We start from the raw sequence: 288,358 nt of genomic DNA on the forward strand, positions 1-288,358 counted from the left end.
TTGTCATCAGAGTCAATCACAAAAGTTTCCTGCATTTGGCTTTATTTTCAAATTTATCTGTACCACAGACCACCAATCCGCACTCAATTTATTTAGAGCACTCAGCGGTTTTCAAGGTCAAAAATTGACTCTGCTAAAAGCCCAGTTCACAAACCGGAAAAAATTCTCTGACAAACAAAGAGCAGCTTCAATGATCGGAGTATTGCCGAAATTGTTGAAGAAAAACGGCGATAATCTTGCCGAAGCTTACACTTGTTTCTATTACATTGCATTGACATCATTGTCATCCTTCATGCAGACTATTTTGCTTTCTGCATCAATGACCTTAACCCATTTTTGATGGTCAAATGATTAAAAAGAAAAAAATACCAAATACAGGTCTTTGCCTCTTCATATAGATCTCATATAAACTTGTGATCTTCAGTGGCTTAAACTTTTTCTCGGTTTGACAGACACCCAATTTGCAATTTGTTGTTCCGACCCCACTTATGGGGGGAGGAACTATATACTCAAATGGGTTTTTTTGTTCAGACAATTTTGGCCGATCGATATATTCATCGTAGAAAAATGTGAGTGTATCATTTAAAAGCTCGTCCAGCGTAGAGTTCGAAATAAAAAAGACTTTTTTTGCATTTCGAATTTTTCGAGGAGTTATCGAGGTTTAAAGTTTTGTGTGAACATGTGATATTTTGTTCACTTTTAGCATGATTTTGTTCAAATTAAGGCTTTTCTATAAAAATATTATTTCAAAATTACATTTCATCCTACAAAAGGAAACAATTTTGTGTTACTAGTAGATCGATAAAAATGCTAGTTATGGTGAGCTCGTGAGGAAATTTACTATAAAAAAAAATCGAATTCACTTTGAGAGCTGGTTTTTATTAGAAAACGTTTTTCTATTTATTATTGTTTTTTAGTCAATTAGAGACCAGTTATTTTCATATCAAGGTTCCGTTAATGATACTCAATGAACAAAATAATAGTTTTCAAGTCATCGCTCATGTTTATTTTGTCATCGACTCTGAGTTTTCGAATTTTTTAATGAAATTTTGATTTCCTTCTTGAGATTTTTATTAAATTTTGGGAGTTCCATTGCCACCTAAAAGCGCAATCAGCTTTCTGATTTTCATTGGGTAACTCTATATTGCGCTTTGAGTGGACAGCTAAGGGCTGTGAAGCCTTTAAAAAATAATTTTTCAAAATTTTTTTTGAAAATTAACCGATATTAAACTAATTTTCATGAAAAGTAAGTCAGTCTCAGAAATGACAGCAACCCCTCCGTTTCCTTTTTACAGCAACCAAATTTAATCTGGTAAGTGGTTTTATCTGCTAACTGTTGGTTTTATGAATAAAAAAAAATTCGGATCGTATTGGCATTTCCCATTCGCTTAAAAAACGTTCCATGGATCATAGCTAAAGTTTCCAGGGAAAAAAATTATGCTCTAATGGTCTGCTTATTATCGATCTGATTATCTGGCCATCTGATTATTGATGGCTTCGACAATCTTCTCAAATTTCTGCTGCGTTTTTTTTTGGTTATTTCCTGAGTTTGTCGTTATTTTCAGAACCATAGGACTTATTGTGATGTCTTAATCATAACATTTTGATGACAACCATCCATGTCTTCCCATTGAGGCATAAGGTAGTGTATTTCTTTACTTCCGCTAAAAGCTCTTGAATTTAAGGGCTGTTAGGACTTTAAAAATAATTTTTACAAGTTTTTTTCGGACATTAACCAATCTTAAATATATTTTCCTGAGCTGTAAGTCAGTCTTATTAATGACAGGACCTCAATCTTTTCTATTGCAACTGAAATCAATCTGGCTGGTAGTTTTATCTTCTAACTATTGGTTTTATGACTTCGATGCCACGAGTTTTCATAATTTTTTGTTAATTTTTGGATATTTTTTAAATAATTTTTGTTCCTATACAAATCTTATCACATTTTCCTGATGTTGATAGTTCCCATTGACTTACACAAAAGCCAATTGATCCTATATAAAGTTTCAGTGGAAATCTTATGGTTTAGATGGATTCGACACTTTCTTATCGCACTTTTCTTCTGAAATTTTGGTTTTTGCTTTTTTTTGTTGTTGTTTTAATAATCATAAGATTTAGTGTGATATTCTTTTGATAACTTAAGATTGCAAACATCCGTGCCTTGTCACTGAGGGATAACTTAGCGTTTTTGTTGTCTTCTGTCGAAAGCTATTAAATGTAACGTTGTTGATATATCGCGTTTTCTCAAAAATTTCGTGGTTTTATTATATAATTTCATAATTGTTGATTTTTTGGAGTCATACTGTTAAAAATAGCAGAACCCCATTGCTACTAAAAATTTATATGTTAGTAGAAAAAATTTTATCATAAATTCTTTCATTGGCTTCGACACTTTTCTTGCTCAAATTTTTTTTGAATTTTCTGTTTTTGCCTTTTTTTTACTTCTTCATGTAGTCGTACAATGGTGACTGGTCTCATAAGCTTCTAATTCGGGATTGAATGAATGATGTTGCTCAATGGGCTCAGGTTATAGCGAATAGTATTAAAGTTTACGATATTGTTTGTTCTCAAAGATTTTTTACACTTTTCAGTTTTTGCTCTTTTCGTCAGCTTGTAATTTATTCTCATCTTTTAGGTTCCATCCAATTTCTTGTAATTCAAAAACAATTTTTCCATTGATTTCATGTCGTAACTCATGTTTTGTTTGTTGGACAATATGCGTTTTCTTAAAATATTGTGAGTGGTCAACATTTGTGTTTCTTTTTCTCTTCTTTTAGCACATTCGCTGAAAAATTTCTGTTTTTGCTTATTTTGGTGCTTGTTTTTTCTCGTAGTCTTTCTATTGGCCGATCATCTGAGCGCTGTAATGAGGCATGGTATTATGCAATTCAATTAGTACTTCGGTTTTGTAACGACTCTTTAACAGTCAAAAATCCATTTTTAATTATCTCATTATTAGGTTGACAATTAAATCAAAAATGTAGATGAGCTCGGATCGCACACTAATGAGCATCCTTATTTATTTTATCATCCAATAGAGAAACCAATTTGGACAGCAAAACATTCGTAGCATGACCCAGTTCCGAAACAAAACACCCAATATTTAATAGGAAAAAACTTATGGAAAGAAACCCCCAAGTAAAAATTACAACTGAAAGGCTCCCCAACTTGACTGTCAAAAAAATTCAGCATCACTTCTATAACAATCACATAGATAAGAAATGAGTTCAATGGAGATCAAATTTTATCACAACACTTGAAATTTCGCCGTGTACTTTTGCAAAGTGATATCGGTACGTTTTCGGGGGAAAAAAGCACGCAAAAAACAATAGCATATATAATTAATTTCAGATAGGAAACCCCCCCCCCTGATAATTACCCCAACCTGACTATTAAAGAGCTGCGCATTTAGCTCGTTCGACTATACCTCGAGGTTAAAAAAGTGACAGATCACAAAATTTTGCATTCCACATCGCCAATTCCATATTTCGAGAAAAATTCCATTTTCAAGCTGTAAGCTGTAAATATCAAGTATTATATCTATCTAGCTGATTGGTTATATTTTTGTGTAATTTATTTTAATTATTCAACGAAGTCACTGCTGTGAAACGGATACAGAGGCTAATAGCCAACAATCAACTGATGCCCTACGAATTGCTCTCGAGGACTGGCGGTGGCTCGATTCAATTATTGTTGTTTCGTGATGCAGTGAGCGGGGCTTGTGAGCAATAAACTCGTTACCTAGGTTCAAATGACTTGGAGGTTATTATTAACAATTTAAACTGACACCAAGTTCGATTTTAGTTGATTTTTATTAAAATGCCGCCAATTGAAATCATGTACTCAAAAGTTTGCGCGAAAAATTTTAGATTAAGCAAAACTCAAGTCAAAGACGTCAAAAATGCGGCGCCAAAAATAGTCAATACAGATTATTTTCTTAAAAGAAAGGCATAAACAAGACGCCTAGTACATACTACAAAATAGTTTTTCGTGTTTTCCTTTTTCGAGCATTTCCGTTCCGTTTATGCAATTAATGAATACCTAAACTTCAATTACCAATGTTACCGGTTTATGTTTGCCTTAAAAGGCAACCAATAAAATACTAATCATCTGTGTTTTATTTCTTCAAGATCCTCACCAACGTGTTTCGAGACACTCAGGTCAACTGTTCTCTTCAACCGTCTATAGCTGTTGGAGAAATTTTCGAATTCTTGAATAAATAATTGACAAAGCCGAGAATCCAATCTTTCAAAGTGTATTCGACAAATATTTCTCACTTTATTGTTTGTTCATATATGCCTATGTCTGTATCTATTTGTATATTTAGCCAAATCAAGCGTCCAAAAAATGAAACCAGTAAAATTGTCGCCATTTCCTGATATCATTCTAAACTGAGTTAGCTTTTATTAAAGAGTGAAAAAATGTGTTGGGGGTCTATGCTGGTGCAACTGCGAAAATGGACCAATACTCGATTCGAACAAGCATCTCTGAATTGCAAGCCTAGTGTGCTACCCATTCGCACGAACTGGTCTCGAACTTGCGCATCTCTTACAGAAAGTTCTGACGTTCTTTCTTGTTCCTCGAGGCTTCATTTCTCTAGCCAAGTATACTTTGAACAAGTAGAGCTTCTTGTCAAGCTAGGTCAAGCTTGTCTTATGCACAATTTACATTAGGTTGTCCTCTCAACCTTCTAACAGTATATGCGTGCCGGTTTGAATATATTTCAGGTACGCCTAAGGTACTTAGATCTCAAGTCTGAGCTGGAATTGCCCACGTATTCCAAAGACCAATTTCTACAAAATTTTTAACCCAAGCTTAGCAACTCTCAGATGAAGTGTACGGTACATTTCGACGCAACATCACGCTTAAAAAATCACCCACCTGCTTCTGATTTGTTCTTTTTCTTTCAAATTCATATTTGTGCTTCTGAAAAGCCCATTAATTTGCTCAATTTACAACACCCATATGAGTTTTTCTAAACAAAACCAATAACACGCCTTTGTTATTGGTTTTGCAACATTTCGATGTCATTGGTTTTGCAACATTTCGAAACCAACATTTCGATGTCAATAGTTATTACAAGAAAATCGATGCTTAATTTTTGTCAGATTCATAATGAGGTGAATGCTGATTTTTGTACTGGTCACTTACCTCTCTCGAAGGCAAAAATTGAAACAAGCAAGAAATAAGATAGACAGATTGACCACCAGTCCTTTAATAGACCAATAAACTTTTTGGTTAGATTCGGACTCATTTTTATGAGACACATACACTCTATAAGGAAAAAGCCCTAATGAAGCTTTTTCAAAATTAATATTTGAAAGGAAATACTCAGGACTCTAATACCCAAGAATTAGGGCAAATACGTTTGCCACTACTTAGATGCATACCATTGACCCTTTAACTAGTAAATTTTCATAAAATTTAAAGTACATTAAGCGAGTTCAGACGTCATTTTTTGAGTGAGGCAAGTCACGCAACTGACCTTAAAGCAGTAAAAATGGCGTAGAGCACACAAATTTTAACTGCAAAACAGTAGAAATCACTGAAATTGAAAGTCAATTCCAAGAAGTCAGGTCGCAAGAATCGTCCATGAAGACGAAATAAACAAACCTAGCAGGACAACTCCTGGCGTACGATAAAGAATTTTCATTGATTAAACAAAAACTAGATCTAGAACGGATTATCAGTGAATTGGGAAAACAATTTCCACAAAACTGAAAAACATAAGCGACTAACGTCCTAAAAGCTTCCAGATTTCAGTGAAAATTTTGAAAAATTTTTTTCGTCTCTGGAGTTATGTCAAGTAACCCGTCTGCAAGACTTGAAAAGCTTCGTTCGCCAGTAATGATAGTTAAGGACAAAAATAATCACATATTTTGAAAGCAATCACAAATTTTAACAAAATCTTGCTAAAATTCAAGATATTAAAATCTTCAAAACCACTTCATTGTCTTAAGAGATTATTCAGTATCCCTATTTCAAGCTTTCAATAGTTTCACTGGCTCATAAAGATCCATGAACTTGGAACATGATAATAATTTTCCGAAAATTTTAAAAAACAATAAATTTTATCAAAAAATTGCTTAAGCTGGAGTTAATAAAATACTGATAACCACCCCACTAACTCTCGAAACTATGCGACAGCTTAACATCAAAATTTGGTGGAGGTACCTAAGACCCTGGTGCCGGAAAAAAATGATAAAATTTTTTTAAAAAAAAGATAAAAAATTGAATAGCAAATATTTTCAAAACTGCTGATATTGAAATCTTGAAAACATTCCATTACATCTAGAAGCCATGCAGTAACCTATAATTCAACCCTAGAGAAGGTTATGTGCATCTTGAGGATAGAGAAGTCTAAAAAATGCAAAAAATTCAAATAAACTTGAAAAAAGTGCAAGTTGCATAAAAAACTGCCAAAATTTGTGATAATAAAAGTTGAAAACTAATCCTTTGCCAAAAAACAATTTCCAGTAACTTAATATCAAGACCTAACGGAGATTTTCTGTTAGGCTGAAAAACCTGAATAATGACAATAAATATCAGAAAAAAGAAATTGCAAGTTTTGTAAAAAAAAAATGATGAAATTCTTGGTGTTGAAATCTTGAAAAATAACCATTACATTTTGAAAATATACAGTAACTTATTGTCAAACCCTAGAGGAGCTTCCTTGGCCCTTTAGGCAGACGAAATCTAAAAACCGACAAAAATTTTCAAGAAAATTGAAAATAATGCAAGTTGTATGAAAAAAAAGCTAAAATTTGTCATATTAAAAAATTCAAAGCTATTCCATGGCAAATCAATTTTTTTCAGTAAGTTATCATCAAACTCTTAAGGACGTCCTCTGGCCCCTACGTCTGAGAAGACGTGATTGATGAAAAATGTCACAAAAAATTGAAGAAATTTGCACGTTTTGTCAAAAAATGCTAAAATTCGTAGTGTTAAAATGTTGAAACAATTTCACTATCACTAGAAACTATGCAGTAACCTATTATAAGACCATGGAGGAAATTCCTTGATATCTAGTGCTGACGAACCTCAAAAAAGGGCTGAAAAAACTCTTTTGCACTGGTCACTTACCCCTCTCGAAGGCAAAAATTGAAACAAGCAGGAAATAAGATAGACAGATTGACCACCAGTCCTTTAATAGACCAATAAACTTTTTGGTTAGATTCGGACTGTCATTTTTATGAGACACATACACTCTATAAGGAAAAAGCCCTAATGAAGCTTTTTCAAAATTAATATTTGAATTGAAATACTCAGGACTCTAATACCCAAGAATTAGGGCATATACGTTTGCCACTACTTATATGCACACCATTGACCCTTTAACTAGTAAATTTTCATAAAATTTAAAGTACATTAAGCGAGTTCAGACGTCATTTTTTGAGTGAGGCAAGTCACGCAACTGACCTTAAAGCAGTAAAAATGGCGTAGAGCACACAAATTTTAACTGCAAAACAGTAGAAATCACTGAAATTGAAAGTCAATTCCAAGAAGTCAGGTCGCAAGAATCATCGATGAAGACGAATTAAACAAACCTAGCAGGACAACTCCTGGCGTACGATAAAGAATTTTCATTGACTAAACAAAGACTAGATCTAGAACGGATTATCAGTGAATTGGGAAAACAATTTCCACAAAACTGAAAAACATAAGCGACTAACGTCCTAAAAGCTTCCGGATTTCAATGAAAAATTTGAAAATTATTTTTTGTCTCTGGAGTTAAGTCAAGTAACCCGTCTGCAAGACTTGAAAAGCTTCGTTCGCCAGTAATGATAGTTCAACTCAGAAAAGGACAAAAATAATCACATATTTTGAAAGCAATCACAAATTTTAACAAATCTTGCTCAAATTCAAGATATTAAAATCTTCAAACCCCAAATTGTCTTAAGAGATTATTCAGTATCCCTATTTCAAGCTTTCAATAGTTTCACTGGCTCATAAAGATCCATGAACTTGGAACATGATAATAATTTTCCGAAAATTTTAAACAATAAATTTTATCAAAAAATTGCTTAAGCTGGAGTCAATAAAACACTGATAACCAACCCACTAACTCTCGAAACTATGCGACAGCTTAACATCAAAATTTGGTGGAGGTACCTAAGACCCTGGTGCCGGAAAAAATGATAAAATTTTTTAAAAAAGATAAAAAATTGAATAGCAAATATTTTCAAAATTGCTGATAATGAAATCTTGAAAACATTCCATTACATCTAGAAGCCATGCAGTAACCTATAATTCAACCCTAGAGGAAGTTATGTGCATCTTGAGGATAGAGAAGTCTAAAAAATGCAAAAAATTCAAAAAACTTGAAAAAAAGTGCAAGTTGCATAAAAAACTGCCATAATTTGTGATAATAAAAGTTGAAAACTAATCCTTTGCCAAATAACAATTTCCAGTAACTTAATATCAAGACCTAACTGAGATTTTGTGTTAGGCTGAAAAACCTGAATAATGACAATAAATATCAGAAAAAAGAAATTGCAAGTTTTGTAAAAAAAAATGATGAAATTCTTGGTGTTGAAATCTTGAAAAATAACCATTACATTTTGAAAATATACAGTAACTTATTGTCAAACCCTAGAGGAGCTTCCTTGGCCCTTTAGGCAGACGAAATCTAAAAACCGACAAAAATTTTCAAGAAAATTGAAAATAATGCAAGTTGTATGAAAAAAAAGCTAAAATTTGTCATATTAAAAAATTCAAAGCTATTCCATGGCAAATCAATTTTTTTCAGTAAGTTATCATCAAACTCTTAAGGACGTCCTCTGGCCCCTACGTCTGAGAAGACGTGATTGATGAAAAATGTCACAAAAAATTGAAGAAATTTGCACGTTTTGTCAAAAAATGCTAAAATTCGTAGTGTTAAAATGTTGAAACAATTTCACTATCACTAGAAACTATGCAGTAACCTATTATAAAACCATGGAGGAAATTCCTTGATATCTAGTGCTGACGAAACTCAAAAAATGGGCTGAAAAAACTCAATCGTGTGTGGGGGTTCAACAGTTGGGGTGTCTTCGACCTCTAAGAACCGCCCTTCACATCATAATTATAAGTCTCCAAAACAATTTGAGCTGAAACAGCTGAAAGGTTCTAAGAGCGCTTGATGCCGGCTGAGCGCTACCTGTTTATCCCTTTTTTGCGGACGAAAAGTCAAAAACGTCAGACGAACAATCTTTCAAGCAAAAAATCGCATTAAAAAAGACCGACAGGACTAATATAATTGCTACAAACTTCGTTTGAGAGCAATTAATGAGTCAAAATGCCGCATCTGAACAAAAAACCACTAGCAAGAAAGAGAAATTTGGTTCAAACAAAAAACGGCCTAGAATGATCTATGAAGGAATTGCAAAAACCATTTAGAAAAAATCCGATCCAAAAAATTTAAAAAAAAAACAGTAAAACTTAAAGTGAAATTGCCGCATGTGAACAAAAAACCACTAGCGAGAAAGCAAATTTTTGTTCAAACAGCGTTTTCTCACTCTACTTTAAAATTAGAGCGAAAAAAACAACGCCGCAAAACCATTGCCTTTTTCGCTCCATTTCCTGTTTCGGCGTGACCAAAATCACCACTCCAATTTGACTTCATAAATCATGAAAATTAGTGAACAGATCTTTAAAAAAAGACAGCGCCCCAATACAATTCGAATTCTTTGAATTGTAAAAAAAACCACGAGGTCCCCAATAATAGCCGCTTTCGCTTCGTGGCTATTAATAACAAACCTCTTACTGATTTATCTCCAATTGAGTACTTTAGCTGCCATATGGCCAATCGGGTCATGTAAAAGGTTACTTTTAAAGGAATGATTGAAGAAATTCCAAGTCGACTTCTACGTTTGCCTACTCTCAAGATTTCACCAAAGAGCGTTTCACATTCAGCACCACATGGAGATAACATTCTTTTATTAATAGGAACATAAACATTCCCTTCAGACGCGATAATGAGTTTTCTGGTATAGATAACGGTGTCTGCTAAGAGAGTAAAATTATAATCTTCGGACCAATTGAGGATTTTCCGTTTACCACATTAGATTCAGCTTACTTTTTTTTGAATCAAAATTCGGCTCAAAAACCCAACGCAGTCTGTTTTAATTGCGATAAGGTTCAAGTAACTAACTTTCAGCTTGTGGACATTATAGAATTAAGTTTACTCAAAAATTGCGCTAAACCGTCGGCAAATCATATGTCAACAAGTGAATTTTTAATGTCCTCTTCTGATATGCTCTCCGCGCAATTGAGGCAAAGTCATTTTTGTTATGTTTCCTCTGTCAATTAATTGTTGACGCCACGGAAAACTTGATCACTTAATTAGAAAACAAGATAACCGTATTCTCTTAGTTAGCGGTATTTCATAAATTTACTAAATTTTCCTGATAAAAATAAAGTCACTAAGTTCTGTTTGAACATTCAACTCAAAATTCCCTGCAGTTTATTTGTTATCTCCGACATCGATTGTGTGAAATCCGAGCACAAACTCTTCTCGTAAGATGTAACCGCAAATCCTAAACTATTATCTGCAATCTCGTAGCCCACTCCAAGGCCATTTGGCACGACTGGGCAAAATGCGCCCGCTAAACAGTACTCAGAAGGCACTGTACTCGTACTAAGGATAAACTGATGAACCCGATCATACAACTCGTGTCTGAATAGTTCTGGAAGTTTGTCTGGGTTTTCAGCCATTGCTAACTGTTTCATTGCGAATAAATGCCTATCACAGCCTTGACCGGTCGCCGCTTTCTTAGTTAGGTCATTGTGTTTATCACTGCAAGCCTTCATCAAACTTTGCAGCTCGCTTTTGGAGGTGTTGCCTCCGAAAAATGCTTCAGTGAAACGCTTTGTTTCCATTGTACAAGCTCTCACTGTTTCTGTTCTGCCGTGTTTAAACCCAGCAGTGCTGCAAGATTCGTATGTTGGCACTGTTTTTCCGTCACTGATTTGGAAATAGCCCAGTTGGATGCACAACTGCATTAATGAGTCCGGGCTCACTTTGGCCTGTTTGGCGAACTTCTTCCCAAAGCCCTCTTCCCCTTTATACACTGAGAAGTTGAGAGATTCTGCCTTGCGGTCAAATTGCAGCATTGCGTCTTTGCACACTTCTTTACAGTCGGCATCTGTTGATATCTTCAGTCGTTTTACTTCTTTCTGTACTTGTCTGAAACATACGCTTTGCATTAAAGCAGTTTGAACAAAACATGATGTTAAACATATCTTTTCTTTATTCAGAATATTACGCAGATTCCTTTTGAAATTTCTGTTTGTAAATTTTCTAATGCATACACCACCGGGGCTATAAATAAATTTTGATATCAAAAGTAAATCTACATAATAATGTTTAATAAACAACCAATGTCCCAATCATCTGATAATCATACCTGACTTCAATATGAGCAGTTTGCACCCCTCAATTTAAACACAAGAGGTCGCTATATGTATGCATATATAAAGACATTACAAAAATACTCACGTTGGAGTCCTTGTGATTGGCAAAAAGTCTTCCTGCGTCATACTGTAAGGCAACGCGGGGTTCTCAAACGAATCCTTGCAGACATCGTTTAAGAACCTTACAACTGACACGCCATCACCCCATGAATGCTCGAACTGAACTGCGAATGTTCCATCTTTCAGGAATATCATGTTAAGGCTTTTATCGTACCACCTGTTTCTCCCATCGCCTATTAGAAGCTTTTTCACTGATTGCTCTATTTCACTCACAGCCGAACCAGCGGTGTAGTCTTCAAGAGATACAACAAAGATGGCTCCGTCTACAAGCCTGAACAAAAAATGAAACTAGTCAGAATTAGACAGAAAATAAAATTTAATATAAAACAACCTTAAAACATTGACGACCCCAGGGCTTTCAAAAACATCTGAAAACAGATGGAATTAATATTCTATAATCTGCCTCAAAACTTATTCAAGCTCTACAACGATTAAATCACATGTGACTTTTAGTCTTCAATTAGAATGGAAAATTAACAAGAAATGATGGAATGAATCGAGTTGGCACCATAACAAGGAGGCTCACTTGTCTGTGCTATGGCACAGCTAAGTCAGACCTACCACCATAAATAATACTCAGAAGGTTTCCCTTACATGAGACACTTTATGTGTACAAGAGCAAATAATGAAAGCTTTAAACTCTGACAAGAAAATTTTTCGGAAAAGCTGACGAGTAACTCGTGATAGAAATTTATAAATTATAAACTTCCGTATGATAAAGCTAAAATTATTTAATGCATTGTTGCCTGTAAAAAATTGAGAAGCAGATTCAAAAAAAAATATTCTTGGTTCTAAATGAACAACAATACGTGCTTCAAAAAAACTTCCCTTTTTCTCTAGGAGTATTTGGTCGAGTACCATGAAAAATTCTTCGCATCAATTAGTTGACACAAACTCAGAGCCAAAACCACTTTCTTCGTGGTCGGCAGCTTTTTCGTGAGTCCTCAATTCGGTTCTTTAATGTTCTGCTTTTCTTTTTCGTAAACTACAAGACAAGGTGCTGCAGAAGTTGTGGAGCAAATTTTCCGGTCAAATTTTGCTGATAAGCTTCGGTTCGATTTCTTTTCCGTTCGATTCAAAAACGCTCCTCGTTTTCTTCACGTTTTCTAGGAGAATATTAGACTAGTTTTTGTCTCAGCAGTCCTGCTGCCGCGCAAAACCACATATGAGCGGAAAATTAGGGTTAAAAATCGCAGGGAAACAAGTCTGTAAACAAAGCCGTAAAATAGCCGCTGCTGACGCGCTTGACGCACATTGGGATTTATGCAAAACAAAAAAAGTGATCAAAAGGTAAAGCGAATTAAAAGCGCCTAAATAATAGCCGTTGAGAGGCTGAAGGCAGCTATTAATAATTTGACATTGTACTGAACTTGATTAATCTTTGTCGATTGTGTCACTTTTATAGTCTTTGATCGGGTGGTATGATCTTTGGCCTCAACTAAACCGGAACTAAACCGTAGTAAATTGTTGATACATATCGATTGGATTTCTTTTCTTCCGATCGATAAAAAAAGCTCACCGTTTTCTTCACGTTTTCTATGAATATTAGACTAGTTTTGTCTCAGCAGTCCTGCTGCCGCGCAAAACCACATATGAGCGGGCAATTAGCGTTTAAAATTGCAGGGAAACAAGTTTGTAAACAAAGACGTCAAACTGGCGGAAAATAGCCGCCGTTGACGCACATCCGGACTGAAACAGAAAAAGCAAGAGCTTAGAAATTGAAAGAAATTTTGCCTAAGTTTCAAAAACTGCTCAAAATTGGTATGCAATTTGAGTTAGATTCTAAATCAATACCTAATTCAGCTGCTTAATTGGAAGACATTAAGCTTAATGTTAACGTCCGCTTGCAAACACTCTTATGAACTTTTGATAACCTAATTCACTATAACTTAATGACCGGGCTTCATCGATTTTTCCCGTTTCTTTTGATTTTGCCTTTTGACTTTGATCGTATTCACTATATTGCGTAATTCAATGCGTAAAGGAATTTGAAATCCATTCAGTTGAAACAGCGAGTGAGATAAATCAGAAGTCGAGCACGAAAATAGTGACTTATGAAAAACGAAAAAAGTGATCAAAAGGTAAAGCGAGAGCGCCTAAATAATAGCGGTTGAAAGGCTGAAGGCAGATATTAATAATTTGACATTGTACTGAACTTGATTAATCTTTGTCAATTATGTTACTTTTAAAGTCTGTGCTCGGGTTCGGCCTCAACCACCTCGCCGTAATAAATTGTATCATTTACAAAAACGGCACTAACCTCAGCTTCCTTGTACCAACGGGCAACAACACTTGATGTAAAAAGTACTAGATTTAATTTGAAAAAAAAACGCCCTCCATGAAGGGTAGTCGCGAACCCCGTGGGCGCAAGTCGACAACATGCATATAAAAATTCTTGAAAGTAGCCAAACGTCAAAACATCATTTATAAACGAAGACAGGTTCAGAAGGAAAATAAGTGTACAAGATTAGTTGAAATCGAGATTTGTATAATTTATAAGGCGGTTTAGGACAACCACCTCTCCTCAAATATGGCTCAAATTGATGCTTCGAAAACAGGATAATCACGCGCCATGGAGGCAGAGTATGGAGTTGAGCAAAAGCGCGAAGCTAAATTTTGTCCTAATGCACGTAATCACTTCAGAATAAGAATCCTTTTTTAGCTGATTCCTGCTGCCAACCGCTGTATGATTTTCGGCGCTGACGGAATTACTCCCCCAATTCAAGAAAAAATCAACGAACAGAGGGTAGCCTTCGCGACTTGATTTACTCTTGGTTCAAAATTTAATTTTTTGAGGGTCTCATTTATATGAATCCAGTAAGCTCTAGAGCAACTCTTAGCAAACGTATAAAACACATTTTTTATTGAAGCGCGAACGAAACAGCTCATTTGCTCTTATGTCTAGTTCAGCATAGTCATCAGTTGTGTTACTTCTATTTGCGAAGGTTTTTCCTTGCAAAGTCTGAAGACAAGCCTCCACTTCGACATCGCATACTTCGAGCGAATTGGCGATAAGATCTCATATGTCGTTGTCTTTGATGTGTCAATAGTCACTTTTTGATCACTGCAACGCATGAGCTAAATTCCATTTTTTCCACATATACAGGTTGATGGTATTTTTACGGGTTCCCAGCCGTATCTGAAAGCAATTCCGTCTCTAAATTCTCCCCTGGTTAGATCGAAAAGGCATCCTTTCAAGTGAAACGTATTGAGCCAGCAGATCTAAAGAATAAGCCTGAGTTTTATCAGCTCTTTATTTGTTTCTCTCAAGCTGGTAGCTGCTTGCATAACTGGATTCGCAGCGCGGGAGTCAAACAAGGGCTCACAGACATGAGATCTTTGATACTCATTTGACCTGTATTTGGCTGCCAACAAGCTTGGGCCACCATCTCTAACTGGAAGAGAAAAGAGATTTCTATACTTATTGTTGGAGGAAGGAAGATTCAGCATTGAAGAGATCAAATCGTTTTTAACTATATTTTCTGCCTCTTCAAACAGCTTGACGAAATGTGGCGTCGTTCTTGCAATGAATGCGAGTTTACGGTAGACTACATTTGCGTACGACTTATAGACATTTTGAGGAGACATCTTAAGGAGTTGAGCGAGTTTTCGGAGTAGCATCGAATAGTTTTCCGACTTTTCTTTCAGGAACTGTTCGCAAAATCTTTTGAGAGTAAAAATCGTTTTCTATCGATCCTAATCTGCTGTTATTCGAGTAGTTGCTTTATCATGAACTAGATTAGTATCATCCCTGCATATACAAGAAAAATTAAACTCAAAATGAAAATCTGGTTGGTTGAGATCAGCAAGGCTCTGAATTTTACAATTAAATAACAGGTCAATTAAAAGAAAGCCCATCCCCGAAAAGGGTAGTCGGTCAACTCGGGGCAGCAAGTCAACTCCTATGTATATTTATAAATCCAGACAGTAGTTGGAAATTAAAGCATCAGATGCGAAAGATAGAAAAATTAAAGCATCAGAATTATAATCAAAATAGATATGATAAATAGCATTTCCAATTAAATTGATATTTTTTTTAAAATTCATGGCGAAGATTAGGCTAAACATATATTTTAATAAGCCTAAACAGTATTGCTGAAACGCTCACCTGAAAGCCTCTTCGTTTCCATCGAGTTCTAACAAAACATTCCTGACTTTGGACCAAGAGTCACGATCAGTGGTTGTGTACACTCCTGGGGGGAATGCCGGATTACTACTATCTTCCAATATGTACTCTATATTTTGCATCAATTCTAGAGGGTCAATTATTTTGCCCTGCTCAGAGAGCACGTTAATAGAATAGAGATGTCCGTTGCGCAAAAAAACAACATTCCGAGAACCAGGATTAACCACAAGCTCGTCCTTTTCTTCACGAGGCAATCTTGTTGATGCAAACAGATTTTTGTACTGACTCATATCTAAAGGGTAAGACTTTCGGAAATATGAAGAAAAATAGGAAAATTTTTGAGGCGTAAATCGACAAAGATTGTCATATAGAGCACTGTTGATATTTGCATTATTCATGTGGAAAACATCTGGATAAAGGGTTTGATTGTCTAAAGCGGCTTTGAATTTAAGCGCAGAAACAATTGTATTTGCACAACGCGTTGATTGTAAGTACGGGTTAGAAATGTCAACATTTGGAGGTGGAATGGCGACTATAACAGGAGTATGCGTAAAAACAATTTGTCTGCGGTCCTTCAAATACATGTCGAACCAAAAACTGGTAATATAACTTGAATGAGAGTTTGTTTCCGCAAAATCGACCAATTTCTTGTGCAAGCTAATCCCCTCATTTTTCTCATATGACGCAAGTACTTTTTTGAATTCATTAAATTCTGCTTCTGATAGCAACGGTTGAACTGAATCAGAAAATCGTGCAACAGTATCTTCAAGCTTTGGAATGGGCAGCCGGGGCATTGATTTCTGGAAATGCATTGTGGGAATTGTTCCTCTCATTAACGAATTCTGATCCAACACAGAAGCCTGCCTCTGTTGTATCATTCGCGCGCATAGGTTGCGTGACACCAAGCTTTTATGCAACCGACTTGCCATGATCTCTGAATCAATTTCAAAAGTCAAAAACTTTGAAACCCAATCAAATTTAAATTTGCAAGACCGGTTTCACCGAGCCACAAATAAGGTCATTCAGCAAGACCATTTTTAAGCATACCTCTGACACAGAAACCAAACTCTCGCAAAAACATTTTGCAAAACAGGTTTTAAAAAAGTACTTGAAAATTATTCGTCGGGAACAAAAACGGTCGGCCCCATTATGCAGCCCGAGACGATAAAAGGTAAGAAAACGAATGCTCTACTGCGAGGTAAATTTTAATTCTATTCTGATTCGATCCCCCAGGCGGGGATTAGGAATAATTGATGAAATGGAATAAAGAATAATTAATTATTTTGGCTAAGAAAAATTGGATCTTTTCCGTTTGTGCCCCCCAGTTAATTAAATATAATTAATCCAGTGTATCAATTTCAATTTCGGCTATTTCGGGAAAAAGATTTAGCCTCTTTTTGCTTTTACAATTACAAGGTTCGTTTCACCGTCACACAGTTCAACTGTGGTCCTTTTTCTAGTCAAATTTTGTTCCTAGAACGTTGTTTGAGATGTTGAAAATACCCTAATTCCCTCATTGGATTAATGAGCTAGGATTCCTCATTGGATTAAGTGCAAAAATAGGATTGGTACCACTGCATGGCATATCGATCGACAGGAACACACGCATGACACAAATAATGATTTTTAGGCCGATAAAAATAGTCAACAAACTTATGGTGACATCCATGGCTAAATTCCAGATTTGATTCACTCTATTACCAAGGTAAATAATAATTAAGAAATCGTGCCACTGGTGCCTGTATCTGAAGTCCATGTTGAAATACTCTGAGGTCTCATGTTCTTATGAGCCCGCTTGTCCCAGGAAAACTTCTTCCTGTTATTGTTTTTCTCGAGTGTCTTAGCCTTTGGACTGTCTTGCCAAGTTCAAGGTCATCATCATTGAACAGTCCTTCCATTGGTGCAGTACTTGACCAATTGACGTTAATTCTGTGATTGGGCATGTCATCTGTCTTGTCAACCAGTCCTAGTTGTTGGCCATATGTAATCTATGACGCGTTCTGCAGCTCAAGTGCGTTCTGGTACAAGGGGTTGCAATTCGTTATTGTAAAATTTCTATAGAACACTTTAGAAATTGGGTCAATGTATCTAATCCCTTCTGAACTGTTGTCAGAAGACAGCCTAACTTTACTTCCTTGGTAAAAAAATATTTTTCTATGACTTGGACGACAATTTTAGCTCACTTATGGACATAAATTCCTCCTCCCGCTCTTTCGGCGTGTAATCCCAGAGCGTTTTGTTGATTAAAGAAAACGTGGTGTGCGTTTCCATTTAGTGATGTAGTTAGAATCGTTGCTCTTTGAAATTTTTCCATGTGACAATTCAATAGCTATTTCTTTCACTCCCTTTCACCACCCTTCATGAATGTTCTTGATTTTTTCTGAAAAAAAAGCATCCGCCACCAACCAACCCATTAAGTATTTCCTTCGGAGCAATAAATTTAAAGTCCACTTTGTGTCCATGCCATAGTTTTTGGCGGACTCATTCTTTTAAAGTGTAAAACGTTGGAATTATTTGGGTTTTCTCGTTGAGGTATGTTGCATCGTCACACCAACCAATTATAGTAAATGCGGCTCTATACATGCAGTATTTTTATTTTTTCATGCTATTCTCAGAGTAGATAAGTCCTCCTTGGTTCACCTGCTCCTCCTCGATATGTGACGTTTCGCATATGGTCCGTTCAGAAATGGCAAATTTCGTCAACTGCAGAATTTTCTCAAAATCATACCCCACAATCTAAGGATTGTGATGAACCTAATTTGCTATACAATTAGAGAAGTTTCCAGTTCAGCTGCACGTTCCAATGTGAGTTCCACGCCCTCTGCATTTTGTCGCATCACCTTTTCGAATAAATACACCGGTATCAAATTTTTCCTTTGCATCGTTATCCTTGAATAAAAAATAGGCTTTCAGTTTCCGTGGTCTTGTTGTTCCCGACGCACTTCTTGTTTGATATCGTCGTTCGGTAACATTAGTTGAAACCGTGCTTCTATTTGGAAATTTTCCTCCTTCACTTCTTTCGGTTGTTTCCACCAGGCTATTCTGCTGTGTGGCTTCTTTGGACGCAGGTATCTTTGTGCTCCTGCTCTTGTTGTTTGTTAGTTATTATTGATTCTCTTGTACTCCCTCTATTTGATGTTTTAAACAATTCTTCCTTGACCGTATCATTGTGAGTTTCAGTACTAGGGTTAAATTGAATTTTATTCCCTTCAGAATTAAATTATCTTGTGTCATTCAATTTTGGAGTGACAATTTACACAAAATCGTTGTCCTTTGTAAGGTCGTTTTGTGGTATTCTCGGTTCACTCTTTGCATTTTTAAGATCTTTTTGTCAGTCGTAGCACTTCTACTGTTGAAACGTTTGAGTCGATCGCAATGGATATTTTGTTGTTTTTTCTTTTTCACATCTTCATTATCAAAGTTTAGATCGTTAATTATTTCACGTATAACTTGCGGTTCACTTTAAAAATTTTATTTTCTTTCTTTCGCCAGTTTTTATGTAGGGTTGAACACCATTAAAAATTACCTACTTCATATTGCTGTCCAAATGTGCAAGGGTAATAGTAGGTTTTTTGTCTTTATTTCTCCACATCCATGGTTTCCCGTACAAATTCATGGCACTTTTGTAGTTCGTATTTCAAGCAACCAACAATCATTCAAGGTCGGGTAGATTTGTATTGTTTGATACATGCAATCAATCGGCAGGCAGAGCACATGATTGTCCTAAAAGGAGGCAAAAGGGGGCTGTACTTGGGTTCAGAGTGAATTGACGATCTGTACGCCGTCATTACTAGCTGAAGGTAGTCACTCCAGGTGTTGTGATGTTCATTCACATATATTGCAAGACTCTCTTCGATTGTGCGATTGGTGCGCTCTATCGTTGCGTTTCTGTGGATAAAAAGCTGTTGTTGATGTTCTGTTAATTCCCAGCACTTTACACATATTCATGAAAAGCTTCGACATAAAGTTACTGCCCTTGTCACTATGGAGATTTGGCGGACAACCAAATCTTGAAACCCATACGTTTACAAAGGTCTTAGCTACCGTTGAAGCTTCTTGGTTTCTCATGGGTATTGCTTCATACCATTTTGTAAACTGATCTCCAATTTAAGAATGTATTTGTTTCCACTTGACTCGGTTAAAGTTCCCATAATGTCCAAGGCAACTTGCCGAAACGGTTGACTTGGTTTCCAAGTTGTCACGCTGTGAATGTGTGTCTGGTTTGGTGACTTCTTTTGACAGCATGCTTTGCAGGAAGTTACCCACTCGTGAACGTCTTTTCTCATCCCCGGCCAGTAGAATCGTTCTCGAACCCGATCAAATGTCTTAGCCATACCAAAATGTCCGCAATGGTAATGAACGAAAGAAATGTTGTTTAATTCGTCATTACGTTTGTTTCTCTTAATTAAATCATTTTCTATCATTAAGTTTTTGAAATCAGTCCAAAGTTTCCACAATGCCCTGTAGGCTCCTGCGAGGTTTTTCCTTTGAGAACGTTTCCGCTCTTAACCCAGTTTCTCAGTGTAATAGGTTCGACTGCACTTTTCTGGGTCAATCTTTTTTCAGGGTCGATCAGTTACCTCAATTTGGCACTTTTTGATGCATGTTGGTTGAATAGGAGTGTACTACTGAGAGAAGTTGTCCACCAGTACCGAAATGCTTGAGTTTCATTTTCAGTGTGTCATGCGGAACAGTATCAAAGACAATAGGAAATTTTCAATACATAACTGCCACTTGATACGTTTTTGATTTGTCGTATAGTTCATAGAGTCTTTTGACAAAAAACAAGCTTTGTCTTGTCGCCAATCTCCCTTTTCGGAATCCGTATTGACTATCGTCTAGTCCGTACTTGGCTTTCATATAAATGGTAACAAATATCTATTTCCCCAAATACTTCGAACTGCAGCCCGGTAGACTTAACCGTTTGTAGCAGCTCACATCAGCCTTATTTACTCTCCCTAAAAATTGGCGTCGAATGGCTGGTTCTTGAGGCATCTGAAAAGAGCCCTTTGTTTAAGCACGTTTAAAAAATGAGGTTTATTGATTTCCTCTGACATTTCTTGAACTCTTAGAGCGCCAGATTTCCCATTTTGTCACGTCCCGTAGATTTCTCAAAAATAATTACCTCATTTTGTTGCTGATTTAATCTGGATCTTTTGTGATTTGATTCAAGTCTCCGGGACCAAAGTAAATTTAAAAGCTTTCAAGGCTATTACCAAAGACACCTACATAGCAATCGTTGAAGAGTTTGCGTTGCGCATTTAGTCACCATTTTTGAGATTCTTGGGTTATTTCAGACCAACGGTGCGATTGCTGGGGCCTTGAGAACGCATTTTAGGAACTTTTCAATTCGATAATGGATCTCCCCACAAAAATTGTTCTCTCGAACTGCGCACTGTTTGCAACAGATGCTTGAATATTTTTATTTTTTAGCTTTTTGTTTTTAACAATCTCGCCAGGTCTTGTCTTAGTCTGCGCTTCATTGATTGCATTTTTTGATGAAGTGTGTTGCGCTACTGGATAACCAGGAATAGAGTTTTGATCAATATTGAGTAACTCTTGGTGCAGACTTATCTGTCTTGTCCCATAAACAGTCAGTTCATTCGAATCGATGAAGCAGTAGGGGGTAAAGTGTTTTTTTATAGTCAGTTGTTTAGAACCCTCCTATCTTCTACTGAAAATGTACTTTAATGCCAGTAACGCAAAGTGTACTGGTGATGTGTTTGGCACCCGTTAGTAGCAGCCCGTAACAGGTTTACATAAGTTTTGTGGTCTGAGAATTGATCCGATAGTTTCTTAATGAGCTGATTACCGACTTGGAAGGTGACTATTAGTTCTGTATTGTCGAGTTGTACGACATCCATCTAGATTTTGACGTTTTGGGTGAAATTCAGTTTGACAAATTTCTCCAGTATTTGGATATCATAGGCTTTTGACAAGGAGATTGTTCCCCAATTTGTCTGAGATAAATATTGATGTCTGCAGTGATGATATTTTAATTTTGGGGCTGATCGCCTTTTTTCTTATAACTTTCAATCTCATGTATGAGATCAAGGATTTATATGCTAATCCATTAATAGGTGTTGGCTGCGGGTGCATTATAGATGCAGCATAAGTTCAGAGTTTTGCCGTATAGAACGATCTGCTATACTAGATATTCAGATTTTCTTGCCTTTTGTTGGTTGATGTTCATATATGATGTGATTCTTCTCGGCGATGAGCTCTCTACCAAAATTCGCTTTTCTTGATTCTGAAGTGGCTCTGTCATTTTTGTACAGGTTTTAGTTCTCTACGAAGAGGGAGGCCGCAGCCACATCTTCTGTCAGCCGAGTTTTACCGAAACAAATGATGTCATTTTCTGGAGTTAATTATACTGTTTGATATTTTTGTACTTCTGTCCACGATACTCCGGTCGACCAATGTCAGCAAAAACCATTCTTGTAGTCACCACCTAACGTGTTTGGCTAGCTCCGGCTAGGCTCTTCTTTTACGTTATGTTGGTTGTTTTGATTGACTATCCTTTTTGCCACTCCAGATCATCCATTGTCAGGCTTTTTACGCAAATTATTTTTGCTTCAAATCCCTCATCCAAGAGGTATCGTCTTTAATTTTTTTCTCAAAGTCTTCTTTTGGGTCTTATGTACAATTTGAGTCTTTCAATTTCACTGCAATTTAGAATACAGCTTTGGTTGTGGGGATTTTCCCCTGACAATCAGTGGCATTCGGGGTCCTTTTTTGGTGTTGAACTTGCCAAATGGAGTAGCCTTCACAAGTTTTCTGTCTCCTGTGTCCAGAAAAGCAAGAACATTGTCAGTTCCGGCCAGGTATTCTTGCGTCTGTTTGATGTTAGTGACAGCTTTACTCTCCGGAATGCCTTAAAATCGGAACATTAGAGTTGATTTTGGAACTGTGAAAGGGTTCAGCTCTATAATTTGGGGGCTTTTCCTTGAACAGTTTTAGAACTTTCCAACCATAAATGATGAGACTACTGGACCTCCTCAAATTTTCAGTGTGTTTATTTGTTTGTGTGTTTATTTGTTGGTGTGTTTATTTGTTCCGGAAGGTTACTCATTTAGCATTCTAGTTTATATTTTGCTCCCAATTGTTTTTAGAAGCTCGACTTTATCGTTTTGTTTGCCTTCGTTGCGTATGTGGAGAACGGTTTCCTTGTGTTTGATATATGTCTTCGTTGGTGAGCTGAGAAGTGTGCACTCGAGAACGAGGTGGAGGACCTTATCGAATACAAAGCAAGAAAATGTTGGTCTTTCGATTTTCGTATTGCATCTAGAGCAATTGTCTATCGTACTAGATTTGTTTGCCATATTGAATTAGTAATTGTTTCAAGAGTTTGTAGGAATAAGTTTTTGGTGGAGATAGACGAAAAAGGTAAATTAAGAAGTGCCCCTCCCCATCACTGGGTGAATGTTGGCTGGTCCTGGGCCCTAACAGCACTACATGTTCATAAAGCATTTTGTATTTTTTTAAAATCTACCAATAAAGTGATTATACACAAAATCATCAGCTGAGAGAGTAAAACAAAAGACAGACAGCATTAGAAAACAATCAACTAAAGACACCACAGACAAGTCAAACTAACAGTCTCATTTCTTCAACCATATCTCCTAATGAACCATCAACAATTTCGCGCCCCCTATGCGTCTTTGATCTTTGATTTTTGGACCTATCCGATATGATATGATATCACCATAGCTGTCCTCTGTTCGCGCTAAGAGAGCTTCGATATCAGTTGTTTCAGGGCTTTTGAAGCTGATTGGCGAGCTCCACCAGTTTAGGCGAAAACATGCGAACAAAAATATGCTATCTCAACCCCTGTTTTTGGTTTTTCATATCTGTTCTTTTTAATAGATTCATGGTACTTGTAGGCTTCGCTATTGCTTTCAGGGCAATTTTTCCCAGCAGGTTAGAAAAATTTGCATCAAATTAGATCTATGTCAAACCTGGTTTCCCAAAGTCCGTTGGCTTCCCTCATCTAGGCGTTCGCCGTTCATTCGGCATGCCCTTTATTCGCGCTCGAGAATTTCCTCACATGACGGGCAAACTTCAATGCTGACTTCTTTTCGTTACAGTACTTGAACCATATCGGCTGCTTGATAGCTGTTTTGGTTGTTTTGGGTTTCAATGGGTTAAATTGTTTGATGTGACTCTGATAGTTGCTTCACATCTTGAGTCTTGTGTTGCATTTTTAGCACAACAAAAACATGTTCGTGTGTTCATGTATTTTCTTTACGTGGCGTTTTAGCCCTGCTCCGATCTTTTATACTAATCCATATTCGTCGCATTCTACGCTTGATTTTGGTAATTTTTCGTTTCTTTTTCTCTTGATCACGAATTTGAATTTGTTTGCTGGTTTACGTTCCCAGCCCTAGAAGTTTTTCATTCGTTTCCTGACCAAAGGCTTCAATTTTTTCCTGTCTTGTGCCAACTTATGTGCCTGTCTCCAGTCAATGCCAGCTTCTGTTAAGTTTCCTCCAGTAAAAAAGCGTCTTCTTTTTCTTTCCTGGGTTCTTAGGAAGTCATTCGAGGTTCCACAGCAGTCATTCGAGGTTCCACAGCATTTTTAACAAGACGTTCGTCTGACATTCGGAATATATGATCAGTTTTCTCAAGAGTCCTTTTCTTGACATTGCATCTTAAAGTCTTGATCCCGAGAATGTTCTTCACATCATGCGTGTTTTTTTCTTCTGCTACCGTTTTTATGAGCGGTGCTGCGTTATTGTTGCTCCACACTGAGCGGTAACACTTATCAATCCAACCTCATATCATTATGATCTGTCTTATTCATCAAAAATACTCCGGGCTTTCTCATCCTCCGTTATATTTTTCGCCTGCAAATAATCTTGAAGAGGTCCTCCCGACCACACTTGTCCGGTTGACACAGCAAAGACAACATTTTGTAGTGCTTCAAAATTGTGGTGGTTGTTGCCCCATGCGGCAGGAACAGCAGCTCGTACAGATTATGTGGTCGACTGAAAGGGCTTTGTGCATTTACAGCCTCCAGCCTCCTCTGGATGACCTTTCTTGTCGTCTGCTTGGTCTTTACCCTACTTCGAAACTTTCTGATGTCCTCCTCCGCATTCTCCAGCTCCCGAACTAAACACTCCAGTTCATCCACTAGAGCGACACATTCACTTGTTTTAGTTTCAGCTTGGCCTTTACCATCCTCCAACTCTCTGATCAACATTTCAACCTGCCTACTGCAGGACTCCTGCTAATTCCCAGCGTTTAAATGTAATCTTTTTGTCTCTAGAAATTGCTCGTGTGACATTTGACCTTCTAATCTTAACTGCCGAAGCTCCTCCTCGAGCCGAGCCCCAGCAGTTTCCAGCATTTCACTGTTGTTTATCTTTTTTGTTGCTCTTCAATTTTGTCTCGCAGCCCATTCAGTTCCATCACACTGATTGAAGCTCTGTCCACGGTATTGGGTGATTGAAGCTGCGTCAAGGTTAATAATAATCTTTTATTGGACGTCACTCCAACAATCCTATAAACCTGATGCTTGACGATTGACTTCACTTCTTAGAGCTAGGGTAGGTAATAACAGTAATTACCCACTTTTGGTTCTGCCATTATTACGTATTACAAAAAACAATTAATCCAGTTTATCAATTTCAATTTCAGCTATTTTGGGAAAGGAATTATCTATTTTTGCTTTTACAACTACAAAGTTTGTATAACCGTTACACAGTTCAACTATGGTCCTTTTTTTGGCAATTTTTGATCCCTTGAACGTTGTCTGAGATGATGCAAATACCCTAATTCCCCCATTGGATTGATGGGCCGCAGTGAAACTACAGGATTGGTGCCGCTTGGCATATCGATTGGCAGGAACAGACGCATGACACAAATAATGATTCTTCAGCCGATAAAAATAGTCATCAATTTTATGGTGCCTTCTCTGGCCACATTCCAGATTTGTTTAACTTTAATACCAAGGTAATTAAAAATTAAGGATTCGTGCCACTGGTACCCGTATCTGAAGTCCATGTTGAAATTTTCTAAGGTCTCATGTTAATATGAGCCCCATTGTCACAGGAAAACCTCTCTTACTGTTATTGTTTTTCTCGAGTGTTTTTTTTTGGGCTGCCTTGCTGAATTCAAGGTCATCATCATTGAACAGTCCTTCCATTGGTGCAATACTTGACCAATTGACATTAACTGTGTGATTGGGCATCTCATTGGAATTGTCATTCCGTCCTAGTCGTTGGCCATATGTAATTCATGACCCGTTCTGCAACTCAAGTGGGTTCGGGTAGAAGGGGTTGCAATTCCATGTATCTTATCCTTTCTGAACTTATCAGAAGACACAGTAACTGGTACTTCCTCGGTACAAAATGATTTTTATATGACACAGACGACATTTTTAGCGCACTTATGGACATAAATTTCTCCTCCCGCTCTTTCGGCGTTAATGCCAGAGCGTTTTGTTGATTAAAGAAAAAGTGGTGTGCGTTTCCATTTAAAGGTGTAGTTAGAATTATTGCTCGCTGAAATTTTTCAATGTGACAATTCAGCTCTTTCTTTCACTCTCTTTGCCTCCCCACCTTTCTTGAATGTTTTTGATTTTTCCGAACAAACTTTGAGCCGCTTCCCTCACCAACCATACCATTAATTATTTCTTTAGAGGCATAAAACTTGAGGTCAGCGAGTCCCGGTAACACCACTTTGTGTCCGTGCCACAGTTTTTGGCAGACTGATTCTCTTAAAGTGTGAAACGTTCGAATTTTTTTGGTTTTCCGTTGAGGTACGTTGCATCGTCATACCAACTACTGTTTTTCAGTGCAGTTACAGTATATGCAGCTCTGTACAAGCAGTATTTTTAGTTACTCATGCTGTATTCAGAGTAGATGAGTCCTCCTTGGTTTACCAGCTCTTCCTTGATATGTGACGTTTTGCATTAGGTCCGTTCAGAAATGGCAAATTTCTGCAACTGCTGAATGATCTCAAAATCACACCCCACAACCTAAGGATCGTGAAAAAAACCTAATATGTTAAACAATTGGAGAAGTTTCCAGTTCAGCTGCACGTTCCAATGTGAGTTCCACGCCCTCTGCATTTAGTTGTATCATTTTTAAAAATAAATACGTCGTTATCAATATTTTCCTCTGTCTCGACGCACTTCTTAATCGATATCGTCGTTCGGTAACACTTTGCGAAGTTGAAGCCGTGCTTCTATTTGAAAATTCTTCGCCTTCACTTCTTTCGGTTGTTTCCATTAAGCTATTCCGCTTCTGCTGTGTGGCTATTTTGGACGCAAGTATTTTTGTGCTTCGGCTCTTGCTGTTTGTGTTAGTAATTATTGATTCTCTTGTACTCCCACTCATTGGTGTTTCAAACGATTCCTCCTCAACTGTCTCATTGTGCGTCTCAGTATTAGGGTTATTTTGACTATTATTCCCTTCAGGATTAACTACCCTTGTTTCATTCAATTTTGGAGTGACCATTTACGCAAAATCCTTGTCCTTTGTAAGGTCATACTGGGGTATTCTCGGTTCACTCATTGCAATTTGAACTTCATTTTTATCAGTGGTAGCACTTCTACTGTTGAAACGTTTGAGTCGATCATAGTGGACCTTTTTTTTGTTTTTTATTTTCACATCCTCAATAACAAAGTTTAGATCGTTGATTATTGCACGTATTACTTGCGGCCCACTGTAAAAGGATTTTAGTTTTTTCGTTTGGCCAGGTTTATGGTGGGGTTGAGCAGCATTACAAAATCACCTACTTCATATTGTGGTCCAAATGTGCTACGGTCATAGTAGGTGTTTTGTCTTCCTTGCTCCACATCCATGCTTTCCCGTACCAGTTCATGGCACGTTTGTATTTCATCTTTCAACCAACCAACATAATCACTCAGGGTCGGGTAGATTTTAGTTTGTATTCTCTGATACTTGCAATTCATCGGCAGAGCACATGATTGTCCAAACAGGAGGTAAAAAGGGCTGCACTTGGTCACAGAGTCAATTGATTATCTGTACGCCATCATTACTAGAGGAAAGTAGTCGCTCCAGGCGTTGTGATGTTCACCCACATATTTTGAAAGACTCACTCCGATTGTGCGATTGGTGCGCTCTATCATTGCGTTTTATTGAGGATGATAAGCTGTTGTTGATGTTCTGTTAATTCCCATCATTTTACAAATGTTCTTGGAAACATTCGACATAAAGTTACTGCTCTTGTCACTATGGAGATCTGCCGGACAACCAAAACTTGAAAGTTTACCATCTCTACGTTTACCAAGGCCGTAGCTACATTTGAAGCTTCTTGGTTGCTCATCGGTATTGCTTCATATGATTTTGTAAAGTAATCTCCAAATAATAGAATCCATTTGTTTCTACTTGACTCGGGTAAAGGTCCCATAATGTCCAAGGCAACTAGCCAGAACGGGTGACATAGTTTTCAGGTTGTCAGTTTCTGAATGAGTTTCTGGTGTGGTGACTTCCTTTGACAGCATGCTTCGCAAGAACTTACCCACTCTTGAACATCTTTTCTCATCCCGGGCCAGTAGAATCGTTCTCGAATCCGATCAGATGTCGTAGCCATACAAAAATGTCCATAAAAGAAAGGTCGAATTTCATTCAAAAGTGATCTTTGAATAACTATTTGAGTTATGATAATATTATTATCATTAAAATTATTGGTTTAAGCACCATTTAAAATCTCAACAGTGCAGGAAAATATAAACAGATAAGTTTAGAGTTTTCGCCTGAATAAAATTTCAGATGATATAAGTTTCAGCTCAAAAGAGAGTTTATTCCACTCGACAGCGACGGCATGCGAGATCGAACGTCTTCCAAAATTAGAGCGAAAATTGGGAACAAGTAAATTGTAAAAATATTGAGACCTTGTAACCACTGTGTTTTGTTTCATATACTCACTCTTATCCGCATTCAATTTCAATTTTGCATTGCTGAACCAACGTTGAATCGAGGTCAATATAGTATCAAAAATGCATTGACTGTAGGTCGAACCGAATACAAATTAAAGAACGGTATTATATGCGTAGAAATGGTAGTTTATTTTTAATTCTTTCAGCTTATCTTCTAAAGGCAATATGTAACAAGAAAAAAAGTAAAGGATCAAGAACCGACCCTTGTGGCATACCCGTCTTAACTTTAACATCAACAGAAAGACATCCATTTATGATAACTTGTTGTGAGCGATTCGAAAGAGAATTTTTAATAAACAATTCCACAACAGATTGCAACCCAATCCTTTTTGCTAATATCTCAAATAAAAACTGATGATCAATTATATCAAACGCTTCGGACAAGTCTAATCCATATGCATCACGGAGCGAGACTCGTCCAGATAACACAGAAGATCATTAAAGACTTTCAGTAAAGCCCTTTCCGTTGAATGCGAGCAACGAAAAGCACTCTGATACTTGCTCCTGAGATTATTAGATTCCAGATACAAAATAATTTGCTCAAAAACAACTCAACAACTTTTGACACGAATCTTAGATTTGTAGCAGGGCGATAACTCGACAACAATTCAGGATCAAGGTTAGACTTCTTTATGGGAGCCCTCACGACGCCTTGTTTGAACTGATTTGGAATGTACCCTGTCTGGAGAGTTAAATTAATTAATGCAATGAAGTAGTCCGGAGAATTTGTCAAAATAAATTTTGCATAACCTAGTTGGTATAACAACCTTAGGTGCCGTACTGTTCAAAATTTTTGGTAGAAGTAATTTCAAATCGCTCAGTGTAAAAACTTGAAAAGTGTCCAGGATAATTGTATGTGAATTGTTCAATTTTAAACCATTCGTTAGAGGTATTGAAACTAACACGGTTTCTATTTTTTTACAAAGAAAGCATTAAAGTTCTTTGCTAGGCATTCAGGCTCCCCTACATTATTTTTTCCTAAGAGTTCCTGAAACAGAATACCTAACCCGCTTTTTTTTCACTAGCGACATATTTGTTGAGGTATTCACTTTTCTTTTTGGTAAACAGCTCAAAATACTCCACAACTGAATTAATAAACCGGCTTCTCTCTTGAGAATTTCCATTCTTTCGATAAGTTTTCTCAAATTTTCTTGTCGATCTTTTTATGGTTCTTAGCTCATCGTCAAAGAAAGGGCAGGTATGAAACAGAATACCTAACCCGCTTTTTTTCACTAGCGACATATTTGTTGAGGTATTCACTTTTCTTTTTGGTAAACAGCTCAAAATACTCCACAACTGAATTAATAAACCGGCTTTTCTCTTGAGAATTTCCATTCTTTCGATAAGTTTTCTCAAATTTTCTTGTCGATCTTTTTATGGTTCTTAGCTCATCGTCAAAGAAAGGGCATGTATGATTTGGAACATATTTAGTTTTCAGAGGATGGTTCTTATCGACATAATTAACTTCGTTCATTAAAACATTGTTCCAAACATTTTCAAGATTATCTCTGTCGATCAGAGCAACAATACTTTCTGTAAACGCTTCCAAGTCAAAATATTGCCAATTTCTGCTCGAGCCCTTCTTTATAGCTAAACTCTCGTGCTTTTTGCAGAAGGTCAAAGTGTACAATTCCATGATCTGAGCTTGTAATGAAATTTACAAGAGGTTCTGACGCTTCAACCTCCTCGGATGTTATAACCTGGTCAAAAATTCCTCCAATTTCGTGAGTTGGTACAGTAACTTGATGTTGCAAACCAAATTCATCCAAAAAAGAAATCCAATTTCTTGATGCATCATTTGATGGCAGCATAGAAATATTGATATAACCTACAATAAGTAATTTTTTGAACAACAGCTCTTTCTACTCTAAAATGTCAAGATGTCTTCGATGTTAACTCACTAATAAAGACACGAACATTGGTATTTGGTTGTCTGTATATACAAACCAAAAGATACACCGAATTGCAAAGCGTAAACTCAAGAGAAGCCAGCTCAGCGTTCGTTAAACACTTTGAAATATTACACGTACAGTTCCATCATAGAACACCGCCAATCCTCCACCGTTTCTTTGTTTCTGCTTGCCCTCAAGTAATAATAACAATTTGGGCAACACTGCAGGAGAAAAAACTTATCATTTGAATTATTTTTGATCCAAGTTTCTGTTTAAACTATATGGTTAAATTCATTAGCTTCAATAAGATTTCTTATTTGCGAGGTCTTGTTGCGAACAGATATTGCATTATTTAAACAAATTTTTACACGGATTTAACATTGGATAGTCATGTATCAAAGGAGGCCAGCCACTCCCTCGTTTTCTGATTCAAATAAAATTGTGAAAATGAAACATTTTTGGCCAGAAATTGGGAGATTCAACTCGATCATTATCAAATTTGAAAAAACAGTGGAAAGATTTCAGACGAGATTCGTCTGTCGATAATTCACGAATACACAGTATATTAACTCCCTTCTTCTTGCAATATTCTGTTATATCCACCGTAGAGACAGATTTGCTTAAACGGCCAATGTAGAGATGCCGTCTTTTCGGTGGCCTTTTAATAGCGCTGACTGTCCTCTGATGATTAATATTTGTGCCCGTCTTGAAAAATATTGGTTTTCTGTCTTGGGGCTCTTTGTCACCAAACAAATTTTCATAGCCTTCATTTTCCTTTTCATTGAATTACGATCGCTAGCAGTGCTGTCAGTCCGATTTCTGATAGCAGCTCTAAGACATTTTTAATCTGGTTTCTTCAGAGAATTTATCTCCAGCTTTAGTGATTGAATTTCAGAAATCAGCGAATCTACTTCTTCTAATTTATCTTCAAGAGCAGATATTTGATCAATGGCTGATAACTCTATTGTAAAAATTGGCAAACAACTTGGACAAGACCAATATATCATTCCAAATTATTTTTTCTGGACAATTCCAAGGCAAGATCCATGAACACATTTAGATTTACATCGAACACAGATAACAAGTTCTTGTTCTTTACATAAACCCATGCACACAGTGCATGGCGGATCGGATGGGGGAGGCGGCGGGGATAAAGCCCTCATTGTTTGGGACAAATAAAGGCAGTCCGAAGGATGCAGTAAGCGCTGATTAGGTCCTTATTAAACTAGTAGATCCTAATTAAATGAATAATCTAAATTCTATCTAAATAAATAACTACAAGAAAGAACAGTCCAACAAATGCGGAGAACCCTCGCGCCAAATGAGAAAAAAGTCAGATACCACTGAAACCTATCTGAGGCTTCGTATAGTTTGACAAGTAATAAATATGGTTTGACTTCGTATGGTTTGACTTCGTATGGTTTGACAAGTGATAAATTGCAGCGATTATCGCAAAAGAATACCTTCCGCCGGAATCTGAAATCCCCTATAGCTGGGGCTACCCAAAGAATGTCCGGCCTCTTTTGATCTAGTAAATGATTGCAATCAGAAGCTGAAACGAAATTAAATAGCCTCCCGGGTGCACATGGAGACTATTTAATAAGTTTATCACAACAATTGGGCTAGTTGTCAAAACAACAGTAGTTAATTTCGTCAATACGTTTGTTTCTCTAAACTAAATTATTTTGAATTTGTAAGTTTTTGAAATCAGTCCAAAGTTTCCAAAATGCCTTTGGAGGCTACTGCCATGTTTTTCTTTTCAGAAGGTTTCCCGCTCTCAATCCAGTTTCTCAGTGTATTAAGTTCGGCTGCATTGTTCTGGGTCAAACTATTTTCAGGGTCGAACAATTACCTCAATTTGGCAGTTTTTGATGCATGTTGGTTGTATAGGACTGTACTACTGAAAGAAGTTGTCCACCAGTACCGAATTGCTTGAGATGCTTTATCAGTATTCCATGCGGAACAGTATCAAAGACAATAGCAACTTTTCAATACATAACTGCCTCTTGATACGGTTTTGGTTTGTCGTATAATTCATAGCGTCTGACAAAAAAAGAAGAGTTGTGCTGTCGCCAATCTCCATTTTTGGAATCCGCATTGACTATCGTCTAGTCCGTTCTTGGCTTTCATATAAATGGTAACAAATATCTATTTCCCCAAATACTTCGAACTGCAGCCCGGTAGACTTAACCGTTTGTAGCAGCTCACATCAGACTTATTTACTCTCCCTAAAAATTGGCGTCGAAAGGCGGGTTCTTGAGGCATCTGAAAAGAGCCCTTTGTTCAAGCACGTTTAAAAACTGAGGTTTATTGATTTCCTCTGACATTTCTTGCACTCTTTGAGCGCCATATTTCCAATTTCGTCACGTCCGATAGATTTCTCAATAATAATTACCTAATTTTGTTGATGATTTAAGCTCAATCTTTTGTAATTTGATTCAAATCTCCGGGTCCAAAGGAGAATTAATAACTTTTCACGCAATAACCTAAGACACCTAGATAGCAATCTTTAATGTTTTTCTTTTTTAGCTTCTTTATTTTTAACAATCTCGCCACGTCTTGTCTTGGTTTGCGCTTCATTGATTGCATTTTGCGATGAAGTGTGTTGCGCTACTGGATAACCAGGAATGGAGTTTTGATCAATATTGAGTAACTCTTGGTGCAGACTTATCTGTCTTGTCCCATAAACAGTCAGTTCATTCGAATCGACGAAGCAGTAGGGGGTAAAGTGTTTTTTATAGTCAGTTGTTTAGTTTAATGCCAGTAACGCAAAGTGTACTGGTGATGTGTTTGGCAGCCGTTAGTAGCAGCCAGTAACAGGTTTACATAAAGTTTGTGGTCTGAAAATTGATCCGATAGTTTCTTAATGAGCTGGTTACCGACTTAGAAGCTGACTATTAGTTCTGTATTGTCGAATTGTACGACATCTATCTAGATTTTGACGTTTTGGGTGAAATTCAGTTTGACAAATTTCTCCAGAATTTGAATATCATAGGCTTCTGACAAGGAGATGGTTCCCCAATTTGTCTGAGATATATATTGATGTCTGCAGTGATAATATTTTAATTTTGGGGCCGATCGCCTTTTTTCTTAAAATTTCAATCTCATGTATGAGATCAAGGATTTAAATACCAAACCATTAGGTGGCCGCCGTAATGGCCGACAGGGCGTTTAGCCGACAACCAAAAAATGGGAAATTTAGCCGACAATTTAAGTACAATGAGCAATAAAGCTTATTCTAAAGCTGTGATTGGCCAATTTAAAGCACCATTTCGTAAGCGGACAAATATACAGCAATTTTTCATCAACTAGTGTAACAAAGGTCTATCCGTGTTCGGACGGTATTTTACCTCATCTGGCCATGCCTCGCGGGCCATGGCCATGCCTCAGAGGCCCGTGGGACTTGATATGAATTTATCATAACCGAACTACTGATTTATGGACCAATTATGGACTTTTATTACCAATTATGATAAAACTGTCGGCTAAATTTCTCATTTTTTCCTCGTCGGCTAAACGCCCTGTCGGCCAATTTTCCTAGCACCGATAGTTTCTTAATGAGCTGGTTACCGACTTAGAAGCTGACTATTAGTTCTGTATTGTCGAATTGTACGACATCCATCTAGATTTTGAAGTTTTGGGTGAAATTCAATTTGACAAATTTCTCCAGAATTTGGATATCATAGGCTTCTGACAAGGAGATGGTTTCCCAATTTGTCTGAGATATATTTTGATGTCTGCAGTGATAATATTTTAATTTTGGGGCCGATCGCCGTTTTTCTTAAAATTTCAATCTTATGTATGAGATCAAGGATTTACATACCAAACCATTAATAGGTGTTGGCTGCGGGTGCATTATAGATGCAGCATAAGATCAGAGTTTTGCCATGTAGAACGATCAGCTATACTAGATATTACGATTTTCTGGACTTTTGTTGGTAGATGTTCATATATGATGTGATTCTTCTCGGCGATGAGCTCTCTACCAAAATTCGCTTTTCTTGATTCTGAAGTGGCTCTGTCATTTTCGTACAAGTTTTAGTTCTCGACGAAGAGGAGGCCGCAGCCACATCTTCTGTCAGCCGAGTTTTACAGAAACAAATGATGTCATATTTTGGAGTTAATTACACTGTTTGATATTTTTGTATTTCTGTCGAGGTCCAGGATACTGCGGGCAACCAACGTCAGCAAAAGCCGTTCTTGTAGTCACCACCTAACGTGTTTGGCCAGCTCCGTCTAGGCTCTTCTTTTACGTTATGTTGGTTGTTTTCATTGACTATCCTTTTCGCCACTCCAGATCATCCTTTGTCAGGCTTTTTACGCAAATTATCTTTGCTTCAAATCCCTCATCCAAGAGGTATCGTCTTTTTTATTATTTTTTCTCAAAGTCTTCTTTTGGGTCTAATGTACATTTTGAGTCTTTCAATTTCACTGCAATTTAGAATACAGCTTTGACTGAGGGGATTTTCCCCTGATAATCAGTGGCATTCGAGGTCATTTTTTGGTGTTGAACTTGCCGAATCGAGTAGCCTTCACAAGTTTACTGTCTCCTCTGTCCAGAAAAGCAAGAACATTGTCAGTTTCGGCCAGATGCGTCTGTTCGATGTCAGTGAAAGCTTTACTCTCCAGAACTCCTCAAAGCAGGCTGGGTCTGCTTTTCTGTACGTAAAAGAACTACAGCTTGTGTGCAATACTAGCGAAGTTTTTCAGTTTCCTAATGGCACAAGTCTGTTGAACATAAAGCGCTATCCCGAACTAACTGCAAATATGAAACCGGTTTCCAATCGGATCGATTGCAACAAGCTTAAACTAAACAACCAAAAGAAGCACAGGTAAACATATAACATTGAATGGCATGACAGATGAGACCTTGTTCTAAACGGTGTAGTAATGAAAATGGAAAGATCGCGTTGTTATCTAGGACTAATGAGTGATAATAAAACTATAACTCATGCAACATGCAAATTGCTTCACGAAACTCAGTACACAATATGCAATAGTGTTCAAGTTAAGACATAACGTCCCTCAAAAATTTTTACTACGGTATTATCAATTGAATTCAAAGCCCTTTTCTATATGTTTTTGGTTATTTGGATTTACATCTTTTTCATTCCTTGTTCCTTTTGTAGATATTCAGGGAAACAAGCGTATTATTCACTATAAGTAGTTCAAAGATAGCGATCGGTTATAAGTAACTTTAGGCAATTAGTAGCTGTCAAGTGATATTTTTGGTCTGAAGCCAACTAAATTTGATTAGACAAATACAATAAGAACATTCGTTTTTGAAATTTTTGTAATTTAAACATCTAACGATGTAGAGAAGAAGTAATTGTCAATTAAAACCTAATTGATTAAAAAACGAACGTTTTTGATTATTGCGTTCATCCTCAGGCTTAAAAATGAAATGAAATCAAATACAAAGTATACAAACTTGTCTTTGACTCTATTTCTCTATTTCTCTTAACAATTCTCTATGGTTTTTTTGTTATGTGGAAATACATCTTTTTCATCCCTTGTTCCTATTGTAGATATGCTAGGAAACATGCGTACTATTCACTATAAGTAATTCAAAGATAGCGATCGTTTAGAAATATCTCACTTTAGGCAATCAGTAGCTGTTATGTGATTTTTTGGGTCTAAAACCAAATAAATATGAATAGAAAAATATGATAACATTCGCTTTTGAAATTTTTGTAAATATACATCGAACCTTTGCAAATCTTTCGAAAAAATTTGACACTGTTGTTCATTGTGCTTCCCAGCAAAGTAACTGAAATCTATGCAAATTTTGCTGAGGTGCCTTTTTTCATCAAAATTTGATTTTTTTAAAAGACTCTCGAATTAGTTCTTAACGGTTTTTCCAATTATGCATTATCATCAAGAATTGTTTTTCTCTTTTTATTACTTGATGAAGTCTTGATGTTCGTTTGATTGAGCTTTAATATGACCTCTAAGTGATCTTTAATGTAATTCAATATATTTTTATTGTCTTTTAAAATTTAGGAAGACTAAAAGAAAAATATGGAACAGAGTTAATAAGTTTATTATCTATATTATATTTCTGAACACGCTGTGAAAAGGTTCGAAAGACCTCGTTGCGTGTCCTTTCCTAGCTTGAAAATAAGAATACTTTGCTCATTGAGGATAAAATAAATCTTCTTTCCTTAATGAATGCCATTGGCAGCTTGTCCGAATTTCGTTTAACTTCATGGAAAATTGATTGTCTTTAACGAATTTTTGCTCATGTTACAATTCAAGTTGTTCTTTTTTTCACTAAAAGGACAAGATGTTCGACAGTTAATTCGAGCTTCATTCAACTATCTCCTTGTTAAGCTTAATAGATAACAATTTACTCTAGAATTTCTTGAAGTGGCCGTTAGTCATGTCATAAAAATTGTCAAAAACTTTCATATAATAATAATAATAATAATAATAATAATAATAATAATAATAATAATAATAATAATAATAATAATAATAATAATAGTAATAATAATAATAATAATAATAATAATAATAATAATAATAATAATAATAATAATAATAATAATAATAATAATAATAATAATAATAATAATAATAATAATAATAATAATAATAATATAGACTTTAGAGTAGACTCAGGGTTTCTTTAGACCCATATCCATTCAATCAGTCACAGTTTGAGTAGTTTTAAGTCGTTTCTGTACAGAACAAGTACCAATAGGACATCCACATCTGATGTGCCAAGTGCAAGAAGTCAGTTCGTTGTAGTATTCCAGAAAATATTCCCAGTAGATGTCTGATAGTCGGTTTTCAGAGTTTCTGTGTCGTGAAATAAGTCAATACTGGTACTAAGCAGGTTTGCAAGGGTTGATGTCCTATACCAAAAGTCCGCCTTTTGCCAGTTCTGTTACTTTGTCAAAATTTAATTTCATGTCACTTTCAATACACCAGTTTTCAATACAGCAGATATCCTGCTGTGTGTCCCTCAAGTTTGTACACACAAGCTTGATGTCGTCAGCATATGCAAGCGTTGGAGACGTAGTCTGTTCTAGTAGTCCATCCACATAGGCTAAGAAAAACAGGGGCCCCAAACGAGATCCATGTGGAATTCCGCTTGTAACTTTCAATTTTTGGGAAACTACGTTATTGATTTTAACACGTTGATATCTGTCAGTTAGGTAGCTTTGTATGAGCTCAAGTAGTCCACCGCCAATTCCAAAGCTGCTCAACCTGAGAAGTAACATCGAATGATTTACTCGATCAAAGGCTTTTGAAAAGTCCAGGTACAGAACCCTATGAATTTCATTTTCTTCCACGGAGAAGTTGCGAGATGGCAGATCGTTTGGGGGTGAAACCGAATTGTTCGGGTTGCAATTTCTTCCTTATTCGCAAGTTAATGGCGTCGTAGATGAGCTTTTCAAAAACTTTCGAAATAACGCACAGCAGGCTGATAGGGCGGTAAGTTTCAGCGTTATTCTTACTGCCACTTTTATGAATTGCGGTTACATCTGCACATTTCCAAACAGAAGGAAACAGTCGCTTGTTGCAACAAGTTTTGATCGAAAGGAACATGGACGAGGTTAGAGATGGGCTGAGATTTTTTAGAACCTGCGGGGAAATACTAACGCACAAACTCTCCAAAATTAGTTTTACTAACGCACAAACTCTCCAAACCTGATTTACTAAAACCTGATTTACTAACGCACAAACTCCCCAAAATTAGTTTTATCTGATACGGGATAAATGTTATATCATTAGGAAAAGGGATAAATGCACAAATGAGAAATGTTTTCAGGCAAGTGTCTGCAACTATTCAAGACATAGAAGCAGTAGTGTCTTATTTCGACATGCATTTTCATTCACAAACGAAAGTACTTAGATTTTTGTCGGCAAACTTATAATATGGCTCCTGGGTATAGTAAGAAGCACGCTCACAATAGTATGAGAGACTGTAAGTAGAAAAGACCGTTTGAGTTTAGAATTAAATTAATTATTGCTCTCATTTTGGTTCTAGTTCCAATATTGTCCTCATTCTGATTTAACTTTGTCGTCATTGTGGGGCAGCATGAAATTCAAATGCTTGAGTAAAAAAGTGGCTACAAAAACACAAATATTAAATCAAAAATGCAAATGTTGTGTTGAAAAAATATAGCAACTATTTCTTTAAGTGGCCATTTATCATATAATGTAGCCTTCAACTAAATTGGAAACAGCATTAATGCCCACAAAGGAAGTGAATTCAAATTTTAAAAGAAAAAATTATCAAATACATGTATTAAGAGTAAAGAAAGAACTCAATAGACGAGGAAGAACACATTCCAGGAATTCTTTGTGTTGGTGATACAAAATAAATCTATAAACTATTGAATTACTTGAGTGGTAAGAAGTTTGCAATTTGTTGACTGGATCAACTACGCTTTAACAGTGGCAGTTTAATCAAGGATGACTACCACATTGCCAAAAATGTATGTAAATTGTTTTCCACTCTGACCGATTCATTGCATGCGACTATCAGCGAACCAAATTTCAGTTCAAAACAAGTTAGTTATGTGTGTCATAGGGGTTTTTATTTCCTGTGAAAACTTTTTTCCATCAGGTACAGCCGACAGAAAGTCGTTGATCGAGTTAGTTTGGGTAACGGTTCTCTCGCGACGAGATTACTGCCACTCACTGTACTTTGGACTACCTGTGTATACTATACAGAAATTACCACGTACTATAAACTCAGCATGTCGTCTCATTTTCAGTCTATCACCCGGTTCACCAAGAGCAAATTATATCAAAGAGCTTCATTGGCTACCCACGAAAAAACGTCTCCTCTAAAAATTTTTACGTTTTTGTCACCATTTGGTTCACAATTCGCGGAAAAATCCCGTGTATTTTGGCGCTTTAGTTTTTAAAAGGACAATTTGACCTTTTGCCAATATGCGTACGATATGCGTACGAATTTGACCATATGCCAATATGCGTACGACCATATGCCAATATGCGTACGTTCCTAATGTCAGGACTGCATTTGGGCGAAGATAATTCAATTTCGTTGTTCCTTTTGAATGGAATAAGCTGCTTTTTGAAATGAACCTAATACTCCAGGAGTTTGATTATTGGAAAAAACTAAAAACTTTTATTTAATCATTGACTTTGAAAGCACTTTTGATTTTGTAAGTGGTGCATAAACCTAAAATAATTATATTAATATATCGGTAAAGAAACATTGTTGTTGATCTCGACAACAAAAACTTATCTGGTCAAGATCACACACAACGTTATTTTCTAAAGAGGCTTCCATCAAATAGCGACTGTTTTTTCGTTTTATCAACAGTTCAGAAACAAATTTCTCTCATCAGATCACAAGCAATCAGCTATAAATACATTTCAAAAAAATGATTGTAAAGATGATTTGAATAATGGTCCAATTTCTTTCCTCATGGTGTTAAGCAAAATGTTTAAAACAGCATTGTACAATAATGTATATTTTTTTATTAAAAGTTTTCCATCTTAAGAAGTTTGGCTGCATCAAAAGCTGTTTGGGTTTTGTCACTATTGCAGAACTCATGGAAAGATTAAGAGTAAACATTCATTAGCATCACGACCATTTTTTTTGGTTCACCGAAAGTTTTTGCCTCGATTGCAAGATTGCTCCACTCATTTCAATTTTTACATGTCCCAAATTTTCCTGGTATAAGAGAACCATGCAAAGAATTGTTGAGCAGCCGTTTAAGAAGTAGGAAGCAATGTGTCCTGCAATAGCGGCTTTTTTAGACAGAAAACATTTTATTGTAGGGTACCGCAATGCTCAAGGTGTGCTTTTTTGTACGTAAAAGAACTACCGCTTGTGTGCAATACTAGTGAAGTTTTTAAGTTAGCTAATGGCACAGGTCTGTCGAACATAAAGCGCTCTCCTGAGAAACAAAATCCGATGTCAATGAAAGCTTTACTCTACGGAACTCCTCAAAGCAGGCTGGGTCTGCTTTTCTGTACGTAAAAGAACTACAGCTTGTGTGCAATACAAGCGAAGTTTTTCAGTTTCCCAATGGCACAAGTCTGTTGAACATAAAGCGCTATCCTGAACTAACTGCAAATATGAAATCGGTTTCCAATAGGCTCGATTACAACAAGCTTAAACTAAACATCTAAAAAAAGCACATGAGAAGATATAGCTATGAATGGCCTGCATGTTGAGACCTTTTCTAAACGGTGTTCTAGTGAAAATGGTAAAATCATGTTGTTAACTAGGAGTGATGAGTGATAATAAAAGTATCATTCATGAAACATGCAAATTGCTTTTTCAAGAAACTCAGTACACAATATGGAATAGTGTTCAAGTTAAGACATAACATCCCTCGAAAAATTTTAGTACTGTACTTTCAATTGAATTCAAAGGCAATTTTCTCTATGGTTTTTTGTTATATGGATTTACCTCTTTTTCATCCCTGGTTCGTATTGTAGATATTCAAGGAAACATGCGTATTATTCAATATAAGTAGTTCAAAGATAGCGATCGTTCAGAAAAAACTCACTTTAGGCAATCAGTAGCTGTCAAGTAATATTTTTGGACTAAAGTCAAATGAATATCATTAGACAAATATGTTGAGAACAATCCTTTTTGAAATTTTTGTAAATTAAACATCTAACTTTCACGAATCTTTCGGAAAAAGTTTGCCACTGTTGTTCATTGTGCTTACTTTGAAAAGTAACTGAAATCTATGCAAAAGTTGCTGCTGTGCCTTTGTGGATGGTAGTGGTGTTCGCTTTTTTTGTCAAAACTTTTTTTAAAAAATTCCACTGAAAGCCAAATCTTTGACTTTGAAAGCACTTCTGAGTTTGTAAATGGCGCATAACTTTAAGACAGAAATAACAATAATAACAATATATTGGTAAAAAAACTTTTGCTGTTGATCTCCATGACAAGACCTCATCTGGTCATGATTACACACGTTATTTTCTAAAGAAGCTTCCATCAAATAGCAACTGTCTTCTTGTTTTATCAACAGTTCAGAAACAATTTTCCCTCATCAGAGCTCAAACAATCAGCTATAAATCTTTTTCAAAAAATTAATTGTAAAGGTGATTTGAATAATGGTCCAATTTTTTTCCTCATGGTCTTCAGCAAAATGTTTAAGAGAGCAATATACAATATTGTAAACTTTTTTATAAAAAATTTCCATCCTCAGATGTGAAGGTCCATCAAAAGCAGTTTGGTTTTGTTTTGTCACTATTGCAGAACTCTCGGAAAAGTTAAGAGTAAACATTCATTAGCGTCACGACCATTTTCGATTTATCGAAAAGTTTTGCCTTGATTGCGAGATTGCTCCACTCATTTCATTTTTTATGTGGCCCAAATTCTCTTGGTATAAGAGAAACATGGAAAGAATTGTTGAGCAGCAGCATAAAATGTAGGATGTAACGTGTCCTGCAATAGCGTTTTCTCTAACCAAAAAACTTTTCATTGTAGGGTACCGCAAGGCTCAGTGCTGGGTGTGCTTTTTTGTTCGTAAACGAACTATCGCTTGTGTGCAAAACTAGCGAAGTTTTTTAGTGTGCTGATGGCAAAAGTCTGACGAACATAAAGCGCTCTCCTGAAATAATTGCAGAAACGAAATCGGTTTCCATGTGGCTCGATTGCAACAAGCTTAAACTAAACGTCTAAAAAAGCGCAGGTAAACATATAATTATGAACGACCAGCCTGTTGAGATCTTGTTCTAAAGGGGGTTGTAGTGAAAATGGAATGATCATGTTGGTATCTAGGACCAATGAGTGATAATAAAACTATCTTTCAAGCAACTTGCAAATTGCTTTTTCAAGAATAGGGAATAGTGTTCATCGTCCCTCGCAAATTTTTAGTACAGTACTATCAATAGAATTCAAAGGTTTTTTTCTCTATGGTTTTTTGTTATTTGGATTTAAATCTTTTTAATCCCTTGTTTCTATTTTAGAGATTCAAGGAAGCATGCGTATTATTCACTATACGTAGTTCAAAAATAGCGATTGTTCAGAAATTACTCATTTTAGGCAATCAATATTTGTCAAGTAATAATTTTTGTCGAAATCGGTTTTCATGCTGCTCGATTGCAACAAACTTAAACTAAACATCTAAAAAAAGCACTAGTAAACATATAACTAAGAATGGCCTGCCAGTTGAGACTTTGTTTTAAACGGTGTTGTAGTGAAAATGGAAAGATCATGTTGTTATCTATGACTAATGAGTGATACTAAAATTATCATTCAAGCAACATGCAAAATTGCGTTTTCAAGAAACTCATCACACAATATGGAATAGTGTTCAAGTTAATACATAACGTCCCTCGAAAATTTTTAGTACAGTACTATCAATTGAATTCAAAGCTCTTTTCTATATGGTTTTTGGTTATTTGGATTTACAACTTTGTCATCCTTTGTTCCTTTTGTAGATATTCAAGGAAATATGCGCATTATTCACTATAAGTAGTTCAAAGATAGCGATCGTTCAAAAATAACTCGTTTTAGGCAATCATTAGCTGTCAAGTGATAATTTTGGTCTAAAGCCAAATGAATATGATTAGACAATTATGATAAGAACATTCGTTTATGAATTTTTTGTAAATTATACATTGAACCTTCGCGAATCTTTCAAAAAAATTTGACGCTGTTGTTCATTGTGCTTCCCAGCAAAGTAACTGAAATCTATCCAAATTTTGCTGAGGTGCCTTTTCCCATCAAAATTTGATTTTTTAAAAGTTTCTAGAAATAGTTCTTAACGCTTTTTCCAATTATGCATTTTCATCAAGAATCGTTTTTCTCTTTCTATTATTTAATGAAGTCTTGGTGTTCGTTTAAGTGAGTTTTATTATAGCTTTTAAGTGAGCTTTAAAGTCTTCTAAAATATCTTCTAATGTCTTTTAAAATTTAGAAGAAAGATAAGGAACAGATTTAGTAAGTTTGTTATCCATGTTTTATTTCGGGACACACTGTGAAGGTTTTCGAACGACCTCATTGCGCGTCGTTTCCTAGCTTGAAGTTAAGAATACTTCGTTATTGAGGATTAACTAATTCTCTTTTCCTGAATCAATAACATTGGCAGTTTGCTTGAATTTCATGGAAAACTGATTGTCTTTATTAACTTTTTTTTAATCTTTGCCCTTGAAAGCATTTTTGAGTTTGTAAATGGTGCATAATCTTAAATTAAAAATAATAATAACAATAATATATCGGTTAAGAAAACATTGCTGTTGATCTCGATAACAAGACCTCATCTGGTCACGATCACACACGATATTTTCTGAAGAAGCTTTCATCAAATAGCAACTGTTTTCTTGTTTTATCCACAGTTCAGAAACAATTTTCTCTTATCAGAGCTCAAACAATCAGCTATAAATCTTTTTCAAAAAATCGATTGTAAAAGTGATTTGATTAATGGTCCAATCCTTTCCTCATTGTGTTCAGCAAAATGTTTGAAAGAGCAATGTACAATAATGTATACTTTTTATAATACGTTTTCCATCTTAAAAAGTTTGGGTCCATCGAAAGCTGTTTGGGTTTTGTCACAATTGCAGAACTCACGGAAATATTAAGAGTAAACATTCATTGGCATCACGACCAATTTCGATTTATCGAAAAGTTTTGCCTTGATTGCAAGATTGCTCCACTCATTTCATTTTTTATGTGGCCCAAATTTTTTGGTATAAGAAAAACAGGGAAAGAATTGTTGAGCAGCAGCATAAAAAGTAGGATTCAACGTGTCCTGCAAAAGCGTCTACTCTAGCCAGAAACCATTTCATTGTAGGGTACCGCAACGCTCAATGCTAGGTTTGCTTTTTTGCTTGTTCGAAAATGAACTATCGCTTGTTTGTAATACTAGTGAAGTTTTTTAATTTGCTGATGGCACAAGTCTGTTGAACATAAAGCGCTCTCCTGAAATAATTGCAGAAACGAAATTGGTTTCCAATCGGCTCGATTGCAACCAAGTTAAACTAAACATCTAAAAAAGCACTGGTAAACATATAACTATGAATGGCCTGCCAGTTGAGACTTTGTTTTAAACGGTGCTATAGTGAAAATGGATAGATCATGTTGTTATCTAGGACTAATGAGTGATACTAAAATTATCATTCAAGCAACATGCAAAATTGCGTTTTCAAGAAACTCAGTACACAATATGGAATAGTGTTCAAATTAATACATAACGTCCCTCGAAAATTTTTAGTACCGTACTATCAATTGAATTCAAAGCCCTTTTCTATATGGTTTTTGGTTATTTGGATTTACATCTTTGTCATCCCTTGTACTTTTTGTAGATATTCAAGGAAATATGCGCATTATTCACTATAAGTAGTTCAAAGATAGCGATCGTTCAGAAAAAACTCACTTTAGGCAATCAGTAGCTGTCAAGTAATATTTTTGGACTATAGTCAAATGAATATCATTAGACAAATATGTTGAGAACAATCCTTTTTGAAATTTTTGTAAATTAAACATCTAACTTTCACGAATCTTTCGGAAAAAGTTTGCCACTGTTGTTCATTGTGCTTCCTTTGAAAAGTAACTGAAATCTACGCAAAAGTTGCTGCTGTGCCTTTGTGGATGGTAGTGGGGTTCGCTTTTTTTGTCAAAATTTTTTTTAAAAAATTCCACTGAAAGCCAAATCTTTGACTTTGAAAGCACTTCTGAGTTTGTAAATGGCGCATAACTTTAAGACAGAAATAACAATAATAACAATATATTGGTAAAAAAACTTTTGCTGTTGATCTCCATGACAAGACCTCATCTGGTCATGATTACACACGTTATTTTCTAAAGAAGCTTCCATCAAATAGCAACTGTCTTCTTGTTTTATCAACAGTTCAGAAACAATTTTCCCTCATCAGAGCTCAAGCAATCAGCTATAAATCTTTTTCAAAAAATTAATTGTAAAGGTGATTTGAATAATGGTCCAATTTTTTTCCTCATGGTCTTCAGCAAAATGTTTAAAAGAGCAATATACAATATTGTAAACTTTTTTATAAAAAATTTCCATCTTAAGATGTGAAGGTCCATCAAAAGCAGTTTGGTTTTGTTTTGTCACTATTGCAAAACTCTCGGAAAAGTTAAGAGTAAACATTCATTAGCGTCACGACCATTTTCGATTTATCGAAAAGTTTTGCCTTGATTGCGAGATTGCTCCACTCATTTCATTTTTTATGTGGCCCAAATTCTCTTGGTATAAGAGAAACATGGAAAGAATTGTTGAGCAGCAGCATAAAATGTAGGATGTAACGTGTCCTGCAATAGCGTTTTCTCTAACCAAAAAACTTTTCATTGTAGGGTACCGCAAGGCTCAGTGCTGGGTGTGCTTTTTTGTTCGTAAACGAACTATCGCTTGTGTGCAAAACTAGCGAAGTTTTTTAGTGTGCTGATGGCAAAAGTCTGACGAACATAAAGCGCTCTCCTGAAATAATTGCAGAAACGAAATCGGTTTTCATGTGGCTCGATTGCAACAAGCTTAAACTAAACGTCTAAAAAAGCGCAGGTAAACATATAATTATGAACGACCAGCCTGTTGAGATCTTGTTCTAAAGGGGGTTGTAGTGAAAATGGAATGATCATGTTGGTATCTAGGACCAATGAGTGATAATAAAACTATCTTTCAAGCAACTTGCAAATTGCTTTTTCAAGAATATGGAATAGTGTTCATCGTTTAGTACAGTACTATCAATAGAATTCAAAGGTCTTTTTCTCTATGGTTTTTTGTTATTTGGATTTAAATCTTTTTAATCCCTTGTTTCTATTTTAGATATTCAAGGAAGCATGCGTATTATTCACTATACGTAGTTCAAAAATAGCGATTGTTCAGAAATAACTCATTTTAGGCAATCAGTATTTGTCAAGTAATAATTTTGGTCGAAATCGGTTTTCATGCGGCTCGATTGCAACAAACTTAAACTAAACATCTAAAAAAAGCAATAGTAAACATATAACTAAGAATGGCCTGCCAGTTGAGACTTTGTTTTAAACGGTGTTGTAGTGAAAATGGAAGGATCATGTTGTTATCTATGACTAATGAGTGATACTAAAATTATCATTCAAGCAACATGCAAAATTGCGTTTTCAAGAAACTCATCACACAATATGGAATAGTGTTCAAGTTAATACATAACGTCCCTCGAAAATTTTTAGTACAGTACTATCAATTGAATTCAAAGCTCTTTTCTATATGGTTTTTGGTTATTTGGATTTACAACTTTGTCATCCTTTGTTCCTTTTGTAGATATTCAAGGAAATATGCGCATTATTCACTATAAGTAGTTCAAAGATAGCGATCGTTCAAAAATAACTCCTTTTAGGCAATCATTAGCTGTCAAGTGATAATTTTGGTCTAAAGCCAAATGAATATGATTAGACAATTATGATAAGAACATTCGTTTATGAATTTTTTGTAAATTATACATTGAACCTTCGCGAATCTTTCGAAAAAATTTGACACTGTTGTTCATTGTGCTTCCCAGCAAAGTAACTGAAATCTATGCAAATTTTGCTGAGGTGCCTTTTCCCATCAAAATTTGATTTTTTAAAAGTTTCTAGAAATAGTTCTTAACGCTTTTTCCAATTATGCATTTTCATCAAGAATCGTTTTACTCCTTCTATTATTTAATGAAGTCTTGGTGTTCGTTTAAGGGAGCTTTAATATAACTTTAAAGTGAGCTTTAAAGTCTTCTAAAATATCTTTTAATGTCTTTTAAAAATTTTAAGAAAGATAAGGAACAGATTTAGTAAGTTTGTTATCCATGTTTTATTTTGGGACACACTGTGAAGTTGTTCGAACGACCTCATTGCGCGTCGTTTCCTAGCTTGAAGTTAAGAATACTTCGCTCATTGAGGATTAACTAATTCTCTTTTCCTGAATCAATACCATTGGCGGTTTGCTTGAATTTCATGGAAAACTGATTGTCTTTAACGACTTTTTTGACTTTGAAAGCACTTTTGAGTTTTTAAATGGTGCGTAATCTTAAAATGAAAATAATAATAACAATAATATATCGGTAAAAAAAAACATTGCTGTTGATCTCGATGACGAGACCTCATCTGGTCACGATTGCGAGATGGCTCCACTCATTTCATTTTTTATGTGGCCCAAAATTTCTTGGTATAAGAGAAACATGGAAAGAATTGTTGAGCAGCAGCATAAAAAGAAGGATGCAACGTGTCCTGCAATAGCTTCTACTCTAGCCAGAAACCATTTCATTGTAGGGTACCGCAACGCTTAATGCTAGGTTTGTTTTTTTGCTTGTTCGTAAATGAACTATCGCTTGTTTGCGATACTAGTGAAGTTTTTTAATTTGCTGATGGCACAAGTCTGTTGAACATAAAGCGCTCTCCTTAAATAATTGCAGAAACGAAATCGGTTTCCAATCGGCTCGATTGCAACAAACTTAAACTAAACATCTAAAAAAAGCACTAGTAAACATATAACTAAGAATGGCCTGCCAGTTGAGACTTTGTTTTAAACGGTGTTGTAGTGAAAATGGAAGGATCATGTTGTTATCTATGACTAATGAGTGATACTAGAATTATCATTCAAGCAACATGCAAAATTGCGTTTTCAAGAAACTCAGTACACAATATGGAATAGTGTTCAAGTTAATACATAACGTCCCTCAAAAATTTTTAGTATAGTACTATCAATTGAATTCAAAGCTCTTTTCTATATGGTTTTTTGTTATTTGGATTTACAACTTTGCATCCTTTGTTCCTTTTGTAGATATTCAAGGAAATATGCGCATTATTCACTATAAGTAGTTCAAAGATAGCGATCGTTCAAAATTAACTCCTTTTAGGCAATCATTAGCTGTCAAGTGATAATTTTGGTCTAAAGCCAAATGAATATGATTAGACAATTATGATAAGAACATTCGTTTATGAATTTTTTGTAAATTATACATTGAACCTTCGCGAATCTTTCGAAAAAATTTGACACTGTTGTTCATTGTGCTTCCCAGCAAAGTAACTGAAATCTATGCAAATTTTGCTGAGGTGCCTTTTCCCATCAAAATTTGATTTTTTAAAAGTTTCTAGAAATAGTTCTTAACGCTTTTTCCAATTATGCATTTTCATCAAGAATCGTTTTACTCCTTCTATTATTTAATGAAGTCTTGGTGTTGGTTTAAGGGAGCTTTAATATAACTTTAAAGTGAGCTTTAAAGTCTTCTAAAATATCTTTTAATGTCTTTTAAAAATTTTAAGAAAGATAAGGAACAGATTTAGTAAGTTTGTTATCCATGTTTTATTTTGGGACACACTGTGAAGGTGTTCGAACGACCTCATTGCGCGTCGTTTCCTAGCTTGAAGTTAAGAATACTTCGCTCATTGAGGATTAACTAATTCTCTTTTCCTGAATCAATACCATTGGCGGTTTGCTTGAATTTCATGGAAAACTGATTGTCTTTAACGACTTTTTTGACTTTGAATGCACTTTTGAGTTTGTAAATGGTGCGTAATCTTAAAATAAAAATAATAATAACAATAATATATCGGTAAAAAAACATTGCTGTTGATCTCGATGACAAGACCTCATCTGGTTACGATCACACACGTTATTTTCTAAAGAAGCTTTCATCAAATAGCGACTGTTTTCTTGTTTTATCAACAGTTCAGAAACATTTTTCTCTGATCAGAGCTCAAGCAATCAGCTATAACTCTTTTTCAAAAAATTGATTTTGAAGGTGATTTGATTAATGGTCCAATTCTTTCCTCATGGTGTTCAGCAATATGTTTGAAAGAGCAATATACAAAAATGTATACTTTTTATAAAACGTTTTCTATCTTAAAAAGTTTGGGTCTATCAAAAGCTGTTTGGGTTTTGTCACAATTGCAGAACTCACGAAAGATTAGGAGTAAACATTCATTAGCATCACGACCAATTTCGATTTATCGGAAAGTTTTGCCTTGATTGCGAGATTGCTCCACTCATTTCATTTTTTATGTGGCCCAAATTTCTTGGTATATGAGAAACATGGAAAGAGTTGTTGAGCAGCAGCATAAAAAGTAGGATGCAACATGTCCTGCAATAGCGTCTACTCTAGCAAGAAACCATTTCATTGTAGGGTACCGCAACGCTCAATGCTAGGTTTGCTTTTTTGCTTGATCGAAAATGAACTATCGCTTGTTTGTAATACTAGTGAAGTTTTTTAATTTGCTGATGGCACAAGTCTGTTGACCATAAAGCGCTCTCCTGAAATAATTGCAGAAACGAAATCGGTTTCCAATCGGCTCGATTGCAACAAACTTAAACTCAACATCTAAAAAAAGCATTGGTAAACATATAACTATGAATGGCCTGCCAGTTGAGACTTTGTTTTAAACGGTGTTGTAGTGAAAATGGAAGGATCATGTTGTTATCTAAGACTAATGAGTGATACTAAAATTATCATTTAAGCAACATGCAAAATTGCGTTTTCAAGAAACTCAGTACACTATATGGAATAGTGTTCAAGTTAATACATAACGTCCCTCGAAAATTTTTAGTACAGTACTATCAATTGAATTCAAAGCCCTTTTCTATATGGTTTTTGGTTTTTTGGATTTATATCTTTCTCATCCCTTGTTCCTTTTGTAGATATTCAAGGAAATATGCGCATTATTCACTATAAGTAGTTCAAAGATAGCGATCGTTCAGAAATAACTCCTTTTAGGCAATCAATAGCTGTCAAGTGATAATTTTGGTCTAAAGCCAAATTAATATGATTAGACAATTATGATAAGCACATTCGTTTTTGAAAATGTTCTAAATTATACATCGAACCTTCACGAATCTTTCGAAAAATTTTTACACTGTTGTTCATTTTGCTTCCCAGCAAAGTAACTGAAATCTATGCAAATTTTGCTGAGGTGCCTTTTTCCATCAAAATTTGATTTTTTTAAAAGTTTCTAGATATAGTTTTTAACGGTTTTTCCAATTATGCATTTTCATCATGAATTGTTTTTCTCCTTCTATTATATAATGAAGTCTTGGTGTTCGCTTAATTGAGTTTTAATATAACTTTTAAGTGAGCTTTAAAGTCTTCTAAAATATCTTTTAATGTTTCCTAAAAATTTTAAGAAAGATAAGGAACAGATTTAGTAAGTTTGTTATCCATGTTTTATTTCGGGGCACACTGTGAAGGTTTTCGAACGACCTCATTGCGCGTCGTTTCCTAGCTTGAAGTTAAGAATACTTCGCTCATTGAGGATTAACTAATTCTCTTTTCCTGAATCAATACCATTGGCAGTTTGCTTGAATTTCATAGAAAACTGATTTTCTTTAACAACTTTTTTGACTTTGAAAGCACTTTTGAGTTTGTAAATGGTGCATAATCTTAAAATAAAAATAATAATAACGATAATATATCGGTTAAAAAACATTGCTGTTGATCTCGATGACAAGACCGCATCTGGTCACGATCACACACGTTATTTTTTAAAGAAGCTTCCATCAAATAGCGACTGTTTCCTTGTTTTATCAACAGTCCAGAAACAATTTTTTCTCATCAGAGCTCAAGCAATCAGCTATAAATCTTTTTCAAAAAATTAATTGTGAAGGTGATTTGATTAATGGTCCAATTCTTTCCGCATGGTGTTCAGCAAAATGTTTGAAAGAGCAATGTACAATAATGTATACTTTCTATAAAACGTTTTCTATCTTAAAAAGTTTGGGTCCATCAAAAGCTGTTTGGGTTTTGTCCTAATTGCAGAACTCACGAAAGATTAGGAGTAAACATTCATTAGCATCACGACCAATTTCGAGTTATCGAAAAGTTTTGCCTTGATTGCAAGATTGCTCCAATCAATTCATTTTTTACGTGGCCCAAGGTTTCTTGGTATAAGAGAAACATGGAAAGAGTTGTTGAGCAGCAGCATAAAAAGTAGGATGCAACGTGTCCTGCAATAGCGTCTACTCTAGCAAGAAACCATTTCATTGTAGGGTACCGCAACGCTCAATGCTAGGTTTGCTTTTTTGCTTGATCGAAAATGAATTATCGCTTGTTTGCAATACTAGTGAAGTTTTTTAATTTGCTGATGACACGAGTCTGTTGAAATTAAAGCGCTCTCCTGAAATAATTGCAGAAACGAAACCGGTTTCAAATCGGCTCGATTGCAACAAGCTTAAAATAAACATCTAAAAAAAAGCACTGTTAAACATAAAACTATGAATGGCCTGCCAGTTGAGACCTTGTTTTAAACGGTGTTGTAGTGAAAATGGAAAGATTATGTTGCCATCTAGGACTACTGAGTGATACTAAAATTATCATTCAAGCAACATGCAAAATTGCGTTTTCAAGAAACTCAGTACACATTATGGAATAGAGTTCAAGTTAATACATAACGTCCCCCGAAAATTTTTAGTACAGCACTATCAATTGAATTCAAAGCCCTTTTCTATATGGTTTTTGGTTATTTTGATTTACATCTTTTTCAGCCCTTGTTCCTTTTTCAGATATTCAAGGAAAAATGCATATTATTCACTATAAGTAGTTCAAAGATATCGATCGTCCAGAAATAACTCACTTCAGGCAATCAGTAGCTGTCAAGTGATATTTTTGGTCTAAAGTCAAATAAAATTGATTAGACAAATACAACAAAACATTCGTTTTTGAAATTTTTGTAAATTAAACATCTAACGATGTAGAGAAGAGGTAACTGTCAAATAAAACTTAAATTGATTAAAAAACGAACGTTTTTGAACATTGCGTTCATCCTCAGGTTTAAAAATTAAATGAAATAATTTAAAACGTATATAAATTTGTCCTTAACTCTATTTCTAAGAAATGAGTTAAAACAATATCGAATTTTTGAAACTATTTACAGTTAAAATTACATTTACAACATTTTATTTACACTTATTACACTAGAATCAATTGAATTTTTATTCCGGAGTTTTTGAAAATCCCGGGTATATTGCCTTCTTTTCCTGAACAGGGGTTTTTACTTTCATTCCTATCTATCTGTTTTTATTTTTTAATTGTTGGGGTTGACAAAATTTCGAATTAACATGTACCAGAATAATTTTTGAATTTCAAAAGTCAGATTTTTTGCATTTGAACCAATAATTCAATGTCAATTGCCGCCCCCGGTACTCATCGCCCGTATTTAATTGCGGTTTTAGCTTTTTGATGTAGATCGCCTCTATTATCATTAGTTTTTAAACCCCGCCACATGTATCAAGAATCTTCCATTCAATATTATGCGCTGTACCACAACAATCAACGAGGGGAATCCTTTTGATGCTTCGAAATTCTAGTGGTAACATGTCGGTTGGTTTGGCCAACATAGATGGAACTGCATCCATTACATGTAACTTTATATACCACATGGGATTTCAGGTATTATCAAAAGATGATTTCAGGGTTGGCAAGCAAGTTCTTAGCTTTCTTTTTGTTAAGCTGAATCTAACTTTCACGTATCTTTTTGAAAGGGTTTGATACTGTTGTTCATTGTGCTTCCTTTGCAAAGTAACTGAAATCTATGCAGAAGTTGCTGCGGTGCCTTTGTGGATGGCAGCGGGGTTCGATTTTTCTGTCAAAATTTGATTTTTTTAAAAAAAAGTTCTAGAATTAGTTCTTAACGGTTTTTCCAATTGTCCATTTTTATCAAGAATTGTTTTTCTCTTTCCATTACTTGATGAAGTCTTGATGTTCGTTTAAGTGAGCTTTAATATGACTTTTAAGTGATCTTTAATGTCTTCTAATATGTCTTTTAAATTTGTTAAGAAAAGTAAGGAACAGATTTGATAAGTTTATTTGCTATATTATATTTCTGGACACGCTGTGAAGATGTTCGAACAACCTCGTTGCGCGTCGTTTCCTAGCTTAAAGTTAAGAATACTTTGCTCACTGAGGATAAATTAATTCTTTTTTCCTCAATCAATACCATTGGCAGCTTGCTCGAATTTCATTTAACTTCATGGAGAACTTATTGTCTTAAACGACTTTTTGCTCAACGTAACAGCTCAAACTGTCGTATTTTTTCACTAAAAGGACAAGATAATCGACAGTTAATTCGATATTCATTCAGCTATCTCCTTGTTTAGCGTAATGGATGCCAATTTACTGTTTAGCTTAATGTATGCCAATTTACTGAAGCCAATTTACTTAATGTATGCCAATTTACTTTGTAAACTCACAAATGAAAAATGTTTTCAGGCAAGTGACTGAAAATATTCTAGACAAAGATGCAATAGTGTCTTATTTCGACATGTATTTTCAATCAGAAACAAAAGTACTTGAATTATCGTCGGCAAACTTATAATATTGCTCTTGGGTATAGTAAGAACCACGCTCAAATTAAATGAAACAACAATTAATTATTGCTCTCATTTTGGTTCTAGATCCCATATTGTCCTCATTCTGATTTACCATTTCTGCTTTATTATTGTCTGCCAAACCTTTTATTAAATAGATATGATATGATATGTCGTGATAGATCATGGTTTGGCCTGTAAGAACTGGATTGCCTTCAATTAGAGGGATTTTAGATACAGGCGAAGATTATCAATGCAGTCTCTGAATGTACTATTTCGTTGGAGCCAGTTCACTACACAAAACCCTATATTCCTGGGACTACAGAGCAAAGGCACCATATATTCAAAAGTCTTTCACCCTACCCGGATTGTCGTTCAACCCCAAAGCCAGAAATCAACTGAAGGTACTGCAAAATTTGCTTGTGCGTGGTTGTCTTGAGAAGAGACGGAAACTTATTATCTGGCACGACGTTATAAGCAATTCGTTGTCTGCCCACAAGAGCATTAATTACGAGCCCTGTTCAATCGAGTTCTTGTGTCAGATTCTAAAAATCTTTAAAGACAATATCGCAGCTGTCCTGTACTGTAAAAGATTTGGTCTTCGAAACGTATACAAGCAGTTGTCTGAGACGGGAATTACCATTATTGACGTTCGAGAAAAACTCATATCCAAACGAAAACAGAAAAATCCAAAATACGTACAAAAGCTAGGTTTAGTGCATCCTCCAACAAGCCTAGAATCTCGTCTGGTAAAAACCATTGTATCACGACTCAGAAAACTGCAAACACCAGAAAAAATTTCCACAAAACAACGAGCGCTCAGAACTAAATTCTCGAAGAAACAGCGAGACAAAATCAAGAAAGCAAACTCTCAATCAACCTCAGTGATTGAGAAAACAGACTAAAGACCCATCTAAGAGACATTTTTGCTTCTTTCCTAGCCTTGACGGTGGGGTTTAATTATCACGCTGGCGAGGTTGGGCAGAGAAAAAGGTATGTCTTTTGCCGAGTCAAGTAAATGCAACTCCTGTCAAAAAGGAATTGCGGCTGATGAACATGTGTTTCATTGCGTGTCTTGCAATAAAACTATGCATCTTAATGAAAAATGCGCAGGTTTGTCTAAAACTGCAATAGCTGCAATATAAGAAATAGGAGCAAATCTGTTACTGTTCTGCAATCAATGTGTAGCCACAAGTAGGAAAGAACTCGTCCTGAGGTCAATTGTAAAAGAAACAGCTTAACTAGATCTCCGCAATGAGTATGCCGACTTGAAAAACGCAATCCAGGATATCAGAGAATCTGTTGAGAAGGTTGCAGAAAAAGCGACGACGGATAGTGGAGGAAGGCAAGAAGAATTAACAGGTCTCACGAGTTGTGTAAAAGATTTGAAAAAACCTTCGCTCAAGTGGCCGCGATGCCGACGTCAACAGTAGCTTCACACACTACAAATACAGCTGGAATTAGACTTCGTGGTGTCCGTGAGTCGTCTTCAGCTGACGCATTGCAGAGAGAGTTAGACGATATGGAAGAGGTCCGCGAGGTCTTTCTTCACTTGAATGTTAATTGCACAGTTACTGGGCTAAAGCGCTTTGGAAGGAGAGATACATCAAAACATGGGAACTGTCGAACGCTGATTGTAAACATTTCAAATCAAGAAGATAAACGTATAATTCTTCTCTCTGCGAGAAAAATGAAAGACTACGAAAAACGAATCTTACTGGGCCGTGAGCTTACAAAGGAGGAACTTGCTGTTGAGAATGCTGCCCTGAAAAAGCGTCGAGAATTGATCGAAGAAGGAGCAGGACCAAGAAATCTGCGAATACAAAATTTAAAGCTCCAACAAAAAATTGGCGAAGATTGGGCAACTATACCAAACAAAACCCACTGACTAGACGGCTATGTCCCGACAACAGATCTCAAACTTCTAAACTTCAATGTCAGAAGTGTTTTCAAGATTGATAGAAGAATGAGTCTGTCTAATGTTTTATGTTCAATTGACTATAATAATATTTGTTTGACTGAAACTTGGCTGACACATATTGTACCGACTAAAGTTCTCTTTATACCTGATTTCACTGTTTTTCGATGTGACAGAGACCCAGGACCTGGAAACACTCGACACGGTGGGGTATTTATAGGTGTGAGAGAATCTGAAAACCTTAAAGCTGGACATCTACATGTTGAAAATTTTTCTGTTGATTGCCCTGTCATTGAGCAACAGATTGTAAGCGATGCTGGATACAAGCATGTTATCATTCTTTGCTACTTGTACAACCCACCAAAAGACAGTCCATATCGTTGGCACGAATCGTGCTTCTGTAACCTCCTGCAACATCTAATTGGCCTTCAGTCTACAAAAGGTGCAGTTGGTGTTACACTTGTTGGCGACATAAACTTGAAGTTTGTAAACTGGCTTTCGTATCATTCTCATGATTTGTACGAAAATACTATTCTGGACAGATTGATTGAACTTAACTTCCAGCAGTTTGTCATCACCAGTAATGGCAAAAGTCTTGATGTTTTTCTATGTAACAATCCTGCACTAATTAATGATGTCGGTTTTGACTTTGCAACAACTGGGAAATACAAAATTGATGGAAAATTGCTTCCCGATCATATTGCTGTTTACTCAAACTTAAATTTGCAAGTTGCTATTTACAAAAGACCAGTTCCGCCCAGACGAAATCTTGACTTTTCAATTTTTTCTCTCTCCAAAGTCGACTGGAATTGTCTGAATAGCGCCATAATGCTCGAACCATTTCAACCATTCTGCTTCAGCAATGTTGAAGTCCTGATTGAAACCTGGTACAAATGGCTCTACGATATCTTTGAACGAAAAGTACCACGTAAAACCAAACATCGTCGAAGTCTTCCACCATGGGCTTCCCCGTCTTCATCCCATCTGATCAAGTGCTGCGAAACCATTAGACGAAATCTGCGGAAACGAAGGTCATTAGCCAAGACAATAAAACTCAAAAAATTCGAGAAAACCTTAAAGCAGCAGCTCTCTGAAGAACAACGGGCGTTTGAAACGAAAGTCTTTTCTGGTAGGAAGTTTTCTGAAAGCCAAAAGTACCCGAAAGCAATTAGGAGGAATGACGGTTGGCCATCAAACATTAAGTGGGGGAACAACCTTGCAGAATGCCCTGAGGAAATGGCTGAGCTGTTAGATAAATATTTTCAGAGCGTTTTCTCTCCTGGAACTCCACAAAATAATGTCAACTACCTGCAACCGCTTCAAATTGATTGTATCAGCACCGTAAAAGTTACAGAAGAGAAGTTAAAATTAATTTTGGAGAGTTTGTGCGCTAGTAAATCAGCAGGCCCTGATGGTATTTCCCCGCAGGTTCTTAAAAATCTCAGCCCATCTCTAACCTCGTCCAGGTTCCTTTCGATCAAAACTTGTTGCAACAAGCGACTGTTTCCTTCTGTTTGGAAATGTGCAGATGTAACCGCAATTCATAAAAGTGGCAGTAAGAATAACGTTGAAACTTACCGCCCTATCAGCCTGCTGTGCGTTATTTCGAAAGTTTTTGAAAAGCTCATCTACGACGCCATTAACTTGCGAATAAGGAAGAAATTGCAACCCGAACAATTCGGTTTCAACCCCAAACGATCTGCCATCTCGCAAATGATTTCCTTTCTGTCGCAAGTTTACGACAACTTCTCCGTGGAAGAAAATGAAATTCATAGTGTTCTGTATCTGGACTTTTCAAAAGCCTTTGATTGAGTAAATCATTCGATGTTACTTCTCAGGTTGAGCAGCTTTGGAATTGGCGGTGGACTACCTGAGCTCATACAAAGCTACCTAACTGACAGATATCAACGTGTTAAAATCAATAACGTATTTTCCCAAAAATTGAAAGTTAAAAGCGGAGTTCCACAGGGATCTCGTTTAGGGCCCCTGTTTTTCTTAGCCTATGTGGATGGACTACTAGAACAGACTACGTCTCCAACGTTTGCATATGCCGACGACATCAAGCTTGTGTGTACAAACTTGATGGACACACAGAAGGATATCTGCTGTATTGAAAACTGGTGTATTGAAAGTGCCATGAAATTAAATTCTGACAAGGTAACAGAACTGGAGATTTTTAAAGGCGAACACCAACTAGTAGTAAACGATCAGATTGTTCAGAAAGACGGTCTCAGAAGGACCTTGGAATCATTGTAACGGAAAATCTCTCCTGGAACGACATTGCAGAGGAGAGGTGTAAGAAAGCTACTGGTGCATTCTTCCAAATTATGAAAAACCTAAGCTTGAAAACCAGTCACTTCTTAAAACTAAGTGCCTACTGCGGGTATGTCATGTCCATTCTCTCATATGGAAGTGGAGTCCTTCTTCTAAACAATTCTGCTACGAAAATGATTGAATCTGTACAAAGAAGAGCAACAGCCTGGATACTTTCCGACTCTAAAAGTAGCTACAAAAAACGATTAGAGACTCTAAAGATTCTACCGGTATCCTTATATTTCGAGATGCATGATCTACTACTCCTCTCTTCCATTTTTACGGGAAAAGTAGATATCAACTGGCAGAAGTACATATCGTTCTCAGATTCGCGAACCAGGTCGTCTACTAAAACTCTCAAAATTAATGCAAATGAAAATCTCAAGACTCGGCAAAAGGCGGACTTTTGGTATAGGGCATCAACCCTTCCTTGCAAACCTGCATAGTACCAGTATTGACTTATTTCACGACACAGAAACTCTGAAAACCCGACTATCAGACATCTACTGGGAATATTTTCTGGAATACTACAACGAACTGACTTCTTGCACTTGGCATATCAGATGTGGATGTCCTATTGGTACTTGTTCTGTGCAGAAACGACTTAAAACTACTCAAACTGTGACTGATTGGATTGATATGGGTCTAAAGAACCCCTGAGTTTACTCTAAAGTCTGTATTATTATTATTATTGTTATTATTAGCAAAACTTCAGCGAATAATGAACTCTGCCGCGCGTTTGATTTTTCGATTGCCACCTTCAACAGCAACCTCGTCATACCTAAAGCAGCTACACTGGTTGCCAATTAGACCGATTATCTGGTTGCCGATTATCTTCAAAATCCTATTGTATGCGCATCGCTTTCTACATCAGCCTGGCAAACTGCCACTATAATTATCGGATTTAATGAAACGAAACACGATGGTTACAAGGTCTCAATATTTTTTCGATTTACATGTTCACAAATTTTGCTCTAATTTTGGAAGACGTTCGTTCGGTCGCTGTTGAGTGGAATAAACGCTCTTTCGAGCTGAAACTTGTACCATCTGAAATTTTATTCAGGCGAAAACTCAAAACTTATCTGTTTTAATTTTGCTGCACTGTTGAGATTTTAAATGGTGCTTAAATCAATACTAATAATAATAATAAACATTGTCATCATTGTGAGACAGCATCAAGTTTAATTGCTTGAATAAAAAGGTCGCTACAAAAATACAAATTTCAAATCAAAATTGCAAATTTTTTGTTGAAAAAGTAGAGCAACTATTTCCTTAAGTGTCCATTTAGCATATATTGTAGGCTTCAACTAAATTGGAAACAGCATTAATGGCGCGTGTTCTACAAATGGGCGCCCACAAAGGGGGTGGATTCAATTTTATAAGAAAACATCATCAAATACATGTTTTTATGTGCGTTCCTATGTAGCATTTCAACTTTTGTAGCCCACGAATTGAAGATACCGCAACGCGGAGCGTTTTCAAACAAATCATATTTCGCGACATTATTGCCGGCAGTTTGAATAAATTAGTTTGAGAAAATAAGCTTCTGATCATTCGACAATCACGATATGGGTTCTGTTTTCAGGTTCAGATGATCGCCGAACTGGCGTATAGTTTTAGAGATGTGAGCTCATTTGATAAACTATTTCGCCACTTAAATCTCTTCAAAATATTTGTTAATGGCTGGAGCGATGGGAATAATTTAGTTGACTTCTTTAACTTATTGCCCACTATTCAGAAACGAAGCTGTTTCCTCAAGTTGTCTCTTAGTGCTCCTATTGAATTTTCGAATGATTCTAAATCATCCTCTCCAACAACAGATTGTTTATTTGGAAAATTTGAGTCACCTCTGAATTCTTTTTTGAATCTTCGTAAAGAGTGTCAAACTTGTCATTTTTGGGCGTGTATTCCAAAAAATAGATGCCGATCGGTAGTGCTACACTTTGCTGGAACGGGTGATCATTACTACTTGAGAAGGAAATTGTCTTTTGCGAATCCTTTATTGGAACATAATATTGGCTCAATAGTTATTGAAAATCCTTTCTATGGAAAAAGGAAGCCTAGAACACAGTTCAGGTCCCAATTGAATTATGTCTCTGATTTGTTAATAATGGGAACAGCACTCGTAATGGAAGCGAACGTTCTTATGAATTTTGTTGAAAAAGAGAATTTTGGTTTTCCAGCTCTTACTGGAATATCCTTAGGCGGCTATACATCCTCTTTAGCTGCAACTGCCTGGTCAAAACCAGTACCTCTGATTCCATGTTTGTCTTGGACTACCTCCGCAAATGTGTATACTCAGGGAATCCTTAGTTCGTTTGTCAACTGGCCGAAGTTACGACAAAATATGCCTGATTTATCTGCCTTGTCGCAAAATCCAGATTTGAAAATCTTACTGGATAGCGTAAATGGCAGCATAAGCGCTGAAACCTTGTTATATCAAATATTAGAAGTGTCAACGCACCTTAGCAATTACAGTCCATTAGTTGATCCCAAATTGGCAACTGTAGTTGTTGCCGAAAAAGATGCGTATATACCTCGCAATACTGATGACTTGACTAATGACGTGTGGCCTGGTGCGACCCGAGTCAATATCAATGTTGGACACATGCAAGGAATCTTCATGCACACTCAAACTTTCCTTAAGGCAATTTTGGAAACTGTTGAAAGATACGAATCGCTTTACCCAACTGTATCAAAGGTGTAAATAATTGTTAAAATATTAAAAACAACTAACAATTTTTTTTCAGTCAAGTGTGAAGACTGTAATGTTCTCGTTTTGATAATTGTTTTTTTTCAGATATTTAATGGCAATATTTGACGCATTGGAAATTTTTCTAGGTGTCCAAAAACACAAATGTTTAGTGGAAAAGTTCCCAAGGCCTCTGTCTATATAGGGTTTTAGAAAGAATAATCAATTAAAAATTCAGTTTTTATCAAATGTAGCGGAAAAAGTCTTCAAGTATCCATTGACATGATGAATCAGTCATCTTCAAATGCGGTGAGACGACCTATGCCAGCTACTGGCGCTAAACAGATGTCTGCTGCTGCACATCAACAACAACCGCAGCCTCAGCAAAGCATACAAATTCCCATTGTCACGTTTGCCAGTATCGTTCCCATACCCGATGGTAGGTTGACAGCAAGTGAAAGATTTCGTCTTTTTATCAAAGTGCTCTCACAGAAATTTCATTATTGAGTAATTGATCTGCAAATGCACAAATTGCAACATCTGGTAAAAGTCGATTGGTATTGCTCATTTTTGTTCAATCAATATTGATTGGTCGATGTATTTCTCATAGAAAGATGTCGGTGACAGGAACCCATATAGTAGTTTTTGAAACTCGTCTTTCGAAAGGCAATCGATGCCCAAAATTTTATGACTAATTTTGATCTAATAGTTCTTCAAATTTCTAATTTGAACATTAATTTTAATTACCATTTTGAATATAGTTAGTTAACTATAGATAATTAATCTTAAGCTCGTGAAACCAAAGAGTTCTAGTTTATACATCTGATAAAATTTGAACGTAATCAGACCAATTTGTCATTTATGCTTAAAGTTAACAAGAAAAAATTGATTTTAAGTGAAGCGAAGTGTTGCTTCTGCTCTCGAAAAAATAACTCGAAGGAATTTTTGTACTCTTGTGTCTTTATCCAAAATTTTGCTTGACAGTTTTTGCTTTTCGACGGACTTCTATCACGCTTGAATTCTTGATTTATGCGTGATCTAATTTGTTCTCTGATTCGTAATTTTACACGGCTGAACTCAATTGGCGGTGGCTCGCTACTGAAAGTCAAAGGGAAAGAGCGCCAAAATTAGTTTTCATGTTTTCCCTTTGAATCTTACTGGTGGCCTATATGAGCTCTAATAGCATAATCTGAAGGCTCTAATGCCCCATTATTACACCCCAACCCCGCCCATGTAACCGAAGCTGGCGGCAATTAAATGAAGCTATCGTCCGTCTTTCTAGAGCAATTCTTCAGACATTAAATGAAGTATGAGAGAGAGATGCCCCCTTTTTACTGTGTTTTGGGTTTTTTCAAGGTTTTGACTATCTTTAGTCTAATTTGCAGTAGTGTCAGCTAATACTCAATCATTTTGGACAACCTGGACTTAATAATCTATACATATAATTTTTTTGTGAACTTTCTATGTTTCATTTTGATTTCTTCACAGAAATTATATCAAAAAGTTAAAGGTAATATAGAAATAGTTTTTTGTTCGAACATGACGTGATAAGGAGGAAAAGATGTTATGCCAGATTTGCTTCTGTACTGTTACTTTTCCTCACCCCTCCCCCCCCCCCCCCCCCACCCTAGTGTGAACCCCTCCCCCAATGTCTGATTGAATTACCTGGAAGTGTAGGAAGCTCTCGCTGCCGATGTGTTTCTTTCTGAAATAACTGGAGCCTTTTGAACGAAATCAGTCAAAAGTCCACCGAAAGCTGCATCTGATCTCAACCAAAAAAGTTAATTTTTTTGATATAGATAATAAAAACGACAAGAATTAAATGGTGCAAACATTGCAGGCTGGCGTCGAGTCATGTGTTTTTTCTGCCTATCTGACAATTTTTCGACTTGCAATTTGTTATATCGTGCTTGTTTTGAAAATTATGCCTCATTATTTGTTTTTGTGAAGGTAATATTAGCAAGCATGGCATATTTTATGATGCGGCCTGTTTTTGAGTAACTGAAAATTTCAAGGTTTAAGTATTGATCTTAATGAATGACACCATAATAAGTTTGTCTCGCATTTCTTCGTTTTTAGTTTGGCTCGCGTTTCTTTAATTTTATATATCACAGAGTGTTTTTGAACTTATTGGTTTTCTTCTCCAGAAATTGAGTTCGATTTGTTTGAAGGAAGTTTTGGCTTTTGTTTTATTTGCCTTTAATCAGCTATTAGTTTTGGAAAACTCAACTACTCTTCAAAACTAATTGTGAGTTCTTAAATTTTACCGTCTTCGATGTCCTTGTTTTCATAATTTCAATTTTGAGCGAAGATTTGCTATTTACTAATGCAATATTTAAGTTGATTGAAGATATCAATGCGCAACTGGTCTTTTTGTTTTTGACGACGGCTCTTATTTTTAAAATGTTTTGATGGAATTTCTATTTTTGCCCGAAATTATTGCTGTTTTGCACTTTTGTTCGTACTGTTATCATAGTGTTTTATTTTTTCTGCGATGCTATATTTTTCAGATGATCAAATGTTTCAATTTATAAATTTTGAAACTAGTGGTTGTGAAAGCACTTTTTTCCTGAACTCTAAATAGTGTCTGATTTCTGCTCGCAGTTATTTGACGTTTTTGCAAACTTTATCAATTCACGCTATTATTTAAGTTTCGTATTTGTTAGTAAATGATCGTTAGTTTGAATTCAAATTTTGTAAGTTTCCTTTTTTTACGTTTTGGTTATGTCTTTAGTTTGACATATTAATGTGTTTGAAAATGTGTTTATATTTGGAAAATTTTTTGTTGAATATATTCATGGTCTCGTTGCCTGTCCACGTCCGTGCAGCTATGAATTAAATTCTTATTTAGTTGTCGGTGAGTTATCATGCGCAACCGAGATCGGAGGTTCTTCTGTTGCGGAGAGTCAGCAACCTACTCAGTCCAGGGCACTCAATCAGAGTACGAATGACCTCCAAGAAAGAGAAATAGAAAGTGCACGCAGAGGTCGCGACCCGTCCATGGACATTCTCGAAGCTATTTCTTCACACTTAGCCAGCTCTCTCCAAGCAGTGCAGGACGAAATGAAACAGGATCTGAATTCGGGAATTTTGGTCACATCATCAGAGGAACAGCTAAGATGTGGTGTTGATGATATCATTGAGGACAAACTGCGACAAATACAGATTCAGAAAACAGGTGATGTTTTACCATTAGTTCAGCAATTGTTGGAGAAATGGTTTGATTTCATGAACCTTTTATTGTATCTTTTTTTGCCAGCTAATGCTATTATAGTTACCGAATCCCCAGTCCTAATCTGTTCAAGCGGATATCGAATGGTTTCATTCAACTGGCTAAAGGGATCTAAAAAGATCTTTTTTCATTTGCTGATTTATGGGCAACCTCTCCATCATGTATTGCCTTTCGGTATTATTCGAACTTTTAAGAAGATTTTGATTACTCAAAGCGTGTATCCGAGCAGAGTATTTCGCTCTTTTTTCAGAAATGGAGAACGCGTTGAACATGCAGAGACTGCAAGCGCAGAACCACGAATTGTCCAAGAACGAAGCTTCATCAGGGTTACGCAGCATGGAAAATGACCCATTGATTCCCGGAAACGATGACGTAGACGATACCAATGATATTTCACAAGCCATCAACCCTGAATTAGCACTGCCTACTAAAACTACAAGTTCACCAGGAGCTGATATGAATGATGACGTACATTCTGCTATGCTCCATGAAAATTCTTTTGCGGTAAGCTTGGAATGTTCGCATTTTTATTGCCAGCAGAAGATGCTGTATTTTGTGACAGAGGCCGAAATTTCATTTTGCACATCCAAAAAATTTTAGGAAGTATTGAAGAAAACGTTTTGTAAAAGGAGCGATTGATGTTTAACGAGGACTGAACGAGGTCGGATTAGAGTTTCCGGCTCCAAAATTTGCATGAAGTAATGAAGACAACTTTTTGTAAGAAGACAGGAAACTTTGGTCTTTAACGAGGAGACTTCCGTGTCTGTGCTTTCGAACAGATACTTCCGGCTTTCGAAAAAGAATAAAATTTTGATCTCTCCTTCAGAGTATGAGACCTGCTGTCAGCTGATAGCTATAAGCTAAAAGAGATAGATATCGACTTGTGGTACTCATATATAGTTGCCATCAGCTTCTTAGTCGGCGATCATTGCGCTCCTATTTCTTATAACAACGTTAAACAAATTTGTTTCGCTTTATTTAACTTGACGCTTTTTTCACATGCGTGAAATCTTTTTGAGTCCGCACATTCTGCTTTAAGTGCTTTTAAACAAATTGCTCAGCAAAATAATCAAAAATGAAGAGAGTCAATACCGAAGAAAAAATCAATTGTAGAAATCAAAAGTAGAAACGTGATAAAACCCTTAAAGCTCAGTTTCAGATGCCTGCTATTTGAACTTTGTTCTAATAAGTCTTAGTTACCAGGTCTCATGTATGTTAATAGCTGCGATGAGGATAGCTGAGCGGAGCTGTTTTGGCCGCTCCCTCTTAGTCTTTCAATTTCTACTCGATTTTTTATTCGACCATATGCTGCCACGCTCACTTCACGTCAGCTATTGTTCATTCATTCATGCAATATTTGACGTAATTGCGTGCGTGACGTCAGGTCCACATATTTTCGCTATCGTATCATTTGTACTTGGAGACTACGGGTCTATGAAGCTATTGCAGTTATTTTCTGACAATCTATCGGATATGTTTGATATTGATACTAATCCTTTTATCCTCTCATTAAGAAACTGGAGTGGGCCTAATTACGAAATTCAGTCAAAGGATGTTGGCTGCCTCTTTTTGTTTTAATAATTTAAGCGTTTTTTTTTTCGTTTAGCGTAAGTCACGATTTTCACATTGGACTTCTGACCTATCTCACTCACTGTTTCAACGGAACAAAATTTATTTTTGAAAAAAATTTTCGGAATTAGGTGCATGGTCAAAAGCAAAAAAAAAAATAAATTGGATGAAGCTACAAAGCCCAGGCACTGAGAGACCTGACATAAAGACTTAGTTCATTAACGAAGTTCCTTAAAGTTTAATACTAACTGTGGTTAACATTAAGCTTTTTCAGATTTTTGCCTTTTTTGGAAATTTGTTTTGGAACTTTATTCTCTTCCGAGTGTCATCAAAGCATATGTAGGGTTCGTAACAGGAGATTGATCAGATCAGATCCTTTGATCAATCCTTTGACACCGTGAGACGGGCCAAGTAGAGGAGAGTCTTCGGGTTGAGAGTCTCTCTCCTTCCGACTTCTCTGCCTTTACTGTAGGACCAGCCATGTGTCTGGTAGCAGTGATGCACTAAGCTCTTCTTGCAATTAAATTGTCGAGCACATATCGGGAATTGAAACATCTGACTGCTATTTTCCACAGCTTTTTCTGATCTTGTTTGTTCGTTTGATCTTACAGTACTTGCTACTTCCATATCAAGCGAACTTTGCAGATTTTCTACCATGCATTGCGGGTGATTTCTTTTCATGTAAACTTTCCTGCAGCCTACTGTCTGGTATGACTTATTGCAGCCGTTCAAGGGGCAGCAAAGTGGAGATATTGCAGGTATTTCGACCATTTCTGGATCTAGTTCTGATCCCATTTCTGTTTCAATATGTTCGTTTGTCACATGCCGGTTAATTTCTTTTGTGGTAGCAAAGATGCGACCACAATTTCGCACGGAACAGTCAACTATCTGTGGTCTTTCACCTACAGATTTCATGGTAGTATCAACCTTGTCAGTATTTCATTGACTTTGGTTTCGCGATCCACTCTTCTATGTTCTCGACTTTTAGCCTCATCAAGTCGTTTTTGAGTGTTCTGAGCTAGTCTGTGGAGTATGTATTTGGCTCTTGCAAACCGAAAGTAGCTCAGGGACTTCACGTTTTTCGAAGCTTACCCAAAGATTGGCTCTTCAGACCGCCAACTCGGTCTCTATGTTCATTAGAGGGACAGCTTCGCTCAATTCTTGTATAGGCATCACTCTTTTGACAGGTTCTTGACCATTCTTGGTGCTTTATTTAGCACTGCAGTCAGTTTCTCTATCAGTTTTTCTGGTGATGCTTGTTTCAAGGCCAAACAACAGGAGAGGCTCCAGAAAGTTTTTGATTAGTCTTTGTTCTCAGTCTAAGGGTTCCGCTGACTAATGCTTTCCTGAGCTTTAAATTGCCAAGCTAGCCTTTTTGCAGTTACCTGCTGTTGCTTTGCTGATATTAGAGTCAGTGTTTATTATACTGCCGAGGTAAATAAACTCCGACACCACTTTCAATTCCTTTCGGTCAATTCTAATATCTTGGTGCGAGATGTTAATGGCTTCAGAACTCACTATCATGACCTCTGTTTTTGGAATGGAAATTTCCATTACGGCTTCTCTGACTTTTTCATTGAAAAGTGCAAGCGTTTCTTTCAATTCGGACTGAGTGCTGGCGAGGAGTACTAGATTATCAGCATATGCAAGGTGTCGGAGGGCCTCTTTGTCATTCAATAGCGAGCTTCGACAGATCTTGTCAGAAATCAAAGTAAATAAGTTGGGGCCAAGGACACAGCCTTGTCTTACCCCTCCTTCGAGAAGAAACTTGTATTTTCGCTCTATCTACAGAGCTCCTCTATCTAAGGAGCTCAGAGCTCCTCTATCTACAGAGTCGACGGTTTTTACGAGATCAATGAGCCCCATATACAAGTCTTTCTTTTCTTCTCTTGCAGTCCGTACTAGGTTCTGTAATAGCCAAATAGCTTGAAGGGTGCTTTGACCTTTTCTGTTTCAGGTCCAGCTTCATTATCAGTCATATCATTAATCCTTTCTTTCAGGATTTTATGGAGCTATATACCCTCTGTCTCAAGCAGAAATAGAGATCTGTAGTTTCCGGGATCCATTTGGCCCCCCTTTTTGTACAGACTGATCACTTTGGCATTTTTGTACTTCTGTGGTACTAGCTCTGTTCTTTCCCACATGTTACGGAAGATCTGAGTCAAAAGTTACTAAATTTAACACTTAAATTTCCCCTTTTTCAATGGATGCTTTCTTTTTCGTCTGTTTGGTTCATATCGTCATAGTTTTCGGTTAGATTGTAGAATTACGTTTTGTTTTCGATAAAAAGTTGCAGGTTTTCAAAACATTGAAAAAAAATTGTACTTTTTAAATGAAGTTCAAATTATTTTTTCAAGTCAGCTTTTCTCCCAATCATCCATGGTTTTTTTTCGAGTAGTGAGCGTGAATTCATTATTCACACTTGTCGATGTTGTTTTCGATTAAATTATTTGGTCACAAATGACTCGCCTTGTTCTCATTATCTGGAGTTATCTGAGTCAGATGAGGATTTGCCACTCTCAATGGAAGGTTATTTGAGGGCAGTTTTTAGAAACAAAAATAAGTTAGATAATTTTTTTGAAATTAGTAAAATAATCGAAAAGGAAACGGATCTGAAAATTGAGTGTGCTTACAGATGAAGGAGGAAGATCAACCACTTAATTCATTCCAAATGAAATCATCCCCCAGAAATGGAACCTCAAAATTACCCGGAAACACTGTCTTGCAGCAGCCAACATCCTCACGGCCTTTCGGAGACCTCACAGCAGATATGTTTACAAAAAATCTGGCAGTCGTCAGGTTAACTCAAATTAAGACCCCTCTAGGGTTTCCAGCAGGTTCAGGAGCTTTGGGGCCTGTCGATGGTACTTCAATATCACCAGGTGCCGCTTCCTCAAAGGTGACGTCAGCACTGCATCAGTTTGCCTCTGATGATTTCAAACCAGTGTCCATCCAGTTGACCCCTATTGATGATGAGGTGGGTACAACTTTTTAGTTAATCGGTTGGCATTAGACATCTCAATTGACAATTTAATTTAACAGATTTGATGGGTTGAAACGGTTTTCGAGTAACCTCATCATGAAGATGAACATTTTAATTATTATCTAAAGTTCTCGTTGTTTATAAATGAAAACAATTGCTGCTTGAAAGCAGTTTTTCCAAATTTGGATCTGAACAAATTACATGTTAGAATGTAGGTGAAAGTAAAGTTTACATGTGAAGACTAAATCTGCAGAAATATGCAATTAATGTTTCCATGGTGCGTAAGGGAGGCGAGGTTTGAGTGAGATGAAAAAGAAAATATTTGGAGGTAATGTAAGCTGATCGATAGGAAATCGAATTCCAGCAAGCGTTGAAAAATTAAGCACGTCTTTTATGTTGAATAATTGGTGTAATATTTGCAAATTTTTCATGCATTTTCGTCTAACTTAGTTCTGAATTTTTCGAGCATTGAATTTAACATTAATATTACATGTCTCTGCAAAATTTTTGGCAAAAACTGTGCTAGAGTGTGAACGCCTAGTCATGAATCTGGCGAAGTTATATTGAAGGCCCACGAGGGCCCACTTTCTGCGACACAGTAGCAACAATGCTTTTATTCATTGCTCTCGGACGAAGTTTGAAGCAAGTAATGTAAACGTGTTGGTATTTTTACGACTCAGAGGAGTATTGGTATTCTACTGGTTTTTACAACTCGAAGAGGAGTATCGGTATTCTGTAGTTTTTTTTTAACTAGAGCAAGTTTGTTCATGACTTGAATTTTGACTTCTTTCGTTTCCAACTTTGGCTGTTTTTGATTGTTGACTTCTGTTTTCGAACATTTAACTTTAACAGTAGCTTAGTTTGTAATGTAGTAATTAGGAACTGCGGATAATATTCAAGGTCAAGAGAGCATTTTGGGATTTTTCGATCCTATATAATTCACCTACCTGCCACTGGTTTTGATGTTCTGATTTCGGTAAGGTTAGTATAGGTTCGAGATTTTAATGCGTGACGCTTCGAGTCGCTTCCGGTATTTTACCGGCTTTTTTTAGTTGACGCACGTTTGTTCTTGACTTGAACTTTTGACTTGGGCCTTTGAGCATTGACTTCTGTTTTAGGACGCTAACTTCTGTTTTCGAACATTGGACTTATAGTAGCCTAAGTTTGTAATATATAGGAATTTGTAACTGCTGGTAATATTCAAGGTTAAAAGGTTACATCAAGAATCTTTGATCCCATATAAGTCTCTCCTACCTATCTGATCTAAACTCCCACCCCTACCCCCGCAGATCAATTGGCGGCAGCTCGCTTCTAAAAGTCCAGTTAAAAGCGCCGAAATTGCTGTCTTTTTTCACTTTAATTTTGTTGAGCGTTTATTGTGGTATCTAATAACCTCCAGTGACGTTATTTGAAGCTATTAGTGCATGTAGTCAACCCCTGCCCCGACTGAGGCAGGCTTACAACATTGGACTCGAGCTCTCACTAGTCGTTCATGAGCAATTTTTCCGACGTTAGTCGGTTACGCTTGTGCATAGCTCTCTTACCTTTGCATAGCTACTAAGTAAGCATATAAGATGAGCATATGAGTTTATTAAGAACCGAAAGCAATTGTTGAGGCTATTATGGGCCTTATCTTGATTTTTTGCAATCCAAAGTATTTGGATTGTTTTGTCTTTTTTCAAGATCTGTTCACACTTTTCGGCTTTTTCAGATCAGAAGTCAAAGTAGAGTGACGATTTTTATCATGCTGCAGTAGTAAAGGGAGACAAAAAGCGAGAGGGTTTGAGGGCTGATATTTTATTCAAAGTACCTTAACAGTTGAGTGAGAAATCGGTATTTGAACAAATTTCCGGTTTTTGAAAGCAATATTTTTTTTCACGTGCGGCAATTTTACTTATATTTTCTGTTTTCTTCTCAAGGGGCGCATATGTGTTCAAATATTGCCTATTTGCAAACGCTTGAATTCATCAATGGGCAGATAATGCTTTTTATGACTTGGGCACTATTTATTGTCATCAAATATTGGTCAATATTTGATTTTTTCCCAATTTCTGTTAATATTTGTTGTATTTTCACTTAATATCTTTATTGACACGTATAATTGAATCCTAATGATGTTTAAAGGAATCTAATTAACGGTTGGAGTTCATTATTTGTGGTTTTCATGACTTTGACCTTATTTCGTCTCATAATTTTTTATTGAATTTACGACTTTTGGGAGAATTTGTCGTACTTTTGGTTGTCCTTCCATTTAATATCATTAAGAACAGGTCTCATAAATTGCTAATAAAGCGTTTTCTATTGATTTCATTGTTTTACTTCAAAGACAATGCTTTCTTTGACTTTGAAACTAATTGTTTTCAGGAAACATTGTCTAATTTTTGAGTTTTGTAATATTTTTATGTGCACATTTGTTTTATCTTAGTTAATAATGACAAGCTTTGTCTTTTGCTACCATTAACTGAATTAATTATATTAATAGTTTCATTTAATAGTTTTTGCTTTTTACGTCTTATATGATGTTTTTCAGAAAGTTTCAGGAAATTTTTGAGTTTTGCTGGTGGTTTTTTGTACTTATTGCTGTCTTAGCACCTTATGTAATCAATATCACCCTATGTAAGCTAATCATCTTATGCAATCACCTCATGTAATATAATCTTTTTAATATATTAATTTGTTTCACTACGTAGCTGTTGCTTTCGGTGGCTTTTTTAAAATTATCTGTTTTAAACTGTTAGCGAACTTATGATTGTCGAAATTTTGAATTTATCTGGTCATTTAGTCTCAAGAGTGGTGGAGTTCTTCGCTAGCTAATGAGCAATAATTAGAGCTAATCAGTTTCCTGAGTTTTTAACAGTCGTTTTTCATTATGGCACTTCAATTTTTTTTAGTTTAGCTTGTTTGTTGTTTCTATTGTGTTTTATCGGTTAGTCTCAAAAGTAACAATTTTTTATTTAGAACCATAGAAAATTTTTTTTATGACTTCTGAAGTTTCATAATATGCTGTGGTTAAGGATATTGGCTTGTAGGGTTGAGGTTCTCATCTTAACGCCAGCGAAATATTCTGAATGCTGCCAATTTCTTCAACTTCAGTCTCTCATGATTTCTGACAATTATTTCTGCAATGTCGTTGTTTTGTGTAGCCCTTCTATGGATGTGCTGAGTTGAATTTTAGCTATTGTTAGATTTTATTAAATCACTACGTCCTCAAATAAAATTTCTATTTTTATTTCTGCATTTTTCGTCAAGGGCGTTGCTCTCTGTTTTTCAATCTTGCTGCAAGAATCTTAGTTGTCAGGTCCTTAATTAATTTACATTCTCTGGATTGTAAATCAGGTCTTGTCCTGCATTGTTTTTTTAATTTCGTCGTCAAAATTTTTTGTTTACGGCCATATGATGCCACAATCACTTAAAATCTGCCTTTTGTTCATTCGTTCCTGTAATTTCAACTGAATTGAGTGCGCGACGTCATTTTTCACTATTGGAGCGAGTTTTTTGTTCATTCGAGGGTATAAGTTTTTGGTCACACATGACTTACCTAACTCTTAAAAATGACTTCCTTACTAATTTGAGTTTTCGTCAGTTTAATTCAAAGGGATAGAGTTTTTCACTGTAATTGAAGTCTTTTGAGGGCTGCTAATTGAAGCAGCGAGATTTTATACAGAGTTTTAATGGAAATATAACGTCTGGGTATATAGTAAAATGAAGTTTTTCGCTCTTTTTCTTATCATTTTGAGACTGCAGATCTACGAAGCTATTGCGGCTGTTTTCTGGCAATCTGTCAGCTATTTTTGTTTTTAATAGCTACAAAAATGAAAGCTGCGGCTATTTTTTGGCTTAATCTTTTTCAAGATTTTTGCTACGACCATATGACGTCACAATCACTTCAAATTTGCTTTTTGTTCATTTGTTCATGTAATTTCAACTGAATTGCGTTCGTGACGTCATTTCTCACTATTGGAGCGAGTTTTTTGTTCATTTGAGGGTATAAGATTTTTTTCCACACATGACTTACCTCACTCTCAAAGATTGACTTCCTCACTCTGAATTTGAGTTTTCTTCACTTCAATTCAACGGGATAAGGTCAAGTGAGTGTTTCCTAATTGAGGCAGCCACAATTTATACAGTGTCGTAATGAAAATATAAATATGAGCATTTAATGAAATGAGTTTTTTTGCTTTTTTTTACTATCTTTTTGAGACTGCAGATCTACGAAGCTATTGCGGCTGTTTTCTGGCAATCTGCCATGTATTTAATTAAAAATTTGCAAGAAAATTATTGGAGAGCAAAGATTACTCTTCTTTGGTGCGCGAAGTTCAAATTATGCAGATTTCAAATTACGCAATCCGTACAAAATGCTTGAATGTGAAAGTTACCTGACAATCGACCGAATACGTTCGAATTGCGACACTAGATAGTAAATTAATCGCAATTCTCATTCACTGAAATTAAGGCTTATTTTCGACCTTGAATGAGATTAGCGTATTTGCTCATGCGTTGTGGAAAGTATTATTAACAAATCGAACATGACACATCACATTCAATAAGAATAATTAACAGCATATCACATATAGACATAAAATCACCCCGGACTAAAGAGCTGGTAGCTCATATTTTATATCCTTTTAGTTATTTTGGTTAAAAAAGCATTGATAGTAGCTCCCCATTGTCACGCAAGTATCTCCGACAAATCAAGTCACTGAGATGAACTATTTCTCGTTTTTCGAACGACTCCACCTCAATAGGCAAAACATTTAGCCGAACCGCAATATATTACATCAATTTCTTGGAGTTTTCAAGCGACCTTCGTTGTTTGGTAGTTTGAGTTATTCGAGCTCGAATTTTGCCTCTCACTGCGGCTTTTTTGTCCTACGAGATGCGACATAACCATCGCTGAACAAATCCCGTGGCCGATGACAGATCGTTTCTTTGATCAATGCCTTGAAAAATAAGTCAAAATTTGTATCAATGTCTAAATCACTAAATATTATGGGCTGCCAAATTTTTCTTGAAGCAAATGGCTCGCAAGATGCGTTTTTGAAGGAAAAATATGCGATTTAATTGCGACTACTAGTTCGACCATATTAAAGTATTCCATAATAAATAATAGGTTTAGCTTATATATTGTTCCATTTTCTTAAGGATGTTTTTGGAATGAAGTTTTTTGCTCGATACAGTTATCCCTTGAATTTGGCTGACTTTTTGCAGACGTAATCAATATGATCCTTAAACGATAGTTTTGTGTCAATGAGGACTTCGAGATAATTAAATGTGTTTGTTTCATCAATGGGTTGATCAATCAATTTGAAGCAGTTTTTGACCTGTCTTTTGCCATAGTAGAAAAGTTTGCACTTCTTAACATTGAGTGTTAATTAAAGCCACGCTGACGAACTATCAAGATCATTTTGAAACATTTTATGCGACTGAATTGAGTAAATTTTGTGTGAAATTGCCGTATCATCGACAAAGAACGTTAATTGAGAGTTCTTTGAAGTTTTCGTCAAATCGTTTACGTACAAGTGGAACAAAAGCGGTCCTAGTACAGATCCTCGTGGAACATCAAAAGCGAGAGTTGATATATGCGATTTTCTTTTATTGTTTTGACCTATTGCTCACAATTATGTAGATAATATTGCTTACGATTATGTAGATAATTACTGAAGAAACTCAATAATTTCAATCAAGGCACTAACAGAAGAAAAATTCTCCGAAAACTGAATTGATTTTTACTGATTAACTTTTTTTCCAATTAGCTCGGTCATATGTTGAAACAACAATTTTTCATATATTTTTCCAATGACGAAGCAAACTTTTTGGACGATAATTAGACGGGTCGTTTCTTGGTATTTCTCCAGCATGATCTTGCTTGGAGATAATTTTTAACTTTTCCCTACTGAGTTAAGAAATTGATTAATTTTTTCAACATCAAAATTTGGTGCTGCTTTCTTCTATTTGTTAGTTAATTGTATGTATTCAAAATGCTTTTGACCCTGCTTCTATTCAGAGTTTCTTCGAAAAAATGTTTTTTCAAATATTGCCTATTTGCAAATGCTTGAATCCATCGGAGGGCAGATAATGCTTTTTTATGACCTTGACACTATTTATTGTCATAAAATTTTGGTCAGTATTTGATTTCTGCCCATTTTCTTTTAATATTTTTGTTGTCTAATCACTTAGTATCATTATTGACAGGTGGCCCTGAATCTTAATGATGCATAAAGGAAATTAATTAACGGTTCAAGTTCATTTTTAGTGTTTTTCTTTACTTTGAACGTTTTTCGTCTCAAATTTTTCATTGAATTTACTTTTGAGAGAATTTCTTGTATTTTCGGTTGTCCTTTTAATATTACTAAGAACAGGTCTCATAGGTTGCTAAAAAGGTTTGATTCGAATAATATTATTGTTTTATTTCAAAGCCAATGCTTTCTATGACTCAAACTAATTGTTTTCAGGAAACATTGTCTTATTTTTGAGTTCTGCAAATTTTTTATGTGCACATTTGTTTTATCTCTTAGTCTCAGTAATGATAAGCTTCGTCTGTTCCTACAAATAACTAAATTAATCATGTTAGTTGTTTCAGTTAATAGGTTTTGCTTTTTACGTCTAATACGGTGTTTTGCAGAAAATTTCAGTAATTTTCTGATTTTTGCTAATGGTTTTTTTTGTACTTATTGCTGTCTTATCACCTTATGTAATCAATATCACCTTATGTAATCACCTTATGTAATCTTATCACCTTATGCAATCACCTCACGTAATATAATCTTTTATAATACATTTGTTTCAGTATATAACTGTTGCTTTCGGTGGCTTTTTAAATTATCTGTTTTAAACTGTTAGCGAACTTTGATTTTGTCGAAATTTTGTATTTCTCTGGTCATTTAGTCTCAAGAGTGATGAAATACTTCGCTTGCTAATGAGCAATAATTGGACCTCATCAGTTCATTTGTTCATGTAATTTCAACTGAATTGAGTGCGTGACATCATTTTTCACTATTGGAGCGAGTTTTTTGTTCATTCGAGGGTATAAGTTTTTGGTCACACATGACTTACCTAACTCTTAAAAATGACTTCCTTACTAATTTGAGTTTTCGTCATTTTAATTCAAAGGGATAAAAAGTGAGTTTTTCACTATAATTGAAGTCTTTTGAGGGCTGCTAATTTAACCAGCAAGATTTTATACAGAGTTTTAATGGAAAAATAACGTCTGGGTATATAGTAAAATGAAGTTTTTTGCTCTTTTTCTTTTATCATTTTGAGACTGCAGATCTACGAAGCTATTGCAGCTGTTTTCTGGCAATCTGCCATGTATGTTAAAGCTTTATTGGAGAGCAAAGATTCGCCTCTTAAGGTGGGCAAAGTTCAAATTATTCAGATTTCAAATTGCGCACAATGCTTGAATATGAAAGTTACCTGACAATCGACCGAATACGTTCGAATTGCGACACTAGATAGTAAATTAATCGCAATTCTCATTCACTGAAATTAAGGCTTATTTTCGACCTTGAATGAGATTAGCGTATTTGCTCATGCGTTGTGGAAAGTATTATTAACAAATCGAACATGACACATCACATTCAATAAGAATAATTAACAGCATATCACATATAGACATAAAATCACCCCGGACTAAAGAGCTGGTAGCTCATATTTTATATCCTTTTAGTTATTTTGGTTTAAAAAGCATTGATAGTAGCTCCCCATTGTCACGCAAGTATCTCCGACAAATCAAGTCACTGAGATGAACTATTTCTCGTTTTTCGAACGACTCCACCTCAATAGGCAAAACATTTAGCCGAACCGCAATATATTACATCAATTTCTTGGAGTTTTCAAGCGACCTTCGTTGTTTGGTAGTTTGAGTTATTCGAGCTCGAATTTTGCCTCTCACTGCGGCTTTTTTGTCCTACGAGATGCGACATAACCATCGCTGAACAAATCCCGTGGCCGATGACAGATCGTTTCTTTGATCAATGCCTTGAAAAATAAGTCAAAATTTGTATCAATGTCTAAATCACTAAATATTATGGGCTGCCAAATTTTTCTTGAAGCAAATGGCTCGCAAGATGCGTTTTTGAAGGAAAAATATGCGATTTAATTGCGACTACTAGTTCGACCATATTAAAGTATTCCATAATAAATAATAGGTTTAGCTTATATATTGTTCCATTTTCTTAAGGATGTTTTTGGAATGAAGTTTTTTGCTCGATACAGTTATCCCTTGAATTTGGCTGACTTTTTGCAGACGTAATCAATATGATCCTTAAACGATAGTTTTGTGTCAATGAGGACTTCGAGATAATTAAATGTGTTTGTTTCATCAATGGGTTGATCAATCAATTTGAAGCAGTTTTTGACCTGTCTTTTGCCATAGTAGAAAAGTTTGCACTTCTTAACATTGAGTGTTAATTAAAGCCACGCTGACGAACTATCAAGATCATTTTGAAACATTTTATGCGACTGAATTGAGTAAATTTTGTGTGAAATTGCCGTATCATCGACAAAGAACGTTAATTGAGAGTTCTTTGAAGTTTTCGTCAAATCGTTTACGTACAAGTGGAACAAAAGCGGTCCTAGTACAGATCCTCGTGGAACATCAAAAGCGAGAGTTGATATATGCGATTTTCTTTTATTGTTTTGACCTATTGCTCACAATTATGTAGATAATATTGCTTACGATTATGTAGATAATTACTGAAGAAACTCAATAATTTCAATCAAGGCACTAACAGAAGAAAAATTCTCCGAAAACTGAATTGATTTTTACTGATTAACTTTTTTTCCAATTAGCTCGGTCATATGTTGAAACAACAATTTTTCATATATTTTTCCAATGACGAAGCAAACTTTTTGGACGATAATTAGACGGGTCGTTTCTTGGTATTTCTCCAGCATGATCTTGCTTGGAGATAATTTTTAACTTTTCCCTACTGAGTTAAGAAATTGATTAATTTTTTCAACATCAAAATTTGGTGCTGCTTTCTTCTATTTGTTTGTTAATTGTATGTATTCAAAATGCTTTTGACCCTGCTTCTATTCAGAGTTTCTTCGAAAAAATGTTTTTTCAAATATTGCCTATTTGCAAATGCTTGAATCCATCGGAGGGCAGATAATGCTTTTTTATGACCTTGACACTATTTATTGTCATAAAATTTTGGTCAGTATTTGATTTCTGCCCATTTTCTTTTAATATTTTTGTTGTCTAATCACTTAGTATCATTATTGACAGGTGCCCCTGAATCTTAATGATGCATAAAGGAAATTAATTAACGGTTCAAGTTCATTTTTAGTGTTTTTCTTTACTTTGAACGTTTTTCGTCTCAAATTTTTCATTGAATTTACTTTTGAGAGAATTTCTTGTATTTTCGGTTGTCCTTTTAATATTACTAAGAACAGGTCTCATAGGTTGCTAAAAAGGTTTGATTCGAATAATATTATTGTTTTATTTCAAAGCCAATGCTTTCTATGACTCAAACTAATTGTTTTCAGGAAACATTGTCTTATTTTTGAGTTCTGCAAATTTTTTATGTGCACATTTGTTTTATCTCTTAGTCTCAGTAATGATAAGCTTCGTCTGTTCCTACAAATAACTAAATTAATCATGTTAGTTGTTTCAGTTAATAGGTTTTGCTTTTTACGTCTAATACGGTGTTTTGCAGAAAATTTCAGTAATTTTCTGATTTTTGCTAATGGTTTTTTTTGTACTTATTGCTGTCTTATCACCTTATGTAATCAATATCACCTTATGTAATCACCTTATGTAATCTTATCACCTTATGCAATCACCTCACGTAATATAATCTTTTATAATACATTTGTTTCAGTATATAACTGTTGCTTTCGGTGGCTTTTTAAATTATCTGTTTTAAACTGTTAGCGAACTTTGATTTTGTCGAAATTTTGTATTTCTCTGGTCATTTAGTCTCAAGAGTGATGAAATACTTCGCTTGCTAATGAGCAATAATTGGACCTCATCAGTTCATTTGTTCATGTAATTTCAACTGAATTGAGTGCGTGACATCATTTTTCACTATTGGAGCGAGTTTTTTGTTCATTCGAGGGTATAAGTTTTTGGTCACACATGACTTACCTAACTCTTAAAAATGACTTCCTTACTAATTTGAGTTTTCGTCATTTTAATTCAAAGGGATAAAAAGTGAGTTTTTCACTATAATTGAAGTCTTTTGAGGGCTGCTAATTTAACCAGCAAGATTTTATACAGAGTTTTAATGGAAAAATAACGTCTGGGTATATAGTAAAATGAAGTTTTTTGCTCTTTTTCTTTTATCATTTTGAGACTGCAGATCTACGAAGCTATTGCAGCTGTTTTCTGGCAATCTGCCATGTATGTTAAAGCTTTATTGGAGAGCAAAGATTCGCCTCTTAAGGTGGTCAAAGTTCAAATTATTCAGATTTCAAATTGCGCACAATGCTTGAATATGAAGGTTACCGGACAATAGAACGAATACGTTCGAATTGCGACACTAGATTGAAAATTGATCTTAATTCTCATTCACTAAAATTAAGGCCCATTTTCGACCTTGAAGGAGATTAGCGTATTTGGTCATGCGTCGCGGAAAGTATTTTTTAAAAAATTGAACATCATACATCACATTCAATAAGAATAATCAACATCACATATGGACGTAATGTCGACCCGTACAAAACAACTGGTAGCTCATATTTGATATCCTATTATTTATTTTTGATTAAAAAACATTGATAGTAGCTCTCTATTGTCACGCAAGTATCTCTGATAAATCAAGTCACTAAGATGAACTTTTTCATTTTTCCAACAACTCCACTTCCATACGCAAAACATTTAGCCGAATCAAAATATTATACATCAAGTTCTTGGAGTTTTCAAACGACCTTTTTTGTGTGGTTGTTTGTTTTTGAGCTTGATTTTCGCCTCTTACTGGGGCTCTTGTTATACGAGACGCAACATAACCATCATTGAAAGAATCCCGTGGCCGATGACAGATTGTTTCTTGATCAATGTCTTGAAAAACAAGTCAAAAACTAGTTCAATGTCTAAATCACTGAATATTGAAGTAAAATTATGCGATTTAATTGTGATCTACTTGTCCGGTTCAGCCATATGAAAGTGTTCCATAAATAAAAGGTTTAGCATAAGTATTATACCATTTTCTAAGGTTGTTTTTGGAATGAACGTTTTTTGCACGATACAGTAATCCATTGATTTTGGCGAACTTTTTACTGACGTAATCAACATGATATTTAAACGATAGTTTCGTTTCAATGTGAACACCGAGATAATTAATTAAGTTTGTTTCATCAATGGGATGATCAATCAATTTAAAGCAGTTTTTGACCTGTTTTAAGTTTGCACTTCTTAACGTTGAGAGTTATTTTGTTCAAATAAAGCCACGCTGACGAACTATCAAGATCACTTTGAAACATTTTATGCGACTGGTTTGAGGAACTTTTGTGTGAAATTGCCTTATCATCGACAAAAAGTTAATTCAGAGTTCTGTTCAGTCCAAGAATCGTTCAAGAATAAGGATGCTGTGATCAACTGTACCGAAGGCTTTTTTTAGATCAATAAAACATGTCATACCATTCAATGATTTGTTTTGTATCACGAACAAATTCAGTAATTTCATTCATGGCTTCAACACAAGAAAGATTTCTTCGAAAACCGAATTGATTTTGACTGATTAACTTATGTTTTCCAATAAGCGTGGTCATAAGTTGAAACAACACATTTTCTTATATTTTTCCAATGTTGGGAAGCAAACTTATAGGACGATAATTAGACGGGTCGTCCAATGGGCCTTCTTTATGTAAAGCAATAACTCGGGCTATTTTGAGCTACTCTGGAAACTCGTTGCATATGCAAAATTTATGTAGCTTGCAATCGGTAGACAAATTACGGGAGCGACTATCTTAATCATCTTACTTCAGATGCCATCAAAAAGCACTGAATTCGAAAGCTTCAGTTTCTTTATAATTTCAAAAACAGGTTTTTCACTTATCGCAAACAGTGCAAACGTGTTCTCGTGCCTGTTTATTTCTAGCAGGATATTGTTTGGAGATATATTCAGAATTCAACTTTTCACCTACTTAGGTAAAAAGTTGATTAAACTCTTAAACATCAAAATTTGGTGCTGTTTCATCTCTGTTAATTTATTTTATGTGTTGGAAATGCCTTTGACCCGACTTCTATTCAGAGTTTCTTCGAAAAAATGTGTTTTTTTTCTGTTTTCTATTTTCGTCAGCGTAATTATATCGCAATTTTGTGTACAATGCGTTTATTTAGAGTCATATGGATTTTTCGTAATTTATACATCTTGTCTTTTTTCCTTCACTATTGCTTAATTTTTTTTATAGACCCAAAATTGGTCTTTATATTTTGTTTTTTAGTGGGCAAAAACAAGAAAGGGACTGATTCTGCAAATTTTGGCATGTACCTGGGATCCTTAAGGTTTAAACTATTTAAACAATTAAACAAGAGGAAAAATAGCTTAAGAATATTATCGTTCCTGTACAATTTTGAGAATTTAATACTGAAATTTCCCTCTTTTCGTTGTTTTTCCGACGTATAATCAAAAATCTTTTAGAAAAGGGCATAGTGATCACTGATGGATGTTTTAACAGTTTCAACTATTTTTTTCTCTTTGTTATCAGATGATCAATACACCTTTTGCTAATTCTAGATTCCCCAGTAGGTTCAACAATTTTAATTTTTAGTCCGAAACTGGTCCGAATTTTAAATATGAATTACAGGCAAACTTTATTTGTTTTTGATAGTGTCAATATTGACGTCACCAACAATTGCAAAATCGTCATCAATCTTGTTAAATCTGAATAAATTTTTTTCTAAATCTAGTAAGGTTGATTCAACTCATATGCTAGGCGGTCTATATAGCAAATATAATTTTTGTTTATTTTTACCAGCTCCAATTTCAATGCCTAGCGTTTTAAAATTTGCCTGACAATCAATCAGACTGTAGGAAATTTCATCACTCACAACAAACGCTAAACTCCCTTCCTTTTTTGTTTTTTGCTTTTTGGCTATCATTTTTTTAGTACTCTTCATCCGTCAACCAGGTCTAAAAAAGAGCAATAATTGCTGGTTTATTTGTGATAGTACTTAAAAAAAACTTAACTCATCGTGATGGCATCTCGCAGGACGAATATTAAGGTAATATAAAGTTATTGTTGTTTAATACCATCATTATTAAAGATGTCACCAGTCGTCGCCAAAAAACTTGTCATTTGTTGTACCGAACGCATCTTTAACAGTGTCTGTTTTGTTTTTTCGTTGGACAACAATATTGAGTTGTTGGCGTTTCTGTAGATCAGCGTGGATTCTTATTGTCGCCCATAGTCTCACTGTTACTGCTTAATTTACGCCTCCTTCTAACCGCTTGCGCAATAAAGTTGTCAATGTTAGTATCGCTTGCCACAATCTGGCTGTATCGTGAACCGTCTACCTTCGATAAACAATTTGACGTTACAGTTATATGTAGTTGTAAGCAAGCCGTTATCTTGCGCCTATTTTTGTAACTCACGCTGTTCCTTTGGTAGCTGTTCGCGTATAAAGATTGGCTGCTTATTTCATCAGCAGATAACTTAATTCCAAGGAATTTGTGTAAGAACTAACACACTGAGTAGATTAGATCCGTGTTTTTAAGTAGAGGCAAGTATTGCTAATTATGAGACAATCTTTCGAACTATATTTCTCCTGCTCACTTATTCTCTTTTTCACGTCTGTAATGTCATTTTTAAGCCAATTATAACTTTTATGATCATGTTGCTTGTTTTGAGCCGCAAGGTAATCGATCCAGTAGATCCTTTTTAAGGACAGCCAATAAGGTTTTTAATTTGTTGTCTTCAATATTGTCGCTGACGAACTATCAAGATCACTTTGAAACATTTTATGCGACTGAATTGAGGAACTTTTGTGTGAAATTGCTTTATCATCGACAAAAAGTTAATTGAGAGTTCTGTGTAATTTTGGTCAAATCGTTCAAGAATAAGGATGCTGTGATCAACTGTACCGAAGGCTTTTTTTATCAATAAAACATGTCATACCATTCAATGATTTGTTTTGTATCACGAACAAATTCAGTAATTTCATGCGACTCATACTGATATAATCATTAATTCTTTGATCAGAACGCTAGCTCATTAAGGTCTCAAAAATTTTGTTTTCCAGAAGTGTGTGAACAGAAATTGCCCTTCTCACACTCAGAATGTATCAGCAAGTATTGGTAAAAACGAAAAAACGGTAAGTTTTCGGCTATCATATCGCGTCAATTTTGGCGATAGAAGATCAAATATCGGTGATGTCAGTTAAGTTATCGTTGCAATTGTGAAGTTAAGTTAGATATTGCTTAATTTGAACGTTAACGTTAATTGAGAGCCTACTAAAATCTAATACCTCTGTGGTATCATATTTTTTTTGTTTCAAGATGGCCGAGAAGGCACTGCGTGGCAAGAAAATGTCTGAAGTGACTTATTCAAAGAGTCACAGAGAAGAGCGAGGTCTATTTGATTATCTGAGTCACCAGTTCATCCCTACGTCCACCAAAAGATACTCAGCTCTCAAATCAGAGCATGACAAAAAAGGTGAGCACCCTTACACTCTACTTTAATTGCTCTCACGCAAAGTTTCATGCTACCTTTTTGATCCTTCTGGTATCCTTATGACATCAAGAAATTTTATTCCCCCTCCCCCATGGATCTTTTTTTTTAAAAAAAAACGTTTTCAAGGGTCATTCCTTGTCAATTCGAGGTCTAGTTTTCGGTGTCAGTCTATGAATATTCTTGTCCATTATAGCCATTATAATTACCATTGGTGGGGGTTCTACGTTATATGACCACTAATCTGGGGGCTATAATGGGAGAGAACCGAATATCCTTTGAGTTGTAGTCCAGGACTTGTACTGCTGTGGCTTAATCTAATAGGTGACTTCTCCCCAGGGTATGAGTCAATGACGAATAAAAATTGTTAGGGTAAATCTGCTGAACAAAAGAGATCTGATGATTAATTGATATGAAAGCGAGCAAAATTATGTTAAAATTTTTTTGCTACGAACGAAATTTTTGCTGAAGTGCGGATTCTTTTTGCTTGTGCTCCAGGCGTCTCAAGGAATTGTTTTCTTCAGTCGGCTTTATAGTTTTTCAAGGTACATGCAAGGTGTCTGAAGGGGCTTTAAGGTTTTCTGTACTATATTTAAGGCTTTAAGGTTTATGGCTTTAAGGTTTTCTGTAGTATATTTAAGCGTGTTAATTTAAGCTTGTCAGCCTCTCAACGGCTATTACTTAGGCGCTCTCCTTTTTACAATTCAAAGAATTTGAATTGTATTGGGGCGCTGTTTTTTTTACGAAGAGGAGCATTGGAGAAGTCATTTTTCATAACCATTTTTATTGGAGTGAATTTTGAAGCAGCAAATGAAACGCGTGAAAAAATTTGGAGTGATTTTGTTGCTGGACAAAATTGAAGAGGAGACCGAGAAGAGTGTTTTTTTGTTCATACTACTGTTTTCGATAGAGCGAGGAAATGAGCTGCAAAAATTTCTCTAAGAGCAAATTTCACATGCGGCTTTTTAAAACAGTTTTTCGGTTCAAAATTTTCAGTTAAGAGGTTTAGTTAGTTAAGATATTTTATTGATTTGTGTTTCGTTTTGATTGAGGTTTGAAGGTTTTTGGTTGTTTATGTGTTTCATGCCAATTTGGAGGTTGTTTTTATTTTGCCTATTGTTAGGCGAATTTTAGCGATTGTTTGCCTATTGTTTTGTTTTCAACTTCGAATGAGATTTGATAACATTTTACTGACGGAGTGTTTAGATACCACGCGATTACAATTTTGTTGGTATAAAATATTTTTTAAATATGAGAAAAAAATAGACATTTTAAACTATTTTGAGTTTTAATTTCAGTTTTCGTAGTTTTCAAATATTAGTTTTTTAAGCTTATTACAACTTGCCTGGTGTTTTAAAAGCATTTCACTACTCTCTTTGCTCCATTAAACTCTCTGCCTCTATGTTCTCTCGTACTTTTGGAAACTTCATTAATTTCTGCATGTTTTGTTCGTTGTTTTTTAATGCTTTTTGTATGACCTTTTTTAAAAAGTTTTTTTTGGCAAGGTGCTTTGTTCAAATCAATTGTTCTAGTTGTGTGTTCTAGCTGCTTTTAATTGAATTTATTTTAATTTCGAGTTATTTTTCAAAAGATAAATGAGAAATTTTAAACAAATTTTGGTCGATTTTAGACTTTTTTTTAAAGTTGTACGCATTTTTCTTCTATCTTTTTTTTTTAGCTTCTCGCAGTATTTTTCTTGTTCATTGTCAGTTTATAAGTATTTGGTACGATTTGCATCATAAAGATGCCATTGAGGGGTAGACAGGACAGTTTTCACCGAAGTAAAAATAGCAATTTTGTGAGTTTTTTTGTTTTTGTTCGATCTTTGCATTCTTTGCTGTTTGATATGTTTTTGCAATATCAAGATTATTCTCTATAACGGTATTCACTTATAGTTGTTTTTAGTGAAGGTAATTGAGTAATTTTAAGCAGTTTTTCGCTAATTTTTGTTAGTTTTTTGCTTTTTGCCAATTCGGTTTCTCATTTCTTTTTCCTGTTAAATCTATAGGGGTGTTGTTCTAGGGGTGTTGATGGAAGTCGTTGAAAGTTTTTCGGGGCACTTTTCAATGAAACAAATATTACGACTTTCCATTTCCTTTTTTTGCTTTTCTGTTGTTTAAATCTTCAAGGCTTTGGGTGGGTGAATGCTTGACCATAAAGTAATAACATTTTGTTAACATAATGATTGGGCAGTAGAGCAGGGACAATTTCTGCACAATTAGTAGTGTAATTGTTTTGAATTTTAGCAGCAATTTTTTTATGACCTTGTCCTTCATTTCTTTTCCATTACCTCCATTTTCTTTACTTGAATTATTTTTGTAGGTTTTTCTGTCAATTTGTGGTCGTTTAATGAATGAAAACGAAGTGTCGCATGGTTGTCACTGCCAATAGTTGATTTGGAGCATTATTGCATAAAACTTTGTTTTAGATGCTTTGTCAGCTTTTCGGTTCAAATAGTTTTTCGCTTTCATGTTATGGTTTCAGTGATTAGTGTTATTAAGTTGGATGTTCATTGTGTCAGTTAGGGTTGCCAGTTATCAGTTTCGAGTTGTTTCCGGAATTCTTCCGGCTATGTTTTTTTAAGATCTGTTCACGCATTTTATGATTTTTGAAGTAAAATCAGACACAGTGATTAGTGTTATTAAGTTGGATGTTTACTTGCTCTCAAACGAAGTTTGTAGCAGTTATATTAGTCCTGTCGGTCTTTTTTATGCGATTTTTTGCTTGACCAATTTTTCGTCTGACGCTTTTGACTTTTCGTCCTCAAAAACGGGATAAACAGGTAGCGCCCAGCGGGCATTATGTGCTCTTAGAGCCTTTCAGGTCTGTTTCAGCTCAAACTGTCTTGGAGACTTATACTTATACTTATGGTGTGAGGGGCGGTTCTTAGAGGTTGACAACCCCCCCCCCTTTGTTGACCCCCCACCCCCACTATTGGCTCCACCCCCCCCCCCCCACCGCGCTTTTGCCCCCCCCCCCACCCAGTGCTGCCCCCTTCAGCCCCCAGTGCACCCCCCCCCCCCCCCGTGGCTAGCTACTGACCAAGCCAACCGCTCGCTGGTCGTTTGAGAGCAATTCGCCCGACGTTAGTCGGTTATGTTCATTGTGTCAGTTAGGGTTGCCAGTTTTCAGTTTCGATTTGTTTCCGGAATTCTTCCGGCTATGTTTTTTTAAGATCTGTTCGCGCATTTTATGTTTTTTGAAGTAAAATCGGACTAGCTGTTTTGGTCACGCCGGAACAGGTGGTTTTCCGGCGTGAAATTTTCCGACTTTTTAATTAGAGTAGGAAAACGGTGTTTGAGCGAAAATCAACTCTGCTTAATGGATTTCTTTCAAGAAGCCTATCTAAGTATAGTTATAGATTTTGTCTGAAACTGCGATATTATTAGTACTACCTTTTTTGTAAAATATGTTCACATATTTTTTCAATGACTTAGCTTTCAAAACGGGATGAACAGGAAAAGCCCAGCGGGCATCAAATTTCATTAGATTCACGAAGCTATCTTTTTTAGTTGTTCAAGTTTTTAGTTTGTTGAAGTTGGCGAGAAGGCCTAAATTCAAGGTGAAAAGGTTTGAAGTTTTTGGGCCCAATAATTGTGCAGTTCATTTTTTTCGACTTTTTTGCGTCTTTATTCAAATTGTTTTTAAATTGAGGTAGGTCAGTCCGTAAAGGTTTTCTGTGGGCAATATTTTTAACGGTCTTCTGTGGCTGATGTTTAGAGTCCATAAAGGACATTTGTGGGCTTTTATTTTCTGTTTTATAAGTTATGTAACTGTAGTGCCGACTAATACACAAAAATGCATGGAATTTTGCAGTTATTAATTTTGTTAATTTTTTTAAGCTTGCGTGTTGAAGCTTGCTGGGGGCCGCCCTCCCATTGATGTTGATCTCTCCAAATAGTTGTCTTTTAATTGTTTTTAATTTTACACAAATCTCGACTTTCCCGGTGTCACTCCAGAGTTGTCGCAATGAATGTTTTAACTGAATGGAAATTAAAATTCATTCAATGCAATATTGTGAATACAATCAGGGTCAAGAGAGCAAAATTAGAAGATGCTGAATAAACTGATAAATGTAGCATTAAGAGTTTTGCGTTAATTATCATTTTTTAAGTGCTGACTGGTTCTAGTATTAGCCTTATTTGTCCTCCAACTTAAAGGTTAAGTTCACTGTATTAGAAATTTTTTTGAGTTAAGTAGTATAATTTCTGAAACTTCTTCTTCTCTTCATGTTTCGATAACAATTTTAGTCTCAAAACAAATTGTTCTCTTCGAAAAACGCTATTTGAAAAATGCTGAGCTAATAGTTCCCTTCTATATTTTATTACTGCTTAAGATAATGGAGAAAACGGAGACGTAGGTTAAGCATAGAGCGATCAAGTGTATCGCCTCTCGGCGAGTTGTCAAACTGGTACAGGTGTCTGCCGCTCACTGTTGCGCGCATATGCTAAATTAGGGGTCAGTGACTGGTCTAAAACAAAAATGCCTGATATGCTTTTCATTAAAATAAGATTAAAAAGAATTTAAAAGGAGCTGTACTATCATTTCCTTTTGTTGAACGTGGGATGGTCTTACGGGGGACAAGCCCCCACGCCTTCCCCTTTTTTGCTCTCTATTGACAAAGTAAGAAAACAATTAAAAATTCCAAAGTGTTTGTGTTCAAAATTTTGGAAAAACCTCAACCAGTAGTCTATTTCGACCAATTTTCACATTTCTGCCATAAAAATCAACTTTTTCAAAAGTTCGATTTTTTTCCCGGACTTAAGCGTTTACTGGTCTTATTTTTGAAAATTTTGGTCTAAAATTTAGCATTTTTCATAACGCTCGTGCATTATTATTTACTTGGCTGGTCAACTGAACTTAAAGCACTAACTGGCAGGTTAATTTTGTTAATAGTAAATGCTTTTTGAAAAGGGCCCTTGTGCCCCCAACCGCCAAAAACGACTTTTACGGTGCTCCTTTGTCAAATTTTCACTACTGGGCTTTCATTCTTTTTTGGCCGCAGACAACTTCTATCATGGAGCACATGAGTCAAAAGTCAACCATTTTTGAGACAAGGTTAAAAATCACCAACAAATAGTTGACTTCTGTTACCTCTGGTTTTGCGGTTTATAGCTCCCCTACCTGTGCTTGCTTGATCGAATGGCTTAATAAAAAATGCAAAGTTTCAAAAAAAAGAACTTGCGGGGATGAGTTTTCTCAAGAAGTCGCTTTTTGACCCACCCAACCTGCAAAATCTCTTCTCCCGAGCATATTTAGAAGATCTCATGTTTTCACCATTTGAGGACGGCATGCAAAGTCTTGTCGAAAGTTTCAGGCTCAGTTCCGAAATCGTAAAATTCTTTGCACCCTGGATCCTTAAAGGATTACTATCAGGCAGAGCCCCTACCCCGCTATCTGAGAAAATTTTTTGTATTTGTTATGGTAAACGTGACCACTAAAAAGGAAACGGAAACGTTCAGTTTTTAGTTTTAAAAAGTAGAAGAATTTCATTAGTTAAATAGATAGTAATTGAAAGCAATTCGGGAACTTATTTTTTGTGCCGCTAGTTTGAACATTTGATTGGCAGCACAGCAGTGAGAGATGAAAATGGGCATTTTCCGCAGGCAGCAATGTTGGAGCTTTATGTGCTACGCACAGTCATGCAAGCCTTCCCATTACTCTAGTCGAATGTATTGACTTTGTTATTAAGGTCAGAAAAGGAAGCGCGAGGATGGGTCAGATGACGAGGGTGACCTCTTTGCGCCTGATGATGGGAAACCTGGCAGTGGGATAGGAGCAGCTATAAAAGTAGTGGAACCGGCTTGGAAGAAACGGAAATACAACAGAGTCCACACGTTGCACGATCGACAGATGAACAAAAAAGGTTTGTGATCAATCTTTTTTACCTTCATGGCTCAACCTTAGCCCTTTCAACATTATGCTCTAATTAGTCTTCTAACACAGTGCTTATAGTATGGTAGAGTTGAATTGACTGCACGTTAAAAAAATCGATTGTCATATATTTAATAAACCAGCTTGGTTCGAACTATTGTCAGCTTTTTGATGTCAGCTTTGTGCGAAATAAAGCATTTCACGAAATTTGGCAATTAACAATATTTTTTTAGAAATTAAAGATTCCTCCGAGTTCAAACGATGTGCGCAACTCCTGGACAGTCTTCTGGAGTCCGTTGATGAAGCATACCTGTCCAAATCATCAAATGTGCCCTCGAAAACCTCAAAGAAGAAAAAGAAACATCGACAGAACTCAGATTCCAACGATGAAGACAATGAAGCATCCGAGGAGTCATCGACTGCTGATTCCAATGTCCCAGACACAGACAGCTTCTCGTGTCCACCTGAACTGCAAGTCAAACGTGCAATTCTAACTGAGCTCACAACGGAGTGTTCAAAGTTGAAAGAAGCGGAAATAATGAACGTTATTCCTGTAGAAAAACTCACCAAACTACTATCGGTATTAGAGCATAATATCAGAGATGGAACCAAACTGGCATTGTCCAGTAAGTCACGCCAGGCACTCGGCGCTGCCGCTGAAAAGAACAAAGATGCGTGGCGTGAAATGGTTCTCGAGAGGGTCTGGAGAGCTGCTGAGGCATCGTTACTAGCTTTGACGGTTCTTACTGCCCCGAACATGCCAAAACGTGTGTACATGGAAGAGCTTTTCGAAACTATGATTAAGTTTCTTCATTACCAATTTATCAATACAATATTTCCAGAATTTGACCCAATATACCGCATATCGAAAGAAGATAAAGAGAAGGGTGATGCAAGCATAAAGGCGAAACGGGCCAAAGTTGCGGCAGTTAAAGAGAAAGGAATCTTGGGACTGTACAACAGGTTCTGCGAGGTTATAGTTCTCCTATCGGACTTGTTTTCTGTCCAAGTTATGACAGACACAATTGTTCTCCAAGTATCTTCTTTGGCAATCTGTGTTTTCTTTGTGGAGAACATCAGTGAGCTTCAACTGGCAACTCTCAGGCTTATTACGACGGTAAGTCTTGCTCTGTATAGTTGAATCAGTTTCAATGAAATCTTGCATTATCCAAAAAATAATAATTCAAAACCGTTTCCTCTTCCGCCCCCACTACTGTGAACAAATATTCGTGACGATATTGGAACAAATAAGTGCTGTTTTGCACTGATAATGATTTGTATAGCCTAAATGAATGGCGGAATTCTCCATTGCAATTTGTTTGTAAAAAAAATAAAGGCGTACAAGGAGGCTCGGTTATGTGCGTACGCACAATGTTCCGACCCCGCTCATCCACATTCTCGACTTAATTGGCTACCAAATGCTGAAGAGATAGAAAACTTTGAACTCTCCATTGCAATTTGTTTGTAAAAAAATAAAGGCGTACAAGGTGGCTCGGTTATGTGCGTACGCACAATGTTCCGACCCCGCTCATCCACATTCTTGACTTAATTGGCTCCCAAATGCTGAAGAGATTGAAAACTTTGAAAAACATACATATCGTTCAACAAACCACTAATGAAATAAAATAATTTTAGAGCTCCAATGAAAAATTTTCAAATAGGACTACTAGAAAAGACGATAATAAACATCAAAAAACAAACATTATTTACGACCAAAACTCGATGTCTATATTTAAAAAAATTAAAACGAAATCAAACTAGCATCAGATAAAACCTTAAAAGAACAAATTTACCTATTATTCATTAGAAAAGCGATGGGAACTGTCCTCAATGCGACCAGGTAACAGGTCCGCAATATAAGAGCAAAGGGTGGAAGTTCAAAAATACGTTTCTATTTTTGGAAACAATTAATTTCAAAGTGAATAATATCAATAGATATTAACCGAAATCACTAAAATGTTCATTTTTTTTATCTCCATAGGAAGCAGTTGAGACCTGTCATTAGCCAGTGTACGTCATACGACCACAAAAAGAAGAAAAAATACCGGTAAAGTTAAAAATTCAATTCAACTTTTCGCGAAAATGGAAGTGAAGCCTTTAAAAACCATAAACTTGTCACTAAGGGCATTAAAAATATTCAATTACGCAATATTTCAACGCCAATGCTACCTAACAATAGTTCTATAATATAAAAAGAAAGCAAAAAAATTCTTTAAATTGTACACACATATATATATATATATATATATATATATATATATATATGTATAATGTACAATTTAAGGAATTTTTTGTTTTCTTTTTATATTATAGAACTATTGTTAGGTACCATTGGCTTTTACACATTGCGTAATTGAATATTTTTACGCTCTTAGTTACAAGTTTATTGTTTTAAAGGCTTTGCTTCCATTTTCGCGAAGTGTTGAATTGAATTTTTGACTTTGAGGTAATTGAATTGAGTTGAATTGAATCTCGTAGTAACAGGAGTAACAAAGCCGAGAAACGAATGGTTCAAACTAAAACTGTTATAAAAATTAATATATAGCTCACTGGAAACGGGTTATGACCAGGTTTTTACAGGGACTAAGCTACAAATCGACCGAAAAACGAGACTACAAAATAACAACATTTACAGGCAGAAGCCAAAACTTTGCAAACAGTTTTACGACACCACGGTGTTCAAGGCGCTATAAAATGTTATCTGCCTAAAGATTCAAAGCGCTGAAGGTCAAGATGTTATCTCCAAGAACTCTTTATTATCACTTGTTTCTCATCTGACCATCAACGAGTCTTCCTGATGAAAGGACTAGGTAGAAATGACAACAAAAGGAAACCCAACAATTAATCAATGTAGAAATCTCGAAACTTTTTAAACTAAATGCTCGAAGCCATCATTCAAGACATATAACCAACCAAAAAAATAATATTTAAATAAAAAGTAGTTGAGACTTCTTTTTAGTGAGATTGGGTTAAATATTGACAAAAATGAAAGCAAAGGGGTGACTGTTGAAAAAATCTTTTTTTTCAAAAGTTAATTTGAGTCATTAAAACAAATTGCTATAAACTGAAATATTGAAATAGTTTCTTTGTACTTCCTGGAGAAGCAATTGAGACCTATCGTTATCGGGTATTTGTCGTGAAACAACAAAAAAAGAGACAAACAAAGGCAAAAATAAAAAAAAATCCATTTAATATTGCGAGAGAACTGTGTCTCAGCCCGAAGGCATAAACTATTCAACAAAATGAAAACAGATTCAAATATGCCTTTTTCAACGCTGTGCTTTTTCCCATCTATGCGTTCCTTCAAATGGACCTGTCAATAACGTGATAATTTGATAAGGAAATGAAATGAACTTATAAAATAAGCAATTATGCTAAAAAAAAACTAAAAACTGTATCAAAACCAAGAAAACCTTAGTTAATATAAAATCGTTACATACGGTAATTTTGTCAGTCACAGGAAATGGGTTTACGCCAGTTTTTTTTTGAGACTACGCCAGAAGTTGAGAGAAATAATATATAATACTTGCAAAAATCAAAAATTCACCTATAGTTTCTTAAACCAAACAAATTTAAAGCCATAAGAGATATTAGACAACAACTGAAGGCATTGTCTACGTTCTTTTATACCTTTTAAAAAGTGCATTTGGATATTTGATTGGGGAGACTAAGTTATTGGACTACAATAATTATAAAAGTTAAAGCAAAACAAGAGTTCCTTGAAATTTTACGAAAACGATTGTCCAGAGCCTTAAAAACCATGATTATAACTCTGAAACCATAATATATGTTCATTGGGTAAATAGTATGTATTTTTATAAATAGTATGTGTCAATAATTGAGCCCTGATTTGAAATTCCTGACAGTGATTTAAATAATAAAATTTAAATGCGAAGTTTTAAAAAAGTACGCGTCCCATTTTTTTGTACGCGTTATAAGTTTTTTTAACCGTAAGGATCCATGGTGTGATCGAGATCAGCCCTGATTTCGTTGCGGAGCTATGAAAGCACTTAATTATTCGAATGATTGCGAAATGTTTTAATTTTAAAGTTTTTCATTATCAAAAATATAATGCTTTTTGTATAATTATTGAGTTTAAATTTGCCAAAAATGGCATAATTGTTCCAGAAGACTCTTAATGCGAGCGGGAGTACACGTAGCTCTTTTTTGATCTTCTCAAGAATGTGACTGCACTTTTGAGTTGTCTACCAGCAATTTTAAAGAAAGTGGACTAAAATTGCTTATTTGGTTCCATTTTTGACGAAAAGTCGCATTTGGAAAAATTACCGTAAATTCTAGCCAAAAAACTCGGATAGAACAGTTCAGCAACCCTCCTCTATCTTTCAAGGTAAAATGAATAACACTACCGTTAACAATTACAACGAGTTTTAGCAAAAATTACGAAAATTTGGTCAAAAATACGGAAAATGTGAATAAAAACAACGGATTATCGTCTACTATTCACAAAACTTTAAACCTCAATAACTCCCTGCAAAAAGCGAAAATTAATTTAAAAAATCTTTTTAATTCTATATTCTACGCAGGACGGGCTGTCTTATGATACAACTGACCGCTCTCTACGATGATTATATCGATCGATCAAAATGGACTGAACAAAAAAACGCATTTGAGTATATAGTTCCTCCCCCCACTAAAGTGGGTCGGAACAAAAATTATCCATTTTTGAGGTTACAATCTACGGAAGGTTACAGTGTTTCTTAGGGTATTGGTGTTGAATGCTAATACGATGCAAGGATTAATCTTAAGAAATTAGAAGTGCACTGTCTTCATGTACTGTGGATCTCTCGAAAAGCCATCAGACATTCGAAAACATACCTGACAGTTTTGCTTATCATTCATCATATTCGTCATTTAAGGTGTTCGCGAGGTACAGCAAGCATCGTCAACTTATCTTCCAAGAGATGTTTTCATCCCTCTCTCGTCTTCCTTCCTCGAAGCGAAGTCTGCGCCCTTTCCGTCTGACTGAAGACGAGCACATACAAATGGTAACGGCACTCGTCCTCCAACTTATACAAAGTGTAATTGCCCTTCCAAGCCAGGCGGAACTCGAGAACTTCGTCAACCAATCAGCCACTGCCGCTATTGCTGGAGAACGCTCTACAGCTACCAAACCAGAGTCAAGTTCTCAAAACCTGGACATTGATGTCATTTTGAATAATTGTTCAGCTGAGTCGTTTCGGACAGCGCAAACGTTCCTTAGCGTATTTCTGACAAAATGTACTACCAAGAGCGAAGAAGATTTCAGACCGCTTTTTGAGAACTTTGTCCAGGATCTGCTCACGACAGTTAATAAACCTGAATGGCCTGCTAGTGAAGTAGCATTGTCGTTACTGGGAAGATTGTTAAATTACCATTTCACAGCCAAAGGATCAGACACGGCGCTGAGAGTAGCATGTTTGGATTACCTAGGCGTGATTGCAGCAAGATTGAGGAAGGATGCGGTAACGAGCAAGTGCAGCCGACAAGACATCGAGAATGTAATCAAAGAGGTTGGAAATTCTTCTGAGTTACTTTTCGACTTTTCTCCTTAGTGCATTACTTTAACCGCTGTTCTAATTTAAAAAAATGCAGACCGCTCTATTCAGCCTGTTTTTGTGGAGTTGATGCTTCAAGATTATTTAGGAGAGATTATTTCGAGATTGTTACACAGAATACGATAAACAGAACTCAAAAGGTAAGTGAAAATGTAGTTTTATTGCTCGGTTTATTAGTGGTCGCCTCAGCTTATCAGCCGGCTATATTATAGTGCTTTTTTTTACAATCCAAGTATTGGATTGTATTGGTGCTGTCTTTTTTTGTAAGATGTTGTTTTTACGCCTTTTTTCATGACTGAGCATTCAAAATGGGTTAAACAGGTAAAGGTCAGCGGACATAAAATTTCATTAGAAGCCTGTAGTCATAAAGTTTCATTAGAGGTCCTTCAAGTGCTCAGATTGGTGAAGCTACTAGGAAGGCCCTAATTCAAGGTTAAAAGGTCATTCTTAGGAGTTTTTGAGCCCAAAATGTTGCAATTTTTTTTGCGTTTCTTCGTTATTTATTCGATTTTTTTGTTGGACCAGACTAAATTGAGGCTTGTAAATTTTGAAAAAGGTCTTTTGCAAGACATAATTAATTTCTATGACAATTTTCAGAGCTATATGTTTTGATACTCCAAACATAAGCACGCAAATTTATACTAATTTTTGCAATTTTAATTTTTTTAATAGCCGCCCTCATCGTCTCAGCCGGCTATTATAGCGCTCCTATTTTTTTTGCTTCGTCGAATTTTTTTTTTTGCTTTACCATTTTGCCTCTTTTTCGACATTTTGCGTGAAATCTTTTTGACTGCTCTAGGCTAGTTTCTCTCTTTTCTCATCCTGCTAGAAGTGAATTTGAACATCAGTTGCTCAGCAAAGCAATTCAAAATGAACAGAGTCAGTATAAAAAAATCGAAGTATAAAAAAATCAAAGATAAACCCATTCCTATAAGTCTTAGTTACCATCTCTAATGCTTATTGGCATTGATAGTAGCCCCTGTAGCCTCTCTCTAAGAAATAGAAGTATGTTCAACTACGAAATGCCATCAAAATAATTCGGACTTAAAAAATGTTTTTGTACAAAAATCTTTTTTTTTCAATATCTTCTATTCTTTCAATCCCAATCATGCTTATTGGAATCAACGGCGGCTATTTTCCGGCATTCTGCCGGGTATGTTTTGAAAATTTTTGCAATTTTTTAGGTTTCTCTATCTCAAGGGCCAAGGAATCGCCTCTAGGCTTTGATAATTGATTACTGAATAGTTTCTTGTTGCAATTAAATAGATGTAATATTTATTTAATATCACGAATTTTAGCAGTTATTCTATGTTTTTATTTTGTTTTTGAAAATTTTTGATTTTCTTAGTTTTCTGACACCATGGGCCCAGGAGCCTCCTCTAGGGTTTGATAATAAGTTACTGCGTAGTTGATAGAGGTAATGAATTGATTATCATTATTTTATTAACACGAGTTCAGCAATTTTTTGATAAGAATTTAAATTGTGAACTTTTCTCGAAATTATTATCATGTTCCAGATTTATTGATCTTTATGAGCAAATGAAATTGTTTAAGCCTTGACATAGGGATACTGGATAGTCTCTGGAGACAATGAATTTGTTCGAAAGGTATTATTATCACGAATTTTAGCAAGATTTTGTTAGAATTTGCGATTGTTTTTAAATTTTTTGAAATTTTTTGTCATTTTCTGAGTTTAAGGATCTGTATTGACCAACAAGTCTTGCAGATGGTTTACATGACAGAACACCAGAGACAAAAAATTTTTGATTGCTATATTTTTGCTTTAACTTAGTTCACAGTTTGTTCAACATTTTGCGTGAGATCATTTTGACTTCTAGGCTAGTTTCACTCTTCTGTCATTCTGCTAAAAGTATTTTTGGACAGCAGTTGCTCAGCAAAGCAATTCAAATTGAACAAAGTCAGTGTCAGAAATAGAAATCAGAAATAGAAACGGGATAGAAACCCATAAGCCCAATTTTAGATTCCTGTTACTCTCTAATGCTTATTGGTATTGATACTAACCCCTGTGTCGTCTCATTACGTAACAGGAGTTTTTCAGCTCCAAAATGACATCAAAATAGCTCGCACTTTAAAACTGTTTGCACAAAAAAATCATTTTTTCATTACTCTTCTTTCACTCCCAATCTTGGATGTGGGAATCAACGGTGGCTATTTTCCGACAATCTACTGGGTATTTTTTTATTCGGTGACCGACCTATCATAAGCTGTAATTCTTGGGTGTATTAATATCTCTAAAACAAAATTTGTAGAACTTAGAACCCGATTTTTGCTTATAGTAAGAAATAGTAAAAACAGCTTCAGGACAAAAATTTTAAACTATTTTTCTTCGTAGAAGTAACCGTGCTGCACGTTTTCTATATTTCACACTTGGTCAAACTTTTTGAAGAAATCTAAGCTACTGCAGTGGAAGACGAGCAAATTATTGCATTTCTTTCTGAGAAATTCTTTGAAGCTTTAAGGCATGTCTCTTTGAAGGCTTTAAATACGTTCAGAAAATTTGAGTGATCTGAAGCAATATAAACTTTTAGAAATAAAAAATTTGTTTTTTTTTCAGAATCCAAAAGATTCTTTTATAGCTTTGTAAGCTGAATATTGAGTGTAGTTATATTTTGTTCTCGCACATCGGCTGCAAAAGTCAAAATTTCTCAACCTCCAGAGTATTTAAAACATTTGCGTGCTAAGATTTACAAGACTTAAAGTAATTTAAAAAATGTGTTGTGCTCATTTGGTTTTCCATAACTTTTGTTCCATTGAGAGTTTTTAGGTCAAAGCATTCCATATGCAGTGAACGCTGCTTGTAATAGATTTTTTTCTGTAGACAAGTTTTAACAGAAATTTTTTTGCCTCTTTTTAATTTAACTTAGTTGAAGGTCAGAGAAAGTGTCATGAGCAATAAAGGTCCCTAATTCAAAGAATTCTCTAGTATTAAATTGAACACGCTATTTTAGTTAACTGTTCAAAGTTTCTTCTTAGTTTTTAATTGGCATTGATAACTTCATGAACGTTTTCTTATTCATTTTACCCGAATTCTAAAATTTTTATTATGATTAATAGCCGCCCTCATCTTTTCAGCCGGCTATTATAGCGCTCCTATTTTTTTTACTTCAAACTTTTTTCGCGTTACCATTTTGCCGCCTTTTCAGCATTTTGCGTGAAATATTTTTGACTTCTCTAGGATAGTTTTTCTCTTCTCTCATTCTGCTAAAAGTGAATTTGAACATCAGTTGCTCAGCAAAGCAATTCAAAATGAACAGAGTCAGAATAAAAAATTGAAGTCTGAAATAGAAATGGGATAAACCCATAAAGCCCAATTTTAGATGCCCGCTATCTGAACGTCGTTCCTATGTCTTAGTTACCATCTCTTATGCCTATTGGTATTGATAGTAGCCCCTGTAGCCTCTCTCTAAGAAACAGAAGTATGTTCAACTACGAAATGCCATCAAAATAAATCGGACTTAAAAAATGTTTTTGTACAAAAATCTTTTTTTAGATATCTTCTATTCTTTCAATCCCAATCATGCTTATTGGAATCAACGGCGGCTATTTTCCGGCAATCTGCCGGGTATGTTTTGATATGTCAGTTTCACCACATGTTCTTAGGCAAAAAATGTTGAAAAGAAAAACTTGTGACCTGCTGTTTTCAGATTTTCTGGCGTATTTTTATTCTGTTTTTGAGTTAACTCATTGGTCCAACATTTTTTTCCATCTGCGTCTTAAAAAATAGCTCTTAATAAGTTAAAGAAGATTTTCGGGGGGCAACTCTAGAGGGTCCGGGTCATGTTTTTAAGCATTTTATCCCTTTATTTTACTCTTTTCAAGTTGATCTTAATATATTAGTTTGCTTATTTCCCAACTGCGGAGTTCAGCAGTTGAAATAAAAATGCAGTAAATTTGGTAGTTCCCGAATATCTCCCAACTTTTCGAATTGTGCCAGTTTGCGGCAATAAAAACAAGAATAGTTCATCTTCAGCTCCTCCATCCGTTTAAACCAACGGATTGTAATGGAAATTATAAGATAGACACTGGGCACAACTGGCAACCTTTAAAGAGGAACAAGCTCTGACTTATTTCTGTTTTTCTTATTAAAAAAGTTGATAGCTGATAATCAGATATTTTTTCAAATTTTTCAGAATGCGAAATGAAAAGCAGCTTTTAAAAAAATTTTAGCGTTTGAACTGTTGAGAGCAGTGCAATATTCAAAGCTTCTGGTGTTCCTCATTTTTAAACCGTTGATTTTGTTAAAGATTTAGTGGCAAATTTTTATTATGCCCATCCAAATTTTGAGTGATTTTATTGCAATAAATAGAACTTGATTTTAGCATATCTAAGAGCGGGTCTTTCCCATTATAGCCCCCCCATGAAATTGTAGCCCCCCCATTATGGTATATTTACCATGGTTGGGGGGGGGGGCTATAGGTTATCTGACCACTAAGCTGGGGGGGGGGGCTATAATGGGAAAGACCCCTAAGAGCTGCGAATAGTACTGTTGAAATTAGCACAACGGAAAGACTGGGCTCATTAAAACTTTGGCAATGTTTCCGCGGGTATTAAGTCCATAAAATCCCTGCCACTTATATTTTTAATTGCTCTCAAACGAAGTTTCTTGCAATTATATTAGTCCTGAGCTCTTTCTTGTGCGATTTTTTGCTTGACCTTTTTTTAGTCTGACGTTATCTGGTTTTTCTCGCGAGGGTCATTAAGTTTTCATATATTCTTACGGCTTACTAGTGTCTAAGTATGCGATTTACCGAAGCAGTTTAACAGGCATAACACCCAATCATTTCACTTCACACGCGTAACCCTGCACACCACACGCACTCACCCCCACCCTCAATTATGCTTAATTTAGCCTCCCTAAGCCGCAGCTAGCTACTGACAAAGCCAACCGCACGCCAGTCGCTTGAGAGCAATTTGCCTGACCTTAATGGGTTTCGTTTCTATGATTAATTGCTCTCAAACGAAGTTTGTAGCAATTATATTAGTCCTGTCGGTCTTTTTTATGCGATTTTTCGCCTGACCGATTTTTCGTCTGACGCTTTTGACTGTTCGCCCTCAAAAACGGGATAAACAGGCAGCGCTCAGCGGGCATTAAGTGCTCTTAGAGCATTTCAGCTCTGTTTCAGCTCAGACTGTTTTGGAGACTTATTCCTATACTTATGGTGTGAAGGGATGTTCTTCTTAGAGCCTGAGGACAAAGACATCCCCACAATTGACCCCCCACTATTGCCCCCACCCCCAACCGCGCTGTTTCTCCACTCTCCCCATCAGCCCCCAGTGACCCCCCCCCCCCCCCACCTTTTGTCTATCTACTGACGAACAACCGCTTGCTAAAAACGCAAATTTATACTATTTTGCAATTTTTTTCAAGCTTTTTGAACATTTTCAACATTCTTTTATTTTTATTAGCCCTAGCTGTCAAAGAATCTCCTCTAGGGTTTAATAATATGTTACTGCATAGTTTCTAGTGGTAATGGAATGGTTTCAACATTTTAACATCACGAATTTAGCTTTTTTTTGACAAAACGTCAATTTTTTTTCAAATTTTTTGACATTTGTTTTCCTCATTCAGGTCTTTCCAGACTCAGGGGCCAGAAAATATCCTAAGGGTTTTGATAATAAGTTACTGACAATTTTTTTTCTGGCCATGGAATAGTTTTTCATCTTTTTAATGTCACAAAATTTAGCAATTCTTTGATAAAACTTGTTTTTTTTAAGATTCTTTTTGAAATTTTTTGTAGTCCTAAATTATTTCAGGCTCAAGAACCAAGGACCCTCGTCAAGGATTTGAGGTTAGTGTATAATTTGTAGATCAAATGAAATGTCTTGCAAGATTTTAACATCACGAATTTTAGCATATTTTGACAATTTTTGCCATTTGTTCAATTTTTGGACATTTAGTCATTATTCAGGTTTTTTGAGCCTTAAGGGTCAGAAAACCTCCGTTAGAGTTTGATAATAAGTTACTGGAAACTCTTTTTTGGTCATGGATTATTTCAACTTTTTAATATCACAGGTTTTCGCAATTTTTTAAAAAGTTTGCAACTTTTTCAATTTTTGTCCTTTTTTGAAGTTTCTCTAGCCTCAAGGGCCACGGAACCTCATCTAGGGTTTGATAATATGTTACTGCATTTTTTATAGATGTAGTGGAATGTTCTTCAAAATTTTAATATCACAAATTTATGCAATTTTTAAAAATGTTTGTAATTATTTCATGCTTTTTTAAATTTTTTCCGGAACCAGAAGCCCTGGGACCTCCTCAAAGATTTGATAATAAGCTGCTGCATAGTTTCTAGAGTTAATGAGATGGTGATCAACTTTTTTCATGACTCCAGTTTAAGTATATTTTTGGATAAAATTTAAACTTTTCGAGTTTTTGGAAAATTTTTATGTTCTAAGTGTATGGATCTTTATGAGCCAGTGAAACTATTTAAGGCTTGAAACAGGGATAACGAATAGTCTTTTGAAACAATGAAATGGTTCTTAAGATGTTAATGTCTTGAATTTTAGCAAGACTGTAGAAATTTGCAATTTTTTCCAAAATTTTTCAATAATTTTTGTCCTTTTCTGAGTTTAACGACCATTACTGGCCAACGAAACTTTTCAAGTCTCGGAGATGGGTTACTTGACAGAACTTGCGAGAAAAAAAGGGTTTTGAACTTTTTTATTGCGAAGTTGAAAGTATTTTAAATAATTTTGCCCTTTTCATTTTTTTTTAGGTTTCTCTCTCTCTGTCGGTTAGGGTTCCGTTCCTCCTCTTTTTCTCGTTCACGTATTATCTCTCTCTTTGTCGATGCCGAACTTCAGCTGCTGTTATGTGGCGTAAATGATCTAACAGGCACTTTTTAGGAAATCATTGTTAATTGCTCTCAAAAGCAATTTTTAGCAAATATATTAATCCTGTTTGTCGCGTTTATGCAATTTTTTGCTTGGCCTGTTTTTCGTCTGACCCATTTGACTTTCGTCAGAAACGGGATAAAGAGGTAGCGCCCTCAGGTCACTGAATCGTGGCTAGCTGCTGACGAAGCCAACCGCTCGCCGGTCGTTTAAGAGCAATTCGCCCGACGTTAGTCGGTTATGTTTCCTTTTGAGCAGATGTTTTATCACAATTTCAAAAGTCATAATTTTAAAAATAGAAATTAAATAGTTAGGCCACGCCAACTTTTAGTGGAATGAGAAAGATCGAAGCTGTGTTTATAGCGTGTATTTAATTGGATCATTTTTATGGCACGCTGTTTTTGCTAAATAGATAGTAGTTTCGATCACAAAGGTTCTCAAAATCATTTTATTCAGTTATGTTGAAGACTGAGTAAGCATTTGTTTTAAGCAGCTTTTCTTTCAGCTGAAGTCAGAATCCCGAGGACTGGTGAATTTCGAAGACGAGGAAGAAGCGACAGATGGGAAGGCATCTAAAGAAAGCTTCACTCAACAGCTGCAGAGAGTGATATTGGACTACCTACAAGATCTCTCAGATACAGAACCTTCACTCTTAGTGAGTTGTATTTTTCTTTTTTTTTCCTCCTAATTTTAATCTGGCAGCTCACTCCGTGGCATGACTTCGACAATCAGACAAGTAGATGAGCCTATATCTTTAAAAATTTTAATGTGCCCGGTTATGTCTGACGAATTTTATACAGAAGAAACTGATAGAGTCGAGGATTATATTGTATATTGTATATAGTTTCCTCGGTAGAGTTCAAGAACGTATATTGAATCTTAAAACATGACCGGTTATGACTGAAACATCGATAGTAATAATGGCAAGTAGTGATTAATAACTAAGGCGAGGACTAACCAAGCTCATAGCAGCTCCTCCGGGACCGGGGTTCAAATAGAAATTTAATTATTGTTTGTAGGATGTTTTTTAAGACATATCAGGAAATGTCATACAGCATGTTGTTAGCCATAATTTATGTATATTTTTGCCTTTTAGTACGCAAAAGGGTACTACATAGCACAGTGGTTCCGAGACATGCGTATGGAAATTGAAAGGTGCTCAAAGCTCCTGAACAGCTCAGACGAAAGTGACCCTCAAAGCCAATCATACACACCAGCACAACTGATGCAGAAAGTGAGGGAATCAGAGAAACAGAAACACTTTCTCCTGTCGCTCATTCACGCCAAGCCGGGCTCTGGAGTGGCCAGTATGAGGAATGCTCATTTGAATTTATCTTATGAGAATGCTTGTCTCATTGCCAGCTATTTAGCCTCAGAGAGACCCTTTATGAAGAGCTTTGACGTGTATCTCAGACAGGTATGCTAGTTTTTGCCTTTAATAACAATCCCGCCGTTTTGACTGAAGATAACTGAAACATTGTTTAAAGTCTATGGTTCTGCAGAAGTGTCAGAGAATCCGGATCATTTGTGCGTGTATGTCCCGTCCCAGCTTTAAGGTTGAATATATGAGAAACCACTTTGTTAACATATCAATATACTGCTATACTGCGACATATATTATTGCTGGAGGTACTTAACTCACGGGGGAGGGGGTGTCCAGTAGCGGAAACTATCCAAGAACAAAAAACAAGGAAACAAGTACGACACAGATAAGGAGCTTTGCCGTTTTTCAGAATTTCAAAGTGTTGAGAGATGTTTGTTTATTTAGATCATAGCTGTTTTGGCGGAACAGAGTGTGGCTATAAGAACGAAAGCGGTTAAATGTCTCACTGCTGTGGTTGAAGCAGATCCCACCCTATTGTCAAGGGTGAGTGATAAATTGATCTCACACGAAATTGAGCGATTTTCAAAATTGTACGCAGATTTTTGCTATGGTTTAAACTGATTAAAAATGAGCAGGAAATAAAGTCAGCAGAAATTAATTATCGACTTATTTGAAAAATGTCAAATGTATGCGTACATAAATCTATTTATGATTTTTTCAACTGATTTTTTCGTCTTCTTTGTCTGTATTATCTTCGGCTTGTATAAACGTGTCTTTTTTATGTAAAATTTGACCCTTTTGACTTTTCGAGTGAATTTTACGCCCTTGACTTTTTGCGTGATCTAACTCAATCACAACTTCAAGCAGCTGAACTCAATTGGCGGCAATTTAATACTCAAAGTCAAATGAAAAATGCGCCGAAAATAGTGCCATTGTTCGCTTTAACTCTTAATAGTGGTATATGTTAACCTCTAATGTGGTTATTTGAAGCCCCCTTTTGAACTTCTCAGTCCCATTTAGCCCCCCCCCCCCCCCCCCGACTGAAGCAGGCTGCAGTTGATTAAAGCTCCCACTAGACGTTCGAGAGCAATTCTTCCGACGTTTAGTTAGTTATGTTTTCAATTCAGCTACTATTGTAAAATTATGAAATGATCAAACATAGTTAGCATTTTATTCGGCTCGTGTTTAATTAATAGTGTTATCCCAGGTGGCTATTGCGTTCCTGTTTTTCTGCAACTTGAAGAGGAATGTCTGTATTCTGCAACTTGATCGTCTGTTTTCAATTATTCGAATGACGGTAAAGCCGTAAACGCCGCACGTGCTCCTAATTTTTTACAATTCAAAGAATTGTATTCGGGCGCTGTCTTTTTTTTTATCTGTTAACATATTTTCATGATTTTTGAAATCAAATTGGGGTCGTGATTTTGGTCATGCCGAAACAGGAAGTGGAGCGAAAAAGCGAGTGGTTTTGCGGCGTGAATTTTTTTTGCTAATTTTAAAGTAGAGAGAGAAAACGGCGGACTTGTCCTGCTATGTTTTATTTTTACTTCGTCGTACTAAATTTTTTTCGCTTTACCTTAGTTCACAGCTAGTTCAAAATCTTGCGTGGAATCTTTTTGACTTCTTTAGGCTAGTTTTACTCTTCTCTCATTCTGCTTAAAGTGCTTATAGGCAGCATTTGCTCAGAATAGCAATTCAAAATGAGCAGAGTATCAAAAAACGAAATGAGAAATAGAAACGGGATAAACCCATAAAGCCCATTTTTAGATGTCCGTTTCTCGAACTTCTTAGTTGCTCGTTCTTAGCTACCATCTCTAATGCTTATTGGTGTTGATACTAACCCACTGTGTTGTCTCACTACGAAACAGGAGTTTGTTCAGCTCCAAAATGACATTAAAATAGTCCGCACTTTAAGATTGTTTATTCACAGAAAGTTAGTTTTTTCTCTTCTTTCAATCCCAATCTTGGTTATGGTAATCAACAGCGGCTCTTTCTCGGCAATCTGCCGAGTATGTTTGTTAATTGATCTCGAAGTAATTGTGCCAAATTTCTGCTCGGCCTTTGTTGCATTTTTGCTTTCAGGTGACTTTTTCTCTGATTTCTTAAGTTTTGTGTGATCTGAATAGCTCTCGTACCACAATAAAGTTTGTTGCTAAAAGAAAGGCGATTGTAAGCAGGTGAGTAGCAGAGCTTTAATGGCTTAGTGGATAAGATTTCAGACTTTTATCCTGGAGGGCGCAGGATAAGGACCCTTAATTGACCGGGTCTTCTGTACCCATAAAAAGCTGAACCCTCAAAATTAAATTGACCCCCACCCGCAGCCTGTCGTTTGATAAATATTCATCCAACGATTTATGTTTGTAATTGATATCAATCGGAATCTGAATCGATTATTGTGGTTGTTCTTTTCGTATATCAGCTCTACGCTTGACTGTTTTGTTCTATAACATTCTGCCGATCGCTCGGTTGTTTGATTTTTTTCCTCGGGCATTCTATAGGTCTTAGCTTGTTGCTTCTCACTTTGAAGAAATGGATCATAGTGTTTTTAAAAATAGGATGAGGTTTCTGTTTGAAACTAGTAGGTTGTTAGGTTAGATTTAGCTTTGAATGTTTGTTTTTAATTGCCACAAAGTGATAGTTGAGGCTATTATTGGCTTTCTCCTGATATCTTTTTACAACTCAAAGAATTTGGAATGTGTTAGGGCGCTGTTTTTTTATGAGTGGAAGAAGAGTATTGGTAATGTCTTTTTTTATCGATTTTTTTAATTGCTCTCGAACGAATTTCGCAGCAATTATTGTAAACGTGTTGGTCTTTTTAATGCAAATTTTTTTGCTTGACCGTTTTTGCTCTGTTTCTTGTAGAACATTCTTTGACTTCTCAATTAACTTTTTCACGCTTTGTTCATTTTTTAGCAATCTCTATTGCTCTCACTCCGAAATGAAGCTTGTTGCTAAAATAAAATTGATTGCAGCAAAGCATCAAGAAAGGCCCGATAGCCGAGTGGGCAGTGCTTCTGGTGGGGAAGAGGGAGGTCCATGGTTCGAATGCCGGCGTGCTCTAATAATTTTGCACCCATAGAGAAATTTTTATCTAGGCTACAGCCCTTGATTTAAATTGAATCGCCTTCGTTCGAGAGCAATTCTTCCGACAATAATTGGTTTACGTTTTGGTGCACCCTACAGTGATGCCAAAACCAGGTTGAAGCTAAAGATTGAGTACAAAAAATGATCTGCGAAATAAACTTTCTTTCATGACATTTTTTCTGTTGATGACAGAACTGAACAAATTTCAACGTTTGGCGATTTTTTCATGAACACGCTTATTGCAGACAGACACGTCGCTCAAGCCATAATTCCCGGAACTGTCTTTGATCCTACTGTAAGTTTGAGCATACGTGGTACCATTACCAACCTGCATCATAGCAACAATAAGGGACAAATAGCACAGTCGGCCGTGCATATGGTTGTCAAGCGGGAGGTCAGTTGTTCGAAACACGGTGGGGTGAAATGTTTTAGTTATTTTTGTTGGACAAAATTGAGTAAGTTTGAAATAATTGCTGTCGATTTTTTTTCTGTTTTAAGTTTTCTGTTTATTTCTTTTGATTATATGCTTCTTGCTATTGTGTGTTCTGGTCAGTTTTTAAATAACGGTTGTTCTGTGGGTATCTCTTTAATGAAGTGACACTTGAAAAATAGGCGCGGCTCTTTTCATGTAAATATTTTATAAAATTTTCAGGTTTTTTTTGTATATTTTAACCTGTGTAATATTTCTGGTACAAGTGCTAACTGGGTGGGTGAAAGGTCCTCAAGATATTTTTTTCAATTTTGTCCTGCGTCATTTCCTTTCCTTTTTCTCCGCTTTCTCTTTGTGATAACATTTTGTTAAGTTGTATGTCGAATGGTAATATATTGTTCCAAACTACTTGTAATACAAGGTCTTAGAAGTTTCTGTCAATAGTTTTAAAAGTGCTCAACTAAAAGTAACTTATATCAGGTGCTATTTCAGTTTTTGTCAGTTAGTTTGCTTGTTATTTTTTTCTATCATTTTTCAAAACATTTTTGTTGGTTTAATAGGATGTTCATTATGTCAGTGAGGATGGTCAATTGCCTACTTCAATTCGTTTCCGGAATTCTTTTGGGCTATGTTTTTTAAAGATCTGTTCACACTCTTTTATGCTTTTTGAAGTCAAATTAAAGTGATGATTTTGGTCACGCCGAGGCTTTGCGAAGCGAAATTTTTTTGATAACGTGCTGCTCTTTCGAGGTTCTTAACTTTCTTCACTAAAATTTTTCTATATTTACCATTTTTGCCATGTTTTGAACTTGTTTTAGAAGTTTTTGTAGTATTTTAATTTCTTTATGGTATTTGGCGAGTTATTTTGTTGTTGTAGTTAAATTTTTTTCTTTCACGTTGATTAAGTTTTGCTTAGTTATCTTTGTTGAATAAAATCAAGTAAGTTTGAAATAATATCTGCCGATATTTTTCTGTGTTTTAGGTTTTCTGTATTTTTCTTCTGATTTTATGCTTCTTGCTTCTGTGTGTCCTGGTCAGTTTTTAAATAACGGTTATTCTGTGGGTATCTCTTTTATGAAGTGACACTTGACGTTGGCGTGGCTCTTTTCATGTAAATAATTTATACAATTTTCAAGTTTTTTGCTCTTTATATATTTTAACCTGTGTAATATTTCTGGTAAAAGTGTTAACTGGGTGGGTGAGTGATCACAAGATATTTTTTTTTCAATTTTGTCCTGCGTCATTTCCTTTCCTTTTTCTCCGCTTTTTCTTTGTGATAACATTTTTTTAAGTTGTATGTCGAATGGTAATATTTTGTTCCAAACTGCTTGTATTACAAGGTCTGAGAAATTTTTGTCTATAGTTACGGAGTCGCAACTAAAAGTAACTTATATAAGGTGCTATTTCAATTTTTGTCAGTTAGTTTTTCTGTTATGTTTTCTGTTATTGTTTCAAAACATTTTTGTGGCTTTAATAGGATGTTCATTATGTCGGTGAGGATGGTCAATTGCCTACTTCAAATCGTTTCCGGAATTTTTTTGGGCTATGTTTTTTTAAAGATCTGTTCAAACATTTTAATGTTTTTTGAAGTCAAATTAAAGTGATGATTTTGGTCACGCCGAAACTTTATGGAGGGAAATTTTTTGAAAATGTGCTCCTTTTCGAGGTTCTGAACTTTTTTCAATAAAATTTTTCTATATTTACCATTTTTGCCATGTTTTGAACTCGTTTTAGAAGTTTTTGTATTAATTTGATTTCTTTATGGTATTTGGGGAGTTATATAGTTTTTTTAGTAGTTTTGTCGTTTTTCACGTTGATTGAATTTTGCGTAGTTATTTTTGTTGAACAAAATTGAGCAAGTCTGAAATAATTGCTGCCGATAATTTTCTGTGTTTAAAGTTTTGTTTTATTTCTTCTGATTTTTTGCTTTTTGCTATTGTGTGTCCTGGTCGGTTTTTAAATAACGGTTGTTCTGTGGGTATCTCTTTTATGAAGTGACACTTGAAAAAATAGGCGTGGCTCTTTTCATGTTAATAATTTATACGAATTTCAGGTTTTTCGTTTGTATATTTTAACCTGTGTAATATTTCTGGTACAAGTGTTAACTGGGTGGGTGAAAGATGCACAAGATATTTTTTTCAATTTTTTCCTGCGTCATTTCCTTTCCTTTTTCTCCGCTTTCTCTTTGTGATAACATTTTGTTAAATTGTATGTCGAATGGTAATATATTGTTCCAAACTACTTGTATTACAAGGTCTTAGAAGTTTTTGTCAATAGTTTTAAAAAGGCTCAACTAAAAGTAACTTATATCAGGTGCTATTTCAGTTTTTGTCAGTTAGTTTGCCTGTTATTTTTTTCTATTATTTTTCAAAACATTTTTGTTGGTTTAATAGGATGTTCATTATATCAGCGAGGATGGTCAATTGCCTACTTCAATTCGTTTCCGGACTTCTTTTGGGCTATGTTTTTTAAAGATCTGTTCGCACATTTTTAAAAGTCAAATTAAAGTGATGATTTTGGTCTTTCGCGAGTTTTAATTTTTGGTCACACGTGACTTACCTCACTTTCATAAATGACTTCCACACTCTGAAACTGACCGTTCTTTACTTGAATTTGAAGAGATAAGGTCAAGTGATTGCTTAACACTAATCTAAAAAAAGTTTGTTTATTGGTCTGTTTCTTTTACTATCTTTTCGAGACTGTAGAACTACGAAGCTCTTGGGGTTTTCTGACAATCTGCCAGCTGTGTTTTAATGAATACTTTTTGTTTTATTCTGCTCAGTGTTTGTGAAACAGGAGAGTAAGATGGAAAAAATAGTGGCTACTGAACATCGAAAACGTAGTATTGTAAAACAGAAAAATGCAGTTTATCAATTTTTTTAACAATTTTTGCGAGAGTGAGAAAGCTGTTCGTCGAATGTAGAGTTAAGGGAACTGGTGTTATACAACATGGAGCAGTTCTTCTAGCTGAAGATGAGAGGCTTCGGGAAAAGGATGAATTAAGTTAGTTGACAATTTTGTATCTGCGTTTGGAATTTAATCTATTATAAGCAATGAGCTGAGCTGCTGCATTAGTTTGAAGAATGAAACCGTAGAAAGCCGCACTTATAATCACTTTAGGGGAAAACTGTACGGTGAAAGCATTGAAAGAGGTGAATCTGTGTGTCCGTTATAAAATATGTTTGCTCAAACAATTTCGATTGATCCTGTCATAACTTTCCGCAAAATTTTTTGATAGCCCACTACAGTGTATATTGACGAAAATAATTGGAAGGTTTGAGTTGTAGGTTTTTCTGGCTTGACTCAAAATACAAAAAATTCTAAAATTTTTAATTTTGCCAAAATGTTTTGTTAATTACTCTCAAACGAAGCTCTGAGCAATGATATTAGTCCTGCAGGCTTTTTTTAATATTTTTTTGTTGTATTAGTAAGTTTGTCTATCGTCTATAGCGAACTTGGGTGTAACTGATCTAGAATTTGATGTCGTTGTAACAGCTCAAATTACTGTTCTGGGATTTCAATTTAGTTACCAATAACCATTTAGTTACAATCTAACAGACCAAAAATCTTCAATATCGGTGTCAGTTACGGAGTCGCAACTAAAAGTAACTTATATCAGGTGCTATTTCAATTTTTGTCAGTTAGTTTTCCTGTTATTTTTTCTGTTATTGTTTCAAAACATTTTTGTTGCTTTAATAGGATTTTCATTATGTCGGTGAAGATGGTCAATTGCCTACTTCAAATCGTTTCCGGAATTCTTTTGGGCTATGTTTTTTTTAAAGATCTGTTCAAACATTTCAATGTTTTTTGAAGTGAATTTAAAGTGATGATTTTGGTCACGCCGAAACTTTGTGGAGGGAAATTTTTTTGATAACGTGCTCCTTTTCGAGGTTCTGAACTTTTTTCAATAAATTTTTTCTATACTTACCATTTTTGCCATGTTTTGAACTCGTTTTAGAAGTTTTTGTATTAATTTGATTTCTTTATGGTATTTGGGGAGTTATATAGTTTTTCTAGTAGTGATGTCGTTTTTTCACGTTGATTGAATTTTGCGTAGTTATTTTTGTTGAACAAAATTGAGTAAGTCTGAAATAATTGCTGCCGATAATTTTCTGTGTTTTAAGTTTTCTGTTTATTTCTTCTGATTCTTTGCTTTTTGCTATTGTGTGTCCTGGTCAGTTCTTAAATAACGGTTGTTCTGTGGGTATCTCTTTTATGAAGTGACACTTGAAAAAATAGGCGTGGCTCTTCTCATGTTAATAATTTATACAATTTTCAGGTTTTTTGTTTGTATATTTTAACCTGTGTAATATTTCTGGTACAAGTGTTTACTGGGTGGGTGAAAGATCCACACGATATATTTTTTTCAATTTTGTCCGGCGTCATTTCCTTTCCTTTTTCTCCGCTTTCTCTTTGTGATAACATTTTGTTAAATTGTATGTCGAATGGTAATATATTGTTCCAAACTACTTGTATTACAAAGTCTTAGAAGTTTTTGTCAATAGTTTTAAAAAGGCTCAACTAAAAGTAACTTATATCAGGTGCTATTTCAGTTTTTGTCAGTTAGTTTGCCTGTTATTTTTTTTCTATTATTTTTCAAAACATTTTTGTTGGTTTAATAGGATGGTCATTATGTCAGTGTCAATAGTTTTAAAAAGGCTCAACTAAAAGTAACTTATATCAGGTGCTATTTCAGTTTTTGTCAGTTAGTTTGCCTGTTATTTTTTTCTATTATTTTTCAAAACATTTGTTGGTTTAATAGGATGGTCATTATGTCAGTAAGGATGGTCAATTGCCTACTTCAATTCGTTTCGGGAATTCTTTTGGGCTATGCTTTTTAAAGATCTGTTCACACATTTTTTAAAAGTCAAATTAAAGTGATGATTTTGGTCTTTCGCGTGTTTTAATTTTTGGTCACACGTGGCTTACCTCGTGTGACCAAAAATTAAGTAGTTGACAATTTTGTATCTGCGTTTGGAAAGTAACCTATTATAAGCAATGAGCTGAGCTGCTGCATTAGTTTGAAGAATGAAACCGTAGAAAACCGCACTTATAATCACTTTAGGGGAAAACTGTATGGTGAAAGCATTGCAAGAGGTGAATCTGTGTGTCCGTTATAAAATATGTTTGCTCAAGCAATTTCGATTGATCCTGTCATAACTTTCCGCAAAATTTATTGATAGCCCACTACAGTGTATATTGACGAAAATAATTGGAAGGTTTGAGTTGTAGGTTTTTCTGGCTTGACTCAAAATACAAAGTATTCTAAAATTTTTAATTTTGCCAAAATGTTTTGTTAATTGCTCTCAAACGAAGCTCTGAGCAATGATATTAGTCCTGCAGGCTTTTTTAATATTTTTTTTGTTGTATTAGTAAGTTTGTCTATCGTCTATAGCGAACTTTGTGTAACTGATCAAGAATTTGATTTCGTTGTAACAGCTCAAATTACTGTTCTGTGATTTCAATTTAGTTACCAATAACCATTTAGTTACAATCTAACAGACCAAAAATCTTCAATATCGGTGTCAGTTACGGAGTCGCAACTAAAAGTAACTTATATCAGGTGCTATTTCAATTTTTGTCAGTTAGTTTTCCTGTGTTAATTTTCAAACATTAATGAAATTATAACTATTCAAAAATTGCTGTGATCTTGTCATAGTTGGCGGATATCATACTTGACTGTTTCAGGTTGAGTTGCAGCATGCTGTAAACAGTATGTTTGTGGATAGTTCCAGTAATGTCAGAGAAGCGGCTGTTGATCTTTTATCCCGATTCGTCCTCTTGCAAGACGATCTCCCAGAAAAATATTATGGAATGATAGCCAACAGAATTCTGGACACTGGAATCTCTGTGAGGAAAAGGGTCGTGCGAATTCTGAGGGACATTTGTATTGAGAAGCCTGATTTTCCGAAGAATACAGAGATTTGCTGCAAACTCATTAGACGTATCAATGACGAAGAGTCAATTCGAAAGCTGGTATGGACACTTTAATGGGTATTAGACTACATTTAGTAACAGAATAGTATCGAACGGTTTTTATAGTATTTAATGTAAAAAAATAGGAATCTCGGTTAAGTCATTTCAGAAGGGTGCCCTCTATTTTAGTCATTTACATTTTAGGTGTTGGAAGTGTTTGAAAAGCTTTGGTTCACGCCGGTCACTTCCCACCAGCCGCATCATCAAAACAACAGCACTGCTGGCAACAAAGCAGTGCAGCTCAAAATAAACCAGATAGTGGAGACCCTTAGACAAGCCACAGATACAGGTTTTGAAGGGTTCCAAACACTTCTCTCTATTCTGGTTAAAGATGACAGTTCAACCTCCGCGGCCATGAGGGCGTTAGCAGAGATAGTTGATGGAATCATGGAATACATGATCAACCTTGAGGAATCGCAAGACGCGACCACCTCAGGATCCGGCGATGCTCGGGAGGCGTATAGAGGACGCATTCATAGTGCCAAATTGATGTCATGCCTTTCTGTCATGTTCCACATAGCGAAGATTAAGCCTATGTTGCTGGTACCTCATGCGAACGAATTGCAGCCTTACCTCGCGACCAAAGTTTCAAATGAGTTTGACTCGATGATACTCTTTTACACTGCAGCAATATTCGAAATATCTGTTCCTTTGATTTCGAACCCCAGTGAAACTCTTCTCACTAGTTTGCAAGAGGAATTGATGAAAGTTATCATGAATGGAGGGCAAAATGCACTAAGTAAATGCGTTAGCTGCTTGACCACAGTAGTTATGAAAGTCACCAAAAATTATGAGACTTTAAACGACTGCATTGACAAGTTCTTCACTACTCTAGCATCGGTCAGAGCCTGTCAAGAGTTAACGTCCAAGCATGGGACAGGTGCAAGTGTAGCAACTTCAGGCGAGAATGATTACATTGGGAAAGCAAAAGGATCCCTAAGTAGGGCACTCTATGCGTTAGGATTGTTAGCGCAGAAATATGACCCGTTCGAATACTCGAAAGTGGGTTTATCCACGCCTTTATATCAACAACTCAGGTCTCCCTCTGGAATGTCCAACTGTACGGTGAGTTAGTTTCTCCAGTACTTCAAAATGACAATATTCAGTCGCACTTAGTGTTCATTGAGATTCTCAAAGCAGTGTCTGGTTATCTTGAACAAATTGTGATGTGATCAGCTCCTCCCATCCAAGTACTGATCTTATTTCACGATGAAGTTCTGTTAGATGGTACTCGGAATTGTACTCAGAAACTTAAACTCCAACTAAATAATTTTGAGTAACACTGAAGTTGAGACGCTGAAAATGGTTAAAAGTGAACTCCGGTCGTTTATCTGGTGAATTCAGTAAATAAGAGGCTCACTGTTATAATTCATTGAATTACAACAGTGTGTTGACGATAGGCGGGTTTTGCGATTTGGGTTATCGTTTTGAACAATTTCAGAATTCTAGTACAGAGGAACGACTGAACCCAACAGCTCAACATAGTCTCACCATGACGCCTACGAATCCAGTGCAACAGCAGCAAAACTCTGGAACAACTCAGAAGATGAAATTCTCGGAGTTGGTTGCCGATCACATGCTGTATTACGCAAAATGTCGCAACACGGATGTAGTCGGCAAGGCATTAACGGGATTGGGATTCATATGCAGCGCGCATCCCGAGCTGCTCTTATGGGAGAAAGTGAAAAGTCTTTACTTTGAGATGTTACAGACAGGTGGTGCTCCTGTCGGAAGCAGCAGCTCGGCAAATGTAGAGTTGAGGGAACAGGTGTTGCATAACATGGAGCAGTACTTAGTAGCTGAAGATGAACGTCTCCAGGAGGCGGATGAAGAGTGTTAGTTAACAACGTTTTTAAAAGAAAGCCCTTCCTAAACGGTAGCAGGTTTATCGGGTGGGGGCGGGAGGGGGGTGGGGGTGATAGTCAGGCAACTTCTTTGAACTTATATAAATTTTATACTAGTCAACATGAAATTTAAATCCATAAGCATGACAATTAAACGGAATATTTAAAAAGATCGAATTTAGTAAATCAAGACTACAATAATAGCTCCGTTTATTTAAACTGGAAATGAAGTGAAGGCCGATGGGCCGGATGAAATTTGAAGGCCACTTTAAGTGACAGGAAAAATAAAGAAATTTTGAAAGAGGGAAAAGCAACATTTTTATGTTTTCTATTTATAATTTATTCGTTGTGTCCTTCCAAAGCAAAATTTTTGCTTGACCGGTTTTTTACTTTTGTTCTAAAACATGCCTTCAATTTCACTTCTCGTGACTTTTTCACTCTGGAGATTTTATTTTTGCGTGACATGAATTGCTCTTTTTCAACAATTCAGACTGTTGATAAAGCAAAAGCAGATATAAGATTTTTTTTATAAAAGCGGTTTGTTTTTATATATCGTAAGTAAAGTATTAGCTTCTATTTGAATAATTTTGGTACCCATATTCAGTGATTGTTTTTTCTCTTTGGTGAGAGAGAGAGAGAGAAAGAGAGAGAGAGAGAGAGAGAGAGAGAGAGAGAGAGAGTGAGAGTGTTAATTTATCCCGGCCTATCAATCAAATGTACAAAGAAGGATAATCAAATCACGACATAAATCACAATCAAACATCGAAAAATAAATGCATTTAATATATCCAACAATCAAATTAACATTTAAACTAGATTATTTTAGGCTGGGAAAGGACGCGCAACGAGGTTCTTAGACCTACTTTCCAGCGTGCCCTGTAATATAAACGTCAGAGTGGATAAACTCAATTTTTTTTCTTATTTAATATTCTTGCCATTTTGTAAATGATTTCTTTTTTTAGCAACCTTTTAACTGCTCGAACTTATTGCTCCACCAGAGCCCGGAGATAAGTACTTAAACTACATCGAATTGAAACTTGTTTACAGCAGAGAGCAACGTTGTAAAGTAAAAAAATTGTTGTTTTTTGTCAAATGATCCTATGAAGGAGGAAAAAGTGACAAAAACTGTCTTTAGAAATTGAAAAAAGTGATTTTTGACAGCAGAAATCGAATCGCGGTGCCTTCTACGAAGGCACCGCACAAATTTTTGCGTATACTTTTCAATTATTTTCAAAGAATTACCAGGAGTTGCAGGGATGTAACAAATTATCCAAAAAACACATTTCGAACGAGATCATAATTGCCTTGTATATATGAGTCCTTCAAGTTATGATAGATATCAGAGACTTGCTTAATGGTTGCATTTCCTACATAGTCAGGTATGAGAAATTGTATTTTCAACATATTAAACAATTTGGAAGCTCGGTGACAAATCGAGTTTCGCTTTGTTTTAGTTTTGCATAATGGAACTTTCAGCAGCATAAAATCAGCGCGTCTAGTTGAATGAGTGCAACTTTCGAACTGAAAAATAGTATTAAGATAATCCTCGGAATGCATATGATTTAATGACTTCAAAACGAATTTTAGTAATTCATAGATATGCAATTCGAACACAGTATCTTGTTAGCCGTGAACAAGTCTTCACTATCATCATGGCGTTTTCTGAAGTATATTACTTTGATTATTCTCTTTTGCAATTGATGAATCGGAGAAAGGGATGAGAAGCTACAACACCCGTAAACAAGAACACCATATTGGATAATTGGGCATACCACATTTCTATAGTATTCAATCAATTGGTAACGCGGAACAAAGTGTCTTAATTTGGATATTACACCGCATTGACGTCCAAGACGTTCAGTTACGGAACTTATATGAGCGTGGTAGGAGAGCTTTGAATCAATTATCAATCCTAGATACTTACATTCATGGTCGATATTTATAAGACCAGATGCAATATTAAACCTGAGACTGGAAGCACTTGCTTTTGTACTTATTTGAAACGTTTTACTTAAATTCAGCTTAAGTTTATTTGCATTTAACCAACTTGCTACATTGTCAAGGTCTGTTTGAATATCTGATCTGGAGCAGTCTAAACCACATAAATTTGTATCGTCAGCAAACAGATACACACTAACATGATTACAGGCTTTAGGTAAATCATTGATATAAATGAGGAACAACAAAGGTCCAAGAATGGAACCCTGAGGAACACCACAAGTAATACTTAACCAATTGGATGATGCTCCAGATAAGGTTACTCTTTGTGATCTACCACATAGGTAGCTCTGAAACCATTTCCAGCTATTATGACGTATACCGTACTGTTCCAACTTGTTGAGTAAAATTTCATGATCTAGTGTATCGAAAGCCTTTTTCAGATCAAGAAAAAAACTAACTGTCTCAGATTTACTTGATCTTATCCTTTCTGTGAGTTCCGCTAGGGCATCAATAGTTGAATGTTTTTTACGGAATCCAAACTGTTTAAAATAAAAAAGATTAAAACCTTCCATATATTCGTATACTCTCGTCAACATCGAGCGCTCATATATTTTGCTCAAGACATTCAAAAGAGAAATTGGCCTATAATTATTCTCTTCTACACGTGATCCGTTTTTAAAAAGCGGAAAAACTTTAGCTTTTTTGAGCTCAGAGGGGAAAAATCCTTCGTAAAAAGATACATTTATCAATGATGTAAGGTATTTGGTAATCACTGATCCTGCAGTCTTAACCAATATATTACTTATTTCGTCTTCACCTGATGACGATTTATTGGGAAGAGAGTTAATAATACCAATCACTTCTGTTTCAGACAATGGGTTCATTCTTATTGACATGCTTACATCGCTAGGAAGTTCGATTGTCTCTGAAGGAATACTCTGCTTAATGTTTTCTCCAATGCTAACAAAAAACTCATTGAATTTCTCAGCTACTTCAAGGGTTGACGGATTAGGCTTGGTGTCTGATATGCACGAAGCCAATTTAATAACGCTATTTTTCTGTCGGGTTTTTCCTGATAATTCGTTTAAAAGAGCGAACGTCTGTCTTGAGTCTCCTAAACAATTATCAAACATTTTTTTATAGTAAATCCGCTTCGCTGATTTGACATTTTTTTCAAAACGAACTCGAATTTCTTTGAACCTATACAGCAAAGGTAAATTAGATGGGTCTTTTTTCCATTTACTATGAGCCCGGTTGCGTTCGGAACGTAAGTTTTTCAGCTTATTGTCAAATCATTTAGGCGTAAGGTTCTTTTTGTTCGGATTTTGTTTAAATGGAGCATAGTGCTCGGTAACCGACAAGAAAACTTCATAGAAAGCAGTGAACGGAGAAATACCACTGTTCGATAATTTGGAAAAAGTTTTCTCAAGTTCGTGACTCAAAACGAATAAATATTTTTCCACAATACTTGGATAACGTAGAAAAGATGTATTTCTTACTATTTTGCTTTCATCTCCCGTATTTTATATAGCCCATCTGAGCAAAACGGGATAATGATCAGAGAAACTCTGATTATCTAATATCTCACAGTCTGCAATTAAATTTTGATAGATGAAATGATCGATGCAAGTTGCTGAACTATTTGTGACCCGGGTTGGTTCACTAGGTGTTATGCTGAAGCCATTTGAATGTATGGATATTATGTATTTTTGGGTTAACAGATTGTTCTTCAAGATATTTATATTAAAATCTCCACAGATTACTGTTGGAATTTTTTGTGAGCTAATGTTTCCCATAACTTTGTCTAAGATTTCAGTGAATTCAATTTTGTTTGCCCTTGGTTTATTGTATATTATCATTAATCGGAATAAGTAGCCTTTTTTATCTACGTTAACGAACAATGACTCTTCAATGTCGCAATCAAGCACTTTTTGGAAAGAACAATTGTTTCTAATTTGAATCATAATGCCACCACTTTTTGAGTCACGAACTTTCGATAAAAGATTCTGATAACCAGTAACTAAAAACGATTTTGGATCGTCTTTTTCGGAAAGCCAGGTTTCTGTTAAACAGAGTATGTCAGGAGGAGACTCAAGACTATACGCAAGTGCTTCCAGGTCCTCAAGGTGTTTTTTTAATGAGCGAACATTTAGATTTAATACATTAAGTGAACTGCAAGATATTGAAGTTTTGTTTTTAGGTATAGTCAATGGGCCAAGAGGTGGGAAAAATATTGCTGCGAGATGGTCGGAAACATTTCATAAATTCCGAAAAGTCATAATTCAGATTTTTGGCAGCGTCCAGTAAATCCAGCACCCTGTATATTTATTTTCCTTCCACAGATAAAGAATTGTTCCCTCTCGTGTCCACGCTGACTCCACACGAGGATCTCTCTTCATCATGGAAAGAAATTTGGCACGAGCAGGTGAAATATCTTCGAATATTTTTACGTTGTTAGTATTCGCTGATAACTTCTACTTGTTTCGTAAAATATCAGTCTTCACGACTCTACGGGCAAATCGAGCGATTATTGTACGCTCACCCACTTTGCCTCCTGGCAGTCTCTGAGCAGTTGAAATATCCTTCTCTTCAATTGCCACTCCCAACGATGACGCGACTTCAATAACCTTTTTAATGTAACAGTGTCTGTTTCAGGTATAATACCCCCATTGTCAACCTGTTGGACGTCTTCCTTCAAACCAATGATTCTTATATTTTCTCTCCTATTGTAATTTTCTATACTTTCAGCTTGAGACATCGCTGCAGCATTGCAACGTTCTTCTTGGAAGTATAATTCGCCCTCAACTTGTCGAAGAATTTCGGTCTTTGATTCTTCCTTAATTTGCTCAACAACATGTTTAACAGCGCTTGGAATAGCCGCCTGAATTTCACTTCTTACTTGAGAGATTAATTCATTTCGCATTTGGCTGATACAGGTAGGAATGAGGATGTTGATCCGACTTTCAAACATCTTGTCAATTTTCGAGAGGAAATTTTCTTCATCAAAGCTTTCTTCTATTGGACTGGAATCTGGTTTAGAACGTTTAGCGTCTTGCTTGCTTGAAATGGGCGTTTGACCCAAAAACCTCAAGTTAGGCAGTTCGCTGGCATTAGTATCATCTGCCATCTCTGAAACTATTTAATAAGTTTATCACAACAATTAGGCTAATTTATGAACTGTATTAAAATACACAACCTCAAGTTTGCTGTTTTGTTATTTGTCTATTTGTTTTATTTGTGTTTTTTGTTGGTCAATTCTCGTATTTCTAATATCCACCGTTTGCCTCTGAACGGTTATTAAGCAGCAGCTTTTCTTTTAAAATTCTTTTTACCTTTCGATCACGTTTTCCGTTTTACATAAGTCACAATTTTACGTTTGATTTTTGAGTTCTATTTCACTGTTTCAACTGAATTCCTTTCAAATACTTTCACTCAATGAATTGCGCAATGTGTTTAATACGGTCAAGGTTAAGGGAGCCAAATCAAAAGAAACGGAATAAACCGATAAAGTTTGAAGTAATTATGCATCAGATTAGCAAAAATCATTAGAGCGATTGCTAGCTGACATTAGCGTTGAGCTTAATAGCCTTCAGTTTAGAAGCTGAGGCTGACTTAATTAAAATTTTTAGAACTTCAACAACAGCACAACAATTAATTTGATACTGCACAAAACACTTTTTGATACTTTGAGAAAACTTTAAAAAGCTTTGCTATCAATTTGGGTTTTTAAATCAAATTTTAAATCAGATTCATTCTGATTGAACAGCTTTCTGGTGACACTTCCCCCCCCCCCCTCTCTCTCTTTCTCTCTCTCTCTCTCTCCCACTCCGATACTTTCTAACGGTAAAAAATAAATGGCTAGTCCATCGACTAACCAGTCTATTCAAATCATTCTTTCTTGCAGAAAAAAAATACGCAATAACGCAGAAAACAAAATATTTGTACATTGGGAGGGCAGTTCCGAACATGCCAACTTATGTATTGCTCTGGATACTGTTAACAAAGCGTAAGCCTAACAATGTGTCAATTTCAGTCAAGAAAGCGAAGCAAAATGAAACAGACGGGAGCACAGAGGGTGGCTCAGGAGGAGGTGGTCTGACAACATCTGCAACAGACACTCTGAAAGAGATGGGTGACTTGAACAGCGGGATGGCATCATCTATCATTCAGATGTATTCTGCTCCCATTTTCAACAACTTCTTCGCTACCCAGTCAAATATCAGGGCACAAGCACTCAAGGTTTGCTGTAGAATATGGCACAAAAGTCATTGTGATAATTCTTTCGCTGTTTTTGAGTAGTTGTAGTAGAGCCGGCTTTTGGGGACAACCGCGGGTGTTTGCACTTATCTTCTGAGCTGGCTATTATACCGCTCCTATTTTTTTTTACAATTCAAAGAATTTGAATTGTATTGGGGCGCTGTCTTTTTTACGACTCGAGTCGTAAAAGAGTGATTTTGGCGCAGAACAAAAGTGAAGAGCGGAGCAAAAAGAGTGGTTTTTGTTCATATCGCTGTTTTCTAGAGAGCGAGAAATTGATGTGTGAAAAAAAATTCTGTAAGCGAACAAAATTTTTTGTTCAATTGCTGCATTTTAAAGCAGTTTTTTTTGAATTTTTTTATTTTTTTTGGTTAAGAGGTTTGGCTGTGATTTTGTTTCAATTTTAGGCTGGTTTTGGTAGTGGTTTGAAGGTTTCTGGAAATTCGTACGAAATTAATGCTAATTCGGAGGTTTTTCATTAATTTCGCTGATTTTTGGGCTAGTTTTAGCCATATTTTAACGATTGATCTGTTTTACTGGCTCAAATGGGTATTGAAAAGACCCCCTTCTACTTGAGCAAGTTTAATGTAACAATTGGGTACACTTTTGTGGATTTGAATTATTTTTTTTTGAGAAATATGACAAAAAATGGCGGACATGGAGACTATTTTTCTCAATTTTTCGCAGTTTTTCGGGTTTTTTTCGGTTTTTAAGACAAGTTTCTTAGCCTATTATGACTTGCCGATCATTTTGCGACCATCTGGATACCCTATTGGCTGAAAGCAATTTTTCTTCTGATTTTTTTTTGCTTTTGTAATATTAAAAAATTTAGTAACTTTTTTCCAGTTTTTAGTGCAAGTTGTTTTTTCATAATTTGGCCTCAAGTATTTTCAAAAATATCATAAGTGGCTTTAGTACGTAATAGTTGCCTTGATGAAGTAATTTTGGCAGAGATAGTTATTTTGGGGATCTCAATTTACAACAAAATTTGATCAGATTTTTCATATTTCAACAGATTTGATTTTGGGTTTTCTTTTTTGGTTTTTTTTGGTTTGATTCAAGATAATCATAATTTAGTGGAGGCACGTTTTGTCTGATGAGTAGTTGGATGGCGTTTAAATGGATTTCCACTTCGAGTCGTTTCCGGAATTCTTCCGGCTTTGTTTTTTTCAAGATCTGTTCATACATTTTCAGGATTTTCGAAGTCAAATTGGAGCAGTTATTTTGGTCACGCCGAAACAGGAAGTGGAGCGAAAAAGCGATTGGTTTTGCGGCGTGAAATTTTTTCGCTCTAAATTTAAACTGGAGTGAGAAAACGGTGTTTGAACAAAAACTTGCTTTCTCGCTAGTGGTTCTTTGTTCACATGCTGCAATTTCACTTTCATTTTTACTGTTTTTCAATTTTTTGGATAGGATTTTCTCTAAATGGTTTTCCCAATCAATTCATTGTCCCTTCTAGGTCTATTTTTCTGTTAAGTCAATTAAAATTTTTTGAATTGTACGTCAGGACTTGTTCGTTTTACATTTGTTCACACCTCAAAGCTGAAAAGTCAAATTTTCTGAATGACTTCTGTTAACTGCTTTTGAGCACATGACGTCATTTCTCACTCTTTCTAGCAAAAGTTTTTTGCGTGATTAGATTTTGAATTACCTCACTCAATAAAATGGCTTTTGCACTTTAAAATTTAAGTTTATTTTGAATTAGTTTAAGGTCAAAGGAACTCAGATGTGTAATAAGGGGCCCTTTTCTGCGCAATGGTTTTTAACAGCTTTATTAATTTATCGTTTAATTTTTTACATAATTTTTTGAGCGGCGTCGATAACTTTTTCAACTTATATCTGTATCTGTTTCTATCTCTATCATACGGCACGCAAGTCTATTCTTTCGCAGCTATTCCGGCAATCTGCCGGCTATGTTTGTATTAGTAAGTCTGTCTGTCGTCTATATCGAACTTTGGTGTAACTCATCAAGAATTTGATTTCGTTGTAACGTTTTTTTTTTGAATTTTTTTATTTTTTTTGGTTAAGAGGTTTGGCTGTGATTTTGTTTCAATTTTAGGCTGGTTTTGGTAGTGGTTTGAAGGTTTCTGGAAATTCGTACGAAATTAATGCTAATTCGGAGGTTTTTCATTAATTTCGCTGATTTTTGGGCTAGTTTTAGCCATTTTTTAACGATTGATCTGTTTTACTGGCTCAAATGGGTATTGAAAAGACCCCCTTCTACTTGAGCAAGTTTTATGTAACAATTGGGTACACTTTTGTGGATTTGAATTATTTTTTTTTGAGAAATATGACAAAAAATGGCGGACATGGAGACTATTTTTCTCAATTTTTCGCAGTTTTTCGGTTTTTTTTCGGTTTTTAAGACAAGTTTCTTAGCCTATTATGACTTGCCGATCATTTTGCGACCATCTGGATACCCTATTGGCTGAAAGCAATTTTTCTTCTGATTTTTTTTGCTTTTGTAATATTAAAAAATTTAGTAACTTTTTTCCAGTTTTTAGTGCAAGTTGTTTTTTCATAATTTGGCCTCAAGTATTTTCAAAAATATCATAAGTGGCTTTAGTACGTAATAGTTGCCTTGATGAAGTAATTTTGGCAGAGATAGTTATTTTGGGGATCTCAATTTACAACAAAATTTCATCAGATTTTTCATATTTCAACAGATTTGATTTTGGGTTTTCTTTTTTGGTTTTTTTTGGTTTGATTCAAGATAATCATAATTTAGTGGAGGCACGTTTTGTCTGATGAGTAGTTGGATGGCGTTTAAATGGATTTCCACTTCGAGTCGTTTCCGGAATTCTTCCGGCTTTGTTTTTTTCAAGATCTGTTCATACATTTTCAGGATTTTCGAAGTCAAATTGGAGTAGTTGTTTTGGTCACGCCGAAACAGGAAGTGGAGCGAAAAAGCGATTGGTTTTGCGGCGTGAAATTTTTTCGCTCTAAATTTAAACTGGAGTGAGAAAACGGTGTTTGAACAAAAACTTGCTTTCTCGCTAGTGGTTTTTTGTTCACATGCTGCAATTTCACTTTCATTTTTACTGTTTTTCAATTTTTTGGATAGGATTTTCTCTAAATGGTTTTCCCAATCAATTCATTGTCCATTCTAGGTCTATTTTTCTGTTAAGTCAATTAAAATTTTTTGAATTGTACGTCAGGACTTGTTCGTTTTACATTTGTTCACACCTCAAAGCTGAAAAGTCAAATTTTCTGAATGACTTCTTCTGTTAACTGCTTTTGAGCACATGACGTCATTTCTCACTCTCTCTAGCAAAAGTTTTTTGCGTGATTAGATTTTGAATTACCTCACTCAATAAAATGGCTTTTGCACTTTAAAATTTAAGTTTATTTTGAATTAGTTTAAGGTCAAAGGAACTCAGATGTGTAATAAGGGGCCCTTTTCTGCGCAATGGTTTTTAACAGCTTTATTAATTTATCGTTTAATTTTTTACATAATTTTTTGAGCGGCGTCGATAACTTTTTCAACTTATATCTGTATCTGTTTCTATCTCTATCATACGGCACGCAAGTCTATTCTTTCGCAGCTATTCCGGCAATCTGCCGGCTATGTTTGTATTAGTAAGTCTGTCTGTCGTCTATATCGAACTTTGGTGTAACTGATCAAGAATTTGATTTCGTTGTAACAGCTCAAATTACTGTTCTGTGATTTCAATTTGGTTGACAATTAACATTTAGTTACAATCTAACAGCCCAAAAATCTTCAATATCGGTGTCAGTTAGTCTAATTACTAGTTAGTCTAATTACTGGCTACATTGTGTTTGGAAATTGGATTAATTTCTTTTTGTGTTAACCGTTTTCAAGCGTTAATGAAATTATAACTATTCAAAATTTGCTTTGCCCTTGTCTTATTTGGTCGGATATACCATATTTGCTTGTTTCAGGTTGAGTTGCAGCATGCTGTGAACAGTATGCTTGTGGATAGTTCCAGTAATGTCAGAGAAGCGGCTGTTGATCTTTTATCCCGTTTTTAGCCGTTTTTTCGTCTAAGTGGCAGTTTTTGCTTGTAATTTTGTTTTTTTGTAGAAATAATTTTTATTCCATGCTAGATTGAAATGTAAACGTCGAAAATTGATACCTCAGTGTTTTGCAGAGCCGGAAGATGCGTTTCTAGTTCAAAATTGGTGCCTATTTCATGATTTTTTAAGTTAATTTTTGGCTTTTTTGTATTAATTTTTGGATCTTTCGGCCGTCTTTTTGTCAAATATCAATTAATATGGCAACTTCTTTTTCATAATTCGTATACTCAACGCCTCTTTCTACCTCGATGTAATATTTTTTTAAAAAATTGTACATATGCTAATCCGATTTTGGTAGTTTTTTACAAGTCATTTTTGTTGTATTTTGGTTTTAGTTATTTTTTAATTATCATTTTTTGGCGTTCAGTTTTTGAAAAACAGTTAAACTTTTTCTCATAAAAGCAGTCCTAAAAATTGTTTGACCATGTTCTGCAAAATGTTTCAATGTTTGGGATGTTTGGGTTCTGCTTTTTCTCTTTTTCTTTTCAGGAGGATGGATATTTGTCTGGGATGACTAATGGTCTTTTCTGTTTCTCGAATGCTGAACAATGAAATTTATTCGTTTTGATTTTTTAAGTTTGATTTTCAACTTTCAAAAATAAAGGATTAGTCTTTTTTACGATGTTCCTTACCTTGTGTCCATATTCTTCAGATTCTAGTTTGTATCATTCTAGCGTTGTCCTGGCACCTACATTCATTCGTTATACTGATTTTTTTTCAGTTGTTAAGAATTGAATGATTTGCTTTTTCTTAGATTTTCGTCATTTCTTTGGTTTGCAATTGATTTCATTCAACATAAGGCAGTACTGAGAGTTTGCTAGAAAGCTTTTTCCAAAACTTCCATTTATTATTTTTTATTGCCAATTTTTTGCGGCCTTGGTATTGTTTGTATTTGATTTTTTGCCCTTGAATATTATTCTCTTTCTTATGTCTTTTCTATGATCAATTTAATTTTTGAATTAGTATGATATCATATTGTCTAGCATATATATAATTAGGAAGAAATGTGTTGTTTTTGTCCTAATTGCAGTGATTACAAATCTAATTATAGTGGTTTTCTGATTCTCAAATTTGATCATTCTTTTTTGAAAAATTCAACTTAGTTTCTCAAAATAATTTTCTACCGTTTGCTTTCGCGATCTTTTTGAGATTAGAACCATGAATTATTTTAGGGCAATTGATAGCCTCTCAAGCTTTCAGCCTATCAGTATTTTGATCATCCTAATTATTTCGGATGGTCAAAATACTGATGGTCAAAAAACTTTTATTTCGGATGGTCAAAATACTTTTAAGCTTTCAGCCTATCAGTATTTTGACCATCCTAATTATTTCGGACTTTTTTAACGTAGCCAAACCTTTTCAATAATATAAAATTTTCCTGCATTTTGTTTCTCTTGGTGACTGTTGTTTATTTTTCATCAATTTTCAGATCAGACCTGGGGAGGTAATGAGTTAATGGTTTAATAACAAAGGTAATGGCTTCAGCTACAAATACGTTTATTTCGTGAAGTTAGGACGCTTTGAGTCGCTTCCGGAATACTCTCGGCTATGTTTTTTAATTCGTCGTCTGACGCTCTTTTTCGTTTTACATTTGTTCACACAGCAAAGATGAGAAGTCAGGTTTTCTGAATGACTTCATCGTGTCACTAAGGGCATTTGCGCGCGTGACATCATTTCTCAATCTCTCTCTAGCAAAGGTTTTAAGTTCATTTGCGTGATTTTGATCATACGTGACTTACCTAACTCAATAAAATGACTTTTGCACTTTAAAACTTAAGTTTAGTTTGAATTAGTTTAAGGTCAAAAGAACTCATTTGTGCCTAGTTTTTTGAGCTGCGTCGATTTTTCAATTTAGATCTGTATCTGTTTCTATCTCTATTATACGGCACCCAAGTCTATTCTTTCCCAACTATCCCGGCAACCTGGCAGCTATGTTCCTGTTCTAGCTTTTACAGTGGTTAAAGTTTCGGCATTTGCAAATTTATCCTCTAGACACATTTGTTATTATCAAAGCTTTCAAAAAATTTGAATAGATGAGCGTCACTAATTGCTCTCCAACCAAGTTTGTTGCAATTATATTATTCTTGTGGTCTTTTTGCTGTTTTTCGCTTGATTCATTTGTCGTCTGACGCTTTCAAGTTTTCATCTTCAAAAAGGGATAAAGTGGTGAAGCTCATCAAGACTCAAGAGTACAATTCACCAATGCTGCTGAAAAAAAATCATGTGAAGGATGAGATTAGGCGTCCAGTCCCCTCATTCCATCCCTAACCCCTGCGAACTCCAAGCTGGAAACTAACTAAGGCAACGCAAAGGCTCGTCGGTCGTTTGAGAGCAATTCTTCTGAAGTTAGTTCGTTGTTTTTCTTATCATCATAGGTTTCCGTATATGTCCGAGCTTTTTACAAAAATGTTTAGAACGAATGTTCCTGTTCTATAAAGAAACAAATTCGTCAACTTTTCGAATTCATGTTTTGGCTCATCAGTTCATGCATCTCAATGTAGATGCAAATTTGGAAGTAATTTGTTAACATTAAAAGTTTTAACAGGAGCTAACCGGTCTCTTTGAGTTCTTGCAAGTGTTTTTTTGTTTCGAGCTTATGCTCATAAAACAAAGCTGTTTTTCAATAAATAGGTCTTTTCATTAAGTGAGTTTTAGATCTGTTTTCGTGACTAGGTAAAATTAGGGACTTGAAAGTATCTGTTTTATGGGGAAATGAAGATAGTGGATGAAATTTGAATAAAAACAAGCTACTTAAATTGTTTTTGAATTGCGCTTGATCTGTTTTAAATTGAACATAGAATTTTCGTGTGACTTTCACGCTGATCTTGATTTTTGTTATCCAAATTGCTCTTTTTAAGAATTTAAACCTCTTATTGATTGCCTGTAGTTAACTGCTACAGAACGCAAATCAAAAGTGCGACATAGTTTTTAATTGCTCTCAAACGAAGTTTGTAGCAATTATATTAGTTCTGTCGGTCTTTTTTTAATGCAATTTTTCGCTTGACCGATTGTTAGTCTGACACTTTTGACTTTTCGTCCTCAAAAACGGGATAAACAAGTAGCACCCAGCGGGCATTAAGTACTCCTAGAGCCTTTCAGCTCTGTTTAAGCTCAAACTGTTCTGGAGATTTATACTTTTGGTGTGAACGGCTGTTTTTATGGGTTGAAGACCCCTCCAATGTTGACCCCCCTCTATTGCCCCCCTCTCGCTGTTACCCCCCCTCCGCACCCCACTGTTGCCCCCACCCTCATCAGCCCTCGGTGCACCCCCCGTTTCTAGCTACTGACGAACAACCGCTCGCTTTATACTATTTTGCACAATTTTTTTTCAATCTTTTTGAAAATTTTTGACGTTTTTTTTATTTTTTTAAGCCCTGAGTTTCTTTCCAGACCCAGGGGAAAGAATACCTCCAAAGGGATTTGATAATAACTACTGACAAATTTTAAGTGGCAATGGAATGATTTTTCTACTTTTTAATGTCACAAATATAAGCAATTTTCTGATAAAACTTGGTTTTTTATGTCACAAATATAAGCAATTTTCTGATAAAATTTTTTAAATGGATTTCCACTTCGAGTCGTTTCCGGAATTCTTCCGGCTATGTTTTTTTAAGATCTGTTCATACATTTTCATGATTTTCGAAGTCAAATTGGAGTGGTTTTTTTGGTCACGCCGAAACAGGAAGTGGAGCAAAAAAGCGATTGGTTTTGCGGCGTGAAATTTTTTCGCTCTAAATTTAAACTGGAGTGAGAAAACGGTGTTTGAACAAAAACTTGCTTTCTCGCTAGTGGTTTTTTGTTCACATGCTGCAATTTCACTTTCATGTTTACTGTTTTTAATTTTTTGGATAGGATTTTCTCTAAATGGTTTTCCCAATCCATTCATTGTTTGTTCTAGGTCTAGTTTTCTGTTAAGTCAATGAATATTCTTTGAATTGTACGTCAGGACTTGTCCTGCTGTTTTTTTTGTTTCGTCGTCTGACGCTTTTTTTCGTTTTACATTTGTTCACACTTCAAAGCTGAAAAGTCAAATTTTCTGAATGACTTCTTCTGTTAACTGCTTTTGAGCGCATGACGTCATTTCTCACTCTCTCTAGCAAAAGTTTTTTGCGTGATTAGATTTTGAATTACCTCACTCAATAAAATGGCTTTTGCACTTTAAAATTTAAGTTTATTTTGAATTAGTTTAAGGTCAAAGTAACTCAGATGTGTAATAAGGGGCCCTTATGAAAAGAATTCTGCGCAATGGTTTTTAACAACTTTATTAATTTATCGTTTAATTTTTTACATAGTTTTTTGAGCGGCGTCGATAACTTTTTCAACTTATATCTGTATCTGTTTCTATCTCTATCATACGGCACGCTCTGTTTCTATCTCTATCATACGGCACGCTCTGTTTCTATCTCTATCATACGGCACGCAAGTCTATTCTTTCGCAGCTATTCCGGCAATCTGCCTGCTATGTTTGTATTAGTAAGTCTGTCCTTCGTCTATATCGAACTTTGGTGTAACTGATCAAGAATTTGATTTCGTTGTAACAGCTCAAATTACTGTTCTGTGATTTCAATTTAGTTGACAATTAACATTCAGTTACAATCTAGCAGCCCAAAAATCTTCAATATCGGTGTCAGTTAGCCTAATTACTGGCTACATTATGTTTGGAAATTGGATTAATTTCTTTTTGTGTTAACCGTTTTCAAGCGTTAATGAAATTATAACTATTCAAAAATTGCTGTGCCCTTGTCTTATTTGGTCGGATATACCATACTTGACTGTTTCAGGTTGAGTTGCAGCATGCTGTGAACAGTATGTTTGTGGATAGTTCCAGTAATGTCAGAAAAGCGGCTGTTGATCTTTTATCCCGTTTTTAGCCGTTTTTTCGTCTAAGTGGCAGTTTTTGCTTGTAATTTGGTTTTTTGTAGAAATAATTTTTATTCCATGCCAGATTGAAATGTAAACCTCGAAAATTGATACCTCAGTGTTTTGCAGAGCCGGAAAAAGCGTTTCTAGTTCAAAATTGGTGCCTATTTCATGATTTTTTTAAGTTGATTTTTGGCTTTTTTGTATTAATTTTTGTATCTTTCGGCCGTCTTTTTTGTCAAATATCAATTATTATGACAACTTCCCTTTCACAATTCGTATACTCAACGCCTCTTTCTACCTCGATGTAATTTTGTTTTTATAAAATTGTACATATGCTAATCCGATTTTGGTAGTTTTTTACAAGTTTTGTCAGTTTTTTTTTTGTATTTTGGTTTTAATTTTTTTTTAATTTTTATCATTTTTTGGCGTTCAGTTTTTGAAAAACAGTTAAACTCTTTCTCATAAAAGCAGTCCTAAAAATTGTTTGACCATTTTCTGCAAAATGTTTCAATGTTTTGTATGTTTGGGTTCTGCTTTTTCTCTTTTTTTCAGGAGGATGGATATTTGTCTGGGATGACTAATGGTCTTTTCTGTTTCTCGAATGCTGAACAATGAAATTTATTCGTTTTGATTTTTTTAAGTTTGATTTTCAACTTTCAAAAATAAAGGATTAGTCTTTTTTACGATGTTCCTTACCTTGTGTCCATATTCTTCATATTCTAGTTTGTATCATTCTAGCTTTGTCCTGGCACCTACATTCATATTCGTTATACTGATTTTTTTTTCAGTTGTTGAATTGAATGATTTGCTTTTTCTTAGATTTTCGTCTTTTCTTTGGTTTGCAATTGATTTCATTCAACATAAGGCAGTACTGAGAGTTTGCTAGAAAGCTTTTTCCAAAACTTCCATTTATTATTTTTTATTGCCAATTTTTTCCGGCCTTGGTATTGTTTGTATTTGATTTTTTGCCCTTGAATATTATTCTCTTGCTTATGTCTTTTCTATGATCAATTTAATTTTTGAATTAGTATGACATCATATTGTCTAGCATATATATAATTAGGAAGAAATGTGTTGTTTTTGTCCTAATTGCAGTGATTACAAATCTAATTATAGTGGTTTTCTGATTCTCAAATTTGATCATTCTTTTTTGAAAAATTCAACTTAGTTTCTCAAAATAATTTTCTGCCGTTTGCTTTCCCGATCTTTTTGAGATTAGAACCATGAATTATTTTAGGGCAATTGATAGCCTCTTAAGCTTTCAGCCTATCAGTATTTTGATCATCCTAATTATTTCGGATGGTCAAAATACTGATGGTCAAAAAACTTTTATTTCGGATGGTCAAAATACTTTTAAGCTTTCAGCCTATCAGTTTTTTTACCATCCTAATTATTTCGGACTTTTTTAACGTTACCAAACCTTTTACCAATAACCTGTTACCAAACCTGTTACCTTTTACCAAACCTTTTACCAAACCTGTTACCAATAATATAAAATTTTCCTGCATTTTTCTCTTGGTGAGTGTTGTTTATTTTTCATCAATTTTCAGATCAGACCTGGGTAGGTAATGAGTTAGTGGTTTAATAATAAAGTTAATGGCTTCAGCTAAAATTACGCTTGTTTCGTGAAGTTAGGACGCTTTGAGTCGCTTCGGGAATACTTCCGGCTATGTTTTTTGTTTCGTCGTCTGACGCTCTTTTTCGTTTTACATTTGTTCACACAGCAAAGATGAGAAGTCAGATTTTCTGAATGACTTCTTCGTCTCACTAACGGCATTTGCGCGCGTGACGTCATTTGTCAATCTCTCTCTAGCAAAGGTTTTAAGTTCATTTGCGTGATTTTGATCATACGTGACTTACCTAACTCAATAAAATGACTTGCACTTTAAAACTTAAGTTTAGTTTGAATTAGTTTAAGGTCAAAAGAACTCATTTGTGCCTAGCTTTTTGAGCTGCGTCGATTTTTCAATTTAGATCTGTATCTGTTTCAATCTATTATACGGCACCCAAGTCTATTCTTTCGCAACTATCCTGGCAACCTGGCGGATATGTTCGTGTTCTAGCTTTTACAGTGGTTAAAGTTTCGGCATTTGCAAATTTATCCTCTAGACACATTTGTTATTATCAAAGCTTTCAAAAAATTTGAATAGATGAGCGTCACTAATTGCTCTCCAACCAAGTTTGTTGCAATTATATTATTCTTGTGGTCTTTTTGCTGTTTTTCGCTTGATTCATTTGTCGTCTGACGCTTTCAAGTTTTCATCTTCAAAAAGGGATAAAGTGGTGAAGCTCATCAAGACTCAAGAGTACAATTCACCAATGCTGCTGAAAAAAAATCATGTGAAGGATGAGATTAGGCGTCCAGTCCCCTCATTCCATCCCTAACCCCTGCGAACTCCAAGCTGGAAACTAACTAAGGCAACGCAAAGGCTCGTCGGTCGTTTGAGAGCAATTCTTCTGAAGTTAGTTCGTTGTTTTTCTTATCATCATAGGTTTCCGTATATGTCCGAGCTTTTTACAAAAATGTTTAGAACGAATGTTCCTGTTCTATAAAGAAACAAATTCGTCAAATTTTCGAATTCATGTTTTGGCTCATCAGTTCATGCATCTCAATGTAGATGCAAATTTGGAAGTAATTTGTTAACATTAAAAGTTTTAACAGGAGCTAACCGGTCTCTTTGAGTTCTTGCAAGTGTTTTTTTGTTTCGAGCTTATGCTCATAAAACAAAGCTGTTTTTCAATAAATAGGTCTTTTCATTAAGTGAGTTTTAGATCTGTTTTCGTGACTAGGTAAAATTAGGGACTTGAAAGTATCTGTTTTATGGGGAAATGAAGATAGTGGATGAAATTTGAATAAAAACAAGCTACTTAAATTGTTTTTGAATTGCGCTTGATCTGTTTTAAATTGAACATAGAATTTTCGTGTGACTTTCACGCTGATCTTGATTTTTGTTATCCAAATTGCTCTTTTTAAGAATTTAAACCTCTTATTGATTGCCTGTAGTTAACTGCTACAGAACGCAAATCAAAAGTGCGACATAGTTTTTAATTGCTCTCAAACGAAGTTTGTAGCAATTATATTAGTTCTGTCGGTCTTTTTTTAATGCAATTTTTCGCTTGACCGATTGTTAGTCTGACACTTTTGACTTTTCGTCCTCAAAAACGGGATAAACAAGTAGCACCCAGCGGGCATTAAGTACTCCTAGAGCCTTTCAGCTCTGTTTAAGCTCAAACTGTTCTGGAGATTTATACTTTTGGTGTGAACGGCTGTTTTTATGGGTTGAAGACCCCTCCAATGTTGACCCCCCTCTATTGCCCCCCTCTCGCTGTTACCCCCCCCCCTCCGCACCCCACTGTTGCCCCCACCCTCATCAGCCCTCGGTGCACCCCCCGTTTCTAGCTACTGACGAATAACCGCTCGCTTTATACTATTTTGCACAATTTTTTTTCAATCTTTTTGAAAATTTTTGACGTTTTTTTTTTATTTTTTTAAGCCCTGAGTTTCTTTCCAGACCCAGGGGAAAGAATACCTCCAAAGGGATTTGATAATAACTACTGACAAATTTTAAGTGGCAATGGAATGATTTTTCTACTTTTTAATGTCACAAATATAAGCAATTTTCTGATAAAACTTGCTTTTTTATGTCACAAATATAAGCAATTTTCTGATAAAACTTGCTTTTTTCAAGTTTTCTTGAAAATTTCTTTCGTTTTTTTGGATTTTTTCAGCCTCAAGAGCCAGGGAACCTCCTCTTGGGTTTGAAAATAGGTTACTTTATAATTTTTAGGTGTAATGGATTGTCTTGCAAGATTTCAACATCACGAATATTCGCATTTTTTTTACAGTTTTGCCTTTTCATTTTTTTTGCCATTTGTTGTCATTATTCAGCTTTTTTCAAGCTCAAGGGTCAGAGTTTTTTGTCATTTTTTAGGTTTCTCTAGTCTCAAGAGCCACGGAACTTCCTCTTGGTTTGATAATATGTTGTTATTAGCTAATAATACTGCATATTTTATATATGTATTGGAATGTTTTTCAAGATTTTATCACGAATTCATGCGTTTTTTAAGTTTTTGAATTCCCGGCACCAGGGGCCCTGGGACCTCCTCCAAGGTTTGATAATAAGCTTCTGCATAGTTTCTAGAGTTAATGGAGTGATGATCAATATTTTTATGTCTCCACGTCTTGTGTTTTTTGGATAAAATTTAAAAAATTATTTACAAATTTTCGGAAAATTTTAAATGTTCCAAGTGTATGGATCTTCATGAGCCAGTGAAACTGTTTCAGGCTTGAAACGGGGATACTGGATAGTCTCTGGAGTCAATGAAAGGGTTCTTAAGATATCACTTTTTTTGAATTGTAGCAAGATTTTGCTAAAAATTTTTAATAATTTTTGTCCTTTTCAGAGTTTAATGACCATCACTGGACAACGAAACTTTTTAAGTCGTGCAGATGGGTTAGTTGACAGAATTTTCGAGACAAAAAATGTTTTAGAACTTTTTTGTAATTTTTGCCTGTTTCATTTTTTGTATATGATTTTACTAACAAGGCTAGAAAATGCAAGTTGCAGAGTCGAATCCCATTATGGAAAATATTCCTATCTCTTTTTCTCTTCTGTCTGTTAGGGTTTCTTGTCTTCTCTTTCTAGTTCACATTTTATCTCTCTCTCTCTCTCTCTCTCTCTCTCTCTTTGTTCGCACTTCAGGTGCTGTTATGTGGCGTAATGTCATCATCTGATCCTCATTAACAATGAGTTATAGTAAAACTGTTGTATAAATGTATTTATCATCAATGACTTAACAGGCACTTTTTAGGAAATCATTGTTAATTGCTCTCAGAAGCCATTTGTAGCAATTATATTAATCCTGTTTGTCTCTTTTGTGCAACTTTTCGCTGGGCCGATTTTTCGTCTGATCCATTTGACTTTCGTCTTCAGAAGAAAAAGAGGTAGCGCCCAGTTTGCATAAAAATCTCTTAGAGCCGTTTAGCCCACTATTCTTCAAGTATGCGGTTAACAGAAACTGTTTTAGAGACTTATACTTATGGTGTGAAGGGCGGTTCTAAGAAATTGATCCCACAACCCCACCCACCCACCGCCCCCGCATCAGTCCCCCCAATCCACTTTTGCACCCCCGCTGCGCCCACCTTACGCCCCTTCAGTTAATCTAAAGCTAGCCTCACTAAACACCGTCGCTAGCTACTGACGAAGCCAACCGCTCGCCGGTTGTTTGAGAGTAATTCGCCCGACGTTGGTCGGTTATGTTTCATTTTAAATTCTTATTGTGATCTATAATAAGCTCTTACATTGTAAGCCGCTTAATTGATTTATACCCCATAACTGGCTGCAGGAAAGTACAACTGGCCCCGCCTGTTGTTGGAGAACAATTTTTTCTGACCTTAGTTTGTTACGTCTGAATGTGAATCGTTGAGCTTACAAGTATGTCAGGTAACCAAATTGAAATATTTGATTGAAATGCTGGCGTATTGAAATTTGTGTGATTTCAACTGATGCTCTAGGCTGTAGGTCGAGAAGCTACTAAACTAAATTTAAATGTGTTTGGTAAAGTTATGTTCTGGAAACAGAAGGTACTGTGCTGATAACCTGTTAATAGCAACGGCTATTATTTGAACAATCGGAATTGTATTGGGGCGCTCTCTTTTTTATCTGTGATCTGTTCTTACATTTTCATGAATTTTTGGAGTCAGATTGAGGTGATGATTTTGGTCAATCCGAAACAGGAAGTGAAGCGAAAAATCTAGTGCTTTTGGGGCATGAAATTTATTGTCTATTTTTGAAGTAGAGTGTGAAAACGGTGAAAATTCGCTTTCTCGCCAGTTTTCTGTTCACATGTAGCTGTTTGACTTTGATTTGAACCGTCTTTTTTCAATTTTTCTTATCGATTTATTTATGGTTTCCCCAATCTTTTGATAGTCCATTCTAGTTCTGTTGTTTTCATTCGTTGAAAAATTCGAATTGTTTGTCCGGACTGAGATGTTTTACCGATTTTTTAAACTAGTTTAGTGATTTTTACTAAATTACTGATTTATACTGTTTTTTGTTATCTATGTTTTTTTACTGATTCGTTTTTACCTCTCGATCACGATTTTGTTTTACAAAAGTCATGACTTTCGCGTTTAACTCCTGACTTACCTCACTCACTTTTTCAATTGAAGGTTTTTAAATTCAATTTGTCTTAAGGAGGAAAAGCAGAACAAACGGGTTAACGCCCGTGATTAAGTGATAGTGTATTAAGTTATCAAAGTTTTTTGGGGCGATTGCTAGCTGGTATTAGTTTTAAGTGTAATATCTTCCAGTTTTTAATCTACATTGCGTATAATTTCGGAATCTAACCGTAACCTCACGCCAAATTAGAACACTTTTGACACTTGGAAACAAATTCTGTCAATTTTCATCTTTTTTGTTTTCAACTCGATGCGCTTCAAAGAGGTCTTGTGCTGCTACTAAGGAATTCCTAAATCATATAACGTGTTAATAATAAAGCATCGTGAGCCACATAAAATAAAAAGTGAGTTTATTAATTGCTCTCAAACTAAGTTTGTTGCAATTATTTTAGTCCTGTGGTTTTTTCTCTTGACCGATTTTTTGTCTGACGTATTTGAATTTTGTCTTCCGAAACGCGATAAACAGGTAACGCTCTGAGGGCATTAAACAGGTAACGCGCTAAGTTCTCTTAGAGCTTGGCCAAAACTGTTCTGAGGAGACAATTTTATGGTGGAAAGGGCGGCTCTTAAACTTAATCCCCCATTCAATCACACCCCACCCCCCCCCAAGACCAAGCTAGTACAATACCTCCCAACCCTAACCCCCACTGCTTGACCCCCTACTTGAGAGCATTTCGCCCGCCGTTAGTTGGTTAAGTTAGAAAAATTAAAACGGTTAAAAAATTAAGTGTTTGAGTTTTTTTTATCTATTTGAGATTGCGTCGCCAACTCCGTTTACTCAATTCTGAATCTGTTACCTTATTCATCTGCAGTAATGTCTATTTCTCAGCTGTTTCACCTATATGCCGGCAGATTTTCTAGCTGTGGTTAATAGTCCCAAAGCGATAGCTGATCCTATTAATAGTCTTCTCTTGGTTTTTTTGTATTGGTTTTTTTGAGTTTTTTCTCGAGGAAGTGCAATTTGTTCAAACGGCGTTTTGAAAGTAAACTGGTCGTATGAACTAATCTTTTCTGAGTGAGAGAAGTTTTATGATCGTGCGCTGCGTTCAGTGGAACTTTCCGTCTTTGAAAATTGTTAATTGAGAGAATGGCGCATTATAGATAAGTTTTTGCTCAGTTTTTTTCCTTTTAATTTTTGTTTTTTTATAAATAGTTTCCACTGCTGTATCCTTATGTAGCTCTCTGAAATTGATACTAAAAAGTTTTTGAGAGCCTACTGCGTCCAATTTTTCTCATTTGTTTTTTTCGGCTTGAATTTCTAGAAAGTCTATGTGGACTGGCACGCATTTCAATTTTGTTATATATATACTATTTCAACTATTTCATTTAGACAAGAGTTTGGGCTTGTAATTTTGTGAGCCATTAATGCTAAGTAAAATTTTCTATTATTCTTCTTCCTTTTCCTATTTGATTTTCATTTTAACTTTTAAAATTTACGTAGACTTTTTTTTGTTCCTTCGTTCTTTTTTCCAATGTTTGTCTTTTCCATACTCTAGCATGTATCATTCTAGCTTTCCTCCTCAGACCTTGCATTTTTGTCACTAATTTTGTCGTTAAAAGATTTAATTTCATCATTTGTTAGTTTTTTTTGTTGTTTTGTAATTGATTTCATATATAATGTAGCCGTTAGACATTGCTGGAATTGGCTTCAGAGACTTTGACGGGTATTTATATTTGTGAATTTCTAGGGCTAGGTTCTGAATAAACAATTTTTTTGCTTCTTAGTGTTACTGTGTTCTTTTTGTCAAGTCTTGTTAAATTTTGCAGTAGTTTGAATTAATTTTGTCTACTATCTCTAACAAGAGAGAAATATATCTTACTTTTTTTCTTAGTTATTGATTTGATTTCTGTGATGCCTTTAGAAAATGTAAAGCGTTTTCTAGAGTCCTCTCAATTTTAAGTTTCTTTTTTGGGGGAGTGCAATTATTTTTCTAAGAACGATACCTGTCTTACGCTTTTCGACTGTGCCTTGTACCGAGTTAATTGCGATGCTCCTGAGTTTTTAAAATATTTATTAGATATTTTTCGACTCTTTTAGCCTGGTGAGGTTTTTGAGCTCATCGTGTGCGTTACGTCATTTTAAACTGCAGTGGAGAGCGTTTTCTGTGCCTTCGCGTTATTAACTTTTTGGTCACACGTGACGTACCTCTCAAAAATGACTTCCTCACTCTGAAACGGACTTTTCCTTTACTTTAATTCGAACTGATGAGGTCAAGTGAGTCCGTTTCACTCTAATTGAAGGTTATTTTTGGTCAGCCATAAGACGCAGCAATGAGTTGAACAGACTCCTAATTGAACATCTCGCCATTTAATAAAAATAAGCTTCTCTTTTGTTTTATTTACTAACTCTTTGAGACTTCAGATCTACAAAGCTATTGCCGCTATTCTCTGGCAATCCGCCAGCTATTTTTGTTTTTAATAGCGACAGAATGAAAGCTGAGGCTATTATTGGGCTTAATTTTTTTCAAGATTTTTGTTGCGACCATATGACGTCACAATCACTCCAAATTTGCTTTTTGTTCATTCGTGAATGCAATTTCAACGGAATTGCGTGCGTGACGTCGTTTTTCGCTCCTAGTGGAGATAGTTTTTGTTCATTCTATTGATTAAATTTTTGGTCACATGTGACTTACCTCACTATATTTGACGTCCTCACTCTAAAATTGTCTTTTCTTTACTTCAGTTCAAAGAGATAAGGTCAAGTGAGTGCTTGTTACTCGGATTGAAGGTTATCTGAGGGCAATTAATAGAAGCAGCAATGTTAAACAGATTCTTAATCAAGATATAAAATCACAGCATTTAATAAAAAATAAGTTTTTTTGGTCTGTTTCATGTACTATCTTCTTGAGACTGCAGATCTACGAAGCTATTGCGGCTATTTTTGGGCAATTTGCCCGCTATGTTTTGGAAATTCGACGTCGTTTTAGAAATTAGCTGGGACTAAGATTCCAATAATTTCAAAATAGAAAATTCCGGTGCTTAAGAGATCAGATCTTCTGTCAAATTTGTCGTGTATTTTGTGCTTATTCTAATTTTTAATTGTTCGCAAACAGAACTTGTAGCAATGATTGTAGCCATCTCTGTCTTTTTATGACTCTAAGAGGAATTGATCTTTTCTACACATATCTATTCCCACATTTTGTATATAGCAACCCCCAAGTTATTGTTAGCCCTCATTCTACACTTACCCGCAACCATCTTTAAAGTTCAAAAGTCAAGAAATTATGTCTGTTTTTAATGCTGCTGGTACCCAGCAATCTACTGACTTTTCCTGGTTACGTTAGATATACTTCTAAGTTCTATAGAAATGTACCGTTAACTCACTCCGATCTCAAGGTAATGGTCTTTTGCGAGATTTTCTAGTGCCTCTCAAATATAGTCTGCAGAAAGTACTTCGGACCTGTTTTTTAATGAGACTTTTTGTTTTGAACCTCCTTTTTTTACTTTCGTCCCGAAAGCCTGGATAAACTGTTCAGTCCCCAGGGAATTAAATACTTCATCAGTTCTCTGGTAGCTTTACTGTTCTCTATGTTCTCTAAGTGCACGTTTGACTGAAGCGTCTGGTTAGACACTATTTTACGGTGTAAATGGGAAAATTTGTGGTGTATCATTTGTTTATTCTTATTCATAGCCGCACAGCGATAGCTGGGCTCTTATTGGCCTTCTCTGGGTTTTTACGACTCGAAGAGGAGTATTGGTTTTCTTAAGGTTTTTTTTGTTACCGGAAGTACTATTTGTGCAGGCGGCGTTTTGACCTAATAGTGAAAGTGAGAAAAATTGTCTTGTGAACTAACTTTTCCTGAGCGAGAGAAGTTTTTTGTGCATGCACTGCGTTCACTTTTCGACTCTGAAAAGTGTTTTTGAGAGGGCGCATATAGATGAGTTTTCAGCCGTGTTTTTGTCCATTTGGCACCATTTTTTTAAATTGTAACTTTTGTAGAAGTAAATGTTGATCGATGCAGCATGATTAGATATACTTATCTAATCATGCTGCATTTTTGATTATGCAACCATCTGAAAGCAATTCCATAATGTCTTTGAGTGCTTGATAATTCGATTCAAGTGCAAAATTGGCCTGTATTCTCGGCTTTTTTCATTAGTTTCTTAATTTTTGGCTCTTCTAACGAAATATGTCGACGTCTTTTGATAAATCTTGAATTGGATGCCTCTTTTTGAAGTGAGGTGTTTTTTTCTTTATAAAATTGTACACATAGAAATCCGATTTTGGTGGTTTTTGTCCAAGGTTTCTACGTTTTTTGTTTGTACTTTGAGTTTATTTACAATAAAAAGTTTTTTGGTGCGCCATCAATGTTCTTGGTTTCGTTTTGTTGCTGATTGAATTGTTTTTGCGATACCTTTTTAAAAATTTTTACCGTATTTTGAACATTTTTTTAAATCGTTTTACTGTTTCGCAATTGAGATGTTTTTACTCCTGACTGAGACAGGAAGATGGCTATGTATTGTTCTTATGCCTCAATTGCTTAATAAATGAAAGCTGTGTGTTTTTTAACTTTTTCATATTGATTTTTAATTTGAGCTTCGTATTTAGTTTTGATTCTTCGGAAATTGCGGATTAGTTTTTTCAAATTTTTTCACTGTATAAGTATTCTCCACATTCTAGAATGTTTCTTTTTAACAGTCTCCTAAGACCAATAGTTTTGTTTGCCTTGCCTTTATTCAATTGAAAACCATCGATTTGAGCTAATAATTTTTGTCTTTTTCCTTAGAATTTTTTTCCTGTTTGCTTTTGCTTTTAATTATTATATGGCACTGAGGTTTTGCTAGCTTCACTGTTACATTTTTTTATTAGAACTCTTTTTCTGCGAATATTTCTAGGAAATGATTTTGTTAAGACACGAATTTTTGCGTATATTCTGTATCTTAGTCTTTTTCATTAATTTCGATTTGATTAATTTTTGTGTTTCTTGTTTAGTTTTATCTAGTTCATTAAGATTAAAAGCGACGAATAATGTTCATAGCTAAAGCGACAAAGTTTATTTAGTTACCAATTGATTACTGTTTTTATATCGCAAAAAATAGTTTGCGTTGCATTGAGTGAACTTACGGAAATTGATAAATTTTGTACCAATTTTTGGCCATTTCTTGCAGTATTTAAATTTTTCTTCCAAAATATATTTTTTGAGAGCCTAACATGGCTTGACTTTTACTGCTCGCGTACTTTGATGTTTTAACAAGCAAAAAATTTAGCTTGTTGTATATAGTAGTAATGTAATTTTTTGGTCAGTTGGTTTTATGGGCTATCTTCAGTTTTGACTGAGTTTTTGTTTTTAATAGTCACTTAAGTAGGAACCAGTTCATTTAACGAGTAATTTTTTCATGAAGACAACTCTTCGAGTCGTTTCCGGAATTCTTCCGGCTATGTTTTTGTTTCGCCGCCAAGAATTTTGTTACGACTATATGACGTCACAACCACTTCAATTCTGCTTTTTTTATTCGTTCATGCAATTTCAACTGAAGTGTGATTAAATTTTTGGTTACACTTGACTTACCTCTCTCAAAAATGACTTCCTCACTTCACAATTTTTTGTAAATCAACAGAGAATAATTTCTCAATACATCTCAAATGTTTTTATTACTGGTTTTTCTGGATCGATGAAATAGTCACCGTCTGCAATATAGGGCCCGGCTATTTTTCGGAAGTTGCCGTAAGTGTCGTCTGAAATCTGCGGTGTCTCTTCCTCCTCTTTCCTTTCATACTGCTCACAGTGCCGTACACTCATGAAGTTAAAAGTTACGTAACTGAGAGCGTCCGAGTTAGTGGTTGATGGTCGACATGTGTAAAGCCCGACCATGCTGTGTATTTTCTGCTTGATCTCGTCTCTAGCATATTCGGGTTGACTGGCTTTGGGTAAAATGCGATTTGTGTCAATATGAGCTAGTCGCAATACTTTCCATGAATGGCTATTCTCAGAATGCGGACTTCGATGCTCTATTATGACGTCACCGTTGATGACGTACATTCTGAACTCTATTTTTCTCCCACCTTTATGCTCTTGTATAGACCAGTCGCTAAATCCGTTGATGGTGCAAACACATGTTAGTTGATAGGATCCATCGATAAACTCAATTCCAGCCCGTACCCAGTTACGTCTGTCGTATCGTACCATGACACCTGCCTGGTCATTTTGTTCACGTGGGGTGAGAGTTAGACTCGTTTCTACGAGAATCTTTGAATGCGTACAGGGAAGGTACAGAAAATGACCACTGTCTTTATTCTCATCTTTGCCGAAATAAGTTTGTTGCCAGAAATCGCTTCCAGATTTGGAGAAGACTCGAAGGCCTCCATGGTGTAAGCTTTCCCACTTTTTGGGAATATTGTACCATCTAATTCCCCGCGGTAGATTGTGAGGAAATGTGGGGTCTTTAAACTTTGTGTAGAATATGAAGAACTCTTTCTCGTACGCCTCCAAGTCGTCATAGGGAATCACAATTGGATTGTCTTGAACCCGTCTCCAACGAGGTCCTGTTGTCAAAATGTCCTCTACTGATGTTGAGATTTCGTTTGACCTCTCCGACTGAAAACTGCGACTTGTACTCAGTTGAGTCAGACTTTCGCCAAGTCTTCTATCCCTAGATCGCTTTGATGAACGAATTGGATTGACATGGCTTGATTTGGGCTCCAGTGAAGGTGCATCAATTGTTGATCGGAAATATGTTATAGGTGTTGGTTCCGTATCGGCTTTACCCCTTCCGTACTGAGGCGATTGAGTCCTAGGAGAACCATAATTGATGTAATTTGCAGTTTCTTGCAGATTCCCTTCATGTTGCAACTCCTCAAAGTTGCTGAAGTTTGGCTGACTTGAGCTATCGTCGTCTTCTTCGATGACGTGTGAGGTATATTTCTGAATTGGAATTTCGTCGTGGGAAGTTAAGACTACAGGTTGGTCATGTTCAAATACAGAAGTTCGTGGGTTCTCATTGGCTTGTGGTTGCGTTTGTAAATATGGTTGTCCTCGGTCGTACATGAGGGGGTAATTTTCAAGATAATTATCTGAGAGATTAAGTTGCCATCCGCTGATCAGTTCATGTTGCTGGTATTGAGGCATTTTGTTGTGCATGGAATCATATTCGGATGAGACTTGTTCTCCTTTGTGTGATGAAATCCAGGTTGGCTGGTACCCTGAGCTTCGATATCGCCCAGATGGTGGCGTTCCTAGCACAGCTGGAGTTTTCACGTCAAACTGTACTCTCTTCATGTTTTATGTGTTCTATGTAATTTTCAATTAGTTAAGTTTTATGCGCGTGTACTCAATGCAGAAAATGAAGTTGTGCGTTGGCGTAAAGAAAAAAAGTTGTGTAACGTTGATAATTGTTAGTCCGATTTAGTTGTGCAAAATGTATTCGGGGACAGCCGGGGATTGAACCCGGGGCCTCTCGCACCCAAAGCGAGAATCATACCACTAGACCACTGTCCCTCGGTATTGCTCATATCTGCTCTATGCTTTAAACTATGGAAAGGAGGTGTATATTTGTTCTGACAGATAGTGCAATATGTAAAGCATTATTCTATGTGTAAAGCAGTGACACAGCCGAATAAATGAGACTTAGCTGTAGATAATGCTGTAGACTTAGCTTAGCTGTAGACTTAGCTTAGCTGTAGATAATGCGTGTAAAAGAAATCTTATCAATGGTTGTTGGATAACACCGAATGGTGGATAACACCAAATGTTGGATAACACCAAATGGTGGATAACACCAAATGTTGGATAACACCAAATGGTGGATAACACCAAATATAATCTATGGTGGTGTTGTGCCAAGGCCTGTACCACAATATGTTTAGTTTGTTAGACAATTGATCAACGGGGATGTAGCTCAGTGGTAGAGCGTCCGCTTCGCATGCGGAAGGTCTGGTGTTCGATCCCCCACATCTCCATAGTTTTGAATTTTTCTACACATTGTAGCTTTTTTCTACACACTAAATTAATACATTACACAAGTAGACGGCGGCTGAACTGTAAGGGAAAGATCCAAGATCCCTTCGTGCTCATGTAACTTGTACAGTGTAACAGTACTATGATGAGGGGTATAATGGGATAAACCCCAAAAGTGCAGCCGATTTGCACATCCGCACAGAAGACATGTCATAGGATAAACAGAAAAGATCCTATTTTATTTGGGAAGAGATTAATTGTGACCGTCTGCTCTTTGTAGGTGATCAGTCTGGTTCTGAAGCAGGGTCTTGTACAACCAGTGAATTGTGTTCCCTATCTGATCGCACTCAGCTCCGACACCGACTCCAACAATCGAAACAAGTCACACGAACAGTTGGTGGAGATTGACACTAAATATCCAGGTTTCGTTCACCAGAAAGCATCCCAAGGCTTAAGTCTGGCCTTCGCCCTGCATAAAGCTTTGAGCCCAACCTACGAGCTCATTCGAGGCTACAGAATTGAGTATGATGGTCAGCCCCCACACCAAACTTGCCATATTGAAGCGTGCTGTGCGGCACTCTACTCGCTGATAAGAACCCAGAGAAACAACCGGAGAGCTCTAGTGAAGCCACTTCTTGCAATGTTTGATAGCGCAGATCAGTTTTCACTTCGTGAATTGCTCTTCTTTGCCGACAATTTGGCATCTTTCAAGTATTTAATGCAGGACGAGGTCTTTTTCATCATTCACATTATTGACATCCAATTGTCCATTAGCGGAGCGAATATTTTGTCAGAGTTCAAAAACATGTTCTATCCTGAAAGAAGGATTTACCAACAGCAACAGCAACAACTACTGCAACAACAGCAGCAAAGTGCAATGAATGATCAGCAACCAGCTGATAACAACATACAGCAACCGCAAGGTCATCAGTTCCAGGAGCAACAGACGTCGTCAATGATCTCACACCCAAACCAGTTACAGCAATCTCAGTTAGCAAATGGAGTAAGTGGTAGTTTTTACAATTCTAATATGTCCAATATTAATATATACGGCCAGCCCCAAACCAACAACCAAATGATAAACAACCCTCAAATGATGCAGCATGAAACTAACAATATGTACCATCACCACCACCAAGGAGCAATTATGGGCTCCACTACGAACCCACACCAGTCGATGTACGGTGGGAACCCCCAAAATTGTGACAACAATATGTACATGCACAATCAGAACCAACAGCAGCAATACATGACCATGGGTGACCAGGGTTATTATATCAACTCCCATGATATAATGTACGCCCAGCAAACACCAGGTCTGGCCACCCCTGGACCTGCCAGCCAGCAAGACCTCAATGCTCTCCAGTCCCTGGCAGCAAACCCCCAGTTGGGGTCTTACGGCAACAACAGCATTGCTGGTCCTCAAATGAACAGTGGCGACTTGTATCAAATGCAATACAATCAACAGATGCAACAGCAGCAGCAAATGACAACTATGCAACAGAATCAGAGCTCTAGCGCTATGATGAATGTAAATACAATACATCACAGACCTCAAGGCTCAAATTACAACGGAGGAGAACTTTTAGCCTTGCTATCAACGTCACCCACCCACACAAATAGCCAAACACCTCAACTTAATAACATACAGCAAGGACAACAGGTTTCGCTGGATCCAAATCCGCACCAAACGCCAGGTGCTGCAAATCATGTTGCACCAACATCTCAGAGCAGTCCAGCGTCTGCCAGTGGTAAACAGAAGCAACATAAACAGAGTAAACAACATAAACAGCAGCAGCAACAACTTGCACCCCAGACAGAGTACAACCCTAATGAAGATGACGACTTGGAAAATGAAAGTTCCCTTTTTGGTAAGTCGGTCAATTTGAAAATTTGTTCACGCTAGACGCGGTTGGATTTTTAAACGTCCAACATGTGATAAACACACTTTTTGTGATCTAAACCTGAGAGCGCAAGATAGAGAACTTCGGTCATTGTCTGTATTCTATTTAAGATCTACCATAGCGCTCAATCTTTTCGGGGTGCCGTGAAAATTCGCCGAAAAGGAGATGTTAACCAATCAGATTTGAGAACGCGCAAATTTTATTGTGAGAGTAGCAAGTTCGGCCGTGATATTTTGTTTGGTTGTGATAGATTCATATCAAGTACCATAGGCCGCTGAGGCATGGCCGTGGCCCGCGAGGCATGGCCAAATGCTTTAACTATAGCTGCGAAGCTGTAAGCTGAGTGAAGCTATATTGCTGTGCTCTTGGTTTTTTACAATTCAAAGAATTTGAATTGTATTGGGGCGCTGTCTGTTTTACGACTCGAAGAGGAGTATTGGAGAAGTCCTTTTTTTACAACTCGAAGAGGAGAATTGGAGAAGTCCTTTTTTTAATCAATTTTATTGGAGTGATTTTTGAAGCGGGAAATGAAACGCGTGAAAAAATTTGGAGTGATTTTGGTGCTGAACAAAAGTGAGGAGCGGAGCGAAAAGAGAGTGGTTTTGTTCATACCGCTGTTTTTGAGAGAGCGAAAAATTGATGTGTGAAAAAATTTTCTCTGAGCGAGCGAATTTTTTTGTTCACGTGCGGCATTTTGAAGCGGTTTTTTTCCAATTTTTTTGGTTAAGAGGTTTGGTTATGATTTTCTTTTATTTTTAGGCTGGTGTTGGTAGCGGATTGAAGGTTTCTGGAAATTTATATGAATTTTATTCTAATTCGTATGTTTTTCATGTATTTTGCTGATTTTTGGGCTAATTTTTGCGATTTTTTGACTTTTGTGTTGTTTTACTGCCTCAAATGGGTATTGAAAAGACCCCTTTTACTTGAGAAATTTTCGTTAACAAATAGTTGCACCTTTGTGGATATGAAGCAATTTTTTGTTGAGAAATATGACCAAAAAAAGCGAAAATTGGAACAATTTTTAAATTTTTGCAATTTTTTCTTTATCGGTTCTTTAGATACATTTCTTAGCCTATTATGACTAGCCTATTTTATTGCGATACCCTATTTGCTGAAAAGAATTTGTCTTTGGGTTTTTGTGCTTGTGTATTCTTAAAAAATTCATTAACTTTTTCCAGTTTTTTTAGTCAAAGTTGTTTGGAAGAGCTTATTTTTTCATGAACTGGCATCAAGTATTTTTAAAACTTCTCATGAGTGGTTTTAGTAGGTACTAGTTATGTTCATGAAGTAATTTTGACAGAGATGGATATTTCGGGGTCTTGATTGACGACAAATTTTGAAAAGATTTTTCATCATATTCTAATAGGCTTGATTTTCTTGTTCTTGTTTTATGGTTTTGTTTCAATATAATCCTAAATTAGTGGAGGCACGTTTTGTCTGATGAGTAGTTGAATGGCATTTAAATGGATTTCCACTTCGATTCGTTTCCGGAATTCTTCCGGCTATGTATTTTAAGATCTGTTCACACATTTTCATGATTTTTGAAGTCAAATTGGAGTAGTGATTTTGGTCACGCCGAAACAGGAAGTGGAGCCAAAAAGCGAGTGGTTTTGCGGCGTGAAATTTTTTCGCTCCAAATTTAAAGTAGAGTGAGAAAACGGTGTTTGAACAAAGAATCGCTTTCTCGCGAGTGGTTTTTTGTTCACATGCGGCAATTTCACTTTGATTTTTACTGTTTTTTTTATTTTTTTGGATTGGTTTTTTTTTCTGAATGGTTTTCCCAATCCATTCATAGTCCGTTCTGGTCTAGTTATCTGTTTAGTCAATGAAAATTTTTTGAATTGTACGTCAGGACTTGTCCTGCTATGTTTTTTTTTTTGTTTCGTCGTCTGACGCCTTTTTTTCGTTTTACATTTGTTCACACAGCAAAGCTGAAAAAGTCAAATTTTCCGAATGACTTCTTCCTCTCACGAACGGCATTTGCGCGCTTGACGTCACTTCTCACTCGCTTTGGCAAAAGTTTTTAGGTTATTTGCGTGATTAGATTTTGATCATACGTGACTTACCTCACTCAATAAAATGACTTTTGCAGTTTAAAACTTAAGTTTAATTTGAATTTGTTTAAGGTCAAAGAAAATCATTTGTGCAGTAAAGGTCCCTAATAAGAGGCTTTTGCGGAATGAATTTTAACAAGCTTTATTAATTTATCGCTGCATAATGTTTTTTACCTAGTTTTTTGAGCGGCGTCGATTTTTTTTTCAATTTAGATCTGAATCTGTTTCTATCTCTATTATACGGCACGCAGGTCTATTCTTTCGCAGCTATTCCAGCAATCTGCCGGCTATGTCTTCATGTTTAAGCGACTTAGATAATTGCGCGTCCCACTTATGTTTGCTTACTGCAATTATCTCATGCAATTAGTTCTTCTAATTTTCCTTTTAACTTTTTCGGCTAATTTTCACGTCGGCTAATATTCCGGACACCCTTTTCGGGATTAAATAAGATTGGACTGAAGATTTCAAAGCAATAGTCAGCCATTGTGAAATTCAAGATAGACATTGTTAATGGAACTTGTTACAGCGCGATACCCTGAAGAAGATGAACCTCTGATAGAATTGATGAAGCAGTCCCATGCCTGCATTCTCCTCTGTCTAATCAAACAACACCTGAAGACGGTCTACGCTGTCACAGACTCCAAGTTTCAAAACTATTCACCCAACGAGGCAGCCAAGGTACAGTTATTACCTAATAGCTTTCATCCACAAGTATTTGTGCTCTACCCGAATTGAATTTTCAAAGCTCCGATTTACTGTTTGCTATCGAACAAAACATTAGTAGTCGTGTGTGTACTTTATGCAAAATTTGTGCCTGACTGATTTGACTTTTCGAGCGACTTCTCCAAGCTTGACATCTTGATTTTTGCGTAATCTAAACTACTATACTGAATGATAAAAGTAAGCTAGCGCACCCTAGTTTTCTGAAGTAAAAGTTTGACACTATATTACTCTTAAAGTCATATTTTGAAAACATTTTTTACAATATTGATCGCCTACACGAGTCTTCTCGTCTACCTATGAAATGCAGATAAAACTCAACGTTTACTAAAACAGAAATCGATTAATGTAAAGTCGATGAACTCCATCCATCTCTTACAGTGAAAGCAAAGTTGTTAGTTGTTACATCGATACAATCAAAATTTATTCACATCGTTTCTCTCTATAAATTATTAATAGCGGCGTCCTCAATTCCAGGCGGCTATTATAGCGCTCCTAAATTTTTTACAATTCAAAGAATTTGAATTGTATTGGGGCGCTGTCTGTTTTACGACTCGAAGAGGAGTATTGGAGAAGTCCTTTTTTTACAACTCGAAGAGGAGAATTGGAGAAGTCCTTTTTTAAATCAATTTTATTGGAGTGATTTCTGAAGCGGGAAAAGAACCGCGTGAAAAAATTTTGAGTGATTTTGGTGCTGAACAAAAGTGAAAAGTGGAGCGAAAAGAGAGTGGTTTTTGTTCACACCGCTGTTTTTGAGAGAGCGAGAAATTGATGTGTGAAAAATTTTTTTCTAAGCGAGCGAAAATTTTTTGTTCACGTGCGGCTTTTCAAAGCAGTTTTTTTTGCAACTTTTGATGGCTATGAGGTTTGATTATGATGTTGTATTAGTTTTAGGCTTGTTTTGATAGGAATTGAAGGTTTCAAGTAGTTAATTTAAGTTTAATGCTAATTTGCAGGTTTTTGATCAGTTTTGCTTTTTTTAGACAAAATTTAATGATTTTTTAATGTTTTTTTTGTTTAATAGCCTCCCTCATCTTCTCAGCCGGCTATTATAGCGCTCCTATTTTTTTACTTCGTCGAATAAAAAAATGTTTCGCTTTACCTCATTTTGCCGCCTTTTCAACATTTTGCGTGAAATCTTTTTGACTTCTCTAGGCTAGTTTCTCTCTTCTCTCATTCTGCTAAAAGTGATTTTGAACATCAGTTGCTCAGCAAAGCAATTCAAAATGAACAGTCAGTATAAAAAATTGAAGTCAGAAATAGAAACGGGATAAACCCATAAAGCCCAATTTTAGATGCCCGCTATTTGAACGTCGGTCCTATAAGTATTAGTTACCTCTCTCTAATGCTTATTGTTATTGATAGTAGCCCCTGTAGCCTCTCTCTAAGAAACAGAAGTATTTCAATCCCAGTCATGCTTATTGGAATCAACGGCGGCTATTTTCCGGCAATCTGCCGGGTATGTTTTTTGTTTTAATGCTTTAAGAGGGATTTGAATAGAAGCTTATTACTTAAGGAATATTCAGATACCAATTCACTAAAATTTTAGTGGTATAAATCATTTTTTTCTTAGGAAAATTGACAGAAAAATTGAGAAATTTTAAACCATTTTTCTTTTTTTGCAGTTTTTCTTCTTTTTTAAATCTTAGACAAGTTTCTTAGCCTATTGTGACTTGCCACTTGTTTTGCGAGCTTTTCTTTGATTTAATTGCAAAGGAACTTTACTCGGATTTGTGTTTCCTTTTGCTATTGAAAAAACTCATTAAGTTTTTCTAGTTTGTTATAGCTGCGAAGCTGTAAGCTGAGCGTAGCTATATTGAGGTGCTCTTGGTTTTTTTTTGTTTCGTCGTCTGACGCTCTTTTTGCGTTTTACATTTGTTCACACCTCAAAGCTGAAAAGTCAAATTTTCTGAATGACTTCTTCCTCTCACTAACTGCTTTTGCGCGCGTGACGTCATTTCTCTCTCTCTAGCAAAAGTTTTTTTTTGCGTGATTAGATTTTGATCTCGACTTACCTCACTCAATAAAAATGACTTTTGCACTTTAAAATTTAAGTTTATTTTGAATTAATTCAAGGTCAAAGGAACTTATGTGTAATAAGGGTCCGAAATGAAAAGGCTTCTGCGCAATAAGGAATTTTAACAAGCATTATTAATTTATCGTTCAATTTTTTTTACATAGCTTTTTGAGCGGCGTCGATAACTTTTTCAACTTATATCTGTATCTGTTTCTATCTCTATAATACGGCACGCAATTCTATTCTTTCGCAGCTATTCCGGCAATCTGCCGGCTATGTTTCAATTTGTTTTTGAATGCCGTTTCTATTCTTCCTTAAATTTTGTATGGCATTTGTGGAGGTTCAGGGTTCACAATAGTTGTTCTAGTTGTTTAGTCATAAGTTTGGCCAATTTTCTCTTTCGAGTCGTTTCCGGAATTCTTCCGGCTATTTTTTTAAAGATCTGTTCGCACATTTCCGTGATTTTTGAAGTCAAATTGGAGTAGTGATTTTGGTCACGCCGAAACAGGAAATGGAGCGAAAAAGCGAGCGGTTTTGCGGCATGAATTTTTTTTGCTCCAAATTTAAAGTAGAGTGAGAAAACGGTGTTTGAGCAAAAATTCGGTTTCTCGGTAGTGATTTTTTGTTCACATGCGGCAATTTGACTCTGATTTTTACTGTTTTTTCGCTTTTTTGGATCGGATTTTTTTCTAAATGGTTTTTCCAATGCATTCACAGCTCATTCTAGGCCTAGCTTTTTGTTTGAATTAAATTTTCATTTCTGGCTAGTGCTTTTTTGGTTGATTTTCTGTTATTTTATTTTTTTTATCTGACTTTTTTTAAAAATTGGTTTTCTCAATTCACTCAGTCCATTCTAGGTCTTATTTTTCTGTTTAGTCAATGAAAATATTTTGATTTGTACATCAGGACTTGCCCTGCTATGTTTTTTTACTTTGTCTAACAAAGTTTTGTTTCGTCTTACCCTGACTTCTTGGAATTGACTTTTTCAATGGCTTACCTCACTCAAAAAAATGACTTCTGAACTCACTTATGGAAATTTAAATTGTTAAAGGTCAATAGTTTGCTTCTAAGTAGTGCCAAACATGTATGCCCTAATTCTTGATTATTAGAGTCTTGAGTTTTTGATTGTGAATATTAATTTTGGGATCTTCTCTGTTTGTGCCCCCAGTACGTTATGTGCCCTCCAGTTACAGAGCACGTGCCATTACATAGTAAGTCATCATGTAAAAAATACTGCACGTGCATCTGAGGGGTGGAAATAATATCCGCCCACTAAGCTGAGGGGGCACAAACGGAAGAGATCCTAATTTTGAAAAAGCCTATTAGGGATTTCTCCCTATTGAGCTTATGTGTCTCATAAAAATGACAGTCCAAAGCTAACCCAAAAAGTCTAGTGGTCTATTAAAGGACTGGTGGTCGATCTGTCTATCTAATCTCTTAAGTTGTTTCAATTCATGGAAGGCCCCAAGCGTCTATCGCGGCTATTTTTCGGCAATCAGCCGGCCTTGTTATTACAAGTAAAAACTTAGCCATAGTTGACCAAACCTGAAAACAGCACATCTTGGGTCAACTTTTTTAACTGTGAAATATGGATGGAATTCAACTTTACAATGGAATTTCCGGTAACTGAACGTTGCGTTTTATCTGAAATTTGTAGACGAGAGGACTAGTGTAGAGGGATCAATGTTGTAAAAATTGTTTTAAAATTTGGTTTTATCTTGGAGTAAGAGTGTTAAAAATTGAATTTTTACTTCTTTACTAAGTTAATTACTGTACTCAATTGTCGACAGTTTTCTGAAATAATTATAAGCGCGCGCGGTAATTGGTATTTCTAATTGAAACAAGGGCAGTATTATAAGCTCCAAAACACCATTTTAAGCCCCTCATTTTATCATAGATTTAGGCAGTCAAGCTAAAACTGAACCCCTGGCCCTGTCATTTGATTGCATTGGTCCATCGACAGTAATTGCTTTTAAACGAAGCCTTTAGCAATTAATAATTCTCAGTGAAATTTGAAGCAATTATTAAAGTCTTGTTAATTTTTTTAATTGCCGCCGTCAGCTTCTCAACGGCTATTATTTAGCCGCCCTCCTTTTTTTTTAGTTCGCTTTACCTTTTGATCACGTTTTTCGTTTTAAATAAGTCATAATTTTTACCTTTGACTTCTGACTTACTTCACTCACTGTTTCAACTGAATGGATTTTAAATTCTTTCATGCATTGAATTACGCAATATAGTGAAAAAGTGACTTTGAACGCAATACGTTCATAGTCAAACGAGCAAAATCAAAAGAGACGGGTTAAACCGATAAAGCCCGGTCATTAAGTCATTGTGAATTAGGTCATCAAAGTTCATTAGAGTGTTTGCTAGCTGATATTGGTATAAAGCTTATTAGCTTTCAGTTTATAGGCTGCATTAATTATAGTTTTAGAATCTAACTGATACTGCACGCTGAATTAGAACACTTTTTGACACTGAAAAAAAAAACAGAAAAAAATTCAGTAAATTTGTCTCTTCTTTTTTCTTAGTAGAAGCAGCAATAAGTTGCAATTAGAAGCAGCAACATCTGAGCAATTTATAGGAAAATTTTTTTTGGTCTGTTTCTTATAATATCTTTTTGAGACTGCAGATCTACGAATCAGTTTCGGCTGTTTTCTGGTAATATGCCAGCTATGTTCTTCTTGGAATTTTGATAACTTTTGTACACTATTGATTTTTTTTTTCATTGTTATCCGTCATTAAACTAAAATGAGCGAGACACTTGAGAACGGGCCATCAAGTAATTGTACAAGTTATTTTTAAGATACTGAATGAATGCTTGACACAATTTATTATGATTAATAGCCGCCCTCATCTTCTCAGCCGGCTATTATAGCGCTCCTATTTTTTATTTTTTACTTCGTCGAATAAAAAAATGTTTCGCTTTACCTCATTTTGCCGCCTTTTCAACATTTTGCGTGAAATCTTTTTGACTTCTCTAGGCTAGTTTCTCTCTTCTCTCATTCTGCTAAAAGTGATTTTGAACATCAGTTGCTCAGCAAAGCAATTCAAAATGAACAGAGTTAGTACAAAAATGGATGTCAGAAATAGAAACGGGATAAACCCATAAAGCCCAATTTTAGATGCCCGCTATTTGAACGTCGTTCCTATAAGTCTTATTTACCATCTCTAATGCTTATTGTTATGTTATTGATAGTAGCCCCTGTAGCCGTAGTCTCTCTCTAAGAAATAGAAGTATGTTCAACTACGAAATGCCATCAAAATAAATCGGACTTAGAAAAATGTTTTTGTGCAAAAATCTTTTTTTTTCAATATCTTCTGTTATTTCAATCCCAATCATGCTTATTGGAATCAACGGCGGCTATTTTCCGGCAATCTGCCGGGTATGTTTTCAATTTGGCAAGTTTTTTTTTACTCAACGGCTTTTAGTCCCCCTCCCCTCCTCGCATTCATCCAATAGGAGCAGTCTCCTTATTATGCTAACCAAAGCCAGCTCCTTCCCTCGTCTCTAGACTGATAGCTTATAATCTGACAAGTTCTTTCGATCATTCAGTTTTTTGTTTCATCGTTTTTTGGCTGACCGGCCAATTTTTGTACGTGTCGTCTTAAGAAATGCGACAAACTGGTAAAGCTCGTGAGTATTAAGTTGTTCAGCAGTTCTTGCACAAAATGGCACGAATTCTAACACTAATTTTACGTTCAAGGTTTGTAAGGTGCTCGTTTGCAATGAAGGCTGTTGAAAAAGCAGTTGAAATTTTCAAATGTTTGGAGATGAATATTATAGGTTCCCTGTGGAACAGGAACCAATATTTGGTGGAGGAGAAACTTGCTCTTTGCTCTCTCTTTTTTGATAGCCCCGAAGCTATAGTGAGACCATTATTAGTCTCGCAGTGGTTTTATATACAATCCAAAGATTTGGCCTCCATTTCCATGATAAAATTTCACCTTTTATTTGATTCACTGCAATAAAAAATGTTCGATCTTTTTGCGCACTGAGACAAAATGTGACTTTGCTTTCCAAGGTCGCATGTGCCTCCTAGTCAATACGGACGGTCTCATGCACTTTACAGAAGCTCTTTGTTACAGAAGCTATGTATAAATTTATCAAGTCTCGAGGTACTCAATGAAAATGAAGTGATAGAGGAATACAATTACATAACTTTTGAGCGCCGATCCTTTAATGTGGCTCTCTGTGTTTTAGGTGTACGAGAAAGCTTTAGGCAGGAAAAGTGGCATTAAGTTTGAGCCCAGCATTGTCATCAATTATATCCAATTTGGAGGGCATCAGAGTCCAGTTGTGGATCCACAGCAGAGGATAGCAGTAGTCAGACACTACTTGGAGGTAAGATTTCGCCCCACTTTTTTACAAATTAGATTTGGCAAACTTTGAAGGCTGAAGTATTCTGTACTTCTGAATTTCTTATTGTGACCTTTTTAATTTTAAATGGATGCAGAATCGTGGAGTTACATAAGCTGAATTGAAAATTAGATTTTGTATGCAATATTGATTCTAAGTCTTAATTTCAGTTCAAAGATCTGATCATGCAATTGGATGCATGTGATGAGGATGAGAATGGAGACCCGATTGCTAGACCTCTCTACTACCTGAACCAGAGCAAGTACAATGCCTCAGCCACTGTCAACCTCAACACTCCGCACAGCAATCCACATGGCGGAGGAAGCAGTGGAAACCACAACAATAACAACGAGGACGATCCCCACCATCAGCAGAACAGCGACCAGCAGATACTTAAAAACGCCTCATTTATGGTTAGTGAACTAAATTATGCAAGTTTTAGAAAAATATTCACAACGTAAAGGTAACCCAGGTTGAGGTTCCAGACCGCAGTGATCTCTGATCAGACTGAACAACTCAGACTGAAATCAGAGCCTTCTCCAGACTTCTGTGAGCTCGAACCGATTTCCAGACCCTGTAATTTTGGTCTGAAAGCAGAGCGTGTGCGTTTGACTTGAGGTCTTTTCCGTCTGGGGCTTCAACCTGGGAAAGCTGTATCTTCACAGTTAATTTCATTCAACCGCGTAACTGAAAGCCGCAGCTCTATTATCGAATTGAACCCCCGCTTGTCTCTCTGAAAGGTGCGCCAAAATTGGCGTAACATCACTTAGTTTATATCCTTTACCTAGTGAATTTAGTTACCCCCAAGCAGGCTGCAATAGATTCGAGCTCCCACTGGTAGTTTGAGAGCAATTCGCTCGACGTTAGTCGGTTATGTTTAGATCAATTTATAAACTTTATGGCATGTGGCTTCGTTTCAGGAGCGTATGCAAAAGAAGAGCAAGAAAGGCCGCAAAAGTGCGAAGAAGACGCCTGTGAAGAAAAAGGGCCGAAGGAGCCGAGTTATAATACACAGTGACTCTGAGGACGACTCGCACGATGACGAAGATAGCGACCCCGACTTCAGCTGATCACGCGAATATTCTTAGTGGTAGTTACATAAGTAGTTACGTATATGTATTACGTAATATAGAAGCAATATAATTGCATTCAGTTGGATCACAGTTCATTAATAAAGATATATGACGTGATTCCATTAAAGCGAATTAAACTACCAAATTTTAATCCGTCAATTAAGCAGTTGATGATTGTCGATTGAGATCCTGCCAACAACAGTCGGGTCTCAATTCCTAAAAAGTGTGAAGAATGTTCCAATATGTCCTCGTTCATTTTGTTACCCTAGTTTGCAAGGTTATAAACTCGTGTACTCTCCCAGCTAACTCGGCTGATTATTTAAACCTCGGCAGATAATCAAAATGAGAATTTGACTATTTATTATGAGAGAGTTAACTCGTGTTATCTATCTATTTTTGTTTCATTTTAATGTTTCATTATGTTCTATGCATTTCTTCTTGAATAGACGTAGTTACTTGAGTAATACAAGATACAGTTTGTTACCTTATTTCAATTTTAGAAATTATTCTTGTTCAAAACCATCTTTTTCCTTCACCTTGAAGATCCCCCACAATAAGGTCTACTAGTTTGTCCCTCAGGTAAAACAAAATGAGAAGAGTCTACTGCGTTGGGTATATTTTGCGAGGCCGCTGTAGAGTTTCAGTCAGAATAGGGCTCTCAAGTTAGGAAAGGCGACACCATTTGTTTAATAGCTGTAAGCTGAGCTTAGCTATTTTGTGCCTGACTTAGTTTTGTTTTCGCTTCCTCATGTGATGCTCCTTTGTTCGTATGCACCATTTTGTACGCCTCAAAATACCATTTTGGTTAACCTTTTTATGTCAAGGTCATTTCAGGTTTTTTAAAAATCTTGTCATTGTCAATAAGTACCTTGCAATAGAGATAAGCAATTTAGATTCTCGTGGAAACTGTTAAATTTGAAAAATTTGATGGTTATAGATTGTGACAATGTCGATGCCTCTTAGGGGGGGGGGGGGGGGGGCTCGGTGGTGCTCGGTTGGGGGCGTCGACTTGCCTTCTTTCTTGTCTTTCTAGTCTGTTCTTTGATGTTTCGCTAAAAAGCTTAGTCGATTACCTTTATTACATTGTTTCCACGTGCCTTTTGGTTCCAAATTCTTGTGTTCCGAATAAATATTTTCAAGTTTACACTGATTATGACTTTTTTGCGGTAAATGTTTAGCGGCAACGTATGAAGATTATCGATGTTGATAACAGATTGCATCGGCAACCCCAATTCAGCTGTTCTAATATTTCTATCTATAATTTGCAATGCATGGTCATTGAAGTTCAACTGGCTGCTTATATCCAAAGTGAAAACCTTGTTTATTTACATTTATGTTTCATTCTGTAAACCCCTCTCAGGTCTTTCGTTCCAAACTTTTGTTTTTTCACTAGATTTCATTGCCAACTAGAACAAATCTATAAATTTGTCGTTTACACTACAGAGTTGTTTTTATAGCTGCGAAGCTGTAAGCTGAGCGTAGCTATATTGCTGTGCTCTTGTTTTTTTTTGTTTCGTCGTCTGACGCTTCATTTTCGTTTTACATTTGTTCTAGAACATTCTGTCTCGTCACTGCTTAAATGGCTTTTTCGCGCTTGATTTCACGCTTTCTGCGTGACCTAAATTGCGGTTATTCAGAAACAGAATCTGTTCCTAAAACAATTTTGATTGTAAGAAAACAGATTGTATGGTCCGACAGCCGAGTGGTTAAGGCGACCGGCTGTTAATCCGGAGATCGCCTGTTCGAGACGCGACATGGAAACTTTTTTTGCAGCCAAAAACAACCTCATTTGAAATAAACTTGTAAGTTTTATAGGCAGCGGCGATAACTATTATCAACTCACTTCTGTATCTTTTTCCATCTGTATTTTACGGCACGCAAGTCAATTTCGCAGCTATTCCGGCAATCTGCCGGCTATGTTAGTTGACTATGAAGTCTATAGAGAAAACAAAAGCTCGGAAAGTATAACGACATGAAGGGTTTACAGACTGAAACAAATTGACAACATGGAACAATTTTTTAAATCTGTTAATGTCTGTACGGCCGTGCAAATCTCAGCTGTTGTTTACAAACTGCGGGCGATTTTTGCATTTTATTGGTAATTGAATTGTTCTGTCAATATGAGCATATAATATTCTTAAGTCTGCTGTTTACTATTTTTTCAAAATTTTTGATTGCTTTCTAGCGGAGTTTGAAGCAATTATTAATTGCTCTCAAACGAAGTTTGTAGCAATTATAATAGTCCTGTCGGTCTTTTTTAATGCGATTTTTCGCTTGACCGGTTTTTCGTCTGACGCCTTTGACTTTTCGTCCTCCAAAACGGGAAAAACAGGCAGCCCCCAGCGGGCATTAAGAGGTCTTAGATCCTTTCAGCTCACTAGTCCTCAAGTATGCGATTCACGGAAACTGTTTTGGAGACTTACACTTATGGTGTGAAGGGCGGTTCTTAGAGGTTGACCTCAATTAATCTAAAGCTAGCTTCACTTAACCCTGGCTAGCTACTGACAAAGCCAACCGCTCGCCGGTCGTTTGAGAGCAATTCGCCTGACGGTAGTCGGTTATGTTTGTATACGTGTTGGTCTTTTATGCAAAAATTATGCATGACTATGTTTGCGCTTTTGTTCTCGAAGATTTTTGAACTTCTCAACTGACTGTTTCCCGCTTCTCCTCGCCAGTTTTGAGTCATCTCAACTGCGCTCGCTGCTACGTTAAGTTTGTTGGCAAAGTAAAAGCTATGGTAGCTTGAAACAGGAGCTAATAGTCCAGTAGGTAAGGCTATAAAAATACGATTGCGGATGTTGCGGGTTCAAAGTGCACCGTGGTCGGATGTTTTTGACCCCATAAACAAATTAGCCCTGAATTAAAGCTGCAGTCCCTGAATTAAATTGACACGCTTGATCGTGAGAAATTTGTCAGACTTTAGTTGGTTAATGTTTCAAATTTGCCTCGCATTGGGTCGCCAGCACAAAAAAAAGTTGCTTTCAGCGTACAGATTTAATGTTTTAATGTTTTGTAGTTTTTCGATTGATTCGTTCAAGTTTATCTTAATAAATTTGCATCAAATTTTTCAAAAGCATCCGCCACCAAAATTCTTCAATTAGTTTTTGCATGGTTTTGTTTCGTTTTATGATCAGAAAAGTTGTATTATTTTGTATTGCTTTTATTGTATAGGATTCGATTTGGTAGCCTGTGCTGTTTCGGTCGTTAACACCTAAACTGCTGGAACAAACGTTTTTAAATGCGCATTTTTCTAATTTTAATGCCTACTGGAGTAATTGTTTTTGAAGGAACTTGAAACAGTTATTGTAGTGTGCTTTGCGCAACATTTTTGCTGGAGTTTGATTTTTAAGTGAATTTTTGCATTTGATTATTAGTTTTTCATGATATAAAATGATCTCTCAGTCAAAATTTCATGCAGCTAAGCTCAATTGGAAATTCAGTGCTAAAAATAAAATGAAAAGAGCGCCAAAATTGTTCATATTTTCAACTAAGAGAATGTGGTCTATTATAAACTTGCATCATTTGAAGTCCATTAGTGAGCTTATACCCCTCGGTGAATCCCGGTGGAAGCAAGCTACAACAGAATCCAGCCTTGGTGTCTTTTGAGTCCGAGATATCTGTTTGTTTGTAGCGTCGTAGATTCAACTGAGTTTGATTTGTACAGGGTGACATTGTTGTGCAGTTTTGTTTTTGTAGTTTTATGTCTCCGATTAATTTTGAATAATTTGATTGCTTTCAAAGTAATGGCCTTTCAGCGTTGCTTTTTGTACTGAGATAATGTAAGCAGCTTAAGTCAAATTGGCCTGTTTTTGTCCGACCCCCACTTTAGTGGGAGGTAGGAACTGTATACTCAAATGGTTTTTTTGTTCAGTCAATTTTCGCCGATCGATATATTCATCGTAGAGTTGAGTGTGGTATCATTAAAAAGATCGTCCAGCGTATAATATAGAATTAAAAAGATTTTTTTTTATTTTCGTTTTTTCCGGGGAGATATCGGGGTTTAATTATTTGTGAATAATAGAGCGATTTCCGTTGTTTTTCACATTTTCCGTAATGTTAGCGCAATTTTTGTCAATTTTGCTAGAATGTGTTTAAATCCTCAACAAAAGTGTTATTGGTTTTACCTAAAAGGATAGAGGAGGGTTGCTGAATGTTTGATCCGAGTTTTTTGCTAAATTTTTTTTTCTCTTCGAAAACGTTGCCAAATATGCTTTTATAGCCTAATTTGTTTATTAAGTTTGCTAGAAGTAGAGACCTGAAAACTGCTAACACGCTCTTTTTCAACCTCAAAAGAGGGTTAATTTTGTTTCTTATAATCAAATATTGTTCGGATATTATTGGGGGCGCAATCTTCGAATTATTTTTGAAACTTTTATTTTTTTATGTTCATTAAAATGGATTCGTACTAAGACTCAATTGATGCAAGTCCCCTTTACAAGAAAATGAGCTCAATTGAACATAACATAATGGCTTTTGAGTATGAGCTCATTGGTATTAAGTCTTGGACAAAGCGTTTAAAAAAATGAATTGATTTTTTGTGTTTTGCTTGCACTTTCTGTTCTTTTTGCAGACTCATGACTTAGTCTCGCTAATAAAAGAAAATCCAATTGGATTCTTCATTTGATACAAGTAAAACTATACCATGTTTTCAATTGATATATAATTGCTCTCACTACTTTGAATTTTTTTTTGTCTTGAGAAAACAACCGTGAAATTTTGAACTCTGCATCTTTTATATCATACTAGTGTCGACATGTAGCTTAGTCTCAGTAAATACAGGTCAGTCTCTTTCCAGTTGAAATTGAATTTAATTTCCATAATAGTTTTAAATTTAACTAACGGTTCTCCGCTTTTTTACTACGAGTTTCCAACTTGTGGTTTTTTTTGTTTGCCCAATTTTGAGGTTCATTTTTGTTTGCTTGTCAAATTATCACATTAATGACAGGTCCACATAATGTCTCAAATAATGCGCAATGTATATTTTTATTGTGTTTGGTGAATATCATGGTTTTCACCGCTGCGAAAGTTCTCTCGAAAAATCTATTAGAATTTATAATTTTTTACCAGACTGTTGTTTTTGTAGTGGTTCTAAAAATTCTAGATCAGGAAAGATCTCAATTGGTTCTTTTCAATGTATAAATGAACCAATTTACTAATTTAATTTTATGGCTAATGGTTTTAATAACTTTCAGACAAAACATTTCCCAAAAAAGTATAGTTGAACCTTGAATTTTTCTTATTTTGACATGATCTAACTTTTTCATTATTGATCAGTAGTTCAATCTTCTTGCTAAAGCAAGCATCATTTTTTGTTGGTGCTAAATTTTAATTGATGTTTACAGGGCTTAAACAGATTGTTTTTGTAAGAACTTTTAAAGAGTTGTCTTTAATGGTCAGTATTTCATGTTTTTTCTCTATTCTAGGTAGACTCTTTGCAAAGAGGACCGATTGATGGTCAAACTAGACCCACATAAAAAACGGGAATATATTTATTTGATCATAGTTTTCAATTGTTTTTAAAATCTTATAATTTTAAGGGCTTCAATTCTGTGGTTTCATAAAATAGAGTATTTTAATTTTTGATTTTTGACCGTGTTCATTGCTTTTTTTTGTAGGCTTATGACTCAATCTCAGTAAGAACAAACCCTATTGAAAATATTTGTTTTAAAAACTCAATTGATTTTTCAGATTTGTCACTTTTTAGGTGCATTAGTCTCTGTGAAGACAGACTGAATCCTGTTTGTAGTGAGCCAGAGTAGAATTAACTTTTTTTGTTTTCAACAAATGGCTTCTTGGCTTTGATACTCATTTTCATTTAAAAATTGTGACTTTGGGTGCTGTCATATCTGAGTTTTTGATAATTTTCTTTGTTTCTTTGCCGCAACAGCAAATTGGTTGAGATGTTTCGTTGGCTTTGAAAGATTGCATAATTAAGCCTATAGTGTTTTCAGTGAATAGATTATTGTTTTAACGGCTGCACCGTTTTCTTGCTAAATTACTCGATTGTTTTTTCTGTTTAAGTTCTTTTTGGAGTCGTATAACATTGCCTGGATAATGACAGGTCTGAATTGCTTCCTTAAGAGGTATAAATTAACAAGTTTCCATTGATTCCTCAATTATTTGTCAAGATGTATAAATCAACCGTTTTATTGATTTCGGTTGATACCTAATGGTTTTAATCGCTTGGAAAACAATGGTTTTCTAAAATGGAAATTAATTTTTGAACTTTGCCCTTTCTGCAGTTGTTTTTCTTATTGTTACGAAGTCTCGTTAAGATATATTTTTAGGTGTTGTATAGTGCCATTTTTTTCATTGTTCCGTTTTCTTTTTAACATAGACGTCTAGTTTTGAGTGTAATTAAATTCTGTTTTTTTTCGCGTTTGTCTTATCTCGTCTCATCATTCACAGGTTTCATCAATCTTCTAATGCGGCATGAATTTCATATAGTGGTTTGCTGATCAATATGTTATTCTTTGAACGTTTTATATCTCTTCCTCATTTGGTAGACCATTAAGTCAAAAATGCAGATGAGCGGGATCGGAACATCATGTGCGGACGCACATTACCGTGCCTCCTTGTTTTTTTTAAAAAAATAAAATTGTAGCCAATATAATTTCATTACACAAGATTTTACCCCATGGTTGTTATCGTTTTCTAGAAGTTATGCTAATATCGTGAGAGCCATAACAACCATATAGTAACCTTTTCTATTTTCGTTGAGATCACAGCAATAGCATTGACAGCGCCCTTGTTTTGTTGAATAAAATAGTTTATACAACTCTTTGTATGCTATGAAAGGGTTGTGCTAAAATTTGGCGTAAACTTGCTGCTTAATTTAAAACGTGTCATGTCACTATTTTTCAAGTATTTTTTAAACTACGTTTGAGTGTTTTGAAAGAATGAAGAAAGATCGGTGAATTTCAGCAAACAATAGAAAAGACATCATTATTATCTCGCCTGAACAAATATTTGGTCTAATTTACAGTGCTATTTAGATATTTGTACGTCCTAGCTGTCTGCTATCATCTACCACGCAGTTTGTGTTGGTTTCTTTTTCTGAGTCAATCTCTCCTTTGCCCTCTCATAACCTTCCCAAAAGTTATCCAAATCATTTCCGGTGGCTGGGTGATGTACTGTCTCCACGTGGTGGTGGTGAATCAACCTCTCAAGTTTGGAAATGATCTCATAATCTGGAACTGTTAATGCGCAAACATCCATTCCTAGAATCTTGGCAACTAGTGATCGGAACTCAACTAGTTGGCGTTCTCGTTTTGCTACTTCTTCGAGGGCTCGTTTCGCGTGTGTTAGTTGATCGCTAAGCTGTGAAATATTTTCTTCTTTCAAATTCGTAGTGCTTCGCGCTTCGTGGTCAACGTATTTTAACTCTTGCTTCAATCCAGCTAATTGTTTAGCTTGTTTATTTCTTATTTTCTCTAGGTGGTCTAATTTATCCACTAAGATTCGGATTTCATCATCCTTTTCAACCTGCTTCAACTTCAAAGCGTTGATATCGGCAATTTCGGCTTTCAAACTTGTGATTTGAACTCTGCAATCGCCCAGCTGGCCTCTAAGCTTTTCATTTAGACGCTCGAATTTCTTTATTTTCGATTCTTGTTCCTCTTTTTCCTTGAACAATTCAACTTTTCCTGCGGATTTTTCCTCGAGTGTTGCGATTTTTTTTCTGAGCATGTCTAGATGTAGTTCTTTGCTTTCAAGTTCTTCTTTGAAATGTTTGACCTTCCGCTGAAGTTGGTAAATTGTTGATGTCTTCTCAGCTAGCGACGAATCTTCTTTCTCTACTAAAGATTTCACGCGGTGTAAGATAGCATCTGAATTGACATCCAGCCCAAGTTCGCCAGTAATTTTTTCCATTTTGAGTAAATGTGACAACTTTTCAATAAATTCCAAGAATTTTACTCTTTCACTGTGCAGTGCCGATGAGCCAGATGCGCTCGTGCTCGAATCCTGTGTTGTCTTTTGAGCAGCAAGTTTTTCTAAAAGTGACTCATATTTTTGCCTTTCATCCGCCAGACATGAAGTTAGTTCTCGTTGTTTTGTCTCCAGAGCTTCCATGGCAAATTTCCTCGATTTGTAGTCATTGAGGAACTCGCGAAGTCTGATCACGATGCTATCGTCTGTTTTGTCGACAAATTGGAAACTGCAAGAGAGCAAAGCTGCAATGTTCTCACGCAGCTTCTCGTAGGTTGATTTCAGGGTTTCATAACTGTCTCGCTCCGTTGAATGTTCAGAAGTAAGCGACAGAATTTTAGCTTTTAAAGTTTCTATCTCGGTCTCAATCGTGGTAATGTGTTCACTTCTCTCGCTTATTGTTGAGTGTAATGCTCCGTTTTCAAACTGAAGTTTTTCAATGGTAGAGCACGCTGCCGATTTTTCGCCGTCAATTGAAGCTAACTGAACTTTGAGATCTGTCTCGCTTTGATGCAGTTTTTCTGTCTCTGCCACTAGTCGCATTATTGTCTCTCGGCCTGCTTTTACTTCGGTCTCGGATTGCTCTAACAACGACTCGTATTTTGAAATCTGGGCTCGGAGACTTGTCATTTCGGAGCTTGCGGAATCGCGCTCCATTCTCAGCTGTTCGACTTTGGCTGATAGAGCTCCGAAATCGTCCGGAATTCTAGAATCCCAGGCGGCAGAACTCTCTCCTAGAGCGGACAACACCGAGATGTACAGTTCTCTACGTTTGCTGGTAGAATCTCCTTTCTCGCTAACCAGTGAGCTTTTCAGAACCTCAAGTTCCAAAATAATTTCCTTGTACTTCGTGACCTCAGATTCCCAAGATGATTTTTGAACTTTAAGTTCCTCGACTTCAGTTTTGGATGAATGAATTTCTATTTCAGATTTTGTGATTTTCTCTTCTAACAGTAAAATGTTGGATCGCATTGAATTGATCAGAATCGATTGACGGTTGTTGTTCTCCTTGAGTTTTGTGTTTTCTTCCCTCAGTTCAGAGTAGTCACTGTTAGTAACAGTTAGCTTATGCTTTAGTTCCTTCATGTCCTGTTCGATAGACTGCATTTTGGCTATAGTTGTTGCAAGCTCGTCTCTGGCTTGCTCGGCATTAACTCGGTATTCGTTGACCAATGAGTCGTGCATGTTTAGTTGGTAATCGCGCTGTTCTGTTTGGTACTGGACTTCGGATTTGCGCAGGTCATCGATCAGTTTCTCTTTTCTCTCGACTTCTTTGCGGTACCACACTATCTGGTCCTGGATCTCGTCCTGGATTTGAGTGTTAGAGACAAAGGGGGTAGAGCGCACTGTAGTTGTGTGGACGTGTGTGTTTCCTGAAATTACCAGATTGTAAAACTGGCGTCCAGTAGAGATATAAATGGCTCAACTTTATAAGATTTCAGTGATTCTTTTTGACAAAGTGGGTTTAACTTTGAATATTTTTGAACTAATTCTGGTTTTAAATTAATTCTGGTTTGGAATTAATTATGGTTTTAAAGTAACCTTGGTTTTCAGTTAATTTTGGCTTTAAATTTTGGTTTTAAATTTTTTTAAATTAAATGTTGATTTGCTATTATTTTAGAAATTGGAAAACAATTTCTTTTCGGTTTAGAAATATTCGTTTTTGGATTCTTGCAAAGCAACCATTTATGTGCTTAAGTATTTTAAAAATTCTATTGCGACAAAGGAACAGATCTAGTTAGAAGCAGACGCTTGCATCATTGAATGGGCTTATTTATGCTGATGCTGTGATGTCGCTTTTAATTGAGATAGCTAATTAATTTGACTTGATTGAAAGAGTTAAGAAAATGTTAAATTGGGGAGTAGTGTCTGGATACTGACCTATAGACATGTTTGACCGACCAGTCAAGAGGTTCCCAAAATCGTCAATGCTAATCTGCTCTCGCCTTTCCGCCATTGCTCCAGTTTAAACAGAAAATCTAGAAGCTAAAAATTCATTTGAAAAAATTTTGGGCGAGATTAAATGAAACAAAGGAGAGTTTTAGTGTTGGTATGAATTATATGAATTAAGATTTGGGACGCCGATTTTTATGATGATCTAAACAATGAAGTCTAAAATTGTTTTTGAATATGTGCTCGCTGTACAGTTAAGCTATGCTTGCTTACACCGTATCAGTTCACGTGCTAAAATACGTCTCGCTCAATAGTGGAATATTTTTGAATTGAAGCGAGGCTAATATATTATGCATTGTTTGTTGTTAAAACTGTTTGACTGGTTTCTGTATGCTGTTTTTGGTACGTAGCTACAATATTGGTTTTGAGAGCTGTTGGAGCACTTCTATCTGCTCTTATTGTTTTTTTCTGCTGCTCACGTAACAATGAAAACGTATTCGCGGTAAAATAGCAGCTTTATCAAATAGATCTTATAACAGCTGCTTTCGTTTAACCACTGAATGATCTAATCCATGTCGAGTTGTTTGTCAAATTTTTTATCCATTTTTATTGAGTTTTGGGCTGAAAAGTTATGTGATAGATCATGTAATTATTTTCAAAGCACTTGAATTGTGTAATTGAGCCTAAAGCACTTTCAGGCCCAAACATGAGAGATCCAATTTCGCACTTGTATCCAAAATTCATTTTTTCAGACAATCGTTGATGGCTAATTTTGCATCATTTAGATGCATTCATTGTCTGAGATCTGTAAGAACTCCTCTGAATGTAGCTTACAAACGGGAAGTAACAATGCCTCATGTGAACAAGCAATCCCAACGTCAATCGAACTCTTTAGTCCATAAATTGAAAGCAAAACTGTTCCCTGAAGAAATTGTGCCTGAGGTGTCACAGCCAATAGGAAAAGGAAGCTTCGCGAGCTTCAATTCCGATTTTAGAGATTCAACTTCAATGTCAAACGACTATATACCACCTCGGAACATCGATGAAATACTTCAGAGCTTATATCAAGAACACATACAGCTCTGGGATAATACGGAACCTTTTTCTAATTCAATTTCAAAGTTTAGATTCCTTGCATATTGCGGAAATACGCTGGGAAAAAGAGTGGGATCAAACTACATTGATGAAATCAATTCTATGGAAGACTTGATTGAGTATTACAGAATGCCAGCTTATAAGAGTAGTCCTCTGCAGAGAATGAATCGGTCGAATACGAAACCGAGTAATTTAGTCATCTTTGAAGATTCGTTGAAGGATGAGGAAATGACCCGCAGAGGGCACTTGTGGGATAGATGGATTATTGAATAACACTTTTCATTGAATACAATATCATACTTTTAACGTTTTGAGACTCGTGCATGAAAGAACTAGTTGCCAGGGAGGTTTTTAGATCTGACCAACAGGTATATGTTGGCGCATGAAGTTTGAGTTATAATTGTTTTTTTTATAATCTTCAAAATGTTTGGGGTAAAATGACTATTGGTTATGTTTCGCGCCCTACAATGTTTGGAGTGAGATACTTCAAATCAGAAGAAAAATTATCTTGAGTAATCGACTCTATCAATTTTACATGGCTGTAATATGTAGCAGCCAACTTCAATTGAGATCTAACCGCAAGCTGCATTGCTGTGAATGCCATAAAAATGAGAATTACAATTTGTGCAAGTTTTAGCAGCTATTATTTTGTTAGATCTGTTTTTAAACTAGAGGGAAATGCCTTTTACAGCTTTTTCATCGAATACTTGCCTTAAGAGTTGATTCATTTCATTAACTAAATATTGTATCTACGAGATAGTTTTTACAATATTTTTCGGGAACCAGAGAAAGTTTCTAAGGCTCTGATCATAAATTCTACAAAAACATGCAATTTACGTTAAATCTACATGTAAATTGGCTATGTTTAATAGCTCTCGAACGAAGTTCGTAGCAATTAATGTAAAATTGTTGGTCTTTTTAATGCAAATTTTTCGCTTGACCGTTTTTGCGCTTTTCTTCTACAACATTCTTTGACTTCTCTAGTAACTTTTTCACGCTTTCGTTCTTCTTTTTCGAGTGATCTCTATTGCTCTCACTCCGAATTAAGGCTTGTTGCTAAAATAAAATCAATTGTAGCAAAGCAACTAGAAGGGTCTGATAGCCGAGTGAACAGTGCTTTGGTGAGGGATCGTGAGGTGCACAGTTCAAATCCCAACGTGGATAACAATTTTTGCGCCCATCAGGAAAAATTTATTCAGGCTACAGCCGCTGACTTAATTTGCCTCGCCTGTCGTTCGAGAGCAGTTCTTCCGACATTAATGGGTTTGTTTGCTCTTTTTGTTGAAAGCTTTGTTTCTTGTAAGTTTGCGACTGATACTGAATTCATTTAAATTTGTTGTTTAATTGCTCTCAAACGAAGTTTGTGGCAAATATATTAGTCCTGTCTGTCTTCTTTTATGCGATTTTTTGCTTGACCGATTTTTTGTCTGACACTTTTGACTTTTCGTCCTCAAAAACGGGATAAACAGGTAGCGCCCAGCGGGCATTAAGTGCTCTTAGAGCCTTTGAGCTCTGTTTCAGCTAAAACTGTTTTGGAGGCTTATACTTATGGTGTGAAGGGCGGAAGAGAGGATGAAGACACCCCCACAGTTGACCCCCCGCCACTATTACCGCCACCCGCCGCTGCGCTGTTGCCCCCACCCAACTGTTGCCCACCCCAACCCTCCATCTCCAGCACCCACCGTGGCTACGTTTGAACAACCGATCGCTAAAAAACGCAATTTTACACTAATTTTAACAATTTTGTTTCAAGCTTCTTGGAATTTGTCATGTTTTGAGTTCTTTCAGTCCTAGGTGTCAAGGAACCTCATCTAGGGTTTTATAATAGGTTACTGCAAATTTTCTAGTGGTAGTGGAATGGTTTCAACATTTTAACGTCACGAACTTTAGCATTTTTTGACAAAACGTGCAAATTTTTTGACATTTAGTTTTCATTATTCAGGTTTTTACAGACCCAGGGGCCAGAAAAGCTCCTTAAGCGTTTAATAATAAGTCACTGAAAAATTTTTATAGGCCAACGAATAGTTTTAAAACTTTTTATTACCACAAATTTTTGCAATTTTTCGATAAATTTTTTTTCAAGGTTTTTGAAAATTTTTGTCATTTTTTAAGTTCTTTCAGGCCTAGGTGTCAAGGAACCCCCTCTAGAGTTTTACAATAGTCTACTGCATAGTTTCTAGTGGTAGTGGAATGGTTTCAACATGACGAATTTGAGCGTTTTTTTTTTGACAAAAGGAGCAAATTTTTCAAATTTTTTGACTTTTATTTTTCTTTTTTCTCGTCTTTTCAGACGCAGGGGCCAGAAAACGTACTTAAGGGTTTGATAAAAAGTTGCTTAAAAAATTTTGCCATGAAATAGTTTTAAACTTTTTATTATCACAAATTTTAGCAATTTTTTTAATTAAAGTTCTAAATTTTTGTCGGTTTTTAGGTTTTTGTCGCCTCAAGATTCAAGGAACCTTCTCCAGGGTTATACAATTGGTTACTGTATAATTTCTAAATGTAATGGAATGTTTCTCATGATGTCAACACCACGACTTTTTCCGTTTTTTCCTCAAAACGTGCTTTTTTTTCGAATTTTTCTTGACATTTATTGTCATTATTCAGGGTTCTCAGCCTAACAGAAAATCTCCGTTAGTGTTTGGTAATAAGTTACTGGAAAATGTTTTTTGGCCATGGTTTAGTTTTCAACTTTCATTATCACAAATTGTACAATTTTTGTCGAATGTTTTTTGAAATTTTTGGTCTTTTTTGGGTTTCTCCAATCTCAAGAGTCACTTAACGTCCTCTAGGGTTTTTATAGCTTACCGCATTGCATCTAGATGTAATGAATATTTTTAAAGATTTTAATGTCAGCGGTTTTTAAAAAAAGTATTTGCAATTTTTTCAAGTTCTTGAATCTTTTTTTTAATTGTTTTATCATTTTTCCGACACCAGGGTCCTAGCAACCTTTTACAAGGCTTGATGATAAACTTTTGCATAGTTTCTTGTTTTAATGGAATGTTTATCAATTTTTTAATGACTCCAGTTTGTGCAATTTTTCAATAAATTTAACTTTTTCAAATTTTCAGAAATTTGTTATCTTGTTCCATGTTTATGGATCTTTATGAGCCAGTGAAGCTATTTAAAGCTTGAAATAGGGACACTGGATAGTCTCCTGAGACAATGAAATGGTTTTGAAGATGTTAATATCTTGAATTTTAGCCAGATTTTGTTAAAAATTGCGATTGTTTTCAAAATTTTTGAATATTTTTGTCCTTTGAGTTTAATGATCATTACTGGCCAACGGAGCTTTTCAAGTATTGCAGATGGGTTACGTGACATAACTCAAGAGACGAAAATTGTTTTAACATTGTCACTACGAAATCTGGAAGATTTTCTTTTAATTTTTGCAATATTGCAAATTTTTAAAATATCAGTTATTTGATTTATTTACTAACAAGGATATAAAACTAAAAATTGTTTTTATTAAAAATTGACCATGAAATTATCAGATTTTGTTCCGAGTTTCAATTTCCAGTTTTTAAATCTACAATTTGGAAAAATTTTGTTGTTCAAAAAATGCGGTTTATTCAAATTTCTAACACTTGATCACATCAATTATCTCTCACTTTAAATGCTTTATTCACTTTTAAAACATATTGCACTTATTTACAGCTATTTAAAATTAGTGCTCTTTTTTAAATTTTTGATATATAGGAACATATTTCAAAAGAACCTATGAACCCATATGACATTTCTTAGAAATTTATTTGAAACCAATTTACTACCTAAATTTTTAAAAAAAAAGTCGAAATTTAATTTATATTGGAAAAAATTTAGTACAAAGAATCTCACGATATAAATTTTTTTGTAAGTGTTTCAATTTTATATTGGTCTCTGAATTTAAACAAAAACGGGAAAAAGTACTGTTCACTTTTTAAGCCCATAAAAGGATGGCATAAACTCTAACACAACTGATATTGTAGATAACTGGTTGCAGAGTTGTGTACTTTCAGTTTAACATAATGTGGGGATTTATCTCTATATTTGTCTTCAGACTGAAAAACTGGGTCTAAATAATTTTTTTAATTCGGAATGAGGTTCTTGAAAAATTTCAGACGGGGGTTGGCTATAATTTATGACGCCAGATATTCCAAAGGTATCAAACACCAGAGAATTTTCTTATCAATGTAATGAATTCTCTGAATGTTGTAATGTTAAGGAAGTAAAATATCCAAAAATTAAGCGTTTATTTAACTTTGAAGTGACGCAGAGGTTCCGTATAGTCCAAGAAAGTATCCATTTAACTTAAACGCTTAACAATTATTTAAAATTGAGCAGTTTTCTGAAGTTGATAGCGGTTTATCTGATTTGTAATTTTTTAAGCGTCCCAGAACATCATTTTGAAGCGAATTTTTTAAGCGTCTCAGAGCATAATGTAAGTTATGCCTACGCTTCAGATCCGGAACTAGTTCCGTAATTTTATTGCGAATGACTTGTTGATCGAAGTGGCGCTGATTCCGTGGCCAATCGGTCACCAATTTGCGTCAATTTACAAAAACGCTAATGAAAGGTAGTCAATTATTATTAATTACTCTCGATTGAGGTTTGAAGTAATTATTGTAGACGTGTCTTTTTTAGGAAAATGTTTGCTTAACCTTTTTCATGTAGAAAATTCTTTGGGTTTCACTTCGTGAGTGACTTTTTCACGCTCGACTTTGTAGTTTGAGTGAATTGAGTTTTTGAGTGAATTAGAGTGAAATTATGTATGTTGCTGCAAAAGCGATTGTGAGCGATGAACTTAAATAGCCCGTGTAGCATAGAGTTCAATGGCAACGGCCCTATTCCGAGAGTTAGCGGATTCGAACCCGTGCACAGTCAGAAATTTTTGCATCAAAAGTCTCTATCTCTCTCTAGCCTATGCCCCCTTCTAAAGTGCTTGCCTCGCCAGTCGTTCGAGAGAAATTCTTCCGGCGTTAGTCGGTTTGCTTTTATTACTAGATTTTTTCAATGATCCTAATTTCATTCATATCTAAATAAAATTTATTTGTTTCATTAAAATATAAAATAAAAATCAAATTCCATTAACTGGCACCTATAATGTGGTGTGGTTTATATTGATCCTAATTAAACAAGAATCTGATTCCCCGTTTTGTCGATGAGTAAATTGTTTAACATTAGTCTATTATTGTTTTAAAGTAACACTATAACTTTAATATTAAACCTACATTGTTGGCAAACAATATTTATAGTGTCTTTTACCGGTACAGTTTTTAATGGATTAGTTTTAACTTGAATTTTTGTTGTGCTAATTTTGTTCTGTTTGGCGGATACCACAGTTTTTGATGAACATTATGATCACCAAATTGTGTTGTGGGACACAACTTTCTGTTCAGATTTAGATTTTCATTTTCAAATATACATATAGCTACACTATTCTTGGTGGTGATGGAAATGGAAATGCTTCTGCAGAAATAATATCAAAGATTTCGTATTTTACGTATTTTTGTATGATTATCGTCTTTATATTGAGCAGTTTTCTGAAGTTGATAGCGGTTTATCTGATTTGTAATTTTTTAAGCGTCCCAGAACATCATTTTGAAGCGAATTTTTTAAGCGTCTCAGAGCATAATGTAAGTTATGCCTACGCTTCAGATCCGGAACTAGTTCCGTAATTTTATTGCGAATGACTTGTTGATCGAAGTGGCGCTGATTCCGTGGCCAATCGGTCACCAATTTGCGTCAATTTACAAAAACGCTAATGAAAGGTAGTCAATTATTATTAATTACTCTCGATTGAGGTTTGAAGTAATTATTGTAGACGTGTCTTTTTTAGGAAAATGTTTGCTTAACCTTTTTCATGTAGAAAATTCTTTGGGTTTCACTTCGTGAGTGACTTTTTCACGCTCGACTTTGTAGTTTGAGTGAATTGAGTTTTTGAGTGAATTAGAGTGAAATTATGTATGTTGCTGCAAAAGCGATTGTGAGCGATGAACTTAAATAGCCCGTGTAGCATAGAGTTCAATGGCAACGGCCCTATTCCGAGAGTTAGCGGATTCGAACCCGTGCACAGTCAGAAATTTTTGCATCAAAAGTCTCTATCTCTCTCTAGCCTATGCCCCCTTCTAAAGTGCTTGCCTCGCCAGTCGTTCGAGAGAAATTCTTCCGGCGTTAGTCGGTTTGCTTTTATTACTAGATTTTTTCAATGATCCTAATTTCATTCATATCTAAATAAAATTTATTTGTTTCATTAAAATATAAAATAAAAATCAAATTCCATTAACTGGCACCTATAATGTGGTGTGGTTTATATTGATCCTAATTAAACAAGAATCTGATTCCCCGTTTTGTCGATGAGTAAATTGTTTAACATTAGTCTATTATTGTTTTAAAGTAACACTATAACTTTAATATTAAACCTACATTGTTGGCAAACAATATTTATAGTGTCTTTTACCGGTACAGTTTTTAATGGATTAGTTTTAACTTGAATTTTTGTTGTGCTAATTTTGTTCTGTTTGGCGGATACCACAGTTTTTGATGAACATTATGATCACCAAATTGTGTTGAGGGACACAACTTTCTGTTCAGATTTAGATTTTCATTTTCAAATATACATATAGCTACACTATTCTTGGTGGTGATGGAAATGGAAATGCTTCTGCAGAAATAATATCAAAGATTTCGTATTTTACGTATTTTTGTATGATTATCGTCTTTATATGGTTTTTAACTTATTTTCAGAGTACTAATGGCCACGGGTGGCGGCGGAGGGGGAGGAGCCAACAGTAATGATTACCTTCTGGACCAACGATTAATAGACGCAGAGCTAGTCAAATATCCACCTGAGGTGGAGCAAGTCCTCAAAGAACTTTTCCCAAGCGACGATCCCTTAGATGATCCTAACTTTAACATCGTCAACTACATCAACACCCTGTTTCCAACCGAGCAGAGCTTAGCTTCCATCGACGACGTAGTAGGAAAAATATGCCAGAAGACACAAAGCCTGGATGAGGAAATTCGCGGCGTGATTCGGACACAGACAGAAACAACTTCTGATGGAAACGCTGCATTAGGTGAAGCTGAAAACGCAATAGAAACACTGTTTGTTAGGATACTGGACATTAAAGAAAAAGCTGACCAATCAGAAAGAATGGTGAAAGAGATCACAAGAGACATAAAGAAACTGGACAATGCTAAGCGGAATTTGACAACGGCTATTACCACATTAAATCATTTGCAAATGTTGGTAAGTGGTATTGATTCTCTGCAACACTTGAGTCGAAAGCGTCAATACGGCGAAGTTGCAAGTTTGTTAGAAGGTTTACTAGATGTTCTAGTGTATCTTGATAAATACAATGCAATACCGGAGATCAATGAATTATCCAACCAGATGACAACGCTTCAAACGAGTCTGGGCGAACAAATCTTGGGCGATTTCAAGGACGCTTTCAAACCAGGTGGGAATCCTGTTGCTGCTTCGAAGCAACTTTCGGAAGCATGCCGAGTGGTGAACATACTGGAACCGAAATACAAGAAGGATCTTCTGACTTGGTTCATCGAGCTACAGCTTCAGGAATATCTGGTTTTATTCAGTCCTGATCAGGACTCGGCCTGGCTTGATAAAATTGACAGGCGATTCTCTTGGATCAAAAAGACATTGGCTGACTTCGAACAGAAGTTTACTCACATTTTTCCTCCTCACTGGATGGTGGGAAAATCCATGTGCACGGAGTTTTGTAAAATTACTCGCGACGAGTTGACAAAAGTCATGAAGAATCGTCAGAATGAAATTGAGGTCAAGTTGCTCTTGTTTGCAATACAACGAACCACAAATTTCGAAGAGTTGATGAGCAAAAAATTTGCAAAGGACTCGGAAACATTGGCACAGTCGAAACCAAGTGGTCCGCATGAGATAGACGACGAAACAAGCGGCGCGTTTTCAGGAGCAATTTCGAGAAGTTTTGAACCCTATCTGCATATTTACATTGAATCTTTGGACAAAAATTTGGGCGAAATGATTGCTCGATTTTCAGCTGATGTCAAACGGAATCCGGTTCCTCAGGCAACTGACGAACAAGCTGTTACTCTCCCCTGTTGCGCTGATTTCTTCGTGTACTATAAGAAATGTCTAATACAATGCTGTCAGCTAAGTACTGGCACCTCGCTGCTGTCTTTAACCCAAATTTTCGCAAAGTATTTGAACGAATTTGCCCATCGTGTGTTGCTGATGAATTTGCCCAATAAGGCAACTATTAAAGAATCAGGCATTGGAATAAATCTTGGAGCCAACTTAACAAGTTTGCTTTCGGAGAAAGATTCCTCATCGGCTAAGTTGACACAGGACGAGGTGCGTCTATGTTGTGTACTCCTTAGCTCTGCTGAATATTGTCTTGAAACTGCTGTCCAGTTAGAAGAAAAGCTCAAAACGAAGATTAACCCGGACTTGCAGGAGAAGGTGTCGTTTGCCTCGCAATATGATTCGTTTCATAATGTCATATCAGCTTGCATTCAGCTGTTAGTCCAAGACTTGGAGAACTCGTGCGAACCACCATTGGTTGCTATGTCGAAGCTTAATTGGCTGGCGTTTGACTCTGTTCGAGATACGAGTAACTACGTCAATGCAATAAACACTCATATCAAATCCACTGTTCCGATTATTCGAGATTGTTTAGCATCTGCGCGAAAATATTTCACTCAATTTTGTGTCAAATTTGTGAATTCGTTCATTCCGAAATTCATTTCATACGTGGTTAAGTGCAAGCCTTTGATCAGTTTCGTCGGAAGTGAGATTAGAACTTTCGGCGCAGAACAGCTTTTACTGGACACGCATTCTTTGAAGACAATCTTAATGGACTTGCCTTCAATTGGAAGCCAAGTCGTAAGAAAACCGCCAGCGAGTTACACAAAAATTGTGGTCCGTGAAATGACCCGGGCTGAAATGATGTTGAAAGTTGTCATGTCTAAAATTGACAGTCCACGCGATTACGTGGAATACTACCTGAAGCTGTTACAAGACACAGATTCGGGAATGTTCCAGAAACTTCTGGACATGAAAGGAATGAAGAAGCATGATCAAATTCCTCTGATCGATTTGTTCAGAGCCAGAGTGTCACAAATGCAGGAATCGAACAGAGCTCAAAGTGGGGGATCTTCGCATGTTTTAGAATCGGGAAGCTCTTCAAGTATGAATGCAGCTTCGGCGGTCATTGGGACAAATCAAACGAACATTCATGAATCAGTGGGTGCTTCAAGCTTAGGAGCTGCTGGTCAGCAAACAAGCAGTTCTCATCATCATCATCAAGAGCCAGCTGTTGAAAACGAATCTAGTAGAATGAGAAGACTAGAAAAACTTATCAAACGGAAATTTTAAGCAAAAATTATAAGAATCTCTAACATAAATGTTCAAAATTTATATGTATGATATTCCACGTTATTATGCTAAAATGATGCAGTCAAAATTTGTATGTATAACTTATGTATCAACGGAATCTGCAAAATAGTCACAGTAATTCGTTTCGAACTAGAATAGGTGAAGGTAATTTTTAATGTTGTATTTTGAAAGCTACTAAAGTCAGCCTGTTGTATTAAAATCCTCTAATTAATTAAAGTCAATCGTTGTCTTTTGTGTCGGACAGGAAAAAGTAAACGTTCATTTAAACCCTGCTAAAGAACTAGATTTTTTATCCTAGTTTTCATCCAACAAAGAGTTTCTTTAGGCGCGGCGGATAATAAAAATCAGTGCGACGGAAAAGCCGAGATTTATCTAAGGGTGTGACATGGTTTCTTGTGGGTAAAATTTTAAAATCTTATTCTGAAAATATATGCTGAAAACGTGGGTGTCAGTCACGGCCGGTTTAATGTCATCTCAAAATACAACATCAAAAAATCGTTTGAAATTGTATGCTCAGCATCTAAATTGCCAGTTATTGGACGAAAACTAGCAGCCCTTTCTGCTTTCTACTTGCAAAAAACCGAGACTATGTGACGACTTAAATGCATACATGCTCCTGAATTTCCTATTTTTTAACCTCAGAAATGGTGAAAATCGATGAACGTCAGCAAATCAGAATAAAAATATTTTTGTTACTAAAACTTTTCCTTGACAGGCTGTGATAGCCTTGCGCAGTATTTTGGTGTATTATATAATGAGCGCACCGATGAGAGGGTAAAATTTTTCGATTCTGTGCCCATATCTCTTAAACCAAATGGCGACCTGATGTAAAACTATTTGGCGAGAAGTTCTGAAAATTTGACATCGTTTTGTTTCTATTCCACCAGGCTATGGCACTAACAGTTCGTTATTCGAGGTTAAGGGTTAATCTTTTACTGAGTTTTTGTTTTTTTTTCGAAATTAAAGAAGTTTGATCTTTGGACATTGATTAATTGAAGATCATTTCTAATTTGATTAATCTACTCGCCCTTCACGTTTTAAAAATTGTACCTATGAGTGTTTTTCATGCTGAATTCTGCTGTGATTTTTTTTAAATTTCAGACTACAAAAAAAATTCAAGATCCATTGCTAACGATTTCGAAATATTAAACCTGTAACAAGGAATCTGCGAAACAATTTTTTTCTGTCAATTGGTCCCTAATCACATCTCCCATAGGTCTTGCTTATTTGAACACGTTTTGATGTTTTGAGTCCTGGGTTTTATTTATTGGTAATCTGTATTTCTAACACGAAAAACAGTTGGGATTTTGAAATTTCGAAGACCTTTTTGTTTCTGTACCTGATTACTTAATCTTGTAACTGGATTAGTAGGTTGAATTTAGGGACACCAAAGTTTTGAAGACATTAGTATTGCGAGTTTTAGTATTTTGCCTGTTTTGTCTCGTATGACAAATAGGGTAGTTTTGTGACTGTTGACAGGAAGCAATTGGTTCTGCAAATTAAATATTCAAAAAATAGTTTAAAAATTTTGCTTAAGTTGTAGTCTTCAATTTCTTTTGTGCGTTCAATAAGCCGGTCTGTGTCTGGGACTGATAATCGCCAAATAGATTCTCTGGACTGCCATTTTTTCTGTTATTTTATAAAGGATTTAAATACGTTAGCACTTAGGTTAGTAAGAATTCTAATGTTAATTTTGTTATCTGTCACCTATTTCTTTCGAAAATTGGTTTCTTTTCTGTTTGAGAAGAGAAACCAGAGACAAGAAACCAATTTTCTAAAGAAATTGGTGACAGATAGTGCTAACTTATTTAATACCATTATTAAATAACAGAAAAATAGCAGTTCAGAAAATCTATTTGGGGACTATCAGTCTCAGAAAGAGACCGGCTTACATGGGGTTATAATAGAATAGCTATAAAAGAAAAATGTTAAATGGATTTTGATGTAGTTGCCTCAAATCACTTTTTGCTCGCAGAAAATTGGTGTTGAGGATTTTAAACACAAATTTGTGTTGAAGATATTATAACCACACTACCCGTCTTTTGTAGTTCATCATGTTCTCAGTGATCGAACTATCTTGCAACTTTTGTTTGCTACGAAATCATACAAGATGATAACAACAATAACAAGTAACAATTTTGAGAAGCCCCGTTAAACGTTTTAAATTAACTTCCTTATTTTTCTTCCGTTTCTGATTTCAAACAAACTGAAAAATTATTATTTCTGTTGAAAGAAAATAGTAGGAGTTATTTAAGATATAAGAGTAATAAGAGAAATTTATGTATATAAGAGAAATTTAAATAAATAGAAGAATAAAGATATCGGGTAGCCTAAATTTCCTAAATCCAGGTAATAGAGTTCCTAAATCTCAGGTTAAATCAGGTTAAATTTAAATAAATAGCAGAATAGCAGGTTAAATTTATTTGACACTTATTGAACTCTGATAAGAACATATGCCGAATTGATCTGACTGAAGAACCGCACAAATTTCAGTCAATTAGACTCACTTAGACTTCACTTTTGCTACATCAACGGATCTTAAGGCCGTATTTGCTATTTATTTAAGATCCGTTGATTTAGCAAAAGTGAAGCATAAGTCAGTCTAATTGACAGAATTTGGTGCGGTTCTTCAGTCAGATCAATTCGGCATATGTTCTTATCAGAGCTCAATAAGTGTCAAATAAGGCCGTATTCTGCTATTTATTTAAATTTAACCTGCGATTTAGGAACTCTATTACCTGGATTTAGGAAATTTAGGCTACTCGATATCTTTAGAAAGCGAAACAAAATTATAATTAATAGAAAGCCCTTGAAAAACTGGGTAGATTGTTGAAAACTTTTTGACCTGTTCACGCTTCTAGTCTAATTTTTGAGTTGTTTATGTACAATTTAATTTAATGGCTGCAATAGCGATAGCCGATTGGAGGTATTGCTGGTCGTTTTGCGAGATTCAAAGTACTTGAACTGTAGTGGGGAGCTGTTGCTTCTGAACAACTGTAAATATTACATGGCCAGTTTCCGGAACGGCAAATTTCAATAAATTTAGTGTTATGTTTTATGTATTTTGCCTAAAATTCTATTGTCCGGTTTTGATTGGTATTTTCTTGAGACAAAATCTAATGAAAATTGTACTTGTGAACATATCAAATCCATAAAATGTCTTCCTAATCCACAATTAGTATCTAGATTAACACTTTTGAAATTAATCACCAATGAGGCTTTTTGCAGTCTGGTAATTAGATAATGTATCAGTGGGAATGGAGTAATTTTAGGCAAAATTGATCTAAATTGGCTCCCTTGCCAGTTTCGTTCTCACACTTATTTATACCTCTAATATGAAAAACTCGAAAAAATCAAGCTTTTATATTCGATTTTTCGGACATTGGTCACGTAAAAAAATGGTGATTTTTGTCCTTCTGATGAAGGAAAAGGTTGACATGAAATTATTTGAAACAATTTTTAAAGTGAAGCAAGAATCCAAATAAAAAACAATTATTCTCAACTTTTTCTTTATATTAACGAAGTACATTCAATTTAGCAGTCTACTTATCAAAACGTTTCTATTAATTTTATAATATTTAAACAAATTTTTCGTTTTATTGTTTGTTTTTTTCCCTTAAAAAATGTCACCGCAAAATTGATTAACAACCTGTTGATGATCAGATGTTCAACAATTAAAAAATTAACAGAGAGTTGCAATAAAATGATTGAAATTTGTTGCAATAAAATGATTTGCATTAAAATGATTTACAATAAAATGATTTACATTTACTAAAAGCTAGCATCAGATAGATTAATCTACAATCCTCCAAACTGCAGCTTCATCTAGGAAGTGAACAGTAAACTGGCATCATTTTTACAAAAAATTTTTCACATTTCTGACCTTTTCACGCTCTATGTACGCTTATCAGAATAAAAAGGCAATAGATTGCTTGTGAGAGATGCTATCAACCCATTAAATTTGATATAAAGAAAAAACAGAAAAGCAAGCTGAAAATTAAAAAAAAATACGAACTTTGCGTCCAATTCCCAAAATACATACCAATAAGCTCAGATCAACACTCGTAATACCAAGCACTTGCTCTGATGACCTCTGATAACCTAAAAGTGAATTGTGTAAATCAGAAAACATCAAATAAATTTAAAGTGATTTATGAGGACAGTGCTAGTGAAATAGAGTCAGTGCATGACTCAAACTAAATCTCACTAACCACTCAAGTAAACTATTGACTTCGTGCAACCAATCAACGTTATACCAACAAATGCCGTGCAGAAAAAGGAATTAAACGATAGACTATAATGTTTTAAAAACCTTGTCAGAAAACTTGCTGTTTTATAGTACAAAATTGCAAATCTCCCCAAGTTTTGAACGTCCAATTACTTGTTGTCCAAAAGCAGATCAATATTGTTTTTGCGGAGTTATTGACTACATATTTAACGGATGACACAATAAGCAAGAAATCACTGAGTAGAAAAACCATATTTTAAAAAAAATAGTCCTTTGCATTGAAAAACAGGCCCATCAAACGTTCAACCAACTTTGCATAATGAACAACACAAATTGTCAAGACAAAAAATGTGTATAGATAAAAATCCGAGAAAATCTTTCTGAGAAGTACAAAAATGAAAGAAACCGACAGAAAAATGAAAAAGACGTGTGTGGTTTGAAAGAAGCCATCAAGTTTAATGGTCGATTAGAAACAAAATTGTTCACAAGAAAAACCAACTGCAGCTAGAGAACTAGTAAAAGAGAAAAGAAGAAACAAAAATTATCACGAAATTGCACTTGAAAGTTTGATAAATGCTCGAAATGATCATAAATCCTAAGCATGCAATTAATGAAACAAGTGGAAAAGCCACTTTGGCCTGAGTTAGAATTAAGATACTTCTTCCGTTTTTTTCTCGCTGTAACTCAGAGTAATGCTTGGACAAAAAAACTTTCTTTTTAACAGCTGCGCGCCTAAAAATTAGCCATTTGAGTAGCTGATGGCGGCAAATAAAAACGGGTATTTTGTAGGTTGGAGCACTCACTGCGCGAAGCACAGCCGACGCCAATGACTCACCTTGTTAAAGAGTTGTATTATTGTACTTTCTTTATTGTACCTTCCTTTGCTTAACTCTTTTTGTTCCGACCCCACTTGTGGGGGGGTGGGGAGGAACTATATACTCAAATGGTTTTTTTTGTTCAGTCAATTTTGGCCGATCGATATATTCATCGCAGAGAAATGTTGGTGGTATCATTAAAAAGCTGGTCCAGCGTAGAATTCAAAATTAAAAAGATTTTTTTTGTTTTTCGTTTTTTTTTCGAGGAATTATCGAAAATTGAAATTTTGTGTGAACACTAGATATTTGATCACATTTAGTGTAACTTTTCTTCCAGTTAAGATGTTTTCTATAAAAAAAGTTTTTCAAAATTAAATTTCACGCCAAAAAATGAACCAGTTTTGTGTTCCTAATAGACTAAAGGCGATAAAAAGACTAGTTCTGGTCTCATAGGGAAAAGAACAATCAAATTTTATTTGATATCTCTTTTTTTGTAAAACTTTTCTACTTTTTTGCTTTTTTAATTCACCTAGAGACAAGTCACTTTTCTTATCGAGGTTCCGTATGAAACCTCCTTTCATAATAACAAACCTCCTTTACTGTCAAATGAAGCCAATGAAGAAAAATCGTTTTCAAGAAATTGCTCATTTTTTTTGGCTTTGACTATGAGTTTTCGTAATTTTAAAAGAAATTTTGAATTTCTTTTTGAGGTTTTACTAATTTTTTGGAATCCTATGGTGTGGATTCCTTGACTAACAGTGCAATATGTTCCTTAATGAGCTTTAAGTGAAGATATCTAGTGCTTTGAGTGGATAGCTAATGGCTGTTAAGAAAATTTTTTTTTTGAACATTAACCAATCAGAAACTTATTATCGTGAACTGTAAGTCAGTCTCAGTGATGACAGCACCCTCTTCCCTCCTACTGCGACCAAATTTAGTCGGGCTGGCGGTTTTATTTTCTAGCTTTTGATTATATGACTTCAATGACACAAGATTTCAAAAATTTTAAAAGAAATTTTGGATGTTTTACTTTTATTAGTTACTTGTGAAAGCTTATCACAAAATCCAAATATTAATAGCTCACATTGGCTTAAAGAAGACGTTCATTGGATTACAGATAAAATTTTCAGAGAAAAGCTTATGGTTCAATTGGCTTCGACATTTTCTCGCACTTTTCTTCTGAATTTTTGGATTTTGTCTGTTCTTGTTGTTGTTTTCATAGTCATAAGACTTATTGTGATGTCTTATTGATTACCTATGCCTGACAAGCAACCTTTTAATTGCAATGAGGCATATATGAGGGTATTTATTGACTTCCTTTGAAAGCTATTGAATTTAATGGCTGTTAAGAATTTAAAGAAAATTTTTCAAAAATTTTATTTGAACATTAATTATTGTTAAACTTTATTCGTGAACTCTTAGTCAGTCTCCCTATTGACATGACCCACTTGCTTTCATCTGTAACTATAATTAAACTGGTTAGCGGTTTTATCTTCTAACTATTGGTTATATGACTTCAATGACAAAAGATTTCAACATTTTGAAAAAAAAATGGAAATTTTCGTATTATTGGTTACTTCTGGACTCTTATCACCTTATGCAAATATTTTACACATTATCCGAATTTTATTCTAATCCCAATGGCTTAGATAGGACGTTCAGTGGATCACCGATAAAGTTTTTTAAGAGAAAAACTAGTGGCTTAATTGTCTTCGGCACTTTCTTCTCGCTCTTTACTGAAGTCAGGTTTTGCCAGTTTTTGTTGTTGTTTTCATAGTCATAAGATTTTTTCTGAGGTCGTACTGATTATCTATGCACGAGAAACATCCCTTTCCTCCCATTGGGTTATATACGAGCGTAGTTTTTGACCTCAGTTGAAAGTTTTTGATTTTAATGGCTGTTAAGACTTTAAAAATAGTTTTTCGAAATCCTTTTTTTGAACATTGACCAATCCTAAATATTTCTCGTGAACTGTTAATCAGTCTCAGTACTGACAGGATTCTTTTTTTTACTGCAGCCAAAAGTAATCTGGTTAGCGGTTTAATCTGCCTATTAGTTTTAAAACTTCAATGCCACGAGTTTTCAAAACTTTTTTTTAAATTTCCGGATTCTTGTTCTTATTTTTGGATCTTTTCGAAATCTTAATACACCATCCTATTACTGATATTTTTCATTGGTTTAGGAAGACGTTCAACGGATCGTAGATAAAGTTTTCAGAGGAGAGCTTATGATATAATTTGCTTCGGCACTTTCTTCAGGCACTTTTCTATTGAATTTTTGGATTTTGCTGGTCTTTTTTGTTGTTTTCATAGTCAATAATTGTTGTATGGTCTTATTAATGAAAGATGAACGGCGAACAAACTTTCTGTCTCATCGAGGCATAATTTAGTGTTTTTACTGGCTCCCGTTGAAAACTAATGAATTTAATGGCTTTGATTCTACGAGTTTTCTCAAAAATATCGTGCTTCCAATGTATTTTTTCAAATTTGTTGATTTTTTGAAGTTACATTGATGAAAAAGAGGAATCCCATTGCTGTAAAAATTTAATTGAAAATAGAAAAGTATTGGTAAAAAGTGAATTTTATAATGTCTCCGAAACTTTTCTCGCTGAATTTTTTCTTGAATTTGCTGGTTTGCCTGTTTTTGTTTTCAGGTAGCCGTAAATTGCTGACAGGTATCAATAGTTTGTAATTGAGGATTGAATGAAGGATGTTACCCGAAGCAGTCAGTTTATAGCGAATAATCTGAAAGTTTAAGATAAACATTTTCAAAAATTTTTCAAATTTTTCAGTTTTTGTTGTTCTTTCCGTCAAATTGATTTTCATCAATGAGAGGTCCGATCCAGTTTCTTGTATTTCAAGAAATATTATATCTACTGATATTGTGTGTCACTGATGTTTTTTTGATGTACAATATTCGTTTTTATAATTGTTTTTCGAGTGGTCAGTTTTTGTGTTTATTTTTCTCTTCTTTCAGAGCAATCGCGTAATAACATATCCGAAAGGTTTTCAAATGTAGCCCAAGTAAACTTATTTAATCTCTCAGTAGAAATCCATCAACCGAATTAGTAGAAATAAAAACTGAACTAAAAATACAAAATATTCAGATAATGGCTAATGATTTTAATGGTAGCAATAGTTTGTGTTTTCGCAAATCGTTTGTAATTTTTTGAGTTTTTCTTTAGTTCGTTGCTATGGCTTTATCTAATCAAAGAGAGACCCTTTTAGTTTTGTAAATATTTTTTAGTACTTTATCAAGGATTTTTTAGTTAAAAGCTGCTGAATTTTAAGACTTTTGAAATTTCTTGGTTTAAAAATGTTGATTACTTTGAATTTCGCCTCATTGTTCGTTCTCTTTGTCGACTTGTTACCTAGTCTTATTAAGAAAACTTTCCAACTGCTGCATGGTTAGGAGAAAGTAAATTTGAGTAGTTAAGTTTTTATCTGAATGCGTTTTGACGTTGCTACTAGGTGCTTTTAAATTGAGATATTCAGTTTTTGCCGTGAAATTTTTGTTTTTGCTAATTTTAATGTTTTATTTTTTTGTCTCGTAGTCTCTTTAATGTCAGATCTCGTTGGCGCTGTAATGAGGCATGGCATTATGTAATTCAATTGGTAGATAGGTTGTGTAACGATTGTTTTAAACTCAAACATCTATTTTTTATCTCTTCATTTTCTTGACAATTAAGTCAAAAATGTAGATGAGCTCGGGTCGGAACATCATGTGCGAACGCACATTAACGAGCCTACTTGTCCTGTTTAATTCTTTCACTTAATTCTCACCAATGGCTTAATTCTTTTCCTGTTTTTTCATGGACTGTGAGGGACTTAGACACTCGCAAACTCGCACGAGTCGTCATGTTCGTTTTTGCGATGAATCCTCAAGCCATAGACTAATTCCGTCGAAAACAGCCATTTTATCGTTAAAATTTATTAATAATCAAGTTGCTCTTTAGTAATTTGTTGATCAGTGAAGTTTGAACGACCCTCTGTGGTTTTTGTGCATGTCATCAATGTACCTGAAACACAAAATATCAACTTCAAAGCGTTCAAGGATAACTGATTGGGAATAATACTAAACATTGCAATAACGAAACTGGAAAATACAAGATTGTTTATAACATTCTAAAATTCTTTGTTCCATTGAACCCGCCTCTATAGTCTGAGCATGTTTATTCGTTTGCAATGGCCCACCGAACTAGTGATTTGTGAACAAATGAGATTTGATATGGCCAATTATGATAGAACGGTCGGCTAAATTTCTCATTTTTTCCTTGTCGGTTAAACGCCCCGTCTGCCAATTTTCCTTGCACAATATTTTTGGGAGTGTTTCTATGAAAAATATTATATTCTTTTCTCAATAAAGTATTCTTTTCAGCTATAATGTCAGTGAATTAATGCTCTCTAGTAGTAACCGCCATTAAGAATATATTTGTGAGCTCATAAACCATAGCCACCTTTATAGCAGAAAGTTGTTTTCTGCCCAGAAAAGTTTTAATAGCTACTTGCCTATCTTCGTAGCTCGCAAAACGTTTAAAAATTATGCCAAATGAGGTGGTTATCCGGGTCGGCGGACCAAATATACATTTTGTCATCTATGCTTGCAATAGTGTAGATTAAAAATAGTTACAGAATGGGAGCTTTTTTGCTTTTAGTAAATGTATATTGCTCATTTATGTTCATTTATAATCTTACTTAGCTTGTTTTAACAATATGTTAAAACATTTATAAATGAGGGGGGTGCCAAACTAAGCAGGTTCATTTTCGCCAAACTAAGCAGGTTTATTTGGTTCATTTTTGTTCACATTTACAGAAGTTTTTGTTCGAATTAACATTTTTTCTAAAAAATTTTAATTCAAAATTTCATTTCACGCCACAAAATAAATCACTTTTGTGTTCCTAATAGACGAAAGGCGATAAAAGGACTGGTTCTGGTCTCATAGGGCAGTTCACTATGAAAAAAAATCAAATTCTATTTGAGAGCTCCTTTTTTTAAGAAAATTTTGCATATTTTTTTGTTTTTTCAAGTCAACTAGAGACTAGTCACTTTTCATATCGCGCTTCCTTTAATTACAAACCTCATTTACAATCAAATGAAGCCCAATGAACAAAAAATTTGTTTCCAAGGAATCGCTCATGTTTTTTTTTTGGATTCGTATCTCAGTTTTCGTAATTTCAAATAAAATTTTGATTTTTTGAGGCTTTCCCTAAAATTTTGGAATCCTATGACATAAACTTGTTGATTAAAAGAGCAATAGCATTACGTGAACCTATCTAGCGCTTGAGTGGACAGCTAATCAATGTTAAGAATTTGAAAATATATTTTCAATTTTTTTTTTAATATTAATCAATCATAAACTTATTTTTGTGAACTGTAAGTCAGTCTCAGTAATGACAGGACTTCCCTCCTTGCTAATACAACCAAAATTAACCTCGTTAGCGGTTATATTTTCTAACTATTGAATATATGACTTCAATGCCACAAGAATACAAAAAAAAATTTTCTCTGATTTTTGGACATTTCGTATTATTGGTTCTTTTCGAAATCTTATCAAGTTATCCTACTTTTGATGGCTCCCATTGTTTCAGCAAAGGCTTTCAATGAATCGTTGATAAATTTTTTAGCGATAAAAACGTACGGTTTAAATGGCTTCAACACTTTCTTCTAACACTTTTCTACAGAAATTTTTGTTTTTGCCTTTTTTTGTTGTTGTTTTTATAGTCATAAGACTTATTGTGATGTCCTATTGTTTACCTATGCAAGAAAAACATCTTTTTTGTCACATCGAGGCTCAATTGAGCGTATTTGTTGACTTCCGTTGAAAGCTATTGAATCTAGTGCCTGTTAAGACTTTAAGAAATAAATTTTTGAAAATTTTTCTGAACATAAATCAATCTTAATCTTATTTTCGTGAACTGTAAGTCTGCCTCAGTAAAAAGAGAACCAATTGTTATTCTACTGCAACAAAATTTTTCTCTGGTGCTTTTAATCTCTAAATATTGGTTTTATGACTTCAATGCCACAAGATTTCAATTTTTTTTGTTTTTTGACATATCGTTTTATTGGTTCCTTTTGAAATCTTATCCTGTTATTCTAATATTAATGGCTCCAATTGGCTTAGCCAAAATTTTCGATGGATCATAGCCAGAGCTTTCCGAGAAAAACTTAAAATTTAAATGGCTTCGACATCTTCTTTAACTTTCTAAAAATTTTTTGCTTTTTGTCTTTTTTTGTTGTTGTCATAAGACATAATGTGATAATTTTTTTAAATTACCCATGCATGAAAAACATCCTTGTAAATACATCGAGGCATAACTGAGCGTATTTATTGCCTTCCGTTGAAAACTAATGATTTTAATGGCTGTTAAGTCTTTTGTTAATTAATTAATCTTGAACTTATTTTCGTGAACTGTAAGTAAGTCTCAGTTATGACAAAACCCTTTTATTCTAGTTCAACAAAACAAAATTTAACTTTTTAGTGGTTTCATCTTCTAACTGTTGGTTTTCCGACTTCGATGCACGAGTTTTCAAAGTTTTTCTATATTTTTTGGACATTTATTTTCGTAATTTTGGTTCCTTTTGAAATCTTCTTTCATTATCCTAATATTGATAGTACCCATAGGTTCAAGGAAGAAGTTCAATGGCTCGTAGAAAACGCTGTCTGTATTTGCTGTTATTTTCACAGTCAATGACACGTTGTAATGTCCTTTTAATGATTTTTGAATTACAAACATTCTTGTTACGTCGAGGCATAATTTAGCGTATTTAATGGCTTCCGTTGACAGCTATTGATTTTTATGGCTTGGAAACTAGGGGTTTTCTCAGAAATTTCGTGGTTTCAATATAATTGTTTATATCTGTTGTTTTCAAATCATTTTTAAATAGTGAAAAGAATCCCATTGCTGTCAAAAAAATTAATTGAAAATCGAAAAGTTTTTACTGAAAATTTCATTCTCTAATGGCTTCGTAACTTTTCTCGCTCAAATTTTCAAAATTGTTTTTTTCCTTTTTTTCTTTAGGTAGCCGTGAAATGCTGACCGGTCTCATAAACTTGTAAATACCCATTAAATAAATGATATTAGCCAAAGCAATCAGTCTATAGCGAATAGAATTTAAAGTTTATGATATTAAACATTTTCAAATTTTTTAAAAACTTTTCAGTTTTTGTTGTTTTTTCGTCAACTTCTAACTTGTTCTCGTCATTGAGAGGTCCCATATAAATCTTAGAATTTCAAATATTAACAGGTCTACTGATGTTATGTCCTAACTGATGTTTTGTTTCATGGATAGTATGCGTTTTCAAAAAAGTTTTACGAGTGGTGTGTTTGTGTTTCTTTTTCTCTCCTTTTAGCACATTCAGCTAATAAGAGATCCCAATGATTTTCAAATGTGGCCCAAATGAGCTTATTTATTCTTTCAGTATACTTTTAACTGAATTACTATAAATAAAAAATGAAACAAAAAACATAACTTTCAGATAATAACTAATGATTTTAATGGCTTCAATCATTTGTGTTTTTGCAAATTGTTCGTAATTTTTTGAGATTTTCTGTATTTTTGTTCCGTTCCTATGGCTTAGTCTAACCAAAAACAGGTCCCATTGGATTCCTGATAATTTTTATTAAATTTTATCGAGAAATATTTTGTTATAAGCTAAAGATTTTTTTAGACTTTTGAAATTATTTGGTTTAAAAAATGTTGATTGATTTTTGATTTGAAGTTTTTTTTCTTCTCTTTGTCGACTTGTTGCCTAGGCTCATTATGGAAAACATCCATCTGATGTATTGTTAGGCAAAGCTAAATTTGTGTAGTTAAGGTTTTATCAGATTGCATTTTTACGTTGTTACTAGGTGCTTATAAATTTAGATATTGGTTTTCTGCCGTGAAATTTTTGTTTTTGCTTATTTGGTTTTTTGTTGTTTTTTCTTGTTCTCAATCTAATGGCAGACCACGTGAGCGCTCAAATGAGGCATGGAATTAATTAATTCAGTTAGTAGTTAGGTTTTGTAACATTTTTAAAAACTCAAACATCTATTTTTGTTATCTCTTCATTTGGTTGACGTTTAAGTCAAAAATATAGATGAGCTCAGGTCGGAACATCAAGTTTCAGCGCACATTAACAAGCCTCCTTGTTTTACTTAAATAGTGGCAAGTTTGTTTCAAATAGGGAACAAATTCAACTGAGTAATGTCTCTTAGTTTTTTAATACCACGAAAGAACAAACACGGCTTTCGGAGGCGAAAAAAATGAATTTCGTATTTGATTCGCTTAAAAAATGTTTTGAAAAAATGCAATGCATTATTGAAAAGAATTTTTTGCCACACAAAGAGAATTGGCAATCCATTTTGAAAAAATGATTTTTTGTTTAAACCCACAAGTTTGATTTTTGGGGTTAACAACTTAGAAGTAATTTTTTCAAACTGCTATTTTTACGGAGACCATTAAAAGATGTTAATGAAAGATTCTTGAGAATTTGAATCGATCTGTGAAAAAACTTTTCTTTTCAGTTAGCAGAATTAATTTTTAGTAAAAAGCCTGTGTTAACTGGTTTTTTGAAATGCGCAAAAGTTTGGGGAAAATCCAATGATTAATAAAAGTCAACAGATGTTGTCCGTCAGTGTAAATCGAATTGAAGGGTTCTGTTCAACTGAAAAACTCCCATATCAGTTCAATTGTTAACAAATTCAGGGAACAGTCAATTCTAGTTTTGTCCTCATACATCAGCAGAGAAAATTCGAAATCACCGAAGGAAACGAATTTTCTCAAAGACATCTAATTGAAATCACAGCTGCATTCACAATTCGTTAAATCCTTCAATCACGAGTTTTTATTCTTGCCTGACCAAAGTGGGGAGAATATAAACGAACATTTCACGCGTGCAAATTTGAAATGGACAGTTGAATTTAGAATTATTGAACTGCTGATCCGTTGAATTAATTACCATAGTTATGATAACCAAGTTAATTATAATTTAATTATTGATTCTAGTTTAGTTAATTTTTACCTAATACTTGACAAAGAAACATTTGAACAAATCATTTCCACTTCTATGAAAGATTTCACTAATTGCACGTTCTTTTTTCTGTTCAGTACGCCAAATGGCCTAAGTATTTTGAGATTTTCTCGTACTTGGTGTTATTTGTCTTCTTGTATCGCCTAATGTCTTCAAGGATAAGTCTCAATTGTTGTAAAAGGCCAAAATGAGGCAAATTTCAAAAACGAGAGCTTTTGTGTTGGGCCCGTATTTGCACATGTACTCTTAACTTTGTCTCTGGTTGATAGCTGCTCGTTTTTATTACTTGTTTTGATTTTTGGTTTTTATTTGCGTTGTGTGGTCGATTATTCTCTTTAATGTTATTCTTTACAGTCTTCTTGTGAAGCATAATAATTGAATTTCAGCGATGTTTTCAGTTGGTAGCGATTGGTGACTTTCTCTAGACTTCTTTTCCTGAAGTTTGTCTTTTGTTGCTCGTTTTCTCTGGAATCGATAAAAGATCTTTTTATGTTTCTATATTAGCATGATGGGCTGTAAATAAGTTGACTTCAATACCTTGTTTTGAGTTCTTTTACGGGCGAACGCAAAGGAAGCCGGCAACCCATCTTCATTCAACCCAAGAAAACAGAAAATCAAGAAATTTGAAAGAAAAAAATCAAGAATGCTGAAAAAAGGAAATGAAAAAAAAGTTTGAAGAACACCTTTTCTGATGCTATATTTTAATAATTTTCTGATCTTTTTTATGAAATTAACTTTGTCGATAGGCAGAATATGTGAACATTCAAGACTATTAAGAACATCTACACTGTTGGGCTTTTTCTTTATCTTCCCTTTGAATTTGAACAAATTTCATCCAAATCTGTTTTCTGGACCTAATAGGTAAATTCAAAGTAAGTTACCTGTATGTTTTTTTCAGGTATTTTTGATGGTTTGGTTCCCTGCAGTTATGCCTACGTGCACAATTTGCAGGTAAATTAACGTAGAAATTTGTCTGTCGATCTTTGTCAATATTAGAACCTTAAATTGCTTTAAGCTAATTGCCATCAACTTTATTAAGTTATCTTGACAAGGTAATTTAGACTGAAGTGGCTAGAAAATTTTCAGTTTAGGTTGATCGGTTGAAGAATTGCATTAGTATACTGAACTCTCTGTACACTAAAAATATTTCAGTTTGCATTGATCTACTCAGGATTTGTATTAGTATTCTAAATACTATTAGTAGTCTAAACTATGAGTTAACGTAATTCGGGAATAAAGGAAAAATAGTTTTTGTCATTTACCTGGTCATGGGGCTGTTGATATGAGGGTATCTCTTGGGGTTCTCGGCAGTGAAGATGGGGGGCAGTGCGCTGTCTGTGCCCCATCCACGGGGCGTCAGAGACCATGGTCGGCCTCTATACGGCAACATTTCACGCAGTGTAGACCATGAGACGTCTCTGAAAGATCAATCAATTAACTAAGTTAGAGAACTATTTCTGTCCAGAAAGTATCGAACTCGAGCGCTATAGCATCGAGTCAGTTGAAATTAATTGGTTATCATTCAAGATTTTGCACGACAACCTTTCATCTTGCAGTTATCCAAAACTGACTGTACACGTTTGAGTACGACCAAATTTTGACGAGAACAACCTTTTTCAGTACTTTTTTTACATGACATGTAGTCAATTTTAGCAGAACTTTGGCTTCGTATTTTTGCCGTGGAAAAAAATGAAAAGAATGAACGTTTTTTGTTCTTCCAAAATGAATTTACATAACTATGCAAATCGTCCACAAACACTTGGGTTAAAAAGAACAAAATAGTAAAATATATTTAAAGTATTAATCGAAAAGCGCAATAAGTGAATTTCGGGAAACTGAATCAAATTTAGTTAAGAGTAATCTATTTAGTTAGGAGAGATAAATTTTGCTCAAAAACAATACGATGACAAGTTGCATAGAGTGAAGCTGTTTTATACCATTTTTCAAATTTATTGAAAAAGAACTTTTTTTACTCGTTTATGAGCAAAGCGCGACTAATTATTGACAAATTCCTGCTGAAACTGAAAGTGCAGGAAAAGCACAAAAGCTGAACTCGACCGGTCTCTACTCGGGTGTTACTGTTTTGTCCAAATTTTTATTAGACAGCTGATGAAAATCTCCATATTATTTTCTCAGCTAGATGGAGCCGGTTTAAATATACAATTTACAAGATCAAAGAATTTGTAAAATTGAATCACGATGCTCTACAAATGGTTGTTCTGATCCAACGCTCATCTCAAATACAACTTTTAATGCATTTTTTTCCAGTTTTAGGTAAACCTCTGCTTTGATAAATAAGAAATGAGTACCAATTATTTTGATTCGTCTTTTATACTGAGAATCAGATCACGCCGCTTTTGTTTCTCTAAAGATGATGACAAAAATCAATTATTTCAAAATGCTGAATAATGATTACAGAAGAATGCTTACGAAATTCAGCATTATTCAGCATAATAAATGAAGCATTATTCATTCAGCATAATTCAGCATTATAATTCAGCATAATAATTATCATAATAATTCAGCATAATAAAGAATAATGCTGAATGCTTCGAAATTCTTCTGCGATCAAATGCTGAATAATGCTGAATAATAATTACTACAAAATGCTGATTATTACAAATCGCAGAAGAATTTCGAATTAACAAGAAAGCAGATGCAATATTTTAACAAGGGAAGATTAAGATTTCACAATAAAGTTCTGTCGCAATCAATGGTGAAAGATGGAGAAAAACGCTTCTCCAAAGTTATTGCAAGTGTACAGCATACGAATGAGGCTTTGCATTTTTTTAAAATTCCTACGTCACCTGAAGTTGTTCTTTTATACTTGAAATATAAAAACAAAACAAGAAAAACTAGAAATATTGTAGGAAAAACATGTAGCTAAAGTTTGGTTCCTTTCCTTGTGTAAAATTATGAAAAGCAGTTGTCGGTATTATTTGATTGGGTAGAACTTCCTTGAGATATGTACGACAACGAAATAGAATAGCTACCTCTATAATTTTTGTATTGCTGTTGTTGATCTATATCCTCTAATCTGAGATTTAATTTCATGATATTAAAAGCATATTGTCAATAATATATCGAAAGATTTATCTCACTCAATTTATTTTTAATTTGCAATCAATTTAAAATAGAACCCTAGTTTACACTTAATGTCAAATTTGCAATGATTCATAAAGAAATTTGCAAATTTTGTAAAATAATGCATTAATTTTTACACGTATTTGCAAATAGGTCTGAACATTTGGGTCTCTTATCGTTAGTAGTTGACCATGTTGGGTGATTTTTACCACACATATCGTTTACAAGGTGTACTTTAAACACTTTTCAATTGGATTGATCAATATTTGAGAAATGTTTAGCAAAAATTACTCACATTGCTAAATTAAGCAGAGCTCGACCGGAACGAACTTGACCCATCTTTTGCAAACTTTTGCAAACTTAACATTATTTTGCAAGCAAAGTTTTGCAAATTTGACCTTGTGAAGGGATAATTTGCAAATTTTTACAAATTTGGCATTATCAAGCAAAAGTTTGTAAATGTTTGCAAATTTGGCATTAGTTTTGAACTAGGGAATACTGATGCAAAGATATAAAGCTAGTTGTTCCTTTAAGAAGAACAAGTTGGAATATTTTTTTCTGCTCGAGCTGAAGTATGCAGATCTGGTTTAGGTAGTGTTTTTTAATTACAAAAAAAGCAGAAAATAAGCATAAAAGTACCCAAGCAGGAACTAAAACGTCTCCATATTTCACATCAACATTTTTTTAATTTTAAAAATTTTAAATTTTCAATCCAATTTATTTATATAAAAAAGCCTCGCATTTTGATTAAAAATTATGAAACCAATTGTATCATGTCATGTCAATGAATTAGATTCAATATCTGTGAGCAAAATTTAGTCGAGACCAAAACAAAAAGTATCAGTTTTTTTTAAAAAAAACTGTTTTCGGATTTACTTTTACTTTTTACAATTTAAAAAAGAAAATTTTATGTTTCGCTAAGTTCTTGTTCTCTATGGCACCTATTCTGAGGTGATTTTGTTTATTAGATAGATGGAACAGAAAAGAAATAGCCTTTCGTGAATATGTTAATTATTGGTTGTGGCGATTTAGCTTTTTTTTTTGTTCAAATACTTTGCACTTTTAATACTCAATACTGTCCAGAGAAACTGACGTTAGTCGGTTTATGTTTTTTTATAATTGCAAAATTGTAGCACTTAATTTTGCTCCAGCAGTAATGAACAACAATAGGTTAAGCAGTATAAATTTTAATTGCAATCAAATAAAAGTGAGCATAAATTTATCTAAGCAAAATTATTACACCTGTATTTCCTTAATTCATGTTTACTTAAATTTTTTACTAAAGCTAGTTAAACCCTCGCCGCCTGATCAAAAACTGCAAGCAAGAATTCATCATGTCGAAGTTAATGTAGGTTTTTGTCTCAACTACAAATTTGAACTTAGTTTTGCCTGATTTAACTGACACAAGTTAACTTAAACCTTAATTTTTGGTCTTTACCTTGTACTCTGATTCGAAGCGGCAGGTCTCAATTCTTCGTGTGCCCGTGTAAATTTCGCAAGAGATGGAGATGCCAAAGGTGGCACGTAGAATGACCTTGGTTCAGGCCAAGGTCGCGGGGTGTACAACTTTTCTTTCGGAGTGGGTACCAGATGTCTGGGATCCCGGGTATCCAACGGCTTCCGAACCCACACAATCTCATTTGGGCGATTTTTGATATCGCCATCGTGGTCATTCAACGTTTCTTCTTTCCCATCGGCTTCGTTTTCTTCCAAGTTTTCGCTAGAAAGATTTAGATTTTTATCCTTCGTAAACTGTGAGAGTAAAATCTCGTCGTTGAGTCGTTTTTCGGCTTTGTCGAAATCAAATTGCCGTTTTGACTCGTTCCAGTAGAACAACTTATACGCGCCAAAGTTCCCCAGACAGGCCGATGTCATGTTTGCTTATGGAGAAATCAATAAATTGTTTGTTTTTCTCCAGTCGCTTGGTGCAGTGTTTTTGTTTTTGTGGATTAAAATAGAGCCGGCTTTGGATTTTGTGTTGAATCTAAATGTCGGATAAAGAGAGATTTGTTGTTTAGCTCGTGTAGCTAAAGCATGAAAAATTCAGAGCACGCAATTTAGTAAGAGTATCTTTTTATTTGGTGTAATGAAGCATGACAAGCAAATGCACCTGTACGAGTGAGTGGTTAGCTGGTTGCTATTGAAAGCTAATTTGACTGAGAAAGATAACCTCTTCAAAATTGGACAGCGTATTACGTGCATAATAAACCATCGATGAAGAAAGTGAAAGTGATTTTGCATTTGAAAGTTTTATTGTTAAAATTGTGCCAATCTGTACAAATATAATATTTGTAAGCAGGACTTTCAGACTTTGTCTTGCCTGTTGGTAGACTCAAAAACGCAATTATTCCAAAAATAACCCGTAATGCTGACCAGAAATTGCTAAAAAATTTAGTATATGAAGAGTAAAATAACAAAAAAATATCTCGATGCTTTTGTTCTGGACAATTGAAACTGTCTTGCGCTATTTAGATTTATTATATTTCATATATTTTTTCATGTATTTTTGACATTTCATGTATTTTCCACGTATTTTTTTATCAACAATTATCCAGACTTTAATAAAGAATACCGATCAGAAATGGTCTTTTCACAGGTCACCGCTCTGACCTGAAGAATCCTAATAACAACAAATCAGCTCCAAATTGATGAGACCCATTTATTGAGACGCGCAATAGAAACACGGCAGGCACTGTTCAGGCCCATTTTGGACGGCTACAGGGAATTTTTACCCAGAAATGAGAGAGATTTGTTCCTAACTAGACCGTCGTACCCAGAAGTGCTAATATCATTCTGAAGACGCGATCAAATTTCACAGCCAGGCGATGTTTGCTATGAATACTGTAGTGCTACACAGCGGGCTTAAGTCAATTAATTTTAGGCAATTCACTTAAGGTAAAAATTCCTAGTAAAAAATATCAAAAATAAAGGTTGAAAACTCATAACATTGGGAAACTAATATAGTTATATATCTGAGTAACCATATAGTTTCCGTACGAATTCTTGAATATATAGCTAAAAGTAATCGGGTTCTTTTGTAACAATGTTTTTATTTAATTTCCTTTCAAAAGTTTGTGCACCTTGATGGACGCGAACGAAGACCACAGATTTTGACAATTTCAAGATGTGGCAGTGAAGTTAATTTTGTTAAGTCTTCCGTGGTTGATCGATCTTATAAGGTGAAATAAAAATGATATCAAAAGAAAAACTCGTGAAAAATTGGATCGGCAGGCAAAATTGTTTCACAATTTTGTGTTATTTCAGAAGAAACACCAAGATAACTAAATCAAGGATTTTTGTTCCGACCTCTCTTGAGGGGGGAGGATCTATATACTCAAATGGGTTTTTTTTGATCAGTCAATTTTGATCCATAGACATAGAGAGTTGTGAGTGATATCAATAAAAAGCCCGTCCAGCGTATAATATGAATTAAACAATTTTTTTGATTTTCGTTTTCTAGAGCGAGTTATCGCTGTTCAATTTTTGTTAATATTAGACCGATTAGCGTTATATTTATTCACTTTTTCCGTAACTTTTGAATAAACTTTCGTCAATTTTGCTAAAATATGTTAAAATTGTTAAAAATAGTGTTGTTGATTTTATTTTTACAGACAAAAAAGTATTGTTGACTATATTAAAATATTTTTTGGCAAAATATTGGCTAAATTGTTCAAAATTCAGACTTTTTCATCAAAAACAGCATGAAATAAGCTTCTCTAGTTCACTTTGATTGAAATTGCCGGAAGAAAACACGCAATCTTTATAAACTCCAAAAAGAATAGACTTTTTTATTTCTATTGAGGGTGCTCTGTAATTAAAATTTTGCCGTTTTTTTTGCTATCTTTACTCTATGATTATAAAAAACGCAGCAATTATTTTTGATTTTTAACCAATGAATTATCCATATCTATAACCTTCAAATATTAAGTGTTCCTAAAGGTCGAACAGCATTAGCAGGGCTAAATTTGGACCAATCTTGGATTGTTACAGTCCAAAAATAGTTCGGATTGAAATCAGAAGGTCTTTAAAAAAATCGGTCTTTTTTATATTAATTAAAGAACAGAACAATTCAATTCAGAGCTCAATTATCTAAATGGATTCCTAATTGGTTTCCTCCAGCAACTCCAAATTACTGTATCTAGTTTTTTTAACTTGAAAGCCTATGGTCATTTTGATTATTAAAATTATTTGATTTTTGGATAAACAGTGGCTGATTGAATTTTGCCTCTATTTTTTTCTTAATTTGGTCAACTTGTAGTTTTTTGTCATCAAAGAAAGATTGCCTCTTCTTTCTACTGAGACTAAACTAAATCTTTATTTATGTTTTACGCGTAAAGTTTTGGTTTTCGGGCTTTGATAATACTGGATTAGCTCTAAAAACATAGTACAGTTGAACATATCAAAATCTTTAAAGGTATAGATGATGTTTTTATCGGTTTCGACACTACTTTCTCGAAGAATTTAATTGATTTTTTTGTCTTTAACTGTCGTTTTTACTTGTCATAAGTTTCATATTGTCCTTTTAGCCATATGAAATTTCTTGAATAATGGCAGGTTCAATTGGCTTTTTATGGAATATTAGATGAGATGATTGTCTCATTTCAGTAGATTGGTGATGACTTTCATGGCCTCGAAAAAATTGTTTTCAAAAAAAGAAAACAGTTTTTAAATTCTCAATTTTCTATCTTTTTTCTATTAGTTACCTAGACACGTAAAATACAGGTCATATATGACACTTTTGGTGTCATGGTAGGGTGTCACAAAATACTGGTGTCACAAACTCTAATTTTTTTAACGAATTTGTTAAGACTTTACTGGCTTCGGCACAGGTTTTTCCCAAAAAAAGTAAATTCATTTTTGATTTTTCTCGTATTTGACGTTTTGACGTTCTTTTTGTAGACGTGAGAAATATTCTGAACAATAACAGTTCTCAATGGTTTCTGTTGAGCATTCATGACTTCGGAAATAATTTTTTTCGAAAAAAAGCAAAAGTATTGGTTAATTTTGCCTTTTTTTGTCTTCTTGTTACCTAGTCTAATCAATGTGAGATCTCATACCATATTATTAACGTTTGAAAACGGGGCAATTTATTATCTTTTGAGGGGCAAAATATGGCTGTAAGGCTTTGACAGCGTTTTCTTCCAAATTTCAATTGAATTTCTGTTTGTTGTCTCTCTTTGTTGTTCTTTTGGTTACCGCAAATAAAAAGTAATGACAGTTATTAATGAAACATCATAAACCTGAGGGATCTTTTCATTTGATTTCGAGTGGATTTCATTACTTCGAAACTAATTTTTTTTTAAAAAAATTGAATTTTTTAGTTTTACTGTTTTTGTTGTTTTTTGTCTAATTGTCAACGAGCCTAATTATGAGCTGGTCGCGTATTTTTGCTAATCAAAAAGTAATGACAGTTATTAATGAAACATCATAAACCTGAGGGATCTTTTCATTTGATTTCGAGTGGATTTCATTACTTCGAAACTAATTTTTTTTAAAAAAAAATTGAATTTTTTAGTTTTACTGTTTTTGTTGTTTTTTGTCTAATTGTCACCGAGCCTAATTATGAGCTGGTCGCGTATTTTTGCTAATCAAGTGATTTGTTTAGTTTCAGCTTTATCTGATGCTATTTTGACTTTGTTATTAGGTCTTTTTTTAAAATGGATATAAAGTTTTGGTTGTAATTTTTGTTTGTTGTTGTTGTTGTTGTTGTTGTTTGATTTTGCTGTTCGTCTTGACTGGTTTTCTAAATAATAGCAGATCTCATCAATCTAATGCGGCATTTTTACTCCGCTGTGATATTTGTGTTTGAAGCGATCTTTTTTTTCGAAAAGTACTTGAGCTTTTGGGGGTGTTCTATCTGTTCCTTAGATGGTAGACATTTATGCCAAAAATGCTTCGATTTTTATTTCAGTACATTGTTTGTATTTTTATTTCAATACATTGAAGACTAACAATAATGAAATCAGCATGGCGCGTTTATATGAGTTTGGGGTATTTCTACCTGCATAAGAATGCGTGCAAGTATCATAGGTAGGTGGTTATGCTATGAAGTACATTATTTTGAATTTGTCGTACCATTTTCAAGTTTTACGGGTTTGAGTGACCCCGATGTGACGTCCAAGTTTTTTGTCTCAGCATTGTCATTTTAGAAAAAACAAGGCGGCTCGTTAATGTGCGTTCGCACATGATGTTCCGACCCGAGCTCATCTACATTTTTGACTAAAATGTCAACCAAATCAAGAGATAACAAAAATAGATGTTTGAGTTTAAAACAATCGTTACACATTCTATCTACTAATTGAATTACTAATGCCATGCTTCATTACAGCACCAACGTGACCTGACATTGAAGAGACTAGAAAAAAATAGCACCAACAAAATTTTGGCGGCAAAAAATGAATATCTAAATTTAAAAGCACCTGGTAACAACGTCAAAATGCAGTCAGATAAAACCTTAACTACACAAGTTTACCTTTTACTAACTATACAGCAGATGAAAAGTTTTCTTAACGAGACTAGGTAACAAGCCGACAAAAAGAACGAACAGTGAGGCGAAACTTAAAAATTAATCAACATTTTTTGCACCAAGAAAATTCAAAAATCTTAAAAAACATTGGTTTTTAATAAAAAAATCCTTGATAAATTACTAAAAAGTCATTACAAAACCAAAAGCACCCGTCTGTGGTCAGACTATGCCATAGAAACAAACTAAAGAGGAACTCAAAAAATTACAAACGATTTGCGAAAACACAAACCTTTGCTACCATTAAAATCAATACCTATCATCTGAATATGTATTTTTAATTCAGTTGTTATTTCTGCTATTTCAGTTGAAGGATTTATACTGAAAGATTAAATAAGTTTACTTGGGCCACATTTAAAAACCATTGGGATCTGTTATTACGCGATTGTTCTGAAGGAAGACAAAAAGAAACGCAAAAAATGGCCATTCAATAAACGTTCAGAAAAACGAAACAACAGTGGCACATAATATCAATATATATGTTATTTCTTGAAATACACGAAATTCGATGGGACATCTGATTGATGAAAAGGAGTTAAATTTGACGAAAGGAACCTATTCGCTATATACTGAATGTTTCGAGCAACATCATTCATTCAGTCCTCAATTACAAGCCTATGAGATCTGTGAGCAATTTACGGCTACCTAAAGAACAAAAACAGCGAATTCAGGAAAAAAAATTGAGCGACAAAAGGGTCGAAGGCATTAAAAAAATGAACTTTTCACTAAACACTCTTCAATTTTAAATAAATTTTTCAGGAGCAATGGGAAAACCTTTTTTATCAATATAATTTCAAAAAATCAACAAATATAAACAAATACATTAGACGCACGAAAATTGCGGGAAAACACGTATTATCAACGCCATTAAATTCATTAGCCTTCAACGGAAGCCAGTATATACAATAAATGATGCCCCGAGGGGACAATAAGTTTTTTTGCCAATCGTATTTCATCAATAAGACCTTACAACAAGTTAATGACTATGAAAACAACAACAGAGAGAGGCAAAAACCACAAATTCAGTAGAAAAGTGCCTGAAAAAAATGTCGAAGCAACTCAAATCATAAGCTCTTCCCTGAAAACTTTATTTATGATCCGTTGAACTTCTTCCCTAAACCAATAGGGACTCTCAGCAGTAAGATGATGTGATAAGATTTCAAAAGGATCGAAAAACAAAATAAAGGACCCAAAAAAAATATGAATTCTCGTGGCATTGATGTTTTAAAACTAATATGTAGAAGATAAAACCGCTAACCAGATTAATTTTGGCTATAGTAGAACGGAAATGGATTCTGTTAGAACCAACAATGACCAAGAGTATTCACGAAAAAAAATTAGGAATGGTTGAATTTCAAAAAAGTTTCGAAAAATTATTTTTAAACCCTTAACAGCCAGTAAACTCAATCTTTCATCGGAGCTCAATGACGATGCTCAGATATAACCCATAGGGAGGAAAATGATGTCTGTCATGCATAGATAGTTAAAAAGACATCACAATAAGTCTTATGACAGAAAACAATAACAAAAAAAGCAAAAACTAAAATTCAGTAGAAAAATGCGAGAAGAAAGTGTCGAAGACAATTAAACCATTAGCTATTCTCTGAAAACTTTCTCTGTGATCCACTGAACGTCCTCTCTAAGCCAATTGGATTACAATAATCTTTGGATAATGTGATCAAGAGTTCAAAAGTGACCAATAATTCAAAAAATCCAAAAAAAAATTTAAAAAAATTGAAATCTTTGTCATTGAAGTCATATAACCAATAGCTAGAAGATAAAACAGCTAAACAGAATATTTTTAGTCGCAGTAAAAAGCAAGTGGGTCCAGTCAATACTGAAACTCACTAACAGTTCAAGTAAAATTTAGGAATTGTTATTGTTCAAATAAAATTTTCGAAAAGTGATTTTTATTTTAACAGACATTAAATTCAATAGCTTTCAACGGAAGTCAATAAAAACGCTCAAAGATACCCCGGTGGCAGTACATTTATGTTTGTTATGCATAGGTATTCATTATGAGATCACAGTAAGTATAATGACTATTAAAACAACAAAAAAAAACAGGAGAAAACCAAAAAATCAGTAGAAAAGTGCAAGAAGAACGTGTCGAAGCCATTTAAACCATAAATTTTTGTTTAAAATTTTTATTGGTCATCCACAGAACATCGTTTTTAAGCTAATGGGAACTGTCAATATTTGGATAATGTGATAAGATTTCAAAAGTAACCAATAATACGTAAAAATCCAAAAAAAATTTTAAAAAATTGAAATTTTTTGTCATTGAAGTCATATAACCAATAGATAGAAGATAAAACCGCTAACCAGTTTAATTTTGGTTGCAGTAGGAAGGAAGAGGGTGCTCTCACCCCTGGACTGACTTACAATTCACTATAATAAGATTATGATTCTTTAATATTCAAAAAAGAATTCGAAAAATTATTTTTTAAGTCTTAACAGCCATTAGCCGCCCCCTCAATGAAATAGACATGTTCACTTAATGCTCATTATGGAACATATTGCACTGTTAGTCAATGAATCCCTACCATAGGACTCCAAAAAAAAATAGTAAAACTTCAAAAAGAAATTCAAAATTTCATTCAAAATTACGAAAACTCAGAATCGAAGCCAAAAAAAAACATGAGCAATTCCTTGAAAACGACGTTTTTTGTTCATTGCGCTTCATTCGACTATAAAGGAGTTTTGTCATTAATAGAACGTCGATATAAAATGTGACTTGTCTCTAGGTGACTTAAAAAAGCAAAAAAGAGAAAAGTTTTATTAAAAAAAAGGGCTCTCAATTAGAGTTCGATTTTTTTTTGATAGTGAACTTCCCTATGAGACCAGAACTAGTCTTTCTATCGCCTTGCATTCAACTTTTACGAACTCAAAATTTATTCTTTTTATAGAAATTTGAATTAATGTTTTCGTAAAAAAGATCTTAGTTTGAAGAAAATTGTACTAAAAGTGAACAATCATGCTAAAGATCCCATTGTTCACACAAAACTTCAATCCTCGATAACTCCTCGAAAAAAACGAAATTCAAAAAAATCTTTTTACTTTTGAATTCTACGCTGGACCAGCTTTTTAATGATACCACTCACATTTCTCTACGACGAATATATCGATCGGCCAAAATTCACTGAACAAAAAAAAAAACCCATTTGAGTATATAGTTCCTTCCCCCACAAGTGGGGTCGGAACAAAAACAGATTTGGATTTAAATTTTTCGTTTTAGAGTCAATTGTGTGTTTTTTGCGGCCGCTTGAAATCTGTTTCAATTTCTACGCCTGTCTGTGTCTTGTGAAGTATACTAATTTGAATGAATCTCTTAAATCGTGAAAATAGTAGGCTGTTTTCTGAATTAGCCTGTTGGCATTTCAAGTATTTCTTGGTTTTGACATTTAATGTTTCTATTACAATTTTACGTATAAATTGAGCACCCCTCTGTTAATTATGCTATTTTGCTGAGTTTTCACACTGACAGATTTAATTGAAGTTCTGGTGAGTTAAAAAAAATAACGGTAAGGATGTTCATTATAGTTTATAGCATTGATTACTTTGAATGTATTTATTTCAAAAAAATTCAGTTAAGTTATGTAAAATCGACTAGACTTTTTTTCTGTTTTGTTAGAGATGAAAACTCCTGATTAATTTCAGCCGTGGAATAAAGGAAGTTTAACAAAGGTTGAATTTCATAGATAATGATTTTTTCGACAGGACATTAAAGGGTTTTAAAAAAATCGATTGCATTTTAGGTTATTTTTGATTCACTTCTTGTCTTTGTCCTCGGCCTCATTTTTTAAATTCACGGTATATCAATAATTAGGCGTATTTGAATCAATTTTTTTTTTCATTTAATAGCTAATAATGGATACAAAAATACCGCAATTCAATTGAGATTAATCTCTATTTGAAATTTCACTCATTTGGTTTTTGGCTAATATTTGCTTCCTTACAATGTTTCTACCTGCATGTAAATGCGTGCATGTATGCATGCGTAAGTTATGGAGCATGTTAGTTAGAACTTATCGTACCTTTTTCAATTTTGTTGGGTTTTAGTAAACCTGATGCGATATAGAAGGTTATCACAGCATATAGAGGGCTACGTTTTATTCTAAACTCAAGCAGATTTGGAGCTAGATTTTTCCATTTCAGGGTCAATTTTTTGTGTTTTTTGCCGCCAGTTGACATCTGTTTCGCTTTTTTAACGATGGAGTTTCTCTCCAATGGAAAAACTAGTCGGAAACTGAAAAGATTGGCAATCACAAGAAGTTTGTTATTTTTCTATTTGAGAGTATGAATTTCTTCTTGTGAAAAAAAAATGTATTACACTGGTATGAACTCTTTTTTAATAGAAGTTTGTCGTATTTTTGTTCATGATTTGTTCATAATTTAGATCTAATCTGCCTATCAAAAAAACGAAACAAAGCGAAACAAAGCAGTTGCTCTTTCTTGCTCTTTTTATGCCATTCAAAGTCTTTGAAATTCACGTTGCTTTATTATCAAAATGGCCAACCAAGAGAACTTTACTACAGGAAATATTTCCGAACTGAAACAAATTATTGAAAAACTTACAAATACTGTACCAAAGCGAAACCTAGTCATACAAAATCTTACGGATCGTCTCGAAAAACTTGAGAATAACCAAATTACTTCAGAAAACAACATTTATCAGTTAGAAAAACGATTAACAGCAGTAGAAAGATATCAAAACAGACCGTTTCTTATTTTTACTAACATCGACATCCCAGCTGATGGTAATGTACTCGCACCAATTTTACAAATAGTAAACAACATCTTACAGGTTAGTTTGAATCCCGACGAAATCTCGATTGCCCACCCACTAAAAAATGGAAACATTGCGCCTATTATTGTTCAATTTTTGTATTTGCAACAAAGGGACATAATTCTGAAACTTGCTTCATGGTTAAGAGGTCTGAGAAATTCGATGGGGAATCCTATTTCCATTCATGAACGACTGGCGAAAAAGGATGTTATCATTGAAAAAAAAGCTCGAGAACTGGACATTCACTATAAGATTAAGAAATCACACTTATGGGCTTTTGATGGTGAAAGATATCGACCAGTTGATGACATCAGCGAGCTACCGGATTATCAAAGGAGACAACAAAAGAGTTTGCAAACTGTACAAAATGGTACTCCATTCATGAATAACAAAAGAACCTATGCTTTTTCGCCTGATATGGACGCAACAAACAATGGAAATGATATGCCAATGAACAAAAAACGAAATATGTACGGTGTTTCATTTCAGCAAAACAAAAGTTATGCATCAAAAAACTAACATTCACAGTCTTGCTTGTTAATATCCGGTCTCTAAACAAACACCCTGAGGAACTTCAGGTTTTTTGCAAACATTTGACTCCCTACCAACTGTGATTTGCCTTGTTGAAACTTGGATACAAGAGGGTTCTCATGAAGAACACTTCAATATATCAGGTTATCAGAAAATAATTGCTAAAAACAGGGTGAGAATTGGTGGAGGAGTAGCCATGTTTTGCAGGGAGGATATTCTTCTGTTAGATAGCTTTCCAACGAACTATGATGAGAGCCTAGGTATAAAAGTTAGAACAAAAAACGAAAACTATACTTTGATTACATACTATGTTCCCCCTGGGTTCAATAAAAATCAGTTCTTGACTGAATTTGACAGCTATCTTGAGACTATGGTGGATGCGAACCAAAATCTTATTATATGTGGAGACTTCAATATAGATCAGCTATCTCTGACTCCAATAAAAAAGCGATTTGAAGATGTTGTCTCTAGTAACGGTATAAACCTAATTGATTCGGGTAAAACTAGAGAAACGTCGACAACAAAATCATCCCTCGATTTATTTCTGACAAATATCAACAAAAATCAATGCATAGTAAATTCTATCAGTTACGACATCACAGTTCATTATCCAGTATTTTTCAGTCTAACAAAAGGTATGATTAAACCCAAGATAAAAGCATCTAAACGTCACAGTATTTCTGCCTTGAACAACAAAATACTGTTTGAAAAATACAAAAAGGAACTGGAAAACAATTTAATCATATTTCAGAACAACAATACGGATCAATCTTTCAACGCATTTTGTAACTGTTTACATTTTGTAGTCGACAAACACCAGCCTTTGGTTGAAATAAAACAAAAGAAAAATAGGAATCAATGGGTCACAAATCGAATAAAAAATCTTTTTGCGAAGAGAAACAATGCAAGAACAAAATGGTTGAAAACACAAAACAACATCGATAAAAATAGATGTCTTCAACTGAAAAGCAAGAGCACTCAAATCATGAACGACACAAAAAAACTTTTCATACAAAACAAAATTCAAAATTGTGGTAGGGACTCAAGGAAAATGTACAAAATCATAAACAAATTGATAGGCAGGAACAGAAGAAGTGATGTGAGTTATAACCTTGTTTTCAATAATATTGGAACTGATGACCCCAGTAGCATAGCTGATTATTTCAATGAACAATTTGTAAATGTTGCAGATGAAATAGTAAGCAAATTACCTCAAATAAGCTTTCCTTCATCTAATTATGCTGAAGAACAATCTATGATGCTACATGAAACAAATTTATTAGAAGTGCTTTCACAAATAGCCAGCCTACAAAACTCTTTTGCGCATTGTGTGGATCTGATCACAAACACCTTCATTAAGAGATTTGATAGAATTTTAGCCCCATTTTTAGTTAATTATATCAACGAATCTTTTTTGAGCGGAGTTCTCCCAAATAGCCTAAAACGAGCAACTATCCAACCGCATTTCAAAACGGGATCACAAACTGATGCCAATGTCTTTTGGAAAAGTATTTGAAAAAATTATGAAAATAAAAATTCTCAACTACATAGAGAAATTCAAAATTCTTGGTCAAAATCAGTTTGGTTTCCGTAATCGGAGATCAACAGTTGATGCACTCGTAAATGTAGTGGAAAACATAAGGTTGGAAAAAGAAAAAGGGAACAATAGCACCACGGTCTTCCTAGATTTGAAAAAGGCATTCGACACTGTTAATCACTCGCTGCTGTTGAAAAAATTAGAAAACTTTGGAATTAGGGGCCAGGTTTTAAGCTGGTTTTCTTCATATCTCAAATCAAGAACACAGTGTGTTATATGGAAAAATAGAATATCGAAAGAACTAATAGTAAAAAATGGAGTTCCTCAAGGTTCTGTTCTGGCTCTTGTATTATTTATACTGTAGTTTAATGACTTTGTGGACGCTTGTAAATTATCCACTCCGTATTTTTTTGCCGATGATACCAGCCTCCTTTTCAAAAGCAGACCAGCCTATGACGAATTAATTACTGAAATTCATTCAGTTTCACATTGGCTACATCAAAATAAATTGGATTTAAACGAGTCAAAAACTTTTGTAATGAATTTTTTTGAAACTAAAGCAAACACAAACATTCAAAACTGCCCAGTTCAGAAGTGCAATACCTACAAATATCTAGGAGTAATTTTAGACGCGAATTTAACTTTCGAAAAACATGTGGAATCCATTTGTTTAAAATTAAAGAAGTGGATCTGAATAATTGCAAGGCTAAGGAGAATTTGCAGTCGCAACACCGTTTTGATGTTCTACAAAACTACAGTGGTACCAATTTTTGAGTATGGACTTCTTATTTATGGTGGAACAACGTTGAATAGGCTTCAAAAACTTGAACGGTTACAAAAGAAAATTTTGAGAATTGTCTTTAGAAAGAAATCAAGTGACTCCATCTTTGATACTTTATTCGAGTTCAAAATTTTGACAATTTGTGAATTGTACATAAAACATTTGCTTTCATTCAGCCTTAAATCATACTTTGGGTTACATTCAAACAAAATGATGAATGAGATTTTGACCCCAAATCAAAATTTTTCGTACAATACTCGCTCGAAAACCACTCGCATTATACAAACAAAAACGTCAAAAAGAATTTCAACTCGGACATCTCTGGGTTATCGCGGTAGAATTTTGATAAATTTTCTACTGAAACAAAAAATACTACCTCAGCTTGAACAAGAGACCATGTCCTGCATAAAAGTTAAAAAACTAGTCAATGCACTTCAATATAGCTTGATCATTCAAAACGATACGTTAAAAATATTGTTTTTAAAATAAAATCTGGGCGCTTAATTAAGATACGTTAGTATTTGCAAGCGTCCACTCCTGATGAAATTTTGGATTTATGGATTTTTCATAGTGGATTCTGCTGTGTCCACAACTTCTGCGTGCTTTATAAATTAACAGGAGAAATTCAAATTCAAATTCAAATTTTAAGAATCCATTCAATTTTAAAAATTAAACTTGAACTACTTTTTTAAAGGCAGGCTGTCTCTGCTCATAATCATAGATATTTAATTTGATAGACATTAAATAGATTTTCCTTAATATCAGGTTCAAACCAAACTTAATGTCCTCAATAATTGAAAGCCACTTTGAGCCAACACAACACAGAGGTTGATGTAATTAATTTTAAGCAGATAAAACTGCTCGTATTACGTAATGGTTGTTTTTCGACTACCAATAACAGCTTACGCAAACAATTAACTATGTGAATTGCCTCTCAAATAATTAAATTACTTTGAGCAATAAAATTTTAGGCCAATTGGAGAGTTTTTTTATAACGTCAACTTAACAATAACAATATGAAACGTCTGCTGGCTACACTAAATTCTACATTTACTAACGTTTTCCCTTATTAAGAATGACAAAATGGCACTTTTCGTCACTGTTGTTCACGCGGTTAACGAATCAATTTTTCATCGTGCATAACTGTGACTTAAAATGAAATAGAGGTGTTGTCGCTTTTGCCCACGAACGGCCCAAATAGTCTCAAAATTACAAATTATTCGGTGTTTGCGACGTAATGCAGACCAATTTAGTGAAAGAATTTTACTCTATCAGCGAAAGAAGCCATACGTCCAGAAATAATCTTCTCTGAAAACGTATTGAAGCCATGAAAAAGTTTCTGGGATGCTGATAAAAGCCTCTTCGTATTTCTCGGCGTACCCTCCCTTATTTAAATAATTGGTTGCATATCTTCGAGTGAGGACTCCATAAAGACAAACTGCCTCGTCTGTGGGGCAACCAAGGATGAACAGAGGGGATCCCTCATCCAGGGTCTGGACCATGTTGGTCAAGGGCTCAGTGCATATGCTGCGAACCGCACAGTGGTCTAGTGAGGGATATTTGAATAGACTCTGGTAAAAGTAGGTTTCCTGAAACGAAAATTAGTGGAAGGTTATAAAATCTACACAGGGAACCCAGGTCGAACCCTATAGTCGAGATTTAGATATGAAAAGACCATGCTCGATGAAATAGGTTTTAAAGACTGTATTACCTTTGGCGAGTGTCAACTGTATATAGACCCAAAAAGAGTCGACGTAGACATTGGTTTGACCGAAAAAGCATTTCTAGACAATTGGCAATTAAAGAAGGTCTCGACTAAATATTGACTGGAAAAAAAACTTCTTAGGGTCAAGATAAATTTCATCATATTTCAATGCACGGTCTCTTCGTGGGTCTTTTTTTCTTAAAAAATATGCGCTGCAATATCTTATTATTGTGAATTAAAGGCTATCGCAAATTTTTTTCAGACAATTTAATTTTAGCTGTTGCTTGATTTGAAATTTTGCAAATTTACAAAATATGATTTTTTCTCAAATATTTGACGCATTAAAAGAATTATGTTGGACACTATGATAAGACCATGACTCGGTACATGAAAAGAGCCTATTCGACCCTTTTCATCTATGTAAAGACCGTGTATAGACTCATGAAAAGACTTGATATTGAGTTTAGGTATGTGCTCGACCGAGTAATTTGGGTCAATATCGTCCTACCCCCTTGACTTTTTGGGTCTTTTCATAAAGTCTAGAACTCGACTAGGGAGATTTTCGTTCAAAATTATTTAAGATCAAACTATCAACAACCCACGGGGGAGATGGGTGGGGAGTTGGGAGCGGGGGTTAGGGGTGGGGGAAGTTTGTTTGAAATTACACACAGGGATGAGGACAAGCTCTGAGCGAGTGCGAGCTGAAGTTTGATCACAACTGCTTTTGATTGAGATAAAACTGCGTCAATTAGATGATTGAGCCAAAACCGATGAATTAATTATGAGCGTGCTGAAATGCAACAAAAATTGGGTCTTTCCCCTTATAGCCAACCCCCCCCCCCCCCCAGCTTAGTGGTCAGATAACCTATGCCCCCCCCCCCAATCATGGTAAATATACCATAATGGGGGAGCTATATTTTCAGGGGGGCTATAATGGGAAAGAACTATAATCAGACAAGCGAATAACTTTCAGACAAGCGAATAACTTTCAGACAAGCGAATAACTTTCAGACAAGCGAATAACTTTCAGACAAGCGAATAACTTTCACAGACAAGCGAATAACTTTCAGACAAGCGAATAACTTTCAGAGACAAGCGAATAACTTTCAAATAATACAGTTGACCTTTCTTCTTTTGAAACATTGATCGATTTTACACTTATGCAGACACAGCAAAAATAAACTTGACCTTTTTCATTCAAAAATACAGAAATTGCAATGTCTATGACAAACTCTAATAACATTCAACTGGAAAGCCAGGAGCATTTCAATCTAAATGAACAAACTGATCCTTCATTACTATCCCTAACTGAATGGGTTCAACTAAAAAAGGAAACTTTCTACAAATTATATCTTGACTTACATCAAAGATTACAAAAAAGGAAAAATTTTTTGAAAATGTGCTCGTTACTTATCAGCGACAACTGCAGGACAAATCATTGGAACAGTCAACTACTGAAGGGGAGGGCACAACCAACCCTGAATAGAAATCTCGAAAAAACCAGGTTTTTTCAGAGAAGGTCAGAGATTTTGATTCAATCCCCCTCAAACAAGAACAATCAAATTTGGTTCTGGGTAGCAGCATCATTGGTAAACTAGAAAGTGATGCAACAATTCCACTGGATACAGCAATCCATGCCTACCGTGGGCCAACCACCAAAGAGAAAATAAAAGTTGTGGAAAAATATGAATGTAAAAAACTTAAAACTCTAATTCTTCAAGACGGAACAAATACTGTTTCAAAATTTCATAAAAGCTGCGATGAGATTTTAGATGACATGTTCAGCCTTATTGAAGCCTGTAAAAATAAGTTCCAGCCTGATGTGTTTGTAGTCATGGAGGTAATACCGTTCAAAGAAACTGACTACAATAGATCTAAAAACAAATTAATTGATGAGTTAATGCGGCACTTAAAGAAAGATTGGCATCTCTTGGTGAAAATTTTGTTTTGCTCAAGATGAATGATTTAATACGCTCAATTCCCTCCTTCAATCCAAAAATCAACCATTATAATTTCCTGTATCATAACATGGTACACTTGAATTACAATCATGGCATTCCTTTCCTTAAAAATCATCTTCTAATGTTTTTACTTCAAACATCTACTGGCATATGAGATACTGATAAATTCACCAACCGGAGCTATAAAAGGAATAATAGATTTTAAAAATTTCAAGAGCAGTACTGGCCGAATACAAGTGCAAACCCTAATTTTAACTTGAATAATCATTACCGTTATCAACCATATTAGTAATAATAAATTCATAAAATGCCGAATAAATTGTAATTTTCTGTTGTACTGAAAGAATTGGGTCTCAACTGTTTGCTAAGATTAATGTTTTCTAACAAGATATGTTTAATAATCTTAGGATTAATGTTGTTGAGTTCTCAAGTGACTTCCTCTTTTCCCACGTCACTTAACTCAATAGCAGTTCCTACTCGAATTTGGTCGGAGACCAAATCCAGGAGCAAGAAGCAAGCTTTAATATCACTAAAATTTTCTTTTGTCTTAATTAACTTATATTTTTGGCTCTACATTAATAGTATCTGGCCGCTACTTTTGAGGTCTGGAGATATTGAAACCAACCCTGGGCCAATTAAATCGATAAAAGAAATATTCCTTGATTGCGAAACTTATTCAGACAACTTGAAATTTCTTCATTTAAATGTACGGAGCATAACAAGAAAACAACTTCAGTTAAAAAACCTAATGAATGCTGTTGGCGCTAATTGCATCTATGGTCTGTCTGAAACATGGCTAGATACAAAGATTGACACTGATTTGGTAAACCCGGACAAAAAAAACTGTCTGGTTTTTCAAAACGATCGGGTGAGTTCAAAAGGGGGAGGTGTATTGTTAATTGTTCCTAGGAAACTTAACCCAAAATTACGCGTTTATCTAGCTTTCAAAAGTACTCTGTTTGATACTCTGTGGGTTGAAATAACTTGCCCAAAGATCAAAAAAAGTTTACTTAATAAACATTTCTTATAACCCAAAAAAACTTCTCTACGAAGAATTTCTCGAGCAGTCTGCTAGATCAATTGATAGAGCAATTATTGAGAACAAAACAATAATTATGATGGGAGACTATAATAAAAATTATTTGGGAAACAAAGAAAAGCAGAATTTAGAAACAATCATTCAACCGTATGATCTAAATGTGACTAATAAGCATCAAGCAACTAGAATTAAGGACGAATCGAACTCACTTATAGATTACATTATTATTGATGGAAACGAACCCCTTCTTTATAATGAAATTTTTGACTCACCAATACAAACAGATCATTTTGCTCAATTGATCATTCTTGCCACAAAACTTAGCAAGAACAAAGTAATTAAAAAACAAATTTATGATAAAACGAATTACAGCCCAAAAAAGTTTAAACATTCTATCAAGCAATTAAATTGGGAAAATTTTTACTGCTCTACAGTTCCAAGTGAAATGCTACGTACATTTGAGCAAAATCTTGAACAGCAAATACCCTTTCATGTGCCAATCAAAACAAGTTTTATAAGAAACAACAAATCACAGTTTTCCCTTGCCAAACGGTTCATTTCAAAAAACACACGTAACAAAAATCTGCTTAGAGAGCAATACCTCAATTCAGAATCTTTCCACGAGTTTTTCAAATTGAAAGCCGAAGTGTGCGCTGGCTATGAAAAAGATTTTGAAAAATTTCACAATCAATTAATTGAAAGCTCAACTTCAGAGCGCAAGAAATGGAATTTGATCAACGAAGTAAGAAACTCCGTGAAAACGACAACTACGGTATACTCATTAAAAAACTCTTTCAATGAAATTATTACAGAAAAAATTAAAATAGCCAGCTTACTTAATGTAAAATTCAGCAAATTAGGAGAATTTTTTGAAAGTAGGAACTATACTTTAGATCTGCCTATGGTTAGGCAAAAAAACACCTTTTCTTTTAGATTTGTTACTAAGTTTGAATGTCTTAAAACGCTTCTTGCTCTTGGAAAATTCAAACCATTGGGTCCTTCTACCATTCCCTCATGGGCATTGCGAGACGCAGCTAGTGAACTAGCTGAGCCTATTTGTTTTCTTTTGAATGAATTTATAAAAACAGAAACATTCCCTGCTGAACTCAAAAGAGCCGACATCACTCCACTTTTTAACAAAGGAGACCTTGATGATCCTCTAAACTATCGACCAATTTCATTAACACCAGCATAAGCAAAAGTTTTTGAATCTCTTATTAAACAACAAATCGATGAATATGTTCATAAGAATGCCCTGCTTTCTAAAACACAATTTGGTTTCAGAAAAAAATTTTCTACAACAGATGCTCTCGTTTATTTAACTGAAAAAATACGATGCAACAAAAACGAGAAAAAAATTACTGCAGCGGCGTTTTTAGATCTATCAAAAGCTTTTGACTCCATTAATCACAAGCTCATGATTCAAAAGCTTTCCATTCTTGGATTTTTGATACCAGCTCAAAATCTAATTACGAGCTATCTTTCAAACAGAACACAAAAAGTTATAATCAATAATGTTAAATCAAGTTGGATTGAAGTGGCTCAAGGAGTTCCGCAGGGAACAGTCTTAGGTCCACTCTTGTTCAATCTATATGTTAACGATCTTAGCAACTTTTTGTCATGTGAAACAATACAATACCCAGATGACACAGTACTATTGAGCTCTCATGATGAAGTTCTCAAATGCAAAGACGAGCTTGAGAAGGCCGTAGAAAAATGCATACAATTTTTTAAACTACATCACCCCAAGATCAATCCGGATAAAACAGAGTTTATTATTTTTGGTAGCTATTATCCTCATGACGAAACGACATTAAAAGTGGGAGACAAATTAATAAGTTCGAAAGCGGAAATCAAATATCTCGGTGTTAATATTGACAAAGACCTCAAATATCAAAAACAAGTAAAAATTCTTTTGTCAAAAATGGCCCAGGGCATTAAATGCATATATGCCCTCAGGAACATAATACCCACTGGTTACAAAAAAATTATTTTGAATGCTTTTGTTCTCAATCATGTTCAATATTCTTCTGTTTTACTTGCAACCATCAATCAAAATCTTATAACGACATTAGAAAAGCAGTTAAATTGGGCCATCAAAGCTTGTTTTCACAGACAGAAATTTGACTCATCCTCAGATCTTAAAATGAACCTTGGTATACTACCTATTTCTTTGCTTTTTGATTACAGGGCTGCCACTTACTGCCATAGTATCATGAATAAAAAGAAGCCTGCCTTCTCAAGCTCAGCTTTGAAATTACCAACCGCAAGTTTTTATATACACGAGCGACCTCAAAAAATTTTTACCAAGACAATTTCAAAATGCAATTTGCATGAAAAAAGTATTATTAAAAGAGGTATTCTACAGCACAATTCTTTCCCAAGAAATTATTCGTCAATGTCATACAGTCTTGCAAAAAAGAAATATAAGCTGTTTTTTCTTAAAGAATACCAGAAGGACCCAAATAAAACCCAACACAGATCAATTACTTGGAAACATTTTAAATTCAATTAAATTTCTTTCTGTTTTACATTAAATTTATGTTACTGTCGTCCCTCCCCTCCAATACAAGTGACTTCTCTATTGGATCGATATTTTAGTTATTATAAATTATTAGTTTCTCTTTTGTAATTATCAATATTTTACACTGCCTATCTCTGTAAATTTTACTACGACTGAAACATTTACAGACATTAGGAGAAATACAGTGTTCCTTTTTTTGAAAGACCCCAAAAACTAAACACGGCAAGGTCTGATCATAGGTGAGTTTGAATGATGCCATGGACGAAGCACGAGTACATCAATCTATGGATCTATTCTGCTCCCCCTTCCCCCAGTGTTTCTACGCCCCCGCCAGTTACAAATTATATGTTGGAATACAGCTCGTTACTGTGTGAAAGAGTAGATCTCAATCTGGGTAACTAAACGTGATATATACACTAGTAAAATTATGTTACTCTCACCAAAAAAATTGTGCACTAAAAAAATTGATGGATATGCACCAAGAAATTTACCAGACAGCAAAAATGTTTGAGAGCCTTTCTGGCTTTGTTCCGAATGCCCTAGATAAAACGGCAACTGTTGTTCTGCTTTCATTTCTTTTTCGTCAGAAAACAAAATAATACAACAGTTAAATGATGCACAATTTTTAGTTTTCACAGGAAAAATAACATTTTGCGTCGCATTAATTGGAAAAAATTCAACAAAAACATTTACAATTGCGGTATTCTTGTTGAATAGTTACGAAACGGAAAATTGTGAATTGTTTGAGAAATGAAAGAGTGGTTTTTGTTTTGAATTTTTCCGCTTTCAATAACTAACAACGCTGTCAAACTGCTTGAGAGTCTTGCACTGTTGTTACGGTACTTTGCTATGTACGTGTTGGCACATTTAGGGATATCGTATTCTACTCATGAAAATGGTTTTTATTTATCTGTTAATTGTCTAAATCCCCATACTGCTAGGATATTCCTGTCACAGTACACATGAGTAACATTGTCATGTCCATCATATCTTGACAATGCTCAAATGCGGCAAAGATAAAAAAGCAAACGAAATCCGCTTTGAACCCCTGTTGCCCAAGTATTGGGATTATAAAACTAAATTCACTTACCAATTTGAGTAAGTTTAAATGACCAAATAACTATCTAGCAAGGGACAGTAATCAATTCGCCAGTTTTATGAAGAAAATTTGCGGTCCACAACAATTTTTCTCAAAAATTTGTTATAATAGTTATAAGAAAAACAAACGTTAAAGGTTTTGAGTTTAACATTTTGCAGATATTTTAACAAAAACAAAAATGAGAATTTAATGTATTTCAGGAGAAAGATACATTGCTTTTTAAATATTCATCTATTTATTGTTGCCTTGCAATGCTACTGATCTCGCTAACTTTTGTTGTTGTGAGAAGTGGTTCTAATAAAAAAAAACAAGCGGCACAATTTTGAAGGTCAGCATGCTATTTTTTTATTCTTTCTTTCACAGAACTTGCCTTAGTGGTCATTTCAAATATAGCCCCCTTACGAGTTTATGGCCCCCAATATTTACCCTGATTGTGGTGGCGTACGCTCTTTATGAGCACCAAGCGAGGGGGTTATAATAGGAAAGGCCCTGTTCTCAGTCCGAAACATATTTTGTTAACTGAAAATCATGGCATAATCCGATCAAATTGTAAATTTTTTGAATAATTAAATTTAATTTATGCATTTCATTTTTTTCATCACCGAATTTGTAAAAATTGACCAAAATTATTTTATTTTTTCGTAACAGTGCTCAAAAAATGGAACTGTATTGATTGATGCAGAAGAGAGCTGTCTTCCAAAGCCTTGACAGTTATCTTGTACAAATTTTGTGTTTTTATGTGTGATCTAGCAAGAATATCAACATCGATACAGGCAACAACCAATCTAATTCAATTATCAACAACATACAACTGACCCAAAATAGAGCCTTAAAAATTTGTATGAGGAAACCCCACTGGTACAGTGTCAAAAACTCCATAAAGAGGCCAATATACCTGCAGTAATAGATTTTCAGATTAGATTAGCAAATGAGTACCTGAAACGGGCAAAAGAAAACAAGATCGAATCAATATTTGAACTCATCCAGAAAAAAAGACAACGTCCTAAAAACAGTTAACAAAGCACACTGGACCATCTGTCCTGCTAATGTTCTTTACCAGTTCCTATATCGTAGAAAAACCAGAACAGCCATCATTCAACGACTTAGTTAATTCGGGGCAATAGTCGAACAAACAACGTCCTAACCGAACAGCTAAGTCAGCTGCTCACCTAGTAAATTCGGGGCTTAGCTGTGAGAAATACAAGGAAAACAACAGCAATTTACACAGCTTTTATCTACTGAACAGTCTTAGTCGACTAACATCATTTTAAACCAAGAAAACGTTCTTATTTTTCACATTCACTCCACTGATATCTTTATCAAAGTTAATTTACGATTATACAACTAACGACAACATACAGTGCTATGCGCGGTTTGGTTCAGTGGTTTTAAGGTTGAGGTTAGCACAGCACTTTTCACTGCTTCTTATTATTCCTTCTGTATTTTATTTCATTCTTCAAGACGCTTTAATTTTGTTTTTGAAGACAAGTTATTAAATGTTGCAACTGCACTTTTTCTTACCTTCCCTCAATTTATTTTAACGCGTTTTAACGCTTGCCTTCATAAACAAAATCACACTTTTTATGACTAGCGCAGCCCTCTAGTTCTTTGATCAAATGAGGCGCAGTAATTCAATCCCCGCGCAGTAATATTGTTATTTGTTTATTTTTTCATCTACTCTTCCCACTCGCAATATTTATTGCTTCTAGAATAATTAATCTAAATAAACGACTTTTTTACTTTGAATAAAAATTATTGATATCTTACCATGTATAGAAAAACGTCTAACTAATCAACTTCTACGAGGCTAGCCAAGAACACCAAGAAAAAGAGTAAAAGCAAGCAGAGCCAGCAGAAGCCCTTCCCGGCGCTTGAATTGGCTCCCAGCAACAAGAGCAATCAATTGGTTTTAAAGGAAAAAAACTCTGTAAAAACAGGAGCATAAACTCATCTTTCCGAAATTTCGAACTTTTTATTTTACTTATTGATGCCTTTTTAAATTGATTGAACTTGATTGCACATACATTAATAATGATACTAGCAACGGGTATCAATGGCAGAACAGATATTTAAAAAAATGACTAAAAATGCAATCGGAGATCAAGAATGAAACTTTTACATCTGGCGCTATCTTAACTTTGATCATAACTTAACTTTCATATCCTAACTTTGATCATATTGCCATATACCTGATAATGTTTTTGTACTAATGGCTCCTCATGTTGATCAACTCCAAAGTTGTCACTGGATAGACTGTATCCACTGGCTCCAAGGACTGTTTTCAGTGCTGGAAAGTGTTCACACAAAGGAAGCGTCTCCTCAATAGGGTATGGTTCCTTCACTTTAATGAGGCTAAGAGTTATAGCTGGCCTCCTCTGGTACCTGAAACTAAACAAAGCAGCGCATTGCACTGTGGACTAAAAGTACTTAGTCCGCATTGCGTTATTTTGTTAAAGTTAATTTGCAAAAAATAGTGGTTCTGAGTTTCTCGAAGAAAAATTGTTTTGATATTTTCTCCAACAAATTTGCTTTAATTTTGCGTTCTTAGATCTATTATTTCACGTTTTTATGCAACAAGTCATCTCAAGGCTATTCCATTAATGTCCGTCATTTTGCGGGCTACCTTCATGCACGGGCTACCTTCACGGGCTACCTTCTGTCTGGTCTAAATCCACATTTCAGTCTGTTGGGTCTGGTCATTAACCATATTGTCCTCCGCTCTATAGCTAATTAGTTCAACTGTTCATTCACAATCTCGCGTTAGAGTTAAGAGAAATAGTTTATTTTTTATAGTTCATAAAGGGAGAAGTATATTTTTATGCTGAATTGACTTGCGTTTTTCTTGATCAACAGCCAATCTTTGACAACCAGCTTCAAAAGGAATCAGACTCTCCTACATTTGGTACTCTATTGATCTCTAAATGTCACGTTTGTCAAAAAATTTGCAAAGCACAGATTTTAAAATTTGTAAAATGATTAGCCGGTCGGGGTTTTTTCTGTTTTTTTTTCTGGTTAATGGTTTGGTTGTCTGAGCAGTACCTGTTTTGAGTCGCAAGCCTCGTCACGTGTAAGAATGGTAAAACTGATGGATTGCTAGAATTATGAATAAAAGTTATTAAAAGCCTAATGTTGCGCATGATGATCAAAACGCTATTAATGTCACTTTCAGATCAGTACCTCAAAGTGTGATCGGAAAGCCACAAGCAAGTACTCCACTTTGTGCAGGAAAGTCCTTTGGGAGTGAGTCTTTTATAAAAAGAGATTTTTCACTAAACGCTGCTTTTTCACTAAGATTTAAAATCCTGGCTTTTTCTTTTACCTTTTTCTCCTAATTTTACTTTTCAAAATTTCCTTTAAATCCCTTTCCTCCTTAGCTTTAGCTTTGTAACTTGCTTAAGATTTAAAATCCTGACTTTTCTTCTTAATCCCGACTTTTCTTTTACTTTTCTTCCAGTTTTATTCTCACCTCTAAAAGTCTTAAGCTCAAAAGTCTTTACTTTTTGCTCAGTTCTATCCCTCATCTTCAAAGTCTTATTAGAAAATTTTTCGAGAAGTCAGAGCCTCTTTGAGGCTGAGTTTTAAAATGAGCCAAATTGAAAGGCTTTTATCTGAAGCCAGAATGATGGCAGAAGAATCAACGCAAGACGAAAGCGATTTTACTAAAGTAAGGAATAAAAGAAAACGCTTCAGAAAAGTGCCAACTCCCATCAACAACGTAAGTCCAATGATTGTTTCAATTGACCCAAGACCATCACAAATTCAGTTTGCAAAAGCAATCAGGTCGAAGTTTCCAGCCGTCAAGATCAAGCAAATAAGAGAACTGAGGAACAATACCGACTTCTTTATTCAGCCAGAGGACCTCACTTCAATAGAATGCTTGATGCTGTCACCAAACCTAAATCAGGCCTTTCCAAATGCCAAAGTGAACGCCAGGAATACACTTCCCAAGCCTAAAACTAAACCAAGTTTCGTCATTGTAAATGTTCACCACAGCATTACTGAAGATGAGGTAAAGGAAGAACTTTTAAATAACAACGCAATGAACGTCACCAAAGTTTCACGAATAACAAGGCGAGCAACGGGCCAGCCAACAAAATTAAAACGCGTGATCACGGAATCCAACAATCAAGTCAACGCAGCTCAAAAACATGGCGTCAAAATAGGCTGGCAGCTATACCGATGTGAAGCAAGCCGCGAACCACCAAATGTTATGCAATGTTTCAAATGCCAGAAATTTGGCCACTCAGCAAGGGATTGCACTAAAGCAATTCGATGTCTCCGTTGCTCGCAAGATCATAGTGTAAAAGAATGCAATGTTGCAAAAGAAAATGCCAAATGCTCAAACTGTGGTGGTGCTCATGCTACAGTTTATCGAGGCTGTCCAGGATATCAGCATAAGTTAGCAGAGGCCTCAAAAAAGATAAATGAGAACAAATTCTCAGCCGTAACTAATAAACAGAGCTCTCAAGCAAAGACTGACCTAACGCCATCAACTGAAAAAATTGCTGTTCTAGTAGCTGAAGTTCTGAGCAAGATACGAACAGTTCCTAACACTATGTCCTACAGTGACATAATAAATATTGTCTCTAACAGCGCCTCACGTATCTTCAATGAAAAAATTGATGGCCAGAGAATACATGACAGCATAAAACGCGCAAATACAACTCCTGTTATTTCAATTCAAACAAACAATTTACCAAACAGCCAAAACTTTTCGCAAAATGGATAAGCTCAAGATTTTGCAATGGAATTGTCGCGGACTAAACAACAAAATAAGTGATCTGATTTTGTTTTCAACAGAAGAAGAAATAGATGTAATTTGTGTAAATGAAGTTAAGAACTGGAAAAAAACAACCTCTTCTCAACAACTACATTGTTGCATCGGAAACCTTCAACAACGGTCATCATGGCTCTGCTATCTTAGTGAAGAACAGCATTGTTATCAAAAGAATAGAACCAGTAGAAAAAGAAACTGATAGCAATGGAAGAACACTAGAAATACTTAAAATTTGCCTTAAGTTGCCCTCTTTCGATAATTTTTGGATAATAACTGCTTACAATTCCCCTGGAAAGCTACTCTCGACCGATAAAATATTTTCAGGAAAGTTGAAAAATGTCTTCATATGTGGCGACTTCAAGGCTCCCCACCATGAACTAAACTGCTCCTACGATTCTGAAAATGGGGAAAAACTCCTATATATTATTGACGAGGGCACTTTTAAACTGCTGAACAACGATTATCACACCTATCAGTCGTTTAATGGAAAATGCAAAAATATGTTAGATCTGCACTTTTGCGATAATTCACTTTTTGCGCATTTTAACAACTTTCAAGTATCAGACGATTTAGGCAGCAATCACAAAGTTACAATTACGACCCTGAACCTGAGAAAATGTGAAGTTTTTCAATTAAAATCAAAAATCAACTACAGAAAGTTTAGAGAACATGCAAGAAAATTACACAGATCATCAAATCTCTGGCCTGTGAAGTATCCAAAAAAGAATGAATTAAATAAATTTAGCACCAGTTTAATTGAGTTAATACACAAATCTCTGGAAGACTCCTACATTAAAAAGAAAGAGCTCCCCTACAGTGTTGAGAAGCAAAAACTGATTAAAATGAGGAGAAAAAGGCGAAGAGAGCTCAAAATAGCAGTTGGCGATCACTATACCTCTTTAAGAACGGAGATAAATTACCTACAGAAAGAAATTAAACGATCAATGATGCGATCAGAAGACAGAAAAAGAGCAAAGGTCTTGGAAAGTGCTTGTGATAAGGGTAGCAAAGGCTTCTGGAAAGCAATAAAAGAACTAACTAATAAAAACGAGCCCAAACAAAAAACAGCAGTATACCCAAAATTATTCTACAAAAATTGTGTGGCGGTCACCGACAAGGAGAAAAGTGAAATGTTTAAACAGCTGCTAAAGGACACAATGAAAAATCACGAAACGGACTCATCAATAATTTCTGAACTCTGCGACAATATTGAAAATGAAACAGAAGCAATAATAAATACAAATGAACATACTGAACAACTGGGCATTGTGGTTACCACAAAAGAATTTGATGAAAATTTGAAAGAGACGAGAAAAACATGCCCTGGGCCGGACAAAATCTGCTACAAAATCCTTGAACAAATACTTAAGAATGTTAAAGCCCTTGCCTGTCTCCTCATATCTAGCTCCACAAACACCTCGTATGTTCCATTTAACTGGAGAGAATCCCAGGTAAAAATGATACCAAAACGAGACAAAGACCGATCGAAGGCTGAAAACTACCGACCCATTAGTCTTACAAACTGCATAGCCAAAATATGTGAAACTGTTGTAAAAAATATTGTTATGGAATATTGTGAAAGCCAAAATATATTCGGCGAGACTCAGAGTGCTTACAGGAAACACCGCTGCACAACAGACAACCTCATTAAACTCACACAGCACGTAAGTGAAGCCTTTCAGTGGTCCGAAATGGTTGGTTTCGTTTGCTTGGATGTCGAAAAACCGTTCGATGCTGTATGGCGCCTAGGACTCGTGCACAAATTAAACTCGATAGGGCTAAAGAATTCGGTCATAAGATGGATAAATTCATTCTTGTCGCAAAGGAATGTCTTTGTGAAGATAAATTCCGCTGTCAGTGATAGTTTCAGCCCGACAGCTGGAATACCTCAAGGGAGCGCAATTGCTCCCATTCTCTTTCTCATTTACGTCAGTGGTTTGCCGCAAATAAAAGCCCAGATTTCACAGTTCGCTGACGACTTTGCCCTCTACTATAAGTCACGATCCCCGAAATTAATCGAAAAACATCTCCAATCATCACTGAATAGTCTAATTAATTGGTGCGACTCATTGAAAATCAAAACTAACCCAAATAAAACTCATTACCTGATCTTTAAAAACCCCTCAAAGAAAGAATCTTCTCTAGAGCTCAACATTAAAAGAAATACCATTCAGAAGACACAATCGATAAAATTCTTGGGTATCATTCTTACTCCAAACCTCAAATGGAATGAACATTGCAAAGATTTAATACGAAGAGTGAACAGCAGGCTATTTCAACTCTGGAAGCTTAGTAACCTAAACGTTAACAAAGAAAGCCTAATTTTGGTTTACAAATCTTGGATCAGACCACTCTTTCTGTACTCAAATGCTTGCTGGCTGTATCAATCGCATGCCCTTATCAATAAAATACAAAACGTTCAAAACCGAGCCCTACGAATTTGCCTTTGAAAACCAAGATGGTATCAGACTCAAAACCTCCACGAAGAGGCAAACATGAAGCCAGTGAGAGATATGCAGATTGAACTGGCCAACAGGTATATTCAAAGGGCAATCAAAAAGAACATACTGTCTGTATCAGAGCTGATATATAAGAACCGACAGTGCCCGCTCAACTCTTGCAAAAGCACTCTTGATCATCTAAATTACTAAATTTCACGGCCGCATACGCAATAGACTAGTGGCTAAGATGACTGCTCAGAATAGTGACCGACTAAACAAAAGGAGGATCAATCCCAGTTTAATCTGGGAAGTTCAATATAAAAGATCTTCATCTTTCAAACAACAGAAATGGGATCAATGACTAAATAAAAACAAAAACTAAGAGAGGAAAACTAAGGAAACAGGGGAAAAATACAACAATAAACGGGAAAACAAATCTACAGATAGTGCAAATGAAAAACTGGCAGTCGGATAACCAAAAGTAGCTGTCGAGTGGCACAGTTGCGAAGAGCACAAAAAAGGAATAATGATGTAAACACTACTACGGTTCGAATCCAACTCCAGCAACTTTACATTTATTTTATTGAGGCGTTTCCTCCATCCAATAAACTGCATCAAAATTTTAACGTCTTGAAAAAGAGGAAAGTGGGGCAGTTACCAACAGCGCGTGGATTATCAACGAAAGAATGAACATTTCTTTTCTCCGACCCGGGTTCGAATCCAGCTCAGTTGCCTCCAACTTTCCTTATTATAATTAATTTTTTCCGCTATATTAACAATATGAAAAACAACAGAACCATCAGACGTGTTAAATGTATTCGGCCAGCCGCTCGCTTAGTCAATTCGGGGCCAAATACAACTCAGTCTTTGCCATTCTCTGACCATCTCATTCAATTGTCTTCATCTGTTTGGCCAGCCGCTCGCCTAGTCAATTCGGGGCTGAACAGATCACAGCTGTCATCAATATCTCTATGCTTAGTTACTGACCAACACTTACGCCTTCTTTCGAAGCCTCTCATTTCTATTTTATTGAAAACTATTTTACTTTTTCACTCAACACTCCACTGATTTAAAAGGAAAACGTCTTTGAGATTAAACAAAAACATTAACTCTTGTGCTGCGCGCGGTTTGGTTTCAGTGGTTTTATGGTTTAGGTTAGCGTAGCACTTTTATTGATCAATTTTTTAATTCTGTCACTTTTATGTTAATGCGTTTTTCCAGTCAGAAACAACGCTTTTGTTTATTCTGTTTCTCCCTCTCTTCATTAATCATAATCGTTCTTTTTTTTCCTCCTCAATCTTTTCCTTCTAGACAACGAAGCAGGACTATTTGAAATCAGGGACACCAATCTAAGCCCTATCTATAATTGAATCGAGCGGACAGCAACATATTTGAATGAAAGCTGAATTTTTTTTAAACATCAAACATGACACTTAGAGCGGACCGCTAAAAAAACAGCACAACTGGGAGCTTCGGTTCGAAACCGTTGAAGTCAGTTTGTCGATCTCCGTTTTAAACTTGCAACGACTTAAACATTGAAAGAACAAAGCTTTGAAACGAAAATCTTGCAGAAAAATAAGTCAACTTAGTGCAGTGAACTATCACCTCGAAGAAACAGAACATCAAGACGCGTGGGTTCGAATCCCACCCACGCCCATCGAGCATTTAAAGCTTTCCCATTCAATTTTAATTTATTTTTTTTTGTTTTAACTTATCATACTTACCTGAAGAAACTATCACACTCATTTTAAACAATTTCCACGAGGCTAGCCAAGAAAACGATCCAATAGCGTTTGTATACGTCAAGTTCAGCCAACAGAAGTCCTCCATGGTACTTGAAATGGCTGAGTGCATCCGAGGCAGAGGAAGTCTTCTACTACAGTTATATAGAACTTTAAATCTTAATCGGAACTTCTCAAACTCAATTTTTTTTAAACTAAAACTTCTCTTACTGTGTATATAACTGTGTATATAGCTTCTTTCACCTCTGGTTGTACATAAATTGTATTATATTCGCTCTATGAATAAAAGTTATTAAATATTTTTATGCTAGGCTCAAATACGGAAAACAAGCCATCTCATATGACGGATATTTAGTAGCTCCGACAAATCAACAGGACAAATCTCTGGTTCATTGACAAATCCTTTCATCAAGGAGCCCAGAGAATGCTTGAGTTTGAGATTCTCAACCAAAACCCAAATCCGTAGGTGATATATTTTTGTGTCTGTGGAAGCAACTAACTTTTGTGTGCATATGTTTTTTACCTGTCATGGAGCGCGATAGTTTCAATTTCATTTTCTGTTATTTCTAATTCTCCTCCGAGTGGACCCTCTTTCTCCTTTCTGACATTTAGCTCAAATGCTAAAACAACACATTCAAATTTTTAATATTCTATTTATTTAACCTTGTCGTGAATAAGTTTTTTTGTTTTCTTTAGCTCGCCTGAACATTTATTTAACTGCCCGTTTCTTGATCAAAGTTGTCGTCAAATTTGAACAGTTTAGTTAATAACTAAATGTCCGTTTTTTGACAAAAACTAACGTCAAATTTGAACAGTTGTATTTTGTTAGAGGCTTACCGTAGTAACTGTGTAGACAATTTGCTGACGTCACTACCCAATAGGGACGAATTATTGTCCCACTGCAGTGACAAAGAGCCCCTTCTACTGTGCAAATTTTGACAAGGAACGGCCGCTTAGTAATAATTGGTATGTTCTTATCAAACTTCGGATCGAATCGCGAGTAAGCAGAAATGGCCAATAAAGCAAACAGAACTGAAGATTGCAACATAATGTGAATTAGATTTTTGATAGAAAAGATGCGGATATCAAAGTCGTTAAAGGTCGTCAGCCTAAAATGCAAAGAAAAAGTAAGCAAGTAATGAAAACAATCATTTGTTTCTTAGTTGTGGAATGATTTTTAAACGCAAGAAACTTTCGGTATCGTCGTCTGTTTGTTCTACGGTAAAAATTTTAAACAGGTATTTTGCTTTAATCATGAAAAAATGATATCAGATCAAATGTAGGCAAAAAATGCTGAATTTTGATTCTACTCTTTGAGAGACGTTTGTAAGCTAACATTTTGTTTAAACTTGCAAGATACAACCGTATCCAGTTTCTATCTGATGCCTCTCGTTAATCAAACAGGTTCTGCAGATTATCATTTTTGGCAGAATCTTGCAAGATAACCATTTTTTGTCAGAATATGCCAGATTCCTACAAGATAATCATCCCGTCTCGACTAGGGTTGCCAAAACGAGAAAAAGCTACTATAATTTTTGTTTGTATTTTTTCTTCGGTATTTAACATTTTTTTCGGTCTTATCAAACAGGGATGCACGTGATTATTAAGATAATCAAATTTTTTTTATAAAATTGCTCTCAACTCAAAATTTTTAAGTTTTATGGTAAGGAAAATTTAGATGAACAAATCAAACTTTCAGAGGTACAGAAATTGAGCGGCGACAAAAGAAGATTTTAACAATCCAAATCAAATATCAGACGTGCGAACATCATAATAATTAATTTCATAGCCTGGTTTACTATCAAGGCACAACAGCATTTGAATCAATATAGTTCATGTTTGTTAAATTTGTGAGTATCAAGGTTACTTGCCTTCAGAACACATAGATTAGCCTTCAAACCTTGTTTGCACTTCATTGCCAGAAATGAACCAGAATAGTAAGTATGTCATATTTGCCATTTTTAAAAAAAAATCCAGCTGTTTTGTTTTAGCCAACTGCATTCACTGCTGAATAAATAGTGCTAAGAGGATCTGAACCTACTGTATTCGAACCGTTGCCAAGCATAATACCGTTGACCTCAAACTACGATGCAATAGTAGCTTTGCAAGTTCGATATACCGCAAGTTTGGTTGTTAAAAATTTACATGAGAGGTTGTTTCCCACTTTTTGTTTTTATCAAATTTAAACTTTGAACTTTGTTTATCTAAATTATGAAAATCATATAATCTTCTTGCAGCGTAAAATGGTATGATGTATCTCTTTTCTTAAAAAATACTTCATCTTATACTTCCTTTAAGATAAGTTTTAGGCAACAAAAAGCCTTGACTGTAATTTTTTTCTACATTTAAACAATTTAGGATTTCATATATCTAAAAACCTGTTTGTGTAACAGCTGCAGGACTGTAGACTGATCTTTTCAATCAAATAGTATTATCGAATAAGAAATTTTTTATGAAATCTTTTTCATAGAATTCTACTATGGGCAGACTTTACGTTTGTTTTAAAGTTCATGTAATCTATTAATTTGACTTAAAATGATTGTAAAAACTGAAACAAAGTTATCTCTTATGTCTGGTTTATTAAATTATCAATTTTTGCTTTCACTGAGCCTTAATTGCAAAAAAACTCGAAAATATTTGTTATGTGTACTTTTGGTATCTGAGTCTTTTTTAAGTCTTTTTCCAGCTTGCAAACTCAATTTTTGAATTGGTTTGAGATTGAAAAGACTTTCCAGTTTCATATGAATCAAGAGCTTACATTTATAGTGTGTTCTGAACAATTAACGACCCAATTTGTTTTCCAAACGCTCATGATAGTCTGTTTTTGCAAAAGTGAGATTTTTTATTTCATATAGATAATTATCGCAAATCAGGCATTCCGATGCTCAATTTTAATTCAAACCATTTTCAAAAGCTAAAGTTTTATTTCCAAAAAAGAGTTTCTCTGTTGTTTCTTTGGAGTTTTTGCTTCGGGGATTCAGACAAAAGAATAGAAGTCATTGATGTTTTGAACAAATGGTTTTCTGTTGACCAAAAACCAATCTTTAACGTCATTCGAATTTACGAAATCACATTATTTGCGAATCTTTCGAGTTTTGTCAAAATTTGTTTCTAATAAAAGCTAACTTTTTTGTTCTTAATGTGAAGGTAAAAATATGCCTTTACTTAACTTTTTCAAGAAGAACTAGATGAAGTTTTTTTCAATTTAAAGTTGATTGAGAGAAACAAAATTTTTGTGAATGTTCGTCTAAGGTCAAGAAAGGTATTGTGCTTAGTTTACTTGAATCGTACTTAAAGGAGAGAAGATTAGTCAAATGTGGTCTTATAAAACGAATCTGAGAGGAGCTGTTTTTGGAAATTTTTAAGGATCTGTGTTAGAGCTACTCATCTACAAACTTCTACGTCAATGACATCCGGCAAAAGAATCGGAAAGAAAAATCAATGCGGACGAAAGTGCCATACAGACAAACAATTTTTTTGTTTGCGACTTATTACATCAGAACCTAGAAAGAATTTGTTTAATAGCAATAAAACACAATCAATGTGAACTGAACAATTTCTGAGACAAAAGGCAAAAAAAATCATTTGAGTTCTAACATGAAGCTGAAAATGCCAAACCTCAAATGGCAAATGTAGTCAAATAAATATGTGCATAGAAACCAAGAGCCTAACTATCTACATTTTCTGTCAGGAAAATTGCTGTCAAGCTCAGCTTTTTTCTAGGCATAAAACATGCCATAGGATCAACTTAATGTACAAAATGGAAATCTTATTTACGTATCCGCAAGCCAGACGGCGCTCCCACGTTATCCCGAATAAAAAAGCAAAAAATTTTGAAACTCATCAGAACGTGATAAACATTGATCATTCCAGGCCAAAAATGGCATATTTACAAAATACTAACAAGGATTTACCATAAAATTGTAAAATTTAACATTTGAACAGCTGATGCAGTCCTGTCTAATATTTTCATATCATTTGTCTGATATAGATGACTTCTTATTATATTTAGGTGATGCGCAATTTTCAATAATTTCCAAATACAAGCTGTTCTTGCGCCTGTTTTGCAGCCATAACGGACGGGTAAATTTAGGACATCACCGGAAATTTTGTTTTTTTTTCTTCATTGATCAAAAATTATACGAAATCAGAATTCAATAATATTACGAATTTGGTTCATTGAGGCAAAAAATATACAAATTACAGTCTTTGAGTCTAAGTAAATAGTCTGAAACACTTTTATATTCCTCTTTATTTGACTTTTGTTGCAAATTTTGAGTGTAAATATATGTTTTTTTACTTTTCATCTTGAGAAATATAATATATACATCAAAACAATTTTGTCTCCTGTGCCTTAAGTCAACATGGAGAAACTATTTTAGTCAGTTTTTGCTAATCTTTTATCTCCAAAAAGACAGAAGACCCCATTCTGATTCATCAAAAACTGTTGTTGCATGAGTAGGTTGTAAACATTTTTTTATTATTTTTTAAGCAAGAATTCAGATTAGGGGCCTAAAGTAATCAAACAATACGATCATATCTATCACAAATATTATAGTGCACTTTATAACCTTTCAAACTTTGCAATTGCTTCGCGTGGTAAATAGCAAGTCAATTTGAAAGAAAGCTTAATTTTTTTTCTCACTTTTTGATTCCGTAAAATCAAGCAGAACACTAGTTATCATTAGTTGTTTTCAGGACAAAAGTAAATCAATTTCTTCAAATGTTTTTAAGGAATCCAGAAACTTCACCCTTGGGCGTCTTAATTAAAAATCCGATTAAAAGAGTGTTAAACAAAACTATTTTTTTTCAGGCTATCGTTTATGCACACAGAAAAAAATTAAATCGACGAAGAAGCTGGGATACTTATCAGGAATCCCACCTAATTATTAATTAGAATTTGAACTAATCTTTTAATCAGTATAAAAGTGTCTTGAAGCTAAAACTGATGCTCAGTCAGAAAAATTGTTAGTTGTTTGTATATAGTACCAATTTTAACAAAAGATACCTTGGTTATATGGAAACGTAGTACTTTTTATGAAATTTAGTCATTTTTGTCATTTGGGTAACAACTACTTGCGGTTGGCTCGAGAAAAATTATCCTTCCAATTCAATAAAAAAAATCTTCTGCAAGGTGTTCTATTATCATTTAGTTTTTTAAATTTTGTAAAACAAAATTGCAAAAATGCAAAAACTGTAACTTGCATTGAAACTGCATTAAAAATGATGACAATGTGTAACGATTACTACTGACTAGAACTTGAATTACTGAAGCAGAAAATTGTTCAATTTAAGAAAAGGGGCTCTGACATGGTTTGCAAAATCTGAGCGTAACTGCTTGATAAAAATGTGATAAGGAAGCTTCATTTTTAAATGGAAAGCGAAATACAGACGTTTGAAATCGTTTGAGAGAAAGCAATAAAAAATTTTGAAATAAAACAGGTTTCAAAATGATGCAATAAAAACAAATAAGGAACAAAAAGAATTACACATGATCAAAATTTTTTAAAATTTTTTATATCAATTCGTCGATGAGTCTTTTTTGGAACACCATTGAAAAAAATGTTGAAAATCCAGCCAAAAAATTTTGCATTGCATTTCAATGGCTGGAGAACACTTGTGGTGTAACAGAGCAAAGAGTAAACGATAACATGAGTGTGCAATCTATGCTGCTGACAAAATCAACTGAATGTGACATTCAGAAAATAATTGAGCTATTGCAGACAAAGTACAGCTCAATTTGTTTTATTTTGTTTCTGAGAAAGCTGAATTATGTAATCGTCGTAATGTAGGCGATATTTTTGAGGAATTTTTTTGCCTGCCATTTTTTTCTTGCAACCTTTGTAAAAATCTTTGAAAATTTTAAACAAGCAAAATAATGAATTTTTAAGATAAGCGTCAAATCTGCATCAGTTTGATTGCAGAAGACGGATTGGAAAATTTGATGAGGTATAATAATTTGTTTGGAACTCAAGACGAATATGGAAGAACTCAAACAAGAGCACTGTTAGTTTTTATGAATTCAAAAAAGCCTTTGAATTAGCTTATCAGTGCAAACTTTGAAAATTGAAAGAGAAATATGGGTAACCGTGCTGCAAATACTAGAGTCTTACTTAAAAGAGAGAAAACATTTCCTCAATTAGTATCCCATAAAACAAATTGAGAAGAGTTGTTTTTGGAGTGCTCAAGAGTCTGTAACAGGAACCACTTCTTTTCAATACCTATGTCACTAGCATCAGACAAATAATTAGGAGCCCGGAAAAAACTCAGTGCTGATGACACTGACTTTTTGGAAAAAAATCCGTTGTTTGCAACCTAGTAAATCAGAACTTTAATTGTATCGCTTAAAAATAAAGAAAAGACAATCAATGTAGACAAAACAATTTCTTTGGCAATTGACAACTGAACCTGTTTATCGCAACAAAAGTTTGAATTGAGACAGTTTATCAGGAAAACAATATCAGAACTATCTAAGTTTGCTGAATTTTAAAAATCAAACTCAGATATCTCTTAAGCAAAAAGCAGGTCTCAAATTTAATTTGATTTACAATATGGAAAACATATGTACGTATCCGCAAACCAGTCAGTGTTCCTACAATTAAAAAAAATATTTCCGGAATACTTTCTCAAAAAAATTTTGATTTTCAGCAGAGCATGGGAAACAATTTCAAGACAAAATAGTGCCATATTTACAAAATACTGAAACGGTGCTCAGAAACAATAGGAATTGGGCATGAATCGAAAACTTAAAAACATTTTTAGAGCTTATATGAAGTTCATATAATTAGATCCGTAAAACATTTTTTTTAATTGGAGCTCATAGAAATCCGCTCTAGAAAATTACTCAATTTAATAATTGGACTCCAGTTATTTTGAAAAAGCTAACAAATTTATCGAATGTAACTTAAACACACATCAAATTGCTGTTTTTCAGAATATATATTCAAAGAATAAAGTAAAGTGTTGAATTTTTCCTTAGTTTCCCTACGAATTTTTCTGCTCTGAAAGGTTTGAGTATGTGTTTGTTGCTATCAAAGAAACGTAAAGTGTTATAACCTTCCTAATTGATACAGGATATTTTTTTTAAAGAATGGTAAAAAATAATTTGATCCCTCCAGCCTTCGAGTACAAAATTTTTAATTCAATTCAGCTGCTTTCCGAAAGTGATCATTCGACTGGGCAAAATTATATTTGGTCGTCTCTGCATGTGTGAAATTGTTTGATTTTCGTACTAATATCGATGATACCTGGCGAAAAAATTTTGTATATATTTGAAAGGGTGCTAGTAGCTAAGTTTTTAAGCAGTTCCAGGTATTGCTTTCATTATGGTGCAACTAACGCAAAGTAGCATTTGATGCAGGCAGTGTTTAACATAGTGCTCCTCCTTGTGATAATAAATTTTCTCTTCTCCCCTGCCGGATGGTAATTGTCTAACTATTAACGAACAGCTCGACCAGAGATGTATAACACTTTAGGGATTATTATTCTGCTAGTGATGAAAGTCAGAGATCTGATGAAAACCAGAAAAAAACTCTTGAGAGGTATAGGCCCAAGGAACGAACGGGAAAAAAACTTTGAGGTGACAGTGACAGGAGAAGTATATTGTCATCACGAGGGGACAAAGAGTAAACAATTGTTTTTATTGAAGTGCGGCAAAAACTGTAGGCAAAGCAGGCTTCCAAATGCAACGAGTGTGCTGCATCCAAAGGGAAACACATACTTTCAGTGCGTGGTTTTTCTCATAAATTGATAGTTGGTTGCCATGACAAGCATGCTTTTTTGTGTATGAAACATGGACTAATGTTCCGTAACTCCACTTGCAAAGATAAATTTCAAATGCTTTAGTAGCGCGAAGACGAGCTGTCAAGATTAAAACTGTTAAAATGATTTTGGTTTCTTTGTTCCAGTTGATCGCTTTGTTGAAGAATTCTGGTGGTCGGTTACCTGCAACATTATTTGGGTTCTTTTACCAGAATATCTGTATACTGTCAAAAAAACTTTACTGACAATTTCCACCAAATGTTCCCATAAAGATTGAGTTGTACATTGCGTTGATTTTTTAAATAGCTTTGCTTTCAGTTAAAACTTGGAGTCAAACGTCCGGGCAATAAAACCCATTCCAAAATTTTGTAAATTAATAACTTTTTCCAATTTCATTTTCCTATGTCATCTTGTAGAGTTTTCGAATTACTAAGGCAGACGTTTTTTATTTAGAAAATTTTTTACAAGTGAAAAATGATAATAGTTTTTGCAGACACAAAGTCTCCTTGTTCTAAGATAGGCTTCATTCAGTTTTCTTTGTTTTGATGAGATTTCAGAGAAGGTTGCTCTTTGAATCAATATGTATACGTGAACTTTTTAATGTGTTTCAAATTTCTCACAGAACAAGGTTTTTGGAACATTTTTTATTCCTTGTAGATCTGAGTTAAGCACTGCCTAAAGTATCTGTGTTTCTTATAACTGCAACTAATTTTTTTGAAAACAAAATTTTGTCTTCAGTTGCTGACTGTTAAGAATGATGATTGAACGTTTTTGTTTATACCAGAGTATATAAATAACCAGAGTATATAAATTTTTTTGGAAATAATTTAAAGATTCTTTTCTATTAGTGTTATTAGTTCGCCAGAATTTGGTTGTTTGTCTTAGCAGAACACGAAGATCATATAGGCATAAAATGTTGTAACTGACCAAAATACAAAGTAGAATTCCGTTGAATTATAAATCTCATCTTTAAACAAAAATTTCACAATGAAAACAGTAAAAAATAATTTTTAAAAATTTGAGCCTCTCCCCTCCACAAGCATCATTATCGGAGCGCAGGTGTTTTGCAATAAAAGTGCCGAAATTATTAACATCTACCTAATTCGATGCTTTCACAAACATATACAACACAATTGCATTTACGAACTTAAAGTAATTACACCTATTTAAAACAAATTACCAGGAGAGACTCAAAAAAGAACCACGAGAGGACCAAGCATTATCGGTCAGAGTCTCAGCAGTAATGTAAAGCAATTTTGGACCCAGCATAAGAAACGTGAAGATGCTTATTGCAATTAAAAGCCAACAATTGCATTGAATGCTTGCTAAAAAGCAATTTCTCCCCATTCGCAAGAAAAAATAATGGCTAGTGATTGATAAACCTTTTGGAGCATCCCCTCATCGCAACTAGTCACATTGACGTATTTTAATGGAATAAAGCTCCAGTTTTGGCAAACATACTACATTCTCAGACAAAATGGGTCAACTCTTCCATAAGGTGGCAGATTTTTTGCACTTAGAAACTGTTTTTCTCCAGCAAACAATTCGTTTACTCAGTTAACGTAGCAGAACTTTTTTGTACTTTACTTTTATGTCCAAGCGTACGTCAGCTTCTATGATCATTTAGTTTTTAGCAGTCTCAATTATTAGAATATGTTCTCCGCTTACAGCTCGATAAAAAAAATTTTCAGGTGTTTGGTTTCTATTGCTTGACAAACCTGACCTAGATGAAGATTGTTGCTTTTGGGTATTGTTCTTAGACATGAGTTAAAAAACTGAATGGCAAAACTACCTTCAGTGGAAGAAAGGTAATCATTGTCAATTTTTCGGATCAAATTTGAGCTTGATTGTATGTTTTAAAGTTCAATATATCTTTGATGTTATTGTTGATTATCAAGAATTTGAGAATTTGAACCTCATTTAAGTAGACTTGTAGACCTTGCATAGCAGAACATACTGAGAACGACGAACTCAAGAGAATTTTTTTTAAGACAATTATCCAATTAGAATGAATCTGTAGAGTTCCTTGATAAAAAACACTGTGTTCCTATCGGGGAGAGGTTGTGAAACTTGCAGTTCGGCATGCAAAAAATGAGAGCTTCAAAAACCTTAATTACAGTCTTTCATACCTGGAGAAATTGATTTTATTATGAGAGCCGATGATCCATATAAATTTTCCTGAAGTTATAATGAGTTGTTGTGCGAAAAAACAGTTGTTTCTGTACTTCATCAGGAACTGTCTGAAGAGTCAAATACGACAAAGAGGCAATATATTAGATCAGTTTAATATTTTTTGTTGATACTGAAAAAATTGGAATCATAGCCTCTGATGAATGTGGAATACATATTCATGCGGAGAAAAGACTTCGAAATAGAAATCAAAGAACTTGCTTTATCAATTTTGCGATATAAACGCGGATAAAAAGACACGATATGAAAGAAAATTGGTAATTTTGGCTGCTATTACGAGTTTTTTTTCCTGGATAGATTACCACTGGCAAAAAAGAACAAGATATTATATATTAAAGAATATTTTTAAACTTGGCTCTCAAGATGCACCATACGAATTCATGTAAATGGAAAAACCAAATTAGCTTGTTGTCAAAAAAAGTTATAAGCAGCTTTTTGCATGCAGAAAAACACTTTCGCACAAAAATAGATCAGATTTCCCAAATTGTTTTTTTAGTTCTCAGGGTTACAGTGTGAGAAACCTTTTTTTTCAAAACTTCCAAAAACTTGATTTTCAATTAGAAAAAAGAAATAGGAGAAATGTTGTGTAGGAGTTTATAGATTCATCTTCGTATAGTCTATTGAAAACAGTATAACTCATTGGTTTAAACGAACAACAACTTAACAGGAACCTGGTGGTCGTAGATGGCGCTTTGCTAGAACATTTGGTCCTTAAGATCAGATGGTGCTAAAAACCTCGTTCTGTTACAAAATGTTTTATTGCATTTTTTCAAAAGATTTTATCAAAAACCTTTCTCCTACTAACTGAATCAGGACAATGAAAGTTTTTAAGTAATTAGCAACTTTTCTAGGCTGCCATAGGAGACATATAGATATTAACACAGCCTTTTTAAATAAGCAAATTGATAAAAATGATGTTATCTAGCAACCCGATGGATTTGAATTTATACGTAAAGATGGAAAACCAATTGAACTAAATGAAACCAATTGAAAACCAAAGTTTGAACTAATTTTTGGTAACATAATGTCTTGTCTTATTACGCTTTTTTCATTGCAAATTATTTTTTACGTCTAAACAGCACAATAAATTTTAGTTTTCTCTTTGAATTGACGATATAACTGTATATATTGCTTCTGAAAAATTTTGATCTTTTTTCTTTGGTGAGTTTTTTAAGAATTTAAAAGCAATGACTATTCTGATGTAGTTTTGTTTTGGCGAATGCAAAAGGAAGGAAGCGTTTCTGTAAAAGGAGAAAAGCTCAAACTTTGAAGACAAGACGGCCCTCAGTAGGGGAACGGAGGAACAAATCATATTGCAATAGGTAAACTATGGCAACTTGATGGGTGACCAAATTATATGGCATCTTCGTGCCGTCTTTATATCTGTTTCGCCTCTCACTTGTTATATTTTTTGAAAATTCCGGTAAAGATCACTTGAAAGACGCAAAATATTTTTGGGGTACTTAAAAGCAACAACTGCTATACTTTAGCTTCTCTTCGGACTTGAAACTTGGAAGTTTTGAGTTTTCTGATGTCAATTGGATATAAAATTTTGATAGCATAAGAAATACTTGATGCTTTTGTTTTAAGTTGATTATATGTCTTGGGCCAATAGTTAGCGTGTTATGCTACGAAAAACTTTACCAACATCACCCTCAGTGGCCCGCGGGACTTGATATGATCTACCACAAGCGAACAAATTACTGCCAGCCAATGAGTTTTTATTTCGAAGCAATTTTATCACCTGCCAGACGGCGTATTTTCGGCGATCTGATATACTTCAAATTTTTCGACTATGTGGGCCTTCTGCTATCTATAGTCTGTCCCATAAAGTTGAAATAAGCGAACGTTCGAAAAACGCCAAAAACGTGCAAATGAGCATCAAGGCGCTCATTTGAATGCCAACGTTTTCTCCATTAAGTTTTCATTCATCAATTTTTTCTACATGTTTTAAATTTGAACTTTGACCTTTGAACTCTAACCTTTGGCTTTTGAAACCTTCGCTTATTTCAACTTTATGGGACACGCTATAATGCCTCCAAAAAAATTATGCTGTTTTTCTCAGCACGGTTTATTAGACAGTTAGTGGCTGCTAAGCTACCTTTCTGAGAAATATTCTTATCAAAATTCGTCCCCTTTAAACTATATTTACCTGTGTCTAACTATTGACATATTTATAACGATACCTTTCAGTTATCACATGCCTCTTCTTTCGCTGTTGAAAACTCGGCAAAACAGAATCAACTGTTGTTATGTGAAAGAAACAGTGAAATACAGTTTTGCTCATTTTGAAACCGCTGGTTAAAAACAACTTGCATTTTGTAAACGCCTCCACGGCAGATTCTTGATTTATTTTTTTATTAAACACATCATTTACCAATTATTTTATCGTTTTTTCTACCGTCTCCAATAATTCAACTCTCTACAAACAAAATGGGGTCGAAACCTAAAGAAATAAACTCGAGAGACGTAGTAACGAAGTTGTTTACTGTGCTGGCGGCATTCACATTCTACATACATTCCAGTAAGATTTCTACTGCTTTCTTTATGCATGCGCATACTGCAGTGTCTCATACATGTTAATGGGTCCTTTTTTAGCCGAATGGGTCCCTAGTCCAGACCTGGAAGTATTAAAAGACCGTACTCGACCGATTAGGCATAAAAAGAGTGTCCTGGATAGACTTTTAGTATGAAAAGAATTTGTTTGGAGTTTAAGCGATGTCCTCGACTTTGGCTGGAACCAAAGCAACCGTCCTCGAATTTAGATAGACAATAGACAATAAAACGTGTCCTGAAGTTTGCCCCCCCCCCCCTTGGACCCCCCCCATTAGAAATAATAGGTCTTTTCATAAATTCCAGGTATGGACTAGGGGCGTTTTGCAGAAGGGGAAATAATGAGAATTCGACCCAAATTAAATAATGTAAACTTAAATTAATAATTCATTAAGTTTTGCATCAAACTTTTGAATAACTGTTCGAAATTGGACCCACGTTAAAATCGACTAACGAATATCAAAGTTTGTGTTATTTAGGAAACCTCATCGTGGAAGGCCTGGATATTAAAAAGGTTAGGTTAATTTACTGTTTTGTAAACAAAATATAGCTCAGTTGTGGTAAACATATTTTGCTTTCGTGTTTGTAAGAATTTCATAAAAATAAATTTGTGAAGGAGGCTCGGTAATGTGCGGTCGCACATAACGCACGGACACAGCTCATTCACATTCCTGGCTACAATATCTACCAAATCCAGTAGAGATAGGAAAAAGTCAAAATAATACTGGTTTGTGAAAGGTTTATACCAGTCTAGTTAATTGTTTTCGCTAGAGCTACAAAAGCTGAACTGAGTAAAAGATATCATTTAGTGGAAAAAAATCAACAATACATTTCGAGTGGAAGAAACAACGCTCAAGTACACACTTAGTTTTGTCAAACGACAAAAATAAATCTTACTTCAACTTTAATCCAATGTTTTAAACCAAAGTTCAAAGAGCATTATCCCTCAGGCAACTAAGATTTTATAAGGGTTATGTGGAAACAAAGATAATCCACATAACCACTACTCATTTTTTTTTACATTTTGTATTATCAACTAAGATTTATTAGGGGCGCTCAAAGGATTTATGAAAAGATTGGTCAAAAACACATCCGGTATGCAAGAAAGAATTGACTTCAGGAAAGTAAATTTAGCAGCAACGTGTTAGAATTCAGCGATATGGTATCAACGATGATCCTTATTGATAAAACTATAAAACCAGGAAAAATGGGAAAACCAGGCCCAGGCCAAAGGAATTGCATTTTTTCGAGGCAACGAAAACCATCCTTTTTTGCCTCGTTAGAAGGCCCCACGTAGTTGTCTTTAACGGCTTTTAAAGTTAACAAAACAAAAAAGACAAAACCAAAAAAGCAAAACTCAAAGCCTTTCTATTTATTCATGTAAATACATAGAGCCAAGGGCATGAAAATCATAAACTACTGGTGAGAAATGCCATAAAGTTTCAACTATGCGACCAAGCAGAACCCCAAAATCCCATCATTAACTAAGATAAAAACTCAATAAGAACAGAAATACAGGCGGAAATTAAAACTTCGCTGTTTTTTTTTCAGGAAGCTAACTTCAAAGCTAATAAATTCAATATATTATATAATTATTGAAAGTAAATTTTCAATAAATTTATTATTGAAAGTTTCCACAGAAGCTCCAGAGAGAAAACAGAGAAGAAGGCAGTCAAATTATTGCGCGTAAAAAAGTAGAGAAAAGAATCCTCAATATTTGTTTAAACAGAAGATTGTCTCTAAAAACAGTAAAAAAGAAATTTAACTATAAAAATTTATAGGTTTTTCGCTCTTTTTGACGTTCTAGCTTTACTAAGATAACTGCTTTATAATTTGATTCCTCATTGATGTTAAAAGGTCAAGAAAGGGCAAGTTTTTTTAAAAGATATTACTCACTATATAGTTCAAACTGTTTCAATTGCAAAAAACACAACCTCGCATTGGGTCCGAGGGTTATTAACAACAAAAAGTTGCCGCTAACATAAAATAACTGTGCAAAGTATCTAAAAAGGTTTGAATTGTCTCTAAATGTGAACAAAATTACTTGAAAAGGACGCATGTTCACAAATTTGTTAAAATTGGCGAACTCCTCGAAAAAGAACGAAATTTGAAAATTTATTTAGAAATTTGGATTATACTCTCAATACGTTTTCCTGTACCACTCCTTTATCATCCACATCAATTATAGCAATCGGCCAAAATTCACTGAATGACAACCCATTTGAGCATATTGTTCCCTCAGTGAGTGGCATCGGAACACTAAGTATCCAATATTGTCTCTGAGATGAAAGAACACGATAAAAAATGCAATTACTGTTTGCACAGCTGAGTGAAATAACATGCTTACTCTTCAATAAAAAACAAAATATCATCAACGTTAAAATTGATGACCTCTTTCTAATAAGCATTCTACAAAAAATGAATTGTTTATTAGAAATTTTTGCACGTGCGCTGGTCTACAGCAAAAGACGAATTACAACTAACATCAAGCTAAATTTGATCGAAGCTATAGAAATTACCTGTTTTGCGTCCCGTTTTTTCAACGTTGAAGGGATTTTTGGACAGGAGTGTTTGTGCAAGTTTTACTGGGGGATTTGGGGAGTTGGGGGAGTGAACAGGAAATCTCATCGACGACTTTCTGGTGAGATCAAACCATACTCCTCTTGTCCGGTCTTATTGGAAAAAAGAGGTGCATCATTGGTTTCATTATATGAAAACCAGCATCAGTTTTAATCTATAACAAACTATAACAAATAGCACCAGCAGAAAAAAGGTCAATAGCCATCAGATTCGTCCAATTTCTCAAGGTTTTCTTTTTCAACGTCGTTTATGAATGCAGTTATTTCGGTTTCTTTGTGGTCGCTTTTCGACCACAATTTAAATTAAGCAACCTAAAAAATTCATAGGGAAAATTGGGCGAAACACACGAGCTACATCTGCTTCGTTGGGGGGACAGCCAAAAAAGTACACAGGACTACGTCACCATAACCCACAGCAGCCAGAATGATTCATGTGTTTCTTCATCATATTCTTATATGTCGGGTCAGATTGGAGAAGAAGCATTTAACCCCCAATGCCGTTTTCCAGACGGCACAATGGTTTTTTCCCTGACATAAACGGAAGACTTTATCGCAGCAAAGTTGTTGAACACACAGGCTCCAAAACAAAAATTCATTATTTGGGATACAACTCCAAAGAAAACGAAGTCTTCGATACCAAGTCAATTTAGGCTTATCATAGTTTTGAAGCAAAACTCTCAAAACTATACAGCACAAGGTCAAGAAATCTAACGATTTTGGCCAGCGTTGAAATGAGGCTCCCCCCGACCTGACAAACAACACTCTACCAGAAGACAAACATAGAAACTATTTCCAGAATATTTAAACGCAGAATTAGACACGTTCCTGTTAAAGCTGGACTGCGATAGTCGAAGTTCATAAGAGAGATTTGGGCAACATGTCATACCAATCCCACAGATAACAAAAACTGGAAAAACCTTCTGGCCTCTTCCAAATGTATCTTGTGCATAGGTTCACGTGGAGGAGGAATACACAAGTTCCTCAACAAAAAATTATCAATGAGAGCATTGCTCGATGGGAAAAAGGTGACGGAGGGACTGCGGAAAGAAGCTATTCTGTCCAACGCGGCCGAAAAACCGAGAAACCTCGAATGTTGGAAAGAGCGAAGATATTATATCATCTAGATTTTTTGGAAAAGCTGCAAAAATTTTAAGCTCAGACGGACTTGCACCTTCAAATGAGAAAACCTACGAAGATCTTTGCTCTCTGCCTGCTAAAGAAAAAGAGCCGATTCTATCATTTAATGATGAGCCGTGCTTGGGATATGAATTATCAGAGACAGTTGTCAGTGGCATGTTATCTTCCTTCCCCGAAGGCACTGTAGTCGGTCCAAGCATGATGTATCCTGAGCATCTATCAAGTGCCATTCGTTGCAATAACCCTGAGCAGTCCAGAATCGCAATGCAAAACCTCACCAGCCTAATCAATTTCTTTTCAGCTAGTCGCCTTCCAAATGACGTTGGCCCCACTTTCTGCAACGCCTCTCTAACAACTTTGAAGAAAAGGAAAACAGCGGTACGGCCCATTGCTGTTGGAGAAGTTTTCCACCGTCTGATGGCTAAATGTCTTGTTTCCTTTGCAAAGGAGGCAGCAATAGAAATTGTCTGTCCCAATCAACTTGGAGTTTCCATAAGGGGAGGCGCGGAATCTATTATCCATGCAACAAAACTAAAATATGTAGAGTGGGGAAAGAAAGAAGGCTTAGGATACTTCCAGTTAAATTTTGAAAACGCTTTCAATTCCTTCAAACGGCAGGGAGTTTTATCAGATTGCCTGAAACAAATACCATGTATATATCCGTTTCTTAAATCGTGCTACGCAAAACACAGTTCACTGTTCTACCACGGGCAAGCTAAAAAGAGTGAAAGTGAGGTACAACAGGGTGATCCTCTGGGGCCAATTTTGTTTTTCCTTAACTCTCATGCCTCTCATCAACAAGATTAAGCAGGAAGTCCCCTTGCTCTTACAGAACTCTTGGTATCTTGACGACTGCATTCTGGCGGAAACTGAAGCCGAAATAATGCATAGCTTAGATATTATGGAAAGTGAAGGCAACGAATTGGACTTCAACGTAAAGACCTCAAAATGTTTGTTGTGGTCGCCCTAAACCATGAAGTGTTTAGATCAAAACATTAGAGTTCTGATCCTGAAGCTTTTGAAGTACTCGCGGCGCCAATTGGAACGGAGACTCATCATGTAAAAATTTTATCCAATAGGGTGGAGAAAACTGAGCCTCTCCTAGATCGCTTACAGCAACTTGACGATCCTCATGCAGCTTATGGCATACTTAAAATTTGTATTGGTACTCCCATAACGTTGTACTCTCTCCGCACAGTTAAACCAAGCCCCTCAGTTACTAAAGTCTCACTTCAGCTTGACAATGGACAGAGGGATTGCCTAGAAACATTGATCAAGGGAAAATTTTCGTGCAGCAATTGAAAACAAGCAAACTTGCCAATCAAGTTGGGTGGGATGGGTTTAAGATGCTCAAGTGATCAACATCAAGCTGCTTTTATTAGTTCAGTGGAGTCCGTTTCGTCTACAGTGGAAGCACTTATTAGGATAATACTCACTCTGGAAAATGAAGTTAACGCGAGTTGCAGATAGGAGAATTCAGAAGAAAATTCAGAAAAAGTTTGATCAAAAGTCACACAATGATTTTCTATCACAGGCGATAAATGTGCGAGAAAGAGCTCGGTTGCAGTCTCTTTTTGCTGCTAATGCAGGTGCTTGGTTAATCAAGCCTCCTACTTCCGCACTGGGCTGCACCTGGAAGCGGAATAATTCCAACGTTGCATGAAATATAGACTGGGTATCCCTATATGTGATGCTCCCCAAATTTGTCCCTACTGTAAAAATGATGTTTTCGATATATACGGAGACCATTCTCTAACATGCGGAGGAAGAGGAGATAATATCCATCGTCAAGACCAGCTGAGAGATAAAGTTTTCTCTTCTTGTGTCTCTGCAAGTTTGAGCCCTTCGCTTGAAAGAAATAACTTTGGCAGCAACAACCAATCCCGACCTGCAGACGTATTTCTACCCTCCTGGACACAAGGCAAACCAGCAGCGCTCAATTTAACAGTGGTGTCATCTCAACAATCATTGCCAATGCGGCCGATGCATCCGGTTATGCGTTAACATATGCTGACGACCGCAAACTAGCTGCCCATGACGCTGACTGCCGAGGAGCCGGAGTGAATTTTTTGCCACTATCATTTGAAGTTCTTGGTCGTTGGTTTGAAACCTCGCGGACGACAATAAAGAGAATAGCTTGTCTGGGGGACGGAAGAAATGCTTTCTCGGAAGGTTCCCGCATTGCGATCAACCGATTGACTCAATCCATTTTAATCCAATTAAGGCGTGGGAACGCAAATATGATACTTACCCGTTTTGCCTAACTAATGACAACAGATGCTTGTACCTGATTAGTGCAGAGTTTTCTCATTAAATGACTTGTATAAACCAATTAGATTCTTCAGTTTTTATTTTTACCTGACCAAAGTGGGGAGAATAGAAAAATATATTTCATATCTGGAAAACGGAAATGAGTTGTTGAAAATTTATTTATTAAACTGCTGATCTATGTTTTATAAACCTAATCATGGTAACCAAGTTAATTCACCTAATCGTTTTTTAGGATAAGTTGGGATTGAAGCACCCACTCTCGGATCAATTCAGCTACGTTATTTTTAATACGTTACGAAAAAAAAGAGTAGAAATGTACATAATGTGTTTGCATTTTTTGCAACTAATCCCTCTTTTAATTTTTTCAGCCACATTTTCATTTCGAAAATGCTAACTGCAAATGTTTGCACAATATGTGCCAGTGCTGTTTCTCAGTACACGAAGATCACTACAATTTAAACGAAACATTGTGTGTGGATGTGGCTTATCTGCCAGAGGCCATAGGAGTAAGAACTGATTTCGCCATGATTGGAAATGTGAACAGCAACAAGTCATTTGAAGTGTCGGTTCGAAACCCGCCTGCCATTTGTCTCATCAGGTTCAAATTAACCAAATTCGATGTAAGCTACATTTTCAGAATAGTTAACTTATAAGTAATCATAGGCAATAACATTTGTTTTTAAGCGAGCACAAATTACGTCGGCTACAAACTGTGGTTTGAATTATCAGAATTCGTATTGTTAAAAAATGTAAGAGACTGGGTGGAAAGGGAAGTCTATTTTTTCATTTTCCCTTATTATTTAAGTGTTATTAAATAGATATATGTTTTTTCCCAACGCTTTCTGTCAACTTTGGTGCTGCTTTTGAAATCTTGCAGCCCTAATTTGGAGTTCTGTAATAAGAAATAAGTTTTTCAAATATAGTAATCAGTATTATTTTCGATTTCCAATTTGGGGTTTCGAAATTTCATGGCTGACGTACCGTTTCTTCTCTTCCCATTGTTTTTCGTTACCGCTTTACGATAACTGCTCGTTAGTGCTTTGATCGCCTCGTTTTGTTATCAATATTGTTCTCACAGTTAATTGGATAAAAAAATTAACATGCCCACTTATTTTCTGGACAAATTTTTTTTCCAGGCGCACATCACATTGGATGAATTAATTATTGCAAGGGTAAAAAATTTGGAAAAAATTAGCCTCAAATTAAGCAACATTTTCGAAAAATTGTTTGCTGTATTTTTTTCTTCTCAATTTTCGTATCTTACAAAAGCTCATGTAGCAGACTAATCAAAGACATGCCAAGCAAAAAAAGTAAAAGAGAACTTTTCTTTTTTGGATTTTGTTCAGGATAAACTTTGTCCTAATAATTCTCGTAACTGTTTTTTGATTTACAGGTAAAGTTTATTTGGAGAGTAAGACCTCTTAAAAGTGTGCAAAATACGGTGGCTTGAATTCTCACTTCAAACAAATGATGTAAACAGTAACTTTTTTTCATGTCATCAAAAGCGAATGTTTTTTCACCTATTTGGGCTACGGTTATCACAATTTCAATCAATTTTTATTTTTAATTATTTTTATCAAAAAGGAACGCAGCGGTTGATATGTTTGCACAGGAACCATGGAAAATTTTACTGATGAACTGAAATTGTTCTATGAAAGCATCATTTCAAGTTTTGATTTGAATATGAGAGTTCAATGAATTCCCCAGCAAAAAGATTGATGGAAAAAATGATTAAAGAAAAATAAACTACAAGAATGTGTAAGTCATCGTACGATTCTGAGACGCTAATTCATTGATAAGATGAATCATTCTATTATGGGGGGTTCGAATAGTGATTAATGAAAATTTTTTTTCGAATTTTGATTAGTATGCATCACGTGACGGCTGAAACTATTATGCGCAAACAAAATTTTCTGGTTCTCCATGGTTTGACTTAAAACGAAGAATAGGTTTTCCAAAGCACCCGGCAGTATGGTGTTTTAATTGATATTTACGACTCAAGGGAGTATTGATATTAAACAAACTCTTTCCTGCTGAAGCATATTTGTCCAAGAATTGATTATTGGCTTCGAGAATATTTCATATTTTCAATTGTGTCTCCAGCGCTCAGTTTCCACTGCGCGACATTTCCAACGTTTTCTTGTCGTTCAACAGTTATTATCTTGCTTTTTTTACATTCAAAAAGCCAAAAAGCCTATTTTATTTACGTGATTTACCTAGCTGAAGAACCTTCCGCTCTATAAAATCAAGTTCAATTTCGGACATAAAGCAGGTCAAAATTAAGGTTAACTAAACACAGCTATATTGAGCATATCGCTTTAAGTGCAAAGTTATCAAATACGGCATAATAATTCTGGTTTTTTTGCGAATAAAAACAGTTGTAATTAATTTGCAGTCCTCTGTTCCCAACAAAATTTGTTACTGTTAACTGACTGTTACCAAAAATTTGAGCTTTGAATGATAATTTTAAGCGTTTCAGATATAATGAAGTTTATTGTGTTTCTACTGCACCTAACTAATTTTATACTTACACCCTACCTTCTGCTAATCAGTATTATTCTGTTGGTGTGCTGCTGACGAAATTTTTCTTTAGCATGGAATATATTTCCGGGATTTTATGAATTTTCATTGTTTACAACAGTTTGTTTTGTTTGAAAAATTTTCTGCTAGCACTTTTTGAGGGAGAAGGGAGATTGAATCAAAATTCTCAAAAATTAGATGAATAAAGGATCTATTCCTGCTAGCGGTTAGCTTTTTAAGATGTTTTGTAATTTTTTCTTTTTATAAACTTTTCATAATGCTTTTTTAAAATGGTTTTTAACAATCAATGAAACCACTTCGAGAACAGTTTTTCAACTAAAGGTTCTTAACTGTTCTCCAAAGAAGTTTGAGAGCAGTTGAAAATTATGGTAAACGTGTGTGTCTTGTTTTATGCAAAATGTTCGTTTGAGGTTTTTGAGTTCTTGTTCTAAAATTTTATCTGAATTCTTGGGTGACTTTTCACCCTTACGTCTTCATTTTGAGTGATTTCAGTTGCTCTCATTCCGAAAAGAAATTTTTTGCTAATTTAAATGCGACTGTTAGCGGGTGTCGCTCAAAGCTGGTGTAGCTTAATGGTTAAGATGTCTGACTGCTATCCAGGAGGTGTTGGCGTCGAACCCCTATGAGGTCCGAGCTTTTGCGCACATAAAAATTATAATCTACACTCAACTTAAATCTCCCCCCCCCCCGCTTGGTGTTTGGGAGCAATTCAACAGGCGCTATTCGGTTTTTGTCCTGAACCTGTTTTCGACCGGTTGACGAAACAGTTTCGGCCATCAATTTTTTCATTTAGGTTTTTGTTGTAGCTTTTTAAAAGCCTGCCATATGACTTAGCATATTCGGCGTTATGTTTTTTTCTCGTTGAAAACTGTATGGGTGCATTTTACACGCAAGAGTAACTTTAAAGTTTTATAAGTTTTTTTGCATTAAAGCTAGCGTTGTTTTAGATTGACACTCATGTTGAACTCTGCATCAAATTTCATGACATGCAATTTACAAAACATTTGGCGGAGGGATGCGTTGGTCTGCGAATAGAGTTCTTAACCTTGTTTGACTACCAGATAGAGTTACTCTGTCTCGAGCTCTGGTCACTTCAGAAATCCAAAACCTGTGCCAGCTCTTTTGAGGGCAAAGAATTGTGTCCTCCTCACGAAATCAGCCCAGAAATGGAAACTATTGCTGATGACATGCAAGTTGAAAACAAGTCGACACAATTAAAACGGACTGGAAACAGGTTGGGAAAAGTATTTGATGGTGTGTGCTCAAATGCGTGTCCGGAACTGAAGAACGCTAAGCTGCATTATTTCAAGTTTTCGAAAGCGGTGAAGAATGAATCGAATTTATTCTACGCATTGATCGCTACAATCGTCTTCATTTATTTAATGTAATCTCTCTCCCTTTTGTCAGAAGGTATATAATTAGAGCACTAAAATAATAAATTTGTAAATAACATAAATATTTTGCCTATAGTTTTATTCCTCTATTGTTCCCCGAAATGTGCCCCATAACTGTTCTTCTTGTCCCGTATCTTGAAAATTGCAATATATTTAATTTGAAAATTTTTGAGCTCCATTTTATAAAAGCAAATACTGAACTGGAAGCAAATGGGTTAATCTTTGTTCAAAATCTTAACCCAGGTCCTGTTTAAGGCGATAACTGTCCGCCCCCAAATCGAAAATTAACATTTCCAGGCTTAATTAACTTCCAAAACGGAAAATTAACAGGTCCAGGCTTCCGTGCGTGCTTGTCAAGACTTTCCTAGTACATCATAAGAACTGAGCCAGTGGCATCCGCTTCGTCAATTCCCGAAGCGGATATCTTGTAATTATATGATGCCCAAATAATCTAATTAGTAGATAATACAAATCCTTCTAGCTGTTTCGCGGCTGAAACAAATTTTTTGATTGAAAACGTTCAGTAAATGTTTTAAAAATGTTTTAAAAATGTATTTGAAGTCCTAATTTGCTCGTGATGCGTGAAAAAAGATCTAAGTTTTTAACAAAGTTTTCAGAAAAACTTTGTTTTCATGGTAGTTTGTCATGGCCGAGCTTAACTATAATTTCTTATTACGTCAGTTCTACAATGAATTCTTAATGTGTATTTGGAATGGTTAACAATGGTTAACAATAATTCTTGGCGTCAATTTTGAAAAAAAAACTGACGTTTTGCTGTCGTCAGCAACAACCACTTAACAGTTTAGAATTGATATGCGCAGGGGAGGATTAGTGTGTAAATAGATCTTGAAAAACTACCAAAAAAGATGGCGAAATTCAATAGTTTTGTCTTATTAAATTGACATATGCGTCTTGGAGTATTGTATCACAACTCTTGAGAAGTAAAATGTCTGGTACTATTTCCTGTTTATGCAGCTTACCTGAGGCGAAAATCCACTGTTGACACTACAATTTCTGTTATCTGGACTTGTGAGTACCAAGTATTAAAAGCAACTCGAATTTAAGTTGAAATAATTTTGCGAAACAAGTCTAGACATATATATTTGTTTTCGGTTTGTTGAGATATCGGAGTAAACTGGTAGACAAAGAGATCCTGTGTTGTGTGGTATGTAGTAAGCCGGGTCCAAATCGATTTTGAAAAAATAAGTTTCTCAAATAGTCAAACTGAATTTGTAATGCAACGGTTAGAGCATAGCGCATAAACATTTTGAAAATCGAACTACAAAAACGTAAAATCCGGACAGATTTGTAGCCGCTTAAACGAACTGGGTGGTATAAAGCATCCCTGGTCAATTGTGAGAGAGCAGCCGTTACATACTTAACAGTAACGTTTCGTTTCGCTTCCTATTTTAAATATTCTATTTATCGTCGAGTGTTAATTATAACATGATACATGCTTCAAGTTTGTACAACTTACAAAATCAAAAAAATATAGGTTGATCTTTAAATCCAATGCTAAAAACATCAAAGAGCTACTTCAGTTGCAAAAAAAATCAAAATTTCTAAGTACTACATATTAATCTTTTCACTGAGTCAGCTATGATTTGTTTCTTCGAAGTTTGAATATGAACAAAATTTGGATTAAACTAATAGCAAACTCCTCACAAAAACACCGTGTATGGAAATTTGGAAGCTATTTAGGATAAAATAATTTCATCGTTGTTTTTTGAGCTGCAAACGAATCAAAAGGCCTTCATAGAAAGTTCAATTACTTCATACACCAATTCTAACACTACGGCCTAGATTGTTTAGGAGAGCAGCGAAGCAACAATTCAAGCGTAAAACACTACTGAAAAGTTAAACCGTTTGTATGCTAAAATGGTGAGAGCTGTAAAAACCATTGCAAATTAAAAATTATTATTGAACCGAATAGCACTAAAAACGACAAGCAATGACAAATAAAATGAACCCAAAAACTTCTTTTTTGACCTAGCACCAAAAAGTAGGGCAAAAATCAGTCGTGATGTGACGTGGTACATTTTTTGTCCAATTTAAAATTTATCAAAAATTTTTGATAAATGAGGCAACTGATAATCACAAAATGCCCCAAACTGAACAAAAAAACTTTTGAGACTAATTGTACTCACCATGACTCAGCAGAACTTGATTTAAAAAACTTGAGTTAGCACAGTCTAACCAGAATACAGCCCGACTAATCCTTTACCTGCCACGGTTGAAAACAATTTGCTCCCATCCAAGCTCAGCCAGGGGTCAGAAGATGAAGACCTGTCGTTTGGCTTAGAAAAGTCTGGTTAGAATTGAGATAGCCAGTTCCCTTGAAATGCTCTGGCAAGCTTATTATTGAAAACTAATAATTTAGCTCTGAAGTACACTGAGGGTAATCTGGGTGGAGATAAAAATGGCAGCATTGTTAACGTAAGAGTTACAAGAGGCAGAAAAAAACGCACACTTCTTGTATCCAATTAGGTTACGAATGTTATTTAGTTACTTTTGTTTGCTTTCTATTTTCAGCGCTCTGAAATAACTGAATGGCAATTAACCTAGTTACCACTTTCTGTGTTCTTCATTTGAAATTGTTAGGATCTAAAATGGTTTTAACATGCTCAGCACTTCCACTTTTTTGTTTCGAATCAAAAGCAAACCCGCCCTTAACTATTTTTGTTTCAATCAAATGGGCTGCTTTGTTTGTTTTTTTTTACTTCCTACCATTCTTCGTCTGACTTTGGGACAGAATCGGTTTTGTTTGTGCCTTAATCAATGTTCATGAAAAGATCATGATTTCTCATGATTTTCCTCAGATCAAAAATTAATCGAATCAGCTATTTTGCATCACGCAGGAACCTGTAGCAATTTTGAGATCTTTTCCACTAGCGTCGCCCAACCAGTAAATTAGGCCCCCTCCAATTCTATATGTTTAAACATACGAATACTTGTGAATAGGCATTTACAAATTACTAATAGGGCAGAGGGTTGAAAATATTATGTATAGCTATAACTCGCTGCATATAATGTAAACCAAAAAACTGATCCTTTTATATTGTTTGGAGTTATGGACTTTTTAATGGTATCTACTACTTTTATTTTTTAAAATTGTTGCAAATATTGTTGTCGATGTATTATACCCGGCACGTAATTATGAAAATAAGTACCTTTTTCAGAAGGTAGCAGAACATTAATATTTCGGGGGTTCCTGAATTTTGGCTGCATAGGACTGGGGGGCTCTATCGGAACAGATCCCACTTTTATATCACTCAAAATTTTACTGGTTTTCGAAAGAAGAGGCGTGATGTTCCTAGCAATAACCTTTCAATCCACAAATACGATGAGACTTACTCGAAGGATTTTGAAACAATCTTAATTGAGTTAAGTGTAAACACGCGTCAACACACAATGCTCCATAAGTAAATTAGTTTTCTTATTTTACAAAAAACTGCTGAGCAATTGTTTGTTGTATTTATTATCGATTAAGATATTACAGTGAAGACTTTTTCTGATAGATAGTTTTTGAAGTAAAAGAAGCGCACATGAAATTTTATACTTGGCTTGCGTCCACTGAATCACACAAAAGCAGATAGGAATGACAGTGATCAATTATTTCATCATCAGAATTAGTTTGCAGTTAAAAATCAGTCCGCACTCTTTGATTCCACAACACAGAGGGATAAAAATAAAAATCTGAACATATTTTTAAAGAAAAAAGAGGAAGAAGAAAGAAACATTTTTAGCAGCAACACAATCATTGTTTGTTTTTTTCAGAACATAAATCCAAATTTAATACTGCAGGCAGGCAGGAGTGCTTCTTAAGTCAAAATATAGCTCAAATATATCATTGTTTCGAGCGCAAGCTAATTCATTGTGGTGCAGAAGCGTTAGCACAGTGATATTGCACCCATAAATTTATGATCAAAAAGCAGAAACATTGTAACTTTTGAACTAAATTATGGTAAGCAATCATGTAACTTCAAAATGAATCTTACAGTTTTCCTGAAAGAAGTCTCCTCAATCAAGTTTAAAATAAAATATTACGACAGTGTAATCAATCGATGGGCAATAGCGCACTGAAGTGTTAAACTGTCTGTGCGTAAAATTTGTTAGAAGCGTACAAATCATTGCAAATTTAAAACTCTTACTGAAAACAACGGCACTTCAACGGCACTTAACCATGTGTTTGGAGATAAGTCAGCCCAATCGATTTCTTTCTGTTTTTTGACACGCTATGATGGCAATTGTACACAATATTTCTTAAAGAAAAGACCACTAAAGTAACTTTCAGTAGTGGATGACTGAAAATTTATTGATTTTATGATTGAAAATAGTTTTTTTTTGCTTTAATGAGAACAAAAATCAAAATCTACGAGGTCGGCGTTTTTGCATCCATAAAAAATTTATCAGCTGAACCCCAATAAATTAAGTTTTCCCCGATTGTGAACAATTCATCCAACGTTGGTCTTTCTATTTTCAGTCGGTAAAATATGTCTTCACCAAATTTATCAAAGCATTATGGCTACTTTAGTCATCTTTTTCGGATTATTGTGAGTTACGGGACAAGTTTTTCAGCAAACGCAATTTAAAAATAGGGTAAAAGAATGCAGCTAAACTATCAAGAAACACAGTTCGTAATTTATATTTTGACGCGCAACGAGAGTATCTATGTATATAATAAAATAAAAAAAAATGATAGAGACATTATCCCCAAACAGATTATGCTTGTTTTAAACTATTTCATGTTTAAAAAAAATCCTGGCTAAATTATTTTAGAAAATATATGATTGATACTGAAATAATAAACCATTGGTATCTGACGACCAGAATAAGCATAATTCAGAAAGAAGCTCTTGTTTTGTGTTTGATAAGCCTTATTTTGTGGTGGAGGCCGAGCAAGCCGGAGGTTTCCGGTTAAGTGGACGAGAAGCAAATGGACTTCAGGTCGCAACCACTCTATGCCTTGACAATGACGCATTATGTTTACTTGGTGCATTGGAATACATAATAAATTTAAAATTCTATTCACTATCTTGATTGTAACGGCTAACAATGTATTGTTTTTGAAAAACTACATAACTATTGCATACCTCTCGGCTTGTTTTGCCTATTATGCTGCTAATTGATGTGAAAATCGCAGTTTTAAGATTCCACTTACTGTCTCGCCCCTTCTATTAGTTCAGTTTTGACCCGCATAACTAACACTTACGTAAAATTTTTGTAACAGATGTCAAGAAGATCATGAGTGTCATATCAAAGTGTATCAAGTTTAGTTTCACCTAATATGTCATCATTTTATCTGTCATTTGCAACCTACACTTTCTCCCTCACATTTCTCCCTCACATTTCTCTGGGAAAAAATTTTTGGTTGCATCCTCAGAAAAACAGACGCCTGTTCATTATCAGTAAAACGTAAAATCATAAACTAATATATAAAAATTTCAATAGTGTACAGCAGTATAAAAAACAGATACCATTTTTTGCATTACCTTTTCATGGCATCATTTTGCCAACCAGGACAATTTTTCGAAATCAAAAATCAAACACCAAAATTTTGGAATTCTTAGACGAAGATAAACACATGTTGAGCACTTCTCGTAGCTTTTAGTTGCCAAATTTTCATTAAACAGAGAATTACCATAACTTAAAAGTTTTGCAGAGTACTGTACTTACAATAATTGTTTTGCGCTGGTTGTATGAAAATAAAAACGTGCATGCGCTAAAAACCGTTGTAATAGAATAGCTTAAGAAAGCAGTTTTTATCAATAGCGATAGCATTATTTTTTGACAAATTCGTTGCCACAATAAACCAAAAACATCTTGAATATTAAAGCTTATTTTATGGTACCTGTGTAACATAGTTCTGTGCTTATGAAAGATGTAAATTAAAACTTTTTATTACAAACAGTTTCCGATACAGTTACTTATTTTTGTCATGAAATTTCCTGTAAAATAGTTTTACAAACGACGCCATAGCTCTTCTTTATTTTGCAGCTTTGAAATAGTTTGTATGTTTGCAGACAGAAAAAATTTTTGTTCAGTTTTCAAAACCTCGCAGTCTTCATTTTACTCAGAATCAAACAAATACATAGCGAGATGAAAATTCGAGAAAAATAATAACATCATGTAAGATCTCATAAACATTTTGAACGATGAACATTTGTTTATCTTTAAAATTTTTGTTGGTTTTGAGGTTATAAGGTGCTTTATGGTATTCCGCTTTACCATTCCTCCGTACCAGAAGTTTTAAAGACTTTTTGAGACAAGTAAACAATTATTATATTCATTGATTCGATTTTTTAGACGGAGTCGGTATTGAAACTTCATAACCACAAGAAATATGTTTAAATTTCTAAGAGTAATTAGAAAATGCCAAAACTCGTCTCGTGGATTTTTAAAATCTATTAGCTGTGCAAAATCCGATCCATCTGGCTGAGATCTAACGTTTGAAAGTCAAAAGTTCGATCAAGTAAGTTCCGCTAAAACTTTTTATCATTTATGATCTGATAAGTTGAAGTTATATCAAGTAAGATCTGATACGTTAGGATTGTGGTCGTACAAGTTTTAGTAAGGGCAAAGGCGCACTATGCAAAAAACTGATGATGCAAATACTTTTCTTCTAAGAACTGAAAAGTTTAAGTTTTGTTGAGTGAGGTTTGTTACAACGAGGTTTTGTTTTTCCTTTTAGAATTACCGACATTATATTGAACAAATTTGTTTGTAAAAAGTTCATAGTACATTGCAAGATATCCATCGCGACTCACGAAAAAAGTGTCGTGATTCAATTTTTATATGTTGAGTTGATAGTGCTTTTAGTATCATTGACAAAACGGTTTTTAATCTTAACGTTTACCGGGCGTATGTTTCGACCGCAACAGATAAGAATCGGTTTTGGAATATTGGGCGCTTTGCTAGCAATGACAATCGTCTTCAGCACAGGTAAATTGATTCAACTATTTCATTTTATCCATCTGATCGAAAACTTTAAATTTCAGAGTAAAATATTCAATTACATTTTGGTTTAAGGTCGGAATTTTTTCCAAGTCTACTAAGTTAATTCATGAATTTTAAAGTCCCTTACATTTGTCTGAGTTTATTCAAGAGTCGATAATTTTGATCTAATTTCCTTATCTCGTCTCTGATTTGTTGAGTATGTTGCATTTTCAGCTTCAAAAAACTTTTCTGCAATTTTTCTCCCTCATGACTTGGAATGGTTTGCGAGAACATAATGTTGGCAAACACCTCAGTGGACGTCAATTGTGAACACTTTGCATCTGAGGATATAGTTATAGGAGCTTATGTGAATATTTGGGTTAAAGAAATACTTTCTAGCACAATTAGGGCAACTGAGCAAAAAATTCTTTTGCTGATTTCAAAGTAAACGATTCATTGGCCGTGAAAATGTCCAAAAAATAGAGTATAAGTACTCAATTTCCTCGGACATTTTCACGGCCAATGTTCTCAGATTAGAGTTGGAGCGTGTTCGGAAACGAGTTAACTATCTTAATTCAAATTTGCTTCAAAGTTCTCACAGCGTGTTTTTGGCTAACGAGAAAACTTGAGGCAATCTTTCGTCACTAATGTCCACGCTATAAATCACTCGTTTCCACACTATAAGTAACGCTTTCCAGAAGACTTAGATTTATGTATTTTGGCCCGAAATAAAAGAAAGTTATTAATTAATTTCACATATTATTTAATATTTCCCAATAATAATTGCGGATTGAGAAGAAAATGAACAGTTTTGCAAGTAAACCTATCGTTGTTCACAGGAACATTTAGATCTTTGAATTGGGTCTCAAATAAAATTCAGGCAATTAAGTCTTAGGCTAATTAAATGTTCAAAATTGTGGGTTGCGTATATCCGTAAATACTGGAGACAAAATGTAAGCTTTCTCCACGATATCAATAATTTATTTCCATGTTTTACGCAAATACATCGTTTTAAATGGTATATGAATCGTGAAAAATGGGGACAGTTTTTTGTCACTCGATTCCCTAGCACGCAAAACGTATTGAATGAAACTTTTTTTCATTGGCCACGTATTTTGTACTCTCGAGGAAAAACTTCTAATTCTTCTTGAAACGTCTAATTTTTTTAAAATCTGTCACATTTGTAGAGCTTAGCTGAAGTGGCAAAATTAACTGATAGCGACAATTCATTTTTCGGTTCTGTTCTCATTCGCCCCCCCAGTGTTTTTTATGACTCCCAGTTACCAATTCTATGTTGTTATATAGCATGTTACTATGTAAGAAAATAGCACGTGCGTCTGGGGGTCATAAAAAATTTATGCTCAATAAGCTGGAGGGGGTGGGGTTAAACAAAATAGATCCCATTCAATTTCATTCAATTAATAAACGTAACTGTGTACTTTCTTGTTTAGGGAGCGTCAGTGCTGGAGTAGAGGACATCAAAAAGGTCAAAAAATTTTTTATATTGATTTTAATTTGCCCATTAGCCGCGCAATATTTTTCTCGTCTAAAACAATGGGGTGGACAGGGGGACAGAAGAGGGGTGCACAACTTGTTTTCTCCCCTAGTCTATTACCGACGGCTATTTTGAAAGATCTTGCAAGAATCTTGCAAGAGTCTTGTAAGATTACGCACCATCTTCCAAGGTCTTCAATTCAAACCATGCATGGACATAACAAGCAAACAAACTATTTCAAGGGTCATTGAAAAAATTTTTGGAAATGAGTTTCTTAAATACGTTATTGAAGGCAGCAATGACATGAAAATTTCTCTTTTGAACCGAGAGCTCCCTTCGATGAACTGAACTCATAAGAAAATGTGGTCTTTGAGTTAATCGGTCTTTAAAATTGCACTTTCTGTAAACATTTTTCGAAGTCATTCTTGTGAGGTTCTGGCAAGATAGGCGTCCCGATCTTGCATCTTGCAAAATAAGCGTCATTTGCGAGACTCTTAAAAGATCTTGCCAGAGAAGCGCCGCAGTTTGTCTAGGGGACAGAATTGTAACGTGAAAAATCAACCCGAGACCGCAGTTCGAGACGCTTGTCAAAAGACTGCGAGCAAAATTTCTAATCAATTGTGTAATTCTGAACAACTTTTCTTCATTTCAAAAGAGCTCTATGATAACCCTAGTCAAATGGGGACGGTTATCTAAGATTTTGCATGGCTCTTTCAAGACTTTTGTATGATTATGCGTCATATTGTAAGGACTCTTACAAGACTTTTACCAGATAAACATTAATCTTGCAGATTATTTGTTTTTCTTGCTGTTTTTGTGCTTATTTTTTTTTTTAAAAAAAGTGACAACTGATACAAAGTATAAGAAGCTAGGCGATGACTATTTAATAAAAGCAAAATGTGGTCGTGGAGTTTGTGCATTGAGCGGCATAAACATTTTGAATGTTAGCCATGCTGACAAAAACCGATATTTTTTAGTTAGCGCAATTTGTGTTTCAAAGTTTTTCGCGGTGATACTTTTCTTTCTGTTGTGTTTCCCAATAGGGTTATTGGGTGCTTTAACCAAAATGAAACGCTTATCTGGTAAGGATCTTGCAAGTGTCTACAATACCAGATAACCGTTGCAATCTTGCGTCTTTGCAGATAACAGTTATTTGCAAGACTCTTACAAAATTTTAGCAGATAACCGTCCCAGTTCGTCTAAGGAAGTTGATCTAGGTTTTATTTACAGGAAAAAGTGCAGTAAATAGTTATTGACAATTCAATTAAATTCAATTTTTAACAGAAGTTTACCTTGATATGGAGTTTGAAACTGTATCACAATTTTCATTCATACTCTGAAAACTACATGAAGCTTGAGAGAAACAAATTTTTTCAGCCTCATTTTCACTTCGAAGATGCAAACTGCAAGTGTGAGCATAACAAGTGCCAGTGCTGTTTCTCAGTAAACGAGGACTACTATTCGCTTCACGAAACATTGTGCATCGATGTGGCTTATCTGCCAGAGGAGATTGGAGTTAGAACTGATTTGATCATGATTGGGAACGTGAACAGCAACAAATCCTTTGAGGTGTCCGTTCAAAACCCTCCAGCTCTGCGCCTGCTCAAGTTCAAAATACCCAAACTAGATGTAAGAACCATAGTCAATGTCTTTTTGATTAAATTTTAGCTTGTGTTGTTAGATTATTTTTTGGCAGTTTTCTCGAGTGACAAGAGTTTATGGATAAAAGTTCATTGTGTTGTGATGAAATTTTCAAGCAATTTGTACACCTTCTTTGATCATTAGAACGCAGTGGCCTACATCAGTCGTACAAAAATACCGATTATCAGACAATGAAGTATTCAAATACCGGTAATCTTACAACGTCACTTATGTTTTGTGATTTCTGATGCTCATGAAAAGTAATTTTTATAGAATAACTAAACGATCGAATATGGGACTGTAACCTGATGTACAGGAAGTTTGATAATTGTTTATTTCTGACTTTTTTCTGGTCTTCAAACAATATACTTTATAAAATTAGATTTCCTGGTAATTGATTATACACTGAAATCGTACATATTTGTGAAAATCAATATGAAACGATCATAATTTACGTTTAATTATCCGGGAGTTTTATATGATGGATTGAAGCCCTATATTTTATGAACGCCTTATTACCTTACATTATGTTGTTACCTAAATCTTGCATTAAACACTAGCAGGTCAAAACCTCGAAAAATTGTCGCAACTGAATAGTTTATCAGTGCATAAAAAATGAAAAACTACCTTTGATGAGGTAAAACTTACCTTCTAGCAAAAAAGAACAAAAGTTTTACGTGCTGAACTGAAACACACCCAAGACTGCTAAAGAATATTGGAATTTTTAAAATTGGTCTGTTTTGCTCTTTTATTATAGACTATTTTATTTAAATATTTTTTACCGATTCTTTTGCTAAACAACATGCTAAAAAATGAAGAATTAGGAAACAGATTTGGATATAGATTTTCCGATTTAAACATGTATGTGCAGATTTAATTTTTAATGACCTTATAATGAAGCTGAAACGTAAATTTGAGCTCAGATTTTCTCTTGCTTGATATTATTTTTAATCTTAAATTTATATAAAATTTTGCGCGATTACTATGGTACGTTGTCCTCTTTCAAGAATTAATTATGATTTCTTAAACAGATCATGATTTAGTAATAATCATATATTGATTACAAATGAAATCCTGATATTCGTATCATAATTGGGGTCCTATTATTCATAATAGTTTTTGAGGCAATTTTTTCTTTTACGATCTTCTAACAATCCTACAATGGTCTTATTTGATCTCTTGAACATCTTATAAAGTTATTTACGATTTCCAGGTAATCGTACAAGGATTCTGCAGAGAAGTAGCGTTTGATTTATCATCTACTTTCCGAGGATTTTCATTTATTTTTTTCTACTTTCCAAGGATTGTCATTTAAATCGATTGTAACCGCAACAGGAGTTGCCTAATCGAACCTCATAATTACCTAAAGAACATAATGATCGCCACTGCTCAGTTGTACATTATTGTGCGGACAATTTTATTGATCACAATATTCCTTCACTTTTTAAATTTCTGAAGGACTACTACTCAAACAAAGTTGTATTCTAAAATGATAATTCATAATTTTGGAAGCGAAAACTGAAAAAGCCACATTTTTATCTTCATATCGACTTTAAGTAGGAAGCTCATCTGTGTACTTCCAGTCAATAATAGCCCCCCGCACTAAAAATTTTTGAGCCTTTTCATATGTCGAGGTCTAAAACTGGGAATCAAACCTTCTAGTTACCTCAAGAACTTTATGATGGCCACTATTGAGTTATTTAGAGTAGTGAGATAATTGCGGTGGAATTTTGTTGTATGATGAGTATCAGAGTGGATTTTAAAAACTTCTTGATGGAGAAACCTAGTGCTCAGATTCATATTATAACTTTAGATTGATTGAAATTTCAATTATCAGAAGCAAACTTGTGTACAGTAGAGTAATAACTATATCTTAAGTACATGGTAAACATTTTTCCTTTGTTATCGTATCCAGTCTTCTGAAACATCCCAAACATCTCAATAGCGTTGCACTGTTTTAGTTGGACACAAAAGTTGACATCTGCATCAAATTTCACGACATGGAATTCACGAAACACTCGGCCAAAGGATGTGCAGATTTGCAGATCCAGTTTCTAAAACTCTTCGATTATCAACTTGAGCTACTCTGTCTCGAGCTCTGGTCACTTCAGAAATCCAAAACCTGTGCCAGCTCTTTTGATGGTAAAGAGTTGTGTCCTCCTCATGACGCCAGCCCGAAAATGACGGTTGTCAATGATACTTCAGAGACTGGAAACAAGCTAACACGGCTCAGAAGGTCAGGTGAAATGTATGTCTTGCGTGGCATACTCGACGACGTCTGCTCAAATGCGTGTTCAATACTGGAAAATGCTACTATCAAGTATTTCTCAAAAGATGCCAAAGATAAAGCTATTTGGGTCTATGTTTCAATCGCTATAGTTGGGGTCATTTTAACACTTCTATGTCTCTGCTGTACAGTTTGTGGCTGCCGCTGTTGTCGACAAAAGTGAAGTTAACCACTGTTTTGACGCATAATTGGATAAGGAGTGGACTAAGCACGAAAACTTATTTTACATCTTATTAAATTTCATGCCAGAACTTTGCCTACACGCTCTAAAAAAGTTCAGGTAAATTTAACTGAAAAAACGCCTGAACATACCTGAACCGTTCAGGCAAATTGTTCTCACCTGAACTACACCTGAATTTGCCTGAATTTTACCTGAAATTTAACTGAATTTTTCAGGCGTCACTTTTACCTGAATTTACCTGAATTTATTGAAACTTTTAACCTGACTTCACTTGAAAAAACCTGAACTGCTCAACTGATCCAACATTTTGGTTCAAAGCTCTAGGTTGCGTATTTCCGTTTTTACCAAGTCCTACTAATGTGAGATCATAAGACATCCAAGATCGATGTGTCAACGCTAAAAATCTCTAAGAAATGTAAGATTTACGGTGAAGCTGGTGAAAAAAATTTAAGAATTGCAATTTTCAGCGCCGAATGTGGCGAATGCGATGAAAAGAAAACATTTAACCCCTATGAATCGCAAATCTTGCAAAAATTCACCGGTAAAAATCAATGTAATTTTTTTGCATTGAATTTTCGTGAGATTCGCGGTTTTCAGGGGTGAAATTTTTATTTTCACCGCTCCCCGCAAATCTTACAAAATTTCAACGCCTTTGTTTCTCAAAACATTTGTTGAATCTGACTAATAGCCGCCGTCAGCCTCTCAACGGCTGTTATTCAGGTGCTCTCCTTTTTACATTTCAAAGAATTTGAATTGTATTGGGGCGCTGTCTGTTCACACATTTTCATGATTTTTAAAGTCAAATCGGAGTAGTGATTTTAGTCACACAGAAACAAGAAATGGAGCAAAAACTGAGCGGTTTTGCGGGTGAACTTTTCTCGCTCTAATTTTAAAGTAGAGTGAGAAAACGGTGTTTGAACAAAAATTCGCTTTCTCGCTAGTGGTTTTTTGTTCACATGCGGCAATTTCACTTTGTTTTTACTGTTTTTCCAATTTTCTGGATCGGATTTTTTTCTAATATTCCGTTCTCGGTCTAACTTTTTGTTTAGTCAATGAAAATTTTTTGAACTGTACGTCAGGACTTGTTCTGCTATGTTTTTTAATTCGCTTTACCTTTTGATCACGTTTTTCGTTTTTATATAATTCACGATTTTCAAGCTTGTCTTCGGACTTACCTCATTCACTGTTTCAATTGAATGGATTCTAAGTTTTTTCACGCATTGAATTACGCAATGTAGTGAATACGGTCAATGTCAGAAGATCAAAATCAAAAGAAACGGGATAAACCAAAAAAAAGCCCTGTCTTTAACTCATTGTGCATTAGTTTAGCAAAGTTCATAAGAGCGATTGCTAGCTGATATTAGTATTAAGCTTATTACCCTTCAGTTTAGAAGCTGAATTAAGCATAGGTTTAGAATCTAACTGAAACTGCCCAATGAATTAGAACAACTTTTGAAACAGAAAATTTTTTTCGAATTTCTGTCTCTTCTCTTTTCTTTTTCTGTTTCAAACCCGATGTGCGTCTAGCGTGTCAACGGCTGCTATTTTCCGGCAATCTGCCGGCTACGTTTTAAGTTCATGAGAAATATGATTGTAGTATGTGACAGATGCCGCAGTGGAATAAGAAGTTGTTGACATGCAGGAGGTTAGAAGTTCGAACCCCTGTTACTCTTTTGTAAGAAATCCGGCGAATGCGGCAAAACTAAAAGTTTCACCGCTAAAAATCAGAAGTCTTAGAAAAATTTACCGCTAAAACCGCAAATCTTACAAAATATCAAGTTCCCCGTTTGCACCGCATTCATCGCAAAAAGATGCGGGCGCTTTGCGGTGAGTTTTTTTCACCGCTATTTACCACAATTCTTACATTATTTTTTAGACACATCCATGACCTGGGTGTATATTACGTTACGTTAAGAGTGTCGTTTAGAGACGAGTGAATATACTCGCATTATTAAATGTATTACGTTTTGAAACCATTTAGTACATTGGAGAGAGTCTTTCAAATCGGATTCTGCTTACACCTTCTACGTTTGCGGCTTTTGAGCAGAGAAGTTTTTACTATGCAAGAGAAATGAAGTTGTCGCTCATAGTATGAAATTAAGAAGAATTAAGCAAAAAAGAAGTAAATAGCACCCATTCTGGACCACAAATTTCTATGAGAGTATGTTCAAATTTTTTGCCTGAAAATTTGAAAATAATCTCATGATAATAAGAAAATTGCACCTTGTTAACTTTAAGTAGTGTAGCGCATGCTTTATTCTTTCCCATTACATAATATGCTAATATACATATCGTTTAAAACACTACTTCCTTATCTGTTATTATTTTTCCTCGTGAAAAGCACAAATATCTATTCATAATATATTTAATAACAATGTTAAACAACGTGTTCAGAGCCATAAAGAATGCGTACTTTAGGATCAGTTGTAGCGCCCGAATGAACCATACTTTTTAATAGCATATTGGTAAGATAACATCTTTCTCAAAAAATTATCTCAATTTTTCAATTTTTTATGCAATTAGCAGAATATACAAGATAAGTTTTTGCTAAAACGTGTAATGATCTTATAATCAATGTCACACTGTAGGCCCAGGATGAGGTCCGCAACTCACGATAGGTTTTGGCTAGACCGACTTTGGTCACGTACAATGGGGCTCCAGACCAAACATACCCAAAAATATGTATTGATCAGACCGGACAGACTTTGGCCATCCTTGGTCAGACGAAACAGACTTTGGCCAACATTGGCTAGATTGAACAGAACATAGGCCTTACCGTTGTTCAGACAATTGGCCTGACGGAATATACCGTAGGCCAGACCCTCGTCCAGACCATTGGCCACATCAACTTAACGTGCAGAAGAATCCAATATAATTTAAAATTTGTTCCTTTCATTTTTCTGAACGTTAAAAAATTTTCTGAGGTTTAAAAGAAAAATTAAGTGAAAAAAACTGATTTAAAAACCAATGATGATTTCAAAAATTAGTTTGACGAAGTAGTTAAATCATCTAGAAATAGATGTTGGTTACCAGTGATTGGCTTTTATTTTGAAAAACAGTCAAAACAGCACACATTTATACAGATTAAAGGAGACCGGCTCTTCTTTTGGCTTTATTTCTTGGCGTTAAACATGGGTATCGGCCAGATCTAACAGACAGAATGTAGGTTTTGGCGAGTCCCAACAGAGCGAAATGTGGGCGTTGGCGAGACCAATTAGGCTGAAGTTTCATTTCATTTATTTTTGTAATAGGTAATGATGAAAGTATACATACAGATACATAATGAGACAGCTTGTGCTGCCTGTTCTGTAAATGACCATATCTTTTTGATGCCTCATTAAACAGATACTATCTTACATCATTAACTAATTAGGCTTTTAAACTTTTCACGGCAAAATTCTTATTATAGTATTGCATCTTTTTTCGTTATTTTTTGCGGGCTAATTTTTGAAGTGCACAAGTCGACTATCAAAAGGTATTCAACGGCCATTTTGACTCTTGGCCTTTTTAACCAGCAGATGTCATGAAGTTGTGATGACGAGACATTTGACCGATAATCCGAGTATTCGATTTACGGAGCCTATGAATAACCAACGGGAACATTTTTATCTCAAACGAAAGTTGTAATTTAGTTGGTTTTTTGTTAGGATATTTGGTTTAAAGAGTTGGTATTGGCTTTAATTGTTTTGTGTTCTTTGGGCAGATGAAATCTTTCTGATTAGATAGCTCGACTTGCTCTTGAGGAAAACTGCATAGTCGAGTTTGTGTTGTGACACTTTAGTTTAAGTAGCAGAAATAAAAAACTATATGACTGAAACTAAACGATACACTTCATTTTTTTTATTCAGATGGAAAAAGTAGCAATGTGTTCTTTTATTTAGGGAACAGCAGTGCTGGAGTAGAAGACATCACAAAGATCAAGATTATAATTAACTTAACGATTTTCCTGTAACTCGATTTGGAATCTATCTTAACCCATCTCTCAGGCGAACCGAGTCAACCCAATGGCAAATGACTAGTTTTTGTATAATAACATTTTTTGTATTTGACAACTAAATGCGTATTTTTTTACACTTTCTGATTCAAGCTTATTGATATGGGGAATAGAAATTAATTTTTCAAAAGTCTGTCAACTTTACCGTTTTCTTCTGAAATGAATCGCCAATAAATCTTAGTAGTATTCAGTTTCCTTCTTATTCTCGAGTCTTTGCTTCCAAAAAATTTATAATTTTTGCAAAATGTAATTGCTATGCTAACTCAAATACGTAACATCTTGTTTTTTCTGCTTAGATGTGATCATATCAGAACTTTTTATAATCAGAAAGTTATTCAATAAAGTTATTCAGTTATTTAGAATATTATTCAGTTATACCCCCGTCATAATAAATTTCATTTGAAAGTGATGAAAAATATTTCAACGCAGTATTCGGTAATACATAGTCCAAATAGGACATACGAGGTACTTCAAAAGATCTCGAAATAACTATTTCCAAACAGATTTGGTCTAAAATTGTCGACCTATTAAAGGGATCCCCAAAAAGCAAAAACTAAACAATGAGTTTTCGTCCATTTGTATTGAGAATGTGAGAATGCATCTGCAATAGAATTGCTAAAACTTAAGATTTTTTAGATGGAATAAAATTATAGAAAATCTTAAAATTTTTAGATGGAATAAAGTAAACTTTTTTAAAATTAAAAAAAGTAAACTAGGGAGTTTCTCTGGGAAATTTTAGCTCAAAGTTTATGCTGTTTACAGAAAATCTACGTTTGCCCGATGCTTCATTCAATGGCTGAGACCTGTGATTGAAACATCTTGTGAGGCCCCAATTTGTTTATGAGAGCAATGCAAAGCTGAGGTCGCCATAAAATTTAATAGTAGTTTTATTATGAAACAGTTTCAAAATTTTATGAGCAACAACTATGATAAAGAAATAGTTGTTGCACTGGTTCGACAACAACTCCAACTGAAACGCTGTTTCGTAGTACCACATTTTCTATGATTTGCAACAAAGACGCTAGCGATTATTTTTTTACATTGCAGGATTAATTGAAACTGTCAATTTCAGACTAATTTTTCATAAATTTTGCAAACATGCTGTTATTGCATAATCTGGGTTGTTTTAATCAAAAGTGTTGTTCGGCACATAACGACACAAAATTTACGTATGTGTATATGAGAACAATTTGATTTGACAGCAAATAATAATTACACCTGACAAAACAGTGCTGCATATTTTATCCATAGAATAATACTAAACATGAAAACGTATTTTTAAATCGAAACAACATGGTTCTGATGAACGATTAGAGTTTTTGAGCTATAGAAAAAATCAGTCTAATAAAGCAAGGCATGAAAATTTTCTGAACAGTCAAAACATATCTTAGTAAAAAGAACAGAATAAAGTGAGTATGTTTTCGCCGAGCACTATGTGATGAGAGCACGATGAGATGAGCAAAAACTGGAAGGCTTTTGCATTCTGAACTTTTGTTTTATACATCTTTTCAAATGTTGATAGTGGATCTGATATTTCATTCCAAAAATCAAGAACCAGAACTGTTCACCGGGAAATAAAAATGATCTAAAACTGATCTGAAATATTCAATACAGTTGGAAGAAGCAAACTATAGATTTGATTCAATCGAAATCCATCATCATCTTATTGGTAATGTTTATTTTGATCTGGACTGAAGATAAAATTGCCTTTGATGTAAATTTTTCTAGTCTTGCAAGTAATTTGGTTATCACGTCAAAGATTTTTTAAATCTGTATACTTCTTCAGATATCCATTATTGGAATCAGTAATTTCTATTACAAACGCTGTCAGTCCTGTTTTTGTTGTGAGCAAACAGGGTAGTAACCTAAATAAACCAAGATTTTTGATAGATTTTGAATAATGTCATATTATATTCTAACTATAACATCCATTAGATTTCTTCGTGCTAGATTAGATTTCCTCATGCTCAAGCGATGTGATATAGATTAAAGATTTAAATGGATTAACAACACACCAAAAAAAGCTCAGGTAAATTTAACTGAAAAAACACCTGAAGTTACCTGAACAGTTCAGCTAGATTTGTCTTACCTGAACCATACCTGAAAACACCTGAAAAATACCTGAAAATTACCTGAAAAATTCAAGTATCACTGCCTGAACTTTTACCTGAACTTTCCAGAAAATTACTTGAAAAAAACACCTGAACTGTTCAGGTAATTTTTTCAGTTCAGGTAAATTTACCTGAAATTTACCTGAAATTTCAGGCAATTTTTGCCTGAAATTTCAGGTAAATTTCAGGTAAGTTTACCTGAACTGTAAAAATTACCTGAACAGTTCAGGTGTTTTTTTCAGGTAATTTTCAGGTAAGTTCAGGTAAAAGTTCAGGCAGTGACACCTGAATTTTTCAGGAAACTTTCAAGTATTTTTCGGGTGTGTTCAGGTATGGTTCAGGTGAGACAAATCTACCTGAACTGTTCAGGTAAGTTCAGGTGTTTTTTCAGGTAAATTTACCTGAATTCTCTATGAGTTCAGGTATTGGTTCCGGAAAAATTCAAGTGCGTTTAGTTCTGTTCAGGTAGACTAACTGTCCGGCAAGACAAAAACAAGTGTAACAGAACATTGTAAACTGTTGGAAAACTTTTCTCCAGCCAATTTATCAACCGACTTTTGAAAAAGCGTATTCCAGAATAAAGTATTTTTAAAGTGAATCTCAGCTCAGTATGCACAGAGTACACACCTTATACAGGACTGCCATCGCGAAGGCGTCCACTAAGGTCCCAAACTATTGGACTGCCATAAAAGGATGCGCGGAAAGGTCGGATCCTTGAGGGTTCTCACTAAAACAAACGAAAAAGCAAAACGAAACAATACTTGACCAGGCAGTAAAACAACAGTAAACTGGCAGAAAAATTTTCTTTTGTCACTTTATGAACCAATTATTGAGAAAACAATCCAGAAATTTGTGTTTTTAAAGTGAATCTCAGCTCAGTATGCACAGAGTTCACACCTTATACAGGACCGCCATCGAGAAGGCGTCCACTAAGGTCCAAACTATTGGAGTGCCAAAAAAGGATGCGCGGCGAGGCCGGATCCTCGAGGGCTCTCACTATAACAAACGAAAAAGCAGAGACCAAACAAAACAGCACAGCTGAAGACATTAAAACATGTGCAAACTATCAATAAATCGGATGTTGATCATATAGGAAATGCCGAGAAGAATCAAAATACTTATTTAGGAGGTCAGAAAGCAATCAGAAATTCTCGAAAATCATTCATGATTTCAGCAGAAATGGCCAAAAAGGGAAACGATATTACCGAAAACATTTTAGACAAGAAAAATCAAAATTTGGAAGAAAAAGACCTAGTAAAAGAACTGAACAAAAACAGCAACAGAAACCCTACAAAAGAACAAAAAAAAGAAATATACATCTAGAAGAGAAATCAATATGAAGACAAAAACAAATGAAAGAGAAAACAAGAGAAAATTACAAGGGGAGGAGATTTAAGAACAGGAAATCAACAAGCAAGCTGACAAGAAATTATGCAGAAACAAAAATATACAAGCACAACAAAAAACAATGTTCTAGAGAAAATTTAAGCTTAACAACGGATAGAGCTAACGGATAGACCTAAAAACGGGACACTATAAAGCGAAACTCATACAAAAACAAATTATCCAAACAGGCAAAAAGCAATTAGGAAAACAAAAAACAGGAAAAATGTTTGACAAATGAGAAGATTTCATTGCAAGTGAACGAGAGAAAGACATTAATAGAATGGGAAAAACAAGCGAAAAAAGTAGCGATGGAGATTTAAAATGGAATTGAAGGCCTAGATAAAAATCAAACCACTCAACAGCGAAAGACAAAAGAAAGAGGTTTCAACCGAAAAAATCGACCAAGAGAAAAGAAGCAGAAGAATAGGATTTCCAAAAACCAAAAACAAAAAAAAATCATAAAATTCTAGGAAACAATTGACCCGGATCCAAAATAACGACGGGCAACCACCTAAGTTCACCAATTCCTCATGAAAAGCAACCAGTCCAAGGTTAGATAAGAAGAGTGAACCGGAAGAAACAAAGACTCTACTAACCATGAAAACAATCTTCGACAGTTTAGTTGAAACAAACAAGAAACATACCTAGCAACCAGAACCTCGAAACAATAGTTGAAAGAACGAAACACCACACAAAACGCGTTTTAAAACAGCAAGCAACAAAACTAATCCACAAATGGAATGGCGCAATAAGACAAAATGAGCAACAAAACTTTAGTTCAAGCAATAGAAATAAGTAGCACCCTGAAAAAAAATTCCGGAAAGAACAACAAAACGAATAAAAATATTTAAACAAAACATTAACTAGAGAAGATTACAATATTAGAAAGTTAGGCAACCGGCTGTGAACTATCTACGAAAACAATTCCATTTAAAATTAATTTTTTGAAGCAAGAGAAACAAAAAGAAAACACTATGAAAGTCATCAAAAACGCAGACAAAAAGAGCAATGACACGCGAAAAGAGGAAACAAAAATAGAAATAACAGGACCAAACACAAAAAATGAAGATGAACTAAATAAAAGCTTACTCCTTGAAGCCAGTTTAAAAACCTCCTACTTAAAGACGACAAACTAACAAGGACAAGATGAGAAAATGAAAAACCACAGAAAACAACTAGTAACGCATGAAAATCGAGAAAAACAAAAACGCTGAAGCCATGGCTCGACATTTTTTCAATACGTTGCTTTCTGACCCCTTGCGAGGAAAACAAAAACTAAATAAAGTCAAACACACCACAAGTAAAACTCATGCTTTTTGTTTGGTTTCAGTTCAACGAGTTTTAAAATTTTAGTTTAAATTGAAAAGATTAATGAAGAACTCTGGGGTGGTAGAATGTGGTGGCGTAGTTCTTGTGTTCAGAAGTCAAGCCTATGTTGTGCATAGAGTTAAGGTCTAAGTCAGAGGGTTTCTAGTATCAAAAATTAGAACATGGCAACCTAGTAACTGGTCAAGTACAAAAATTAAAGCTTAAATTACTTAGCACTTCTGATCACAAGAACTAATAAACAAAATATTAGTATATTTGGCTCATTATTGCAACTTTTATTCAAAAATCAACTGAAGGTCGATAAACCTAACAGTTTAAACTATTCGACACATTTGAGCCAAAACAACTTTTACTGCATAAACCAACAACAAAAGGTATTTTTTTAGTTTTGTGTCTACTAAGCTAGATTTTTTTAAATAAACAATCAAGCACAACAAAACACTAATACAAGCACAAATGTCACAGTTACTATTACTATTTTATTGGTTGAAACAGTAACTAAGCAAATTATTTTCTGAATAAATAATCATGCACGCGAATAAACAATAACTAAAAATAAAAAGCTTCTAATGCTATTTTTTGGTTTTGTGTCCGCTAAGCAAAATTTGTGAAAAATTAATCAAGCACAGCACGTTGAACTAATAGAAGCACAAAATTAAAATTTACTAAGGCTTTCTTGGTCTTGTTTCCGTATAGCACACTTTTTAAATAAACCAAACACAACACGTAAAACTAACAGGAGCAGAAAATTAACAGTTACTAATGTTTTTTTTTGGTTTTGTGTCCGCTCAGCAAATTTTTTTCAAATAACTAATCAAGGAGAACGGATTTAAATAATAGAAATAGAAAAGTAAGTTCGTAATGGTGTTTTTGCATTTAAGTTCGCTGAGCAAACTTTTGTAAAAAATTAATCAAGCACAACAAGTAAAACTAATAAAGCATAACTTGAACAGTAACTAAGCAAATTAACTTTGAATAATTTATCATGCACGCGAACTAACAACAACAAAAAATAAACAGTTGCTAAAGCTATTTTTTTGGTTTTGTGTCCGGGAAGCAGACTTTTTTTAATAAAACAAACACAACACATAAAACTAACAGAAGCAGAAAGTTACCAAAAGAATAAAAACTTTTAAGTTCTTCTCCTCAGATATCGGTCAGAAACGGTTACGACGATAGACTTGAAATCCAACAATGGGTCACTTCAAAAAAGTTGAGCAGGAAATAACTATGACCTCTGAACAGAAGTATTTAAAAGCAGTAAAACAAGTGCCTTTGACTCTTTTTCAAAACGTTATATTGCAAAGCGACAATTAAAGCTCGGTAAACACAACAATTTAAAATTACTAATCAGTTTGAGCAAAAGCTACTCGTTAAAGGAGAATCACGCAACTATTAGTTCTTTATTAACAGATTTTTTGCCATCTTTGACACAGTGACAATCATTTTTTTTACCGAAATCATTCAAATCAGCACGATTGTGAGGTAGGAAATGACAGGAAGGTATTATTTTGTTTCCATAAAACTTAGCACCTAATTTATTTTTCACTCTCATATTAAATGACTGCAATCTAATGTCTAAACTTTTTTTCTCCTTTATCGTCAAGATAAAACTCAGCATGATCCAAACGTGTTAGCAATTCTAGAAAAAAATATGATGTTCATATGGCAGATGTTCAATCAGGTCAGTGAAATACTTCAATAACTTTTCATCACTTGTGGTTTTTAAATCATTATTACCAACGCAAACGATTATATATCTATATTTCACTATCTCAGGGTAACAATCAATTAAATGGCGTGCACATCTACCACCCCTACTTTTGTTAACAACCTGTAAATCCCTAATAAAGTCAAGATCATTAAAATCATCAAAAGCGTTCCGCATATTTGAATCTCCTATCATTATAACCCTGTTAATTAGCACTAAATTCACGTGTTTTTGAAGATGCCGCATGTAGTCTAGCATTGTCACAACATCTTCGGTTTCGTCATTGTCGTAGAAATGGAACCCATATCCATTTCGTTGCACAATTCTTTGAATGTCCAAAGCTTAACACATTTTTTTGAATACGTTAAAAACTTCTCAGACCAAAAACTACCAGACCGAAATAAAAGAGCAAAAACTACCAGACCAAAAAATAAGACAAAGAACTACCAGACCGAAATTCAAGTGCCAGCTGAAGGTCAAGAAACCTATCAGCCAAATTTTTCATGAGATTTTGCTGAAGGTCGAAAAACCTAACGGCCAAATCTGACTGCTGAGGGTCAAAAACCTAACAAAAATTTACCATTCAGACATGACCGAAGGTCGAAAAACCAAAGAGCATCATTTCCCTGGAAAAATTTACCAAAGGAACACAAATAGCTGCTAGCCAAACACGTTTTTTGTAAAAAAAATTATGAGAAAAAGGAACCGCCTCAATAAAATTTAAAATTATATGCATAGTTAATGTACTTCAGTGCCTGCCTTAGGACAATGTGTTCAAAAAGCAATCTACAACAGCGCATTTGTGAAGAGATAAAGGATGAAAATTAAACAATTCGTCGAAAGCAACAATGACGAGTCCTTCATTGTAATTCACAGAAACACAGTAAGAACGAGAGGATTCATGATATTCATGAGTTTTTATTTTGAAGCAAGTAAAAAAAATATTGGTTTCAGAAAATAAAACTTTTTGTATTAGCAAAAACTGAGGTACAGGAGAGTTTTCATTATCTAGGTCTTTGATCATAACGTCATTCTAGCCGTATTTTGTCCCCATTATGACAGCGCTACTTGATTGCAAGCACTCAGATGATATAAAAAACTTGCGATACTCTTCGTTTCTCGACATTAAAGATTCACTAAGGATTTCAGTTTTAACGCCAGGGAACTCATTAACTTTGACAGGTACAGACTCGTTCTACTGATAGTACTCGTTAACTTGGTGTCGTAAAGCAAGACTTTTACAAATATTTTTGAAATTGCAGATATTATGTGTTAGCCGCTTAAAAAACTGATGTTTACGTTCGTACCTCAAAACACTTTGGTAGAGAAAAGGTCCCGATGACTTGAGAACCCTCGGGTAATGGATTAACTTATGTTGCTTAAACGTTACCGACTCCGTGGGAAAACGTTTCGCTGCACGTATTTCTCCAGATGCTCATCTGAAACAATAGAGCAGATTTAAAAAAAGATGTATGATCAAAAAACTAAAAAACAAGATAACTTACATATTAGGACTCCCAACAGATGATAGTCGGATTCCACGAAAGTCGGGCTAAGCAAAAAAGAAATTAGATCCGAAAAATGAAGCAAAAACTTCTAGACTTTGTTGAAAGGTACAAGGTTATATATCATGAGCGGTAAAAGTCGATAAAGAGTAAACATTTGATCGTACTTTTGTTTGAAGTGGCCTCGGGACTTATCTTTTATTCGTTCAAAATCAATTTCTGAGGGTCTGACATCGATATCACGACTATAGCCAAAATTATTGATTCTTGAACTTAAACAATCAATACTCAGGTAGTCGGGAACCAGTTCACTCAAAACAATGCGCAAAATGTTCATTAAGCTGCCTTGAAAAGTGTCATGATGCAAGTCAGCGGTAAAATTTTAATAAGGGTGAAAAAATTGACTTTCAAGAACACAAATATGCTTAACGCCGTTTCGTTTGGCGGATGCATCCAATCAACATGACTCAGAACTTCCAAGATCTTTATGGCGTTCTTCAAAAACCGACTTGAATGACGATTGGAGGAAAACGCATTTTTCACAACAGAGACCTCTGGAAAAACTTTTACTGAAACCAAAAACAGCATGGTAAGCTAAATTGTTCGCAACAAAATCAACTCGTCATAGCGCGACAAATACTGTTTTACCAGATCTAGTAAGAATTTGAATACCGTTTTCTAAAGCCCGTAAATCGTTCCGCAGTACAGTCAAAATTTCTTTAAAACCATATGTCTCAAGGTAAGGCACTAGTGCAGCAAGATGGGTCATTCTCATATCCGATAGAAACCATGGTGGAAGGTTTTTCAAACACCAATAAAAACAACCTATTTTATGAATCGAAGCTCTGCTTCCAATTGGGTTAACGGGTTCAACTTCATCAAAGTATAGCTGTAAGCTTAAATTGAAGACCTTATCTTATTGACTATGCTTTATCACCAAATCTACGTCACTAAGAAGATTTTGTTCGTAAGTTTTTTCGGACAAATTCAACTTTCCTAGAGTTTGCATACTATCCAAGATAATCTCATTTTTATTCAGACTTTCAAGCAAGCAACTATAGGACGCCATTATGGAAAAAATTTCGTCATGATAGAAAACAATGTTTTCAAGAACTTTCGAAATAGATACAAATTGACCCGTCCTCTCAATTTCCTTGTGCGTTGATTCACCTTTGGTTAATCTTATCTCATGTTCAACTCCGAATACTATATCGCACGGCATAACAAACTGCTTTTTCTGTTTCAGCAATTTTAAAACCTGATATTCATTTTCAGCCTGGCAGAAATTGAAATCTCCGGCAGCCTTGAGTAGATCGCGAAAGGTAGCACTCGACAAAACGTTTGGACAGTCTGATGAGATAATATCTAAGCAAAGATGAACTGTTTTAATTATATCGTCAGTGAAATTTTTAGTAGCACCTAGGTAACGGAAAGCTTGATTCCACGTTGTTGAAATGTCGCCTAACATTCTTAACAAAACATTTTCACCTAGGGAGCCATCAGTTAAACGAAAAATCCTTTCGCTCAGATCAGACTCTTCAACTATTTCAACACAATTATTGCTATAGGGCATACTTGAATCTTCATTAGTCTCAGATTCTGCTCCTGGATCTAGCGGGTCGACTCTATGTTTGATTAACGTTCGGTGCTCTTTCCTAGCATGCTTATTCAAATATCTTAAACTACAAAACTCTCTAGGACAAAATGGACAAGTAAAAGATGAAGCTGCGCCGTGATAGTTACTGAGATGAGAAGTGTAATTACTTAAACTAAGATTTTGTACTGAACAGTTTTTAAACTTGCAACAAAAAGTACCGTCATAGCTTCCTTATTGATACTTAGCCTTACCCCAACTGTAGACTCTGCTCTGTTTGCCTAAAAAAGATGAAAATAATATTCCAGCAAGACCACTATTACGAGGTTCGTGAAGGGACTCGATAACACATGAACTATCGGTTGATACATCTGCACTGTTACTACTTTGACTTGACAAAAAATTATCACCCTCTTCACTTCGTGAAACTGCCTAATTTGATTCATGTTTTCTATATGGTTATCAAAGCTATTGAAACCAGAAAAAAGACGAAAACATATAACACATTTGAACTCTGCTTCTAAGCGATGATTTATCCGCATGTGCTCAAGAAAATTATGGTTTGTGAGAACAGATTGTTAAGTACAAAACTCGCAATTAACTTGGTAAAGGAAACTGCTTTCCGCATTAATCTGTGTGCTACAATTTTGGTTGTACCTACGAGAAGATCTAACTGGAATTGGCTGACTCTGACTAACTAGAGAAAATGATATATCACAGCCAGCTTTTGTGCAATCATTTTTTTCCTTACTAGAAATCCTTACATCACATAGCGGTGAAGAAACTGCTTGACTGTTATCAGCCTGATCAATTAACTTTTCAACGCGCGCATTGCCTGAGCCAGTTCCTGTAGAAACTGCAGCTTGAATATCAGAGCTTACAGCGGACTGTGTATGCACCTCTTCAGAGTTGCGATCAACAAAAGTGTCATTATGAGTAAAAAAAATTACCTGAATGGGTGCGTTTTGCAGGGGCAGAAATAATTGTATCCAAAGATTTTGATATATGGTCTTCTTTAAATGGGCACATACAGAATTCCCTATTTTTTCCAAAATAATTTTTTCCGTACGAAACTGTTATTTCCTCGCCTTCATTAACCTCCCTTAAACTTCTAATAAAAACAACGCCATCTCTATCTTTTGGTGTTTCGTATGTACAATTAGGGCGGCACGAGTGATTAACAAATGACAGGAGACCTTGTAACGAAAATGATTCAAAATTACGATAAAAAACTGAAAAATTTAGTTCAGGTTTATTATCAATATCAGCAGGGCAGTCGGTTACTACACCTGAGAGGCCTAAATTTAGCTTATTAGCAGGAATTAGCTGTTCACTTAATACCTTTATTCCAAGATAACCACGACTTATGTCCTCCTGATAGGTGTTGTCAGGTTCATACTTAACAAACTGTACTGAGGTTTTGTATAGGTTGCGAATGTACTTCAGCACATAGCACCCGTCCTCAATTGCTATTCTCTGATCACTTCTTATTGCCCGGTGAACAGCGCGACCATCTGTATCAATGGGTTCCTCTAACAAAATCCAGTCTGCGCTTGCAACCTCGTAGTAGTCTTGTACCTTGCACTCGATTTCGTGTGATTCGTTCATTTTTTATATCAGCAAAGTGACTCACTTTTCAATATCATGCAAAAGCATCTAACAATTGCTTAAGAAATTGTCACAATGACAAGAAATCGAGATATTAACCTTGACACATAGTGAAATTGATATTTTGAAAAGCAACAAAAAGAATTAATAACATAAGGGCATAAGCTATAGAGCGAGTAGAGATAGCAAAAATCAAAAACACATGCAAATAAGCACAACACAGGAAGAAATTGTGGAAACTGGATATGCAACTGCTATTTCAATCAAATATCCACTTGAGTTATAAAAAACAATCGATAAACTGGAGCAACGGCATTAGAAGTTTAATGAGACAGTAGTAGTCAAGACGGCAGTCAGCGTTAGGCTTCCTGGTCAACGGGTTCACCACTTAGCAACCTTGTCAACGAATCTACTTGAGTGGGTACTTTTGATGCCGGCAGCTTGAAGATAATTATCTGCAGGAATGACCAAAGCACAAAGGTTTCTTCTGGATACTTTTATTTAAGCATATAAAAGATTCTCAAGCCAATGTCTACCTCGTTGAACAAGTCCTTTGCTTCAATTGGTCCGACGGTGAAACCACAAAGACCTGCAGCAGAAAAACAATCAAATTCATTAAAACTTTTCTGCTTCCTTCGCATAGCAGAATGATGATTTCTAATGTGCACAGCGAACGATATTAGAACATGGGAATAAAAATACTGTTATCATTTTTCTCACTGCAGACGCAAAGCACACTAAGGGATGGGGCAATGAAATACTCATCCGTCTCGAAAGAAACTAAAGAAATCTCAGAAAAGAACTACGCAAACTTTTAACCTGGGAAGAAGACTTGAGAATTGCTCCCGTGCTATGTTTTTTCGCATCCTGCTCAATATTGGAAATCTCCATAAAAAGTTATGTTTAGTTCTGGAACAACTCACAACAAAATGTCACACACTAAAAATTACAGAGAAATCAACGATGAAGTTATCACGGCCCTTGATAACAGCTTCAACAACTGTCAGGCGATTTTTGACACCAGTTGGAAGCTTTGCAAGAGTAATTAGGGGAAGCAATCGCAAGGCCATCTCACTCTCAGGCACTAAAATTAAAGTAAAATAAGAATACAAAATTTTTTAAAAGAAAAATTTAAAACCCTTACGTTGCTTCAAACGAAGGTCAGATATTTTGTCCCGGCATTCGCTTGGTGGATTATCTCTGGCCACTTTTCAAAACGTTTGGGACATAGAGCAAAAACAATTTTTCAAAGCTGTTTTTCAGAGCCCGAGGCACCCACAATTTGAACTCAATGTCAAGCTGAAAAAAATTATTTAGAGAACAGGCCAAAAACTTTACAAAAAAATGAATAAAACCTGCTCAAAATTGCGCAACTCATGTCCCACGCAGTAGAGATAGTCCCAATAGTCCAAAGCAACCTTTTGAGAGAGCAGAGTTTGTCTCTCTTCAATTGTTTGCTTCCTCAGAAGCGCATTATTGATCGCCGATTCGCCGAACTTGATCATGAGAGGAGTCAAGTTAATCGGTTCCTCTTCAAGTTCTAGCGACCTTTCCTTCCGTGCACGTTTTGGAGGAATAGAAGATCCTACAATAAAGATATTCAAACTCTATTGTTCACATTTGATTCCATGAATCTCAAACTATATAGCGTAGATAAAAAACTACAACAACGTCTCTTGTCAAACGAACCTCTTCTTTCAATTTAGCCTCGGATCTGCGGCTCTTCAGGTTCTCCTCAATCGTCCCAGTTGGTGTGTGTTTTCGAAAAACTCCACCTGGAAAACTCTCTTTAAAATACGGCTTGTAAAAGACTGCCTAAACATCGCGAAAAAAAAGAGTACAAGTCATATAAATTAAAAATAAAAACAAAGCTAAAAACCTTACAAAGGGACAGTTCTCATCAACTGAAGCGAAGTTTGGAATAACCTCTACTGCTATTTTGGCAAACTGAATTTTTAGCGCAGTGGAGGGTTTCAGTTTTTCCATTTCCGTTCCAGGAACTCTATAATAAACAAAGAGATGTACAAAACCTATCAAAACTAAAGAAAGCTAAAATATCTACCTTTACGAGTTCTTCCACTAAAAGACGGAATAGCAAGTTTAAGCCATTGACAGACTTCAAATCTATGTGAGCAGCCAGTTCTTTCAAAGACGCTGCGTTGAAATCTTGATCAGGTTCAGTTCGTACAGGAGTAATTTGAGACGAGGAAGCACTTCGTCCGAGAGAGAGAGAGAGAGAGGTTGGAGCGTTCGAGTAAACAGGAGTCAAAACCTGAGCTTCATTAGCCAATATCGAATTCATCTCAATAACAGCTGGGAGGGGGAAGCCTATTGTCATAAGTTGCTCATCAGTTATGAGCTTGAAGGAGGCAGTAGTCAGGCAAGACTTCACAGTCACCTGCTTAAAAATTTCCTTTTGAGAGGATTCAAGGTCCACTTTTTCGAGTAAATTCAACAGCATTTTGTATCTATATTTGAGGCACCTGTTACTGTCAACATTAAACAAAAACTCGAATAACAATCTCGAAACACTGAAGGTCAAAAAACCTAACAGCAACAAACTCATATCACTGAAGTTCGTAAAACCTAACAGTGCAAATTCAGTATCAACAACTTTGACTGAAACAGCGAACTTAAACAACAAGATGATTAAACAAAAAAATCAAAACAAGATTATCAAATCGAAGCAATGAACTTCAGGAAACCTAACATATATAATATCTAGCCGCTGAAGGTCGAAGAACCTAACAGCAATCAACTTAAACCACTGAAGGTCGTAATACCTAACAGTGTAAAAATGAGTATCATTAACTTTGTCTCCAAGAGCAAACTTAAACAACAAGATGACTTGAACTACAAAATTAAAATAAGATTATCAAGTCGAAGCAATGAACTTCAAGAAACCTAACATTTATCATTTTTAGCCGCTCAAGGTCGAAGAACCTAACAGCAATCAATTTGAATCACTGAAGGTCGTAAAACTTAACAGTTTGAAACTCAGTATAAATAACTTTGTCTCAGACAGCGAACTCAGACTACAAGATGAAACACAACAAAATCTGAACAAGATTATCCAGTCGAAGCAATGGATTTCAAGAAACCTAACATATAAAAACTCCAGCCGCTGAAGGTCGAACAACCTAACAGCAATCAACTTCAATCGCTGAAGGTCGTAAAACCTAACAGTGCCAAATTCAGTATCAATAACTTTGTCTCAAACAGCGAACTTAGACAACAAGATGAAATACAACAAAATTCAAACAAGATTATCCAGTCGAAGCAATGGATTTCAAGAAACCTAACATATAAAAACTCCAGCCGCTGAAGGTCGAAGAACCAAACAGCAATCAACTTCAATCGCTGAAGTTCGTAAAACCTAACAGTGCAAAATTCAGTATCAATAACTTTGTCTCAAACAGCGAACTTAGACAACAAGATGAAGTACAACAAAACTCAAACAAGATTATCCAGTCGAAGCAATGGATTTCAAGAAACCTAACATTTAAAAACTCCAGCCGCTGAAGGTCGAAGAACCTAACAGCACTGTTTTTCAACCAGTGAAAGTCAAAACGCTTTTCAATTATGTTTTCAGACGGTAAAAATCAAACTGGGTTCAAAACATTTGCAGGAAACAATCTATTAAATGATTTACTCATACTTTGAAATAATTGAAGTCCCGCATGAGTTTGATATTGTTAACAATTGCCACACTAGAGCATTAAATTGCTGACAGATTACAAGAACTACACTTATGGAACTTGCTACAAAATATACAGATCACGTTCAAGCATTTCCCGCATAAATTATTAAGATTTTCTCGATAAAAACACTCGTCACAGTCCCTACAGAAGAATGTTTCCGAAAAAAAACGTTGGCTGTTTTTTACAAAGAGATCGGCGAAATCGAACCGTGTAAGGAAGTCGAGCATCCATCGTCGCCCCGCGGCTTTATTTTTCACCCAAGACGCAGGAACTTTGATTTTCCAGCTCTTGCTACGTTCAAACGCGAATTCGAGAAATTGTTTTATTGTCCGCACACGGAACGAAGCAAAGTAAACCAATTGTTCTTTTTGGTCGTTGTTGAATACGGGCCGCCGTCCCTGCTTGTTCGATCCATTAAGACAACAACTTCGTAAGCTTGAATAAGAAACTCCTGATTGCAATGATGCCTGACGAATAGAGCAATGGAGGTTTTTCACCAACAACGAGGCCTCAAGAATGGCTCTTCTGGAGTATTTTCTACAACCTTTGAGAGTCATAGATCTAAACAAAAAGACAATTATTACACTTCGAAAGATTAAGACATTTGAAAGGACTTTTTTTCGAGACAAAAAGAAAAAATATCTCCTACTGGACGCGACAATACTAAAATTTTGGTTATTCATGCACTATAAGTCGTCTGCGGAGGCTCACTAATTATACATTTAACACCTAGAAAGATAATTATTTCTGCTTTAGAACCTATATGTACTTTCCAACTCCTGCGTAGGCCCTCAATTGATTTGAATAAGTCCTCCACTAGACTGAAAATCGCTTTTCATGAAACTGTACAAGAGTATTTTTTGAGCTCAAAATTTGACAACGTGTTAAGTACTTTTTCCGTAGATCACCTAGATGAAAAATTAGCTCTGTTTCATATCCTACTAGGATTATGACACTCCTATGTAGGCCCTCAATTGATTTGAATAAATCCTTCACTATATTGAATTACACTTTTTGTTAAACTGTATAAAGACAGTACTTTGAGTGCAAAATCTGACAACGTGTTAAGTACTTCTATCTCAGATCACTTAAAACAATAAATACTTTTGCTTTAGAACCTATTTGGATTTTCCCACTCCTACTTAGGCCTTGATTTGAATAAGTCCTTCACTATATTGAAAAACACTTTTTGTTAAACTGTATAAAGATAGTACTTTGAGTGCGAAATCTGACAACGTGATAAGTACTTCTATCTCAGAGCACTTAAAACAATAAATCCTTCTGCTTTAGAACCCACTTTGACTTTCCCATTCATACTTAAGCGCTCAATTGATTTGAATGAGTCCTTCACTATATTGAAATACATTTTTTGTTAAACTGTATAAAGATAGTATTTTGAGTGCGAAATCTGACAACGTTATAAATACTTCTATCTCAGATCACTTAAAACAATAATTACTTCTGCTGTAGAATCTATTTGGACTTTTCCACTCTCACTTAGTCGCTCAATTGATTTGAATAAGTCTTTCACTATATTGAAAAACTCTTTTTGTTAAACTGTATAAAGATAGTATTTTGAGTGCGAAATCTGACAACGTGTTAAGTACTGCTATCTCAGACCACCTAGAACGATAAATGCTTCTGCTTTAGAGCCTAGTTGGACTTTCCCCACTCCTACGTAGGCCCTCAATTGATTTGAATAAGTCCTTCACTATATTGAAAAACACTTTTTGTTAAACTGTATAAAGATAGTACTTTGAGTGCGAAATCTGACAACGTGATAAGTACTTCTATCTCAGATCACTTGAAACAAAAAATTTTTCTGCTTTAGAACCTAGTTGGACTTTCCCACTCATACATAAGCGCTCAATTCATTTGAATAAGTCCTTCACTATATTGAAAAACACTTTTTGTTAAACTGTATAAAGATAGAATTTTGAGTGCGAAATCTGACAACGTGTTAAGTACTGCTATCTCAGACCAACTAGTACAATAATTACTCCTGCTTTAGAGCCTAGTTGGACTTTCCCACTCCTACGTAGGCCCTCAATTGATTTGAATAAGTCCTTCACTATATTGAAAAACACTTTTTGTTAAACTGTATAAAGATAGTACTTTGAGTGCGAAATCTGACAACGTGATAAGTACTTCTATCTCAGACCACATAGAACGATAATTACTTCTGCTTTAGAACTTAGTTGGACTTCTCCACTCATACTTAAGCGCTCAATTGATTTGAACGAGTCCTTCACTATATTGAAATGCAATTTTTGTTAAACTGTATAAAGATAGTATTTTGAGTGCGAAATCTGACAACGTTATAAGTACTTCTATCTCAGACCACCTAGAACGATAAGTGGTTTTGCTTCAGAACCTATTTGGACTTTCCCACTCCTATGTAGGCCCTCAATTGATTTGAATAAGTCCTTCACTATATTGAAATACACTTTTTTGTTAAACTGTATATAGAAAGTACTTTGAATGCAAAATCTGACAACAAGTTAATACTTCTATCTCAGACCCCTTAAAACGATAATTCATTCTGCTTTAGAACCTACTCGGACTTTCTCACTCCTACTTAGGCGCTCAATTGTTTTGAATCAGTCCTTCACTATATTGAAATACACTTTTTGTTAAACTGTATAAAGACAGTACTTTGAATGCAGAATCTGACAGCGTGTTAATACTTCTATCTCAGATGACTTAAAACGATAATTACTTCTGCTGTAGAATCTATTTGGACTTTTCCACTCTCACTTAGACGCTCAATTGATTTGAATAAGTCCTTCACTATATTGAAAAACTCTTTTTGTTAAACTGTATAAAGATAGTATTTTGAGTGCGAAATCTGACAACGTGTTAAGTACTTCTATCTCAGATCACTTAAAACAATATTTTTTTCTGCTGTAGAACTTATTTGGATTTTCCCACTCCTACTTAGGCATTGATTTGAATAAGTCCTTCACTATATTGAAATACACTTTTTGTTAAACTGTATAAAGATAGTATTTTGAGTGCGAAATCTGACAACGTGTTAAGTACTTCTATCTCAGACCACCTAGAAAGGTTAATTACTTCTGCTTTAGAGCCTAGTTGGACTTTCCCACTCCTACGTAGGCCCTCAATTGATTTGAATAAGTCCTTCACTTTATTGAAAAACACTTTTTGTTAAACTGTATAAAGATAGTACTTTGAGTGCGAAATCTGACAACGTGATAAGTACTTCTATCTCAGATCACTTAAAACAATAAATCCTTCTGCTTTAGAACCTAGTTGGACTTTCCCACTCATACTTAAGCGCTCAATTGATTTGAATAAGTCCTTCACTATATTGAAAAACACTTTTTGTTAAACTGTATAAAGATAGTATTTTGAGTGCGAAATCTGACAACGTGTTAAGTACTTCTATCTCAGACCACCTAGAACGATAATTACTTCTGCTTCAGAGCCTAGTTGGACTTTCACCCTCCTACGTAGGCCCTCAATTGATTTGAATAACTCCTTCACTATATTGAAAAACACTTTTTGTTAAACTGTATAAAGATAGTACTTTGAGTGCGAAATCTGACAACGTGATAAGTACTTCTATCTCAGACCCCTTAAAACAATAAATCCTTCTGCTTCAGAACGTACTTGGACTTTCCCACTCCTACTTACGCGCTCAATTGATATGAATGAGTCCTTCACTATATTGAAATACAGTTTTTGTTCAACTGTTTAAAGATAGTATTTTGAGTGCGAAATCTGACAACGTTATAAGTACTTCTATCTCAGACCACCTAGAACGATAATTGTTTCTGCTTTAGAACCTATTTGGACTTTCGCACTCCTACTTATGCTCTCAATTGATTTGAATAAGTCCTTCACTATTTTGAAATATACTTTTTGTTAAACTGTATAAAGACAGTACTTTGAATGCAAAATCTGACAACGTGTTAAGTACTTCTATCTCAGATCACTTAAAACAATAATCCCTTCTGCTAAAGAACCTATTTGGACTTTTCCACTCCTACTTAGGCCTTGATTTGAATAAGCCTTCACTATATTGAAATACACTTTTTGTTAAACTGTATAAAGATAGTATTTTGAGTGCGAAATCTGACAACGTACTAAGTACTTCTATCTCAGACCCCTTAAAACAATAAATTCTTCTGCTTTAGAACCTACTTGGACTTTCCCACTCCTACTTATGCTCTCAATTGATTTGAACGAGTCCTTCACTATATTGATATACACTTTTTGTTAAACTGTATAAAGATAGTATTTTGAGTGAGAAATCTGACAACAAGTTAATACTTCTATCTCAGACCCTTTAAAACGATAATTCATTCTGCTTTAGAACCTACTCGGACTTTCTCACTCCTACTTAGGCGCTCAATTGTTTTGAATAAGTCCTTCACTATATTGAAATACACTTTTTGTTAAACTGTATAAAGACAGTACTTTGAATGCAAAATCTGACAGCGTGTTAATACTTCTATCTCAGATCACTTAAAACAATAATCCCTTCTGCTAAAGAACCTATTTGGACTTTTCCACTCCTACTTAGGCCTTGATTTGAATAAGCCTTCACTATATTGAAATACACTTTTTGTTAAACTGTATAAAGATAGTATTTTGAGTGCGAAATCTGACAACGTTATAAGTACTTCTATCTCAGACCACCTAGAACGATAATTGTTTCTGCTTTAGAACCTATTTGGACTTTCGCACTCCTACTTATGCTCTCAATTGATTTGAATAAGTCCTTCACTATTTTGAAATATACTTTTTGTTAAACTGTATAAAGACAGTACTTTGAATGCAAAATCTGACAACGTGTTAAGTACTTCTATCTCAGATCACTTAAAACAATAATCCCTTCTGCTAAAGAACCTATTTGGACTTTTCCACTCCTACTTAGGCCTTGATTTGAATAAGCCTTCACTATATTGAAATACACTTTTTGTTAAACTGTATAAAGATAGTATTTTGAGTGCGAAATCTGACAACGTACTAAGTACTTCTATCTCAGACCCCTTAAAACAATAAATTCTTCTGCTTTAGAACCTACTTGGACTTTCCCACTCCTACTTATGCTCTCAATTGATTTGAACGAGTCCTTCACTATATTGATATACACTTTTTGTTAAACTGTATAAAGATAGTATTTTGAGTGAGAAATCTGACAACAAGTTAATACTTCTATCTCAGACCCCTTAAAACGATAATTCATTCTGCTTTAGAACCTACTCGGACTTTCTCACTCCTACTTAGGCGCTCAATTGTTTTGAATAAGTCCTTCACTATATTGAAATACACTTTTTGTTAAACTGTATAAAGACAGTACTTTGAATGCAAAATCTGACAGCGTGTTAATACTTCTATCTCAGATCACTTAAAACGATAATTGATTCTGTTATAAAACCTTTTTGGACATTTCCACTCCTACTTAGGCCTTGATTTGAATAAGTCCTTCACTATATTGAAATACACTTTTTGTTAAACTGTATAAAGATAGTAATTTGATTGCGAAATCTGACAACGTGCTAAGTACTTCTATCTCAGACCCCTTAAAACAATAAATCCTTCTGCTTCAGAACCTTCTTGGACTTTCCCACTCCTACTTATGCGCTCAATTGATATGAATGAGTCCTTCACTATATTGAAATACAGTTTTTGTTCAACTGTTTAAAGATAGTATTTTGAGTGCGAAATCTGACAACGTTATAAGTACTTCTATCTCAGACCACCTAGAACGATAATTGTTTCTGCTTTAGAACCTATTTGGACTTTCGCACTCCTACTTATGCTCTCAATTGATTTGAATAAGTCCTTCACTATATTGAAATACACTTTTTGTTAAACTGTATAAAGACAGTACTTTGAATGCAAAATCTGACAACATGTTAAGTACTTCTATCTCAGATCACTTAAAACAATAATTCCTTCTGCTAAAGATCCTATTTGGACTTTTCCACTCGTACTTAGGCCTTGATTTGAATAAGTCCTTCACTATATTGAAATCCACATTTTATTAAACTGTATAAAGATAGTATTTTGAGTGCGAAATCTGACAACGTGCTAAGTACTTTTATCTCAGACCCCTTAAAACAAGAAATTCTTCTGCTTTAGAACCTACTTGGACTTTCCCACTCCTACTTATGCTCTCAATTGATTTGAACGAGTCCTTCACTATATTGATATACACTTTTTGTTAAACTGTATAAAGATAGTATTTTGAGTGCGAAATCTGACAACGTGTTAAGTACTTCTATCTCAGACCACCTAGAACGATAATTACTTCTGCTTCAGAGCCTAGTTGGACTTTCCCACTCCTACGTAGGCCCTCAATTGATTTGAATAACTCCTTCACTATATTGAAAAACACTTTTTGTTAAACTGTATAAAGATAGTACTTTGAGTGCGAAATCTGACAAAGTGATAAGTACTTCTATCTCAGATCACTTAAAACAATAAATCCTTCTGCTTTAGAACCTAGATGGACTCTCCCACTCATACTTAAGCGCTCAATTGATTTGAATAAGTCCTTCACTATATTGAAAAACACTTTTTGTTAAACTGTATAAAGATAGTATTTTGAGTGCGAAATCTGACAACGTGTTATATACTTCTATCTCAGACCACCTAGAACGATAATTACTTCTGCTTCAGAGCCTAGTTGGACTTTCCCACTCCTACGTAGGCCCTCAATTGATTTGAATAAGTCCTTCACTATATTGAAATACACTTTTTGTTAAACTGTATAAAGACAGTACTTTGAATGCAAAATCTGACAACATGTTAAGTACTTCTATCTCAGATCACTTAAAACAATAATCCCTTCTGCTAAAGAACTTATTTGGACTTTTCCACTCCTACTTAGGCCTTGATTTCAGTAAGCCTTCACTATATTGAAATACACTTTTTGTTAAACTGTATAAAGATAGTATTTTGAGTGCGAAATCTGACAACGTGCTAAATACTTCTATCTCAGACCACCTAGAACGATAATTACTTCTGCTTCAGAGCCTAGTTGGACTTTCCCACTCCTACGTAGGCCCTCAATTGATTTGAATAACTCCTTCACTATATTGAAAAACACTTTTTGTTAAACTGTATAAAGATAGTATTTTGAGTGCGAAATCTGACAACGTGTTAAGTACTTCTATCTCAGACCACCTAGAACGATAATTACTTCTGCTTCAGAGCCTAGTTGGACTGTCCCACTCCTACGTAGGCCCTCAATTGATTTGAATAACTCCTTCACTATATTGAAAAACACTTTTTGTTAAATTGTATAAAGATAGTACTTTGAGTGCGAAATCTGACAACGTGATAAGTACTTCTATCTCAGACCACCTAGAACGATAATTACTTCTGCTTTAGAACCTGGTTGGACTTTCCCACTCATACTTAAGCGCTCAATTGATTTGAATGAGTCCTTCACTATATTGAAATGCAATATTTGTTAAACTGTATAAAGATAGTATTTTGAGTGCGAAATCTGACAACGTTATAAGTACTTCTATCTGAGATCACTTAAAACGATAATTACTTCTGCTGTAGAATCTATTTGGACCTTCCCACTCTCACTTAGACGCTCAATTGGTTTGAATAAGTCCTTCACTATATTGAAAAAGTCTTTTTGTTAAACTGTATAAAGATAGTATTTTGAGTGCAAAATCTGACAACGTGTTAAGTACTTCTATCTCAGACCACCTAGAACGATAATTGTTTTTGCTTTAGAACCTATTTGGACTTTCCCACTCCTATGTACGCCCTCAATATATTTGAATAAGTCCTTCACTATATTGAAATACACTTTTTTGTTAAACTGTATAAAGAAAGTACTTTGAATGCAAAATCTGACAACAAGTTAATACTTCTATCTCAGACCCCTTAAAACGATAATTCAATCTGCTTTAGAACCTACTCGGACTTTCTCACTCCTACTTAGGCGCTCAATTGTTTTGAATAAGTCCTTCACTATATTGAAATACACTTTTTGTTAAACTGTATAAAGATAGTAATTTGAATGCAAAATCTGACAACGTGTTAAGTACTTCTATCTCAGATCACTTAAAACAATAATCCCTTCTGCTAAAGAACCTATTTGGACTTTTCCACTCCTACTTAGGCCTTGATTTGAATAAGTCCTTCACTATATTGAAATACACTTTTTGTTAAACTGTATAAAGATAGTAATTTGATTGCGAAATCTGACAACGTGCTAAGTACTTCTATCTCAGACCCCTTAAAACAATAAATCCTTCTGCATCAAAACCTACTTGGACTTTCCCACTCCTGCTTATGCGCTCAATTGATTTGAATGAGTCCTTCACTATATTGAAATACAGTTTTTGTTCAACTGTTTAAAGATAGTATTTTGAGTGCGAAATCTGACAACGTTATAAGTACTTCTATCTCAGACCACCTAGAACGATAATTGTTTCTGCCTTAGAACCTATTTGGAGTTTCGCACTACTACTTATGCTCTCAATTGATTTGAATAAGTCCTTCACTATATTGAAATACACTTTTTGTTAAACTGTATAAAGACAGTACTTTGAATGCAAAATCTGACAAGGTGTTAAGTACTTCTATCTCAGATCACTTAAAACAATAATCCCGTCTGCTAAAGAACCTATTTGGACTTTTCCACTCCTACTTAGGCCTTGATTTGAATAAGCCTTCACTATATTGAAATACACTTTTTGTTAAACTGTATAAAGATAGTATTTTGAGTGCGAAATCTGACAACGTGCTAAGGACTTCTATCTCAGACCCCTTAAAACAATAAATTCTTCTGCTTTAGAACCTACTTGGACTTTCCCACTCCTACTTATGCTCTCAATTGATTTGAACGAGTCCTTCACTATATTGATATACACTTTTTGTTAAACTGTATAAAGATAGTATTTTGAGTGCGAAATCTGACAACGTGCTAAGTACTTCTATCTCAGACCCCTTAAAACTACAAATTCTTCTGCTTTAGAACCTGCTTGGACTTTCCCACTCCTACTTATGCTCTCAATTGATTTGAACGAGTCCTTCACTATATTGAAATACAGTTTTTGTTAAACTGTTTAAAAAAGATAGTATTTTGAGTGCGAAATCTGACAACGTTATAAGTACTTCTATCTCAGATCACTTAAAACGATAATTCCTTCTGCTGTAGAACCTATTTGGACTTTCGCAATCCTATGTAGGCCCACAATTCGTTTGAATAAGTCCTTCACTATATTGAAATACACTTTTTGGTAAACTGTATAGAGACAGTACTTTGAATGCAAAATCTGACAACGTGTTAAATACTTCTATCTCAGATCACTTTAAACAATAATTCCTTCTGCTAAAGAACCTATTTGGACTTTTCCACTCCTACTTAGGCCTTGATTTGAATAAGTCCTTCACTATATTGAAATACACTTTTTGTTAAACTGTATAAACATAGTATTTTGAGTGCGAAATCTGACAACGTGCTAAGTACTTCTATTTCAGACCCCTTAAAACAATAACTTCTTCTGCTTTAGAACCTACTTGGACTTTCCCACTCCTACTTATGCTCTCAATTGATTTGAACGAGTCCTTCACTATATTGAAATACAGTTTTTGTTAAACTGTTTAAAGATAGTATTTTGAGTGCGAAATCTGACAACGTTATAAGTACTTCTATCTCAGATCACTTAAAACGATAATTCTTTCTGCTGTAGAACCTATTTGGACTTTCGCAATCCTATGTAGGCCCACAATTGATTTGAATAAGTCCTTCACTATATTGAAATACACTTTTTGTTAAACTGTATAAAGACAGTACTTTGAATGCAAAATCTGACAACGTGTTAAGTACTTCTATCTCAGATCACTTTAAACAATAATTCTTTCTGCTATAGAACCTATTTGGACTTTTCCACTCCTACTTATGCTCTCAATTGATTTGAACGAGTCCTTCACTATATTGAAATACAGTTTTTGTTAAACTGTTTAAAGATAGTATTTTGAGTGCGAAATCTGACAACGTTATAAGTACTTCTATCTCAGATCACTTAAAACGATAATTCTTTCTGCTGTAGAACCTATTTGGACTTTCGCAATCCTATGTAGGCCCACAATTGATTTGAATAAGTCCTTCACTATATTGAAATACACTTTTTGTTAAACTGTATAAAGACAGTACTTTGAATGCCAAATCTGACAACGTGTTAAGTACTTCTATCTCAGATCACTTTAAACAATAATTCCTTCTGCTAAAGAACCTATTTGGACTTTTCCACTCCTACTTAGGCCTTGATCTGAATAAGTTCTTCACTATATTGAAATACACTTTTTGTTAAACTGTATAAAGATAGTATTTTGAGTGCGAAATCTGACAACG

At 35.1% G+C, this 288,358-nt stretch overlaps 10 protein-coding genes and 2 non-coding genes across 16 annotated transcripts in view; 6 read left to right on the forward strand and 6 right to left on the reverse strand.

The window, feature by feature from the left end:
* Positions 1-10,336: 10,336 nt before the first annotated feature.
* Positions 10,337-16,570, reverse strand: LOC142341486 (carnitine O-palmitoyltransferase 2, mitochondrial-like). The gene is made up of 3 exons (XM_075392454.1): positions 15,623-16,570; positions 11,480-11,785; positions 10,337-11,167 (listed from the first exon to the last, which is right to left on the reverse strand). The coding sequence occupies exons 1-3, from the start codon at positions 16,567-16,569 to the stop codon at positions 10,423-10,425; spliced, it is 1,998 nt and encodes a 665-aa protein (XP_075248569.1). The 5' UTR covers position 16,570; the 3' UTR covers positions 10,337-10,422.
* Positions 16,571-59,380: 42,810 nt separating this feature from the next.
* Positions 59,381-60,606, forward strand: LOC142340794 (protein ABHD18-like). The gene has a single exon (XM_075391509.1). The coding sequence runs from the start codon at positions 59,475-59,477 to the stop codon at positions 60,588-60,590; it is 1,116 nt and encodes a 371-aa protein (XP_075247624.1). The 5' UTR covers positions 59,381-59,474; the 3' UTR covers positions 60,591-60,606.
* Positions 60,607-60,687: 81 nt separating this feature from the next.
* Positions 60,688-155,733, forward strand: LOC142341487 (nipped-B-like protein scc-2). The gene is made up of 20 exons (XM_075392455.1): positions 60,688-61,014; positions 63,427-63,753; positions 64,058-64,311; positions 68,012-68,353; positions 82,801-82,957; positions 88,665-88,838; positions 89,080-89,963; positions 93,724-94,356; positions 101,762-101,911; positions 102,353-102,673; positions 103,025-103,123; positions 111,783-112,070; positions 112,215-113,135; positions 113,512-113,905; positions 119,889-120,094; positions 143,370-144,960; positions 147,574-147,725; positions 153,986-154,126; positions 154,312-154,554; positions 155,062-155,733. The coding sequence occupies exons 1-20, from the start codon at positions 60,858-60,860 to the stop codon at positions 155,209-155,211; spliced, it is 7,584 nt and encodes a 2,527-aa protein (XP_075248570.1). The 5' UTR covers positions 60,688-60,857; the 3' UTR covers positions 155,212-155,733.
* LOC142341488 (uncharacterized) lies at positions 140,721-142,606 on the reverse strand. The gene has a single exon (XM_075392456.1). The coding sequence runs from the start codon at positions 142,409-142,411 to the stop codon at positions 140,765-140,767; it is 1,647 nt and encodes a 548-aa protein (XP_075248571.1). The 5' UTR covers positions 142,412-142,606; the 3' UTR covers positions 140,721-140,764.
* Positions 142,559-142,630, reverse strand: Trnap-ugg (transfer RNA proline (anticodon UGG)). Its single transcript has one exon. It is a non-coding gene; the product is annotated as a tRNA-Pro (tRNA).
* Trnaa-cgc (transfer RNA alanine (anticodon CGC)) lies at positions 143,020-143,091 on the forward strand. The gene has a single exon. It is a non-coding gene; the product is annotated as a tRNA-Ala (tRNA).
* Positions 155,734-162,114: 6,381 nt separating the features above from the next.
* On the reverse strand, positions 162,115-165,369 carry LOC142341489 (coiled-coil domain-containing protein 170-like). Its single transcript, XM_075392458.1, has 2 exons — positions 165,025-165,369; positions 162,115-164,516 (listed from the first exon to the last, which is right to left on the reverse strand). The coding sequence occupies exons 1-2, from the start codon at positions 165,098-165,100 to the stop codon at positions 162,241-162,243; spliced, it is 2,352 nt and encodes a 783-aa protein (XP_075248573.1). The 5' UTR covers positions 165,101-165,369; the 3' UTR covers positions 162,115-162,240.
* Positions 165,370-172,861: 7,492 nt separating this feature from the next.
* LOC142341490 (vacuolar protein sorting-associated protein 53 homolog) lies at positions 172,862-175,734 on the forward strand. Its single transcript, XM_075392459.1, has one exon. It carries the CDS (start codon positions 172,865-172,867, stop codon positions 175,484-175,486), a length of 2,622 nt encoding a protein of 873 aa, XP_075248574.1. The 5' UTR covers positions 172,862-172,864; the 3' UTR covers positions 175,487-175,734.
* An 8,730-nt stretch (positions 175,735-184,464) lies between these two features.
* On the reverse strand, positions 184,465-194,795 carry LOC142340795 (uncharacterized). Its single transcript, XM_075391510.1, has 3 exons — positions 194,086-194,795; positions 190,826-190,981; positions 184,465-184,568 (listed from the first exon to the last, which is right to left on the reverse strand). The coding sequence occupies exons 1-3, from the start codon at positions 194,520-194,522 to the stop codon at positions 184,517-184,519; spliced, it is 645 nt and encodes a 214-aa protein (XP_075247625.1). The 5' UTR covers positions 194,523-194,795; the 3' UTR covers positions 184,465-184,516.
* Positions 194,796-207,649: 12,854 nt separating this feature from the next.
* LOC142340799 (uncharacterized) overlaps positions 207,650-288,358 on the reverse strand; it is a 223,035-nt gene continuing 142,326 nt past the window's right edge. Inside the window, exons 2-5 of the mRNA XM_075391520.1 lie at positions 224,934-225,205; positions 224,620-224,716; positions 217,326-217,524; positions 207,650-208,397 (exon numbers count right to left, since the gene is read on the reverse strand). Of these exons, the coding sequence (XP_075247635.1) occupies positions 208,080-208,397; positions 217,326-217,524; positions 224,620-224,716; positions 224,934-225,144 (825 nt within the window). The 5' untranslated portion in view covers positions 225,145-225,205 and the 3' untranslated portion in view covers positions 207,650-208,079. The remainder of the gene's footprint in view (positions 208,398-217,325; positions 217,525-224,619; positions 224,717-224,933; positions 225,206-288,358) is intronic.
* LOC142340796 (uncharacterized) lies at positions 236,073-246,789 on the forward strand. Its single transcript, XM_075391511.1, has 4 exons — positions 236,073-236,571; positions 237,080-237,114; positions 242,956-243,207; positions 246,076-246,789. The coding sequence occupies exons 1-4, from the start codon at positions 236,481-236,483 to the stop codon at positions 246,514-246,516; spliced, it is 819 nt and encodes a 272-aa protein (XP_075247626.1). The 5' UTR covers positions 236,073-236,480; the 3' UTR covers positions 246,517-246,789.
* Positions 252,334-263,157, forward strand: LOC142340797 (uncharacterized). 5 transcript variants are annotated; one of them, XR_012759090.1, is made up of 6 exons: positions 252,334-252,533; positions 253,214-253,464; positions 254,910-254,944; positions 256,331-256,582; positions 258,556-259,161; positions 262,944-263,157. XR_012759090.1 is itself a non-coding variant. In XM_075391512.1 (5 exons), exons 2-5 carry the CDS (start codon positions 253,386-253,388, stop codon positions 259,042-259,044), a joined length of 855 nt encoding a protein of 284 aa, XP_075247627.1. In that variant the 5' UTR covers positions 252,334-252,533; positions 253,214-253,385; the 3' UTR covers positions 259,045-259,356. The 5 variants fall into 5 exon arrangements, 4 of the variants coding, with proteins under 4 accessions (XP_075247627.1, XP_075247630.1, XP_075247628.1 ...); XM_075391512.1 differs by lacking the exon at positions 262,944-263,157 and having other exon boundaries at positions 258,556-259,356; XM_075391515.1 differs by lacking the exon at positions 262,944-263,157 and having other exon boundaries at positions 253,342-253,464; positions 258,556-259,356.

The sequence above is a fragment of the Convolutriloba macropyga genome, chromosome 6, assembly GCF_964194025.1.
Source record: "Convolutriloba macropyga chromosome 6, txConMacr16.3, whole genome shotgun sequence".
In the NCBI taxonomy this organism is placed as follows: Eukaryota; Metazoa; Xenacoelomorpha; order Acoela; family Convolutidae; genus Convolutriloba; species Convolutriloba macropyga.

What these genes read in the sequence shown, in the direction of transcription:
- LOC142341486 (XM_075392454.1), bottom strand. Translation starts at nt 16,569, where the DNA reads ATGGCAAGTCGGTTGCATAAAAGCTTGGTGTCACGCAACCTATGCGCG. An exon ending in GGAAACGAAGAGGCTTTCAG is followed by an intron (nt 11,786 to 15,622) that starts GTGAGCGTTTCA and finishes TTTTTTGTTCAG; the next exon opens with GCTTGTAGACGGAGCCATCT. An exon ending in CCAATCACAAGGACTCCAAC is followed by an intron (nt 11,168 to 11,479) that starts GTGAGTATTTTT and finishes CGTATGTTTCAG; the next exon opens with ACAAGTACAGAAAGAAGTAA.
- LOC142340794 (XM_075391509.1), top strand. Translation starts at nt 59,475, where the DNA reads ATGATCGCCGAACTGGCGTATAGTTTTAGAGATGTGAGCTCATTTGAT.
- LOC142341487 (XM_075392455.1), top strand. Translation starts at nt 60,858, where the DNA reads ATGATGAATCAGTCATCTTCAAATGCGGTGAGACGACCTATGCCAGCT. An exon ending in ATACAGAACCTTCACTCTTA is followed by an intron (nt 101,912 to 102,352) that starts GTGAGTTGTATT and finishes TTTGCCTTTTAG; the next exon opens with TACGCAAAAGGGTACTACAT. An exon ending in CACCCAACGAGGCAGCCAAG is followed by an intron (nt 147,726 to 153,985) that starts GTACAGTTATTA and finishes TCTGTGTTTTAG; the next exon opens with GTGTACGAGAAAGCTTTAGG.
- LOC142341488 (XM_075392456.1), bottom strand. Translation starts at nt 142,411, where the DNA reads ATGAAGAGAGTACAGTTTGACGTGAAAACTCCAGCTGTGCTAGGAACG.
- LOC142341489 (XM_075392458.1), bottom strand. Translation starts at nt 165,100, where the DNA reads ATGGCGGAAAGGCGAGAGCAGATTAGCATTGACGATTTTGGGAACCTC. An exon ending in TCGGTCAAACATGTCTATAG is followed by an intron (nt 164,517 to 165,024) that starts GTCAGTATCCAG and finishes TGGTAATTTCAG; the next exon opens with GAAACACACACGTCCACACA.
- LOC142341490 (XM_075392459.1), top strand. Translation starts at nt 172,865, where the DNA reads ATGGCCACGGGTGGCGGCGGAGGGGGAGGAGCCAACAGTAATGATTAC.
- LOC142340795 (XM_075391510.1), bottom strand. Translation starts at nt 194,522, where the DNA reads ATGACATCGGCCTGTCTGGGGAACTTTGGCGCGTATAAGTTGTTCTAC. An exon ending in GCTTCGAATCAGAGTACAAG is followed by an intron (nt 190,982 to 194,085) that starts GTAAAGACCAAA and finishes TTGATCTTTCAG; the next exon opens with AGACGTCTCATGGTCTACAC. An exon ending in ATCAACAGCCCCATGACCAG is followed by an intron (nt 184,569 to 190,825) that starts GTAAATGACAAA and finishes TTTGTGTTTCAG; the next exon opens with GTACATTGATGACATGCACA.
- LOC142340796 (XM_075391511.1), top strand. Translation starts at nt 236,481, where the DNA reads ATGGGGTCGAAACCTAAAGAAATAAACTCGAGAGACGTAGTAACGAAG. An exon ending in CACATTCTACATACATTCCA is followed by an intron (nt 236,572 to 237,079) that starts GTAAGATTTCTA and finishes TGTGTTATTTAG; the next exon opens with GAAACCTCATCGTGGAAGGC. An exon ending in AAGGCCTGGATATTAAAAAG is followed by an intron (nt 237,115 to 242,955) that starts GTTAGGTTAATT and finishes TAATTTTTTCAG; the next exon opens with CCACATTTTCATTTCGAAAA.
- LOC142340797 (XM_075391512.1), top strand. Translation starts at nt 253,386, where the DNA reads ATGTTTCGACCGCAACAGATAAGAATCGGTTTTGGAATATTGGGCGCT. An exon ending in GACAATCGTCTTCAGCACAG is followed by an intron (nt 253,465 to 254,909) that starts GTAAATTGATTC and finishes TTTCTTGTTTAG; the next exon opens with GGAGCGTCAGTGCTGGAGTA. An exon ending in TCAAAATACCCAAACTAGAT is followed by an intron (nt 256,583 to 258,555) that starts GTAAGAACCATA and finishes GCACTGTTTTAG; the next exon opens with TTGGACACAAAAGTTGACAT.